This window comes from Styela clava, chromosome 7, assembly GCF_964204865.1.
Source record: "Styela clava chromosome 7, kaStyClav1.hap1.2, whole genome shotgun sequence".
In the NCBI taxonomy this organism is placed as follows: Eukaryota; Metazoa; Chordata; class Ascidiacea; order Stolidobranchia; family Styelidae; genus Styela; species Styela clava.
Genome location: NC_135256.1, coordinates 22004516 through 22247697, shown reverse-complemented (window position 1 = coordinate 22247697; position 243182 = coordinate 22004516). Strand labels below are relative to the sequence as shown.

The 243182-nt window shown below is 34.4% G+C and overlaps 16 protein-coding genes, 2 long non-coding RNA genes and 2 pseudogenes across 23 annotated transcripts; 6 read left to right on the top strand and 14 right to left on the bottom strand.

Annotated features, from left to right (window-relative positions):
• The first annotated feature begins 4062 nt into the window (after positions 1-4062).
• LOC120328298 (uncharacterized) lies at positions 4063-9544 on the top strand. The gene is made up of 9 exons (XM_039394741.2): positions 4063-4177; positions 4878-5080; positions 5448-5488; positions 5763-5821; positions 5969-6072; positions 6314-6402; positions 6911-7893; positions 8437-8551; positions 8786-9544. Exons 1-9 carry the CDS (start codon positions 4067-4069, stop codon positions 9304-9306), a joined length of 2226 nt encoding a protein of 741 aa, XP_039250675.2. The 5' UTR covers positions 4063-4066; the 3' UTR covers positions 9307-9544.
• Positions 9545-18116: 8572 nt separating this feature from the next.
• On the top strand, positions 18117-21391 carry LOC120327836 (cytosolic 5'-nucleotidase 1A-like). Its single transcript, XM_039394196.2, has one exon. The coding sequence runs from the start codon at positions 18347-18349 to the stop codon at positions 19424-19426; it is 1080 nt and encodes a 359-aa protein (XP_039250130.2). The 5' UTR covers positions 18117-18346; the 3' UTR covers positions 19427-21391.
• A 608-nt stretch (positions 21392-21999) lies between these two features.
• Positions 22000-30606, bottom strand: LOC120328669 (alpha-1A adrenergic receptor-like). The gene is made up of 9 exons (XM_039395198.2): positions 30386-30606; positions 29488-29625; positions 28825-28954; positions 28587-28715; positions 26609-26736; positions 26040-26170; positions 25175-25273; positions 24261-24402; positions 22000-23870 (listed from the first exon to the last, which is right to left on the bottom strand). The coding sequence occupies exons 1-9, from the start codon at positions 30538-30540 to the stop codon at positions 23723-23725; spliced, it is 1200 nt and encodes a 399-aa protein (XP_039251132.2). The 5' UTR covers positions 30541-30606; the 3' UTR covers positions 22000-23722.
• Positions 30607-33209: 2603 nt separating this feature from the next.
• Positions 33210-36959, bottom strand: LOC120328804 (growth hormone secretagogue receptor type 1-like). The gene is made up of 9 exons (XM_039395345.2): positions 36811-36959; positions 36448-36585; positions 35677-35806; positions 35111-35239; positions 34901-35028; positions 34632-34762; positions 34460-34558; positions 33722-33863; positions 33210-33628 (listed from the first exon to the last, which is right to left on the bottom strand). Exons 1-9 carry the CDS (start codon positions 36924-36926, stop codon positions 33514-33516), a joined length of 1128 nt encoding a protein of 375 aa, XP_039251279.2. The 5' UTR covers positions 36927-36959; the 3' UTR covers positions 33210-33513.
• A 3623-nt stretch (positions 36960-40582) lies between these two features.
• On the bottom strand, positions 40583-45945 carry LOC120328805 (growth hormone secretagogue receptor type 1-like). 2 transcript variants are annotated; one of them, XM_039395346.2, is made up of 10 exons: positions 45926-45944; positions 45487-45605; positions 45123-45260; positions 43374-43503; positions 42827-42955; positions 42600-42727; positions 42333-42463; positions 42161-42259; positions 41090-41228; positions 40583-40993 (listed from the first exon to the last, which is right to left on the bottom strand). In XM_039395346.2, the coding sequence occupies exons 2-10, from the start codon at positions 45549-45551 to the stop codon at positions 40879-40881; spliced, it is 1074 nt and encodes a 357-aa protein (XP_039251280.2). In that variant the 5' UTR covers positions 45552-45605; positions 45926-45944; the 3' UTR covers positions 40583-40878. The 2 variants fall into 2 exon arrangements, with proteins under 2 accessions (XP_039251280.2, XP_039251281.2); XM_039395347.2 differs by lacking the exon at positions 42161-42259 and having other exon boundaries at positions 45926-45945.
• A 7708-nt stretch (positions 45946-53653) lies between these two features.
• LOC120328671 (pirin pseudogene) lies at positions 53654-54502 on the bottom strand (annotated as a pseudogene).
• Positions 54503-54525: 23 nt separating this feature from the next.
• Positions 54526-56075, bottom strand: LOC120327799 (pirin pseudogene; annotated as a pseudogene).
• Positions 56075-58630, bottom strand: LOC120327798 (pirin-like). The gene is made up of 2 exons (XM_078114355.1): positions 58478-58630; positions 56075-57867 (listed from the first exon to the last, which is right to left on the bottom strand). The coding sequence occupies exons 1-2, from the start codon at positions 58506-58508 to the stop codon at positions 56987-56989; spliced, it is 912 nt and encodes a 303-aa protein (XP_077970481.1). The 5' UTR covers positions 58509-58630; the 3' UTR covers positions 56075-56986.
• A 1660-nt stretch (positions 58631-60290) lies between these two features.
• LOC144425144 (uncharacterized) lies at positions 60291-62809 on the bottom strand. Of its 2 annotated transcripts, none has more exons than XR_013477298.1 (3): positions 62585-62809; positions 62000-62071; positions 60291-61911 (listed from the first exon to the last, which is right to left on the bottom strand). It is a non-coding gene; the product is annotated as an uncharacterized LOC144425144 (long non-coding RNA). The 2 variants fall into 2 exon arrangements; XR_013477297.1 differs by having other exon boundaries at positions 62611-62809.
• A 1602-nt stretch (positions 62810-64411) lies between these two features.
• LOC120328315 (uncharacterized) lies at positions 64412-73004 on the top strand. The gene is made up of 13 exons (XM_039394760.2): positions 64412-64836; positions 65000-65131; positions 65452-65604; positions 65957-66010; positions 66082-66310; positions 66822-67003; positions 67158-67229; positions 67398-67595; positions 68306-68380; positions 68469-68645; positions 68873-68918; positions 69157-69999; positions 72073-73004. Exons 1-13 carry the CDS (start codon positions 64612-64614, stop codon positions 72108-72110), a joined length of 2424 nt encoding a protein of 807 aa, XP_039250694.2. The 5' UTR covers positions 64412-64611; the 3' UTR covers positions 72111-73004.
• On the bottom strand, positions 72040-75550 carry LOC144425180 (uncharacterized). The gene is made up of 4 exons (XM_078114617.1): positions 75192-75550; positions 73634-73771; positions 73134-73229; positions 72040-72533 (listed from the first exon to the last, which is right to left on the bottom strand). Exons 1-4 carry the CDS (start codon positions 75241-75243, stop codon positions 72442-72444), a joined length of 378 nt encoding a protein of 125 aa, XP_077970743.1. The 5' UTR covers positions 75244-75550; the 3' UTR covers positions 72040-72441.
• A 4891-nt stretch (positions 75551-80441) lies between these two features.
• LOC120328336 (uncharacterized) lies at positions 80442-99089 on the bottom strand. Of its 2 annotated transcripts, XM_078114499.1 has the most exons (26): positions 98276-99087; positions 97664-97726; positions 97326-97413; positions 96891-96991; positions 96405-96473; positions 95523-95683; positions 94735-94867; positions 94250-94333; positions 92820-93020; positions 92334-92518; positions 91942-92113; positions 90305-90831; positions 89739-89944; positions 88813-88983; positions 88250-88328; positions 87762-87914; positions 86918-87003; positions 86577-86687; positions 86265-86415; positions 85653-85799; positions 84924-85089; positions 83730-84507; positions 83206-83376; positions 82457-82592; positions 81945-82125; positions 80442-81136 (listed from the first exon to the last, which is right to left on the bottom strand). In XM_078114499.1, exons 1-26 carry the CDS (start codon positions 98346-98348, stop codon positions 80943-80945), a joined length of 4587 nt encoding a protein of 1528 aa, XP_077970625.1. In that variant the 5' UTR covers positions 98349-99087; the 3' UTR covers positions 80442-80942. The 2 variants fall into 2 exon arrangements, with proteins under 2 accessions (XP_077970625.1, XP_077970626.1); XM_078114500.1 differs by lacking the exon at positions 96405-96473 and having other exon boundaries at positions 98276-99089.
• A 1814-nt stretch (positions 99090-100903) lies between these two features.
• Positions 100904-104932, bottom strand: LOC120328163 (RCC1-like G exchanging factor-like protein). The gene is made up of 6 exons (XM_039394582.2): positions 104362-104932; positions 103761-103897; positions 103192-103368; positions 102982-103099; positions 102104-102318; positions 100904-101571 (listed from the first exon to the last, which is right to left on the bottom strand). The coding sequence occupies exons 1-6, from the start codon at positions 104588-104590 to the stop codon at positions 101038-101040; spliced, it is 1410 nt and encodes a 469-aa protein (XP_039250516.2). The 5' UTR covers positions 104591-104932; the 3' UTR covers positions 100904-101037.
• A 268-nt stretch (positions 104933-105200) lies between these two features.
• On the bottom strand, positions 105201-106691 carry LOC120328164 (DNA repair protein XRCC2-like). Its single transcript, XM_039394584.2, has one exon. The coding sequence runs from the start codon at positions 106543-106545 to the stop codon at positions 105754-105756; it is 792 nt and encodes a 263-aa protein (XP_039250518.2). The 5' UTR covers positions 106546-106691; the 3' UTR covers positions 105201-105753.
• A 3939-nt stretch (positions 106692-110630) lies between these two features.
• Positions 110631-141833, top strand: LOC120328019 (nephrocystin-4-like). Of its 2 annotated transcripts, XM_039394395.2 has the most exons (30): positions 110631-110836; positions 112270-112426; positions 116829-116978; positions 117522-117724; positions 118150-118208; positions 118508-118669; positions 119446-119642; positions 119969-120099; positions 120933-121066; positions 121441-121550; positions 122035-122123; positions 122947-123097; positions 127182-127336; positions 127617-127770; positions 128351-128535; positions 129016-129077; positions 129651-129811; positions 130196-130362; positions 131254-131414; positions 132444-132555; positions 133279-133405; positions 134044-134270; positions 134660-134768; positions 135543-135713; positions 136869-137028; positions 137503-137656; positions 138168-138339; positions 138836-139018; positions 140034-140177; positions 140877-141833. In XM_039394395.2, exons 2-30 carry the CDS (start codon positions 112286-112288, stop codon positions 141018-141020), a joined length of 4275 nt encoding a protein of 1424 aa, XP_039250329.2. In that variant the 5' UTR covers positions 110631-110836; positions 112270-112285; the 3' UTR covers positions 141021-141833. The 2 variants fall into 2 exon arrangements, with proteins under 2 accessions (XP_039250329.2, XP_077970506.1); XM_078114380.1 differs by lacking the exons at positions 110631-110836; positions 112270-112426 and adding an exon at positions 115656-116022.
• A 7007-nt stretch (positions 141834-148840) lies between these two features.
• LOC120328351 (uncharacterized) lies at positions 148841-165906 on the top strand. The gene is made up of 4 exons (XM_039394814.2): positions 148841-150093; positions 150522-150601; positions 155353-155569; positions 164709-165906. The coding sequence occupies exons 1-4, from the start codon at positions 149069-149071 to the stop codon at positions 164881-164883; spliced, it is 1497 nt and encodes a 498-aa protein (XP_039250748.2). The 5' UTR covers positions 148841-149068; the 3' UTR covers positions 164884-165906.
• A 9763-nt stretch (positions 165907-175669) lies between these two features.
• Positions 175670-181762, bottom strand: LOC120328858 (ATP synthase F(1) complex subunit gamma, mitochondrial-like). Its single transcript, XM_039395408.2, has 8 exons — positions 181611-181762; positions 180849-180886; positions 180413-180544; positions 179719-179920; positions 178657-178800; positions 178406-178470; positions 177650-177805; positions 175670-176014 (listed from the first exon to the last, which is right to left on the bottom strand). Exons 1-8 carry the CDS (start codon positions 181649-181651, stop codon positions 175914-175916), a joined length of 879 nt encoding a protein of 292 aa, XP_039251342.1. The 5' UTR covers positions 181652-181762; the 3' UTR covers positions 175670-175913.
• Positions 181763-182103: 341 nt separating this feature from the next.
• Positions 182104-184121, top strand: LOC120328130 (metallo-beta-lactamase domain-containing protein 1-like). The gene has a single exon (XM_039394536.2). It carries the CDS (start codon positions 182763-182765, stop codon positions 183360-183362), a length of 600 nt encoding a protein of 199 aa, XP_039250470.2. The 5' UTR covers positions 182104-182762; the 3' UTR covers positions 183363-184121.
• LOC120328349 (disks large homolog 4-like) lies at positions 183828-232826 on the bottom strand. Of its 2 annotated transcripts, XM_039394810.2 has the most exons (27): positions 232702-232826; positions 232040-232171; positions 230617-230822; positions 217401-217538; positions 215582-215617; positions 214626-214697; positions 214089-214213; positions 213074-213172; positions 212362-212468; positions 212153-212289; positions 210757-210977; positions 210184-210365; positions 209425-209539; positions 207825-207981; positions 205303-205405; positions 193533-193700; positions 192820-192896; positions 192004-192129; positions 191211-191313; positions 190204-190248; positions 189349-189393; positions 188691-188792; positions 188039-188211; positions 187421-187530; positions 186720-186811; positions 185987-186124; positions 183828-185318 (listed from the first exon to the last, which is right to left on the bottom strand). In XM_039394810.2, the coding sequence occupies exons 1-26, from the start codon at positions 232718-232720 to the stop codon at positions 186009-186011; spliced, it is 3006 nt and encodes a 1001-aa protein (XP_039250744.2). In that variant the 5' UTR covers positions 232721-232826; the 3' UTR covers positions 183828-185318; positions 185987-186008. The 2 variants fall into 2 exon arrangements, with proteins under 2 accessions (XP_039250744.2, XP_039250745.2); XM_039394811.2 differs by lacking the exons at positions 230617-230822; positions 232040-232171; positions 232702-232826 and adding an exon at positions 218733-218853.
• LOC144425087 (uncharacterized) lies at positions 196357-200324 on the bottom strand. The gene is made up of 2 exons (XR_013477256.1): positions 197649-200324; positions 196357-197194 (listed from the first exon to the last, which is right to left on the bottom strand). It is a non-coding gene; the product is annotated as an uncharacterized LOC144425087 (long non-coding RNA).
• Positions 232827-243182: the final 10356 nt, after the last annotated feature.

Below are 243182 nucleotides of genomic sequence, written 5' to 3'. Positions count from 1 at the left end.
CCAATAAAATATAATGAAAGAATCACCATTCATGTACATACAAAATCAAAACACACTAAAAATCAGGCAAACAACAAAAATCTTTATTTATATACAAATTTTTAGGAAGAGGGCTGTCTATTTAGGGCTGCTACTAGAACTCTAAAATCTAATGAAACCATGTAAGAGAAGTATGGTTGTCGATTCCGACCAGCTACTCTCCGATTTAGGGGAATGGGAGCTAACTGGTAAACTCGTACGACATCTGTATACTTAACAGCAGAGTCCTTTTTAATACAATAATATACAAAGCAAAGCAACATTACGTCAATGAGAATGAGCTATTCTTTTGTGAAAGAAATATTTTGAGTTTTTTATATTTGATGCGCCTGTGCAACGTTCCAAAGTTGTTGTTACATTGGTGACATGGGGCCGCTGTTGGAGCACATTCTCTGCTCATCATTGACTTGAATTCTATCGTTGAAATTATATTGTAATGTCTAATCTTTCGCATTTTGAGTCACATAAGGATCTAACTGCTTATATGCAAAAATTTACTCTATAAAATTTTCATATTTTTCAAAAAGTTATTCTGCCACTCTTGTTCGCAAAATGCATATTTGAACATACGAAATGTACCTATGAATCGTTTCGTTATTGAACACGAAATGTACACTTGGATCGTTTTGTTATTATTATGTTGTTGTACTTGTTGTTTATGTTAGAATTTTTCTTCCTATTGTTATGAAGAAATCGCTTTCTCTCTATTTACTGTACCACTTGCTTTGAAATTTTCAGTGGTTGAAGATCCGCTAGAAGGTTATTACTTTTATTTATTTCAAATATTTCTGTGAGTTTTATGGGATGACGTCACTTTTCTCATCAACTACAGGACCAATTTGAAATTTTCAGTGGTTAAAAATTGTATTTTTTGCCAGAAGGCCATATAACTTTTATTCATTTATTTTCTGTGCGCTCTACAGTCTACACTACAGGACTGTTTGTGTGCAATGACGTCATCGTAATTAAAAATTGCGCACCCTGTGACGGTGCCGCCTTCGCGATCGCTGCTTTCTGATGGTCATGGTAAGTTGAATGGTGTATTAAAACATTTCATTTATAGTATACAACTAAAGGGGGCAACATGTGTCATGCCATATTTGTACTGAATAATTATGGTCATGCGAAGTCGTAACGACTGCGGTACCGGTAGTCTACGATGAAAGATTGCATACCATACTGCTTCGTTTCGATTTCCGTGTCCAGGAGCAGCATTGCTCTGTTTCATATTTAGATTGCATGGATTTATCTATGTTTAATGTAGCATGCAGCAATTTCTATTTATGGAAGTGCAAGAAACTATTAAAGTTTGTGCTGATCTAACCTGTGCACCTCTGGATGTAAAAAAATACATTCGATTGAAATTTGATAAGGTTTTGCTGTTGTAACTGATCATTGATTAAAGACGTGTGTCACGTCTAATAGCCCAGTCTCCATAGACGGAACATATTGAAAAACATATTGATTGCGCCACTCCTGGCCCCAACTGTCAACTTCATATACAATAGGACAGTCATAAAATCAGCTTCTTATATTTAGATGTCACAAATTCAACAATTAACGAAAAATCAGTAGCAGCCGGCCACTTTATAAAGTGGCGAAAAACAGGTGAAGGCAAAAAACAGCGGTTTTGACCCAGGCTATTGAAATCGACAGTTCTATCGCTGATTGCTACAAAACCCACAAAGACAAAACTCTCTGACGTTTTTTAATTCGGGTAAAGTAAATGAAATTAAAATACAACAGTTCAACGATACGTAAAAACAGCCCACGACATGGACAATTTCGATAACCCTACACGTCGAATACGTGATGCGAATGGTAATAACATGAATTAAACGACACCACACAACAGGTAAAAATATTAATCCAGTTCGCTTGTGCACAATTAAAAAAGGGGTGTATTATTGGAGCTAAATCAGCGGTTCCCAAACTTTTTGTTCTAGAGGCGCTATATTACCAGGGAGAAAAACTCACGGCGCACTTACACGAAAAAAATGCTGCTTTCAAACAAAACTCAATTTTGTGATCGTTAGTGCGTACTTTGTGCCTTTAAGAGTTTGTACACATGTGGGCCTATGCAATATCAAATGCTAAAAAAAATCACTCGTGTTCGCTAAACTCAGCAGATAAATGGACTGCAGATCACCTAATTCCAGCAAAAAGTGGTTACCCATATTGTTACGTAACAACAGCGGCAGACAAAAAATAAACGACATAGAAAGGTGAAATTAATTTATTGATTCATATACACAGCATTTGGAAGAAGAAACAATTAAACATTTAAAATAAATACAATTCGTAGAATATTCAATTATATTTCAATTATGTTCATCACAATTATGTTAATTTTCGCGGTGCGCCTAGCAACTCGTCACGGCGCACCTTTTGGGAACCTGCACTGCACACGGTGGCGAAATATATGACAAGAAAATACAAACACTCAAATGTTTGAAATTGAAGTTGAAAAATGTTCAATTTCATATGGTATTGCTTAGGTGTGTCGAGGAATGAAGATTCGGAAGTTTAGGAATCAAATACTTGTAATATTCATACTTGGCGTCCTTAGTGATAGATGAAACAGCTGACTACTTTTTTGGTAAATATTTCTGCGAATACCGCAGTCATATAACGCATCACAACAATTTTCGCGCCCTACGTACTTGCCCCGCCTAACGGTAACCTGTAACGTTCCGTATTGCGTTTGCTTAAAATTGGATCTCGAATGAACGAATATATATAATGCTTTTTCAGCACACCTGGTAGTTCCACCTATGCGCAGGGAGCTTCATTTCTACTTCATCTTTTCGATGCAAAAAGTCCTTTTCTTCACATGGGTTTGGCTTTGGTTTTTCTCATATCTACTCGTCTCAAAAATCTTGTTTTCAACTTTATGGTTTCTGCGTCGCTCGTACCAGAAACTTCCAAAGTTTTCCCAACATAGTGCGTGATCAATCGAAATCGGACTACAACAAAATCACCCTCCTCGAATGATTTCACCTTTTCCCCGTGTCTTCCTTGCTGTCGCCAGAGGTGTCGTGAATAGACATAAACATAATTCCCCATCTGAGGTCAATTCAGCATTGATCATCGCATTTTTTCTGCACCCGCGTGTTCACCATCAGAATTCACCTCGTACTTTTTAACATATCTAATGACGGTCACAAGCGGAATACCATATTCTTTTTTGGCTTTTCTGATAATTATTTGCTTTTCTACAACTGGGTGCTGGGTGAGGCACATGGCGCAAGTTGGACGTTTCATATTGTTCCATGCAGTGAAGTTTTGACTAGCCCCGACGTAACCGGACAAAAGAAAATGGCCGCTCACGCAGCAACAATTAATGCTATATATATGGTCTGGACTCCTCCATGGTCAGCTTCTCCTGTACGGATGGACACGAAATTCAAAACAAATTTTTGCGTAGCAATTGTTACATTAGTGAATAAGAAAAGCGATTTATTTTCATAAGGTAACACGAAAAAGAGGGACAACATACGCCCAAAATTCGCATACTTTCAAATCCAATAAATTTTGCCATGGAAGTGTCTGATTCTCAAAAGCGTTGTTCAAAGCGAATACGTAAAAATACAGGATGCGCTGCTATGTTGTGCATTCTAATATCTCTAACAATTAGTACGTTTCCAACTCCTGTCAATGGACAGGAAACGTGAGACTTTGACTATTTTAATCACCTGATGACAGCGAGGTTAAACTCATGCAAAATTAATGTGGACCTGTAATTGTGTCACCTATCATATTACTCATATTTCATAGGGTTGTTTTCTTTTTGAAGTTTATATAACTAGTCAAATTGGTTACGCCTCAAAGACAGAAATATGGTTTGAAATTTAGCATGTTTTTGTTTCGAGAACACGTATTGGTTCCTAAGGCTGCAGCCAGGATGAATAATTCATCGAACGTTTCAAAGTTTGTTTTTCCAATCTGCGTTCAACGCGTCTAGATAACGTAGCCTCGTATAAATCTTATAAGTGGAAAGCAAAGATTACACTTAGCAAAGCATTCAATGGGGCACACGGCAAGTCGTAATCAAAATAGTGCTCAGTATAGAAAGAAAAAACAGTGGAAAAATCAGAATGCTGCTTCTAAATGGGCAGAAGAAGATCTCGGACGGAAGGTAAGTTGATTTATAAATATGAAAAACTAACATTACCAAAATTAATATACAATAGTATGGTCATTGATTCGTTGTAGACTATTGAAAATACGGTAAGTTGGTAACAAGTTATCAATTACTGTGTTCAGTTAACCATAAAACGCAATTGCCTTTAGTTAACTATGCTAAAAGTTGATCCAAGTCCATTAATTTAAAATAGCAACTCAAAGCTTGGTCGCATGCCATTTTTCGATACAAGTCATTAGACCAGAGACAATGCAATTGGGCACAGCACTGCGGAAGAACTATCATAAAATTCACTTACCTATAATACTGAGAATAGAATCCAAGCTGACTGAATTCTTTTAAAAATTTCCAACATTGACTAAAGTCAAGCTGAGGCATGTGACCAAGTCGAGTCATTGTTTCAACTTTGAACAAAAATCAAAGTCGCACTTATTGCATGGTAGAATTATCCAACAAACAGTGGTTTTGACATTAATTGTCGAACAGTCACTGCTTAGCAGAACTTAGTAACTTGAAAAATCTTGATTTCAACTAAGTGCCGCTACAATCGAATAATTTTTAATTTTTCCAAGTAATAGGTTAAAAATAAGTTCGACCCCTCCCGTACCATCCTTCGATTTCGCACTGAATCAATATACATATATATATTATGCTAAGTATACTTGTCGAAAAGCAAAATTGCACATGTTTTAAGGTCAGCGCTCTTCTGGAATCGAATGCCCACAGAAGAGATGCAGTTATTCTTCCCACGACAAGTGAAATGATTCAGTCTTACCAGGCATCTAGAAGAGGCTCAGCTGCTCCATCGGAAAATAACTGGGTGAAGTTGTCTTTTAACGGAGAGAAAGATCATCTCAATTGGCTGAAGGATCAGCAAAGAATAGAATCGATGACAAAGTAAAGAAGAATAATTTTCAAAATTTATATACGGAACAGTCAAACTAAAAATATTATTTTCTACCAACTGCTCTGTATCAAACCATAAAATAATTATTTCTATTAGACGCACGGCACCTAAGCCAAATTTCAGGTTCATTTCATATTCAGACCAGAAGTGAAAAAGAAATTTAGTGGATATTAGTAAATTCAATTTTATGAGGCATCAGTTACCAAAACATAATGTTGACAATGCGTTATTTGAGTTTGCGTTTTGGCTTCCCTTGTCGACCAATGTAAAACCTCACTTCTTCTGTAAACTGGTTGGATATTTTCAAACCGTAAATATGAAATATCTTACTGTTTTTTATTTGTTTTGTGTTTTCAGTTTAAATCATGACGATGATACGCACTTGAGAATATATCACGGTAAGTCAACGATTAAAATAACAGACGGTGAGATGTTAAAATGATTGATTGAGAGTGGGTCGTGTGATTTTCATCTTCATGTTTCGAAACAAATACAAAATTAAATAAATCAAAATATCTTTGATTAGTTGTATAAAACTACGAGAAATATTTTTTATATTGCGATTTATAAATGCTCATCGTATTACACAAACGTAAGACTGTAATATCAACTGAAACACGAAACTTCATATCAGATGTATGATTTATTCATTCTAATGTATATTCACTCCAGATCATAGTTCTTCAGTGTCTCCGTCGCACTCGATTGATAACAGATGGACAAATTCAAAGGTAATACTTAAACTACATTTGCAACAATAATTACAAATATGTAATAATGCTCATAGCAGTCTTGATTCTCAATACAACAGTCAGTCACTAGATTGAACAGTCATTTTACTATATATAATGAAAAAAAACTTCATATTCATATTACAGTATCCTAAACCAAGACCAAAAGTGATTATGAATTGGTTGCGTGATCTCGAAATCCTCATATCTGACGACGAAACTGAAGAAAAGGAAGAAGAACAATCCCCCATGTAGGCTATGTACTTGTCCAATTTAGTTAGTTTTTTACGGTTAACTCCGTCCGAGTCGCTAAAAAAGAATAAAAGTAAAATAATAATATTTTAGTACTCGGATCATCGGGAATGAAATCACCGGACGGAGAGCTGAAATTTACCACCTGATGCCTTGTCCGAGTTAAATATAAAATCGTATCCCATTTTAATTTTTAACTTGTAAGCTATTGAATTTATTTCGATACTTGCTATGTTTCAGTTTCCGAAATCGAAGTATTCCCTTAGAAGAAGAACCAGATCAGGATATAATGGTTTCCACAGACATACCGATACCGATTAATTATACAGGTAGGATTTTATTGAAACAATGGGAATTGTTTTTATATACTGTGATTTGTCATCGCTTTGGCCATGTAAAAGCAACCACTTGAAGTATACATGATCAGCTGTTTTTTTATTTTGAGTACAATTATCTTCACAGCAAATAGAGGATTGCAATATAACAACGTAGTTTTCCTTCTAGCACAGGCATGTATTTCCTAGACCTGGGGTGTTGTTAACGCATTCAATCGAATTTCTCATAAAATATTTAGGTGTTTAAAATATGACTCCGCAAACAGCTGAAGCAAATTTCAGTTTTAATAAAGGTTTGAAGGTATTTTTTTCTATTAAAATTTATCCAATTTCTGCATCAAATGAAGAGTTCTTTATGTGTGTAATATTTTTATTAGTAAATAAAATCGATCAGTCACATGTCCTATACTTTGTTACGTGATTCCTATTATTTATTCACGTACAACCTCCCCTCTGAAAGGATGCAGTTCACTGATTGATTGAATTATTATTCCGTTGTCAGAACGTATTGTTCAACGGAACAGTATCATTGGGGTTGATCGACAGAGCAGTGACCGTTCTACTAACGTCAAATCGGAACATGGAAAACTGGATTTGACAACAAGTGCAGGTATTGAGCCATCATATTTAATGGGTGCTGCATCGAGTATAAAAGTACTACCAACGTTACCACGAAAATACAGAAAGAATGATGATAGCACAGAAGAAGATAGTTCATCAAAAAAGTCAAGTCGTAGAACCAGTAAGAACGATTCGGAAAGTCAAAAAGCGAGTTCGTCTTCAAGCGTGTCATCAAAAAGTATCACCACGTCGAGTGTTCACGCAAGTGAAGAAGAAGACGGCTATTCTCCTCCGGGGGAAAACAATGATGAGTATAAAAAAAATAAAGGCGTTCTTACTAGGTTGAAGGCAAAGGGTTTGAAAAGCAGTTCGTTCACGGGCTTTGGTCAACGAGACTTTGGACTGTCTTCTTCTCGATATGATGCGGAATATCGAAAACTTAGAGTGCGTAACGACATGAACTTTAGAAAAGCTTTACAAAATTCGGTTACACCATCCACACGCGAAGAAAGGCGACGATATACAAAAAGGCGACAATATAAACCAATGTTTTGGAGCAGTCAGTTAAATAATTTTTCACTGTCTTCCCCTATTGGGCGTACAAAATATGATCCTGCAGATTCTGCGTACGACAGATATGGACGGTACGTTCCGAGCCGTTCAAGAAGAAATAAATCGAGACGCAAATTAACGCCACCATCTACGTACGGATTTGATCCTTATACGGATGCAGATTTGTCAGAAGAAAGACATATTCGAATTGGCGAACTCGGTCGTCGTGAAAGACATAATTCAAGAAACACTTCTGGTATATATTACCATCCATCCGTCTCGGACAGTGACACTACGAGCGTTTCCAGCTCCGATGACGAGTTGTATGCGCAGTTACCACATTCTTCAAGGATTTGGAGAGGAGATGATCAGGTAAGAATAAAATGTCAGTAAAATTATGAATAAGTGTTTTTAAAAACACGATTTTGTGTTCCCAAAACGTCTTTGTTCTTTCGTAATTGGTTTTCCCCTTCGTTGGTATTCCATTGTAAAATGTGGAACGCAAGAAATAATATCGGAATCATTTTGGAAAAGAATTATTTTCATGGCAAAATGTATGATCGGTTTACGTACAGTTAGTCACGTTAGTGTTACTATATTTCATTTGTGGGATTCAGAAAATATTATTTCAAAAAAATGGTTCTGATTAACTAACATAAATTTTATTTAGGAATCTCATAAATGAGTTTTACTTATCCGAAAAATCTGCAACGATCGATTTTTTTTATGTCTACAAGTAAGCTTGAAATTTCTAGCCTATACCACCTAATAAGGATAAACTTGTGTGTAAAGGGAAGTTTTAGCTTACTTTTATATATATTTATTATTTATAAAGTAATTGAGCTTGGATTTACCAAACGCACACCTCGAGAATTTCGCTAACTTATGAAAACCGATTCAATTATTAATATGCAGATGGTGTCCAACCTCCCCACGGTACGCCGACAGAATAATAAACCGACGTATTGGCATGAACCTAATAACTCGTACTACCATGGATCAAGGTATCAACTATCACATCAAACAGCAGGTAATTAAAAATATATAATTTTTTTCGTGAAATAATACTAGGAGCACTATTTAGAATTCCGAACAATACTGTATTCAGGTGATGGTGATGAAAATGTGGCGTGGAAATGTGCATTATTTATGACGTCATCCTAAACACGGTGATATGAACAGGGTGATCTATCACTCTATGTAGGCTACTGTAAATCATGAGACGTATGAGTATTTAAAAAATAATGAATATGAATTTATACAGGTGATATACCTACAAGGAAACGCATTGAAGGACGGAAAAAACATTCGTCTGCAAATTCACCCAACGGCCCGTTTATACCTCGTTTGCGTGAAAAGCACTTCTTTGAAAGAAGTTTTGGAAATGCCTCAAGAATGGACCAGTTTGTCACACGATATTCAGGACCGCAGCAGCCATCACAGCTGGCAAGGGAAGTGATTAAATCTAACGGGAACTCATCTCTAAATAGGCGCCATCTGCAACATCGTTTGACTACTAGCAGTCTTTCCGACATAGATCCAGCATTAGAAACCAAAATGAACACTATGGTTCGAGATATGGTGTACGGCAGTTTAGAAAAACGAAAACCAAGACCAAACAGGGGAAGCATATCCTCTGGCAAAGTAGATTTATTTGAAGGGAATTCGGATCATAGCAACAAGAATAGAGCCGTAGGTGCTATTCACGAAAGGGTTGCATCCGCCCTTGCATCCGTTCTCATGTCAAAGTCATTTCCAAATTCCAATATTAGCGAGAAACGCTAAACATATTAAAAAAAGAAAAATACATCTGTCAATGCCTTAAAACGTAATTTAACTTTTTTTTTCCGTTTTAGGATTTTTTTTATATAAAAATCTTGTTCCATTTGTACATCAAACCTTGATGCATGTCTGAGGTGCTTGGAGATTAACATGCCGTATCAAATGACTTGTTTTGTGGTATTTTTACCTTTGGGATACTTGGAGAAAAACCTCATCGCAGCAGTGGAAAAAACACTGTATTCCAAACTAGGCTTGCACGTAATTGACAAAAATCAATTCCGTAATTACGGCAAAATCAATTACGTAATGACCCCGTAATTGCGATATTTTTCCACGCATTCAAACCTATCATAACAACCAATGGAATCCACTTCTTTTCCGAATGGGACATTGAAGTTGGGTTTTCATATTCTTGGCAGTACTACACGCCATCGGCAGATGTTAAAGACAAATATCAAGGAGTGAATTCAAATTAATTTTATTCTGATTTTTATCTTTTGTGTTAGCTTTGGTTTTCCTTTATCACCTTCGCAAATTAACCGTCCGATTTTTATGCGATCAATTTTATTTTATCATTACCGACACTGGTATACGGTTATTTATGGAAACGATAGTTTTTTAAAACCACCTTAGTACTGAATAAAAATTAAGGGTTTCTAATTTATTAACCAACGACGAGCGTATTCACTCATTTGATTATACTTGCGATTTCCTCGCGACGAAGACTTGTTTTTGCAGCTTCTTCTGCATTATCCGACATTACTGCCTTGTTAGCATTTTATAATAATAATTATTGATGTCGACTTATTGACGATATTCCGATTACCATGCTTCATTTTACATTTAATCATTTCGCGGACTGAATGTTTAAAACATTATTTGCGATAAATTTAGATTAAATATTATTTATTTGAGTATAATTTAAATATCGAACTTATATGATATGCCTTCTCCGAAAATACAAAAGTTATATCGCAAAACAATGCATTTTGTGACATTTATTTCACACCCACGACATTTATTTGCTAACTCAAGTCGGCGATCCTATCGGCCAAGATTGACACAAGTTTGGTGTCGAGTGCCGGTGGTATTCAGGTAGACGATAAATCAAAATAAGTTGCCGCATTTGGTAAGACAGTTAATCATATATGGCCGAAATATTGAGAGGAATTGTGAAAAACATCATGCGCAAGACCAAGTCCGGACTGATATATAACGATAAAACCGTTAACAGAACATCAAGATTTTGTAATAGCAAATGGATCTCGCACAGAATAAACACACTGGCTCATATTTGATTATATATGATAGCAGTTAAATTTTTTTGCGGTCCGCGAGGAATCCGTCGTTTTGCTGTTTCTCTGCCGTCTCAATCGCTTTACCGATGCCGAGAAGACGAAGTTGCGTTGGTTCATTACGCAATCTCTCTTTTGTCGTCATATTGCGATTTGATAAGCGCGACATTAATTATCACGGCGAGGTATTGGCGCGAGTGATCAATGGCTCTTTTGGCTTATTTGGTTCCAATTCGTCGCGAAAGCTCTTCGTTAAATTTCACAAAATCGTCGTGTTGAACGGTTATGGATATTTTCTTGTTTATACCCCAAGTCTGAAATAAAACAGCCAAAAACAGTATGATATTCCATGTTCATATATCAAGTGTTGATATTAACATCAAAGAATGGTTAAGCATTGCTAATCCACACTTGGTGGGGAATTCCCACTATTTAAACGCGTGACTATAAAATAAAATAGAAACGGAACATATATACCATAAGTAACGGAAAACTGGAACAAGTAAATAATAAATAAAAGTAAAATGGATACAAATGTTTGATAGACCATGTTTGAAAGATTGATCTCCTGCGTTCATTAGTCATTTCACCCGAAGAAGTTGAAACCGGGCGTGTTAGCGTCCATCGGTCTTAACACAATTCTTCCCCCTATCTACGGTTATTATGTACATTGGCCATGGCCATGCTAGATAAGATGCGAGAGAAGTTGAAACCAGGTGTGTTGGCGTCAATCGGTCTTAACGCAATTCTATCCCTTATCTACGGTTAAGTTACGGGAGAAGTTAAAACCAGGAGTGTTGGCGTCAAACGGCCCTACTCAGTTCTTCCCCCTTAACTACGTTAATAATTTACATTGGCCATGCCAGAGAAGTTGATAATAGGTTAGTGAATGGCAACGCGTCATGCCCTCCTTCACCTACGTAACAAGAGAGAGAAAAACGGCTGCGAATACCGGAACTCTAACTTCTACTTGTTGAGCTTTCATTTTTCGCAATCGACGAAATTGACTGCTTTGAAGAAAGCTCGTTTCAATGCAATAATTACGACTTTACGGAATTCGTAACTTCCCTTCCGTAACTCAAAATAATTACGTAATTCCGTAAATCCGTAAATTACGTGCAAGCCTATTCCAAACCAACGTTAATAACAAATTTTCTATCTTTAATATACACCGGATTCAAATCGCGGGTGGGGCACATTCGGACACTCCCCTTGTGCACAATGGGGCAATCTATGACGAAATATCCCGTTAAAATTAGCAACAAATCAATATCTAAAAAAACTGTGAGACTCCGATTTTGGAGATTTAATATTTTCGAAAGCCAAAATATTTCAGATCTTTTCCAATAAATTATTAATACAAAATTTCCGCATTGACAACATAAAACCACTTTGGCAACATACCTATCAAAAGCAATGCTATTGTAGAATTAGTTGTCAAATATTTTCAATTCTTTTTATTAAATTTGAAATAAATTCATTGTTTTACTTTGGGATTATGCTGTTACGAATAATTTCAATCAATGGGTGAAACACTGTCAAGTTATGCCCATTGGAGCATGTCTCACTGAAACCAGGTCCATTGTTCCTCATAAGCTTCACACAACTCCATGTCAAGATTAGAAAGGTCACATCTACTCGCCAACGTTATGAATATTTCACAGTGGGCTAGGCTAAGAATGCCAGACAGTGGTTTGTCCTGTTGGACAAATACCAAGAGAGCAATGCTCAAATATATGGACACGAAAGCCAAAACGAAATATTTTACCCACAATTTCCCCAAACTCATATCTTGGACAAAGCTGAAAGTCTAGAGTAGACCATCGTAACTTACTAGCACCAGTACAGTACTGAAAATTTCCGACTGTCGCATAGAAAGATTTTGCAAAATCAAAAAGGAAGACAGCCGTCAATTTTGCCGGATTAAAGCATGTATTCCCGCGAATAGAAAATAATCAGTGAAATTTTGGATGAAATATCAAATCTCATGGATTTCATTTAAAATTTAGAAATATATATATAAGCGATAGCCTCCTAGCAAAAAATACAATCTTTAACCATTGGAAATTTCGAAGCAATTGGTCTAGTAGTTGAAGAGAAATTTTCATAACAACAAGAACATGACAAAGAATTCTAACAACATAATATTGAAACGATCTATAGGTAGACCTACCATACGTCCCGGTTTGGCCGGGACAGCCCCGGTTTAAACGTCTGTCCCGGTGTCACGTCCCGGTTAGCGAAATGTCCCGGAATTTTACTTCAATGAAATTTTCAAAATTTACTCCGACGTGACGCGAAATTATGAAATAATTTTGTCCCAAGAGGCATAACTTTACTTTAACTCAAGGCTTATTTTAATATCTTAATTTATTTTAGCTTATTATGTTGAGTAAAATATCGCGCATAGCTTGAAATATCCTCTAGTTAGGGAATAATGAGTAACGTTTGCGTCATTATTCTATTGACTTCAATGTAACTACAGCAATTGCTGCATTAGAATCCATTTCAGGTATGCTTGGAGTTGGAGAAGGCATAATAACTTTCATTTGGTTTTGTTTGATTCATATTTGCTGGAAGTAATCTAGAACTTGAAATTCTGTAGAGTAATTTAGTAGGCTAACAGTACGGTGAATAGATTCTTTTTACATATAAGCACTAATTAAAGTGGTTTAGAAAGGCTACTTTGATTAGGGTATACTGCAAAAAATAGTTCCGAACAGGTAGTAATTTAGAGAGAGTTCAGCAGTTGCTGTTAATTAGTAATTATTAGAAGCGAAATATCTATGTTTTAACTGTAGCAGAGTTGTATCAAGTTGCTCCAGATCTGCTGAGCTGAATGGAAAGAAAAACATTGTGAAGAAAAATGGGTCAAGGTTTTCCGTCATTTTAAAAATCAAAATATATCTGTGGCTAATCTTAGAAAAGTAATGAAATATATATTTTATCTACCAGGCACTTCGGCTTTTGCTGAAAGAGCTTTTTATAGGATGAAGACTATTTGGACAGATGAAAAGAATACGATGAAGAAGTCAACAGTAGCGGGTTTATTGATTTGCATACTCAATATTGGCTTGAGCTGTTGCGAATTTTTCACAAAAATAAGAAATAATAAACAATTTCTGCGGAAAGTTCATTCAAGTGAAAAATACAAAAGGTCAAACACAAAAGCCAATGGTTTCTGAATGCATCCCCGTATAAATGTTTGATTTGTGAATTGGTGTTATTTCTTTGTTCTCAGTGTTTGTACTTTCTTTCATATAAATGTCTGATTTGTGACTTGGTGTTGCTTAAATTAACATGTATTTTCCTTTAAATAAAGTAATAAAAATTTTTATTCAATCTAAGTAGAATACTTTATTATGCAATATTAAAGCTTATAAATATAAATAAATATGGAATAAAATTTGCCAAGCTCAGGCCTTCGGCCTTTTGTCCAGCTATTTCATTCATAGTTTTGAGTTTGTCCCGGATTATGCCCAAGAAATTATGGTAAGTCTAAATATAGGCCCAATACGTGTCTAATACCTCCATTCCCATCGTATTAGCTTCGCCCCAATACGTGTCTAATACCGCCATTTCCATCGTATCAGTTTCGCAACCCCCCGCTTGTTTTGAGACAATTGACCTTGCTTGAGTGCGTCGCTGCTACTTTGTCATATCACAGGTTTATTGATGTGCTTTTTACGGATCTATGGTATTACTAATAATTAGTTTTCCCGCATTCAGAACAAAACAAAAGTAACGTTCTCGTATAAAGGCAAGTACATGAAAATTTGGATTACTTGGGTGTGTAATGTGTATTGCGCTTGGAGGTCGTAATATTTGTTTGAATTGTTTTAGAGCAGTTGTTTAGTATCACGTTTTTTTTTGCCTGTTTTGTTTAAAATGACTTTAATATTTTATTTTTCGTAATAAATATGTCAAAACTAAAACAAGTAAAACCATAAGAAAGTGGATGGAATTTTTCCGGTGGAAAATGGGGTGGCTGAAGTCACTATAAGACTGTACCCGAAAAGGAAGTGAATGAAATCTCTACCGAAGGAAGGTGGGTGGTTGATTATATAATAAAACGACGAAGTTGATGAAATTTTGACCGACGGAAAGAGAGGTATTTGAAGTCACTAAAAGGCTGAGCTTAAAAAGAAAAAGTGGATGATATTCGTTTAAAAGGGAGGTGGGTATTGAAGTCACTAAAAGGCTGAACCTGAAAAGGAAAAAGTGAGTGAAATACTCTCGACCGAATGGGGTGGTTGAAATCACTTAAGACTTGCAGACGGAATGAGGAGTAGTTGAAGAAGTGAATGAAATTTCGTCCGTCGAAAGATTGTTGAAAGTTACTAAAAGAAAACATGAAATGAACCCTGCATCAAATTTTTCCCGGCGAAATATGAGGTGGATGTAGACCTAAAAAGCTGAATCTATAAACATAAAATTTCTCTCGATGAAAGTTGAAGTAGGCCTATCTGTATGTAAATTACTGAAATGTCTTTATGCCTATATTTGGGTTGACTGTACATACATATGGCGTTATATGCGTACATTATACTTGAATGGTCGTATATGTATATCTGATTGGCTGCATATGACATTGGCTGAGTATGCACATCATCATATGGCTTTATATACATATCTAGTTGTCGCTATGTGGCATGTTGCTATTTTGTCGCAATGCATATTTTTGTCTGTTATGTTACCAATCCTACTCTATATTTTTTACGTGGCTCCGAATCATCAATCTTGTTAGGAGGATCATAATTTACATATTCATCTCTGGAGAGAGAGAAAGCCAGCGCTTGATCATGTGAACCACGAACCCCGGGTTCTCATCTGATTTCTACTCCATGCCGAGTATGTTTACTGTTTTGTGTGCACGTGTATCAGCACGCCTCAAATCTTATTGATTTTTGCCACTGTCCTTGTTTTTTGTATAGGTCTATTTGCTTGTTTTGCCCTGTATTGTTTCTTCATTTTGTTGTAACGGTTAATCGGAATAAACTTACCTACCATCTGCTTGTACTTTATTTTAACTGCACCTGCGCGTATGGACTAGGGTTTTTATTTCGGTATTAGATCTGAAATCCCGGGCTCGGAATTTTCAACATCTAATCCCGGGATTAATAGGATTAGGAAACATACAAAAATATACCGTGTTTCCCCGAAACTAAGACCTAGCCTGAATTTTTAAAAATGCTCTTAATATGAGCCCCACCCCCCAGTCTTATTTTCGGGGAAACGCGGTAATAAGCCGTCATGTTTATTTCTTATAAAACTGACGCAAAAACAATGAGAGCATCGAGAGTGTCATCACAATTTCACATATGGCTGGTAAAAAATCCAAGAGCCGAAAATGCACTCTCAGCCTCAACTGAGGTTGGTTTTATTATTGTTCCCAACCACCACCATTCAACCTCCATAAAAAGGACACCTTTGTCCCTATTCGTTTTCATCCCGTGCAACGGAAGCATGAAGTTCTTGTGCCAATGTCATTTGAGTGTTATCGTCGAGGCTGCTATTTTTTTGGATCAAATATTCAGCATTTTTAAGTGTTTCTCCATTGGATTCTTCAGTACCGAACAATCTGTGAGATATATTTATCGCCAAGTCAGCAATTTTATTACGACTCACAATGCATCCAAACTTATCGATATCTTGATCATAATACGAGGCTTTTTTCCAAAATAACGTTGCGTTTGAAATCGAAGACAGTCCACAACTATCGGTGTCTATCTGTAGAGGGATTCTTGTAGGCTATGAATTTATGTATGTAAGGGGTTTGTGCAACATGTGTAATGCGTTTTATGGACATTTGTATGGGCTTACCATTTATATGAAACAAAAAAAAAACGGGACAGTGAGGTTTGGACAAACCTTGGTTCAATTCCGACTCATAGTAATTTTCAAATCATTGGAAAACGTGCACATTGTTACTTATCGATCTTTAGATCGGTAAGTATGTCCATAGGTATGTGTCTGTCTGTCTGTTTGTCTGACTTTTTGTCTGTCTGTCTGTTAGATGCACGCGATATCTCACGAAAGCGAGGTTGAATCATCTCCAAATTTTGCATGTGCATTCATCATCATTGGGACCAGAAGCCTATTGATTTTGGATGAATTATGTCGTATAATTAGCGAGTTATTGGACACGTCAGTGTACATAACGATCGTTTCAATATTATGTTGTTGTTCTTGTTATTCTTCTCCTTCGTCATGATAAAATCGCTTTTCTCTTCGAATACTAGACGAATTGCTTCGAAATTTCAGTGGATGAAGATTAATTTTTTTTCCAGAAGGCTATTACTTTTACTTATTTCAAAAATTTCTGTGGACTTCAAGAGATTCGTTTTTTATGTGTCAGAATGAAAAATAGCGACATCTTGTGACGTGTCCATATATTTGAGCATAGATCTCATGTTAATTAATTAGTGGTGGAACACGCGGTATCGCTATTGAGTCAGAGCGATAGATACACGCCACTAGATCGATAAGTCGTCGGTCTCTGATCGCTAGCTCGTTTACACATTTTGATGATGTAACGACAGTACAACTAACGTGATATGTTCGTGTTTATGAGTTCATGTATTAATCATATAATAAATTCCGAGATCCCGGGCTCAGAATTCCCCGGGATCGTAACACATTAACACAAGTATGGACTTTTCCCCGACCCTTGACCCCGGGAAGATTCTCCCTAACTTTACTATAGCGAGTTTTGTATGCTTGGGTGTTTTGAAAAGTTACGGTACGAGTCAGGGCCTACAATCTGATTATACATGCACCAAACCATGATATTGAATATACAACCACCGCCTTATTTCTCATTGTTCCCACATAAATATCAATTTTAGAAATGTCGAAATTATTTTAATTGCACATATTCAGCATATCTGCTGTGAAACACGGTCTTCTTAATGGGTCTCGTGTAGTTTCGTACGTAACGTACTTCTAATAGGCGTAGCATAACAATTTTTTGACATGCCAATCCTAACCCTCACCTGACTACGCCATTCCAAAATTACGTCACTACGACGTCACAATCACGTCATAGAGCTTGCCAAATTCTCGTACGATCGCCCGAAATGGCATCGGCGCCGACGATAAAGAACTGACTAACGTCAGCGATCTCTCTCCTATCGGGATCGTTGCGACGAGAAAACGAGAGAAATGGCTGTTCGATTTCGAGTTCTCGTCTGCGCGCGTTGGATGACAGTTCGCATAGTTTGAAGGGCTCTATTACGTCACTCGGACGTCGTAGTGACGTAATTTTTGGATGGTGTGGTCAGGTGGGCAGGTGGGGGTTAGGATTGCCACGTGAAAAAATTGTTATGCTACGCCCACTAGAAGTATGCTAGGTACGAAACTACATGAGATCCCTTCTCAACAATGTACCGTACCGGTAGGCCTATGACTGACTTATTCTAAGCTATGAAGCTAGAACTGTAGAATGCAATTATGAATTAACTGCTTGAGTCATGGCCCATTCCTGCATTAATAGTGCGTTATCGAGTATTTAAATTTTTTTTAGGTTAAAGCCCTAGGTCAGTGGGTTAAGATTATTCTAGTGTCAGATCACTCTGATGCATTAATGATTTCCACTTGCTGACTTGTGGAGAGGGTAATAACTAATATGTATTTAGACTACAGGACTATGAAGACGCTGCTATACCGGTATCGGTAGGCTACCGGTATGACAGTAAATTTGGAAAATTTGTTTTTGATTACCAGAAAATAGAAAACATTGAGTCCATATGAAATTAAAAAACCCAACAATGTTAGGATCTGCAACAAAATCTGCAGAAAAAGTAAAGCTGACAAAAGTAGCCAAGACACCTGATTCCAGCGAGTCTCCAGAAACAAAGAAAATTCAGAAATGGCCCATTCCAAAACCTGAGGATGCTATAATTGTTTGCGTTTCTTCACGTGCTCTCTTTGACATGACTAAAGAACGGCAAATTTATGCGGAAGAAGGACTAAAGCCATATCTTGATCATGTTTTGAAACACGAAGATGAACCACTCAAACCTGGGGCGGCATTTCCATTTGTTAGAGCTTTGAACTCCGTGAATGAGAGGTTGTTGGAAATGGATTTAAATGAAAAACATTTATTCGATATTGTTCTCATGAGTAACAATCATGCTCAAATAGGTGTTGCATTGATAAATTCAATAAACTACCATGACCTGACGGTAGAAAGAATTTGCCTCACTGCTGGAAACAGTGTTATTGGGTATTTGAAAGCTTATGATACTGATTTATATCTATCTGTTGACTCCTGCAGTGTTATTGAAGCTTTAAGTGATGGAATCGCTTCAGCTGTTGTCTCACCAGTCAGTCATGTTGACTCGTCCAGCAAACAGCTCCGAGTAGCTTTTGATGGAGATGCAGTTCTTTTTTCAGATGAGGCTGAAATTCTTGCGAAGACTCAAGGGTTAAATAAGTTTTTCGAGCACGAGTTCGAAATGGCAGATAAACCTCTTGATGTCGGACCCCTTCACCAATTTGCAATGACACTTGGTAAAATGAAAAAAAAGTTCCATGATAAAGGTTTGATTGAAGATTGCCCTATCAGGACTTATCTTGTGACTGCACGAAGCGGTGCAAGTTCTGGAATACGAGCTTTGAAAACTCTTCGTGGTTGGGGACTTGACATTGACGAAGCCCTGTTTTTAGCGGGTGCGCCAAAAGGACCAATTTTACAAAAAATACAACCTCACATATTTTTTGATGATCAAATTAAGAATGTTGAAAGTGGACAAAAACATGGTGTTCCTTCAGCTCATGTCCCATATGGAATTGCACAAAAACATCATTCCTCTAAGAAAGGGTAATCGGCTGGATTCCATTCAAATGAGATTGGTAGGTTTGATTTATAGAATCAAATTGCCATAATCCCACTGCCAATATGTCAATAACATGTAGTTTCTTATCCTAATTTGCTGTATATCTTATGCATTAAAGTTTTAGCTTTTAGCTGATATTTGTATATCATTAGCATTATGTATTAGCTATTTTTTCTTGATTTTATACTAATCATTATAGATGTTTTATGAACTAATAAATATATATTGCATTTTTTTATTTAATCAAATCATTGTAAAATTATTATTTACCCAATTCCTTGCACTACAGTAAGTCTGTTCTTGTTGAAAGTATTTGCAACACACAATCGATAAAACAATGAGTAATTACCTCCTGAATGTTTGCAATATAACAAAACTTCAGTATAATTGTTTTTAAAAAATTGGCCATTTTACAAAGCATTCCATGTTATGTCAAAGGTAGACTTACCATACGTCCCGCTTCAGGCAGGACGGTCCCGCTTTTTAGCATCTTGTCCCGATAAATCAGCCAACTCAGGTCCGGCTTTGGCGTTTAGCCATCCAGCATAATAAACGAACATGCTTTCATTACTGTTGTTGCTGGGTAGCGCAACGCTAGCCTACTTACAGAAGGTGAATGTGTTATTTTGTTTGTTTCGTTGTTTCCCGCTAAAATTGTTAGCAAACGTATCACATGTCAAATCGATTCTAATTGGTCCTGTTGAACATTGAACAACGTCTTTTTGAAGGCGTTATCTACAGAAAAGCATGCTTGGGCGAATATGTAAATCTCAATGCTTGAAAACGGCAGACTATTTCATTATTCGGATCATTTGTATCGTCCCGCTTTGAAGTTAGAAAAATATGGTAACCCTAGTCAAGGGTTACTACTATATTACTAATAATCCACCATACCCATGGTTCCCAACTCTTTTTGGCTCGTGGCCCCTCTTCCTGAGGCTTTTGGCACTGATGTTCCCCCCATTCGGAGGTTCTCAGCAATGATGGTTTCCTGTTTATCATTCCAGTGGTATTTATGGTGTTATTTTTATTGGTGGATTCCAAATCCCAGTATGTTCAAATAAGTCATGCTTAACAAAGTCAAAACACCCTGTGAAATAACCTTATCAAGCATGAAATGAGGATTTTTCTTAAGTATAAAGTGAAATTAGATTTGGGGCTAGCTAATGTTCTGTGGCCCCATTGAAGGGCCATGGGCTTCGGTTGTAACCACTGCTATATACACTATTAATTTTGTTACACGATAGGTCAGAATGTGACAGAAAAGCTGTAATATTGACAATCATTATATACTGCTGATTGTTAAATTTGGCCATTGATTATGCATACTTTTTAGGGCAATTAATTGTTTTGGTATATAGCACTTGAAAATTATTCATTTTTGACTAAATTAAGCCTGTTTTGTTGATGTTCAGATGTATTGCCAATTTATCTCAAATATAGCTTTATCATTCCTGTTATTTTGTGTTGCGTTACATGGCAGCAAATAGCCATATTTTCTTTCAATGTATCTGAATTCTTGGTTTTGGGCTCTAGACAAGAAGCCAGCACTGATATATAGCGAAATATCATGTAATGGTATTATGTTTCTGAATTTTCATTATTTCCTATCCTATTTTGTACTACCTGACTGAAGTGGGTTTTTTTGTTTTTTAAACGGCATTTCCTGGTTCTCTGCATTGCCTACTAGATCTGACATGCTGACCCTGTACTACACCTCTGATGTTTTATTTTCCATGCTTTTTGTTGTTGCACTGTCTCATATAAATGGATATTGATAAGCCACTTCAGATGATGACTTTCTACATGATTTATTCTTTGAAACTCTGCTTACCTTATTCACAGTAAGCTTTAATAGTGTATAGTAATGCTGTTGCTTTAATGTTTATGCCAGAAATGTGACTCAGTTTGTAGAAAAGCCATTTGATAATAAATGATATATAGTCAAGGATATATATTTTCAACTATTTTAGTCAAAGGATATAAAATCGGATAATATATATTAGCAATGGGCCCATGGCCTATTACAGAAAACAAACAGGATTAGTTACATCAAGGTGGCGCAGATTGATCCAACCTTCCAAAGAGGTTCTTGGACACGGTGGAAATATGTATAAAGGCATTCTGATTGATGTAGTACCACACTGTGATGAGAATCGTGTCGTATTTATCAGAATTGCATCAAATCAGGTCAAATTACGTAAAATAAAGATCAGAATTTTTAAGTTATATTTTTACAATAGAGGACTAACATGACATCTAATTGTGACATTCTGTGAGTTTCGGACTCATTGCAATACGAATGGTTGCAAGTTCGTAGAAATTGCCCTTGTTTACGAGATGATCAAATTATTTTTTTTTATTATCCCCGCTGGAAAAAATACGATTTCACCGTTGAATACGATATACATACCTATCCCAGGGGCCTATCAAGTCGATATGGCGATTAAATCATTGAGGGAACTACGGCCTCTCGTCCGAGTGGGTATGTGATTACTGTGTTTCCCAGAGAATAAAACTGGGTATTACTTCAATTTTTATTCGAAAAATGACACCAGGGCCTGTTTTTAGGGATGTCTTTTATTTTTATTCTCCAAAAACAAAAATACGAAGTAGAGAATTACGAGATTTTCAAATAAATTATAAAAAATACGAAAACCGATATCCATTTACTTATAAAAACGTTTTCCTCTCTCACACGTTTTAGATTAATCATTTAAAACGTGTATAAGAGATCTCTTGCTATCGACTAGGTCACTAGATCAAAAAAAAATTTGCGCTGTTGGCTAGGTCTTATTTTCGGGGAAACACGGTTATTAGTCAGTTATCGGTTTCAGATACATGGACTTGATGTTGGAGGAAGCCGTCACCGACCAGCGGCTACATGAACCACCCTAAGGCGGCTAGGATTCCAGAAACCCCCTCGCGGGATTCGAACCTGCTAGCCCATGTGGGGTAATCAGAGATTCGATGACGAGTGTGATCCTCACGCTTGTACAGTGGCTTCTAAATGGGGCGCCGCACTATTACTCGAAAAATCGCAGGATGTCTCGAGAATTGTTTTATTGCGATAAATTATATATATATATATAATATATAGTAATTCTCTATTTACAGTTAAATTCAAATTTTTGTCCCCGAGACGGAAAACTTCCAAATAATTCCATTATCTTGTCAAAATGGTCACAAAATTGCCAATATTCGAACCCAAAATAGATCGAAATGTTGGTTGTCTGTTCAATGGTGAAATCATATTTTTGTCCCAGGGAACGGAAAAGTTCGAAATAATTCGATTATTTTGACAAACATTTCTATTTTTACAAAATTGCCAATATTCGAACTCTGAAACATTTAAAAAATCGCAGGATGTCACGACAATTATTATTTCAATAAGATTTTATGTTAGTCCCCTATTTACAGGTAAATTCAAATGTTTGCTCCCGGGACCGGAAAACCTCGAAAAAATTCGATTATCTCACCATAATTTTCAATTCTTACAAGATTGCGCTAAAGAAGTTTACTGTACCAACCTCTATCACTACTTGGTAAGAGAGGTGGTAAGTCACCGTACACACCGCATTTTTTGACACTCCAAAATGCCATTGCTATCATGGATGTGAATAAGTGTACGTTTATTTGGGCACAATATGCAATAGAAGCATTTGATTAGGAAACTGTGTAGACAAAGAAAACCTGAGACGCTGTTTAAAATATAATAATATAAGAGAAATAAGTGAGCAACGCTCAAATTTATAAAACACAAAGGGTGCACATCGGTACCGGTACCGACGCGTTGAAGTCAAGAATCACTGAGTTCGCTGAAAGGATCAGCAGACTAGCAATACAGAATCGGTCGAATGAGCGTTAAATGAGAAATAAAATGTAGTTTTCGAGCGACTTCTCCCGTTTTTAACTACTGAAAATTTAAAATCGATTGTTCCGTGTGTTGCAGCAAAAAGCGATTTTTCCAAATAACTACAAGACAAACTTCAACAACAACAGAAATTTGGCAAAACATTCCATATACATGTGCATTTCGTGTCCAATAATTGAGTATTGTCGTAGAATCAAAGGATCGTTTTCCTTAATTTATCTGTATACGAGGCAAAACAACCAATATTCTGTTCTCATATTAGCTTCAGAATCAGAGGCATGAGTTATGAAAAGTTTACTGGACTGGAACAATCGCTTACCTCGGTCAATCGCATGAGAACGTTGTATAACAGTATAAAATGTGCAATTTGTAAGGAATCATGGGACGAGATATCGTTATTTACAGCACCTCTATAGGCGAGTTTTATCTTTACTTGATGATATTGGGATAGATGTTTCGATATTCTCTTTCTTCTTCGATTTCGTTTCTATCGGAGTAGATGTTGAACGCTTATTATCTTCTATTCCAAGAAGATCTTTCGTAGCCTTCCTCATCTGACTGTTATTAATAATAAAAAAAATGTTCTGTATGAATTTCCAGTTATATATATATATATATAGCCTACAGTTGGTCTGGGGTTTGCTGCTCCTTGTCACCCTCGAAGCAGACTATTTCAAAGCGTCCCTCTATTTGAGGCTAAACGTTACTATGTTTACTTGATTTGAAATGGCTGCTGTTTTAGGCTTATCACAGATTACCACGTCATTCTATACTTGCGTAATTGAACAGGCATTTGAACTGTGAGTTTGTATTATGCTCACGAATACGACTCCAAACCCAAATGACTAATCTACAATGCCTTTGTAGGGTTAGGCACTAAACACAGAACTAAGTTGTTTCCTGCTGGTATATACATAATTCTATAGGAAAATAGTGTAATTTTCATACCTGGATCCGAGATTGTAGAATATAGGATTCAAGCATTCCGATATTCTAACGAAGACATGAGACGTGATACTAAATAACCATGGTCCTCTTCCATAAAATTTAATTCCAAGTAGACTCGTTATTACCATAGTTAGCCTGTAACCTGCAAAAGCATATATATTATGTATATATATTTATTATTATTAGTCACGTTGTTACCATGCTGCACATTCACATATCCATCTGCAGATAGATCTCGAAATTGATGAGCCTGCCATGTCTTCAGTTAATTGAACAGGTTAATATTTATCAGCCTTTTTACAGAAGAATTTATCTTTCAAGTTTGTACAGAGCCCAATGAAAGTGGCTACTCATTATCCCCTCCTCCGTGACAGAAAAAAATGTTAAAGGCATATTTTAAGAAAAACGAAATTTTGACAACAATGTCTTTTAAATACTACAAGATTTTTTTTTAATGCGGGGTTCGTTGTCTAACAACCTTGGCTCAAAACAAAACATTGACGCCATCTCAGGCGCTCAAATAAATTTTATTGGTATTTTTGGACTACTCGGGAAAGTAAATTTGAGTTGGGAAAGTGTTGTTATATTTATAAGCACAATGTTATCCCCGATAATATGCTACCTAGAGGGTTCATATTTATTAACCGCACAAAAATGATGCCTTCCATTAAATATATTAAAATGAAAGAAAACACTAAAATCGATTTGAAACGACTTGTACATTTCATAACTCCGATCAGTGCTGTTTTTTATTTCGAAATAGGTAATGAGTGATTGAATATTATACTAAAGTTTTATTAAACTAAAATGTTGACTCTAGTTTTTCCAATTCCTATGGGGCTTCTTTGTCTGAGAATTGGTCGTATGCACTCGACCACCACAATTTAAAATAAAGCAATTGATTCAAAACGTACCAAAGTCCGGTAAATATCCAATCAAGAAAGAAGCAACAATAAAGGATAGTTGAACAAGTGCGCCAGTTTCTTTCCTTATGCTTGCATCAATTTTCTTGGCTGTAATAAAAAAAATAGTGATTTTGTTTTGTGTTTTTATCACTGAAACTTTTAAGCTTAGTGCGTTTTGATGTTGTTTCGATTCATACATATAGTCTCATATATCACACAAAACTCAAGGAATACGGGGGAGTACCGGATATTTTTGAAAATAGGCTAGATCTATTTGCGAGTCGCAGATAGTTTTAAAAGGATATGACTAACTTTTCTATAACTTGGATATCATTTATACATTTAGCTGAAATTGACACCAAACGTCTGACACGTCAGTTGAATTTTGAGTTCGGATTAGTAAAATTCGAATATATTCAAGTATGAATGGATTTGAACTACACAAATCCAACTATTTTTGATACTTTATAGATAGATTTTGTTTCATAGGAGAATCAAGTATTCAGTTTTATGAAGATTCTTCCAAAAGTTATCGTAAAAATACACATGTGTTTGAAACTAAAGAATCTGGTATATGATTATCAAATTAGAATTTATAAAGTATGACGGAACCACGTTACCGGTAAATTTACGATTTTCAACCTTCATCTTTTAAATTAACGTTATTCAATTCTACATTTTTGCTATATTGTCAGGAATACTCTTTTACTCATGTCTCTTTTCCCAATTTGTCTAATAATTTGCATCTTCCTTTCTGTGATAACGATAAGTTAACTTATTCACATAGAACTGCATATTCACAATTAAAAATATACCTACCGGTTAAATTAAATTTTCTAAATATTTGCCATAACAGTCAGTGCACAAATCTTACCTTGTTGTTTAAGAGATCGCCTTTTGATGAGTATTCGCACCAGAACGAACGTCAATATCACAATGATCAAAGTAGGGAGGTAAAAATATAAAGGCCATGTAATATAAGTAAACATTCGCAATGTTGGACTCCTGAAAAGAATATTTAGGAATCTGCAATTACACATGAACTATATATATATATACTAATACAGAGTTACAGACTACTAATTTCATACAATATTACCAAAAGCGAATTTAAACATTTAAATTACGGTTCTAGTAAATAACTTGATTGGTGCTTGTTATATATATACAGGTATATATGGTTCATATTTTAAAAACCATCATCAGATATGCACCAATTATGGAATTATTTTGTGTTCTACACTACACCATACCAAGAAGAGGAGTTGTACATCGCAATATATATACGCTTTTCCGTGATTTTTATAAATCTGTTATATATACAAATAAAAGTTTTTGTACATTTTGTAAAAAATATTATTTTTTCCTGTTTGTCTCCCTACTATTACACGACAAACGCATCTGGCGTGCAGACGATTACTGAAAAATTAGTCTAATACACACTTTGGCCCGTAAACACTGCAAGATTTTCCTGTTGGACTAAGTGATCCTGATGGGTATTTGTGCAAACTCCACGCCATGGCACCAAGATTTACTACTCCCGCTTCTACCCATATCACAAATATCGCGATCTATAAAGAAAACGCATGATTAGAATGAAAATCATATGATTTTCTAATGACGCATAACGAATTTAATTATAGTACTTTCATTATAAATAGCAAATTTTCACACTCATTTGCGATCTTGCTGCGCGCGGCGGTGTGGCTCACCGTGCTAAGCTTTTGGAATACGCTCGCCACCGCACCTCTGATTACACTGCGTGGGTTCGCAGGTTCGAGTCCCATGCGGGATAGTTATGTGCGAGAGGATTACTGGACTCCTCGCCGTCATAAGGTGGTTCACGTGACCGCTGGTTGTCACGGCTTCCTCCACCATCAAGTCCATGACTACTAAAACGAACAACTTACTAATCCCATACCCGACATGGAATGGTAACCGTACGAGAGGCCGTGGTTCGCCATATGATTAAGCCTTATCGGTTTTCCACTCCCCGGGGATAGATATGAAAATCCCATATTATCCTAATCGAGCCACAATAATATAATTATAATAAAACGATGATATATATATTAATTTTTATGGAGTGTATTCAAATAGGATATGGAACACTATATTGCTTTTAAATTTCTTGGGTTCAGTAAACACATTTTATAAATAGTAGCAGATGAAAGAGACATCTATGGTGGCCCATCGTTGTCACGCGTAAAATTGAAAATAAAAATAAAATGAAAAACCGATAATAAAAATTTTTTTGTAAAAAAACATGAAAATAATTAAAAAAAAAATAAAAAAAAAAATTGAAATTAAAAAAAAATAAATAAATAAAAACGAAAAAAAAAAAAAAAAAAAATTAAAAAAAAAAAATTGAATAAAAAGAAAATAAAAAGGTTGACAACGATGGTCCGCCTCGTGGCCCATCGTTGTCACGCGTTTTTATTTTCAGAAAATTTGCTTCTGCTTGGGACCAACGTTGTCAGGCATAATCCTACGCGCACAAATGTTCCCTGGGTTTCAAACTCACTACTGATTTTCTTGAGCAATATTCAATATGAAAATGTTCTATAAATTCTCCATGCTACAAGTTCAACAAGAATACGAAAATTCGGAAAATTTGTTTTTACGTGTATAAGGTAATTTAATTGGAGAATGCTGCTTAACTACTCAGTTGACTGGACACTCGCGATGCCGGTACCGTACCGTCTTACCAAATACCGGTAGTCGGTTATAGTCGCTTTGCGTCTGACCGTACCGGTAGCCATACAATCACTCATCATCTCCCATTCTTTCACGAGTGATTGCATGGGTACCGGTACGGTCGGACGATACCGTACCGGCATCGCACGAGTGTCTGAGCAGTTAAGCAGCATTTTCCAATTAAATTACCTTCTACACGTAAAAACGAATTTTCGTATCCAATTCTATATTCTCTTATCCTTATTATAAATATATTGCTTGTGGTTGAACTTGTAGCATGGAGAATTTGTAAAACATTTTTCATGTTGAATTTATTGGATATTGCTCATGAAAATCAGTAGTGAGTTAGAAACCCAGGAAACACATTTGTGCGTGTAGGATTATGCCTGACAACGTTGGTCCCAAGCAGAAGCAAATTTTTTCAATTTTTTTTTTAATTAAAATTTTTTTTTTATTTCTTTTTTTTCAATTATTTTTATGTTTTTTCACAACTATTTTTTAATTTTCGCTTTTTCATTTTATTTTTTCATTTTTTTTTTAACTTTTACACGTGACAACGATGGGCCACCATAGACATCACTAATATTAAGGTTTTCTGGCCATACATGTAAACTTTGACCACTGAGCTGAGTGATTGTGGAGATCGATGGCATATGATTATCCGCCAAAATATCTCAATAATTCAAAGAACATATATTTAATATTAATCAACCAACATGCTAACCTTCGATTTACGAAGAGTGAAGTCTTTCATGCGTCGAGGATATTTAACAGCAAGTAATCGTATAGATATAAATACCAGAATATGTTGAATAGTTACGGCGTTTGTCCATATATCTATCGACAAGGTAGACTATAAAATAATGCCATGTGTTAGACAAAGATAGAACACTTATCGTGAATTTTATATGATATAAAGAAACTTAGCGGAAAATGTTCTTCAATTTAAAAATAGTATTTACCTTGCAAAAGCAAAGAGGGAGATTAAACTCAAATACACCCCATGTTTTCCAATACAGAACAAAAGGACTGTTTGCTGTTGAAATTAGATCAGAGACGCACAAGCTAATGATCATCACATTAAAAGGCGACCTTAAAATAGATAAAAATAGTTCTAGTATATGATACTTAATATCAGAAAGCTTTAATATATGGCTTCACATTGCCTATATATATTTTTGTTTATACTTCAGCATCTTGCGTCATGCATTCCACCAGTGGAATGTCAGTTCATTAGGTCTGTCAAATCTTTTATCGATTAGTTTACCAATAGAATAACATTTTAAGATTTCAGTTTAACGGGCTGTATCGAAATAATAGTTTGAGTATACTAACTGGTATTCCAAATTTTCGCGTTTCCTGTTCATAAAATAATGAAAATTTTAGTCGCTATCATTTCAATGTTTGTAATTTTACATCAAAGTATTTTTTTTATTCTAAAATCTAACTTACAACAACTCAGCTTTCTTTAGAATTCGAAGTATAAATAAGACTTTATAAGGTAATTTCCCATAATTTAGATTTAAATTTTTAATCTTATTTCATATTACGTGCATGCAACGAATAATAGGAAAACATTTTAATACATTTAAAGCACGCCCATGGGCGATATAAAACATTCTTACGATCTTAGTTTTCTCGATTTGACAATGGCAGCAATTGTGAGCAGATTCGCAACAAGTCCAAATATGACCATGACACCAATAGCAACAGAAAATGAAACCGCTTCAGCCAAATTGAAGAGTCCTCTTTCCCATGCTTCACTGTAGAAAAAAAATTATTTCAATTTCATTGAATATTGTAATATTACCAATAACAATGATGGCAAGCTTAATGCAACCGAAGCTATGATATCATTATTTATTTTACCAATAAAAATATTCATCATATTAATCGAAAATACGATTTTGTGTCTGAGTATCTATATTCATCAATGAGGGTAAAAGTAGACATAGTTTCTATTCTGTTTATCCATGAAATATGTTTGAGAAGAAATGAGAACACAAGGCTCAGTTAAAACATGTCGTCGTAATATGTATAAAACTACTACTACTAACTATAAAAAATACCGTTTCTCCTCGGTATGCAATCTCAACAAACTTTAGCAACAATAGTGCCTATCCTGATCCGAAACATATCGTAAAGTTTTTACAAGATTTTTATATTTATTTAAAAATCAATGATATGTTTTGGATTATAATAAGTACAGCTTCTGAGACTTTTATTAGGTTTTTAAAGGCATATGTTATATTCAACTCATAGATGCTCAAAATGTAGCCCGTGCACTTCAGAAAAGTGTCTTCATCTAGAAATCCAAGCTCGTGCAGCGTTTTTAAGGTTAACTTGTGGGATATCGTTGCAGTTCTACCTATATATATGCATTTTATTCGTGATCTCATCTGACTTTCAAATTTTCTGCTTTTCTATCTACAACCCCTGTATATATATGAGTGAAGCCATTTTTTGTGAAGAGCAAATGCTCGGTGTTTAATTAGTTATTTTCTGATGCTTATAAATACGTACTTTCTTGTTGCTGTTGATGATATTGTAGTCGTGTAATATGACGTCATATTGTTGAGAACAGCAGTTGAAGCATTGATTGCTGTATCTGCATCAATACTTGTTAAAGATTCTGTCACATTTCCGTGTTTTTGCACTTCCAGTACAAGATCAGCCATTATAGAATAATCACAAACAGCATTCGCGATTAAAGATAATGAATTTAAAGTTTTTCTGATATATGGAGGAACCTACAATACACAATTCAAAAGTTTTAATAAATAGGTTTTTTTACAAATATTTTGAGACTTGAAAAATGTAATTTTAATGGCCTGCGACAGTTCTGGTGTATTTTAACTAGATATCTACACGAGTGTCATTCAGGAAATATATTCTTCTCTTTTTCAATCTATGGCTATAATATTGAATTAACCTGCCAGATCAACAAAAGCTAATTCCATTTCTTCTTTATAATAATTTGTAAAGTTCCTTGATGCTACGTTTCTATTTTTCCCCGCAGAAAAGTAAAACTGTTTGTGAAACTAATGAAACGAGATAGTATAATTTCGCTAAAAGATACAAAAAAAGGTTCTTACATTTGATATCATTTTAACACAACCTAATTTTATGGAAATGACCGATTAATTGTCAGTTATATAATTCACTTTAAATTGGTTAAATTACATATCTAAAAGTTGCCAATTATGGTTTTTTGGTTTCAGGAAAAGTGTAATCACTTTCAAATTTTAACGCTCTCCCGCGCTATATCATGTTAAAACCTTAGGAAGCTTGAGAATAATGAAAATCATCAGTAAACAGTTTTGAAGAAAATAACAACTTTTGCCCGATTCGATTTTACGTACATTTGGTATAATCTTCAACTATAGGAAGCGTCATGAGCTTTAGTATCCTAGTACGAAAGATTTTTGATTAAAAATGAAAAATAAATTAGTAATTTTCATAACATGATGGTTGCCTCAACTTTGTGAACTTTTTGAAATTTTTCATATAAAATAATTAGTTCTAAACATTTTTGATTAGAATTACATCAACGTGAATTATATTATTCAATTCGGGAATACTCTCAGCTATACTTCACATTAATTTCTATATAGAGTACTTGTTTTTAAGGTATTTTTCTATACATACTTGGTGCGCCGAGCTGAACAAATACGTCTCATTTTCTCAAGATTTTGACTTTCCAGAAATTAAGTGTGTCATTAGAAAGCGAATATGTACTTTTGCACGAACATTTGTAATTAAATTTCAATAACTCATATAAGTCACGATATATTGTCTAATTTCAAGCAATAAAGACATAGAAAGTCTAGAAATAACTTTTTTCGTCGCCAAAAATTATCTGCTCTGATGATAATTATCCCCTTTGCGGATGCAGATTATCGGATAAGTATCCGTGTCAGTCGCCTCAGGCTGTATGATCATTGAATATTTCCAGAAACTGGAGCGCTAACGCGAGTTTTTGTTTCCGTTACATAGAAATATTATAAACATAATATATTTAAGAAAACTAGGTAAATCTAACTTCATTTTTATTGGAAATTTAATTTAAACAATTTAATCTTATAATATTTATACACGGATTTGCAATTAAAATTATTTTTTAAACATGTTTTCATTACAGTAAGGTCAAACAAGGCTATGCATCATATATATAAAATAAAATAAATATTTATTTCTTTGTTTCCTAATTATTGAATTCAAAACCGCATGGAACCAGTAATATGCCACGAAGCGTGATTTTCAAGCGGTTGGTACGAAAATGAGAGCAATACACGCCCCGAAAACAATATGGTGGCATTAGGAATGAATGCTCGCAGGAATGTTTTTTCAGTTCTATAAGAAACCATTAATTAAACAACCACAGAAATTCTGTTTATTTTGATCAAATCCGTTACAGATTTTTCTGTGGCAGGGTAATTAACTTTTTGAGGAGTTGCATTTTTACTTCATTCGTCCCTTTTTATGGGCGTTATAAGATGCAAAACTAATTCTGTATCAGTCAGGCAATTTCCTACATTAGATATGCAACAATATTATAAAAGGAATTGGAATTTAAAATTATATCTCTTTCAATATTATTGACAAATTGATAATGCTTCCAATGCTAATCGATACGCACTATAGACTAATCACTTTGTAATATCATTAGATGGACATGAAAGTTGCCTAAATGAAGCTATAATTTTCACTCTGGGCTCTCTTCCGTAATCTCCCATAATCACCGAGAGACATGTATTTAATCGCGGTTGGATTGTAACGAAGTCCGTGCCTTGCGTTTATATATTTTTTTATTGTGCTCTTGTATCAGTTGAAAATTTTGTAACTGAGGCAGGTAATGTTATGACGAAAATGCAATATAACTTCCATCATTTGGCATTACCAAGGTAGCATATACACACTGCATGTTATGTCATTGTGCCTTTGACGTATCATGCTAATTTAACAGACCACCAGATAAGAATAGAAATAATGATGTTATCCGGTTATCCAGATGAGATAACTGCCACCAGTTAATCGTTGCGCGAACTACTCAGTGATAATGAATAATCCAGCTATATCCTGCACACAGCCATCCCTGAACTACGCAGAAAATACGATAAAACAATCGCATATATAATAAAAACCGGTAAAGTTAGCCCAATAACTAGTCAACAATTACGAATACAAGATTATATATACATTACTTAAACATGCCGAACACTTTTTCATGAAAGTCGCAACTCTCATCAATTCATGGAAGCTTTCATATAAAAATATTTCTTTAAATAATTCTGGTTACCAACTGTAAATCTTCACTAATCTTCAATATCTCAATTTATATCATAACGATACATAATTTATGCAGTGTTGTAATAAATTATAAATATCAAATAGCAATAAAACTTTAACCAAAAGTCAAATATAACAATATACAATGTCTTACCAACTGTAAATCTTTACCAGTCTTCAATATCTCAATTCAAATCATAGCAATACATAATTTAGGCAAATAAAAATAAAACTTAAAAATCAAATATCAAATATAACAATATATAATGTTTCTGATAAGTATATAATAATGAAAAATTACATTTGTGCAATTCAGTTTCAGTCTTCCCTCTGTCCAACATGAAATTTCTGTTTCCATCTGATTATACACTTACATTGGTATGTTGGTTATTTTTCTGCATTTCACTCAATTTAATCGATGAAGCGTTCACTTCCTCCCCGAAGCCGAGAAATTGTTTGGTAGCTTCTCTCAGATGACTGAATATAATTGGGAACAAAGAATATTAGAAAGCAGTTATCACATCTTGCTTTATTGAATAAAAAATGAGTGATACTAAAAAATAAACTTACCTAGATCCTAGATTGTAAAATATTGGATTCAGACATTCTGTGACTCTCTGAACAAGATGAGATAACATACTGAATAACCAAGGACCTCTTCCTCGGAATTCAATACCCATGCTATTTGTGATCATTAACGTAATTCTGAATCCTGCAAAAGTAGATCAGCTGTCATAACACATTGCAAGATACATACAAGCTGGCGGAAATGTATGAATGATATACTGCTTTGTCACTATACACAAGCTAGTCACAGTTAAAACACAAATGAATACCAACGTATCTGATACCACCAAAGAGTAGCCACAACTATAGGTAAAAAGATAGGATAGGATTCACATATTTATCCCGGGGGAGAGAAAAGCCTCGGTGGCCTCTCGTCCTATTACCAGTCCATCCCGGTAGATCCTTTCTTAAACGTACATGTGACAATTTAATTTTGATACCCAGTTTATTTCGATCAGCAATGTATCTTCAATGTGCCTTATTGCTGGCGATGAAAATAGATTCTTATTAATGTCAAAATCGAATTTATGTGTTTATTTGTATTTAATTAGTAATTGCAATTTGATAGTTCATTTGGTTGCAATATTTGATTTTCATATGATAGCTCATTATTTATATTGTTAAATTGTTTCTATGTCGAATATCAATAAAAGAAATTTCACTTTGGAAAGCAATCATATAGTTACAACACGGGCAAGATCAGTGACTAAAAACAATGAATGGCGAATAAAAAATATATACCAAAATCCGGTAAATATCCAATTAAGAACGAAGCTACGATGAACGACAGTTGAATCAATGCAGCATTTTCTTTGTTGACGTCGGAATTGTCATTTTTTTCTGAAATATATGAAAAAAAAAATTGTTGGGACTCTGTTGTACTACCTGGTATCTGTTTCTACGCCTTTTTTACCTTGTTGTTTCTTGTTTCGACGAATTATCAACAGTCTAATGAGAAGGAGCGTAGATGTGACGATGAGAATCATTGGAATATACAAGAAAAAAGTCTGTCTCACGTAGGAAACTTTTCTTACGATTGGCCATCTTCAAAAAATAATGGACACATTAGATAAACCATAGTATCTTGATATTTAATATTCATACACTTCCCGAAAACTTATTTCAATAAAATGAAGTTTTGAAAAATCACTCTGGAAATTTATATTGGAAATTGTAACTTACTTAGCCTTATCAGTAGCGCACGCTGTACCAGTGAAACTCTTCTCGTCTGCGCCATGTACTCTTAAGAACCACATCGGGAAGCAACTATTTCCGATAAAAGTTACAATCCATATTACAGTAATCAGAATCTGAAGTAAAAAGTTTTTTATCAGATTATTTATTAACCCATATACTGAAATACAATAACACAACAAAACTATAGAAACAAACCTTTGCTCTTCGAAGGGTGAATTCTTTTAAACGATGGGGATAACTGATGGCACCGAGTCGAATTAGCATGAAGGCCAGAATATGTTGAATTGTAGAAGTATTTGTCCAACTGTTTATTGGTAAAGTAACCTAAAAACAACTTCGCTCATAACACAATACGTGTGACTTTAGGTCCAGATCGCAAAAAATTAACGAAAGTAGTATTATACAATATGCCCGATTGACTTGAAATGATTGTCATATCATAATTACCATGATAATTTTAGCGCATATGGATATATTGTATTGATTGATCCTCGATTGTAAAAAACAGGTACTTCGAAGATAAACGCGATATCTAAGAAAATATAGGAGTCTTATAGGAGTCTTATAGGAGTAATATTACACGGGATGCGACCAGATCGGTGGGATGACCGAGGCTTGTAACACTTATCAATACAAAACATCACAAAAACTATTCATTTCAGGAGTACTTTTTTAAGTACAATTTAGATAAATTTTGACATATATATGTATGACTCAAAGATCCACGCACCAGAGAAATTTTATTAAATTTAAACTAAGACCTTGCAAAAGAATTCTGGCAACTGGTATCTGTAATATCCAAATGTCTTCCAATAAAGCATGAGAGGACTGTTGCAGGATGCGATGATGTCAGAGACGCACAAGCTGGCTATTAATGCGTTGAATGGCAATCTGGAGTAAACATAAAATATAATATAAAGCGAGATTTTAGGTGAAAATTGAAATTGTAAATCTAAACAAGAATGCCTATTCCAGTAAATTGATATCCAGATCATCATTATTATTCTGTGTTGGTTTTTGCTAAAAAAAAAGCTAGCATACAAAAATATTTAAGTCAGAAAGAGGGGTAGTTTGAACTTTGAAATTGATGCTGATAGGCAAATGAAGTAGTCGAGTTCAGTGTCAAATTCGAGTCCATTCAGTAAACATGTTTATGGTAATGCAAGATAATGAAGATATATTGCACATAGTACCTCGTCTTGATCGAATATGCGATTCACCGGCTACTTCTAATAAACTATCATAAGCCGCCAAACTTCACCCAGCGGTTCCATTACATTTGAACCCACGTACATTTGAACCCATGACAATTGCACCTGTATGCTATTGCACCTATGGAATTTTTTTTGTTTCACGGATAGTTAAACCCATACTAACCCTAACCCATGGGTTTTAGCACCCGCATATAGATTGAACCCGTGGATATACGCATGGGTTCAAATGTACATGGGTTCAAATGTACGGTCACCTCACCCAGCACCTAACTGAATAGGTTGCGAAAACTATTTTAAAGCATATAATTCTTTTCTTACGATTTCAACTTCGATGTTTTCACAATCACTGCGATTGTCGTCAGATTTGACACTATTCCAAATACCGTCATGATTCCCACGAATACAGAACAAATAACTGCATCTGACCAAGAGAAGTTACCCATTTTCCATACATCTCTGAAAAATAAAGGCTGTCTTTGAAATTATAAAGTAACGGGACGAATAAATTTTGAAATTTAGAGGATTTTTCAAACGACACATCTAAATAAACATGATCATCAATATCCAAATTGATTTGCAAGTCAATAAATCACAGAGGACGTTTGTCTTGTGCTAATGGAGTAATTTCATGTCAGTACTATATAAGGAAATAAGTATATGTAAAATATATAACTACTATACCTTTCCAACGTTGTTGTTTCAACAGTTGATGAATAATTAATTAATGACATCGAGCTGTTTTCCATTCTAATATCCACAATATATAGGGGTTGACAAAATGGATTAAACGTGCCCATTCACTGTAAAATGCAATAACTTTAGTTTGTTTAATAGCAGTGAATAGACTTGGAGTATCGTATCGTAAATCAACCTATTCCAGTATGGACAAATATTCTGAATGCTTATTTAATTGTCACAATGGTAAACTTAAGTTTAATAAAACTTGAGACATCGTACCATATGAATGGCACCTTGTCAAATTAATTTATTCGTCACTTTCGACAATAAAATAAATAAATAGCACGCCGCTGCGAGTATCGTAAAATTTTGTTCGGACGGCATTTCGCTTATGTAGACGTTGATGAAAAACTGCAAAAAAGATCAGTAATCTCACTTATTGTTGAATACCTCAAGCAACATCAAGACAATTCAAGATTGACTGTATTTGGTATTTTGAAACGAAATTTAAGTTTATATATTTTTCAACAATGTAGTTAAGTGATAATCGATAAACTAACAAGATTGATTTGATGCATATATAAATGCTAATTTGCAAACCAATATAGAAATGAATATTTTCAATATATAATTATTGGTTCATCAGTAATAATAGGAAGATTTGTCGTACTTATTTAGTCTTATAGCTGATCATTTAGACTATTACCGATTCCATATAGGATAAATAACAAGTTTACTTTTACTCTTACATTAGCAAACTGGCGATTAATGAGTTGATTAATGTACAAAAAATGTTAGTAATGCCGAAAAATAAATAACTATAATTATGGCGCACTATGGAATTATCAGTACTTACCCACCCTCGATTAGTTTTACCGAGCAATCGATTGAGTGTATTTTGACATATTCTATGGGACAAGTTACTAAATTGCCAATAAATATATATTTAATAAACCCGCTGGTTTAAAACCCAACCCAATGAAACAGAAAACCTGTTTAACATTGTTAATTAGTGATATATAATAATACATGAGCAATTGAACCCATGTCATTCAAAAGTAATTGGTAGTTGAAACTACTGCGTTTATTTACTCTTTAATTAATTAAATGTGCACAAGCAATGAATGTTTCCTCGATCTTGAGATCTCAAAAACACTTTCCCTTTTTTCACTATTAATAAGTTTTCAATACTTATTTTAAAAGTATTTCCCCAACAAGGAAATCGACGTATAAGGCAATATGCATCTTGTCAAGTCATAACAAAAAAATCGCATTTTACTAAGATTTCTTTTTAGCTGTTATGCACATGAAGAGAATAACATAATATGCAAACAGAAGTTCAACAATTAGCTATTGTAAAGTGCTTACAGGCACATTTCAGCGTATAGAAAGTGTCATTTGAACTGTTTATGATCTAGAAAACTAATGTTCATTGATGTTGAAAAACTTCATCACCAAAAACGCTCATTCACCAGATCATCTAAATTAGATTTTATTGCAAAAGCCCTGAACTAAAGAACGAACGACTTATTGGACACGATGTTTTGTTATTACGTTGTTGTTCTTGTTTGTCTTGTTGTTAATATTGTCCTTCTGAATTAATTTGGGAGCAGAGGGGTTCCTGAGGATACATGCCCCCCAAACTCCCCAGAAAAAAAAAATTCCAACATTCTTTTATTGCAATTTTCCGGCATTTGCAATGACACACCAATTCTTGTGCCTTTTCCAACACCATTTTACTCTATTCTTGAAACGATTTACTGAAAACTGACTTTTTTGCTGGCTTGTTAACAATAATTCTCTCACCAAATGAACCATGCGCGCTTGTATACCTTGGATAACTTCGGCAGCAAAGTAAGTCTGTGGAGAAATTTTTCAAGATATCAGTGGCTGTCAAAAATTTATCAAGTAAGATTGAAATGTGTCGATTGCTTTAGCAAAGTCCGAAAAAATTTCCATGAGCCTAGGCATTGCTAGTTGGACACGAAATCGACCTATGGATCGTTTTGTTATTGTGTTGTTGTTCTAGGTACTTTCTTCCGTATTCTACTGTATGACAATTATCTTATCAACTATTCGCTAAAAAGATATTATTTTTGCTTATTCCAGAGGTTTCTGTGCGATCTGCAAAATTAATTTTTCACTTTGAATTATGTTCTCTTGGATCTTTATATAAATTATTTATAGCTATTTTTGACCTCTTTCGCTAAAATCGGAAGTTTTTTGACGATACCGGATACTGCAAATCGTTTTAGTCTTTGTGTCCATATATTTGAGCACCGCTCTCTTGTTCAGTAGAATGATTATTTCTAACACCAAACTGGGACTGACTTGAACACCTGTTTTTTTTTTCAAAAAAAGAGATTGGATTATATATATATATAAATTATTCTCATACATTTTGGCAACTTGTCTTGTGACAGTAGAGAAATAAGCCTATACTAATTTGGATCATATTTAGACCCCTGCTTATGCAGTGGCACCACGTTTGCTATTTTAAAAATCCAGCGGTACACACTTTCATAGTGACACCCGGATTTGTAATTAAAATTATTTTTTAAACCTATTTTCACTACAGTAAGGGCAAACAAGGCTATGCATCATATATATAAAATAAAATAAATATTTATTTCTTTGTTTCCTAATTATTGAATTCAAAACCGCATGGAACCAGTAATATGCCATGAACCGTGATTTCCAAGCGGTTGGTACGAAAATGAGAGCAATACACGCCCCGAAAACAATATGGTGGCATTAGGAATGAATGCTCGCAGGAATGTTTTTTCAGTTCTATAAGAAACCATTAATTAAACAACAACCACAGAAATTCTGTTTATTTTGATCAAATCCGTTACAGATTTTTCTGTGGCAGGGTAATTAACTTTTTGAGGAGTTGCATTTTTACTTCATTCGTCCCTTTTTATGGGCGTTATAAGATGCAAAACTAATTCTGTATCAGTCAGGCAATTTCCTACATTAAGTATGCAACAATATTATAAAAAGAATTGGAATTTAAAATTATATATCTTTTAATTTTATTGACAATTTGATAATGCTTCCAATGCTAATCGATACGCACTATAGACCAATCACTTTGTAATATTATTAGATGAACATGAAAGTTGCTTAAATGAAGCTATAATTTTCTCTCTGGGCTCCCTTCCGTAATCTTCCATAATCACTGAGAGACACGTATTATTTAATCGTGGTTGGACTGTAACGAAGTCCGTGCCTTGCGTTCATATATTGTATCAGTTGAAAATTTTGTAACTGAGGCAGCTAATGTTATGACGAAAATGCAATATAACTTCCATCATTTGGCATTACCAAGGTAGCATATACACACTGCATGTTATGTCATTGTGCCTTTGACGTACTGTGCTAATTTAACAGACCACCAGATAGAATAGAGATAATGATGTTATCCGGTTATCCAGATGAGATAACTGCCATCAGTTAATCGTTGCGCGAACTACTCAGTGATAACGAATAATCCAGCTATATCCTGCACACAGCCATCCCTGAACTACGCAGAAAATACGATAAAACAATCGCATATATAATAACAACCGACGAGGTTAGCCCAATAACCAATCGACAACTACGAATACAAGATTATACATTACTGAAACATGCCGAACACTTTTTCATGAAAGTCGCAACTCTCATCAATTCATGGAAGCTTTCATATAAAAATATTTCTTTAAATGATTCTGGTTACCAACTGTAAATCTTCACTAATCTTCAATATCTCAATTTATATCATAACGATACATAATTTATGCAGTGTTGTAATAAATATCAAATAGCAATAAAACTTCAACCAAAAGTCAAATATAACAATATACAATGTCTTACCAACTGTAAATTTACCATTCTTCAATATCTCAATTCAAATCATAGCAATACATAATTTATGCAAATAAAAATAAAACTTAATAACCAAATATTAAATATATATAACAATATACAATGTTTCTGATAAGTATAATATAATAATGCAAAATTACATGTGTACAACTCAGTTTCAGTCTTTCCTCTGTCCAACATGAAATTTCTGTTTCCATCTGATTATACACTTACATTGGTATGTTGGTTCTTCATTTGCATTTCACTCGATTTAGTCGAAGAAGCGTACACTACCTCCTCGAAGCCGAGAAATTGTTTGGTAGCTTCTCTCAGCTGACTGAATATAATTGTAAACAAGGGATATTAGAAATCAGTTATTACATCATGCTTTATGGAATAAATAATAAGTGATATATACTAGAAAAAAACTAACCTAGATCCTAGGTTGTAAAATATAGGATTCAGACATTCTGTGGATCTCTGAACAAGATGAGATAACATACTGAGTAACCAAGCACTTCTTCCGCCAAATTTAATACCCAGTGATTTGATCATTACCGAAATTCTGAATCCTGCAAAAGTAGATCAGCTGTCATAGACATTGCAAGATACACAATCTGGCGGAAATGTATAAATGATATGCTACTTTGTCATTATACACAAGCTAGTCAAAGTAACGCATCTGATACCACCAAAGAGTAGCCACAACTATAGGTAAAAGGATAGGATTTACATTTATATCCCGGGGGAGAGGATAGTCGTGAGAACGACTTAATCATATGGCGAACCACGGCCTCTCGTCCAGTTACAAGTCCATGTCGGGTATGGGATCAGTTAGACAGTTATTTTGTTTTCAGATGCATGGACTTGATGGTGGAGGAAGCCGTAATCGACTATCGATGACGTGAACCACTATACGGCGGCAAGTAGTCCAGCAATCCTCTCGCACATGATTATCCCCCACGATATTCGAACCTGCAAACCCACGCAGGGTAATTAGCGGTGCTGTGGCGAGGGAGAGGAATTCGCCACACCACCGAGTTGATAGCATAGCCACGAAACCATACCATCGATTACACGCAATCTTGGGTCCGATTTGTACATCGAATGTCTCAGGACAATTCGATATGTGTCTTCAGCCTTTTTATAATTGAACCTGAGATCCTATGGTGTGCGTACATGTGACAGTTTAATTTTGATCTCCAATTTATTTTGATCACCAATGTATCTTGAATGTGCCTAATTGTTGGCGACAAAAATAAATTCTCATTTACGTCAAAATAGAATTTCTGTGTTTACTTGTATTTGATTAGTAATTGCAATTTGATAGTTCATTTGATTGCAATATATATTTGATTTTCCTATGATATCTCATATACATTGTTAAATTGTTTCTATAGCAAATATCAACAAAGGCAACTTTTACTTTTGGAAGCCATCCTATAGTTACAACACGGGGAAGAACAGTGAGTAAAAATAATAAATGGTGAATAAAAATATATACCAAAATCCGGTAAATATCCAATTAAGAACGAAGTTACGATTAACGATAGTTGAATCAATGCAGCATTCTCTTTGCTGACGTCAGAATTATCATTTTTTTCTGAAATATATGAAAATGATTTTGTTGCAACTCTGTTATATTACCCAGTATCCATTTTTACGCTTCTTCTTACCTTGTTGTTTCTTGTTTCGACGAATTATCAACAGTCTAATGAGAAGAAGCGTAGATGTGACGATGAGAACCATTGGAATGTACAAGAAGATAATCTGTCTCACGTATGAAACTTTTCTTACGATGAACCATCTTCAAAAAATAATTTACACATTAGATGAGCTAGTAACTTGATAACTAATATCCATACACTTCTCGAAAACTCATTTCAACAAAAAGTAGTTTTTAAACATTACACTGATAATTTGTATTGGAAATTGTAACTTACACAGACTTATCAGTAACGCACGCTGAACGCGTGAAACTCCCTGCTTCCGTGTCATGTACTCCTAAGAACCACATCGGGAAGCAACTATTTCCGATAAAGGTTACAATCCATATTACAGTGATCAGAATCTGAAGTAGGAAGTTTTTTATTAGATTATTTATTAGCCTTTCATTAACTCATTTACTAAAATAAAAAATAAAAACACAACAAAACTATAGAAAGCTAACCTTTGCCCTTCGAAGGGTGAAATCTTTTAAACGATGGGGATAACTGATAGCACCGAGTCGAATCAGCATGAAGGCCAGAATATGTTGAATTGTAGAAGTATTGGTCCAACTGTTTATCGGTAAAGTAACCTAAAAACAACTTCGCTCATAACACAATTCGCGTGACTTTAGGTCCAGATCGCAAAAAATCAACGAAAGTAGTACTATACAATATGCCCGATTGACTTGAAATGATTGTCATATCATAATTACCATGATAATTTTAGCGCATATGGATATATTGTATTAATTGATTCTCGATTGTAAAAAAACAGGTACTTCAAAGATAAACGTGATATCTATGAAAATAGTCCTATAGGAGTAATATTTCACGGGTTGCGACCCTTTCGGTAGAATGACCGAGGCTTGTAACAATTATCAATACAAAACATCACAAAAACTATTCATTTCAGGAGTACTTTTTGAAGTAAAATTTAGATAAATTTTGACCTATGTCTGTTTCAAAGATCCGCGCACCAGAGAAATTTTATTAAATTTAAATTGAGACCTTGCAAAAGAATTCTGGCAACTGGTATCTGTAGTATCCAAATGTCTTCCAATAAAGCATGAGAGGACTGTTGCAGGATGCGATGATGTCAGAGACGCACAAGCTGGCTATTAATGCGTTGAATGGCAATCTGGAGTAAACATAATATGAAGCGAGATTTTGGTTGATTATTTGAAATTGTAAATCTGAACAAGAATGCCTATTCCAGTAAACTGATATCCAGTTCATCATCTATAATAGACCTAGAGTCTAGATCTTGACTGTAGGGGAGAATGATATTGGCCCTCGAGGGCGTACCCAGTATGTTCCCCAGCTTTTCTTTTTAGGGGGGGTGTTTCAAAATTTAGGGGGTGGTAAATAATTTGCTATTAGAGATAAAACTAGGCTATTTGTATTCTTAAAAAAATGGTATGTATTTAAGAAACGATGTACATGGGGCCCCCCAAGTTGAATGACGGCAAGCCAAAATCCACAGCAGAACGAAATTGTAGGGCCAAAAAAGGGGAGCGAGTAAAAGTGCGGGACGACACGGCTGGGGTTCAGGGCGCGCTTAAGCGCTCTGAGAAAATTTTGAGAAATAGGCACCAAAATAGGCTCTAAGCTTGATTTTAGATACACCTAGCATCGCAGTTTGTTATGTAATGAAATCAATAATTATAATATTTAGCTGATAGAATTCCCGGGGAATAGATAACGAGCACGGCTTTAAACCGTAAATATATACTACTACGTTTCAACAATTAATTTGCAACTGATGGTGACTAATGAATTAAGTTACTTGCTCATCTGGCATTGTATGAATGGCTACTTATGGCTTGTTTTGTTACACATTTCTAATTTTTTTGAACAGGTTTGTTGACTTTTGTATGAATTAAATTTTGAAATACACTCGTCAACTGATCATAATGTCGCATAATGTTGTATTCCTTCAGAACTGAAATATTTTGTTGGTAAGAAGACAAATCGCTGAAGTTTGATTCTTTTCAATAAAGAAATAAAAACGCTGTCATTCTTCTAAAAAACGTCTGTTTTCAGTGCCTAGTTTTCGTTTTGTGACATCTTCAAGCTTTCTTAATATACGGCTGATATCTAAAATACCGCAGTGTGTTATCCTAATACCCATACGTATACATAAGATACCGGAATAATTCAATTGTTACGAATAAACGTGCTTAAACTGTGATAATGATGTAACAATAGACGGTATCCAAAACTCAAAAGGTACCACATGAAGGATTAAACTATTTCACTCAAGTTCGGCGGGCTATTTTAAATCGTCACGCGGGCCGTAATTGGCCCGCAGACTGCGGCTTAGAACCCCTCAGTGTGGAATCGCACCTCAAAATTAGGGAGGGTGTTTGAAATTTTAGGGGGGGTGTTCACCCCCTATAGGGGGGGGGGGGGGGGGTGTAGGGAAATCACTGGGCGTACCTATGAGGTCTTCTTAACTGTGTTGGTTTTTGTTAAGAAAAACAAAAGCTAGCATACAAAAATATCTAATTTATTTTGGGAAGAGGGTAAGTTTGAACTTTGAAATAGATGCTGATAGACAAATGAAGTAGTCGAGTTCAGTGTCAAATTCAAGTCCTCATGGTAATGAAAGTTATATTGCACATAGAATCTCGTCATGATCGATAATGCGATTCACCGACTACTTCTAATAAACTATCATAAGCCGCCAAACTTCACCCCACACCTAAATGAATAGGTTGCGAAAACTATTTTAAAGAGTATAATTCTTCTTCTCACGATTTCAACTTCGGTGTTTTTACAATCACTACGATTGTCGTCAGATTTGCCACTAGTCCAAATACCGTCATGATGCCAACGAATACAGAACAAATAACTGCATCTGACCAAGAGAAAATACCCATTTTCCATACATCTCTGAAAAATAAAGGCTGTCTTTGAAATTATAAAGTAACGGGACGAATAAATTTTGAAATTTAGAGGATTTTTCAAACGACACATCTAAATAAACAGGATCATCAATATCCAAATTGATTTGCAAGGCAATAAATCACAGTGGACGTTTGTCTTGTGCTAATGGAGCAATTTCATGTCAGTATCATAATAAGGAAATAAGTATATGTAAAATATATAACTACTATACCTTTCCAACGTTGTTATTTCAACAGTTGATGAATAATTAATAAATGACATCGAGCTGTTTTCCATTCTAATATCCACAATATATAGGGGTTAACAAAATGGATTAAACGTGCCCATTCACTGTAAAATGCAATAACTTTAGTTTGGATAATAGCAGTGAACAAACTTGGAGTATCGTATCGTAAATCAACCTATTCCAGTATGAACAACTATTCTGAATGCTTATTTAATTATCACAATGGTAAACTCAAGTTCAAAAAAACTTGAGACATCATACCATATGAGCGGCATCTTGTCAAATTAATTTATTCGTCACTTTCGACAATAAAATAAATAAATAGCACGCCGCTGCGAGTATCGTAAAATTTTGTTCGGACGGCATTTCGTAGATGCTTATGTAGACGTTGATGAAAAACTGCAAAAAAGATCAGTAATCTTACTTATTGTTGAATACTTCAAGCAAAACATCAAGACAACTAAGTTTTACTGTATTTGGTATTTTGAAACGAAAGTTAAGTTTATATATTTTTCAACAATGTAGTTAAGTGATAATCGATAAACTAACAAGATTGATTTGATGCATATATAAATGCTAATTTGCAAACCAATATAGAAATGTATATTTTAATATATAATTATTGTTTATCAGTAATAATAGGAAGATTTGCCGTACTTATTAGTCTTTTAGCTGATCATTTAGACTATTACCGATTCCATTTAGGATAAATAACAAGTTTACCTTTACTCTAATATTAGCAAACTGGCGATTATTGAGTTGATCAATGTACAAAAAATATTAGTTATGCCGAAAAATAAATAACTATAATTATGGCGCACTATTGAATCATCAGTCCTACTTACCCACCACTCGATAATTTTTACCGAGCAATCGATTGAGTGTATTTCGACATATTCTACGGGACAAGTTACTAAATTGCCAATAAATATATATTTAATAAACCCGCTGGTTTAAAACCCAACCCAATGAAACAGAAAACCTGATTAACATCGTTAATTAGTGATATATAATAATACATGAGCAATTGAACCCATGTCATTCAAAAGTAATTGGTAGTTGAAACTACTGCGTTTATTTACTCTTTAATTAATTAAATGTGCGCAAGCAATGAATGTTTCCTCGATTCTGAGATCTCTGAAACACTTTCCCTTTTTTCACTATTAAGAAGTTTTCAATACTTATTTTAAGAGTATTTCCCCAACAAGGAAATCGACGTGTAGGGCAATATGCATCTTGTCAAGTCATAACGATGTGTAACAAAAAAAAATCGCATTTTACTAAGATTTCTTTTAGCCTGCACATGAAGAGAATAAAATAACATAATATGCAAACAGAAGTTCAACAATTAGCCATTGTAAAGTGCTTACAGGCACATTCCAGCGTATAGAAATTGTCATTTGAACTGTTTCTGATCTAGAAAACTAATGTTCATTAATGTTGAAAAACTTCATCACCAAAAACGCTCATTCACCAGATCATCAGAGAGGGGTGTATGCCGCACATCTGTGTTTTAGGCCAATATGGTCTTGTGTCTTCAGTATTTACAATTACTTACTCTTTTATATTGCTTTTACGAGACAAATAAACATACATACATACATACATCTCAATTAGATTTTATTGCAAAAGCCCTGAACTAAAGAACGAATGACTTATTGGACACGGTGTTTTGTTATTACGTTGTTGTTCTTGATTGTCTTGTTGTTAATATTGTCCTTCTGAACTAATTTGAGGGCAGAGGGGTTCCTGAGGATACATGCCCCCCCCCCCCAATCCCCCCCCCTCCCCCCAATCAACATTCTTTTATTGTATTTTGCGGCATTTGCAATCAGACATCAATTCTTGCGCCTTTTCCAACACCATTTTACTCTATTCTTGAAACGATTTACTGAAAACTGACTTTTTTGCTGGCTTGTTAACAATAATCCTCTCACCAAATGAACCATGCGCGCTTGTATGCCTTGGATAACTTCAGCAGCAAAGTAAGTCTGTAGAGAGATTTTTCAAGATATCAGTGGCTGTCAAAAATTCATCAAGTAGGATTGAAATGTGTCGATTGCTTTAGCAAGATCCGAAAAAATTTCCCTAATCCTAGGCATTGCTAGTTGGACACGAAATCGACCTAGGATCGTTTTGTTATTGTGTTGTTGTTCTGGGTATTTTCTTCCGTATTTTGCTCTATGACAATTATCTTATTAACTATTCGCTAAAAAGATATTATTTTTGTTTATTCCAGAGGTTTCTGTGCGATCTGCAAAATTAATTTTTCACTTTGAATTATGTTCTCTTGGATCTTTATATAAATTATTTATAGCGATTTTTTGACCTCTTTCGCTAAAATCGGAAGTTTTTTGACTGCAAATCGTTTTGGTCTTCGTGTCCATATGCTCTCTTGTTCAGTAGAATGATTATTTCTAACACCAAACTGGGACAGACTTGAACACCTGACAGTAGAGAAATAAGCGTATACTAATTAGACCCCTGCTTATGCAATGGCACCACGTTTGCTATTTTAAAAATCCAGCGGTACACACTTTCATAGAAACTTTGGTAAAACATTTTAGACAAAATAGATGACAAAACAAGTTTGGCAATTTTGAAACTTTTTTCCTAGGTATATTATCGCTACCTACAACCTTTTTCGCATACATTTATCAATTTGTTGTTATATTTCCAGGGGAATGGTATTAGACCATTTGGTGTTTGCCCAAGACTTTAAATGTGGACTGTTGCAGCTGAACTTTTTGTGAAGTATGTTTAGAACCGACTTTCAAGAAATGTTGGTTGAGAGGCTACAGGTTGCATTGCTGTCATTAATTTATTGGTATTTACTATAAGATGAGACTGTAGTTTGCTTTGGTAACACGAATTCGAATTTTAGAAATAATATCTTCTTGGTACCTAGGAAAGACGGTTTTGTAATAATCTTTTGTAAGAGTCCAAGATATTTGTTCCGATACTTTTTGCATTCTCTTAATTAATTGAAATCTGCTTTGGCAACATTTACTGTACATTTTATCTTCGGTTTTAATCGATTTGTAAAGATCCTTGAAATTCCATGACGTTAGCTTCAGTATACTATTATTTGAATTAGTTATAGAGGGAATATGCTGGTCAACCAAAGATTTGATTGCATTTATACCTGTGTTGAATTTTTAGTTTATATCGCTGGATATTGTGTCATCTTTATCAACTACAAAGCTTAAGTGATCTCTAAAATTGTCAGAATTAAAAATACTATAATCACTCTCTGTGTTCTGATTTGGGATATCTTGCATTTGAGGTGAAGATGAGCCAAGACTCTAGGAGGGGAAAAGGGTCTGAAATGTCCTATTTGATAACACTATTATTTGTTTTATATTCTAACTAAAAATCTAAGTTATTGAAATAAAAATGATCTAATAAAGTTGGAACGTGAATTCCAATCCACTCAACGTTGTTGTAGTGGAGTCCTATTTGCACCCGCCTTGAAGAATTATGCGCGATCTCTCAGGTCCTAGTAACTGCCCAACCAAAGTAGTAAAGAGGCAACGAGATCCTCAGAAAACGAACTGTATTCATCAACAATCTCCACATATGAGTAAAATGTTGCTACAGCACAGAAACTTGAAGACAGACGATAAAACTAATTTATATTGACACGGATGCACTATTATAAATATATAAATAGGCAATGGAAGAATGATGAAATAACATTCACAATAACAAGCTATAATAGCCAATACTAAATAGGACCTAACTAAGCTAACTTATTACTTAATATGACAGATTTCACGAAGCCCACACACCTAATGTAAACTATATCCAAGGCAAATCTCAGTATTAAACGACACTTTCGCAGTTCCACAGTGCCGTATGTATAAAACAAAGAATCAGATGAGAGTCATCTCAAAACCCCGGGAAAAGTTTCGCTCCCTAAGTCTTCACTATGGCGCAATAATGAGTCACTGTCAACAGGAAATTAATATAATAAAGAGAGAACATAATTCGCCTGGGATATAATATGGAAATATAAATGGGAAAAAGTGCGAGGCGTTCGAGGTCAAATCTAACCAAAGTAGCTGTTGAATAAGTAACCTGTGTGGGTTTATTCATACCACATAAAAACAAAAGAATAGATACTACCGACATATTTGGTTACATTTTATAATCAATTTGATATCTCATCACATCAATATTGAAGTCACAAACAAACATCACTGGGGGTTATTGAATTCAGAGATTTATCTGGAAAATCATCAAATTTATGCGATGGGTGCCTATATATATACACTTGCAAAAATTCTGTTTTTTTACGTTTTGGGTTGATCCAGCTTGATCAACTTCAAGCCAAAGTCTTTACATCTAATTGAATTTAAAATAAGATCATTGCGTATATGGATTATGTGTGATACATATATATTCGGGTGTCCATAAATAGGGATTTGTTCAAAAAGAATTGTTTTAAAACAATTGTTTTAAATCAAGTTTTTTTTGCCTGTTTTGTTCAAAATGGCTGTACTATTTGATTTTTTTGTATTAAATAGGTTGAAGAAAAATGGATGTAAAAACATGCTAAGCGCTTCTTGTTTGCAATGAATCCTTCAAAACGCCACACACATCGATAGAGGCTCATGCACACCTGCTCAAGCTGTAGTTCAGTGCTTGGCGCAGTGAGACGCAACCGATAAGCCATTACGTGAACGACCCTGCAGCGATGGAACCATCTTGAGAAAATTGAAATGTGATTTAAACCAATTGTTTTAAAACAATTCGTTTTGAAGAAATCCCTAGCCAAAACCTTAATAGTCAATAGAACTAGAATGAATATATATCTAACGGTGAGGTTGCACGACGTATGGATTTGTGCAGTAAAAGATTTGCATTAAATTAGAGGATTCTTACAATTAACATAGGCTAGGTTAGGGTGTCTCATCCTTCATATCAGTAGATTACCGCCGATATAAGCATATTCTTCATTATCGCAACCCACTCGTTTTGCCGAAAGGCTGCACTCATAGGCGTAACCAGGGGGGGGGGGGGGCGCTCCCAAATTTCCAAGATCCTCATTTTTGTCGCAGTCCTGCTCGCTGATTACATTGCATTGTTACGTCACAACTGCCCGCCATTCCTAACCCAAGGCAGTTTTTTTTATTTCTTTTACTGATTCAGATTGATCAGATAAATATTTGTTGTATCAAAGAAAAAGTTGTTCTGGAAATTAATTTTGTTTTTACAAAAAGCCAGCTAAGTTGTTGAACATTATTTTCCTTATTGATCAAATGTGGTCTTTTTCTGCCTAAAGAAGTTGATCTTGAAATATCTCAAATCCAATATCATTGCTTGAAATTACAATATTTGGCCCCACCAAAATTTTGGGCTGGCTACGCCTTTGGCTGCACTTGATCGAATTGCTTTTGTAGTAGGCTCGTGAGCTAATTTTCCTGATTTTTCTTACTCAAAACGTCTCTCTGATATCTCGGCTAAACATTCCGGGTGAAATATTATGACTTTGGTGGAGATAAAGATGGTGATAAAGTGACGATAAATGTACGCAATAGTGGTAAATGTCAATATAAATTTTACTTACATTTTTGAAATTATAATTCCGGCTGCGCGTGCAGCTGCCAGAATGCAACGTTTTGGCGTAGTTTTGCTGCGATGAAAGGGGTATTTCAATAAAAAATACAGAAAAAAATCGATTTAAAACAAGCCCTCGTTTTAAAACACGATGTTATTTTTAGAATTGATAAAAAACAAAACCCTATCTATAAAGTCTCTTTACAATTTAAAAAAATGTCATAATGATAAATCGCAATCAGGGTTGTTTCATTATAATCGGTATTTTATAAAGTTTTTATTGACACATTTAATACACTTCTGAACGTTTAATTAAAAATATCATTAGGCCTACTCTATTCAATACACTTCTATATGGGCACCTTTAGTTGCACGAAGCACAATTATTCGATTGCATATGATATCAAACTTTTGGACTATCTCTATTCTCTACTCTAATTGTTTTTTTCTGATCCAAAATTTCTTACATTTTGTTTGTTTAACTTTCTTGAGACATGAAAAGTTGCCCCATAACTGAAACAGACTCGATTGAGGAATGCTTCATCCTCAGAAACTCGCTGCAGCGTGTTCCCTGCAAATTATTTTTCGTCTTGGCATGTCGTTTGGTGCATGTAACATTTGCACTTTGTTAACATGCAATCTTAAATTCTTATGGAGGACTATGTGCACTGTGGAACGTGGTAGTTCCAATAGTCTGGCTGCGGTACGGATGGAATTCATAGGAGAACGTTGGAAGGAAGGCTTGCCTTACTTACACGATGTTTTCTTCAGATGTTCTTGGTCGCCCACTCCTTCTTGTATCGAACACTGTCCATGTTTCCATAAATTTTTTTTGCCATAAACGAATTGAAGAAAAACATAGCCATTTTAGTAGGAACATGGCCATTTAATAGAAACATATCGGGATCGCGATTTTAGAATAAACATCGGTATTTAGTGAGGACATGGCCATTTTAGTAGGCACAGCGCTATTTTATTAGGAACATAGTAATTTTAGTACGAAGATACCCGGATCGCGAGGAACATATCCATTTTAGTAAGAAGATATCGTGATCGCGACTTTAGAAGGGACATATCCGTTTTGTAGGGAGATAGCCATTTTAGTAGGAACATATCGGGATCGCGACTTTGGAAGAGGCACATCCATTTCGTAGGGACATAGCCAATTAGGTAGGAACATATCGGGATCGCGACTTTAGAAGAGGCATATCCATTTCGTTGGGACATAGCCATTTTAGTAAGAAGATATCGGGATCGCGACTTTAGAAGAGGCATATCCATTTCGTTGGGACATAGCCATTTTAGTAAGAAGATATCGGGATCGCGACTTTAGAAGAGGCATATCCATTTCGTTGGGACATAGCCATTTTAGTAAGAAGATATCGTGATCGCGACTTTAGAAGGGACATATCCGTTTTGTAGGGAGATAACCATTTTAGTAGGAACATATCGGGATCGCGACTTTGGAAGAGGCACATCCATTTCGTAGGGACATAGCCAATTAAGTAGGAACATATCGGGATCGCGACTTTAGAAGGGGAATGTCCATTTTGTAGGGACATAGCCATTTTAGTAGGAACATATCGGGATCGCGACTTTAGAAGGGGAATGTCCATTTTGTAGGGACATAGCCATTTTAGTAGGAACATATCGGGATCGCGATTTTAGAAGGGACATAGCTATTTTAGTAGGGACGTGGTCATTTTAGTAGGGACATATCCATTTTGTAGGAACATAGCCATTTTAGTGGGAAAATATCGGTATCGCGACTTTAGAAGGGACATATCCATTTCGTAGGGACATAACCATTTCAGTAGGAATATATTCGGATCGCGATTTTAGAAGGGGCGTAGCCATTTTAGTTGTGAAATAACTATTTTAGTAGACGCATATCCATTTTAGTAGGAACATATCAGGATTTCCATTTTTAAAAGGGACGTAGCCATTTTAGTATGAACATATCGGGATCGCGATTTTAGAAGGGACATAGTTATTTTATAACTACCCTTTGCACCCGCAGATTTTAGTAACCAACATACAGATTGCACCCATGTAGGCAGCATTTCTACTAATGGACATTTGTACCGATAAACTTTTACACTCCTGGACACCAAACCCTAACATTATTGGATTACCCATGTTTGGTAATATTACCAATATAGAAACATATTTCCACTAACATGAAAAAGTTGTATTGCACATCAATGTAACAATGCAAAATTTCCAATAAAATAAAAACATTTGGAGAATGACTAAGGAATATCACATGACTCTCAAAGTAATAATCTTACCACTGTTTAGAGGAGTCATTGTTTGGATCGGAATATGATGCAAATTTGTATGCTATTTTATACTGGAAGGAGTATTCAGAGGTAGATAAAAGTATATTCAAGAGCTTAAATATCTAAATTAGAATATTTGCATAATTCCAGCAATGAGAAGTTGACAAAACCCTATGAACCGCACGAATATATTTGCATGATTATTCTCTGCAACATAATAACTTGGCAAGTTGAATTTTTTGAAATATACATCATGAATTGCTGCCGCATACTTCGCAAAGCAAGAAGGAAATTCGAAAAACTTGAGATTATCTTTTTGAAGAACCTTTCCAAGTTTTTCCTTTTTCAAAGCCATTTTTAAACTCTTTGAATTCCATCATAGCTTGGTCTAACTGCTCCTTTGTATTCATTACAAATTGTTCATTTCTGTGCACTGGTTCATTCACAGGCTGTCCAGACACAAAAATAAACCTAGAATTACATCCAGAATCATTTCTAAAGGTGACTGATGATCCTTCGCTTAGGAATGCGCAATGATATTGTAATACTTTCGTATCTGAAACATCAATGCATCCTTCAAGAACATAAACAAGACAAGTCCAATTTTCTGGAACAGTTTGATTGTAGGCAGTGTTTGGCTCCAGAAAAAAATCAACAAACGAAACAGGTGTCCTAGTTTTTACTTCAGACTTAGTACCCAATGCTTCGCCTAGCAATACTTTTGCTGTTATGCCCTCTTTTGTTTTAGTAGGGATATCACTTTTTAAAACTTCATGATAAGCCATATCACACATTTTGTCATTATTTTTCATGTTAACCCACAATTGAACTTCGTGTGATTCTCCCACAGGAAGTTCTGAATGCATAACACCTTTGCCCGCAGAAATAAACAGCATGTCACCTTGTTCCAGTATTGAATCACAACCAGAAAAATTTTCATGACGGACTTTTCCACCAATAATATAAAACAAGACTTCAAATCCTCTGTGTGGATGATCTGGATAACCAGCTGGAGGAGACATTTTCGAGTCTTCGAAAAGTAAGAATGGATCAAGATAGGTTACATTTTTGTCCCCAATAATGCACCGTCCAGACTCGTTTCCATTTACAAACTCTTCAATCAACCCAACTTCTTTAACAGTTCGAATACCCGTCATCATTTAGCTTGACACTTGACAGGTTGGCTGGCTATAATCTATTTTATAAAAGCCCATGAAGTGATGAATTACATGATAAAACAATGTATAATGTGTTAGTGGTATACCTATAAAAGGTTATTTATCACAATTTATTCCTGAAAAGTGAGCGTGAAACTGAAATGCATTCATTCTTCGAAGAGTTTAAAAAACGGGTAATATGAAATGAAATTTCACTTTTGTATGGTGTTCTGCCACCTTGTTTTAAGTAAATTTGCAAAGAAACAAACAAAACATTGATAAATATATATAAAATAATACTGAAAAATAGGTGTGACACGGTCTGAAACTAAAGTGCATTCATTTGAAACTCATTCTTCGAAGAGTTACAAAAACATTTAATTATCAAATGGAATTTTACTTTTGTATGGCGTTCTACCACTTTTTTCAAGTTAATCACAAAGAAACGGACAAAACAGTGATAAATATCTGAAAAATTAAAAAAAAAAGACCGACAAGTAAGCGTGGCAAGGAGATGTGAATAGATGAATAATCATTTAAGGTTTTTCATATATAATTTGAATTTCAATAATCTAACATAGTAATATCCAGAAATTTCACACATCATTAGATGTTTACTTGGTTATTCTGAAATTTGTATAAGTGCAATAAAGTAATTTCTCAGTTCAACTAATAATAAATGATTATGAGTTCTCTCTTTGTATCCATGATTGTGCATTCTCAAATCCGTTTCGAGAATTGTGATAATCAGCGATAGCTTCATCTATTTGTTCTTGTGTGTTCATTACAAACGGTCCATGCCTGGCAACAGGTTCGTTTAGCGGTTTCCCCGCAATGAGAAGGAAACGGCATTTTTCTGATGATTCATTAGCAAGTGTTACAAAATCTCCATCTTCGAGGATAGCAGTGTGGTGTGGAGGTACTGACTGCCCAGCCACCATGATATTCCCAGACAGGGTATACGTAAATGCATTCCATCCTTTGGGTATGGGTTGCTGATGCTTGGCCCCAGATTTAAAGTTAAAATCTAGATACATGGCTGGTGTTCGAGTGTTAATTTTTGACTTCACACCTAGCGCTTCACCAGAAAGAATATTGACTGAAACTCCATTCGATTTTGACTTGGGTATTTTTTTACTGGAAAATTCTTGGTAATCAGGTTCACACATTTTTTCATCACTTCGTAAGTTTATCCATAATTGCAGACCATGCCCCTCTTCAGTACTTCCAACTGATGGAATTTCAGAGTGCACTATACCTCGACCAGCAGTCATCCATTGCATATCTCCTGGCCCCAATAGGCCCTTATGACCACAGAAATCCTCATGCGATAACTTTCCTTTCAGAATATAAGAAACTGTTTGAAATCCTCTATGGGGATGGGGAGGAAAACCTGCTGGAGGTTTAATTTTGGCTTCGTCAAAGAGCAAAAAAGGATCGAGTGCAGGTAGAGTACGACTTCCTATGCCACGAAATACCTTGGCACCAACGCCTTCCATTTTTTCAATGCTCTCAACTATTTTAGCAACATTTCTACACACAGTCATATTGTGCGTCTATAAGATTAAAATGCTGAAGATAAATAAAAATTGTGAAGTAGTAAATATATGCAAGAATTAGCTTAATATATAAAAAAATCTGCATGTGAAATCACTGATATCAAGAAGTTATTTACACAAACAGACACAAACGTTGACTGCCAGCATAATCTGCTCATGACGAGTATGAACACACAACAATATTTCTTTATTTTGGATAATTTATTGCACCCTGAGTGGGGTAAGAGGATCTCACCATAAGAAAACTTGAACCAAAGATCATTAATCCAGAAGGCTAGGACAAAATCCAAAACATAGTCTCATTACAAAAACTACGTTAAGACGACTAATACCGTATAAAAAATGATAGGTTAACAATTTCAGAATACAAAAAATAGAACTGGAATTATTTACTTGAAAACATTTCTAAAATCAATTTGTATATAAAACAATATAAGCATAGTCTGAATCTGAATTTGAGACTATATAAAGATAAGTGCAAATGTATAATATTGTCTAAATAATTCTATTCACCCAGAGACATGAGCATGCATATATTTAGGATTTACAAAAAAATGAGGGATCCTAATTCCTAATGAGAGAATTAAATTTTCAGCTCCATCATTTTTATTGACATAGAAAAGCAACTATGTTATGGACATGACAACCAATTTTTGCTTGGCAGATGAAAAACGTTACATTGTGATGTGAAATTCCACTCATCTGATTGTGTCATTGAACTGAGCATCTATAACAATATTCAATATAGAATTCAATTATATGATATATTCTGAAACAATAAAAAATTGCCGCATGCCTGGCCAATTAGATTACCGGTAGGTCTGTGAAGTTTATTTTGCTGTATTGAAGGCAGTAAATGAGTAGTACAAATGAATTTATATATTTTCGTTCTGTGTATTAGAATATGAGTTATTAAATCAACGTTTCATGATCTTTTCCAGGAAGCAGCCTTCTCAAAGCCATTTTGACCATTATGGAAATCGTTAATTGCTTGGCTAATTTGCTCTCTCGTATTCATTACAAAAGGACCCTGCTGTACAATCGGCTCATTGATCGGTTGTCCTGCAACTAGAACAAAATGTGAAATCTCTTTTTCCAAATTTTCTAACGCAACAAACTCCCCATCATCAAGAATAGCAGTGTGATGAGACGCAACCTCCGTTCCAGAGATACTCAAATCTCCTGAAAGAGTGTAAACAAAGGCCGTCCAACCTTTGGGTACAGGTTGTTCAATTTTCGCCCCACTTTCCAGTTTGAAGTCCAAATACATTGTTGGAGTTCTCGTATAAACTTTCGATTTCACACCTAGAGATTCTCCAGAAATGACAGCAACAGTAACTCCATTTTTCGATGGCTTTGGAATGTCACCAGCAACAAGCTCCTGATAGGCTGGTTCACACATTTTTTCAGCGCTTCGTAAATTTATCCAGAGTTGTAATCCATGTCCTTCATCCGTATCTTTTGCTGGCATTTCAGAGTGGACAATACCCCTGCCAGCCGTCATCCATTGTAGATCACCTGGTCCAATAGTGCCCTTGTGTCCACAAAAATCTTCATGAGTAAACTTTCCATTGAGCATGTATGTAACGGTTTCAAACCCTCTATGTGGATGCTCGGGGAAACCAGCAGGAGGTTTCACACGGAATTCATCGAGAAGCAAGAATGGGTCTAGGTTTCTTAGCTGAGCTCCACCAACGCTCCGCCGAACTCTGGCTCCAACACCTTCCGCTTGCTCCACACTGAGTATAGTATTTTTCACCTTCCTAATCATCTTAGACGATAGTATATTTGAAGTTTCTTTACAGTCTGTAAAAACAGATTCATCACAAGACTGACCAAATGTGCTTTGACAAAGTTGGGATATTTGAAATAGAAAAACTAAAATATGTAGACTTGACATTATCATCAGCTTACATCTGTATGAAATACCATAAGACATATCTTTGGATCTGGTATACTTTTACATAGGTACTGACGTTATGTCCTACTGCATATCTAGCATATTGCAGTTTCAGACAGTCAGAGTAGTGTGGTAAATACTGGGGTTAATCTGCACAAAAAAGGATTGTTACATCTGTATGAAATATCATAAGACATATTTTTGGATCTGGTATACTTTGGCATAGGTACTGACATTATGTCCTACTGCATATTGTGTATTGCAGTTTCAGAGTCTTGTGGTGAATACTGGGGTTAATCTGCATAAAAAAGCGGTGCGGTAGGCCTACCGTAACTTAGTTACGAACTAGCTATGTACCTACTAAAACGACTATGTTCGATACCGATATGGGCTTGCTATGTTATGTACCGTCTGACCGTACTCAGGAGGTGACAGACTGAGACGATACAGATACGGTAACGGTACCACACATATCGCGCCGTGACCGTGCCTATGATTGTAGTCTAGCAAACTTACCTTCACAAAACTTTAGGGATAACTGTGCCATATAATATATATCATCCTTATTTAATATCTATAGAAATGATAGGCGAAATTTCCAAATAACGCATCATGACGTCATTTTGGTATAATCGATTCTGTCCAGTCACGTCGGGACCTCCAATATATTTTTGCTTGTTAACCATGACGATGCATATTTTCGAAATGCACATTAGCGTGCAATGGTCACGAGACGAATATAGGGGCCGCTTCAAGAGCTCGGCTGACTTATTAGTGCATTTCTATAAGTCCAACTGATAAACCCAAGATACCGGTTCGAGCATTTCTTCCGAGCGTTTTCTCATAATCAATTTTGTACAGTCATAACGCGATAACGGGCTGTCCACTCCGCAACCTGTTTACAATGTATTTTGCTTGTTAATCATGAACACGCATATTTGCGAAGTGGTGATATGACTAATATAAAGGCATTTTATGTCAACGAATCAGAGCTTCGCTGACTTATTACTTACTGCTCTTACGATGAGTCTACTCTAACTGGTGAAACCAATGACATTAAACAACATGATAGGCAACTCTGACGTCACTCCATAAGACTACATGCGAAAGATTGTATTTCATGATACGCTCCAATGCACATATTTCTCGTCGCCTTTCGCGACGGTTTTCCGATTGCTTTTGCTACTCGGCGTCTTCTTTACGTGTAGTACCTGCCTTTTTGCGCCTGTAACGAAAGAAAATAATCTCTATATCTGAGAAGTTTTGCTCATTTGGAGAGCTGGAATGGCAGACAAGCTGTAAAGAGTAATTCTGAACATCATAGACGTTTTTTTTTTATCAGAGAATATTACAAACGCGATAGCGTAAAGATTTGTGTGAAACATTTTGCAGATAATGACAAAGTTCAAAGTTAGTAATTTTAATGTTTGCGCTTAAACATTGAAATTTCATTTAAAGAGGTTTTGTCATACAAAACAGCAAAACTGTTTTTACTTCTCTTAAAGGTGCTGTGATACAATTCCATAACACAAAGTTTGCACCTATCGAACTTGTTTTAGTAGGTGGATTTATTAGACATATTACATATTCAGTTAATCGTAGGTAACATTACTGGTACATAATGTCTCGTAGATAGGTTTGTGTCTAAATTTAGGAATTTAGCTCATAGCTCGCTAATTAATATTATCTTCTATGCAGGAGATTGCAGGGCTGATTCAACTTGCAGCCTTACCAATCACCTGACGATGCTCATTTAGTTTGTCTCGAGCAAGTCTTCTTGAAAGACTTGTGTGAATGGAAACTACCTATATGTTTTGCCTTCCTCCGATTTTAGAAGACAAATTCAATCTGAGGAATTTTGCATATAATTCTCATTGATTGTTGGCTGTTTATAATTCCTATTAAATGTGAATTCTGATTATATCAAAGAGTTAAACATTTTTTACGTAATTTACGGGCACTTTTTTCTTGTCAATACTCCAAGCTGAGGTAATAAGCAAGACAATACATTCATGTCATCTGCAAGCAAAATATACACACTAATTAAAAGTTTGACACATTGAGATAATACATCATGACAGAAAATACAAAGATACAGTATGTATGACCATCACATGGTAATTAAAATTAAAAAAAAATTAATAGAGGCTGTGGAGTATGGAAAGTTCAAGACAAAGAAAAGAACAAAAGTTCATAGCTCATGAACTCTCAATTCTGCCTCCATTGCTTTGTGAAGGCCAATATATTCCGAGTGGCTGAATTGGTTTACCTTTATGATAGCAACGGTTTTGTATTTAATATAGCGAGATTTTTTTTCAATTTAATTGAAGTGATATTATTTCCCAAAGCAATGCTTGAATCGTCTAGAATAGATCAGTGGTGTCAAACTCATGGGTTTCGAGAGCCGCATTGCATGTTGGAAATTGTAAAAAGGGCCGCAAACAGTTTTTGATAATGTATACTCGAGAGATATTTTTCAGATAGTTTTAGTTTGTGACATATATTGTGATGCAACTAATCAGTTGGATTAAGTTTCATTATTTTCTTTAATTTCAAATGCAATTACATATTAATATTTGCATTCCACTATTATTGCAAGTTACTGTATAAAATTCCATGTACAACCATCAAAATCATTTTTGAACAAGCCTTGGTTAAGGAACGAATAATATATACACTAAAAATGACTTAATCTAAATATATGAACCTAAAATTAACAAAAATACTACAGTATAAACTCAATGTTTTTTAATTACATTTGTCCTGACGTTTGACATCTTCTTTGTGTCACCAGCATACCAAGGCCAGGCTGAAATGATTTTATAGTACCAACTCTAACTAACGAGGTCACATGATCATGGGTTAATCTGTATCTTTGCAAAAGTTTAATTAATTCCAGTAATGCAAAAAAGTTACTTTTATCATTTCATGTATAGATCAGTAAAAAAACAAATGACAGATTTTTTCGACAAGACATTTCACGCTACATTGCATGGCATAGGATTGCTTGAATTATTATTGATATTGATTTTTAGTAACTAAGTCGTTGTATATTTATATTAATATACAAACACATGAAAATTTTCTGTTCGGAGTTGGTCTTCGAATTTGTCATATTGACTGCTGAGCTTATTGTGTTTTTCATTGTACTGATGGAAATATGACAAATTAAACAATGTGCTTCAGAATTTTGTGAAATGCAGAAATATTGCAACTCCCATTTTCTTCGAAAATGCCACCTTCTTCGTGTACTTTAATTTAATCACTCAAGTGTTTTATTCAGTATTCTTTTGCTAGCTTGATGTGTATTCTTAATTGAGTCAAAATGTGAACAAAAAAAAATTAACTTTCTAAAACTACTTTCAGTAAATTGTTTTCTGTGTGAATATTCAATTTCACTTTAAAAGGTTTGAAAAATCTTTTACATTTAAATAAAAAAAATTCCAAAATACTATTACAATTATTGTTAAGCGTTCGAGGGCCGCACTGGAAGTTCTCTGGGGCCGCGAGTTTGACATCCCTGGTCTAGATTGAAGTTGTCCAAAATATATAACATTATTTTATCATGAATCATGATTATACCCTTTTCTGAATTTCTTCTATAGTACTACCAAAATTTGATGAACCAAATATAACACAGGTGTAGTCAGTGAACCGTAATCCTCATTTTTCAAAGCTGTTTTAAGTATGTCTGGCATATTTTGTGCCTTTTTACAAAGAAGACCGCTTATGCAATCTTACGCTTTGGAATTTTTAGTTATTTCCCTCAAGCCCTGCAGGATGTAGGGGCCATACACAACTTTACCGGAGGGTCAAATGTCTTTGCATTCCTCCATAGGTTGTTCTTCTATTGCAAACATTTATGGAGTATTCTAATCATATTTCTTGGAATCAAACTGTCACTGATATGTCGCCAGACCTCTGATATCGCCCCTTCAGCTACAGTTGTCCTGTGAATAAATAATAGGAAATTGAGGTTAGACGAATAGTTGAAAGTTTTGTTTTATGTCGGCCTAATTTCTTGATTGATATACTCACTATTATTGCTATTGCCTCTTGTGCTGCAGGAGTCTCACAATGCTTAGACAGGTCTGTCCACAACTTTCACATCTGTAGGAGAGGAGATGTATTAATTTTCGTTAAGAATAAATAAAGCAGTCTATATGATTCAGAATGGAAAAGCTAATACATCCAATATCTTATGTTTTTTGTAAAAAATGTTTTACTGAATTTGGTATATAAACCAACTAATAAAGGGGTTTAGTCAGAAAATTATAAGCATTCGTGGCTCCAAATACCTGAGAGATCAGACTATACAATATAGACCGGTATGAGTGAAATTTTAGGTGAACTTGTCAACCCGTTGATCCAATACGCAAATAAAAGTGAATGAGCAATAGTATGTTACAGAAATAAGTATATATCCTCACTGATTAAAAAAATCTAAATGGAGGTGCACGAACTATTTGAAACCATAAGGGGTAAGTAAATATGCAATTTCGGCAAATGGGCAACTACGTACCGTACTGAATTAATAACTTCGTAGTATTTGACAAAAGCTGGCTTTTCCGCATGTACTTAACAGTGCGATGCCCGGGTGTGATATACAACAATAGTATTTACCTTACTTTTTTCCGATTTATTTTTACCTTCAATTTTCCACATATCATTAAAAACCACAACAATTGTCGAAGCAGGCTCGAACACCATTCGTGCTATGCCTTGAAAGCAACACACATCCGCTCGTTTTCGTCTCGTCAAGTATGTGCATTGGAGCGTGCTATCGAATACGATCTTCGGCCAAAAATGCCGGAGTTGCGCATCATGTTGTTTAATGTCATTGGTGAAACCAAGATACCACTGGTTCGAACATTTCTTTCGACTGCGTTAGAAATTAGATATTTCGGTTGATATTTAACAAAAACCATAAAAAAATGGAATTTTTGAAACTTTTGTACAGGTGAGGACCTTAATTAACTGCCTAAATTTACCACTTATTCAAACTGGCTCAGCTAGGTTAAATATAGGAGAAACGGATTTGTGCTCATGATTGCTATGTTGAGCAGTGCCTTTGCTTTTATGAAATAATTGACAATGCATGCCGTATTTGAAATACACTCGATCGAATGACACCAGATATAAGGTTCCCACTTGGCATCGTTATTTTTTCTAAAAGAGTTTTTCTACATGTATCTTCGCATGTCGGATTAGCGCATGGGCCGACGGGGATGCAGCCGCAGGGCCGCCGATAGGAACATACTTATAAATCCAATATATATTAGCCTAAAAAGATAGATAGTAGAATAGCCTTAAATCACCCACCATCACTACATTCACTTCTGTCCTTGTTTATTTCGAAGTGGCATATGCTGATAAAATAAAAGTATTATTATCAAGATTAGAACGTTGATGTGTGGTACAACTTGAATCTAACAAACCCAACTATCATACTAACTGCCAACTTTTAGTCTGAAAGGCGATTGTTTTTATTGGTAATACAAAATAGGGACAAGCGGTCAGATGTTTTGTGTATTTCGTGCTTTTTTTTTAACTGTACCAATTGGTTTCGTTTTCACTTTGGGTGACACGGGATGGTGTAATAACATTTGTTTGTATATATATATATATTGTATTATTTATCGACGTTTGTATTGTCACATACGTGTAAAAAGTATCTACCGTACTTCATAAGCATGAGTTTTTGGCAATATTTCCAGAAAACGGTTTCTAAATTAGTCGATGGTCAGCCAGTAAACGCATAAAATCATCGATCATCGGGGTAGGTCATTCTCTGTAAAGCCTAAGATGAAACATATATTGGCCTCGAACACAGGATATGCATACTTAAAATTAAGATTGCTTTGTATTTTACAGTACACTGCTTAAAACAATCGCACCCCCAGAAAATCCAATTTATGAGTAACAGTTATCCCAAGTATTACTAGGCATTAGGATTTATAAAGACCACAAATTCAAAAATTGATTGCAATAACCGTACAAATTGATTTTTGGTGAATTTGGACAACAAAATGCGCGGAAAATTAGAATTTGAATTTGCGTTGTTGTTTATCACCAAATCATATTCAAAACTAAACACGAGTAACTCTAACTGTGCAAAGCCAGTTGTGGGTATATATATATATATATATATATATATATTGCAGACATGTGGTCGTCCATCTATAGCTTTTTTGATACTTGAGATATACATACATAATCGAAACTTAATTGAAGAAATTAGATTTCGATCGCCATTTTTAATAATACATAGTGGAACGAAGATAGAAACACTGATTGGCTGTTCTGCATTGTGAAACTCGTGTTCTACGAATCTTTATCCTATCAATAGGTTTCGTTTTTCAATATGTATGACACTAGTATGGCGTAATAGACTTGTATTGTTACATGATTGTGTATTGTCGAGGAATTATGACAATCTAATTTTCGAACAATCAGTTCGCCTATCAGCTCTAGGGGAATGTCGGGTATGGGATAAATAAATTTGCAACACATGCAAAGTTAAAAGAATATGGAATAACGTGGAATATTTATTTGGTATATAATATAACAACTACCATTTTTGGTACGTTCATGTTAATTAGTCACCAATTGACAGTTATTTTCGGTTAAAGATTGAGGTGAAGGTCACGATGAATATGCGTAACGGAAGAACCAGGATTGGTCAGCGTCTTTCAGTTCCACTGCTTCGACCAAATGGAGACCAGTATGTACTGGACAGGCAAATTATAGGCGAAATTTTCTGTGGTAGATCAGTTGCAGAAGCAAAAGCTGTCATCATAAACATGTGTGGCGTGATGCATTGTGGGAAGTCATTGAATCTGAATCATTTTTATGAATTTCTTCTGGGAACGAGGGTATGCATTTAATGTAACCTCAATTTTAGTAACATATCCGACCTCATTACGTCTTGCCTATTGGTATTTTTTCGTGAGAAAACAATTATTTTTTGCTACAAAATTGTATCGTAATTTTGACTATATTGTATACATGCGACTACATGTTAAAATCTTTTAACAGGACTCTCACAGTTCGCGAAAGTCGAACCCTCCGAGAAAATGTTTTGATTGGGCTAACGGAATAAAAACTCAACGGAAAACTATCGGAATGCATATCACTAAAAAACCTATTCTTATTCGTCGAGATGGACAGGTTTGCTCAAGAATTCCCAATATTACTTTATTTTATACTCGTTAGCTTTAGTTAGTTCTTTGCTGGATTAAACGACGATGATAATCCAATTTCACTGGTTTTGTTTTTTTAAAAAAAAATTTTGTGACTTTACCTCTAATGCCTTCAGTAACTTTTATTTATTATTCACAAATTCACTCGCTGTCGTGAATAGTTTCTAGTCAGAGAAATTTCTTCGAGTAGTATGCCACCATGGCTATAGCACAACATTAAACAAATCATTATTTAATGGTATTTTATGACTTATAATTGAATGATAAGTTGCATGAATTTTATTGCAGGACCTCGCTATATTTTTGCTGGACTGTGAGGGAACTGATTTAAGATCTGGAAACGTACAAACATTTTTGTTCACGCTCTCCACTCTGTTGAGTTCTGTTCAAATCATCAACGTAGTAAAAGATATTCAAGATCGCGATGTTTACGCACTAAAGGTTGGTTGTAGAGTAGTGTGCCAGCTTAGATTGCAATACATACCCTAATGACTTGTCTGTTTCTTGCCCATAATTTTGAATAAACTTGGATTAAAATCGAAATTGACGTTTTGGTCCCAACTTCGTATACAAAGTTTAATAGGGGGAAAATGCTTGGCAAGGCATAATGAAAGTATATATATACTTTCAGTGAAACAAATGCATAGCCAGATATTTATCACGCTCTCACAATACCTAAATTAATATGTAAATGACTATTATTAACTTGTGTAGAATCGAATCGAATTTTAGTATTGTTGCTGCATCGTGTAATATTAATTTATTTTGATTGTTATTAATTCATTGTTTATAGTCGTTCATATCTGCCTACGATGAGTTGAATTCCGCACGCGGAGGAATATTTGAGGTAAATGTTTACAAAATAAGTTTTTTAATAGAGGGAAGTTGTGGTTATGAATGCTTCAACTTTATTTTCAGACACAACTTCTTTTTTTGGTTCGAGATTCTACAAGTACGATGTCGTGCAAGTTAGGTGATGAGGATGGCCCACAGTTCCTTTCAAAAACATTTCGAATGGGATTTAAACGCACAATTCATGATAAGCTTCGAAAATCTTTTTCGGATGTCAGTTGTTTTATACTGCCACATCCCGGATCAAAAGCTACTGTTAGACAACTGAAAGACGAGTTTAGTGGTGCATTCCAAGGTCAGCAAACTGGTATACATATACACATAATATTTGCTTTCAATTTGAATCCTTAAAAATATAGCGCTTGTCTGTCGCGTAGTTTGCCTCATTTCAGTGTCTGGTTTCTGTCTCATCTTTGCTGAAATTGGATGTTTTAGAATTATATTAATACAGTTGCAAAATACTTATTTTATAGGCAATGGAATGCAAATGATAATATAATATCTCACGCCTACATCATAACATTGCATATCTCAGAAACATACTATATATTTATAACGGTGACCGTACATTTGAACCCATGTACATTTGAACCCATGCGTATATCCACGGGTTCAATCTATATGCGGGTGCTAAAACCCATGGGTTAGGGTTAGTATGGGTTTAACTATCCGTGAAACAAAAAAAATTCCATAGGTGCAATAGCATACAGGTGCAATTGTCATGGGTTCAAATGTACGTGGGTTCAAATGTAATGGAACCATTTATAACACAATTCATGTTGATTTATATATTATATTTTTTGCAGAATTGAACGAATCCTTTGTATTCTACCTGCAACGTTTGATGGATCGAGTTTTAACTCCAGATAATTTGGTTATCAAACGGGTTAACGGCAAGCAAGTTACATGTCGAGAGTTTGGAGATTATATTGAAGCTTGTTACGATGCACTCTCGGGAGTTAAAGATCTTTGCGTCGGTTTGCTAAAGGTAAAAACAGATCTAACGGGTTGCTTTTTGCGTAGATTCGATTGTTCAAATCTCCGATTCGTTCGTTCAACTGAAAACCATTTTTAGCGTTCGGCTACATGCTGTATGTAAATAAATTTTCTATTATGAAATTTTGAACAAAACTTTTTTGCAGCTTGCTTCACACACAAGATATAAACCACTGGTGGAGGAATGTGGGAGTTACTTCAAGCAATCGTTGGAACAGGTTAGAAATACATATCCTAAAAAAGACGCTGTGCAGTCTAACCTTCCTCTGCATCAGTCACTTTTTATTTTTTCAAGTTTAGAAGTTACGACTTTGACACTTCTGGTGAAATTCAATTACTAATTAAAGTCAAGTTGAATTTGAACATATTCTTCTCTAAATATGAAGGAAATTCAAGGAATCGCCCTTGATGAAGTTGAATTTTCCGAAATCAGTGATGAAAAAGTTCAGGACGCCATACAGAAATTTATGAATGCAACTGCTGGTAGAGTTCACGACGATCAGAAAGAAAGATATCAAACGATTCTTGAACAAGACCTGCATGAGTTTAAAAATGAAATCAGTAGAAGTAACGACAGATTTTATGTGAGTAAATAATTGCCAATTTTCTTTCGTGTCACATTTGAATAAGAATACAGACTATTGTTGGGGGCATAATAATTAGTTGATATTCATAAATATTACTTTAATAATAGAGTATACGTAATAGAGTTTGTGGCAAATTAAAATATATTTTAATATTCAATGTTTTTGTTAACAAGAACAACACTGTAACGTTCGCACAATTTCGATCCTAGAACGCACTGCATCGTCATATTCATCACTGTACAGAGGGCAATATAATTATAAATGATTACATCACACATCACATGCGTCGGGACAATGTATAGCGTGTATAGTTGCCACCACTAACCTTTGTTTTCGCAGCTGGCCCCATTGAAAAAGGGAAAATTTCCTATCAAAATAAATCTAACAATCCTAGAAGGTTCATTCCAAAGTTTATACAGACAATACAGAAGTTCCTGTTGACGAACCCGTATCTATTATATCTGTGTGCTCAAAAAGCCGCAATTGTAGAAATCGCTAACAATCTGACCTATATTGTTAGCGATAATATTGTTGATATTCGTGGGTGTAACTCAAATTGTGTTGCATTTTATATTGAAATTGTGTTTATTGTTGGCATTGTATAGTATAACAATCGAATGTAAATATTTTCTGTGACTTGGTTACCAAAATAGTTTTATGTCCTGCATCACCGCAATTTTGCAACCTTTCTTATATGATATTTCCAGAATGCATCCAGTGATAAAAACGAGACAGCAGTAAGGAGAGCAAGGAGGTCGTACGAGAGGGAATTTCAAAATATGGCGAGTGTTGAGCATAATATAATGTATATTTAACAAAAACATTCATGACGAGTGGTGACAATAAAATACCGAAATTTTTTGCTTCTAGGTACGGGGACAGAGACTTGATCATCAAACCGTCAAGGATTATCACGAACTTGCAATGAATAATGCATTAGCATATTTCAACAGAACGCCAAAGCAGGGAGGGCAAAATTTTATACAAAAGTTTCGAGAGAATCTACACAGTCGTATTTTGGATACTTTCCGTGAAACATGTGAAGAGGTATGCCGATTCATCGAGAATTAGACAAACATTGTGATTCACGGGTTGCATGATATATCTGTCTTAGCATTTGTATAAGTAGCACTTGATTTTTATCTTGTTAGTTAATATTATTTAATATATAAAAGTTGATATATTACTTATATTATATAGTCTATAAATATAAACTGTATAATGGTATAAATTCAAAGTGTATAACGGAAGATAATAATTTTTTTTTCTTCTAGATTTCCTTTGCCGATGTTCTTTTATGTGGTACAGATATGATAAGAAGTAAGTTATTCAAAAGTTAAGTAAACCAACAAAGAAAAGTATAAAAATTGTGTAGTTTAGTCTGATCTACAAGCTAAATGACCTGAAGCAGATAACTATGTACGATATATAGGGAATGGAATAATCTACTTCAATGCACGCAATATAGGCTTATCAAAAAAACTTGAACATGTGTATTTTCAGCATGTGTATATGAACAACACTGATCAATTGATATTCATTTTTACACTATTCCCAGCTGCCGTGATAGGAGTGCGCGGTGGACAACTGGATCACGATGCGTGCTCAATTGGATTTCAGAATGGAACTGTCACATCAGATACAGAATTATCTATAAAAGTTGCCAAAGACACGGTTGGATGGCCAGAAGAAGAATACATCCGGCGTTCACCTGTTCTGATATTTGAACCTAGTGACTGCCGCATTCGCAAGCCCGTTAAATGTCAACTCCAAATGTGGTATATCGCTTTTTCCCAGGAAGTTTTTCCCGAGGAAAACGTTTACGTATTGCAGAAACGGCAAGATGCTTGGATAGTTTTACATAATGAAGTTATCGCAAATAAATCAACGATTGACTGTAATCTCACCGAACTTTCTCCCGTTGCTCTGGCTATTTCCGTAAGAGAAAAGAAGCGCCAGTTGACAACCGTTTTGTACCTGAATACCAGCGGCAACTTTATTGCGAAGTTTTATGACATGAGCAACACAAGTGTAATGAATGCTATAAGAGAATCCGCAAAATCCGGCAGATACCTTACAGTGGTGGATACGAACACTCTAGAAATTTCCCGAAGTGACGAAATTATAGTCTCGCTTGGTCGGTGCAATGATAATTCTTCAGCGCCAGACACTCAACAATTTCGCGGCGAAGATGTTTATTCACCGGGAATAACAAAGTCTATACAATTCGTTTCGCCAACGGTACCGACAAACGAGAATGCAACAACTATGTTTTACGAGGTTAAGATCAACGGACAGAAGAAAATATCCAATCCTTTCAAAGTCGATTTAAACAACCCAGGAAGGCCTGACACGGCGGCTGCTGGTCCATTTACATTCAACCGAACTCATGCGATTGGCGGTTTGTATATTAGATAAAATTTCGTATATATATAGGTAGCAAATTGTGTTATAGGTAGTGGTGGGATTTAGTGAGTTCGAACCCGTGCCTGTCTTTGAGACATTATATAGGTTTGGTATGATTTGGTAAAATAAGATAATCTGTTGTTAGTGAGTTCGATACAAAAGAGAACCTTTTCTAAAACCTTATCACCAATGACACAGTGGTCTAGAGCAGTGATTCCCAAAGTGGGCGATATCGCCCCCCAGTGGGCGAAAACGATACAGAGGGGGGCGAAAAAGTCTAAGAGGGCGATTTTGCGAAACCTGTTTTATGTTCGGCGAACTTAATTCTGTACTCTGTGTGCATTCGCAGGTTTGAATCACGTGGGCGATTATCACACGCGAAAGGATTTCTGGTCTAGTCTTCGCAGTAAGGCAAGGTAGTTTGCCTATCCCAGTGGTCGGCAAAATACGGCCGGAATAAAATAATCTGGCCCGGGACGATTAACTGAATGGACCTTTCCCGGACCTTTGACAGCGGAAAATTCTTCCTATATACTTTACCATTTTAAAATTTTCGGTACTTATTTTAAGAGTGGTTTCGCGAGTTGTTGCCTGTAAAATGGGGTATTTGTTTCAAACTATCATTCTAATACACACCATTTAACAATCTGTTTTTTAAAAGTACTGATAAAGAATTTTAGCCTAGTCTATCACAGATATTTCTACACTAATTTTAGATTGCTGTATTTAAACTGAAACTCATAGAAAGACAAAGTAATCATTGACTTATTTGATTTATATTCAAATTTCCGAAAAACAACTAAAAACTGACGAATATAATTCAAAAACGCGAAAATGAGGTAATGTTCACGACCACGCCTGAAAATCTGTCTGAGTGAGAGTGTCTGAGCGCCTGAGCGGATGGGAAAGGGGGCATTGTTACGTTTTTTGCATCTTGCTGATTGGCCAATGTCACGAAGTAAACAAGGAAGTCTATGCCCGGGGAAATATCCAAACGGCGGTTTTGACGATGAATTTTTTTTTATTTATAATCTACGCTCGAGGAGTAAATTACATTTTTTACGTAACAGAATTTATCGTGAGACACGTTTATACTGAATTATACTATATCCCAACAATTTAGTGAACAGCCACTCGTTTAACGAGCCTACAATTTATTTATAATTAGACAAATGGAAACACGCAGAAAAGTTGATGCTGAGTGCAGGGGTTCAATAGCGCAGTAAATATTCGAATATATTGCAAAGCAATAAGGAAATAAAATTCATATTCTATTCGAGAGATTCATCACTTCTTAATTTTTGGTAGAAGGTTTGGTAAGGTAGAACTCTGGATTCTTTCATTTCCGACCTATTATATGGTAAAAAGGGGATTTTCAGCCGTGCTACTCTTGCTATTAAAACAACGAAATCACCTTTTCACCAGTAAACGGGGTAATTTAAGATACAATAAAAAACTCGCTGAAGAACACCAAGCTCATCTATCTCATTAAAAAACACTATAAACTATGATTTGTCTTCTTATTTGTTCTGTAATATATTCGTTTCTGACTTTATATTTTTTTGTAGTACAGGGGGGCGATGAAGTTGTATAAACTACTATAGGGGGGCGATGGTCAAAAAAGTTTGGGAACCACTGGTCTAGAGTAGAGTCTAGACTCCAAATTAGTGATGGAAAACTTGTGGTCAGCTATTTCTAAAATCAAGTGTACTTACTATACAACGTGACGACCAATACATATTTCATAAATAAAATAACAGAAGAATATCTTTAGTTATTGCAATTTGGAAACGATTGTTTCCCTAATCCAGAAAGAGCATTTGTATGTCCCAAGATGTGTTTTCGAAAGGCTAAAATTACTTTCGCACACCGAGAGTAAAATAAATTCGATATTTTTTGCTGAAAAAACGATATTATAGCGACGTGTTTGTTATTTTTCATTATTCATGAAAAAGATTCTACGAATTTATTCCTTACTAATCTAACTTAGCTTTGTTCTTCATTCAAAATGACGGCATTTAGTATCTCATACAGCTAACTTGATATTAAACGTTTATTTTGTTCACAGATTACATTTCAATTGTACCAGAAGGAGGCAACACTTGAAAACAAGAATACGGTTCATCAACAACCCTATATATAAGAAATTGTCATGTATTTTTTTAGCGTGGTTCAAAAAATTTATCTAGAATTAAATATTCCACTTCAACTTAGTCTAGTCACATCTGCTATCGAGAAATGGAATGACTATATTTTGATTAATATTAATACAAGCATGCAGGCCTGCATTGCATTTACCTACCTAGAAGGTTACTTTCAAATATAGTTTTTGTGTGTCTTAACATAAAAAAAAATAACAATATTACGATATTGCATAAAGATAGTATATATATATATGTGTGCATATTATCTTTTGCCTGCAGTCCATCTTTGTCATCTAGTTAAGGATAACCAGTAGCATTCCCAAGCACAGGGCGATCAACGCCACGACAATGTTGCATTCAATTTTGATGGATTCATTGCACAATTCTGTATCAAAATAGGCAAAACATGGCTTTATTATTTTCTACTTGTAAACTTTCTCGATATCGCCTCTATTGGCAATCGCTTTCTTAAGGTGCCAAAATAGTTTATCTATTACTACAACTACAATATATATCAGTAGATGTTTAAAATAAGTTCATGCGTCGATAAATGATTGCGTGAGACCACTCACTGGTTCGCAGTCGCAGAGATGTATCATCATATCGTCTGTAATTGAAATCTTTGTATTTGGATAAAATCAGATTACGCTATTAGAAGGCTGATATTTTCAGAATGGCGTTGAATTAAATTAAAAACACTTTCTAAGTGAGCTAGAGCAAAATAAAATGTTCAGTAAATCAGGAGATTTTGGAAATATGTTGTTAAGATATTTTATGCCTATTGCCGACGGCATTCATTGCACAATATACTTGTATATGGAAATCTGTTTCAAAAATAAAAGTCAACTTGAACAAATTTAATGTCGGTATCGGCTTATTTTAATGGCCCGACTTCATCAGCCTATTGGTATTTTTTAAACGTCATACCAGTGCATCTGTACATGAGTGACTGTGACGTGTTAACAATATGTGACGATTCATTTACCTGATTGGCAGTAGCAATATTCTCCAGTGCCGATAGATTGATATCGTTCTTCACAAAATTTGCCTGTTGACCAACCGCATCCTCGAACCACGTTTCCTGAGTAAAGAAATAAAAATGAGTGAACGAAAAACCGAGGCACTCTAAAGTGGAACTACGCACAGATATATTATGCGAGTAGGTTGTGAAAGTTTATTGTTTCTGTGAATATTTTCAACACTAATATTATTATTGAGCGAATTAAAAACAAACAGAATAATATTCTGTATCCTGGGAATTTTGTAACTTTAACATCGTCTGGCCATTTACATACATACATAGAGAAAGACATCGCTCGAGCTAGAAAATTTTAAATATTGGGTAATATTCTAATGCTGTGGTGAGGCAAATGACAAACAAAGGTTTCGTATAGTTGTCAAGCTGAAACCAATCCACAATCATTTAAATAAGTTGGCACTGCATGTAAAAATCTATTGACTGATACAGACAATTGTTATACGGACCATATTTATCTTTGAATGTGACACATGCATTGTTCATTCTCGGGTTGTATATGGGTGATGGCCCAGTGCATACAGTGATGTTGGTGTACATGTCTACAGTCTTGCAGTTGACACAGAGATAACATTTGACAGCGTGACCTGTATGTGATTCAGATATTAAAATCTAGTAAAGTCGGGTTCGAAAAATTTCCAAAAAATCCAATTTACTCAAGCCTACTTAAGCTGACGTATCCTAAAATGGAAAGTCTTTACTACTATCTAAATCTCAAAAGGGCTTTTACTTTAAAAGTTGGTTTATATTCAAGGAAATTGGGGAGCCAATGGTAAGATTGGGTGATCGTTTTCAGCCTAGCTTTATTTTGAAAATTTCCAATTGCATGTTCTAAAATCATTAGGAATTACTCGTTCAAGTTGAACGCAAGCGCAAATGCTCAGAGCATTTGAAATCGTAATGTCAGCGCTTTCCGTGATTTCCACGGTATGTTTCACTATTCGCAAAATTATTTAATTTCATCTATTTCGAACTTCTGTTTGACAGAAATCCTTTGTCCTAACACTCCGAAACCTCTATATTTATATATATAAGATCAGTGAACTTCAATCTCCTGTATCAATCCACATTGTCGTGCATCAAAGTTACGAGTTCGAGTTAAGTTCTTTATTGGTTATTGATTCCTGTCTAATTTTATTTATCATCGCATGTTGAAAATCTTGGAGCCCTTCAAACTAGAGATGTACCAAAATCTTTTTTTTCGATACCAATGAAAAAGCGCCGATAGCAATACGTCGGTATGTCAATTTTTCGATATTAACGATATACGATATACATTCAAAGCAAACATTATTTCAACTAAAAAACAGACATCTCAGGACACGAGAACATGCGACGTCAAATACAAATTTGTGATTCAAATGCGTAAATGGTGTTTCACTAGACTCACTACAAACGGTTTAATAAAAAATGGGAATTAATTGCATAGTAAATTGCTCTATAACTTTGTAGTTAAGCAAACATGCTCAGCAATTTATGGTAGACGTTTTGTTGTACACAGAAGCTATAGGAATCACGTTCAGGATTAAAATCTCTGGCTGGCCACTATACATGGTTAAAAGTATATGATATATGTTCATTCATTTTAAACAGCAATCACTCACTATAATTATTAAGGCAGTAAATACCTCCTATGCATTAGTTCCCAATAACCGTATATATGCTACCGTAACCTATACTTCAAAACATTCCAAATGATCAAAGAGCGATATCTACAAAATGACCAACTGATACTTGCTTACAACTAGCTGATAAAATAACATCTTCACTTTAAACATACTCTACATTCGGAATTGAGAAAATTCTGATCCCTTCAAAATGTAGTAGAATCTAGCCTTACCTTGGTTACTAGTTCATTTTTAGTTATGTTAGGAGGGAGAGTAAGAAATTATTTGTAATAAAGTAACCATGTTGTTTATTAAAGCGTTATGTTTTATGTTTAGAGAACTAATCTTAAATGTAAAATTAAGTGTGTTTCCGTGAACAATTCTACAAGAACACATTTACCTTCCTGAAATATTGCTAGTAACAGCAAGTATGTGATCGCGATTCTGCTCATTTTGATTACTTCTACTAGAGTTTATATCCAAAGCAGTACTAAAAACTAGAAATATATATAAGAAACTCAAGAAAGTATAGTTAATAAAGTTACAATAATAAATGGATAGTTAACTAAACTCATTTTAAATGTCCTTATTCAAACCTAGTGGTTTATTCGTGAACATTTTCAGTTTTTAACCCAAAAGGTAGAAATATCTAATTGTAAATTTTGTACCATTTTTGAATTCTGAGAATATATATTTTGATCCTTTACGTTTACTTCTACACATTCACATCAGTTTTATATATAGATATTTAGTAAAAATTAAGTAATTCCATAATTCGCAATAAACCACCATCTTCAATAAACGCCTAAAACTATTTATTTCCCAAACTATTTATTTCCCAAATAGATTCGTTGACTATAATAGCAGTACTGCTCGACGAGTATATATATATATTACATATGTGGTATTTCACATAAATGCCATGTATATTTTGATAATGACTTAGTTGGCAAGTCGGAAGTCGTTAGAACTTGTTTTGTATCCATGCCCACGTGCTCATTTTGTTGTAGAAAGAATTCAAAACAATAGACACCCAACCCACTAATGCGTTCTTACCGGGCGCATGAAGTATTTTAATTGAATAGTATAGTAGTAGTAATATTCATTTATCACCGTGTGAAATTTAAAGATGAATTATCAAACAGAGGTAAAACATTGTTATGTACAGGTGAATGGAGTCACAGAAAATCTCACGAGATCATCTAACTGAACTGATTATCACCCTATGACGTATTGCTGCTATTAAGATGAAAAATATATGAACAATAAAAAAGCTACATTGGTCCATCGTTTATAGTGGAGCATTGTTTCATATTTCGAATGTTGTGAGTTCAAAGATTGGCAATGTCTACTATTAATGGTGAGTTCCTCAAAATGAAAATTGCAAATGGAAAATTCCAGACCTACATACATGTCGCAATCGATTCTCGCTGGCTAAGGGTAATCTTTGCCTCATAGTGCTTTATTGGCATGGTATAAATACTTGTGATCACAAGATTATTAATTAGTTTATTTGGTAATTTAATATAAGTTTGTATGTAATTATTGTTGTTTTACATGATCAGCTTTTGAAAATTTTTAATTCAATTCAAAAACTGTTACACATTGTTATTCTAAATGCTACACCTCGTCAACCTCGACGCTATACCTCGTTAATCCCAACGCTGCACCTCTCTAACCTCTCCACTAAACCTCGATAATCTCAACGTTAACCTCATCATTAACCTCAGCTAGACAACATTGAAACCTCATCCAACATATAGAATATTGAATTGCAATATATCAAATTTCATTGTACAGCATTTTTCATATTTGTGGCATTGGAGCATACACGAAGAGTAGTTGCACGTTTTGAATAGTATTCCAAGAATCAAAGAACAGCCATATATTTTAGTAACCCCCTTATGCAACAACTGTATTTGCCAGGATACATAAAATAGGTTTTACAAATGTTACAAGGCTTTTGTTCGAATTGGGCACAAATATTGACAAAAATTATTATTATACGAGGGTAAGTCAAGATTTGGGCAAAATAATTTTTTATATTACCCGCAAGGTATAAATGATAGAGCATAGATCCGCATAACACACTAATACTACAAGCACTAATATAATAACAACACGGGGTCTCTTTTTTTTATCTATTAAAAGCCATCGTGAATGTTGTGTATTTAATTCATAGCTCGTTAAGGTAAGGTAAGGTAAAGGGTTTAATGGCGTTTTTGACAACTCGGTCTTTTACGCTAATTTTCAAAAGGAGTAGTCAGAATGATACAATAAAAACATGTTTACAACTCTCGTTTGGTGGATATAGCAAATTTAATAATTATTGGAATCAAATTAGGAACATTGAAAATACAAATAATTTCCCAGGGTACATTCATTTTTGCTGCTTCACGTCTTAATTCGCATCGTAAATTATTATACTTGGGACAATATAAAATAAAATGGGAAACAGTTTCATTTGTGTCACATCGACTACATTGCCCTGAGGGATGTAGCCCTATTTTAAATAAATGATAGGTAAATCTGATATGTCCAGTTTGAAGACGAAAAAATATTATTTCTTCTTGGCGGGAAAATTTGAAATAAACATTATTTTGGGCTATTTGAGGTCGAAAGTTTTTGTAATGGCTTGCAGTATCGTTTGCTTGATATGTTAAATTCCATTTCGCAAGACATGCTTGCTTGCACAATGTCTTAGCTTCTTTTAATGACCGTTGAAGAACAGCATTAATGACAATTTTATTTGCTCCGTCTTTCGCCAGTCGATCTTGTTGTTTTTAACACAGACTAGATTTGTGATTATGATGTCATAATTGTTTTCTCGTAATTGCTCCTTGCTTTACCTGTCTGCGTGCTTATTATTCATTCTTGTGTTTTGAACTGTCTAGCGTTTAGCTGCGATATACTGACGTCTTACTTTGCCGTATAATAAACTGGTGATTTGGTAATACACAAGACATCACAGTGAAGATGAATTTTTAATCGTTCACTGAGTGTTGCAAGTGAGTACTTTTTCAACATTCGACGGATTTTTTCCCAAATAAGGATGCCTTCTGTTTAAAGCGATTTTTTGTTAATGAAAATGAGCATCAAGTCATGAAAAAAGTCTTTTTTGTAACACTCCTTGTGGCTTGGTTTAAATTCTAGTAAAAAAATTGTCAAATATATATTGGGAGTAGCATATAAATAATTTTTTTAGCGATACGTAAATTTGACAAGTTCATAGATATAAATATCTTTTAGTTGTAATACACCACAATGTTTTTATAAAAGTAAGTTATGAACGTGCTGTGATTTTTCAAATAACATGCAGCGAATTTTTTTGTTATGCAGCACCACTAGCGATTTTAGAGCAGTTCTATTATCTATTCTCAAACGACAATGACATATTTTAGGTGAGAGCATATAAGAAGACTACATTATACAATTTTCAAAGCATTGATACCGAGGATTAGACGTAACCTTCACAATATTCCGAGAGAACGTAATTTTTTTTACATAAGTGATCAATATGAAGCTTCGATGTTTACAGTGAGGAAAGCTTCGGTCAAGTCTAAAAATACTGTACAAGTATCTATGCCATTTAACAAATTTTTATTTGTTTTTTCGTTTTGTTCAAATAGACTGCTAGGCGATTATACAAATTTTATCATAAACTGAAAATAGGCCGATAATTATTAGAGTCAGATTTTGTGCCTTTTTTGTTAATCGGTACTACTTTGGCTAATTTCAATATATCCGGATATGTACGTCCTCTAACACTTTAATTAATATTTTTTGTGAATGCCGGACGTAAGATTGATTTTGCAATCTTTCTAAGCCTGATTGCAATACTGTCCGGCTCTACTGCCTTTTTGGCTGCCAATTCATAATTAGGCTTTCCACTTTGCAAGGTGTAGTTTTCTGAAGAACAAAGAAGAGTTTTGCACAGAAGGATCTAGAAATGTGTCAAATTTCTGTGAAGATGGCCCAATTTAAAATGCAAGATGCCGGCCGATACTTGAGAAGTCGCAAATCATATTGCTATTATAATTATTTACATCATTAACTTCGATAAGTTATGGAAAGTTATCAGTTTTTGTTTATAATATTAAAAATTTACTTTCAAGTTTTTGCAAAAACTTTTTGACATACATTCCATTTTTCTTTGCAGCCGAAAGTGAGCTTTCAATACATTTTTTATAAGTTTTTTATTTATTGAACTTTTCATATTTTTTATTCTTGTAACTATTTTGATACATTTTATTTTTTTACTCAAATTGATTTCAGCAAGCTATCAGTAATTCGATGTTTTATTCTCACCTTGGCCTCTTTTTTATACAAAGTTTTTAATGGCACATATTTATAACTTCTTTAATTGCTTAAATAAAAGTATGAAAAAATTGGAGTTAGTATCTTTATCTGTATTTAAGTTCGAGATAATTTTTTGACAAAAAATGAGCATATTTTTTTTTTCTTATAGATTTTTTACACTTTAGTTTTGTTTCTATTAGTAAGGGAAAATGATCCGACAAATAATCAGTTACAATATTCGTAACCGTTTCTAAGTGCATATCATTTAGCGTGAATATTGTCTAATAGGCCCACATGTTTCCCGACGCCACCAGCATTCGTCGGTGAGTCTCTATGAAAAAACTTAATTTTTCCTTTGCTACGGTATAAACTTCGTACAGTATACATATTGAAGTGCATCATGTGGATTGTCCCTTTTTGATTAGCAAGTAAAGCTTGGATGACAGTTGGGTATTTATATAATTGCTACCGAAGTTTCATTGGAAGATATCTAGTTTTATACCGGAATTGGCATAGCCTGTGACGCTTTCAAAATCTTATGCTACCGAAAGATTTTCAGCTATAAAAACTCTGCAGTAATATGAAGTGGTACTAATAATTAGGCTTAGAAATTGTCCATACGATAATAAAGAACATTTAAAGCGAATCCACTGTTCACGTATATCACAAAATATGCTGTTATCATCATCTGTTGAAGTATCAGTGCAAAGTTTACACATATATATCCATTTACAGGGCTCATTTACATTCTAAAGTGTTGGAAGATTTCATAAAATTAAAACTGTAGCTAGTGTTCAACCATTCCGGCCCAACTTAGCTTAATGTCTGGAATTTGAAAATTGACGCAACGAAACACGAAAGGCACCAGAAGCAATAGTTCGCGCTACGCGTCAAAGAGTGATGATCGTGCAGCGTTATTTTCACAAACTCCAAGCCTCTAAATAATTTTATCACAATCAAAGAAATTGTGGAATGTTTAATCTTTGAGGCATAAGGTATGACATCAGCGGTGGGATTCAAACTTTGTCAGCCGGTTCCTTCACAAAAGTCATATTTTCCAGCCGGTTCTGTTACAAGCAGAACATTGACAGTAACCTGCAATGCTAACCGGTTCGCTGATCTCATAAAATTTCGTGAGACGGTTCTATAGAACCGGCTGAATCCCACCACTGTATGGCATATGAAAGGTCAATTTTATCATCACTTCAGCTTAGACGAGATTAAATTTTTTTTTTTGTACTGTTGTTCTAAAGCGCATTCATAGCACTGAACGATCTTTCACAATTCGCGTTTGACACTGGAGACTGGCAGAACAGACAGTTTCAACGTACTTCTATTTGAATGACCCATACATATGTAATCCTTTTTATTTAATAAAAATATTCGCGTGAATCACATATATTTTCATTTTTTTTGTATGTACAAAATCAAATTATTTTAAAAGTGCATAAAACCTTATACAAGACGTGGGACACGACATTTTCGAGACACCGTTACTAGGCTGCCGTAGCCCGCAATTACTATTTTTTTTCTAATAAAATTTCTATTGTCGCAGGGGAATCTGTATTTCACCAAAAATTTACTCCTTGTCTTTACCTCACTGATACCGTACCTAAATGCGATCTCAGTGATCATATATTTGAGCATTGCTCGCTTGTTTAATTTCAGATACCGGTAGTATGCCTGTCAAATAAATCAGAAATATTGTGAAAACAACAAGTATATGCATAAGATTTACATTTTTTTTACATTCATTCATGAAATGGCTTGTGTAGATGAAAATGGATAACTAACAATAACAATGATTTTACTGCTGCCCGAAATCTCACTAAAACAAGATGGAAATGAATCATTAAGTGTGAATAATCGTGTTTATCCATTCATAGTAATGCCACACTCGTGTATAAATTCCAGGCTGATTGGATTTTCCACAACCGCGACCCCAACTAACCACACCCTTGATTTGATAACCCTTTCCTGGTACTTTGCACATCAATGGACCACCAGAATCTCCTCTACAAGAATCCACTCCTCCACCTGGGTAACCTGTATAATATAAAATAGGATTTACATATTTATCCCGAGGAGAGGAAAGCCGATAAGATAGCTTAATCATATGTCGGGTATAGTATTAGTTAGCCAGCTATTTTTTTCGGAAACAATCCTCTCGCAAATAAGTAACCCCACATGGAATTCAAACCTGTGAACCCATGCAGGGCAATCAGAGAGAGAGATGCATGCGGTGGTGAGAGTATTCCTAACTCTTAGCATGGTGTGCCATACTGCCGAGCCAATCATTTGAAGATCCGATTAAAAACCAAACAATTATTTATAAGGCTAGAATTTAAAATGCAGTGTAGTTAGGATAGGACTTTCATATTTATCCTGTGGGAAGGGCTTAGTCATATGACAAGCCGTGGCATCTCGTCCGGAAAAACGGTAATGTCAGGTATGGGAACAGTTAATCAGGTATTAGTTTTTGATGCATGCACATAATTATTACCCACAGGATTCGAATCTGTACAGGGTAATGGGAGATGCCATGGCAAGCATATTCCTAGCGCTATGTCGAGTTAGAGTCAACAATTAGTAAAATATTGAAAAATTAATGCTCATATTCCTCCACAGACATGTCACAGTAAAGAAATCCATTCTCAATACATTTCTGAATCAGCAGATCTGATTTTAACAAAGGTTGCATATATGTTACTTCTATAGGATCTCCTGAAGTATGCGCACCAAGATGGCGCTCAACATGAACTCGGGTTGTGTATCAGGTCAGGATTCAGGTTATGCGACATCTTGGTACGCATACTTCAGGAGATCTTACCTATTTACGATCACTAGAACATACCTGCACACATCATGCTATCACTCAAACTATTTTTTAAGGCTTCATAACTGTTACAAAGTGAGTTTGCAAGAATATACACATGAGCATAATATAATGTTTCTTTGTCTCTTTCAAATAATGTTGCAAGAACTTCCTTACTTCCCCATCCAGCAATAACACATGTTTCACCAACAACCACATCCTGGTAAAAATATATATGCATTACTAAAAACAAAATAATGACAACAAATAATCTGAAATAACACAAATTTGAATATGCATCAATGCACAAATCCATGTTTAACTCCAGTGTTGTTTACTAGAGGAATGAAGCCTTGCTTTTCGCCAGACAAGCCTTGTGATCAAGCCTTAAAATTACTTGTATATATTTGAAGTAATTATGTTTGAAAACAGCTGTTTCAGTTAATTATGCGGAAATCATTACAATGCTCAAATATTGACTATATGTTAAATAGTGTCTATGTGCAATATGCTTGAATAGATTTGATTGATTGAAATATAGTTTTTCATACCTGTGTTGGTAAACAAATTGGTGAAACAGTATCTGTAAACCTTGCTGTTTGCTTAAGTTTCATCAATGCCAGATCATGGATGGGAACACCATACTCTACAGTTTTACCTGCATTGCCCTGCCTGACTCGATTATACCTGATAAAATTTTGATTTCAGGAAATTAATATATATATATATATTTTGTTAGTATTTTTATCTGTTATTCGTTGTGCTCAACTCGCAGCTAATCTGACTTTTAGGCTTTAAATTACTGGATTGTTAGCTCAGTTGGTGGAAATGAAGAATATAAATACTTATATTGTTGGCCCTTAGTATTTATGCTGATTTATGCTGGTATATTGAGTGATCATTAAATAAGGGTAACGGTTGTTGCATTGTGTAACGCAGTGGATTCTCGTAGGTTCCCACAAAAACTATATGCACAAATAACCTGATGTGAGACACAATGTGTGCATCTCAATTGAATTTGATAATATATTCTGTGTTTGGAATGCTATGGGATTCATGCAAAGAAGTAGTTTTTAGAGTTGGTTTAATTGCAAAATTGGTAGTTCATTCTTTCGGAATTCATGGGAATTTAGGAAATGACATCAACTCAGTATGTTTCCCATCTCTACTGAATACTCTTACTGAAAATATATGAGACTAATTAGTATAAACATAATATTATTTATCACAACAAATGCACTTCTGTCATTTTTTACCCTATTATAAGTCCTAAATCTTATTTTATCTTAGAAGTACTTACTTTGGATGAATGATTATATTTTTAACTTCAAACACCTGTTCACCATGAGACTTCGCTGTACTATGGTGACGACCAGCTATAACAGAGTATTCTGATATATTCAATTCTAATTTAAAACTTCCATCTGATAATTTACGCTGAACGAGACAGTGCGCTGCCGTGATAACCCATCTGTGAAAGTTTAAGCCTGTTACAATTCAGTTGAGTAGCATATTCAGTATGCACATCTTGGTGTGCAACCTCTAGCATGCTGTTATTAGATTTAAAAAGAGAGAGGACTTCTTCCTGAACTACACAAGTCAATTATATATATTGTAGTAAAACCAATGACAATAACATTTGATAATTGGGAATACAACAATTATTTGGTGCAGACAATTTCATCAGTCAGTAATTGTTTGGCTGAATCAAAAATAATGACATATAATGTATTTGAATAGTAAACTTGAAGGTATATGACAATTGTAGGTATGTGAGCAATTGAATCCCACATAGCCTATTTATAACAAAGAGTTCCATTTTACCTTTTGCCTATCAGTGTCCCTCCACAAGTTGCTTCCTGTAAAAACACAACCCATGGCCAGCTTCCTGGTACAGATTCCAATCCCCCTACAATACGATCAGTAGCTGCTTCTTTGCCACCATTCCATGGCTGGATTTTCTGGGACCCACAAAGTCCACTTTGTTGATCAGTACGATAAGAATTGCCAAGAGGCCAGAAGAAAACGTTAAACATAAATCCTTTTTGACCGCTAGGTTTTCCTTTTGCAGAAACAAACTTCAGTATAACTGTAGTTTCATTAAATTGTTCTCTTGGTGGATGATCTTTGACCCCACAATATTTAAACCTTTCAGTGTCATAATCAGGGCCTACGGTAACATAATCATCACTGCAATTTTCTGAGTCTTTAAGCTCAAATTTTCCAAATTGTACATCGATTCCATATCCAGAATTTGGAGCTTTTATTATCCACTCACAGTTTAATCCACCTTTGTATTTTTTGGGATAATTTTCACTTATTACAGTTGCTCCATGATCTGTAATATTGCCACCACATTTGTCATTCAAAATTTCTATCAATATTTTAAAACCTTGTTTCTCAATTGACCAATCAGATGTAAAATGGAGAATAAATGTTTCATTTGTAGCACGTGTAACGTGCCTCACGTTTCCCGAGTAAGATGAACCATCTGAATATGATAAATCTTCGAAATTAGAATGTAAAGGAGCTTCGTATACACGAAGCTCATCCATATCATTTTCCAAATGTAATTCTTCTATTGTCATTCTCAGTTTGACACCTTAAAAAAATAAAATAGCAAAATAACTTGGTTCTTTTATTCAATATGCACAAACATTAGTACATTGAATCAAAGGCTGCATAGAATAAATGATATTCGAATACTAAGACAAAGATATTGCATAGCAAGTGGCGTGTCAAACTTTTCTGATAATGCTGCCCTTTATACTCAACTTCACAAATAATTTGGGGGATAAACAAATTATAGATATATTATACATGAAAATAAATAAATTAAAGATCAAGTAAACGTAAAATATTTGTAATATAATTATTTAAACTATCAAACTAAGCAACAAACTCACCCCTATAACAAGCTGCCCAGGGCAGCTGCCCCTTTGGCCCCCCTTTAGACACGCCACTGTGCATAGCTCATAATATCGACACGAAAAATACTAATCACAAACCAAGACTTACCACGTTCTATATCTTTATCAGAAAGCCTGATTCTCCATTTACAATTTGCTAATGGTATATATTGTTTTGGATATCCAGGAGATACAAGAATACTTGGAGCTAATATATCAATCATGTCAGGTGAACATTTATCAACAAATTCTTCAGTAATATCAGCATTTTCTCCCTAAGTAATGTAAATAAAGTATTTCTGTAAAATTATATACCAGTACATAAATTTTCAAATTGAAATGATAGAAAATTGGTAAAGTGGAGTAACAGTTACTTCTACTAGGTATATTCCATTGAGCTAGTGCTTCCATACAGATTTAATGCAAATAAAGAATAGCAGGAATTAAAATAAGAAAACTTTAAAGTTTACAGTTATTGCTCCACCATTTTTCATAAATTCAGTTTTGTGATGATTCTTCTGATCAATGCCAGATTTTCTCCAACACGCAGTTTTCAACAAAGACATTTCTTTGTAATTTTTATTGGATTGAATTTTGAAAAAACTATCATGAATATGACACTAACCAATTCAGCATATCATTCCATTGCCAAAAGGTGAGAAAATTATGTAAATTACCCAGAACAAAATAATCTTTTCAAGCATAATTATTGCCCACAGGACTGGATTAGTAGTTTTTTTCCAAACATACAAAGAGTAGGAAACTAGAATACAATCATTTAAGCCAAAGAAACCTACATGACTAGTCTTTCTACTCAGAAAGTCATGTAGTAAATTACCATTTCTTCGGGAATGAAGTCAGGGGATTTAGCATAAATTATAAAACTTTTGATTCCCATGAACATTGGTGGAAAATGAGAAAAATGAGCTCTTGAATAATATGGTTGAAGTGTTGATATTCCAACATAAATTTTCTTAGTATCATCCTAAAAAAGAAGAGAAAAAGTCAGTGAATTTACCACATAAACGTTAGCATAAGATGCTCTTCCTAATTATGGAAACTGCTATGTTTAATAAATATTGAAGGTTGAAGCGCACATCTTTAAAATATTGTTTATCTTGAAAATTTTTGAACTAAATTTCTTGAACCCAAAACCTTAAAGAACAAGTAAAGAAATTTGTAAGACATCGATATCTTTTTTACAATATAAGTAAAGATTATTTGATCAGCACATTAGTTAGCATTTAAACATGATATGATAAAAATTTGAATGGTGTAATTGTAATATCAATTTATTTTATGCTTCTGATCTACCGTAGTTGTCTATTCTGTTCCATGTAATATTATACTGTTATCAATAAGAAATGTTAAAGAAAATGACAGATCCTAGTCCTCATAGATGAACTAAAAATTATCTTGTGTGATAGCATACCAAGTAGTTTTAACACACCCCAACATGATGCGAGTCTGAAGCATACAGATAAAATGAGAGATCCCAACCATCCAAATGACATGGCTGTGCAGACATTCGATAGACAGTACGTAATTGTCCGATTGCGAGAATCAATGCTTTGGAGCAAAAATACACAACTTTGTCAAACCTGAAAAACGAAGGCTTCTCAATGACTACAATCCATTATCCATATGTTCAAAAAGCACACTTTGATTTTAAAAACTACTTTGGAAAGAATGAAATCATTGCCATATATATATATACTGCCTGTGAACTGTTAATAGGAATGGGTTTCGAGCATCTACATACTTATATTTATAATTGGAGTAAAACATGATTCTTGCAACATCACCAACATGCTTTCTTCGAAAACTCCAAATTGATGTTTCATTTATAGTGTCTATTTGATCACGAATATATCTGAAAAACAGAAAATGTATTCAATATTCACTCATATATCTAAAAAAAAATAACAGATTTCTCCCTAATTTTAATTATTTTACAAGAATCATTACAATATTATATCACAAGAAGCTTCTGTGTATTCATGACTACATGTTTAACAAGATGAAATAGCGATTCTGTATTTTGTAGAATGATATAACTGTATCATTAGCAACCCTATATTTTTCTCAATTGGAACTATCTACCTATAAAATGTTCTTCCATTTTGCACTGTTGTATAAACATTGATCATGATTTCTTCAGCTACAGGCAACATTTCTCCTGTTAAAATCTGCTTAAAAAAATGATAAGAAAAATATTTGTAGATCGAGTGGCATGGTTGCATGAACCCAGCTGTTTTGGCAATGCAGATTATGCATCTCAGGATCAAATCTCATACAAATTTAGTGTGTTATTATATTTGAAAAGATGATGAATTGAACTCCTAATGTAACTCCTCAAGTTACTTAATGTAACACTAGATCCATGACGATAATGTGAATATTGTATGTGACACTACGGAACATTTTCCAAAGGCCTCTATCATCTCTTAAATTTCTGGTAATAAATCGTTAAATAGGTGAACCCATCTCCTACAGCACTGCAAACACTCAAGCTTTATTACCTCAAGTTCAATGCATCTATTTGAAATGACATAACTGTACCAGACAATCAAACACTTGTGTTACGAGTCATCAAAAAACATGTCATTATATCAAAATTTCTACATTTCAGGCCACTTTGTGTAAATCATCAAAAACCTCGGTGAAATTTCAACTTTTTTGGTGAAATGAATGCATCCCAATAAAATTCAAGTGTCGTTTGATAAAAAAAAAATACAAAAAAATTACTTTAACTACACTTTTAAAAATTTGATGAAATTCAACAGTTGCTTGGAATGGCCCTAATTCTGTCCTACATAAAATTAAAGATTTGTATAAATGTATTCCTAATTTCAAACATCCATTTTCTCCAGATGAAACATATTTTCTTAAAAAACACAATAATAAGTGTTATTTCTAGATTCAACAACAAAGAGCAATTAATTACCTCCGATGGTCCAGGAATCCTTTGATTGCAGCAATACACAACCTTTTTGAACGAGCAAGCATTATTGCCACAATTACCTTCCAATGTTCCCCACTCTGGTGGACCATTCAAAGTATTGTGCCTTTGACATGTTTGGCCTTTTTCTTGACCAATCTGTAAAAAAATGGCTCTGGTTCTTGATCAAATATCAAAATTCTCGAAAATGTAATTAATAAACAGAAGACACCAATGGGATAAATTCATTCAAATGAATCACGGTTTACCGTTAACTAGGAATGTCATATCGTAATGTTGTCATACTATTTACTCCATAATATGGACTTCGAAGCACTTCGATTTCTCACTACATTCTCAATCAATCTATAATTCAGCAATGTTACTCTAGCTGCCACGACTGAACTAGAAAAATTGAACATCAACGTCCCGTAAAAACTTTACGTTCAAATTTAAATACCTAGAAATAAGATAGAACACAAACATTATAATACCTGGACCCATTCATTGTATTCTTCTATTACAGGAGTCCATTGATCCCCCTTTTCCACCCCATAAAATGGTCTTCCAAGTCTAGGGTAATTGTATTATAATATATTACAAAAACATAAACTTAACCCTTTCCATGCGATTTTTATTTTTTATTAAATAATCATATTTGCTACGCCAATTTTATGCATTTGTACCACCACAACTAATCGATCGACTAACGAAAAACTAATGATCCTCTTCTGCCCAAAGACGGCTCGTTGGAAAGCTTATTTAAAGAGCTTGCAATCGGCAATTAAAAAAAAAGTTTTTCTAAAAGTGGTGGTCTGAGTCACAAACCGGATAGAAAAAAGGCATTTTTTTGGGGGGAGTTGAAACTTCAAACCGTGATAAAGAATAGAAATATTCGCTAAATCCTTTACTGTTACCCAAGCAAGAATGTTTCACAAATTGCGCTTTTACATCTCCACAATCGATATGAATGAACAACTAGAAAATTCAGTCATTCATAAAACTTCAAATAATTATGATGTCGTGATGTACAGTAAATAAAGCATAAAATTCTTACCCACAAATATCTTTCAAAGTACACAGATATTTAGCCTCATTTCTGCAGATATTCTTTGCATATTTCCATGTTAATTTTGCTCGTTCTTTTTTATCAATGTTTTTTATTATTAAACCTTGAGGTGGAGCAACTGTTTCAAAAGTTAATGAGAATCCATTTGTCCTTCCCTTGCTAAAAGAGAATTTTGTGTGTGAAATATGAATAATTATAGTAGACATACTGTTTTTAGTGCTTAATTCAACAGTTGTTCACAAGGAGACTCCATTTTGGCAAATATTCAATATTGTGTAGATATAACAAGATGATCAACAAAATCAAAAAAGAATTGCCACAAAATAGAAGGGAAAAGAAAACTGGTAATAATAATATAACAAGGAGACTCCATTTTGGCAAATATTCAATATTGTGTAGATATAACAAGATGATCAACAAAATCAAAAAAGAATTGCCACAAAATAGAAGGGAAAAGAAAACTGGTAATAATAATATAACACTATCTGTTTAGCTTCAGATTGCACTCAAACTCTGACGTTTTAAATACATTGTTAACTGAAATTTCTAAATGTTGCAATTACACAGCGGAATTCAGGGTACTCCCCTAGTGTGTGTATCAGGTTAGGGTTAGGCCAAAATTTGATCCCAATTTACCTTATTTTAGTTCAATTACGAGTTCGTGGGCTGTCTGTGTTAACCAAGTGAATATACCCCCTGCCCATAGTAATCAGTCCCTTTATACAACCTGATGTGAAGTAGGCAAACAAAATTAGTTACCTCCATGTTGGTACACACAATTCTGGAGTGCCAAATTCAGATATGATACTGATTGCTAAGAAATCATTCTGTATGTTATTTTGTAATAGACCAAATACAGAAATTCATTACAATGTTCCTTATGTCATACCACATTGCTACTATCTATTGCTAACCTTGATCCATGAAATCTTATAGAGACTGTGTTGTTTGTTGTTATAAAAGGACGTGGTGTAAATTCTCCACAAAATTGTCCATAATCTACCCATGTTGGATTGTTACGTCGGCCATTCGGTTCTCTGATCTCAACTCTATCTTTTGGACACTCTTGATTGTGATTATAAATGCTACCAACATTAGTCAAGCGAAATCGTTCATATTTCTTGAAAGAATACATTCCAAAATTTTTTTCATTAAGAAAATGACTGAAACTGTTATGTTATGTATTGGAATTTCATTCAAAATAAAACTTCCAATCATATAGTGACCAACAGCTACTATGTAGAAACTATTCAGAATTCAGAGACACAAGTGTACCTCGTGGAAATGTAATGATGCACAATATAAGTGAAGGTAATAAATAAAGGGATTAACAGAAAGCAGAGTAACATAAAACATTATATAAGATCTGCAGAGATGTTTCTTAATATTTTAAAAAACAAAGAACTTCATATTAATTTTAATTAATAATTAAAATTTTCATTTTATCTATTTTTCACAAAATTTATTTACTGGTACTTACATTAACATTTGTATAATATACATGAGATTTCTTTTCGTTCAACTTCAATTTTTTGAATTTGATTTTTATCAAACATTTAAAATCTGCAACTATTCTCCAGTGGCACTCGATAGGTGGGTCAGTCTTTGGGTAATTGTCAGGAAAATTGGGAGAGCTGATAACGCCCACTGGATCTCTTATTCTTTCCAAAGTAGTGCATGGATTGATTGGAGGCTGTGCAAAAGAAAATGCTTCCAACGCTTTTGGTGTAAAAACAATGAAGGAATCAAGATCTGATTCTAGAGTTGTATCATTTATTTGAAATGAAACTCTGCTATGCTCTGAGTCACCATTCATTTGTGTTGTGACCAAGAACTTGTTGAATTTATTGATTGATCTCGATGGTATATGTTTCATTGCGTAAAAGTAAAAATTCAGTTTCCATGGGTGATCACATGGCGTCAAAGATATTAGGTGATAGGTGGACGGGATTTTATTTTTTATTTTCATATTCTTCGCACAGAAATATACTGGATCTTCAGCAAAACCTATAAAAAATAATGTATCATGGATTAAGGATGTACCGATGTATCTAGGTATCAGTATCGGCCATTCTGTCGATACCGGTAATTGTATCATTATCAGCTAAAAATAAACCAATATTCCCCATAAATTCAACTTTTTGATCCCATCTAAAATGTTTTAAAATATAAGGATATATATGGATATTGGCATCTAAGATTATTTTGCTGTGGCATTTACTATCTCATTAAAATCTTCACAGTTAGTATGGTGAATGAGTAAATGAATGTTTATAGATTATACCATGTATAGTAGCTGGCCTGCTATGATATTTGCAATCAAGCACCGCAATTCCTAGCTCCTGTGCACAAAAACCGCTTGCTATAATTTGCTTAACATTTTTTCATATATACCGGTACAAAGTTGAAATGCAATTAATTGAAGTATTCTAATAAACTCTTGGTAGTATGTCACACCATTCATGCGTTTATTCGAATCACACATACAGATTTTCAAATTGTGCGTTCTTGGATATCAGCTTTCATGGTTGAAGCATTGTTCACTGTAAATTACAAATATTTTATCCCATCTGTCCTGTACACCCAGGAACATTGCATACATTTGTTTTAATTACGTATTTTTGGAATATCGATATCTGCACCTTTTCATTGGTATCATCAGTATCTAAGTGCTATCGAAACATTCTTCTGTGGATTGACAATGAACTATTTTGCATACTTTATTCTAGACAGCAAGTGAGTTTACCAGATATTTTTATTGTTTTGATGGCCTTATCATCTAGCAATGGAATAAATATATAAAAAATAGGTATTTTAAATATATAAAATAAATTTCTTGTTATACTAACACAGCATGTTTTTGGTAAAGCAATAAAGCTTTCATCAATAGTTTGTGTAAAAATATAATGCAACAAAATATATGAAAAAAATATTTTATAAACTATTACGCATATCATCATGACATTTGAAAATATCCTAATCTTAAACATAGTTGGATATAGCTAATTACTGAATAAACAACATATATTTACGTATTGCATGAAATGCCTAATGCCAAAATCTCTTCCCATAAGATATGAGCCCTCCAAAATTACATAGCAACAATTCATCCCCTACCTTTTGAATAAGCTGGCAGTAGTTTAAATGACCTCAAATCTCCAGGAATTCTACCATATTTTCTCCATTCAGCCTGATCCTTTTCAACATCGGCAATTGTCCTGTTTTCTTCCAGCGAAAAATGATAGTAATTGACGCCACTTTCTGTTCTGCTTTGCACAAATACATTTACCTAAATAAATAAAAAAATTTTAATTTCATACTGATATAGAACTGGTATGTTGGAGATAAATCAACATAACCTATATCTATATAAAAAAAAGCAAGATAGCAATATGCATATATGATGCCCTAGCCCCATTCAATTACCATAAGCTCAAATGAAACCTGCAAACCTTTTACATGGTTTCATCAGTGTGATGGTGACCTAGCATTCAAGAAAAAAGTCTTACTGGCTCAACCATAGTTTTCAGTTCCGATTTGTTCTTATCACAACACATGAATTTTCCAATTGATGAGCAATATTGTGAATATTTCGTAATGTTGGTATTTGAACATATTGCAGTGTTTATTCCCCAGATCGGTGGCCCATAGTACATATTATGCTTTGCACAAACAAACCTCCGATCATTGTTGCCTGTAAAAATTACACTTGAACAAATATCACATATGGAAAAAGGTCATAAATAAATAACAAACAAAAATAAATAAATTTGGACGCCACTTCATTTTCTGGCGGAAAGACTCAAGTGGAAAAAAAAATATGAATTATACTAAACATTGTCATTTTTTGTATCGTGGCTGAGTTCAAATGAAATTATATAACTTTGGGGTGCAACAATCATATTCAAAATAGTAAGATTAAAATCGATGGGAAACAGAGATTTGAACTGTAATAATTGTGTAAAATATTTATCACATGAAATGTATAATCTTACCAACAAATAACCATTCATTGTATTCATCAGCAATTGGAATCCAATGAGATCCAGACAAAGGCAACATATATGATTTATAAGTGCTCATATTTAGTTTGTCAATAGTTGGAAGATTGCATAAATCTTCAAAACTGCACAATTGTTGTCCATCTAATTCACACTGTTTTTCAGCCTTCCCCCATGTTATAGATGGGAGTGAATCTAGAAAATAGCTGAGTTTGATGGAAATGAAACAAATACTTCAAATAATTTGTTTGTCAAAAGCCACAACCATTAAATGAAAATATCGGTCAGAGACCGAAGACTTATCGATCGAAAGTTAGTGGATCCCTCAAAACAGCGCTCTTACTCCATAGTGACACCTTGTATCCCATCACTAATTAATTAATAACTCGCTAATTATACGACATATTTCATCCAAAATCAATAGGCTTCTGGTACGACATATGATGAATGCACATGCAAAATCTGGAGCAGATTCAATCTCGCTTTCGTGAGATATCGCGTGCATCTAACAGACAGATAGACGAACAGACAAACAAACAAATACCTATCAACATACTTACCGATTAAAATCGATAAGTAATTACTTTAGATTAGATCATGGGCAAGCAACTGACGGTGATTACTTACTGTGATAATAAATCAAAGTAAATCATACAACCTCAGACATTATAAAAAACAGCTAATATTAGCTAAGAGTGTTATAAAATTTAGAACTCAAAAGTTTTGCTCAAATCAATGTAGTGTTACATACACTTGAACCATACCAGATTCTATGTAAATAGCAAGATATTTGGAGAGGCTCGTAAAGAATATGGCCATAATATTTTAGGTTCGGCGTGGTCTAACTGATTTGTAAAACAATGGCTGTGATGCGGAAAATAAAATTGAGCCAAAATTATTGAACATATTTAATAAAATACACTAACCAGTAACAACACTCAATTACTTTATAAACATGTTTGCTAAACCAAGGCAGGAATATTATACAATAATCAAATGTGAATTGATGTTCTAAAGAGAAGAAAATTTCTATATTTACTTTCTACATGTTAAATAAAATAGAGAAACGGTTTACATCAGGTCAGTTTTTATGCAATTGATATTTTAGTCCAAATGCAACCTGCTTTTATTTTACCTATATCTTGTTCATGATTTAAAATTGATAATTTCAAAACCAAATTTTCAAGTAGATTATAATGAAATAACTATTCTAGTATTCAGAAAAATGTTAAAATCATATGTTTTCATTTGGTTAGTAAATCAAGACCAGGTCAGCCAGCTGATATTACTGAAACATGAAAACATTTCAACAATAACCACTGGTTCTCCAATGTTATACTAATCATTGTTTAAAAAAAGCTAATGAATAGGGCAAAAATAATCTTAACTTTTATAAAAAAAAAAACTGACAAAAATATTCTCACCTAAAACTTCAGTGTGTTTTGGAGTATATTCACATGCTGGATGATATTTCTTTCGAAGATTAACACAGGGTACTTTGGCCAAACCTATTAAATTAGTATCATCTTTGAATTCAACACTTTCTGACGTTTTTTTTTATAACTCCAAAGGTACTTTTATTGGCATAAGTGAAGTATACATAAAAATACATATACTGGCACTAAATGACTATCTAAACACATAGACATTTTCTAAAAGATTTCACTTTTATTCGAAGTTAAGCAGCTAGAACATAATACAGGGTGTTGATATTTAAATCGGTGTTTATTCAATTTTTTTCATTTTTTCTACTACACCTGTAGTGGCCAACAAACCATATATGGTATCGATAAATCCCTTTACAATTTGAAAATTTTGTAATAAGATATAAAACCTATTATGTTTCTGGAAGGAATATAAAAATACTTCACATGAGTGTAAAAAAAGGCTCAAAGAAGATTTCACTCACAATTCAACCCCTCCAAAGATGTACAATTTCCATTACGACCTATGTAATCATAACCTTGACACCATGCATAATCATTCACATCTTTCATTCCCCATGTTGCATTTTTTGATGACCAACTTCGGATACCATTTCTCTATTGTAAAAATTAGTATAGTTTGGTAAGATCAAAATGTTTTGTAGGAATACACAATTTTCCGAAGGGAAAGTGAATTTAAAGATTCGGCAATTTAGACTCTTTGCCTAGAATCCCTAATTTTTTAAATCATGCAGAGCGGATTGGATTTATCCAATAATAAATATGGATTTATTCAATTTAATGGTATTCCTATTACAATCATTTTTTCACATTGATTCAGGGGTTCTTAATCAGGGTTGCACATACCACTATTGGGTGCAATATCTGTTCCAATGGGGTGCAAGAATGCTGAATTATTAATTTTGGTTAAAAATACAGAAGCCATTGAAGACATAGCATGATAGAAACGACAGAAAAAAGTCACTGCACCAGTAATATATACTTAGTTTTAGTGTCGGATGCACAAAATATTGAAATAATGCAATGGTTTTGCTATTTACATATGAGAAGAATATTATTCTCAGAAATTCTAAAATAGGGGTGCGAGAAAAGTTTAGTGATTCCAAAGAGGTACAAAAAATTTAAGAACCACTGCAATAATTTAAACAAAGCTGACAACTAAATCTTACTAAGAAAAGGTTATATTGTTGATGATATTTTGTTTGTTTATATTATTAATTTGGTAAATACGGTATTTCAATATATTATTTACATATTTAGCAGACACCAATTTGGGTAAACATGTCAACGAAGCAACAAATGTAGCTTCTTCCTCCGAATAAAGACTCAACAGTTCTCCAGAATGTTTTCCACATGCCTTCTTCGCTTCTCCTCTTGTATTGACAGGGTTATACAAAACTGTGTAGCACTTTCCTATCAAGAAAAAAAATAGAAAATTAACAGTAAAGATATTATATATGAATAAACTAAAGTCAGGTTGCCGACATTATTTGAAATTGATCATTTTTTAACTATTTTACAACAATAATTGAAACCAGTCTTAGCAAAATCATGATGAAAATATTGAATTCAACTGAAAACTTTCCTATGTTATATAAACGTGGATCTTTTTAAAAGATTTTTGAATAAATTAGGTGGACAATGTAAATAAAATTTTAAAGGAATATTTGACAAATAATTCCCAAACTATTTTCATTAATATTGAATTTGAACAGAAAAACCAAGAAGATCACATAGGATGAAAAACCTGTAAATAACTGCAATAATGCGTTGAATATTGAGTTAGTGTATTCCATTGAAGCAGCATATATTATCGCAAAGTGCAAACAATTTAGATCTGGTTTCATTAAAAATGAAACTTTCTGCAAAAGATACCGTATTAAGCATAGAAAGTTATCTGAAATAAATTAATAATTGCCTGAAAACTTTTTCTTGCAGATAGCAGTTTCGGAGTTACTCCAGTCCCCATTCATAGACTCTATGTGAGTCAATTCGAATAAAATGACTCAAACTCAAGTCGAACTTGACTCGACTTGTGGCACAAGTTATAGGGGCTACTACTCAAGACTGGAGATAGTGTGTACCACCTCAATATACGCATGATATGCAGAATGAATGACATGGTTAAGTTTACCTTGGAATTCATAATATCCGTCTTTCTCACAAAGGTCATTCAGTAACCCTCTATTGTATTTGAAGTAATCTGAATAGATACTATTAAAAATATTGCAAAAAAATTTCAAAATTAACATTGATCTCAAGATGCAAACACAACAAAAAGTTCCCACAGAAAATGATCAATGACATCTAATTGAATCATGTTGTATTGATTCAATCCAAAAGTTAATTTTGAAATAGAAATTTAAATCCCTTAATGGGTCAAAAATATGATAATATGATTTATTGTTTTCAAAAACTGACAATTTTAAATATATTCTGATAAATATATACTGATATTTTAAATATTCAAAGTTTCATAGGATTTCACTGAGTAAAGTCATATTTGAATTCACTTTGGAGTAAATGACATCTGATACAACAAACTTAAAATAGTGCATGATATACAAAAGAAATGAAAAAATAATACTCTTTGACAATTTACGTATTCAATTTTACTTACGGTTACATGAAAAATGGAAACAAAATTCCCAATTTGTCTCATCAACATAACACCATGGCAATCGTTTATTGTTAACTCTTCTGCAGTAATTGTGCATTTGACTAAAATCAAAAACGAAAATCTGATAATTATATAGAAAATAAGGAGGCTGATCAAATGAGCACTAAAATACACATGTTTATGTACCTGCAACACTTTAGGAAATGAAAACAACAATAAATAAAACCACATAAACGATATTAATACATATGCTGACAAGAAATTAGAAATTATTGAAGACAACCAGAACAAATGATGAAGTGCAAGATCGCATGAAATATCACTAAAATTTAATAACATTGAATGAAAAATATCATTGTGAAGTATTAAAATTTGACTCCAAACTGGTTGGATTAAACCTATACTTATTTCACTTCGATCATTATATATACTTACTGAGAATTGAAATTCTCTCTTTCATATCCAATATCACTAGCTTTCCAATATCGACAACTTTTCCCAGTGACAGTTGTTGAAAGCAGTCCTGAATATAAACACATTTAGGTAATTTGCTGATTTGAATAAAATTTTATTAATAGCATAGAAAAAGGTTATAGCGTAAACATTATCATAAACAAACTAGAAGTTGCATGTCTATACAGGCATACATGTCATTTAAGCTTTTACAATATGTTACAATATGCCCCATTGGAAATTTTTAGACTAGGCCCTGGAGTAATGGGTACATTAAGGCAATTATTTGGGCAATGTATTGTAAAAGTAATAGGATATACCTTCATAGTCTCTGTGGCAATTGAAAACACATCTCAATTCATCATCATAATGTAAAGATGAACCTTGAAGACAGACAAGAACAAATAAAAACCTAATTTCTGGTAGTATTGTATCAATTCTAATTAAGAATAATTGGCTCATAAATAAAATGTATAAAAATCAAGCAGATTGTATTAAAAAAAAAAATAGGGGACAAACTGCGAGTAATTCTACAGTCATATAAATAAATAAATTAGCAAAACTCTTTCGATGAGAAAATTGCTTTGCAACCTTGCTGACAAGAATCAAATGAATGTTTTAATCATGGAGCAATGCATCTAAACTTTTTATCATATTCACGTTTCCACCGTGGTAGACGTAATTATAGTATATTATAACAATTCTAGAATACAATTCAACGTAAATATTATTTATGGTCTTTTTAGCGAATTTCTAATTTGGTCCCAACTTCAAAATTACCCGGGAAATCTATATCTGAATGTCCCAAAGGGGTGACCATTAAAATATGTCTGATCATACAAATACGAAGGCACAAAAATTCATGAAAGACTTCCAATGAAAAGCAATTCAATAACTCACTCTCAAACCCACTAGTAAATAAAACTAAATACCTGATCGTCCTCTAAATAACAGGTGAAGTAGAAACACTACTTTAATAATCGCTCTAGTCAGATCCATGAGCATAACAAGTAGCTATCAAAAGTAAAGTTCGATCAAAATGATCAGGGGCGACTACAAAGACAAGCCGAGTCGCCAAATCGAGGTTTCAGTGGACAAAATATTCTCAGTGCATATCCTTTCCCTGTAAAAGAATTCAATGACTTGTAAACAGATTATTTGTACAAGATACGATTGCGTTACCAACAGCCGAAATTTCCAAAAGCAGTAAGTGATTTTAATACACAAATTCGGTAATTATTAGCCTTGTTTTAATAAAATTTGACTTTTTATTAAGTTGTATTGCTTCCCGAAATCGTGAGATTGCACTGCAGAAGTGGTTTATTGCCAAAGCAATCGATCAAAAACAATAAAAAAGGTTTCTGGGAATTCGAAAACGAATTCTCAAAAAAGAAATCATTATGCGACGTTCAAGCTTTTCAGTTTAAAACGGCGGCAGGTGAATTGAGTTACTTTAAGATGCCAGTTAAATTTGTGCGACACACGCGAGGATCCACGACTACGCATATTTGTTCCTTTGCCTGTTTAAAATGACCTCAACTCGTTTCTGTTGGTAACCATTATAAGCTCGCTATAGCTTCCCATTGCATTTTTAGTCCTGTAATCTCGGATTGATTAGTGTATAATTTCCTCAATGCAAAAAAACCCTCCGGCCAAAATAGCAATGTTTTGAAAACTATGACTAAGATGCGAAAAAATACCACACCTTGGGCACTTTCCAGTCTGCGAAAACAATTATTCCGTATAGAGCAAGTAACTTTTTTTTCGGGTTTTGTCTGAACTAATGCATTAGACATTACGGACATCAAGGATAATATTATACATGTACAAGTCATGTTCATGTTTCCCCCTAAGCTATACATAATTATATTCCAGTTTCTGTAAATCCTTTTTTTATATTTTGGCTCAATTTTTAAATGGCTTTTGTACCGCGGCTTCAAATTGAATCATTTGTTTTTCAAATTGTGTGTTTGTTGTGGAGGTTCACAGCTGGGATTTTGGTGGATTAGTGAAGAGGTTTCAAGAGTGTGGTATAAATTCGTTCTCTATTTACGCATTCATGTTTGATGACATTCAGTGCGGCTACTATGCTTTAACTTTCGAAAGCCGTTGCTCTATCGATATATGCACCTACTTTTTTACTTTCAGAATTAATAGCACGAATGTCGGCCGGTCACGTCAGTGAATATTCACCATCACGTTCTGTTTTCAATTTATACGAACTGTGTATTATAACTCCTTGCGATTGTTTTCTTATTCATAGCCCGTACATTGAGACATTTGGGACAGACGAAATAAAATTCAAAGCCGAAAATAATCTGATTCGTTTCCAGTAAATATGAATAAATTCAGTTGACCAAACAAGCGTAGTCACAGCACATTTGCATATGGATCTTTTATGTATTTGCTGCAGTATTACCAGTGTTCTTTATTATTACTATAATACTTATTTAGGCACACATATAATTGAATTAAACTACTTGATTTGTTCAAAAGCGGGAATGAGACTTGCACATAACACTGGGATTCACATACTTAACCTCCGTGTAGAAAGCCGATAAGATAAGAGGCGCACGCTATTTATACCATATTCATAAGACTTCTAGCCCCTATTTCAGTTATGTATTTGATCTCTGCACAGTATTGTATTCCTATGAACCGCATAGGTTGCCTCAGCAGTCAAATAAAAACAATGTATACCACTGCCGCTTTGTTTTCATGTTTTATTTCCCATATTTCGAATTCAACTGAATATTCTAACTAGGGCTGGGAATGGTTAACCGATTTTAGATGGTTAACGGTTACAATTTATTCTAACCGTTAACTGACATCTTAGGTACAAATTATCTTTATAATGTACAACTTTTTTAAAAATGATTACGTCATCGCAAATTTATCTCCTGTGGCATTTAATTCTAAAGAATAACACTATCTGTATTGGTAAGGACCCAATAAATGTGAACAATAAGTACTAAGATTGCTGATTATAAAAATTTGACAATGATAAATTCAGTTTTCGGTGAAAATATTTTGTTCCCGATTTTATTGCAAAATCGTATATTCAATGTCATTCAACAAGTTCGCAGTAGATGCCGTTTTTCTTTATGATATCTCAGAGTATAATTTGCACGTCCAACACTGAAAATTTGTCACATAAATGACATTTAATAATGGATTCGGGTTTTATTAAAATACTTTCAGATGTCCGAATCACGCTGCATATCTCTTGTAGCAGAGCGATCACGATTCGTGAATAATTTTGAGCGATAGCGGGATAAGATCACCCGAAATTGCTCTGTAACCGTTGTGACGTAACTAGCTAAAATTATAAATTATTATGTCAAAGGTTACGTTGCGGTTAACCGGTTAATTTTACCCGGTAAAAGTGTATTCCCTGAAATTCCCAGCCCTAATTATAACAGATTATTACAATATCTTATTCATGGACACTTTCATGGCAATCTTCTGATGCTTCTGCCACTGATCAAATATAGACGGCGCAGGACTGGACGCCAGCATTTAGGCAGGCACAACCAAGATCTTCAAAGCGAATAAACTAAGAGTTTTATATCATATTTTAATGCAAATGCTGTTGAAATCATTTTTCTCATAACAAATATATCTACCAGCGACCTGAAACTTTCCTGCCACACCAAAGAAAATGCGTCCATAAAATATAATATTAATTCAGGAATTACAACATAGACTTTGACAGTATAACGGTATGATCAACACCACAGAACACATCGACAACTTCTCCAGGCACCAAGACTTTCCATGGAAAATATTGGTCCCTGTATTCACCAATACCAAGGCAACCAGATTTGTTTTTTCCCCATGTAAAAAGTTCTCCATTATTTGTAACAGCAGCAAAATGATTCATTCCACATTTGATTTTGGTAACTTTTACACTTGGACTGAAAGTAGACTCTCCAAATAATGTTTGGGGAATTTTTTCTGGGTGTCGCGAGTCTTTCAAATCGGGACCTTTCCCTAAAATTCCATATCCCCAAACAAATACCTCTCCCTCTTCATTTAGTGCACAGCAAATGCTACCGCCAGCCGCTGCAGAAACAATTTTACCGATATTTTTGAATGGGAGTCTGATTGGAGTGCAAACTTGTGTGTCATCTGTAACGGATGCAAGTTGATAATATTCAGAATTACCCCATCCATATAAATGACCATCTTCGCAAACTGCCATACTCATGTCAGCAAAAGTAGAAATCTATAAATATACATTATTAAATTAATTCCTATCAGCCCTGTATAGTTTATTATAAGTTAGGAAAGCATCTATCAAGGATACGATGAGATATACATATTCATCTTGGAGGAAAGCCGATAAGACAGCATAATCATATGGTGAACCCTATTGCCGCCAAACACACTGCCATTTGTCTTAAAATGGGAAAATTAACAACAACAGAATTTTTGTTGAAACTTTCTATCTTCAAGGAACACGTACCTCAAATCGGTACTCACCCATAAATTCAAGTTGTATAATACTGTAGGCTCTTCCACCGGAATGTGGAATGAAAATTTCATATGAATTAAGAATGATTTTATCCGAGCAACACTCTGGCTCACTCGGAAAAAGTTGCAGATTTATTAGGTTGAAGAAAAAATGAAGCAGAAAAACTTTCCCACCGGGTTGCAGCAACATGCGGCTATGGCATGCATTGTTTATTATGTGATGGTTGACTAATATAATATTAGGCAACACCATATTTGAAATTTTTAAAAACTTCAAAACATACCTGTTGTACTTTAACACCTTCCAAATCACCTTTCAACAACTTTGGTATTCCAGTTTTCTCATATGAGCCAAGACCAGTTTGTCCATCTGCACCCCATCCACATCCGTAAACTTCTCCTGATTTGGTGAGAAATAAACTGTGGTCCATTCCACATGAAATTTGAGTCACTGGTGATAAGAAGTGATTATGTGGTATGCAATGGATCTTCCTGCTACCTGGAAAAAGCAACTCAAAGAATTTGGATCTTCCTGCTACCTGGAAAAAGCAACTCAAAGAATTTGTTCAATAACAATCTTACATCTATTCCATCTCAATTTCTGTAGTGAGTAGTAACACACATACTCGTGGTCTAATTTCATTGGTTCTCAAAGTGCGCCATACAGAGCCCCTGGTCACCACAAGAGAAACCTAAGGGCTCGGCAAACTATCCGTGTACTTATTAGAATACTGATTTGACTAACTTCGTAACTTTCCAGAGAATAATAATGGCATTAATAAATTTTGACAACAGTAGTATTACGGTAATTCAAACTAAGACATTATTAGGTCCCAATAGATAATGCCATGTTTTAATTACTGCCTTGTTGCCACATTTCGACACTACATTATCAATATGTTTGTCATGTGTCAAATTTATGAGGCTTTGTAAATTGTAGTCAACCTCTTAACTGGCTCCAAACCTGGCTCTAACACCAAAAGTTCGGGAACCCCTGGTCTAATGGATGTAAGGGCAGTGGCAACTGGCAACGGTTTATGGTGAAATTTTTTTTACAAAAAGTGAAGAAATGCATTGCAAACAAAAATTTTCTTAGTAAATACTCTTCAAACTGCAAAGATCAATACGTAAAAAATAATGTTTAGAAATATAAAAATGTTACCTTGATATATTTCTCCTTCAATGATTTCTCTACCACACTGTCCAAACGAATTACATCCAAATGAAAATATACCTTCATTATCAGTTAATAAAAGAGTGTGAGCCCGACCACAGGACACCTAGATATGAAATGAATTAAAATACAAATAATGGAATTATATAGCAACAAAAACAAGATACCAGTGTTCACGAAAAAGGTGTCATTGTTTACCTGGGTAACTTTCGTTTTTGAGAAGGAATCAAATGGAATAGGTATTGCTGTTGTTTCCATAACATAATCGAAATGGCCAGATTCTGCAGGACGCCCTTTCGTGACTCCTTTTTGACTACTGTGAAAACCAAGTTGTGATTGAGTGTTTATTCCACTTCCCCAAACCTTGATCAAATCCTATAGTAAAAGCCATATGAATTTGTTCACCTTACTATTCAGAAAAATCAATCTTTTTATGTCAGATGTTATGCATGCATTTTTTGTGCAGTTTTCTAAAAACAAGATTCCTAGCCTTTGCACCAGTGATTCGTAAGAAAACTCAAGGAATAGTTATTTGTGAGCATGACTATCAGTTTATTGGCTAAATCATGTTGGAGCAGCAGGTTGAACGATGTCAATTCATGATTATAACAACATATATTTCCCAAGTTATGTTGTTTGTTTCAATCTTGATTATTCCTTAGTCAAATAACTATCAATCAATTTTCAACACATTTGTGTTACTTTAGATATATATTGATGTCACCTCATATTTGGTAATATTATTCAATCGAGAATGAAATCCTTACTCTATTATTGCTTGCAAATACTGTATAACCATATCCACAACCAACACTTGTTATTTTTAATTTGCCAATATTTGTAAGTCTGATAGGATATCGTCTACTTTGAGTTCTAGATGATTTTTCTCTTAATCCAAGTGCACCTGAAAATCAACATTGAATGAATTGTTATCTGGGAAACAAATCCCTTCATTTAAGTTGAGTTGTGGCTTATAAGTGGATGTATGCCATACATGTGCCATAAATAAGAAGGATACTGTAGCTCCATATGTCCCGTTATGATGAAAATAGATGCGAAAATTAGCAAACATTTATAATGAATAAATTTACGAATTGTGGATAAAGTTTCGAGCTACATATACACCTTTGTACTTGTGTTTTTATAGATTCAAAGATCCTCTTTTAGGAGCACAGGGATGTGCCTATTCACACAAATTATAGCTTATAAAAAAGTTTGTTTACAAACATCTCTAGAATACCTGTTTTATAAATTGAATCGTAAACAAAAAATATGTCCTTATATCATATATCAAGATAGCAAGTACCGTATGTATTAACATAAAAAAAGAATTTGTTGTAAATTAAAAGGCCAAAAAATATAGAATACCTGTTGCTGTCAAGCCACATGCAAATAACATATTTACACGCTTGTGTGTTTTGTCAATATATTTATGAATTGGTAAACCTTCAGATTGGGCAGGATCCCGATCTGATGAAAATGGAAGTGTGGAAGAACATCTTCTTAAAACTTCAGAAAATCTCCAGAAATTGGATTTTTTTCCTGTTTGACATGTTAAAACTTTTCGGCAAAAACAATTCTTACAGACAATTGCCATTTTTTAATCAGAATCTAGAAAAAATGAAGAATAATAAAAAAAAATATAGAAAGAAAAATATCTCAGACAACTTCGAATAAATCACAGAAATCATGTGATAATGTACGTACGAACAGAAAAACATATTCTCCTAAAGTTTTCAACATATAATATTCAACTACTATGAAAAAAGGCATTTTATAGCATTTTAAGACAATTTCTATTCCAGAAGAGCATTTACAAATTGCTGTAATCACCAACCGAAAGTTTAAAATTAAATGCAATGAAAATGGATATAGAAAAATGAAATCAACGGAAATAATTATTGTTTTGTCCAAGGTTGCCTGTGTATCAAATCCATCAACTCTCTTGATCCTTGAGATTAGCAGCTTGTGACTTTATTTCTTTGATGACAGATGCAAGTGCTTCAGGGTTGATACCAAGTTCACATAGTTCTACGCAAATGCTCAATGTTTCAGCATCCAGCTTTGTATCCAATATTTTTGATATTTCAAGTAGAATATCCATTGCTTCTGAAGTTTTTGATGCATCCATTGCCATGGTGCTCATGCAGGCCTAGTCTTTGTTGCAAAATCAGTAGGCTACTATAAATATCTATAGATTATAAAAACTGTTTAAACCTATGTAGTGTTAAAACAATTATACCTAAGTTTTTTTCAATTTTTCTCACACATCAAAAATGAGTACGGTGAGCTAGAATGATCACACTGTCAGACTGTAACGAGAGAATGCAACATCACAGCAGAGTAAAATAGACCAGAGTCTCCTTGTATGACAGGGCTAAACTTATCACTAAATAACTCTTTAAATATCCTGAATACTCTAACTTTGTTCATTGCTTTTACAAGACGAATAAACATACATACATACATTATGCTAATTGGATAGCAGCATATGTCTGTATGTATAGGCAATAACAAGCTCAAAAAATCAGCTGAGATAAGTTATTGAGAAAATGTCAACTCCAAGGTTACTCAATTCTAATAAAATATCAACCAATGCTTGAAATATTTGCTTGGAAAAAATTGCCACAGAAAATATATTTCTCTGTATCATATGAAACTTTGTCATTTTAATATATGTGTAATTAAAAAATTAGTACTAAAATATTAGCAGGAACCGATAAAAATTAACTCAATTATTCCAGTAAAAAGGAGTAGTAACTATTTCACTACACTGCCTTTCAGAGAAAATGATACATCATAATGGCTAGGTGAAAAACAACTAAGAACTACATCTGTCCGATTAAAATCATCAATCTTACTGATGGTTGATGATTTTTTGAATTTTAAAATAAAACGATATGTTACAAAATTCTCCCAAAAATCACCATATAATTTTAGGTTTCTCAGGTCAAATTCCTGGTCAGCATTTTCTGCAGTGATTGGTGGAAACATTTCAAGAGTACGAACCAAAATAGAAAGGTTATATTTTTTATGAAATAAGTCTAAAGCTTTCACCAGTTTTCTATAATTTTGCTCTTTCAAATATTGAGAAAAACCTCCAGCACATTGCTCGTTCCAATGAAATGTAGACAGTCCATCAAGAATTAACAATTTCACAGGTATTTTGCTGTTTGCAATCAAAGGTTCAATTGAATAGAGTGTGATTATCAATTGTTCAACAGAATCACATCTTACAATATAAAACTTTCTTATCCATTCTTTTAGCTTAGATTCATCAGCATTTGTACGCTCTTCCATCATTGAAATCAAAGATAATAAATCAAAATGTTGATTCAAGTCAAAATATATCACACCATAATTGCATCCACCGTGTTCTTCTGGCATAACACAGGTTACTAATGCATTGATCAAAAATATGTTTCCAGGCTCAGTTTCATTGTCGATGATTTCAATGACACTCTCGTCATGAACCTTGCTGGGTTTGACAAGTTTTCTCAAGATTGAGTTGGCCGAGAACACACTTCCAGATGATGCGTGGTGGCTGAACATGATTTACTATTTAACAGATATTATCACAAATTTGCTACTGCTTCATTGTCATTCCCTACAGCACAGCTGTTAGAAGCTAACACTGATTTACTGACAAATACTTCTGTATATTTTTGAACTGTGAAGAAAACCACCAAAGGGTAAAATATGGTTCTAGTTAGGCTTACTGTACGTCCTGGTTTAGCCAGGACAGTCCCGGTTATATCATATTTTTCCGCCGTCTCGGCGATAGACTCTAATGCCCCGGTTTTCAGTATGGCAGTCATAAATAATTTTTCTATTTGATATTATTACAAAATATTTTTTTAACAGATGCAGCTGATTTACGTCTCACTTCACTAGTTCAGATAGGGAGTAAAATTGTTATGTCATAATTATGATATGAAGTATGAACCATGCCTTAATTTAATACCCTACCATGCTGTCGTTGAATCATCGAAATGCCGAAACAAAGTACAAGTTTTATAAGGAGCTGAACAATTTCCAATATTTGAACAAAGTGCAGGCCAATACAGCAATAGAGGATATTTTGACAGGATTAACAGCTCATTTTGATACCCTTAATAATCTATCAGGTCTGGTATAGTTTAGTACCACATCCACTTCTAGTTGGCCTGGCTCAACAATTTTTGCATATGTCAATCCTAACCCCCACCTGACTACGTCACCGAAAAATTACGTCATTCTGACGTCACAGTGGCGTAATAAGGCCCACCGAAGTATGCGGATGGTCGTCCAAAACACGCAGACGATAACCCGAAATCGAGCAAGCTATTTCTCTCGTTTTCTAGTCGCAACGATCACAATAGGAGAGAGATCGCCGGCTTTAGCAAGTTCTTATCGGCGGCGCAGATGCCATTTCGGGCGATCGTAATTATACTTTGGCAACCCCTATGGTGACGTCGTAATGACGTAATTTTTGGATGGAATAGTCAGGTGAGGGTTAGGAATAACATATGCAAAAATCGTTATGGTACGCCCACTGGAAGTACTTGTGGTACTAAACTATACTAGACCCAATCTATCCACAATGGTATTGGAAACGTTTAAACTATTACTAAGCCTCTGGAATCGAACCGAGGTTGGCTTGTCCAATCCGCGTCGTCCCTTTTTTTTTGCTTCAGAAATATGGTTAGCCTAGTTATAGTCATAGAAACGTAGAAAGTACACAACTGCCAGACCATCAGCAACATGGACAGTGAAAATTGAAGGCAACATCAATAGTTGCTCTTGAATCCTATCCTTAGGTCAGTTGGTTCCTTACCGTACCCTTATCGTCACATAGTATACACGATCACATACATGATCTACAGGAGCGGTGACTCCTCTACGGCCCATGGGCCGGGGCCACGGCCCGTCTAATCGGGCCACATGGGCCGTGGCCCATAGCTTGATGGGCCGTGGCCCCATCAGGAAAAATTCAATTATTTTGACAAAATTTTCAAATTTTACCAAATTGTCAATATTCGAACCAAAAAAATATATACTCCTGTAGTATGTGTGCCAGGTTAGGGTTAGGACAAAAAAAATTCAGATTTTTTACATTATAGTTCTATTATGATTTCGGGGACTGTCTGTGTTAGCCAAGGGAATAGTTTCTTTACACAACTAGATGGGCCGAAGCCCAATTCGATGGGCCGTGGCCCCGGCCCATGGGCCGCAGAGGAGTCACCACTCCCACTCTACATGATCAGATGACATCCCGGTATCAGTGTTTAAAAAAACAGTGCAGCAACAACAAGTACCGTTACCGTACCCGTACCTGTATGGTATTTGAATCTGAATATGACGGATAAAGCACAGCAACAATTATGGCTTATTTATTCGGAAGCGGCATAGCATACGGTATTCGAATACCGAACACTTGTTGTTGCGTGCTGTTTTTTCATATTTTTGAACACTGATACACACGTTTTGTTCTCCAATGAACACCAGCCCTCGACACACCCACACGGAGAGAGAGTGGTGTTTATAGCGATTTGTCAATCAGAAAAGTAGGTGACTATACCTAAATGTTTTCACTTGTGAACAGAATTTTTCACCAGGATAGGATAGGATTTACATATTTATCCCGGGAGAGAGGAAATCCGATAAGACGGCTTAATCATATGACAAACCACGGTCTCTCGTCCGGTTACCAGTCCAGAGTCCAGGTATGGGGTTAGTTAGCAAGGTATTTGTTTTCGGAAGCATGGATTTGGTGGTAGAGGAAGCCGTAACCGACCAGCGGTTACGTAAACCATCCTACGCCATACGGCGGCGAGGAGTCAAGCAATCCTCACGCACATGACCATCCCCGCATGGGATTCGACGAAGGGTAATCAGGGATGCGGTGGCGAGCGTATTCCTAACGCTTAGCACAATGCGCCACATCGCCGAACCGTATTCATTCAGTCAGTAGTTTATATTTCACCGAAATGAAAGTGCACTCACACTGGACATAAACTTAAAAAAAGTTGAAAATGACATTTCATGGTGAAAGGTGACGCGAAAATCCAAAGTCGGTTATCGAGCAGCGACACCTGTAATCCACCGACACCTGTATTCAGTAATCAGTATTAAAGGTATATTCACAAATCAATGTACATGCGATCTTTTTTCAACAAAAATATAATTTTTGGCCCATTCGTCCAAAAGAGGGCGGAAAGGATTATGGCGGAAACTGGAAAATCGCCATATGATTTAGCCGTCCTATTGGCTTTTCTCTCCCCCGGGGTGATTATGTAAATCCTATCTTATCTTATATACCAGTGGTTCTCGAACTTTTTGAAAAAATGTGCATAACGGCCCACTTTCAATTTTTCTGATGACTAGCGGTTCACTAAAGAAACTAAAGCAAATAGCAACTTGGTATATGTGCGCGGTAAAAATGTGCATAACGGCCCCCTTTCAATTTTTCTGATGACTAGCGGTTCACGAAAAAAACTAAAGCAAATAGCAACGCGATATATCAATAAAACAGTTCAATGAGATGGGTGTCCCTGCTTGGCTCCCACTAGTTCTTTTACCTTGGCCTTGGTTTCTGTTTCGGGCAATGCAACCTTTATATTGTGTCTCACGTTCATTATGTTCCTACATTTTGTTTTAATAGCGTGTAATGTAGAGAAAGCTGCCTCACATCCGTAAGTTGTTGCAAATGGAATGAGCATCTTTTGTGCCATCTTAGCGACATCGGGATAGAACGGTGCCACTATGGTTTTTCTTCTTCTCCAGACCTTATCACAGCAAAACTAAATTTGACATCTTAATTGTTATATCTAAATTTACCTTTTGTGACGGGGGAGGCATTTTTTAAATTACCCCGAGAAAATTTACAATTAGAAGCACACGCCTTCATAAACAATACGCTCTGATTCACTGACGTTGCCACGTTTATTACGTAATAATGTGTTCGGTAGACGGTGTCGTGCTTTGGAGAAACACAAATTTTACTTTAAATCAATCAAAATTGTCCTGCGGTCCCCCTGAAATCGCTTTGCCGACCCTAAGCGTCCGCGGACCCCAGTTTGAGAACCAATGCTATATACGATTCACAATGAAATGGTCATTATTATTGCAACAGCTTAAGCGTTTCAAAAGTATAACAGCCTGGAAGTTCCTATACATTCGACTATGTTTTGTTTGCTTATTTCTGGCCCAAACCTTGTTTTAACTAGGTTTGTGTTTTTTGTAATTTATTTTTCTGTTTGTGCAGGTGGGCGGGCACATGATATTTCCCATGTTTTAAACTTGTTGAGAAGTATTGCTTGCCCTGCAGAATTCTCCATTTTAACTTTCTGTATATTATTGAGTATTCGAGTCTGTGAACGTCTTCCAGTCGGGTGAAGTATTTTTTTAAATTGAGGAGTCTAGGATTCTTCTCACAAATAGGCATAAATACCTAAGCGTTGGATAACATTAGTTATCATTATTTTTCAATTGAAGGCGCTTGAATATCCACAGTTCAAAACAAAATGGAATTTTTAAGTTTTTTTTCATTTATTTTTTGTTAGTAAAAACATGTCAACATTTTAATTTGAATCAACAAATTCTTATATTATGAGGGTCAAAGTTCGACAAAATACATTGCCATTCATGCGTACATTACAGTTACGACAATCAAAACAAAAACAAACAAAATGATGAAAAAACTCTGTAATGTAGGCTATGCTTGTAGCCTATAGCCTATGATGAATAACTAAATCTCATCGACGACAAAGTTTGGGAATATCCAGAAATCTGAATTCAGAACGAAGTCTTTGTAAGTTTTTACGCAAATCCTCTCAAGGCACAGACGGAGCGCTGTTTAAAGGTAACTTATCCTGCTTTTCTTATTTTGATTTTCACTATTCATATGTTGGGGGGAATGGGATTAAATTAAATTAAAGGTAACTTCTCCTGCTTTCCTTATTTTGATTTTCACTATTCATATGTATTGGGGGGAATGGGATTAAATTAAAGGTAACTTCTCCTGCTTTCTTTATTTTGATTTTTACTATTCATATTATGTAGACTATTGGGGGGAATGGGATTAAATTAAAAAACGATAAACAAAAACATGGAAACTAAAAACTATCTATTTATAATAAAATGATTTGATACTAAAATATTAATACGAAAATTCCGTTTGGCATTGGAATTTATTTGGCACAAAAACAAAAAATATCCTGCTTTCCGATATAAGATTGAACGCGATATGGTGGCGTTGGTTTCCATGACGTAATTTTTGGATAACATAGTCAGTTGGGGGGTACAATAACAAATTTGTGATGTAGAGAGAATAAACACCAACGTAAAGGCGTTTACCGTCTAGATACCGACGAAAACAGTCGCTAATTTTAGCAAAGTGCATAATTATACCATTGGCTGGGTGTAGGTGCCTGACTACTGGACTACGGTATGGAATACCGGTATTGATTATTTCAATTACAGTGATACCTCCGCATTTGAACGACTCTTTATTCAAAAACTTGTAGTTGACCAAATGATTTCAAATACAGAAATAGCGATGCTCAAATACATAGACACGAAGGCCAAAACGAATTAGTGTGGGTATGCAATCTATCACGGTATAGTCTACTGGTATACTGCCAATACCTGAATACAGCAATCCTCACAACTACCGCGAAAGCGGAACCGTCACAAGTCTGCAAGTTGCGCAATTTTTAATGACGTCAACGCACACAGAAAACGAATCTTATAGAGCTACAGAAATTTCTGAATTTGCTCAAACGTACTGTAACTGGGGCCTGGTATAGTTTGGTACCACATGCACTTCCGGTGGGTGAAGCATAACGAATTTTGTATATGTTATACCTAACCCCCACCTGACTATGTAATTCAAAAATTATGTCACTACGAGTCTACGATGTCACAATCACGCCATATAGAGCTTGCCAAGTATAGCTACTATCGGACGAAATGGCATCTGCGCCGACCATAAATGTTTCATATTTTTATCTTAATTATGTTCCGTAATCTGTATTACTGTATTATGTACACATTCAAATAATTATCGTTGTTTAGGTACACATTTTGTTAATGCTTTTGGTATTTTGTAATGCGTGAGAGCGAATTATTATAATTACCATTGTTTCCTATGGCAAAAAAGTTACTCAGTACTTGAACAAATCAGTAGTCGTACACCAATCCTGAACGAATTATGCTTCCGTGGTATCACTGTATATGTCTTCTCTATAAGTTGCTAATTAAACATCGTTAAATCGTTTCCTTTGTTTTTTAAAGTGATATTTGTCAGAAGATGGTTAAGAAAGTTATGCCATCATGGCATTCTGTGATGAAAGAATTTAATGATGTTGAACCACATAATGATAGAACAGCTGTGACACCTTCTACGGGTTATCAAGTAAAGATTCAATCGATAACTGGATATCGATCATTGGTGAGCTCATTTCGTGATTATACAGCAGAGCATAGTTTCTCTGTTTTTTCTTGTAATCTTTTCTTTTATCTTGTAATCTTTCATATCTCATATCTTTCTACGTTTAATGTTGTTAATAATCCGTTTGAACCAGAGTTGTGCAACCTTTATTATTGGAGGGCTAGATAGAAATAACTGGGTGAAACCATGGGCTGCACCTGTATTTAACATAGGCTATCTAGTAGTTGCAAGCACAAAAATTTGGTTATTGATCATGTCACATGCGTTGTTTGCATAAGCAAGCTGTTAAGGCATTGTAAAGTCATAGATAAAAAATTCGACTTGGGTATAGGCTAGGGATTGGAATCACTCGCGCGTACCAAATTAAATTTAAACGTTGTTAGGTGGCTCGTACATATTCAAAATTGGCACTTCTCCGCGGGCCACACAATTTTTCCCTCGAAGACCGCATTTGCACACAGGTTGCACACCCCTGTGCTAAACTAAACTTGGTTCATATACTCTTCACTTATTTTGAATCATCATTGCTCATTAATCCATATTTTGCTTTCATCAATATATGTAATACAAGGATGTCTAAATCTAATCAAATACTAAATTATAAACAAGAATAAGGAAGCAATCACATTTTACCTTTCATATATTTCAAGTACAAAACCCATTGAATTTAAATCGACTTCTTTGTTATTAAATTTGACCCAATTTAGAATATTTAAAAATATTATTCTAGATTCAGATTCAGATAGATTTGTAAATTATTTGGTTTTGGCCAGTGGTATTTAAATCATGGTTACCAGGTTATATATATATATATTAATTCTTCAAATTGGGTTGGCTACCAATCACTTTAATTCATTTACGGTAGTATAAGACTTTCTTCTAGTCTAAAATTACCAATCACAATATTCAAAATTTATTTTATATTCCATACCCATCAAACTTCATGTTCAATCTGTAGCAATTTTTTTCAAATATCCACCACTCTTATTCATTCATGCCAAAGTAATATACCGGTAAATTTGATATTGTAGGTGATTTCACAATGTAATGCATAGGATCATTAATAAAGCAATGTAATCCTTTTCATAAGCACATTGTTGAATGTTGGTATTTAATCCTAGATTAATCAACTGATGCTATGTCACTGGAAGGGAGTTAGTGTGGTCAATATTTTGGTACAGAGCACAGGAGTGAACATGTGTTTGCCTTACTTTAATTTCAAAAATTGGTTTCCTTAAACCAGTTAGGATTTGAGGTGTTTGGGTTGTCGAAGGATTTGATTACTATATAAACAATATTACAAGTTTTTATGACGAACAAAATTAGATTTTGTAATGAGAAAGCAACAGAAAATGCAATAATCTTTTAGCTGGATATGAAGGTTCCAAGATTTTAGGCATGATTAGCAATGGCTCACCGAAATAGTGGATTTTCAGTTTTAAAGTCTTTTTCTATATTCATATTCAATGCTAAATATTGAGGTATATTTAGGATGTGTTTACTAATGTTCTGTTTCTAAGGAACTTGTCAATTTGAGATTTATTTTATCTATGCTGGAAAATTTGTTAGTGAAGAATAAAATAAAATAGGCTATTGAAATTGGACAATGATGAAGATGTTTTTTTCCAATTTTTTTGCAATGTAAATATTTGAAAAACTAAATTTTGAAGTTATTGTTGATTATTATTGGAGTTATTCTCAATTAAATATTGAGAAAATCTGTGGAAAATTTTTTTCATTAAATTTTGAGTAGGCTATTATACTTCCATATTTACTTTGACAAGTTTGTAGTCACGCCCTTGGATGAGAAATATTGATATATCACGTACCGACGTACGTACTAGTATTATATCTCTGACATAAAACACAGGATATCAAAGCTATTAAATACCAAGCATTATCATTAGTTTTATAGGTTTAGTAGGTTACATATTAACTTGCCACTATTTAAATTAAATGAATTAAATCTTATAAATGGATATCTGGACATTCAAGATTTCTGAAATTTTAAAATGCTGTGTGAGATTGCTAGCAAGTTAAAGCCAATCTGGATAAATTTGTCTTAATATGAATTTTATTTTATTGCACTTTGCAAAAAAAAAACTAATAATGTGACATCAGAGTTCCATGGTCTTTTATATTTTTGGATCATAACTTTGTTATCTTTAATTAGTATTTAAATTCTTAAATACTCTTAGATCAATATCTAGGTTTGAGGTCAGTAACGCCTTTTTAGGTAATTAATAAATCAAATATACCAGGTTCCAAAAATGGTTTACTTAACCGCGTTATCGGGCTATCAATGTCTTGAACAACCACTTAGCAAATACACTTCTGATGTATTTATAGTGTGGGTTTGTTGTAGTCCAGAACAATGGTTCGAATTCAACAAAGATCGGTTTATAATGGCATTTCTCAAACATGGTAGATGGATACACCACGCTATCATATATGCTTCATCCTTGCCCCATGCTTGCTTCATGATAGACTTTGATAAGCTAAATTTTCGGTACAAATACTACAAAACAAATGGACTTCAAATTTATTATCAAAAAGTGAAATGGACTATTATTACCTATTAAGACCAAAGATCTCAAGTTTTTATTTGAGAAGGAGGCGAGCTGTTAAAATTTTATGGTCATTTTATGATAGCGATATATTTATTAAGGACACCAGGCAACGGTTTTGATTTCGCTTGTTTTTGCATCTAAAGTACACTTGTGGAAAATGTTGTTACGTTTAACCATGCTTGAGATTTAGTGAAGCATAAAATATAGCCTGCTAACCACAGAGTTATTGGTACTGTATTGTTTGTTATCTGCTAGTTTTTAGGTTAAAGTGGTTATTGTGAATGTACCCCTGAAATTTTGACTACAAACGGAACAAGAATAATTGATATGATCAGGCGTGTGACTATAGTTTATTAAGATTGAATATAGTTTTCCGACTTCCCGGAGTTTAGGCAGCGAAGAGACAATCCATATAACATGTAGCCTATATGAGACTTTAATAGTGAAGCTGTTGAAAGTTATTCAGATAGTCGGAAATTAAAACAGTTGAGTGCTCTTATCACAGATTTATCTTGTCATAGGGTAGTGTGTATGGAATATATTATTATTATAATGTTCAACTTTAAAAACTTTGCTCAATTTATATTTCAATGAGATAGGTTGTGGAATACTAATAAATAGATTGAATAATTAATTACGGTATTCAAATGTGAATATATTCCGATAATCATAATTTTTGGATACATTATGGAACCAGATTCTTCCAAAAAAACTGGTAAAACTGATCTTCGTCGGAGAACAGTATCATTTAGACTTCCTTCACAAGATGTATTTGAATCTTATGCAATTTCTCAGCAATTTTACACAATGGATGGTACAGCTCATAAACTGCTAAAGAAAAATTATGAAACTGATATTAAACATTTCTCAAATTTTCGAACTATTGTACGTTCCCCATATAAAAAACGACAATTAACTACGGGTGGATTTTGGAATTTGAAAATACAAGAATCGCATGAAAAACGAAAAAATGTTGGCTTCGGAATTAATTTGTATATTTTAACAAAATTTATAAATGACAAAGAGGTAAATTAATTACTAGATAAGAAATGTGTTCTTGTAATGAAACTTATTCATTTTTATTTTTTTATCATTCCAAGATATAATAATATATATAATATAATATACCGGTATATTAAAATATATGAATTAGGTTGCATGACATTATTTTATTTCTTGAAAATTTGTAATATTATAGACTTGTAGTACATTGTAAGAAGCTAACTTTTGTTTTGGAAATGTCTGTAATGTAGCAGCAGTCATATGGACGGTAATGGACCAGTCCTGCAATGGCGAGGAATGCAGCAATTTTATTTCACAGAATTTTCACCTGCAGGCTTTGTACTAGTGAACCTACGTAGGGTTGTGACTAATGAGTGATGAGACAAAAATGTTATTGGTCTATTTACATTTTACAACTATTGTATTATTGTATTTGAATAAGTTGTTTGTAGTTCATGATGATGCTGTAAAAGCAATATCTTTTCATAGAGTAGCATTCGTGATTATCCATGATGCCCAGAATATCGGGATTTGGTTAATTATTTTGCAATGATACATATGCATGAGCATGACCAAGGTTGATGCCAAATCCAACTGCATCCTTTGACGACAGCGAGTCCAGCAATCCACTGGCACATGGCTACATTCCTGGTAGCGTTCGAACCTACGTAGGCACATAGCGTAGGTTGACGTCGAGCCGAGTATATAAAGGCTATACTCGGTTATTGCTTCAACACACTGGTTTCTCTAATTTTTCGTGGCGAGAGACGACCATTCCACCTGTTTTTGGATTGCGTTCAGCAGATCGTAGAAGTACTTTCTTATTTCAGAATGCACCTGAAGTTTACAGCTCGCAATATGAAATCCGGCTCAGTTTGTATGATGTGGTATATCAACAATTTCTTGGAGAAACTTGGAAAAGTAAAACTATTTCTCCAACAGACGAAGCAATTCAACGTTCAGAATTAAATATAAACAAGGTCTGTTTTTATATTTTTATTTGATGACACACAAACACTTTTGGAAACATTATTTCCATATAATTCATTACTTAAGAATGAGTTTGTATAACAGGACATTTGTCAGAAATATGTGAACTTTTGTCTTTGCTTATCAATATTTGAGTTCTGTATATTTGAAATAAAACATTTGTGTGACACTAATCGCTTCTAATCATTGGGAAAAAAATATATGATTTTATATAAAAATACTGGTACATTAACTGGTAGAACTAGATCATGCAATAGACTGACTGAACCAGTTCATAGCCAAGATTTAAAATAAATGTAGTGAAATTATTTATCCATTTCTAAATTTGGAAATTGTAAGTAATATAGAATTTGCAATAGACGAGTGATGTTATGAAGTAAATCTATCTGAAAAAATTAAAAATTGAATGTTCACCCAAACCGATACTCAAGTAATCAAAACTTATTTCATAATGGTGATCAGGCCTCTGATATTGGTTATTGATATTATTGGTTTATCCGAATTTGATAGCTTAAATTTATAATTTTCTTCAGGTTGTATATTTTCACTCACCGGTCACTGATCCAAATGTAATATTAGTTGTTGAAGTTGTTGTGCATAGAGGTCCGAAGAATCCTTTACCTGGAGATGAATCTGTTACAACAAAACGAACATTGGGATGGGGAATCTTACGACCTTTTAAACCTGAACTTCAATTGAAGGACATCGCTGATCAGATGGCACCTACAGTTAGAAAGTATGATGAAATTGTTCTGAGGGTACATACATGACATGGGCGAACTACGGCTCGCTGGCCAAATCCGGCCCAGGGGTAACTTAATCTGGACCGCCTGATAAGGGGCAAAAATTTTGGCTCTTGGTCCAAAACCTTGCTCACCACTGGTTTATACTGTTCTTACCATTTAACAGATATAGCTATTAAATAGTATAAATACCATTTTTTTTTAAACATGGCAATTTAATGAAAGCGGAAGAGCCAACCAATATTATGATTTCAAGTGGTGATTATCTTGAAAATGGTCTTGTTTGATAGGACTGATGGGAATTCCTGTTGTACGAATGACAGACTTTGGAAGTATGATGTTAATAAACTGTTTACCTGATCTGTTAAACACCTATTCGGGAATGAGTTTTTATTATTAAACAAAATCTTATTTTTAGAATGGATGTCTATCAAGGAACGCCGAGGGCATTACTGTTTATGGGTGATCACATTGAAAGTATGTTTTTTAATTTTATTTTTCTCTGGTTCTACATAATTGTTATTAATTATCTGGTTTTAGAACCAAAGTTATTTTTTGCTTTTGACTGCAATAAATTGATTCCAAGATGACCTAAATATGAAATAATTTCATTTTTTTATAAAACAGACAAAAAACTATAAAAACTTTCTATATTTCCTACATCTAACAATTTTGAATTATGTCTGAATTTAGAGACTCTGTGTTCTTTTATTATCGATTATAAAACAATTCTAATCAATCATGCCTTATCGATAAAATTGTTACTTTCATTTTAGCAAACGAACATATCCAACTGATTACAGGATGTCAACTATCATACACTATACAAAAACATAAAAATCTTCAATCAGTGATGCATTTAATGCCTGATAATGTTTTGTTTTCATCGTATAAATGTCTTCCTGGAATGGCAGAAGCTTTTTCCAAATCTGGCACAGGTACATTCACAAAATGTTTTGTTCAAAGCAATCTCATGATTACCACTTTTAGATGCTTTTAGTCATCAGGGATAGTAGTTGAAGCATCATAGCTAACTATGTCGTCATCATGGGTTTGAGCGTCATGCCCATCACCTCACTCAGGTTGTATTGAATTGATTAGAATAGGTTTTACATATTTATTTCGGGGGAAGAGGAAAGCCGATAAAATAGCTTAATCATATGACGAACGTTGGGTATGGGATTAGTTAGGAAGTTTATTTTCAGATGCAGGGACTTGATGATGGAGAAAGCTGTAATGTAACCACCCTACAATAGTGATGAGCCCAGAAATCCATAATTAGGCAATACAGTGGTTTCTTGTATGAAGACCTTTTTGAGTAAAGTGATGAAAGCATTGTATTAATAAAGGTTCAGTAGAACAGCTTTTCTAGAAGAGTTTTGATGTTTATTTGCTGAAGATTCGGATACCAAAGCTAATCCACTTTTCCACTGCGCGTGTGGAATGAAAAAATATGGGATTCATAATAATACAAAATGTTTAAAATGGAACCATAGGGCATGAACCAAAACAAATAAATTTTGATAATTTTTACATATAGGCCTATTAGTTTGGGAAGCTAGGCAGCTTATGATAAAACATCAACTTTGCCCAGCTAACATATCAGTGATCATATTGCTACAATTTTGCTTTCTCATTAGAAAAATTTCTCTGTTTCGCAAAATCTTGAGTTTTTAAATTTGTTAAAAATTTATTTCTTTCCAATTTACTTTAGCACCAGATCATTATCTGAAACCAAAATGTCTTCCTCATCAAACATGCTATCTTGACACACTTGCATTAAATTTTGGATCAATGTCCGTTGATAAGTTCGAATCACAACTTTGTTCGAGAATAAATCAAGATCGTTTGAAAAAGGACAAAGCTGAAGATGATGGAAAAACTGTCACAATCACTGAAAGGAGATTAATGGTAAATTCGTAAATTGTATCCTATACTTTAATCACAGTTTAAGCAGGTGTATATTCATAACAAGTTAATTATATCGGCATCTTGAATATATGCACCGGTATCGGTTTCAGCCCCATTGTGGGCGCTTCTTTCTTCTGGCTTGCATATATCCTTCCACTTCTTTTAATTTCGGCCCCTGGTCAATCAACTTTGGGAACCACTGCTCTATCACCACTTGCATTATGGAATTCCAATTTTATGAAGATGTTTCTGTTCAAAAAAATATACAATTCCCAAGATTGCTTAGACATATAAGTTTCAAATATCGTTCTATTTTTTTTTTTCAGGTTGGTGTACATAATGGATACTGTTATATTCAAAAACCTCAATTTGCTCAACTAGAACCTGAAGCAATTATGGGTGCAAGGTTGGGAAGTTTTGGACGAGGAAAACGAAAAGATACCAGCAATGTCGCCAGGTGAGTATTCGAAAAAAGGTTTATAGTAAGTATATAGTCAAGGAGGAAAGGTTCGATCAGGCCCTTAATAATTTGACAAATTAAAACATTGGTTATATGTTATCACGTTGGCGGGTGTGATGATCCGGCGGTTAGTCAAAAATTAGGGTTAAATTAGGGCTTAACTGTGTTGGCATTGCAGGTTACACATCTCAGGTTCAAATCCCTTCCCCCCCACCTTACCCAGGCTGCAATGAATTGGGTATGCTGTGCTGAACTGGAAAGAGTCCAGTCCTTCCAGTTAAAAAGTAGCTTCTTACATATGATTAGATGGCTGTGCAGTGGCTGCTTGTTTGGGGCCGTATTTGGAGCGAATCACATCGATTTGGAGCGAACCACATATTTTATGTTATAATAAGTTATATCTTCACTTGTATAAAACCTCAAAAATACGTAAGGCAATTCTTGTTTTTTAAATTACTTGTGTCTACAGCACTGTCAAAATTAGCAAACGCTTTGATAAATAATTATTTTATGTTTGGAGATTACAATTTGAAAACATCGTTAAATGAAATGAAGGGCATTAGTGTCAAGTTGGTTGAAATCAGAAACTTATAAAATGTGTAAATAACCTGTATAGTTCAACTATTTTAGTCCTTGTAAGAGGAAATTTACTGACCTGGACTTTGATTCTAGGTAATAAAGGAGTGTCGTGTGACTAGACTTGTTGTGAAATTGATATTTCAATAGTTGACTGATCTGGAATATTGTATTGGCCAATATACAGACTTTTATACTAGCTGAATTAGGACATGCCTTGACAGCCTGAATCATTCTAATAATATTTCTTTCAGCACTGAATCAACATGTCTAGTACTTCGAAGTCGAGTACAATTAGATGAGATGGTAGTGGATCCTGGACTTGCGGTAGTTATGCAAATTGAATATTTATTCGCTCTTCCTTATACTTCACAAGCTGTTGTTAAAGGTAATTTTATAACAAAAATATGTTGTAATAAGATAAGATTAATTCGATAACTTGACTATGCTGTTAGAGTTGATCCTCAAGTCTTGGCTTCAATTCGACTGCCAACAAATTTGATGTAATTTGATTTGAGAGAATTTAATTTGAGTTATATGGATTAAACATTATATTGCAACGCAATGTTTCAATTGTCAGAGAATTGGACCTAACTATGCAAGAATCACGGGTTAAAAATTTAAAATTCTCAAGTTTTTTTTTTAAAGTTAATACTGAACTAGGAGGAAACAATTTTCTTGTTGGTGGTTGTTGTATACATCCTTGTTCAAAGTGAAGTGTGAAATCGGCTCAGAAGTGAAACTTTTATTTCTTTACTATAGGATCAGCAGGATCGATACGTTCTCAGCCTCTTTCAATGTCAGTCAGATGGACAGCTTGGTGCCCATTCGCCCAACAGTCTACAGATAATTTTATAACATTGACATTACAGGTGAACATTTTATTTCTCACTTTTGAAATTTAATATTTCAACCAAATACCTACTTTGGCTCAAGCTATTAAGCTTGGATTTCTTATTATTTTTTGATGTAGTATGCAACATCCGATACCTATACCTTTGAAGCACTCTTCGCACAAACTGCAAAATTCAATGCAATGAATGGTTTATTTGCTATTGACAGTTGACACTAACCCATATTCTTGATTGATATCTTTAATCAGAGGTAATATAGGTTGTCCATAAAGTCTTAAAATTTTTTGGCAATTGCAAAGGGAGTTTATCGATACCATTCATCGTTGGCACTTTTGTATTGAAGAAGTAAAAATACTTAAAAAAAATTACTGATTAAAAAACAACAAACCCGGTTAAGATATGTTAAGAACTAACTTCATAACAAAATTGAAATTGTGAAGGGACTTCATGGACACCCTGTTTACTCGTATTAATTGCGGCATTTTTTATTTATTTCTTCTAGGGAGGAATGGAAAAGAATCCGGACAATGTTTTGTTTTATACAAGTAATATTTTGACCGATCAACAAAACGCAGAGATGGGGAAACTGAGGTAATGTTGTTTCAAATGGTTCGAAACTTTGAGAGACCTTTACTACATTGGTGTTGCTAGTTATCTGTCCATATCTATCCGTCCCCCCAGCCAAATATAATGGATCTTTTCATTTCAGTGGCTTTTTGAAGCAGAGTTTTGAAACTGGGCCCTTGGCTCTCCTAGGGGCCATGGACTATGAATGTAATAATAATAATCTTTATTTGTTCATTTACCTGACTGTAATGCATTTATTTTCTTTGCGTCTGTTTGTAGACTTGTGGCATGGCCCATAAAATACCTGATGAAAACTCGTTAGAATTACAATTAGGAATTTCATAGAAGAGCCGGGAGCTTTCAATACTGAGTCTATGAAAGAGGACCACAGACTGGTGTAAATTATTGTTTTATTGAACACAAGCGATACTTATAAGCAGTTCAGTTATCACCACAAATAACAAAATATAAAGTCAGACATAAGACACATGTCGCCTCTGTTTTACCAAAGTATTGAATGACTCTGGAGACCAGCAGGACAGTCTTTTTACCCAGGAAGCATGCTTCAGTGGTTTTACCCACAATGCCATTGCATCCTGCTGACCATCGGTCAGTTAAAGAGTGGGAAATAGAATCAAAGCACAGTTATCCCTGGAAGACAATCACCTGGACAAAATGTAAATGAGAACACACAAGTTAACATGTGAAGTTTTATTTAAAATGAAGGTGTAGAAAACTCATCTAAATCTCATTAAAAAAAATAGATATAGGTGAAAATTATCTCCTCTGTATACTTTTAATCAACATGTAAGAAAATTGCATTATTAACCCAGATTTCTTTTTTCAGGTTTAGATTTTTAACTTCTGATTCACCAATACAATCGGATAGTTCCATCTATATAACATCAGGATCTGAAGTTCCTCGTTCACCGAATGTGTCTGCTAAACCTCCTCTACCTAGTAGTTCTCCTATGATAGCAAGAATACCGTCTTCAATTGTTAGTATTGAGAATTTTTTATTTACCCAATATTTTTTGGTACATCTATTATTTTTTAATTTATTAACCCAAATTCACTTTAAAAATGATTAATTTTCGTTTTGTGTGGTATAAATATGAAAGAATGGAATTTGCAGATGCAGCTAAAGGTTGGTTATTCATGTAGCCTAAAGTCCTAGTAAATGATTCATTTATTTTGGGTGAGGAAATCAGATAAGACCTTTTGTATCTAAATTCTGTTTTTGCCATGTCCACTGCACAATTTAGTTTTGTATTCTAGCATATCACATTTGTGCTTCAGTAAGTTCATTAGTTTTCATCATTTTAAGTTATTTAATACATAAAATAAAATTTTTATCAGAACTTATTTACAGACAACTACTGTCATATTTCATTGAACTAGATTCATTAGAATGTTATGGCCCTGTGCAAGTTCAGTGCAAATTCTAGCTATGTTGGACACAAACTATCACCGTATCTATTTAGTAAATACAAAGCTGGTTTCAAAACTCTTCAATCAATGAACTGCACTTCTATCTCAATGACATCAATCTATCTCAATGACATCAAAAGTAGCAAGCAAGCTATCGTACAACCATCCAAACACTAAGAAGCTGACAGCTATACAAGCTGGAAGTTTTCCAGTAAAATGAAAATTTGGCCGATATTTTTTCAAACATTTTCAGTGCAATACAATTTGGATGACTGAAACTTCTTGTTGTCTCTAAAATATAAAATCTGGATGTACTAGGGCAGGGGTGTGCAACCTCCCAAATGCGGCCCTCAAGGAAAAATTGTGCAGCCTGCCGAGAAGTGCCAATTTTTAATGATTGCGCCTCGCGAAACGAGTAATTCCAATCCCTTTGAGTTGAAAAGCTTATACCTGAGCCCAATTTATTATCTATGCCCATTACCTCACAATGCCTTATTAGCTAGATTGTGCAAACAGCGCATGTCACAAGTCAATAATCAAAACTAAATAGCCCGTGTTAAGGTGTGGTCCGCAGTGTCACCCAGGTATTTCTATCTGGCCCTACTGTATTAAAGGTTGCCCAATGTACTAGGGCAGGGGTTCTCAAACTTTTGGTGTTGCAGAGCCCTTGAAAAGGTTGACTATTATTCACGGAGCCCCAAAAGAAATGTTAAAATTGTTACTTTCAGATTAATATTCCTGAGCAAGTTAAAAGTACTTTACCTAATTTAAATGCTGAACCTTTTTAATAGGGTTAATACAAGTCATAATTATTTCTAAATTTCAAACATAAATTATATATACTAAAGCTGTAAATCTGACACTTGACAAACATATGAATAAATTAAGGGTCGAATCTTTTACCGTTTGACATTTTTAGGAGACTTGAAAGGCCGCTTATAACGTGCGCCATTGAATTTTGTTACAATCGTCGAATTTTTTTGTCAGCATGGCATTTTTTTGAACCTTTAAACCTCGTTACGCCGGTGTTTATTCTCCCTAAATCAAAAATTTCTCTCGGCATATACATGTATCGTTACACAATGACGACGTTAATTGCTTTTCTGTTCTTGTGGGGAATTATGAGTTCAATGTGAAAAACATGTTACCATATTATAGTCATCGGCGACAAAATGCTAAAAATAATAATTAATAAAAACGTAAATCCGCAACTCAAATTTCTTGATTGCCAAGCGGCATTCTAAAATATTAAAACTAAAACTTAAAATGGAAGATCACACGTTTGGTTTCAGCAGACTCACCTCAGATTGAAAACGCTTTTATAGACATTGTAAATCACAAAATTTGGTGTTATGTTAGGTTTTCTTCGTAGAAACTGCGAAATCGAAACACAGTCAATTGTGCGCGCGATGTACCTTTCTTCCCATTCTCAAACTACCGACAGAGCCGCACGCAATCAATTGTGCGCGCGATCTGCGATGTACCTTTTTTCATTCTGAAACTACCGACGGAGCCGAATGCAATAAAATAAATTTCAATTGTTCGTATTTTGCCCAGACATTAAGATTTTAATAATCTTAAGTGCAAAAGAACAAATCAAGTTTGACAAATCTCAAGATCGCAAAAATACGACTCCAATTTATTTATAGTTGGCAGTTTATCACATATTTTATGTTATTTTAGAATAGTATTATTTCATTTTAGTAATCCTAATAGTAATCTCGAATCAAACGTGAGTAAGAAATCTCGCAACACAACAGAAATCTCGTTATCCCTTTTTTTAATCGCGAAGAATGTTGCGCGGAAATTTCCGATTCCAATTTTGAACCACCTCTCTCTTAAGAATCCTGGCCACGCTTCTGCTTATAAATAATGTCATTTTTTAATTACGCCTCTTTGCCATATTTCGAGGTTATATTGTTGTCAGATTTTATCAAAGCTGTTATTGCTTCTTTGAACAGTTACAAAACTAGTCAGTATTTTTAAAAGTAATCCAATAGCTCGCGGAGCCCCTGGGTTTCTCTCGCGGAGCCCTGGGGCTCCGTATGGAGCACTTTGAGAACCTATGTACTAGGGCAGGGGTGGCCAACCTATGGCGCATGCGCCAAACGTGGCGCATTGCATGATTAGAGGTGGCGCATTGCATCTTTAACCCTTTTCATGCCAAAATTGTTAATTGCACTTGGCTTCTCCACGCCAAGCCGTTTTTTTGCGATTTACATGGTGACTTTTGATTGTATCTAAAACCTATTCTTCTTACTCCACGTCGCCCACTTACGGCTTGTTGGAATTAGAAACAACAGGCGATTATCGACGTTAGCTTTTGGATGGACTTGATGACATTCATTCTAGACTTTTAGCAAAAATTAGTAAAATTTACTATTTTTTCCCTACTGAAGTAAAAAATTCAGAACTTCTGGAAAAATAGAAAATCATCATTTATCAGCTTGAAACATGGATTTTCCATTGTCCAGACTTCCCAAATATCTCCCAATAACCATTGAACAACCAGTTGAATTGCCCAAGCCTAAAAAATTTCTTATAAATCGACCCACAACATGGTGAAAATGACCCCTAAATACCACCTTTTCCATCCAAATTTCAAATGACCGTTGTCAACAAAAGCGAAGCGTAAAATCGCTTGCTGTGACGCAAGTACTAATCTCGAAGAAGCCCCTGGAGTCAAATCACGCGACGCTAGGCCAAACAGCTGATTAGCAAAGGCCAATTAGAATCGAGGGTAGAGTGGAGTAGAGATTGATACTAAGGGCCTGTTGTCACAATATTACGCCTAACTTTACTTCTTAATAGTACCTCACATAAAAGAACACCGTGAATGTGCTGCTGGTAATGGCAATTTGGCAATATACACAGAAAAAATCAAGTTATTGCAAGAGTTATTTGAAAGTCGTTTTCATGATATTTCAAAAGAAGAAGACTCTATACTTGTTTTATAAACCCATTTTCACTTAGTGAACTAACTAACCATAATGAAGATGCCAAGCAATATACAATTGGAACTAATTGACTTGAAAACTCATCCATCATTGAAAATTAAATTTGATGAGCTTTCTTCAGTCCCAAGTGCATCTGACATGATCAAGTTCTGGCAATCGTTACCCCGTGAAAATTTTCCAGAACTGAGAAAATTTGCCCAGGGTTTTATATGTCGTTTCGGAACGACATATAGATGTGAACAAACATTTTCTGCCATGAAACTAATTAAAAGCAAAGCGAGGTCAAGACTTACAGATTTAAATTTGAAGAATGCACTGCTCCTCTCAGTAACAAACTTAACTCCAAGAATAAAAAAACTGGCGAAAGTAAAACAGCAGCAAAAGTCTCATAAAGGCGGTACTTAAAATTGATCAGTTTTATTCATTATACTTCCTTGCTTAATTTCTATTCATGTGAAGTTGTAAATTGTAAAAACTACATATACGTGTGTATATATGTGTGTGTATCATAGATTTATATAATTTCAACAAGACGCGGACATTAGGCGTGGGAATACAAGAGATTTACGGCGCATCTGAAACATTATGTTTAAAACGTGGCGCATGGTATGTGAAAGGTTGGCCACCCCTGTACTAGGGTATTGTGTATTGTACTTTTTGTTCCTTGTAATAATAATATATTGAACATTCTCAGCCCAAACCTGTTTTCCATCATCAAGAATCTTCACAAGAACATGCTATGACACAATCTATAGCAGGAAATGTTTATAATGTAGAAGTAACTCATCTTGAAATGGAAGGTGATCTTCCACCCATACATGCCCCACCTATATTACCAGTTGCTCAAAGGTATGTACCTTCATTTACCAGTTTTAGTAACAACTTTGTGACAGTTTTCTATGATCTTTCCATAAGCTTGTCAATTTTGATAGTTCATTAGCTTTTGGAACTTATAGGTTTTTTACTAAAGCTGATCTAATTGTGGTTTCCATATTATACTGTGTTATTTATTAGGAATGATTAATTTTCTGCTTAGTTTACCTGAATTTAAATCTTTGTTCAGTTTTATATTGATGTTAACAGCAAAAAAATGTTTTACAGAAATCAGTAGCTTACTTTTTGTCTCTAGGACTCCTGGAATGTCAAGAGCATCGTATGCAAGAATGTATTCTGCTGGATTTCCTGATATATTAGATCGCCATGGTAATCCACCTGATTTAATCGATGTTCGTGATATAGTGGATGACATTGATATATCTCGAGATGTTTCTGATGTTTTGCAGGTGATTTATACTTATATATAGGGATGCCACTTTTGGATTTACTGATCGATTTGAACCCCATTTTTTTCGAGGCGATTAGAATCAGATATATGGATTCGGATCTAGATTTGGGCTTGTTTTTTTTGTGACTTCGGGCAAACCTACACATGCAATAAAAAATAAAAAAAAAGCTTAACGAATTCAAATTTGGAAAGATTAGATTTGAAAATTATTGATTCGAGATTCGAAAAAAAATGTATCCATAAGTGTCAACCTTACTCATGTATGCATAATAGGTTTTCTGTATTTCCCCTAGGAATATACATGATTTAATTTGTAATCTGCATTGCACATTTGGTTTGTTTTGGGCTCGTTAATACTGTTGGTCAAATAATGGGAGGATCGTAGATTAGCAATTTAAATTAAAGTCTTTTTGCCGAGAGATGCAATAAAAAGTATTCTTCTATAGGATTTCGGCCCTTTAAAATGAAAAAGTTCATGAGATATCAATAAATGCTTGTATAGGGCTTTGTTCAGAGGGAGACATGTGGATGAGCGTCGTATAATAGAACCTAATTTTAAGTCTTTTGTTTCTTCACAGACAAATGAAATCATCATTCAATTTCTTGCCTTTGGAAAACCTCAACCTGGACCCGGTGAATCCAAACCACCAGATATTAATTCAATATTCTGTTCGTTTCAATTTTATCGTTTTCAACCTGTTACTACAAATAGAATGAGTTTGACGAAACAATCGGATTCTGTTGACGAAAAAAGTGTAAAAAGGTTGGTATTTGCTTATCGGAAAAAATTAAACCCAATCATTGTAAAAAGGGGAAAAATCTGGTACAAAATATTATTACGCACCTATTATTACATCATAATGGTTCCCGAGCACAACCCTGGCATTTATTCAGTTTATTCTAATTGTGGTAATAATCCATTGAAAATATAAATGCACTGTATAGGTAATTATTCTTAAAATACGAAACACAGTAGTGAGAAATTTTCCTGAACCTGATCCTTTCTTACTAATAAATTATATTTTATCAATGACTGGTTTCGAATCAATAATTCACTAACAAAACATGTGAACTTATGTTTATGTATTATTTTACCCAAAAATTTTTCTAATCTATAAAGCTTTGCTCAAAAGTTATGTTTTAGAATATGTTCCAAATAAATCTTGTACGGAATATATGGATTTTTTAAAACATTCCATTGTATGAATTTTTGGAATTCTTTGATATTCACTTCTTTTTATAGATATTCCTCAAATCTTCCTTTTGTTCTGAGAAAGATAGAAGCAGGAGAGCATCTGGATAAAGGTAGCCTTACTTTGTTACAACAGTATCTTTTGCATATTATTGTCTTACTCACAGGAGAGCCCATAGGGGTCGTGACCCCAAGCAGAATGTTGGAGGGGGCAGCAAATCCGAGCTGCAGAGTTTGTGTTATAACATGTTATACATACAAGTTTAATGCTTAGGTTAATGATTCAATTGATACTACAAACATTTCATTCTTACTTTATTACTTCTTTAATTTATTCATTCTCGTGTATAACAACATTTTTTTTGTTCCCCTAATTGTTAAGTATTAGGAGCACCATTATCAGATACTCGCCCTCGGCAGCAAAAAAGTTTGGCACGCATCTGCTTGTCCTTGAACAAAAACTGTGTTCATTGGTTTATTCATATATCAAATAAGGGGCAATATTCTATACTTAGTCTTGTTGCTGGGAGATTATTTAATGTGGTGTCTATGTCATTTTAAATTTTGCATTTTCAATATTTTAAATTGCCGCTTCTCAATAGAAATATTTGCATGGTCTTTAGAAACTCGCCGCCGATGAACTATGCAATAACTAAAGCTACAAGTATTTTAAACACAATATTTAGGTCGACCTGGTCTGGAGATAAGATACTACATAGATCCATCTAATATGAATCCTGGAGAAACTTCATCGTTTTTAACATACTTACGTACTCACACATTGCATATTGATATATGGGATGGGGATTCTTTGATGCTGATTGGAATGTTATCTGTACCATTGAAAGTAATAATCTTATACCACATAATTTATTTTTTGATTCTTCTATGATATGTTCTATGTTCCGGAGTCATATTTATAAACTCGCAAGAGTGAGTTGCTGGAGTTGAATCCGTCAGAGTCTGAATTATAGACATTTAATGGTGATATTCAAAATCAAAATTTCTGACAGAAACTTAAAGAAAACATCAAGTTGACTATGAATTCTCGTCAGATTATTGAAGTTGCCTATGCCAATGGTTTTGGTTAAGTTTAGCCGAAGTCGGCTTTCAAATGACTCAGAGTTTGATGTCTGATGTATATTTGTGAATTTTCTCATACTCTACAGTCCAGTTTATGAGGATTTTTATGTTGAATCTTTAATTACTCTCACAAAATTGTTCTCTTCAGCACTTGCTTCGACAAGGCAGACAGGCAGTAGCTGTCAATCATGAATTGGACGTTGTGTACTCCGAGCACACTGATACAATACCCACGATTACAGGAGACTTATCATCTGGAGGTGATGTAAGACCTCTCGGTATGACACTGACACATAGAGGAAAATTACATATGAGGTATGACTGAGTGTTATATATGATCACTTTAGTACTTTAAAATTTTTATGGCATTGTTTCACGAAATAAAAAAAAATCTTTTCCTCATAAAATTAGTTATAAAGTAGATATAGGTATAAAAAAGTTATATTAATCAAGTTCTACGTACATGTATACATGTACTTGCACATTAAATTTACTGGTGATTTTTGAGATTCAAAATTAAGGATAAGATTTCATGCCTCGAATGTATGATTTCATCCGTCTTACCCCTTTTTACATTTACTTGACTTTTTTAGTTGTATTGACATACCTTTTTTGGGGGCTCCCGAAGTATGCGAACCAAGATGGCGGACATCGTAATGTAATATGTGTACTAGGGTTAGGGTTAGGCCATAATTTTAGGTATAAATACTACGGGAGGCTCTTGGCTAGTCTTCGAACTGATGATAGGACTAAAATAAGGAAAATTGGAAAAAATTATCGCCTAACCCTAACCTGTTACCCATGTTACGTTCCGATGTCCACCATCTTGGTTCGCATACTTCGTGAGCACCCCTTTTTGTATTGCCATACTTTTAGCACTATTGCCATGGTGCACTTTTTGTTTTTAAAATGTTTTATATAAAATATTTTTGTATAAGAGTAGTTGTCTATACAGCTAATGGCTTCAGGTGAATGGACTTGTAGAGTCATATGATTAGTGAGCATCTTTAAATTTGGTTTTTGGTTTCGAGTGTTTTGCTCATTTCAAAGATATTGTTTTCAAATTGGGTAAAAATGGAGATGGCCAAAAACATGGTGAATTACTATTCCAAATTCATTCTGAAAATTATATAATATTTAATATACTTTACATTTGGTCACATTCAACAGACAAATTAGAAGTATTTTATTTATTTAATTCTCTAGGCTTGGCAATGTTGGATATGCTTCGGAAAATCATTCAAACATAGGAAATACATTACCTGCCTTGCATGGAAATCAGAAACATCTTGTAGTTGCTGATATATCAGGATGTGGATTTGTTGGTGGAAGTGTTTCTACTGCTAAAACATACAATGGACAACCAGGTTTGTGGTAATTGATACGTACCGTATATCCTCACATATAAGCTAAGTTTGAAACTCAAAAAAAAGTTGCCAAACTAAGGGGTGGCTTATACGTGCTTAACTCTGATTGCACCCAAACGAAATGACATTATGCCAACTTAATTTGAACAGCTACAACTCGAACCATTCCAAGTTCTCACGATAAGAGCATACGATTTGGGTTGGCCTGGCAATCTATATATAATTAAATTTATATGTATATTGCCAATTACATTCGGACTAATTTTGCTTTAAAATAGTCTTTTGTTGACTTATATATCTAACTGTATTGTATATATATATATATATATACAATTGGGCCATAGGGTAATTTTTTTTGTCTCGTTTACATGATAAAACACCTTGTTATCTATAGTTTGCTGTTTTTTGATATTTTCCAATCAACTTAATTGATAGAGCAAAAATAATGAATATTCATTTGAATAATGATGAATTTGAAACATCGTTTTTTGTGAGTAAGGTTTTTTTCTTACTTTACTCTGAACAAGGCTCTTTACAAGAAGCCAATGGTACAATAAGGGTTTTTATTTTTTTTTAAATCAGAATCTTCCCAATTTGACTTTTCCTACCCAACTTATTACATTCCAGCAAGATCGAGTTCAATGCTTTAACCCAGGGGTGTGCAACCTGCGGCCCACAAGAAAAAGTTGTGCGGCACGTAGAGAAATGCCAATTATGAATGGTGTGCGGCATGCGAAACGAGTTTTTAATTTAGTTTAATCTAATAGGTGCGATTAATTTCAATCCTTTAGTGTTGCAACGCCTAAACGCGCAGGTTATTATCATAAGATCAATACCCGAAATTTTTGTACGTGCAACTACTAGAAAGCCTATGTTAAATAAAGGTGCGGCCCGTGGTTTCACCCAGTTATTTGTATCTGACCCTTCTGTATTAAAGGTTGCACAATCCTGCTTTAATCTACCCTCAGGTCATCATCGAAGGGAGCTCTTCATTACAGATTGGTTGATTATCGGTTTATTTTTTTCCAGTTTATGAAAGACCAAAGAAATGTGTTGCTAAAAAATTGACAGACATGAATAAAGAATTATGTGATTTGTTGTTGTTGAACTCAAGTACAGAAGAAAAATCTATAGAAGAAAGGTTTGTGTTTTTGATTAAATTTTTACAAATGAAGAATTTAAGATTTCTGTTTTTTTCATAGGACAGGCAAAAATTGCTGTCCTTGTTATAATCCAAGGATATGTGAAATGAGTCAATATTCAAACTCACTTGAAATTGGTTGTATTCAATATGGTAAATTTTTTCTTTTTCTAATAATAATTGGCCCGGCGGTGTGGCTCATCGGAATACACTCGCCACCCTACCTCTTTTTACCCTGCGTGGGTTCACAGGTCCAAATCTCATGCAGGGTTAATTATATGCGAGAGGGTTGCTGGACTCCTCGCCGTCGTAGGGTGGTTCAAGTAACCACTGGTCGGTTACGGCTTCCTCCACCATCAAGTCCATGCATCTGAAAACAAATAGGTGTCTAACTAATCCCATACCTGACACGGACTGATTACCAAACGAGAAGACGTGGTTCACCATATGATTAAGCCATCTTATCGGCTTTCTTCTCCTCCAGGATAAATATGTAAATCTTATCCTTATATATTTGAAAATCATCATTTGACATTCCACAGCCAAACTTTTTTTTATCTTTTGAAAACCAATGATAATCAGGAATTACCTCTGTTCAACATATCCAACTTAGAATACTCAAAATATGTTATCAGAATATATATTTTAAATAATAAATTAGTAGGTTATGACCATATATCGCATCAAACGAGTTTATTGAATATCTCCTTTTCGGTTTTTTAGTCCAAAATTAACTGACAAATTATCAGAATCTGATCGTAAAAGAAAACTTGCAAGGATGTTGGCGATTCGGGAAGCTGAACGGAATGGAGATGGTAATGATGTAGCGAGGATAGGACAACGTGCTCTGGTATATTTATAATATTACACCACAATATCCCGAAAATGTCCCGACCATGACTTGATTATATGCCAATTGATTGGTACACAAAATATTTACTTTGTTCAACCAAATACAAATATTGGGGTTTTTTAGAAATCTGCCTATTCTTTAATCAGTACTCCCGTAGTATGTGTTCCAGGTTAAAGTTAGGCCATAATTTTATTCCGATTTTCCTTATTTTAGTTCTATTATGAGTTCCGGACTGTCTGTGTTAGCCAAGTGAATATACCCTCTGCCCATAAGTTTCAGTCCCTTTACACAACTTGATGTAAAGTAGGCAAACAAAAATAGTTACCATCATATTTCTGGAGCGCCCTTTAATCTGCCCATGGGTTCGATATTATTGATGTACGTTTACATGTATATGGGGCTATAATTTAACCCTAACCTGATTCTGTGACCTAATTATAAATTTATATCAGCCTTCTCGACCAAGCCCTCATCCCCAAATGGGCTAAATTACACTGAAATTACCATTTCGCGACAAAAATTAGAGGCAAGAAATTATGCGAAGTGAAATTTCTCTATTTGATGTAAATGTTTATCAAATGTTATTTCAATTTTTTCCCATCTTATATATATCTAATAATTGTAATCTTTTGCAGGTTAACAAACAAGAAAGAACTCTAAAAATACGAGATTTACGAACAGTTGAAAGTTACAGAAGTCGATTAAAACCAAACCATATAACGGAATTGTTGACGTTGTCAATTACCACACAACACACTATACGTCCATCTCTTGGTTCTGCACATTTTGTTGAACTACAACTTAAGAATCCTTTCAGTTCACAACATACTGTTGCAATAGAATGTGATAGTCCTGAATTAAGGTTAGATTAAATGAAGTAGCCGTTTTCTATTATCTCTTATCAAGGCTTTTCTCATTTTCTGTCAAGATAGGGTGTCAAATCACTAATATGAGCGAAAACTTATAGAATGAGGTACTGTATTTGGAATGGCTGATGCCTTATACTCCCAGTTATGTAATCGATAATTTCATGTTTTTGAATTTCGTTTTAAAATTAGTTTTATTTTGTGGTCTCTATTACCTTTATTAGGCAACAAAATTGTGATATATGCCAATAAATCGTAATTTCATGAGGATGAAATTGTGAATTCACATGAATAAATGTTTTCATATGAAGTTAACTTTCATATATGCTTTGAGACAAGATTTTCTGTCACTTAATTCATTCTCATATTATTTCCAATTTCTTAGAGTTGTGACAGATTCTCGTGAATGGAGATTTTTTAAATCGAAATGTAATCTACGTACACCAGTAGAAGAAAATATGTTTAATTTTGATCAAGCGACTTCTTTACCACAAGTAAGTAATGGTGTGTGTGGGTTCGCAGGTTTCGAAGTCTGTAAGTGTTAATTATATGTAAGATGTTTGATGGACTCCTCTTCGCATTGTGGTAATCGCTGGTCATCGATCAATTACTGATTCCCCAACTACCTCAGCCCATACCTACAGTAATGGTTAAGTTAATTATTTCTAACCTGGATTGGTATCTGCCCTCCCAGCATATATAAGGTTTATCTGTTTACTGGTGTAAATTAATGTTTTATTGAATACAAGCAATACTAAGGATAAACAGTCCAGTTGTCACCACAAATAACATAATATAAAGTCAGACATAAGACACACGTTGCCTCTGCTATACCAAAGTACTGAATGACTTTTGGAGACCAAGCATGGCAGTATTTATATCCAGGAAGCATGCTTCAGTGGTGGTTTTACCCACAATGTCATATTATCATACTGCGCTGTCATTGGTCAGTTAATTAGTGGAGAATAAGATTAGAACGCAGATATCTCCGGATGGCAATCACTTGGACAAAATGTAAATGAGAACACATGTTAACATTATTTTGTGCGGATGTAAGTAAAACATTCAATAATTTGAAATCCCATCCCAGTGAAATGTCTTTCAATTTAATGAGTTCTTCCTTGTTCTAATTTGCTCTTTGAAACTGTCAAATTATAGATTCGTTTAATTATATTTCGATAAATTAAACATTTTTGTACTCTCTTAAAAACTACTCCAATTTTTAGGTTACAAAAAAATTAATCCCAATTTCAACTTTATTTTCCCAGATTTATCTTCGTCCCAAAGAGACAGTATATGTTCCATTCCGATATCAGGGATTTGAAGTCGGTCAAGAAATATCACCTGGACCAAGTCAATTTTTCAAACCAACACCTACTGTCTTGCAACAAATTAAAGCAGGACAAAATCATGGCACGATAAAGGCAAAAATTGTCAGGGTATGCTTATATGTTCTTATTCATGATGGCGATTTTTTCATTTGTCTTCTTCCTGATATGGAGCGAGCTATGAGGAAATAGCCTGTAGAAGTATAAAAGTTTTGGGTACTTAGTTTGAACTTAGTATTCGTAAGCTGTGACATTATCACAATTAAGCCTAAAATACTATTCGTTAGACCAGTGGTTGTCAACATTTAGTAATCCGTAGCCCCGTAGCGTTAAAGACTTTCAACACTTTTTGCCCTTTGCTCCTTAATAAAATGCATCATTTGCTTTTAATTCATTCCGATCAACTGTTTCAAGTGAAACGTTCAAAAATAAAAAGCAAAATAACAAAGGCATTATTATCATTTTACTTTTAATTAATGTAGACATAGTGAATGGTGCCTAGTAAAAGCTTTGCTCGTGGTCCTCAGTGAATCGCTCTGTGGCCCTCTAGTACGGCTGAGGGCCCGGTTCGAGAAACCTTACGCAAGGCCTTTTCACAACGATATAGACCTTATAGCAATCAAGTCTAACCATGATTCTAACTTCCTAACAATTACCTAAGATTCAAAAAAAAATATGTTTTAATTTGTTCAATCTCCATTTTACAAACCCACGAACTACTGATACTTTATGAATAAACTTTCATTCATTTACACCAGTGGTTCCCAAACCAAGGCCCGCAAGCCGATTACGACCCGCATAACGATTTATTATGGCTCGTCGAACTTAAGTGAAATAGTTTGCACTTGGTGTTTTAATTTTTCCGATACTGCCAATTGTTGAGTCATTATCATAGTTAAGCATGTGTATATTCAGAACAATTCATTTTACTGGTAGTGGTATCTTAATTATACGTACTGGTATCGGCCCCTTGTGGGCGCTCCTCTCTCCCGGCCTGTAATTATCCTCCCGCTTCTAATTTTGACCCCCGGTCAGTCAAATTTGGCAAACCCCACATTTTACAAGATTTTTTACTTCTGAATAGTATTCAAAACTTTCCTGCATTCATAGTTTTGCACAGGTTTTCAATAACAATATGCTGGCTAGTGGCCATTCAAATTTGGTTCATTACATTTTTTGTATGGTTTTTATTATTCATACCTATTTTAATATGTAATGTGATTGACTGTTACTGATCTGAATTTATTCTATCAATCCATATTTCAGGCATATCTTCGTACATCAGATGGAAAACCGATATCAGTTTTACAAATCAATGTTGAACCACAACCTCATGTTGTTGATCAAACATTCAGATTTTATAATCCTGAAGCTTCATTTCTGAAGAAATGTCTCAGATTACCACCTTTCAAAAACACTTATACAGGTGATTTCAGTCACTGTGTTTTTGATTATAACTGGCATAGTACCTTATAGTCATAATTGAGCTATTAATATTCGGATTTTCACCATAAATTAGGATAGGATTTTCATATTTATCTCTGGGGAAAGGAAAGTTGTTAGGGCGACCCAATCATATGGTGACCATGGCCTCATGTCAGCCTACCCATCCATGTCGGGTATGGAAATAGTTAATCAGTTATTTGTTTCAGATGTATGAAATGGACTTCATGATGGACGAAGCCGTAACCGACCACCGGTTATGTGAAACACCCTACGGTGGTGAGGAGTCCAGCAATCCTCTCACACATAATTATCCCCCACGGGATTCGAACCTGCGTATTAGATGAGGTTTCCGTTGCCAATCAATAGAAATATATGAACAATTTCTATTTCCTAGTTTCCAGTTCTCAGGTGTATTTCATTCTTGTTCTAGATTATTTAATTTTTGTTTCTTCAGATGGTACGGCATCTCGGTTTCATGTTGAATGTAGTGACCCTGAAATTATTTGCCAAGCTAGATCAGCTGGTCCTACTGAACCACAAGAAATATTTATGAAAGCACCTTGTGGACAATCCCCTTCTGTTCGGAGATTTTTCTTGGCATTATACAAGTGAGCATATTCTGTATTGAGCTAATTGGTATTGTCAGGGTTTCCCAAACTGGGGTCCGTGATGACTGCACAATGGTCCGCAATGATATGAAAAGAGTCTGAAACATATACGAATAGATCATAATCTTATCGCATTGCTGTTATTCAGCCAGTATTTAACATTAGTGTGTATTGATTCAGACTTTCATGAGTTTTATTTCGTCAAAGGAAACATTATCCTCCTTCCTCGTTGGTTAAGCACAGAAATTGATACGACATAGGATGGTAGTCCATCAAAAATAAGATTCACAAACGGGTTCGAGGCCCAAAAAGCTTTGGAAAACTCAGGTTACATATCATCGTTCGTATCGATTATGTTTGCAAATGGGAAAAATTAAAAGGCATATTTTTAAAATATGAGTGCGATAGGCGACCATAGATTTAACCTGTTCTTGTGCATGAAAGTAAGAGATAACATGAGCAATTTTACATTATTTCGCTTTAATCTATCATTTCTATTACTTATTTACAGTGATGCATTTATATCGGCACCAATTCAAATCTGGCAGTTTTACATTCATGCTTTGCAACGTGTAGACGTTAATTCTGTACTCGGACAAACTACTAGACTTGCACTTGTGTTGAAAGGAACACAAACTGCGAGAATGGTTCGATGTTTCTCGTCTCATCCACTACAAATGGAGGTAATGTAACTGATCACTGAAAGATAATGAATAGGATACGAATTCCCTATTATTCTGGGAAAGACAAATGCCTATAAGATGTCTTAATAATAGGGATAACCATGGCTTATTCTGTGGTTACCAGTCCCAATTTGGGTATAAGAATAGTTAACCACTTATTTGTTTCGAATGCATGGACTAGATGGTGGACGTGGAGAAAGCCGTATCTGACCATCGTCCACATGAAAAACCCTATGATGATGAGTCCAGCGATTCTCATGGGAGCGCACATGGTAATCAGTGTTGCTATGGAAATCCGATTTCTAACGCTTAGCATGATGTGCCAACCACCGAGCCAAATGCTGGTGATCTGAGCATGATTTTTCAAAAATATGCTTTTTAATATGCCTGATGTTTTGTTCCAATTTAAAATTGAATTTGGTCATTTTCTTTTTCTGCAGTATCAACAATTCAAAATTGATGACATTTCACATTAACATTCCTCGTATATTTTCAGGTTTCTCCCTCAGAATCCTTTTTACTAACAGCAAATAATGTTACTGAGCTGACAGTCGGTGTTCGACCAATTGGATCCCCTGGTATAAGATACATGTATGTCAATGTTGTTGATGTGGAATATCATCAACTCATAAGATCATGGCTGGTTGCAGTCAGCAGTAAACAACCCATTGTTTCCAAGGTAAGAACTTTTATAATGCTAAAACGACTTTACCCCTTGAATGAAATACTTAAAACTGTTTGCATCGATTCACAGTGCAGAAGTGCTTTTGTTTCAAGTGGTAAAATTTTCCTACTGGGCCATGTGGAAATTTTTTTTTCTTCCATACTCATTGATTTTTTCTGCACATGTCATTATTGGTAGAGCTCAATTAATTAAAGGATGATTAAATAGGTTTTTGTGAGCTAATTCTGTCAATAATAAATCTTATTCAATATTTATTATCTTCTTGTGTTAGACAATAATTTACTGGAACTATAACTTGAAATTATTACTAAATGTCAAATATTTGAAAATTCAATGTGTTTTCCGAAATGCAACGATCAAAATGCTAATATCAATCTTCAATGATTGGGAAGTTACTTAGGCATGCTAAGCCCTGGATTACTAAAACTTTTGGCTACTATCATACAGGAATAGAAGTTCAAGTATAAATAATTTTTTGTCTATTGTAATAGAACAGGGGTGTGCAACAGGCGTCCCGCGGGCCATAACCGGGCCGGCCAGGACAATAAGTGTGGCCCTTGTCAACCAACACTCAGATATTTTCCCACTAAGCATCAAATTCTCACCTGACAGTTTATGTTTAAAAAAGCGCACACACGAGTTAAAATCCATAATTTTAAGTCTTTCGTCTTTTTGTCTTTATTACTGTAAGACTAAGCTATATATAGCCTTTTCGTGGTGAGAATTTTTTAATTCATTGTCTACCCGAAAGAAATTGAATTTTTTGAATGACCCGGCTAGATGTCAGAAGTTGGTTTATATGACCCGCTGACAAAAAATGTTGCACACTCCTGTAATAGAAGTAAGAAGTGATTAGGAAATTTTTGTGTTGTGATTTTCGATCCTTTATAAATCTTTGTACAAAGCATTATATTATTCATTGTGACTCAGCAATATCTTACAGATCCATTAACATTGTTGAAACTAAGTTAAATATCATTTAATATTTTCTAATCAACTTTCTATGCAGGAGTTTGAAATTGAAGTTCCAATTGCTGGTGGTAAAGGATGTTTCAAAAAGATAACTTACACAAATCCATATCCTATCAGGAAGAAATTTCAACTTCTCTCGAGCCGTCCGGATTTATTGTCCTTCAAGGAAACTCAGTTTGAGGTTTGGTTTCGTTTTTGTTTATGTCCAATTATGAAAATAACAACTTGGTTTTAGAAATTTTTTGATGGGACTGATAAACATATCATAAATAGAAAAGCGGGAAAGAGATTGCTGACTTCATTTTGTTTTCATTTATTTTCTTCAAGTATGTTATTTGATGTGAAGATCCTGAAGCTTCATGAATGCATAAAACTGTGTGTTGCTGATAAAATATTGGTACACCCTTAGTATGTTAGGGTTAGATTATAATTTTATTCCAATTTTCCCCATTTTAATTCTATTACAAGTTCAGGTACTCTCTGTGTTAGCCAAGTGAACACACCCCCTGCTCATAGTAATCAGTCCCTGTACACAACTTGATGTAAAGGAGGCCAACAAAATTAGTCACCTCCATATTGTTAATGGTACACATACTCCTGGAGCACCATGATATCAAATGTCATTGAATTCATTTTTTTGTCAGTTTTTCTATGTCTTCACTTTGCACAGTAACGAAACCAAACAATTGAGTGATCACGCTTAAATTAGAATCAAGTAATATTTCATATTTCAACAAAGGTATGTGCACATCACGTAGGAGTAACTTGACTATAATTTTACTATTAGCATGAGGTTTGCTGTTGTTCATTGGTTAAAGCTGCCATGACCTTATGACGTTTTCAATATGACCCCATCCATTTATTAAAACTTATTTTCCAGCTTGCTTCATCAGAAACATTCACCATTGGGTTAAGATTTGCTGCTGGAATACATCGACCAGGAAAGCATAATGTCCATGTATTCATTGATGACCATGAAAACAAAAATGAGGAAACTTTCTTGATTATTGTTAACTATTTTTAAATGCATTGCTTGAAATATGCTCAGGTAAATTTCTACCTTGACTGTGCATACTTCTAACACAATTTTTTTGATAGAGTATGATTTGACGAACCTGTTATGGATAATGTGGAATTAATTGTTTTAACATGATCATTCCGCTGCTTGGTTGAAAACAATAGTAAGTTTTTATAAATAGCTGCTAATTTTGTTGGAAGACTCATTATATTTAGTAAGATTCAAAAAATATATAATATCACAGTTTTACATAAATGATGGTAGGATTTCTAATATTTTATATATTACTTTTCAATTGTTACTTTTTCATATTTGTAAAATATTTTTTTAATATGTAGGCTACCCATTTTTGAAATGTGTTCCAATCCATTTTGATTCAGATACTATTCCGTACATTACACATGCTTTTGTATTGGAGCCCTACAAAATTACATTTGCTGTCTCACAACACTGTATTTGGTGATTTTTAATATGTATAGAATATTTTATATGTCTGTAAGATAAAATACGGTATTCATTTGCCAAAACGTCATAATATGTTGCTTTTTTATATATGATTATATATGTAGAAATAGTTTCAATGGTACTAAATTCATATTTTCAACATTTCTAGCTGCTAATATTTAGTCAAATAAAATTGTATCACCTAATTTTATATATACATGCTTGGATCGTATTGACTGTAAAAATTTTCCATGTGGTCTGGTGTATGCATTATTATTTTCTAATACTTGTGTTGCTGAAATGTATATTTTTCCACTGTGCTTTGCTTGACTTATTCACGGTTTATGTAATATTCAAGTATGATGTGATGGTAAATGACAATTTATTCTTGTATGCAGATAGTCTCTATTTTTATGATATTGACTGTCGATTTTTTTTTTTAGTCAGGCCTCACCATGAGTGTTATGAACAGCTGAGTCAAGATTTTTTTTTTTTATTGCGAAGGGATGGATCATTAGTCTGATGAGCTAGGGCAGAGTTTTTCAAACTTTTATTGTCCCGAAACACTTACATTTTTTATCTCGCCTCGCGGAACAAGAAATTAGAAGGTAAAATTAATAATCAATTTTTTTTGTAAAGGATTTACTTTGTGCATCAACTTGCACAACAGTCTTATCAGGACATCTTTTCAGGCTTCCAGTTTTAAGCCAACAATCCGTTAAGAAAGGAACACGGAAACGGTCAATTAAAAAATTGGGCCGATGGTTAAGGATATAACGGTTGACCAAAATGCCATGCTTTCCAGACTGGCACGAGGCCTGTTGGGAGACAAATTTACGACCCAGAGGCGCCGAGATCGTCATGGCGAACAATTTAGTCGCAATTTCGAACCCTGTCCTGTGGAACACTCGAAGTAGCTCACGGAATAGCAGTGTTCTCGGCTAATCCCGATGTTCATTATATCTATCGCCTGCTGGTTATCTGCCCATCTGCGTTTTATATTGCAAGACAAGTGAGTCAATGGTGGTTGGACAAGCATATAGATTATAGAAGAATACTGCATTTATATCCATGATGTGATTATCTGAGGGGTATGGTCAAGCTGCTAGAACAGCGTTTCCCAACCTTTTTTGGTCGCGGACTATTTTCTCACCGGCGAAAACCTTTGCGGACTCGAGGTGAGTTTATTGCAACCGTACTCTGTGTGAAGAAGTAAATGAAACCAAACACAACAGAATATTAACGGCACAATATTCAATCCATGACAACGACGAGAATTTAAAATGTCTTTCTATTTTATAACTCGCGGTTGAGTCGACGGGTAACGACAAGATGAAAAGCATTACTTCTTTAAAATGCCACGGAAATCTGCGAACATAATAATGTGAGAATATATTGCCCGATTATATTTAGTTTTGATATCTACATATTTTTTTTTGCGATCTTGCGAATTTGTTATCGCCGTTAGAAAAATCCTACTATCTGCTATAAATTTCCAGAAAGTACAACTTGATTTACGACTTATTAGGAATATATTAAAAGTATATTAGTAAATCAAAATTACATATTCACCGCCTTGCTTTATTATTAATCATTTGTGATCATTTTAATCTGCGGTTTGTCTGGACAACATAAAAGCAATGCTACTCAGAAAATATCATGACAATCCGTGGACCTAAAAATGCGTGACAAATTGCCCGATTATATTTTGTTTTAATTCGTATTTTTGTGAATTCGACAAATCTGAGCTGTTCGTACAACACCTACGGCGGGTACTGCACGTACCAATGTGGAGGGAGTAAAGCAAATAATCCTAAGGGAAAAATTTATGGCGTTCCCCGTTTTATTTTTAGTGTTTTGTATTGCCGCTTTTCAATTTAGAAAATTTGGGTTGCCACAATTGACACCTACCAGAAAAAAAATTATTCCTCGTTGTTCGAACTCGCGAAAAACACCATCTATCGACACGTGTGTAGACTCGTGTTTTCGTCGGAAATCCGCAAGTGAGTCCAGTCCCATCGTTTGATTAAGCGACGCGCAAGTGACCTGTCGCGTCACCTGTTACCAATTTACGAATAGTAAATTGCTATTCTAATAGTTGAATATTCGAATATATGCCCATCCCTATATGTGAATAAACTTCCTTTATATTTTTTATGCAAATTCTAACGTAAATCGTAACTTGGCTAAAAATTTCGCAAAAACGTTCGCGGCCCGCAGTGAATTTCTGGCCCGTTGCGGACTCATTCAAATGCTTTACAGACTCATTTGAGACCGCGGACTCGGGTTGGGAAACACTGTGCTAGAAATTCCCAGGATGTGGCAATTTGTTAGATTTGGCTTTCGTAAAAGATTATGTCGTCGATTTCAGTTCAAGTATGGAATGCGTCGGCATTTAAATCATTTCGCGCCTGGTTACAGAAATGGAGGTAAGAGAGAACCGCAAATAGAAGGTTCCAAAAGTTGTCCTTTTTTAACATTGTTTTGTGGAAATTAAAAAAATCTCCTTATCTCTTCGCGCTGCATATTTATGACGTCTGCAAATGAAACAATCGCAACGAAGATGAGCAAGGTTTGACGATACTTCGAACTTTTCATACTTAAAGTATTGGGGGCGGGGCAGAGTCGGATTTAGAAGATATGAGGGCAGTAATTTATTTGTGAGGGCTCTCTTCAACAAAACATCACACGCTCGTGGATCATTTATGACGTCATAATATGGCTTAAACTATTTGATTTGTTGAATACATTATGACGTTATATATTTTTTTCAATTATGAAATTCCTGAACACGTCTTTAACGATTAAAACTGAATGTCGATGCCCGAGCCTGCCCTGCCTAGTGGTAAATCCGACACTGTATTAGGGATTAGAGAGGTATCCGTCATTTTTTCAGTATCAGCTAAATGTAGACGGAAATATTTAGATTTTCTTCGAGGTATTTGCCTCGTTAAATTTGAGCCTCGTTACTCGTCCCCACCCCGCGAGTAAAAACGGGAACAGGATTCTGACCCGTTTCAGCTATTTATCAGACAAACTAGCTCAACTAATTTAGCTATTTTCGCTGCCAAACTTTTATATCGACTTTTCTAATATCACACGGTATCAATTATGAAGAAATATATATATATCAATCGAATATTAGTGGATTTTCCAATGTGTGAAGTATGACGTTATAATGGCACAAAATCCTGCTCACGCAACTCAGTGTATCAGTTTGATAGGTTAAATGAACATTTATTTATGTTACCATTTATTGTAGCCAAACCCAATGAGTTTTCTGATTGAACACCGAGATTACTAGCGTCTCTGCACAATGCATCTGAATCAAATAGTGCATCTGGACTATAAACATAAATTTCTTTTTATCTGGAATATCTCTTTGTCAACCCGTTTGCCCTGCACATGGTAATAATTGCGTAGTATGCCAATATCGGCTTTTTCAAATATTGGTATCGGCGTTTTTCGTTGGAGTCGGGCTGTCGGCGACAAAAGTGGTATCGATACACCTCTAAGAACAGGATGGTTTATCCCGCTTACTTAGTCGATTGCCTCCGAATTCCACCTATGCTATTCAAAGCTACCTCTATCTTCTATTGCTTGCCTCGTAAAACGAATTTTACGAATCCCAGTCTTCAATTAACGCGTTATACGAATGTTATATTTGAACTTGGTATTTAATAAAATGTGTGTTCAATGTTTTCAACAATGTTCTCCATATCAAATTTGTGATGTGCACCTCTTCTCAACTTCGAAAGTTTCTCAATCTTGTTTAACCTATTGTCAACCTGAACAACCCATTTTGCACGGTATGGATAGGGTGAAAATCAAGGCAAAAGCAAGGCCGGAAAACACAAGAAAGAAATTTAACGGCAAGCCTATAGTTTGCTTTCCTACGTCCGAATTCGGAATGATAGAGAGGAAATTATTTCAAATAAATTGTCACAAAACTCTCAATCATTTAAACATTTTACATAAACAATTCTGACAATATTTAACTTTCTTTTAAAAAGTTTATAATCGCAGTAGAACTCAATAAAAACATGTTAAGTGCTCTACGTCTCTGTTCACACCACATCGGGCCCAATCCCCAATTTCGACACCCGCGAAGAAAATATGATTCTTAACAACGGGATTAGTGAAAACTTTAACTTTCTTCTTCTTCGCCTGATATGTCTTACAAACGTGTACCAACAATTGCATATATCTAACAGATATATACGTTATCTATGGCTCGGGCTTACTTAAAAAGGCGGTTTTCTGTATTTTGAACGGGCTGTCCAAAATTCATCCGCGGAGAAGCTCATCCGGCGAAGACAGATACGGCGATATTAACGCCGTTTTGTTGTTATAATATTGTTGTTGCAACGCTAAACGCCATGACAAGATATAGTAGAAGTATTTTAGTAATATGGGTGAACCATAGATACCTGGCTTTAATAAAGCCGAACTAGACGGGACACCGGGTTTTGATTTAACTACAAGAAAAACCACTTCTGCCGCAACGTACTAAAGTTGGGCAATATATAAGGCAACAAGTACCCCTCTTCATTATCCTTTCGTTCTAATGTTACTGCTCGATGGCAAAGACTGATATTTATTCAGGCTGCAGTGTAAACAAATTATAATGCTCATATTTATCGAAACTTTCTTGTAATTTTTTACTCAAATGGTCTCGGATTGCGTTCTCCAATGTCGTACTCATAAAATATATATTAGTAGCAAAATACCTTTGAGGATAAAATTTTCTCTGCTGCCCCACACATTGACAGTTTCTGTTTCCAGCTGGGGAACTGAAACCCGGTTCGTGTTGAGTAATTAATAGGCCTAACTCATTTGCTGTCAACCAGAAAAGAGTGGATGGTGACAACAGAAACGAATAAAGTTTTCAGAAGAAAGTAGATTGAGTTTGTATTACGAAACAATATTTATATGATCGTAGAAAAAACAAGCATAAATTCACTTTAAAATGAATGTTCATCTATGATTCGTGATAGATTTGGCATTTCAAGGGTGTGCAATCTTCTAATCTATACGCACGTGGGGCGGGAAAGTGATGCAAATGATCCGTGCTTTTGTTTTTATAACAAGGTACTTCAAGAGTTGTCGATAGATAGGATTCGGCCACATCTAATGGAAATCCAAATTCATCAAATTTCCGACAATGACTGGTTCCGACTAATAATAATAGATGGAAGATCCAAGACTCTGACCCTTGGTCCATTCAGTGCAAACATGATTGCACTATATAGACTATAAATTAATATGCTTTTGTTGGAATTTTGTCTTACACAGAGTCTTAGGTCTCTTATATACCCTCCAAAATATTTTGGTATACAGCGCTGATATAATTTGGTTCTTATTTATCAATAGTAATTAAACATGCATTATGACTATGAAGCATATCATTTCATTTTATTATAACGTTTTACGATGAACGAACATTTCGATTTATAAACTCACCGCTATATGTCGCTTTTGACACACAGTAACAACATATTCTAGGCAAGAATGGAGCATAAAACGGTGTACCCTGGAATAAATTTGGAATATTCACGCAAAGAAATTCAAAAAGTACATAGACTGAGCGTAAAATATCTTAGGAAGATTCATACATTTGGTACTTTGTCATAAGAGTACTCGCTAATAAAGAAGCTACTTGTTCCAATCTTTCGAATTAATTTATTTTATTTTACTTGATATAATCACCCAGTACCTGTTTTATTAATTTAATAATATAAAATAATAATAATAAATAACATGACAAATAACAATCACTCCAGCGTATACATTTCAATATTGAACAATTTAGTTCAAACATATTTCATATCAAACGATCTTCTTTGATATTCTTCTGAGAATAGAGATTTGGCATCAACTGGGAACCAGATAAATTATCAGTCACAACTAGTATTTCACTAACAGTTGAAAAAAATATATTGGTTTAGTCTGCAAACTATATATATTCAGGGATTTCAATTTACAATTTTGCTCACCAGTGCACTGATGTAAGTTCTGGCATGTCGAATTCCAATTATTTCATAGTTTGGGTTTTCAGTTCGGCCAGGTAAAATTTTTCAGCAAAATCTCCCACCATTCGTAGGTAGCAAAAACCAAATAAAGTACATTCCATTCTCGATATGAACGTGGTCATGTGAAAATTTACGAATGAAACATTCGAAATAAAACCACATTCCTCGCAAGGTGATTTGTAGCATCAAACCAATGATGTGCTAACATTTCGAAGCAATAAAGTATACTATCATTTACTATCAAAGATTTATAGGCAATTTGTATTACGTCGTCTGTAAATTTCCCATTCAAAAGGAGATTATGGCCAAAATGTGGCAACATTAACAGACCATTTCGATGAACTGTTTCATTTTATGACCATGACAAGTCAAAGAGGGAGTTCAGCGCAATGATCTTAATTGAGATATCTTTGAAATGTGTACCGCCACATTGTTTAGGCATTTGTATTTTTGTTGTTTACAAAACAATTCAATCATACGTTTATGATGTGGGTGAAAAATGTAAACGCTGGCTTAATACCAAGTAATTCTCAAGCTTAATGAATATCTGTATTTGGACTGAAATTTAACTCAATAAAATTATACATTAAAACATTCAACTAGTCACAAATAACAAAAAAAAATATTTTTTCTCATGTATGAATTGAATATTGACGAAAAATGCAATAATAACTTCAAGGTCATTTGCCATTTTTTGTTTTTCTATATAAATATTTTACCAACAAAACCACGAATATTTTTGAAGTAGTGGTTCACATTATATGCGGTAAGTTCTTTCAGGAAAATCTGATCAAGTCGGATCACACGCAAACGCGGAAAGAAAAATCAAAAGTGCTGACTACTTGTTAAAAAATAATAAACCTCAAATCCTTGAATTCGGGGAATGTTCATTTCTTTACATATTAACAGATTAAAATACAAGCGTACACACATCACCAACAAAACTATTTTCAGTGTGTGTATAAACTAGTCACCAGTAAGACTTTCTCTTTTTTTGTTGTTAAAATGTCGCACTCTCTTTACGCCTAATTTCGGTTAAATCAGTGCGTTCGCGAGGAATAAAGCGAGAGACCACGAGTGGAGGTAAACTCTCCAAAGTACGAGAGGAACCTACATTTAAAATTGCCTAGCTCGCCTAATTGATCTCATTGTCTGTTCAAACGATTGCGTGTTGAGTTTGGCATTGGAAATCGCCTTCTTATTTACCTAATCTTTACGGTATCATGAGATAGTCTCAAAAAAGCTCTTGTTTGTATAAGTTGAATGCATACTTTTTGTTTTGAGATTGTTAGAAGACTTTATTTAATACATAAATTACGTTTATTGCCATTTCTATATTCGAGGGTTTATTATTGCCTACTTTTAATAACTGTATTCAAATTTGAACATGTACTTGTGTCATTACCGTTAGATGTTTATGACATTATAAATAAGTATTGTTCAATCTATGTTGACGTGTACGTATTATCAAAACAAAATGGACACGCGGCGCAATGTATAAGGGACATACATTGTTATCGAAAATTGTAAACGGCGTATGACAAAACAGCTACAGCAATAGTAACAAATATCTAAAAGATGCAGACATCTGTGGCACAGAATGGTGGAGTTCAGACTCAAAGTCATCAGGACAATATATCATTTAGTATAAACCAGATCCTTAGCCCCGAAGGAGATAATTTGGAAAGTAGAAATGGGGGCTGTAGTTCTGCTATTGAGAGCGACGGGCAAGAAACGACTAATCAAACTGCTGATTACTACGAAATTGAAACTGGCAAGTCGGAGGATGCTCCGAATTCAACGTCGTTTTGCAGGCAGGCTGAAAGTGGCTACTACAACGGTGGCTTTGACACCTACTGTAACGGCTATTATAATGGACAATATCATCCTGCTAATGGGATACCGGATTCATCATTTTATGCCAACGGGTACACCAGAAGTCAAAGATCAAGCTATTTTAATAGTAAACTATCGACTTCCTTGCCGCATGGGAGCTATGCGAGAAAATCTAGTGGAAACGAAATTTTACGGAGTGACTTGACTGCTTACGGTACAAACTGTTTTGATACCAACAGTCATGTTGGGGAATCTGAACAAAGAAGCAGTTGTAAATATATGAAAAATCAGTCCATAAGTTCAAACGGAAATAGCACATCGACAGGTTCTTCCGGGGGACAGAGTGGAAGTGCAGTGTCGGATTCAGTTTCCCCCCAAATGTCGCCCAATTCTACGTCTCCCGGCCGCCATTTCTACAATGGTACAAAATCGGACAATACGCCAATTATCGGAGATAAAACACTTTGCTTTGATGAACCAAAACAACTCTCATCTGATGACCCAAACAGATACAATAGTGCATTTACAGCTTCAAATTATTATAGCAGTTATTGCACAAATTACGCGGCTGCCGCAGCCGCGGCTTCATTTTTTAACGGCGGTATTCCGCCTTCGTCCTGCGGCATGGGATCTTTGTCTATGTCGGCGCTAAGTCCTGTTGTAGCCCAACCCCACCATTTCAATCATCATCAAGCCGCGGCTATGGCTGCAGTTGGTTCTGCAGTCGCGGCAGCGGGAAACAGTGTTATCAGAGTACCAGCCCAAAGGTAAGGTATAAAAGAGGTACACATTTGAATTTTATTATTTTGGTGTAACATCCAAACGGATATAATGGAAATAAATTGAAATCATTCACAATGGGATTGATCTTTTCAGTTGAGATTGATATATGCAGGGCTATGCATTTATGCAATGTTTTAATACTAGTTTACTAAGTATACTAGAGATTCAATGAAATTCCGGTTGACAAAGGAATGTGAGCCATGCGAGACATTAATATTGCTACAATCCATTGTTTTTATTTACCGCAAGAAATTGGTAACCCTCAATATTTTCTTATTCTATGTATTTTACATTTAAACCCATACAATTCGGATTTTTTATGACCGTTTTCATAAAGTTTTGTGGCAAAATCACATTATATTACAACACCCAGTTGTGTATCCTTGCTAAATATTGTTCTAATATTGCGCAGAGCTCCAGGATTAACTGCCCGTCCACCTTTGCTGGGAACGACTTTTGCATGGATGGAAAGTAGGAGAGAACGGATGGCGTGTGAGTATACAATGATTTTTATGTACTTCCATTCCCTTCAGCATCCCACGATGTCTGTCGTGTATTTTTTTTTGTGAAATCATAAATTTCGTAGGTAATGCCGAGAAGATATATATTCATTTTTTAATCACGGTTGTATCACTTTGTTTGTTGACAAAATATTATCGTTCAATATTAAGTCATGTATGATCAATTAACTGCTTATTTTTTAGTGTTACGTAGAAAATTATCTGTCATTAAAATTAATTCATATTCTGAGATGAAAATATATATTCCCAATCAAGTGATTATAAATGTATTCTAGCAAACAGATTTTGCATGTATTGCTTGCTAAATAGTAAACACACCTATAATCGCTGATGAGGATGACTTTCATAATATTATTTGTATATAAACAAATAAAATTATTTATGGTTGATGGCATTGTAATAATCTTTACTCAATATTTTTCGCGGTTCAAAAAACAAAACTAGTCTGTCGGTATGTTTTCTATATAAGTTTACTTTCCGCTAAAGGATATATGAAAGAATTAAGGCAGTTATAACCGTGTCGAAGAAAGCCACCACCGCAGGAAAAAGTATTTCGTAAGGAAATTTCAGTGTAATTATCAATACAGACATATCATTTGCGACTGTCCTATAATATCATGTTTTTTAAATTCGTTGTAATATGAATAATAGCTGACTATCTTGGTCCAAAAAACAATGCTCTTAGTTTTCATTAGCTTGTTCCACTAATTCTAATTGGTGTTCAATGGTATGATGCAATATATATATTAATTTATATGTAAATTGATTTGGACAACAATATTCTTTTTGATTTATCGCTAAGAATCTTTTGAATTATTAATGTAAAATAGCTTATAACACGAGCGAAAAGCATCGAACAACTTTCGCTGTGGCTATGTCGCTACATCGACGCCATTTTGTTCGTTCGCCCCAATCGTCGTCTCGCGGCACTCAGACTGTCATTTTGTTGCCTTACGTCTTTCGGGATTTCGGTTTCCAACTGAGATCGTTGATGGTATAAGTTTTTATTTATGCATTAAATAAATTCAAGTACTTGTGGTTGTAACGCGATTAATCACGAATCCAATGATGCGCCATTTAACGTTGAGTGTTGTCTATTTTGTCTCATATATTCTGTCGTTTCACATCTTTACATTCGTCCGTAATTCCGAAGTCTTGTTCACATCGGCTTTTACTGGTAAAACAAAGATATCTTAATGGAATTGAATTGTCGCTAGCCGCAACTTTTTGCACCTTGCAGGATTGCACATTTTATGATCAAATTGTTTTTTATTCAACACTTGTTTTGGTGGATACCTTTTCCGACTTGTACCAATGTGTAGAATCAAAGAAAGTTTGCTACGCGACTGTGGCATTTTTAGGTGGAAAAAAGTTCCGATGAGAAACAGTTGTTTTCAAAATATGACAACTATCGTACGTTGAATTTTGGGTACTTCCGTAGTGTGTGTACCAGGTTAGGGTTAGGTCATAATTTTATTCCGATTTTCCTTATTTTAGTTCTATCATGAGTTCGGCGACTGTCTGTGTCAGCAAGTGAATATACCCCCTGCCCATTGGTTTTAGTCACATTACACAACTTGGTGTAAAGTAGGCGAACAAAATTAGTTACCTCCATATCGGCACACACACTACTTTTTAATATATACATAATTCAACATAAATAGTGAATGCTTATGCCCAGGGTATCGGGTTAAGAATATACGATAGGCCAGTTCTGTTACCTGCTGCTGGTATTATAATGGGAAGAAAACTATTTATTGTCATGCCTTTCTGATTCGATTGTCTGTTCAATTGATACATTTCTGAGATTTAGATTGTAGTTTTTGATAAATTAAAGGTCTCCAATATTAGTCTGCCCTATAATTTTCTAAGGCCACTATATATATTCCAAACCCATGTTCATGCAAGATTAAATAGCAGCCCGAGAATTGGTATCTTAGTGATTGTTTCATACTTTCATACTAGTACATAAAAGAAGCTATGGACTTGGAAGAGCCCTGATCGTTATTACGCGCAAGTCTAATAATTCAATACACCCTACTATTGCCGGTGGTGGAACAGACAACTGGCCAACTATGTAAAAAAACGCCATGCCACCACTACGTCATGTGGGGTATCGTCGCATCAACTATCAACTCAAATATTTAAATTCATAAGATCAAAATCCACATAACATAATTCTGCGTATAGGAATAGAATCGGTTTTTCATTTTGTGGAATAACTTTGAGCGATTCAACCATCACAATTCTTAATATTGAATAGATTTTCAAACGTCCCTTTTTGATAAAGATTTAAATTCACTTAATCGATATAGACGGGTTCCACGACCTCTTCAAAATTAACGATAATTAAAGAGACTGCGTTTACCACCTGGAATAAACGTGCTATACATTTGTATGATATTTTTCCTTCAAACGGGTGCTGCCACCGTGTAATCCTCTTACTTAAAATGTAAACACTGGTTTTCAATGGATGTCAAGTGACCACACTTTGTCAAAATATCAAGATGCTGACTATTTTTGTGGTTGAAATTGATAGCAAAAGTGTGCAAATCTAAGATGATGGTTTTCGCATGCACCATACATAACTTTATTTAAATATACTTTGTAGCTTATATAGTTGTAGCTTAAACTGTTTTTATAAATTTTTAAAATATTGTCAAACTGCTTCTCCGCAATCAATTCATTTGTAAAATTGAATAATCTGCTATAAAAACTGTTGTTGATTATTAAATAATTCATTTTTTTTTTCAAATTATTTGTGTGAGAATTTGAAGATATTGCAGAAAATTAAACAGTAAAGGATTCTTTCTCTTGTCGGTTTATTCTTCATTATCAGTGCAAATTTTATGTATCCGGCGATCACTTGTCGCCTTCTCCCATCCGGTTATTTAGTAATGGTCCGCCATATAGCGCGCGAAAGTCCAGATAACAGTATTCGTCCATCAAAGGATGATGTGGTGGTCTGTTGAAACATCTATCATCGAGAGTCCACTAGGTCTGTTAGGCAATGTTTCTGATGCTTATATTAATTGTTTTATTGGCCGCGGTTAAATGATGGTCCTCACTGAATATATTCGATGTTTTTACACATTTGATTATTATTTTCATAGAATCACGGAAAGATTAGCACCAAAACCATTTATGCTGATTTTGTCTTTGGGGATTATTGCAATCCCCAACATTCTGTTTTTAGCCATTTGTTGCTGGTATGGTGGACCCAGAAGCGCAATGAAATGTGCATCCATGATTTTATTAAGTACTAAAATCTGTAAAACAAACTGTCGAAGCTGAATCTATACGAATTTACTGTGGAACATATGAAATATACTAAATCTATGATTGAATGATTGAATACCCAAACCAGTAGATTTTGTTCAAGATAATTATATTTCTCTGATATTTCAGAAAGTTGCACTGTTGTTTCTAGATAAGCGCGTATGGACTGCCAATCAAAATATTCACCACAGCGTGGCTAATCGTGATACTTGTGGGCGATGCGTCTGTAAATAAGTCGACTGGTATTCATAGCATATCAAAATACCATATCTAACCAGACGGGAATGGCCAGGTGCATATAGTATGGCTTATACTATATAAAACTGCTTCCTATCTGGTACTTTGTATTGTTTCGCGATATTGGCAAAAGCTTCTTCATTCAAGCGTGGGCCATTGTGTTTAAGTTCAAGTTTGTCTGGACCTGGTTTGGCTGACAGAAAAACAATCAGTCTGAAGAACGCAATTCTTCTGCAATTTTGGGAAAATTTAGGCAGTAAAGCGTCAAAATTGTCCACTTTTTGAATAGTTGCGAAGGCTATCTTGTCCAAAAAATCTAAAAAATCGCCTTCGCTGACCTTGAGTGGTCAATTATCGGATAAAAAAGTCAAAGGTGACCTTCTATTATAGATTTCTCACCTGTATATGAAAACAGGTGCTAACAGCAGCAAATTATGTTTGGTTGTGTTATCGCGGACATATTATGCGTAAAATCAAGTAAAAACATGTAAAATATTGTTCTTCGTCAACGACGTTGCTTGAAGTGACCACCAAGCGACATAGAAAAATGTTTTGACTTCGCATGACTCATGCCTATAATAACAAATTTAGTTCAATTTTATCGTTGCCTTTGGGACATTTCGTCCGAGTGATTTAAAATATGCGAGTTGAATAAAAATATCGACAATCTGGGGCTGGCTAAATTTTGAAAAAAGTGATTACTTCAACTATATATATATATAGTCGTTTGCATATTCAGGTTTTTGATTAACAAATGAACTCACTCTAAATCTGATAATGTACAGTTAATAGGTATAGAACCACGATAAAGATACTGTGAAATTCCTTTTTCGGTTTCATTAAAAACAGACAAATTTTTAGTGTAAATTCTCTATGATACACCTGAACAAAGAAAGTTCCAAAATAAATTAAAAAGAATATCTTTGGTGTTATATATTGCTGCCCTATATAAATATGGAAAAGTTGGATCAATATGGCTAATTATTTGAAATACATGGGAAACTCGAATATTTAGTTCTGAATTGTCCCTTATTTAGTTCTGAAGTTTTATTTATCTTGAAATATTCATGTAACATATGAACCAAAAATACGGAATTTTTGAACTTATAAATGCTTTGTATATACAATTAAATACTCATCAATAGCCAGAAAACTTATTATCCACCACCATTTTTGTCTCCTGATTTAATATTTTCCTCATTACAGTAACACGACGAGTTGGGCATCCTTATCAGAGTAGAACGCCACCTAAGAAAAAGAAGCCAAGAACATCGTTCACTCGAATACAAATCTGCGAGCTTGAAAAGCGATTCCATCGGCAAAAATATCTTGCAAGTTCCGAACGTGCTTCCCTAGCTAAAACATTGAAAATGACAGACGCACAAGTAAAAACGTGGTTTCAAAATCGACGAACAAAGTGGAGGTGAGAGATACTGATTTATAAAGCTTATTTCAATACCGTTTTTTTGATATCTGAAATACGTTCACGCAATCCAAGGCTTTATTAAGATTATATAAGTGCGAATATCATAGAACAGATAATCTGTGATAACAAAAAATAGGACCTCTATTGTTAACATTACACTGAGAATATGGTGAAAGTAATAATTCTTATTTTCATTCTATTGCAATGTGTGTGAATACTTATCATACGAATGAAAATGCTTGGCATTGAAGAATTCGTTTCAAATCCACACATAATGAAATAGATACATGTACATTTATTAATAGCATGTCACATTGTACAACTTCATGATGACTACTGGAAAATGTAGGCTTCCATAATGCCCGCAAAAAGAGTATAACATGGGATACGTAATACATATGGCCATTTATATTTCAATCAAAATGATTTTATACGCAATGCCTAGCAAATTCAGCCTAAAGCCGTCGTATTTTGACGCATGATGACATTAAACAGATCTCTTTAGCGTAATTTGAAAGGAGTATAGATTGATGGTGGTATGTATAACAAATTTCCTTTTTAATGGCGATCACAGTAGTAAGTTTATTGCGTTAAACGTCAATCGGATACTACACCGTTATATAAACTTTTCCACGCCATTAGGTTTTGTTTCATTGTAGATATACGTTTATGAATAGAAAATCGCGACAGATTTAAAAAATAATAAAAGTATTCTAGAAATATCAATACAAATTATTCCTTATGTCATTTCATTTGACAAATTTTTATTGACTTGAAAACTATTTGATTAGCATTCCGTTCTACTACGTATAAATTGTCATGCGCTTTGCGCAATATACGATTATGCCAAAAAAATTAGTAAAAAAGGTGAAAGATATGTGTTACAGTAATATGTTAGGTATGAACTTAGGTATGAACTATGATGGACATATCAAAATGCTGGGATCTGATATAAAATTTTATCACACTATTAAATATATATATATAAAGTAATTGTTATAACAACTAATTAATTTACATATCTCAACATAAAATGTGTACAATAATTATAAAATTCCAATGTGATTGACTAATTATCAAATCAATTAGCAGTTTATTATTCATCTGGACAATTTGAAAAAAATCTACTTGACTGGCAGGAGGCATCTTGTGTAGTATAAACACAAACGTTGACCTACAACGGTGATCAAAGCGTTATCTTTGACACAATCGGGATATGAGCAAGTAACAGGTGTTGTAAATCTACCTGAAATCTTTCGATTACAACGGTTTTCCTAGTAATCGAATGGAAATTTGCAATGTCACACTTTTAGGGAATCCCACGTGAAAATTATGCCCCAGCAATTCTTAAATATTAAAATTGAATGATATTTGAAATGAATATATTTCAATATTAATAAAAAATTTGAACTCATTCTACGTAGCCTATACGACACGGTTTTGGGTAACCGTGATTTTTATAGAAAGCTCATAATTTCAAAGGGTTTTAAATAGGGTTTAAATTTCAATAAATTAACTGTAATTTCTAATATTAGAAACATGAAAATTTTAAGAATATTTTGAATCCAGAATCCTTAAATTGCGTACTTGGATATTCCCAGACCATGATATATATTTTACGACAGTCTATTTTGAAAAACAAAATAGACTCAAGCTTTCCTTTTTCGATGCATTTTGTTGGCGAATCCTAAAACGTTGGAAGGAGAGCGCATAAGAAAAATCTAGTATTTTGTTACATGTTGGTAAATATTTTGAAGGAACTGTTTATCACACCTCTGAGTTCAACCCCGCTATTGATATTGTCTATATAAGGAATCAGGCTTCAGTTTACTTGGTTCCGGCTTTATACTAAAATGGCTACCTTCATAAAGAATACTATAAAATATTATTTCCACAATAGCAAAATAGCTCCCACAAGACAAGATTAATAATAACAGTTCTAGAAAATGAAAAGGTCAATAGCAATGACCGACCGACGTTAGGTTCAGTTATGTAAAATATAGACCATAAACAGATTAATTCTAAATTGAGCGACATTCAAGTTTTGACCAAAAACAATTAAAATAAGTAATGTTATAGTTCATATATTATAGACCTAAACGTCCTAAAGAGATATACTGGAAAAGAGGCTTTATGGGCACATTGTATATCTATCTCATAAAGTATCAATGCAACCCCAAAACGGTTGGCTCGGCAATTCAGTAATAATTCATATAAAATAAAATATATAAAATAAATATATAGCGAGCTACGTGCCACATATAATTTACGTCGCCAAATGAGAAACCGATGTGGACATTGAAAGGTTATCGTCTCAGGCCTGCGGGTAGATGTGCCAAGCTTACAGGAACCCCGGGTTATAATGTGATGAAGCACTCTTCATTGTAGATGTTGCGGTGTAGTTGGTCAGGAAGGAGCATTGCTATATTCAAACTTATTAAGTTTTGAGATGTTTGTAACTACATGTCGTATTCCCATGACAATGCACATAAATAGCGTACTACGTACATTCTTTATCCTAAGTCATTTTCATTGAAATAAAAAAAAATTTATGTCTTCGTTTTGGTTAATTGTTCATTACGCCATGAAATCTATGAGTCTTGTAACTTTTACTTCTCGAAAAAGATTTGTTCTTGTTTGAGCACTTTCAGTTTTCCATATTTTTTTTATATTTCGCCTGCTGGGAAAATGTCGCGATCAGGCGGCGCCGCGGTTTTGTCGGATTATATTGTTCTATAAACAGATTTAAAACGCGCAACATTAATCGCATGTCGAAAATTGTAAAATTAAAGCTGGTCGACTATTTATTGTAAACAACGTTACTCTCCACATGAGCACGGACTATCTTTTCAATGCGCTTTTAAACTGCTCACTTATACTGGTTTAGGAATATTTATTCAAAAAATATGAGACTATATAACAATCAACCAAGCATGAAGTGTTAATAGTGTAATACTATTTAACATGGTGAATCGATTATTTACGGTTCATACATAGACAAAGTTTATCTCAGGACTGATGTGGTCTTCAAATTTTTGAATAACACCGTCTCAAATTTATGCTTAAATAATGTGAATCTCATTAAATTTAAGTAGGCTAATTCTCTGGAAAAAGACTTTAGCTTATCGCCACCAAACTTAATGCGTTTCGCGGATTCGTCATCATCACTTTCTTATAAAATTCGACGGAAAATGAACCTTTGAAGTAAGCATGTGCCGTCTTATCACAGAGGTTTTTGTATTACATATCCGTTGGTTTTGGTCTTATTGTAGCACCGCAAGAACTCCGACTTTAATTTGTGGCCTCTCGAATATTTGCAATGGATCACGACTAGCGGGTATTCAAAAATAGGACGATCAATTCTTAGAAAGGTCCTAATAAACAAATGGCGTTGGGCACCCACGCCTCTTAATCTCGGTCTACTCACCGCCTTATACGTTGTCCCAATTTCAATGACATATTATAAATACAATAATTTATACTATATATACCATATATATATCACTGCCGTGTTGGTAACATGGATGGGCTCAAAACGGAAATGTTTGTGGGATGGGGCTGAATGTGCAAAGTTGAGAAATCAATTCCATACATCAGCAATTGTTCTTTTCCATCCATTTGTATCACTTGTCGTTCAAGCATTTTAAAAAGTAATATATATGTTCGCGCATATTTGTTTCCCCGAAATGTAAACGAAAGTGCGAACCCGAACTTCCGAGTTGACTCAATGCGGTTTAGACTTACCACGAATCGTGACTAAAAATTAATCCTCATTTGAAAAAAAATTTAAGTACTTTTTTGCAATCACAGCTATAAATAGAAAATGCTTTGATAAACAGCAACCGGTCTTACTATCTTGTAAAAGCAGTTTATGAGTTGTAACATATAGTAATTAGGAAACTTGACAGGTACATGAAATGGTTTTCACACGGGAAACAAATTGCAATAAATACGCTATAGGACGCAATTCATTACCCGGTTAGTGAACAATATAAACGGTTTATAACACTACTGAACTATATTCTTAGTGGTTAAAAATTGTTGTTGTCGCTAGAAGACTCTTACTTTTAATAATTTCAAAGATTTTTGTGGGCTCTGTGAGACTTGCTTTTGTGTGTGTGATGACGTCACGGAACTAAAAATTGCAAAATTGCGCACCTTGTGGCGGCTTCGCGGTCGTAATATGATGGTCAGTCGAAGTCGGAAATACTACCGGTACCCTACCGGTACTGTGAAGGACTAGATGCCTGCACTACTTCGTTTTGGCCTCCGTGTTCATATATTTGAGCATGGCTCTCTTGTATTTTTGTACTAAGTTCCACTTAGTTTTCATTTCAATTAGTTTCCTACTGTGCGTAATGATTAGTATCTTACATACATAATAGTAAATAATAATCAGTTCTGCCGAAATTACTACTAAATAAGTCGAAAAATGGTGGGTTGTTCGTCAGTAATCTTTTTATTTTAACAGTTTAATCAATAACCCATGCTTAATTTGCATTAGCTTTTACAGATATGGTATAATGTATTATTCGTCGATAATTAATATGTGAAAATTTAATTGTACAATAATCATGTAAATCTAAGCATATTTTTGGTGGATTCACACTCAAGTGATGATGCATATTTAGTGTGATTATATTAAATAATATATTAAATAATATTGTAAAATATGAAGTCACGCACTCGGGGTTTCGGATAAATTACAACCTGACAAAGGTATTCTTAAGTGAAAGATTAGAATTATTTGGAGGGCAAAAAGACAGAGAAGATTAGTCGATACCGGAATTAATTCACTCTTCAAATCTTGTTACGAAAGTGTGAAATTGGACCATGACCCGGAGTGGACGTGGTCACTGGCCAATATGTTTCGAGACATTTTACCCAATTCCCATGGTGTATTTTCTATTTATTAAATTAATTCGTTTTGTAACGTTGAGTGTGCCTTTAAACGCATTCTTTGTATGTATGCATGATTGAAATTTGTCATTTTCGCAACTGTTTTATGGGTGTTTAAACTTCAAACATTTTCTTCAAATAAAAATGTATCATGTTTATTCAATTTGTTTTTTAATATCACAAGTTAGTCCCTTTGATTTCAACAGGCTCCTTTCCAGTCCCACACGTTGTTGTTACAGAATTGGCGAAATTCAATTTTAGTTAATTTAAAAGAGGCAAACAAAATCTTACCGCTGTCGGCTTGATTGACTGACAGTCTGATTGCGAATGGCCGAATGCCGGCAGCGAAGCAGAAGAGGGGACGCAAGTTTTCTGCTCTAAAGCAGAGATTTGGCCTGCTTTGTAATAGTTCCGTGTTTTTGGTCATGGAAGCGTTTCTCGTTGCCCATGACACAAGAAAGTTTCACAAAATGCAACCGGTACCTGTCAACAACAGTGTTCTTTTACACCATTCCAAGACACTGTGGCGGGATGTGACATCTATGTAGTCGCCGTATTTAGATGATAATTCGAGTTAACAAAGTACGACGCTTCCCAGATTGAAGTCTCATAAAGACTTAATAACAGCAATATTAAGAATGGTCAGTACATAATCTTAACGTTTTAATATTATCTCTCGTAACTTAATATCTGGAGAGTTCGCAGACTAGAACGACGTAATTGCGCATGCGCTCTTTGACATGACGTAAGACACAAGCGAACATAAATCGCGTTTGGACTAGTTGGTCCAAGCGTTAAAAAGAGATTTTGCGTATTCGAGAATTTGGTTCGATATAAACGGAACGAGAGTAATTTGATATACAGATTTTTATGAAACTAAAAGAATTCCACATAAACATATAAAATCGTAGCAGTAAAGCAATAAAAAAATTGTGATACATAAAATTGAAAATTAAAGTTCGGACTTGACCGTACCGAGACTCTCACTTCTAAAAATGTGACAAGGTGGCGAGAAGAAAATACATCGATTTCTTAGGGACTATAACGAGATTACACGCATAAACGGATATGCAGCATAAAGTGGCTCCAATCGATCTGATAACTGACGAAGGAGCGACGTGAAGGCGTCAAGTCCAGACAATAGATAGAGCGATAAAGCTGGCCGAGTGCGAATCCGTTCCAGGGGCCGCAAACTCAATTTTGCGGACGACGTTATTTCCATTAAATTGAAAGTTAATGAAAAATCCACAGATTAGGAATTGCGTTTCTTTTGGTTTTACTTTTTCATTCGGGGCATTTCTTGTCGTTTCCCAGAGCGGCCAAAGTCAAAATTCGAAATTAATAATCGGGGCGAAAAAACAAAGACGATTTGGGACCCTAATCGTCTCCCCTAAATCACATCGCTCGGAATGCAATATTTGCCATTAGGGACGGTCGAAATTGAAAAAGTCGTCGACCGTTTAATTTCCCTATTAACTCGAGTCATATATTATTCATTTGACAGGCAGTTATTTTGGTATAAAAACTAATAAACTGTAGGGAACCTTACTGCAAATATGATATAAAAACAAGCACAGAAATGACGACAAAATACAATTACGGGTGATTTTGTTTCATCAGATATTAGGTTAAATAGAAGGTTACCTCAATCTTAATCTCAACATAGTACGCAAATGAGTTAGCTTAGTAAATGCCTGTCATTGTTCATATACATGACTGTAATAACTGACAAGCAGCTCGGTTCAAATTGCTAAAGAGTTGTCTTTAATGCAAATGCTGTAACCGCAAATTTACCATTATGATTGTGGATCTCAGTGGAAGACAAAATTTGGCTGAATTTTACTTGAAGTATTATGTTCGTGTCATTTTTGCCTGCCTGATCGAGTTTTGTTTTTCTTTCAAAAGTAAATTCGAAGAAAATATATTGACAACTTGAATTTAGCTCAAAAGTCACGTTATCGTCGACCATGGGAAGCAGCGACTCATATTTATGGGGCTTCACAATTCGAGGTGTTTGTTTTTAAAGATGAGATTGATAGAGTTGTATGCATGCACCGCTAGATACTACAAATAGATGAAACTGCTATTAGGTGTAAAGAAAATATCCTCATAACTGTGTTGTCATATGTAAGGTGAACCATTCCTTGGGTGGTATGTGTGATAATTAAAATTAAAGCACATTTGGTAGAGACTATGTCCATGCTATTTGAGTCAAATTGAAGACTAAAGCATCATTCAACCTATGAATAATCCATGCAAGTTTGGCATTTCATGACAACATCGCCGTCTAACTCATTCATTAGTTTGCGATTTTGACGCCATCGCGATTAATATTTGAAGAAGTATAGCTTGTGACCATCATGCAACGTTGTACAACAATACGTAACATTTATATGAGATTGCTTACTTTTTAGCACCTAACAGAAAATTACAAGTTTGGACTTGAAAGCTTAAAATGGATTTAAAAAGATGTCTTGTTTGTTGGCATAATTAAAACTCTGGCGAGTTGAAGCGAAAAATATCTGCGAACCGTTGAAAATTTAAAGAAATCTCATAGTTAAACACGTTCAATTTCCTAAACTGCTTGATATGGTTCTATCTTTGACCGGAATGTAAACTTTCGTGAGAATATATATATATATATATATTATTACGAGGGGTAAAAAACTTTCACATGAAGCAAGGCTTTACGGGGGTTTTCATCATTTCTACTAAAGACCTAGTCTTCCCGGTTCTTCCTAGACCGAAAAGTTTATCATATCCCAAGTGAAATATACGCGTAAAATACTTATTTAATTTCCGTTTATTGGATTTTGGACTAATATAACATGTTTGGCTTTGTTTCAGTAAAGAAAAACAAGTTATCAATCAATTTATTTCCATTGTTACATTTATCATAGCTTTTTATAATTGGTTATATATAAGCATTCTATACTGTACAGCATGTAAATGCATTGGCATCTTAGAAAGCTACCGTAATCATAATGTACTTTAGGAATAAGATGAAGGTTATATACCTTATATCGCACGGCAAATTAAATCAAACAAACAAGGCCCAGAGATGAGCGATCCTCTGGGATTCATTCCATCGATTCGCCATATTTGATAAATTATGAATTATTGATATTCGATTGCACCTATTATGCGCTTTGTAAATACATATTTGTGGATTCCCATAAACGCAGCTATGAAAAATATTATTGCTGATATTTACTTCTAAATTTTAAATTAGGCAAAAACATGAGTCTGTCTTGTTATTTCGTTTGATCTTTTGTTTATATTAAACATGGATTAAATTTAAAAATTCACTGAGGTATCACGATCTATTTTTGATCTGATTTAAAGTCCAAGATCAACTTAAAACGACAACTCGGATTACTGTCAGGAATTACAAATTGTGAATTAATCGGATGAACTTAAAACTATTAACGCTGTTGAAATATGATACGATTTATTAACTTTAACATGTGGTAAACATGAATTATTCTTGAAAGAAAATTTAATTAGCACATTGTAAGCTGTTTTTAAACGTGTTTTGGAAAGATTTCACATCAGAATATATGCTTTTCTTTTCCGTTTCTGGCAGTATTTGAGAGTTCATTAAATATTCCTGTTAAATTTTGTATAAGTGTCGAACTCAGACTTGTATTTCTGGTCTCTGGCAACATTTGAATATCACCATCGCGTCTTTCAGCGGTGCATGCCAAGTTGGTTGTATTCTTAGACGGGTTACCCGACAGTGCCTTTCGCATATACATACGTCTATTCATAACTTGCTGCCATATTACCAGGAAATATGGCTTAAATCAGAAAGTGAATAATATTCATATTCGTTCAATTTTAGATTAATCATAAAAATCGTTTTTAACAAGTTGTGAGTTAATGAGGGTTTTCTAAAAAGTGTTACTTTGGATAAACACTTGTAAAATTAAGGATCTTTGTAAATTTCCTTTTACTTATGGTTAGTAAATTCAGGTGTATGGCATTTTTCTGGTTTTACAACTGACAAAATGTTTGTCGCTCGAAATAAACGTACATTATTTTGCAGTGAACATTATAACGTTATATTAATCGTAGTGCTGTGTACTTCTGTTTACGACGCTTTTACACTCCTTTCACGCGCCATATTTTAATTTTACAAGCCTAGTTTAATCTAACATCAGAGCATCTAATTTTACCTTAAACTTAAATAAATAATATTGGAGTAAACCGCAATAAACTGTGATATTTTTTACAGACGACAAACTGCAGAGGAAAGAGAAGCAGAACGTCAAGCAGCACAGAGACTTATGATGCAATTACAGCAAGAAGCTTTATCCAAAACGCCGATAACAGCTCCAGATCCAATATGTCTGAGAAACGCTTCTTTATTTGCTCTTCACAATCTTCAAGCAACTCTGGAAAACAAATAATTTGCTCTCGCGAAGTGAACAACTTTCTCCTGAATATTCCCGAAGTTTGAGCTAAATTTTAAATAAACCAGTCGTCACTAAACTGGTGACTATGTGTTTTATAAAGACCATTTTTGTAATGGTTGCTATGGGATATTTTATTTGCTAAGAGTCGAGTTCGATAGCAAATCCTGAAACCAGCAAATTAGACTGGTTCACTGTAGAAAGTCACTAAAACAAATGAGATTTTTTATAGGGTTTACAATCACATGACGTCAACAACAAAGTTATTAAACAATGTATGTTTCGTGTGAACCAATATTTCGAAAATTTAGCCGTGACAATACAGGCTTTGAGGATGTGAAACCAGATGAAAATTACTCCCCTTCCAGCGAAGGAAAAATGTTGCAAAACGAAATTATGAAACGTGAAATCATAAACTGTATTTTTGTTTGATTGCTATTCAACAAAAAGAGATTTTGACGCGTGAAATTATTATGTTTTCATATTAAAATTGTTCAATTTTAGTGCAAATTACTTACATTTTTACGTTCTATATTTTTCGTATGTTTTATGTAAACTTATTACTTATTTTTAAAATTGAAAATAAAAGCAGTGGCACACAATTCTTTATCATAATGGCCGATCGAACACGGGCATGTGCATATTTACTTCACACAGTAAAATTTGATCATTGTCAAGCGCGATTCTTATATTAGTCTAGTTCCCGATTTTATATTGGACAATATATCAAAGTGTAATGAGTGGTGTGTAATGAGTTATGACCAATTTCTGAGATTTAAATAGCCTACCTTTCTAACTGCAATACTGTGGAAAGTTTGCCTGTCTGTTTTCTAAAGACTTATTCAACATGATTACGTCTCCGCATTTATGAAAACAGCACAGCGAATTTGTATTGGCGCATTATTCGAAACCTATGTGCTATTTCAAAACTTTGCTCTGATAAAGCTGTTATTAAAATATAGTACATTTATTTTTTACATTCCTCATACTATTTGTAACACTTCTGAATTTTTTTTTTTTTTCAAAACAACTCTCGGTATTTATTTTTAACTTTTTTTCTTTTCTAATAAAATGAAAAGTTTGAGATCCTCACTCAAGCTCAATACTACGTTCCTGATGTTTTCTATATTCATTGTTTGTGTTTGTTCATTTCGTTTTGATCAACATTATTGTTGTTTATTTTGTAAAAATATATCTGTCGAGTCTAAACATTGCTCTGCTCTGGTTACATCGTTTTATTTATGAGCATGAACTTCATTTGTCGTAAAAAAATATTTTTTCGTGGATGTCATAAAGATTCAAATTCCAATTTTTTATTGTTAGATATGGTGTGCTATAAAGAAGCCCAAACATGGTGGATTTTTAATACACCTAATCTGCAAATCCCGACGTTTTCCCAGCAAATGAATATAAATTTAATAGGATTTCTGAAATGTTTTGCGTCAAACTTTCTAGAAAACATATTTGTACTTAGCAATGCGATGATCGGTAACGACTACAACAAGAACGCAGCGAAAAGCGTGTGAGAAAATACTTGAACGAATATGAAAGAAATAAACACTACGTAACACGGGATGAAATATCAACGACTTGGAATAGATATTATTTGATCAATAAAATTTCATTTTTGGAATACCGTTGTATTGATTTTCATTATTTTCTTACAATCTTCCTTTATTACTGTTATTATTCTCACATTCTGCGATTGATATGTCAGATGATGTTCCGATCTCATTAAAATTACCAAAATTAAAAATGTGTTTTCACGTTTGTGGAAATTTGAAAATTTTTTGTAGAGAAACATTAAAAACTACCCGTTCATGGAAAAGCTCCTTCTAAGTGTGCAGCATTTTCCAATACATAGCCATTGTAGGTGCGAGAAGGGTTAATTTTTATCAATTTTCAAACAAGGCCTATATTAGTACAACACACCGTCATTATTTTTGAAAATTGTCAAAGAAAAAAAATTGTCTTGTCATCAATTTTACAAAATGGCGGGCGACAGGGGGTTATTATGCATTCTTGTTTTTATAATCACGACCCTGGGAAACGTTACGGAGCCTTGGATCTCAATCCATATACCTTAACGTATTTTAAACAAATGATTCTGTTATACCGCCTTTTCAAAGTGGTAAAATATCTTTTAAAAAGCTTTACTTTAAATAAGTTTTACTATTTTAGATCCAATAAGAAAACCACACAGGCTGGTGGGGATGAATTGAAGGATTATAGAATTTTCAGTTTTCATTGTTTTTAAAAAAAACACAAAAACGAGGGGGCCGATGTGTATTTTGGACAAAATAGTCCTGCCTATATGCAAATATAAACAAGACAGTGTCAGATTTTATATGATTACGTAAAAAGCTTTTAATACACGGATATGTTTTGGTGATCCATACTTATTTTTTCAAGTAATCTGTTGAATATTCAGAATTAAATATGATGCATCGCGTTGTACTTTAAGATTAATATGACAAAGAAATAATAAAATATCTGGTTATAATTAACAACCGAGATGTAGGACATATACAAAACTCTCGGCCATATTTTCAACTACATATTATAGTTCAATCTACTGCAAGCAGTCGATCGTCACATGACACTGCGGCACGCCTCAACTTATGTGTACATATATTTACTTATTGTACTATCTGCGGGGTAAAAATGTATTTGCTAGTTTTAGTATAGCATTGCGAAAAGTTAAATTGCGAGCATCTGGCAGGTTAACGGGCAGACTTTGGCAAATACCCAATTTAAAAAGCAATTATAAATAAGTTATGAATTCAACTTGAAATTGACACCTAATAATGTTTGATATTGTCGGACGCAAAAACAATAGGTGCCAAGTCAAGTAAAATATCCGGCTTTATCCGCGAAAACATACAAAATACGTTTAATTATTCAGCAATATGAATGCAGTCCAACTTTTACCCCAAATGGCATCGGGGGAACGAGTTAAAACCGGTTATTTTGGACATATTACAAGTAAACAAATTGCAGATATCATCTTGCTGGTTACAATGGAGTGGCATTGGTGACGAGGTACGTCGTTTATCGCGCCGTAAGGTGTCTGCTGCGTAGGCTACCGCCGGCTGTTCGGCCATGGCCATGTCAGATAAGTAACGCGTGACAATTAGGTGTAATATCAACAAATTGACAAGCCTAGGGATTGTGCCATTTGTTTAGATTCCTTGTAATCTTACGTTGGACATCAAACGGAATGCGCGATTGAATTGGGAGATTTAACTGCGCGTTTTCTACTTGTAAAATACTTGAGTAACTATATATACAAAGTTCAAATTAATATTTCCAATAACAGATTTCAATATTTGCTTGAAATAAATATCAATAAATAACTTTTTATTTCATTCAATGTCAGGTTTTCTATCAAAACGAGTTGGGTTATAAACTAGCACATTTGTCGATGTCATTTTAAGTCATTAACTCAATGTCAATTTAATTTCATGTAGTTGGAATAGTAGTTTGCCAGATGCTTTATAATGTGACTACTACATCACTTCAAAATTTCAAAAATTAGGCGGGAACTGAAATACGTTATATTTTAAATTAATTAATAATGGAGATCTCGCTTATTGAAAACAATATATAACATTTTATTATTGTAATCGCAAAAAATAAAAAATAATAATAACGATAATAGGCCTCAAAAAGACAAATAAAATTATTAGGCTTTCAATTTAATCCGCTACGAAAAATGAGTTTACACGCTAGTAAAGTATTTAATTGCACGGATAAAAAACCAAATCTTCCTGTTATGATTTTGCGAACTGTTGCGCATTGTGTTGCACTAATAGTAGCTTACGTGAAACATAGCTGTTGTAGTCCAAGAATCAGTTATCATAAGAAGATTATACTTGATTTTCGAAATCATCGGTTTATAATATGAAACAATGACGGAAGCACAACAACTTGTACGTAACCCATAATTTTGCCTTAGCATGTAATTGAACAGATGCACAAAAGAAATAATATCAACAAGATCAATGTGGTAGATTTAAACAAGAGCTTTACCTGTAAATATCTAGACTCGAAAAGAGGCTAATAAAAAGTATGACGAAATATATTTTTTCTACGTGTGAAATAGTAAAGTATATGCAATTAATCACACTATTGAGCTATTTTGATAGACATCTTTAAAATTGAATTTTCTATTAATTTTTAAAGCAAAATGTATATGCAAAACAACGCGCAATAAAAGTGTATTCATCAGGAACACATCGTCGTAAACTCGTTTCAAGGTGCGGGGGCAATATTGTCTAATGTCTCATTAAGCGATTTAGTAGTGGTTTTACGATTAATGAAATGCTGTCTGTGGAAGCATACATGACTGAGCGTGTACAATGAAGTTTCGTGAACCGAGCTAGTTCATTGATTTGATTATCATGTACGAAGATATTGTTAATTACTTGTACGCCTACTTTTATTGAGTGTCTTTTAGAAATTTCCCCCCGTTCCATCATAATGATTTTGATAGTCGTGCGAATAATGATTTTAAAACTATTTTGAAAATGCATTAGTGGGGACAAGGAAATCGATAATTAGACGATTTGATCAGAATTGTTAATTCTATTTAGTTTGTGGCAGAAGAATTAATTATAAATTGCTTCGAATTTTGGTAAAGACACGTTCTTTTGACTAAGCTTTTACATTAAGAAAATAAATTGTAAAAGTTGATATGATTATATAAAATTTCATTGAAATTTAGTCCTAATTCTTCGGTTGGAAGACTACAAAAAAGTTAAATTATCTGTAGAATAGTTTGTGTGAATATACCATCTTGGCAATGCGCGGCAGAATAGGAAGCTGTATTCAACTAAGGCACTGGAGAATATTTTATTTGTTTTTAGAAGGAATCAGTCTCACCTTCTTAACGTATAAGTTTATATTTGAATTTCATGGCAACCTATGACACCTGTTTATCCCTTCCCGATCTTTAATATACTGGTCGTTGTTGACAAACCGTGTTGCGCTTATTGCCAATTATGATTCTGAATTAGAAATATGGTTCAGAACTTGAAATAATGATTCTTGATATTATCAAAAAAGACAACGGAAAGTGACACACCCGCGCCTATGAGAAAAAAATTATAGGATTAGTTCATTCTCTTGAATAAAATTTGATAGAATTGTTTTGGGCGTAATATTTATTTTGTATACGAGTATACACATAAATTACTTTTAATATGATAGAGATTAGAATGGATATTGTGAAAAGCAGTCTCGAATGTAAAAATCACAAGTCCGCGAATTCGTTGGTATTTTGACGACAGCGCCCTTTGTCAATTGTAAAAATCGTTGGCAACTTGATGGATTTCAACAACAGAGCGTTAAATCGCACGCGTCCGGCACTCGCGTTTAAGTGGGCATTTTCAGAAGCGGAAAATCGGAGACAAATCGTACTCGTTTGGAGCTGTCAAACGAGTTGATTACAAACCAAATTTTCTTTGTGCATTTGATGAAAAAGCATACGTGCCATTGACGGGCAATAAAGATATGACTAGATCAGTCGATTTAACCAAAATATCCCGGCTGTCAAGTAAAATGGGACTTGATACGGTATTTGCATTAACGATAGTACCCTTAAATATAATTTAATATGCGGTACAAAATTATCGACAGGGCATCACGAATGTTATAAATCATCATTCAAACGGCAAATCAACAAGGGAATATCTTTCTTATCTTATAATGGGTGAATGAATGGAGTGAATCAAATTAAAATCGCATTGTTTTCCGAATTCAGAAGATCTCAATTTCAGGCTTCTCAAATACGTAGTATTCATTCCTTAAAATTATTTATATGTATATATACAATATCCGTGAGTAATATTCAATATAATTAAAATGTACTGAACGACGTCACAGACGACATTCCGACGAAATAAATGCAAAAACTATCATTATTTGGGAAAGTTCATACTGTGGTTGATATCTCTATTATTTCACCATGAAGTTTGTATTTGTGGTATTCATCAACTTTGCGTGTCCCCGCGAAAGAAGGAGTTCAATGAAATGATGAAATACTGTACATCAAAACTATATTCACTGAAATCTTTGAGTGCTTATGATAATATATAATAAAAAATAAATGTACTTCTGTAGCAGTCCAGGCTTCTATAGATCTTTTAAACTCTAGAAAGCTTTGCCTGAAAATCAAGATATTCTGGATGACATGAACCACGTTTTTTCATTAATATATTATATATTATCTTGTTATTATTTTCCTGCCACCTCATACATCGATTCATGGTGTAGATCAGGGATGTGAAGCCTGCGGCCCGCGGGCCAAATCGGTCCTTAAGAAAAAATTATGCGGCCCGCGAAGAAATGCCAATTTTGAATGATGCGCAGTCCGCTAAAGGAGTTTGTAATTTAATTTGGTACGTGTGAGTCATTCCAATCCCTTTGCGTTGCGAAGCCTATACCTGAGTCCAATTTATTATCTATATGCTTATTAGTTTACAATGCTTTAACAGCTAGCATGTGAAGACAAAGCATGTCTCAAGATCAATATATATATAGGCTATTGCATTTCTGCAGAAGTACGATTTACATGTATATATATTCACGGTATTTTATATTACAAGAATTAGTTTTAAATCTCATCTAGTTTTATTGCATGTGGGCAAATGTTGAAAGAAACGAATGGAACACTTTCATTTGCAAATAAATTATACACTATATCTACGAAAAGTTTCGCTCCTGACCAGCGATAACGATAAGGAAAATTTTGCATCAAAGCCTCCTCACAATTTTTATGGTGACTCGCGGTTAAGAACATATCGTCAGGCTAACAACCGAATTGCGTAAGTCGTTTTTGGCGATTTTGAGTTTTTTAGAAAATAGGTATTTATGTAATGCTGCGCACCTGTGACTGTGCAATTGTGCATGTGATTTGTGCAATTGTTTCGTCATAATGAATTATCATTGTTAACGTAAGACTGTTGTGACGTCACAAAGGCAAATAGCCTCGGCGAAGTATTTTTAAGTTTTTGTATCTCAGATTGTAGCTTAGCGTTTATAAATTTGAATTTATACTACATTATACTACAGTATAAGAAGGCGTGCACTTGTGATATTCACTGTCCGAGTCCAATTCACCTTGGTTGGCTTTTATATTGGGTGCATTGCTGTTTTATTCCTTATACTTAATCTTAGTCTTATTTCGGTGGGTGTGCAGAGCGATGAAATATATATTTTTAAACATAAAAAATAATGTAATTGAAACAGATTATCCTTATTTGGGGATTAGACATCGTAGATACTGAGAATTACATTCATTTTTTGGAATGTTTGGTTTTCAGAACTGGTGCATATAGGCAAGTTGCAAAATTGCGTATGTCCCTAAGTCATAGACACATTTCTGCCTTATGACGTTACATAACTGCGTCATACAAACTAACTTAAATCCGGATACAACCAAAAAATTGAACCATGGCAAATTATTGACTCTCAATGGCATAACAATATCATTAGGAAGTTTTTCTCAAAACTGCTAAAAATGACTTACGCAATTCGGTTATTAGCGTGACGATATTCAGAATAGCAGCACGTTATATCAAGCATTCATTTATTGCATGTCGTTAGTAGTTCTTGGGGAAAGTTGGGATACTTTTTTCCTTTACATCTTTTGAGCCCACTGCACATTCAGAGTTCAGACACACCCTGGTGCACAATGGGACAGTCTAATAAAATAGAATAATCGGCATCATCATCTAATTCTAAAGGACTATTGACACCAAAGTGGTTTAATGTTGCTAATGCGGAAAATTTGTTTTAGGAATTTTTTGGAAAAAGATATGCAATATTTTGGTTGAACATAGATTTCAAAGAGAATGGAGATATGAAAATATAATCAAATATGGAGATTTAATATCTTTGGAATCAATGTTCAACCAAAATATTTCATATATTTTTCCAAAAACTTCCTAAAACAAATTTTCCGCATTAGCAACATTAAACCACTTTGGTGTCAATCGTATCTGAAGAATCTGCCGTTGTACCATTGAGTAACTTGTTTCGAACTTACGTTCTCAACGATGACATTTCTTCGTTAAAATGGCCATAAACATCAAATACGAATTTTAAGTTCTGTTCATAAAGAACAAAAAATGAAAGGGGAAATTTATTCAATGACCAAACTGTTCACTGCGTCCAACAAAACCAACATTTATATATTAACAAGTAAAATGTCCAATTCCGTCTAAAGCAAATCATTTACGTTTTTGACTACACTCTGAAAAATCTTTTGGAATCTAGAATATATTCCATATTGAACAATGGGCCTAAGAATAACCTAATGTTACACAAAACATAACGCATCTCTATCAATTGCGCCCAGCTTGACATGTCCCACTAACCCCCGGTCCATTGTTCCCCATATACTTCACACAACTCCATGTCAAGATTAGGAAGGCACATCCACTCGCCAACGTTATGAATATTTTACAGTGAACGAAATAGTACCAGACAGTGGTTTGCCCTGTTTGAAAGATTAAAGGAAAAGAAAAGACTGAAATAAGGAAATTTTAGTTTCAAGCCCTAAACCCAATTTCATCTCATAGCTCTGCACGTACCAGTGCATGTATTTTGAGTTCTGTTTTGAACAGTGAACCAACATGCCATGCATGTCTCATTCCCATTATGTTTTAATAGCAAGTAGCGTCACAGAGACAGGCACACTATTTTTGTGGACTTCATGTTTTACTTCTAGCAGAAAATCGTGCATCGATACTTAGAGTGCAACAAGATAGTTTCGGAATCGCTTTGTTTGCATGAGTTTACTCAGCAATGCCTCTGTGAAATAGTCGAGGTTGCTCCCCCCCTCTAAAATTGCTTCGCGGACTCTAAGCAACCGCGGACCTCACTTTGGGAATCAATGCTATAGGCCACAGGGCGAAAGCTGAACCAAAATTTTTTAAAACTGGTAACGCAGCTATGGTCAGACTTGTTCCAAGCAAACCAATGTGTGTTGAAGCGTTAAAGCAGTATCCTCTCTCCTCTTGGTCATTTCGCCGTCCGCGACATGGGACTGTTGCTGTTGGAGTCATCAAGGAAACTACCAAAAAGTGCGCTAACGTGAAAGGAACCAAGGCAGCGGCAAAGGCCAAAAACCTAAAATTTTGAACAGCCCTCTATTTATGAGGCGTCTTTCCCGTGAATCCTCGACTAAATATTATAGAATTTGCAAATCCAGATACCCTTTAATTTTTCTCTGCAAATCATTGCCATACAAAATATTAAAAATGTTGTTTTTATCTTCTTGCCAACCTTTTAAAATTGTACGACCGTTTTTCAACTCTTTAGACTGTTTTTAGAGAGACACAAATACCACATGACTTACTTATTTCAATTTACGACCGAATTCTTTATCAGTTTTAACATGTTTCTACAATAGGGCGAACCCGAAACCCCCAATGGTAATTTGCTTTGATAAACTTGAGTATATATCAACCCAATATTAGAGTCGACTTTTGCGTTTCAAATTTAGATATCATATGACTGGTCTGCGAGTATCGCTGCTTGTCTGGTGAACTGAATCCTTTATTTTATAAAGTCTGCGAATCGTTCATGATTCCCGTACTGGCAAATCTTGGTTCACATCATCTGTAACCTTTGCTGCTGTTGCGGTGACGTTTCAGCTCAGCGATAACAAGTTATGTACAAATATATGAAAATGAAGAATTGCCTTCCTTCAAAATGAAGAACTTGCGGGAGGCAGTTACTAGCCTACTACAGTTATTTACTTGGCTGCTTGGGCGAACGAATAAATCTCACAATACTAGATTACCGATATACCTGTCAACAAGTCTTGGTGAGGCTTTTATCGTCGAAATTTTGGAACTTTAACCATATTCAATGGTTCATTCACAAACCGCAAGTTTTTGAATAATCATTAATTATTAGCTACAGTGTTTGATTGAGTGAATAAAAATCTTTTTCCAATATTTCACACATAATACGGTGCGGGTGGGACGTGTCGATATCACTTATGTTAAAACTCACTTAGTGGAAATTTCCATGGAAACAGATGCAAAGTTAGGCACTTGAAAAGATGGGAAACGAAAGCGCGGGATTCTACTAATATGGACTACTAAGGCATCGTTGTACCGACTGGATACCCGCCATCCAATTTCACATGCCAGCATCCTTCGAAACAAAAAAAAGAGGGAATGGTTAAACTTGAACATCACAGCACTCATGCCCGATTTCATTCATAAAGAATGCCATTCGAAGTTTATCTTGTTACGTAAACAATTTAAAACTGAAACCCTCCGCGATTCTAGTGAATTGTTGTTACACAAGTTAGATGCCGGAACGATCGACTTGGGTGTTTTTTTGCGTATGTTTGTGTGCAATACGGGTTAATTGGTATTTCTGTTTAAATCTTTTATTTTTAAAATTTTTCACTGTTTCAATCTTCTGTGTGTTCATTGTTGTTTAGTGCACGTTTCCGCGAAATAAATAAAAACTCGAATTCTCATCACAGAAAACCCATAGGGATCGCTTCATAGTTGATTTAAGATATGGGTTTCATAATCAAGCGGGAAAAAGGAAGCCAAGACGAATTAATCACATGGCGTACGACGGCCTCTCGTCAAGTTACCAGTCTATGTTGAGCATGGATAAGTTAGCCAGTTATTTCAGATGCATGGATTAGTACATAATGAATCCGAATATATATATATATGCCAGGTCGCATGCAAACTTTTACACAATTTAGTTTACACCTACCATATACCAAAATAATGTCAAACGACAATTGATTTTTTAATTTTTATTCAATATTGATAAGAATCAATGCAGAGGAATAAACAGACTACTGGGTTTTGGTAAATTTAAGATGCTTGGAACATTAGTCCAGAACCAGGTCATAATTATCGAGTGTGAACATAGATAAATTGAGCCTAACCAAGCTTAATTTATCTAAAATACACACCTGACTAAACATGACCTGATAAAAAAAATTCTATTTCAATTCTTTGAACTTAAAATAAACTGGCTGGTTACAAGGCAGCCATTCCAGATATAATTTCGATCAACTCCGTAGTGATGACAGCTTGTCTTGATCTATTGTAAAGCAGAGTCATCTTGTCGATAATTTCACCTGAAAAAGAATGAACAATGTGTTTGACCTAACCAGTAAGAGCTATGCTGAGGTAAGTAATATATAAGCTTCTAGGGTTAGTAATCCTCTGTGATTTAACATGCTGTTTTACAAAGAGCAGATTTCATCACTAAATACAACCCTACATATCAGACTATACTAGAATGTAATGAATGGACAACATCACTTTGTTATGACTGGCAATTAATAGTTTTATCATACTTTTAGTGCCTGCAAAATATATACTGGTATTTGGAGGTTCGACAGAAATCATAATGCAGTAAAATGCAAGTGTTTGAGCCACATTACAATATTTGACATAATGTGTGTGCTGCAGGGATTTAAGCCTTTTCAACTGAAACAGAAGTTCCTGTGGTTAAAATTTCTGTCATCTTTGGTTTGGAAGCAAGGCCCTCAGATTGCACTCGAATCTAATTTTTTAATCATAGAAGTATGTTGATTGAGTGTTGACCAAAACGCAAATCATGTTTGTAATATGTAACTTGATCTATCGTGATATTTGGGGCTCCCGAAGTATGCGAACCAAGATGGCGGACATCGGAATGTAATATGTGTACTAGGTTAGGGTTAGGCCATAATTTTAGGTATAAATACTACGGGAGGCTCTTGGCTAGTCTTCGAACTGATAATAGGACTAAAATAAGGAAAATTGGAAAAAAATTATCGACTAACCCTAACCTGTTACCCATGTTACGTTCCGATGTCCGCCATCTTGGTTCGCATAATTCGGGAGCACCTGATATTTTATCCAAGAATATACCAGGGTGGTCCAAACCCAGGCCCGGTAGCCCGCCGCTTTATTATCTGGGGCCCGCGTCACATTCGGAGAGTAATCAAAAAATCGCATTTCGTGTTGTTCCGTCATAAAATTAATCAGAAAAATCTCTTGGCATATTGTAATCACTAATGTCGCTGAATTAAATAGTGTTATGGCTAGCTGGAGAAACTAATGAAGTTAAATGTGCTTGGCAGTCTAAATTGTTATCTGGCTTTCTAACTTTTTGGTCGGGAATATATGCAAACAATATAGGCATCATAGAAAACTAATGCGGATTCTATTAGCCTAGAATGGCTATGCCTGATAACTATGTGTTTGCACAATAAAGGTGTTTGTTTTGTATTGCACTGTTTACCTATTCTTGGCACTATTTTGGCCCGCGAACAATGCAAAAATAATTTTGTGGCCCGCGGAGCCGACTACCTCGGACACCCTGGCATATACCAATGCCAAAATCACTATCAGTCTTTTATCCATATTTTAACAAATTCTTATAAATCAAAAAGGTATGAAATAACAATAGCATTCCAGCTTCCAAAGCTAAGCAAGAAGTCTAATGCCCGGCGCTCCAGAAGGGTGTGTACCAATATGGAGGAACTAATTTTGTTTGCCTACTTTACATCAAGTTGTGTAAAGGAACTGAAGCCTATAGGCAGGGGGTATATTCATATGGCTAACACATATAGTCCCCGAACTCGTAATAAGGAAAATTGGAATACTACACTGGACTACTACACACACTACAAGAGTACCCAATGCCCAGTAACAGTCACTCACTACAACACTTATATTGAAAAGAGAAAGAATAAGATAAAAAATAATCCACAATAACTTACCCGCATTCTTAGTTGCACCGTCCATGCAAACCATCCTGGCTCCTTGTTCACTAGCATAGTTTTCTTTCAGTGTATAATAGATTGTATTTACTAACTGAAATTCTTGGTAACTCTGAAGAACATCAGCATCCACCGAATCAAACACAGCCATAGTTGCTAAAATTGTACATGTACACAAATGAACATCATCAAACAGTACAAGTACACGATTAATATCCTTTTAAATTTTATCATTCTGTTAACTTTGCAAGTAAATTATGTCGAAGCGATATTCGTATCTCGAATAACCTCGTTTGTGCCTCTCATAGAAGTATGTATAAGGTACGGAATATATTGGAAATCATTATTTCGAAGCGCAAATTTTACCATTTGGCTGGAAAGCTATAAAATGATGTTTTCGAATATCATTAATCTGGATCGTTTCAAATCAATACAAAAGGCATCATTACCAACTAATCCGACTGGCCCTACAAAATTATAGTTCAGTCTCAGTAGCTTCATACAACGCAAGTTTGACTGGCAGGAGTCGTAACCAGCAATTCCTGATAAAAAGTCAAAACATGACAAAATTGTTTGCAATTTACCCATTCTACCAGTAAATGTCAAGTAGGAATCTTCATCGATCCACTACTGAAGCTACAAGGAATTATATGACTGTTTGTACAGAGTCTTGTTTGGAATGAAGGTCAACAATATCCCTTATAAGTACCGTAGTAGGAAATATTTGCTTGAACAAGAAATCATTTACAAACTTACGAGCTGCAGCAACTGCTTCTGATGAATAAATTGGCTGCTGAGTAATAATTTGAGACATTGCTGATCTAAGAAGATATTGAACTTTGTTAATATGGGTAAAGATTACCTTAAACAGATATAAAAAAGGCAGATGATCAACTGAGTGATTAGTTAAATTATATTGTACTAGATATATCAGCTAAAAAATTTTACAATATAAAATATATACATATAATATATGCAATGAACAAGTTACATTTACACAAACTTACTTGAAATAATTGTAGAAAACTTTCCCATGATCAAACTTGAAATCGCTGTCTAAAATTCCCTCAGCAATAGCACTTGCATCAGTAAAGTTAGGAGCAATTCTCCCCAACTCTTTGCATTCCATCAACATGTCTTTAGGATTTGTACTAAAAACATTCGCATATGGAAATCTTTAATTCAAAAGTCGACATTGACAGACATTTGAAATTGTACTAAAAACATTCGCATATGAAAATCTTTAATTCAAAAGTCGACAATGACAGACATTTGAAAGGGGTGTGTGTCCTAAGAATTGTTGTTCAATAAGGACATTTAGGGTCTCGTGTAGTTTCGTACCTCAAATATTTCTAGTGGGAGTAGCATAACGATTTTTGCACATATCAATCCTAACCCCCACCTGACTACGCCATCCAAAAATTACATAGTGACAGACATTTGAAAGGGGTGTGTGTCCTAAGAATTGTTGTTCAATAAGGACATTTAGGGTCTCGTGTAGTTTCGTACCTCAAATATTTCTAGTGGGAGTAGCATAACGATTTTTGCACATATCAATCCTAACCCCCACCTGACTACGCCATCCAAAAATTACATAGTGACAGACATTTGAAAGGGGTGTGTGTCCTAAGAATTGTTGTTCAATAAGGACATTTAGGGTCTCGTGTAGTTTCGTACCTCAAGTATTTCTAGTGGGAGTAGCATAACGATTTTTGCACATATCAATCCTAACCCCCACCTGACTACGCCATCCAAAAATTACATAGTGACGTATTTTTTGGATGACACAGTCAGGTTGTGGTTAGTTAGGATTGACATATGCATAAATTGTTATGCTACTCCCACTAAAAGCAGTTGAGGTACGAAACTACACTAGACCCGCCACCCGGCATTTAATTGTACTGGATGCCAATCGGTATCATAGACCCATCCTTATTGCAATCCTGAAGAAGTGTGGGGATGCCTTTTTCAAGTCCTGAACAGCATGACACAAACATACCATATTTCTCTGATTATTTTTAAGATCAAAATTTGAGTGAAGTTCAACAAATATCAAAAGTTTAACTTACACTTGAAGGATGAGTTTTGATTTATCTCCTATTGTCACAACTTTTGTTTCGACTTCATCTGGCAGCTCTTCGACGTAACTGTTCATGGCTCGAACGATGTTTGCATGAAGAGGTCCACACAGACCACGATCGGAGGTGCAGGCTATCATCAATTGCTTAGGTGATGTATTTTCAGTGGGAATTTCAGTCTTATTGAATACAGCTAGAAAAGAGCAACATTCAATTTAACATTATTAATTTACTCAATAACTGATATTGTTATTCATGGTCCAACTGAGGCCGAACATGACAAACGAATATCGCACTTCATAGAGGTGGCACGAAAAGAAGGTCTGATGTTAAATTTACAAAAATGTGTAGTCAAAACAAACAAAATCTCATTTTTCGGAAGAATCTACCGGTAAGAGTTTTGAAGTAATAGAAGAAAAATAGGTACCCTATGTTTTAGATAATGGTGCTAAAAATTTAAAATGATCAGGGACTAAATCACTATAATAGGCTATCAGTCACGAGGGCAAAAATGAACAAAATCTCCTAACTAGTTACGATATAGCATTCAAGGATATAATTACTCCCAAAATTTTTAAATGTCAAAGTATGGATATAATTTGAAACTCATTGCAGTTAATTAGACCATGCACATGCAGTCTTATTAATTAAGAAACGCTGGAAAGTTGAAAAAGAAGTACTTTACCCAGTGCTCCAGTTCCATATACTCTTGCTGGTCGTAACGCCTTTTCTGCCTGAGCATATTTGGCAGCTGAAATCATCTTCATTGTCTTTGTGATTTTCTGGATGTTTTTGATAGATTTCAGACGAAGAGCCACTGAATAATAAGAAAATATCATTTACAAATTGTGATATTTGTATTAGTTTTCTTCAAATTACGATGAACCCCAAAAAACACTAGAAATCCATCTGTTCAAAAAACCTCCAAATCTGTTGCAAATTGTAATTAGGGATGCTGCATATTAGTAAATGTCAAGTCTAAAATTCACTTGACATTAGCATATCACTTGGCCAAAATAGTCCACAATAATACATATTCCGAAGTTTACCAAACTGAATTTGGCTCAACAAAAAAAAGATTTATATGAATACCAGTCCAGGATAGTAAAGACATCACTTACATTCTTTCAACTTTCCAGAAGAATGGCGGACTTGTGCTCTGAAAATATACAAGAGTTAGTCAAGTAAGTAAATGGTCTAAAAGTAGGGACGAACTAAAAACATGCACTTAAAAATTAGGCACTTCAGAAAAAAGGGAGGTAAATGGGTGTAGTAACACTCTAAAAAGATAATGATTTTCACAAGGTACAATGAGTAAACCCAGTATTGAGGTTTAAAAACGTTGTATCAGAAAGAGTCGCATGCCCCTGACCAACTTACATATGCTAGTCACTTCAAAAAAGTTATGACGACAATTTTCCATCATTTTGAAATTCCTGATCGGTCGGTCATTATGTTTTTAGAAGTTACTACACTCATTTTCCCCTTTTTCCGAGTGCCTAATTAGCAAGTGCCTACTTTCAGACCTTCCTATTAAAGTAGGTAGGGTAGTTGATGGTGTGAATTATGAGCATGGCCAAATGCACAGGCAGACAGATGTTCTATTCCAATCACAGAATCACCAGTTCAATAATTGATATGTTACTGTTTTATAAGCATGAGTAGGCTATACATTTGGACAGGCAGAAAAGGGGATCATTCCAATGACAATGCTGTATTCCAATTAACAGGTTGAAAATTTCAAAATTAAAAAATGAAGACACAATTTTATATTCATTACCGGTACCATGTTTAGAATATTGCAGTGGTGGACGATTCGGAAATCATCCGTCCCAGAAATACGATTCCTAACATTTAATCTACAAGTTTTGAAAAATGCCTACCCTTGCGGAGAAAATATTACGGTCCTTGAAACGGCAAACATCTTTCTTAATTCTTTAGCAACCAGCCAGAAAACGAAAAGCGAGCCCGCGACCTGGAAGAGAAAACCAACGACGACAAGTCTTTGCACAAGTCGGCCGGTAATCGACGTCAGAGGTCATGACATTATGTGGCGGTGCAACTATCTTTTGTGGCACATATTCGATGCCGGCATTTTATCAAAAATATTCATTCCAATAATTCAAACGGTAGGCTGAGCAGAAGTGATATATACTATCCGTGGCATTGCTGTATTTTTCACTATCTATTGGTCCAAGTTTTTTCATATTTAGGAACTAAATTAATAATGCTGAGAGGAGCCAGCTGTAACAATTGATTTCCTGACATCCTACACTTATATGGGTGACATATATCTTTTTTTATTGCTCATAGCAAAATATTTACCTCCTAAATTTGGGAACAATTCTTTAAATTGAAAAGCTGGAGAGCATACTGGCTGTATTACAATCACATATCAGACGCTCAAGCACCTTTTTATATAGATGTGGGATTTTCATATTCTATTTATAATATATTTCATTTTAAAGCATAACTCATATTTATTTGTAATCTCTAACTCGCGAAAACACTCTCAGAGTTGGCATTAGGAAATTTGCCATGGTGAAGTATAAAAAGAGTTCTTTTAGGCCAGTATCTCTACGTGTTCTCTACAATAGCCTTTTCGACAATGATGGCTTGATTTCGCGGCCTTGTAATACTACAACTAGGCTACATTCCAAAATATTGGTGCCTTACTTGTAGTCTATAGTCGCTCGTGTATTGTATTATTTGTGGTCATTCTGGTATTACATCGATGTCCTCGCAAGGAGACGCCGCGAAGTTTACAGGAAAATTTATCGCCAAACTTCTTCCAAAGGGTTTCAAGGAATCTTCCAGTACCAAAGTACTGACTAAAGACCCGTCTGTGGAAGTCTGTGCAGAACTTCTGCGAGTTTTTGCCGTGGAAGCTTGTACTCGCGTGGCTAACCAGGCACATAAAGAAGGGTCTCAAACTTGTAATGTAGAACATGTTGAGAAAGTACTACCTCAGCTTTTATTGGACTTCTAAACAGAAGACTCGTTCGAACCTGTGTCGGAATTGTATGATATAAAGTATGAGTAATTCAGTTGTTGTTCTTCAAAATGGATATTGCAAGCCACAAAAAGATGGAAAAGGGTTTTCTGCAGATTGCAGCATAACCTTGATAAAGTCAAAAGAAGCTGGCAATATTTTGGTTGATACTGGTGGACCTTGGAACAAAGATAAATTAATAAGTCTGCTTGAGGAACAGAACCTAAATGTGAAAGACATTACAACATTAGTCTGCACTCATGGACATTCTGATCATGTGGGAAATCTCAACTTATTTTCATGTAAAACTATTGTAAGTCGTGATATTTCTGTAGGCGATTTGTATGAAAACTTCAGTTTCGAATCGCAAAAATCGTATAAGCTTTCAGATGATATTGACATCATTCCAACTCCAGGACACACACATAGTGATGTTTCAGTTGTTGTGAGAAACACGGATCATGGTACCATTGTTGTGGCAGGAGATTTATTCGAAAGTGAAGAAGATCAATATGATGGAAGTTTGTGGAAGGACAATAGTGAAAACCCCCAACTACAAGCTGAACACCGTCAAAAAGTTCTAGAGATTGCCAATCATATTGTCCCTGGGCATGGGCCCATGTTTGCTGTTAAAAAATCATGAATGCGGCACTTTGATGATTTTTATGCAAGTCTGCAACAAGTCTGTTTTCTTGAAAAATGAATTCATGAATCTCAATAAACTTGTTATCAAACAACCTTTCCATAAGCGGTATGAATTTAATTGGCTTGAAAGTACAACGGACACGAGTACACTTCTGCAGAACACAGTTTCCAAATTTTGACTAGTCTCCCCCCCAAGGGCAAAAGTTGACTTTTCTCGACTTAAAATGAACAAGTATTCCAATCAGAACGTGCACAACCAAAACATTTAGAGAGTGTAGAGACTCCATAGTCAGTCAGACTCCATAGTCAGTCGGACACTTTTGAAAGCATGTATTAGTGACTAGGGACACTGTAAACTTCAAGGTGAAGAATCTCGCATTGATATGACAGCCCTACTGGGTCTTACAGCGCCCCACACCATTTCCCCATATTTTGATACATTCAGTAAACACACAAAGCAGCATTTACAAAGATATGTTTTTTAATAACAATATATTTGTTACATTAGATTCTAAAATCATATGAAACGGGACAAGATTTAAAGCAGCCAGTAAAAGAATATACAAAAAAATAATATAGAGCACCAGTAAAACCTAAATGAAAACAGGATAGTTGTTCACTTCGCACTTCTATGATGTGACAGTTCATGATGGGAATTATTCAACCAGAAATGAATCTTAAGTCGACTGAGAGGTTCAGATCAACCATACTATTTTTGACCAATTATTAGTTACCAATAGATTTTCCGAAGCCAAAATACAAACATTTTTTAAACCTTATAAACAAGAAGAAAAAGTTTGACGTTAATAGATGTACATTTATAAATGGACAAATTCAAGTGCACAGATGTAACGAAATTTGGCCAGGGAATCCCAAATTTTATTGCTGTGGACCTATTTGAGAGTAGTTCTTGGCAGAACTGTGAAGTCGGGGCAAACTTCATATAAGGCTGAAAACAATTTTGACTCAAAAATTTTGGTAACATAATGCTACACCTTTACGCTTTTTGATTTCTGTTTTGAATCTTCATTTCTTTCATCATCAATGAAAGTCTCAAGGAATTCATAATTTAGACCAAAATGAAAACATACAAATTCTGACCTCACGACCCACAGTAATGCGTTTATGATATTAGGCTACGAATTAAAGTGTTATTGTACTCAGTTAGTATGAAGGCAGATTATAATTCACACCCGTTAATTACTACTTGAGTAGGTGACACGGTCTAACGATTGCTATATCAGTAACATTCTAGCTTTCACAATAGATAAAATCGCTATAATTAATTAAATATATGTCGGGAGAAGGAACAGGTTTTTTGCAGGTAAGGTGGTTTGAGATATAATTCATAAATTGCAATGAAAATAAAATTAACTTTACTAAATTAAACTACAGAAAGTGTGGTCAGAAGACCATACCTAAAATATGATTTAATAAAAAAAAAATTATTGACAGATTTACAGATTCGTGCAGTTTGATATGTGAGCAGATTATAGGGATGTCCAGTTCTGATGAAAGTTCATAACATACTTTTTAACAAAAATTTGGTTCATAAAATTACACAAATCATGATAGACGCTTTTAGTTGTAAAGCAGTAACCATGATTAACAATTTCTTTAAAATATTTTTTTTGTTTTAAAACATCTTCAATTTTAAACTCAAACTCTTCAACTTCAAACTCTTAACATGGTGTATGCTGATTTCAGCATAAAACTGTTATCCAAACTATTCTACTCCATGGAAACATGCCCCTATCTTTTATTTAAAAATATATAACTATTTGTGATTCGATGCCTCTGGACATCCCTATTAATGATAGGTGGCCACTGTACCAGCATCGACCCAGTGCTGATCACACAAGGGCAAATAATCCGTTGATCTTTTTGGTGATGATCTTCAAATAATCTTCTGTATCACCTTTTCGACAGCACTTAGCAACATCAAGATTTCATCCTGCAACATAACATTTTAATGTTACCATTTTGTTGTTAAAAATGACAGCTGATGCCGAAACAAGATAGCAATATGCAAATATATAGACACAAGATCAACTGACTAATATAGCGAATGCAATCATTGCATTGTCAGCGAAATTCCATACAAACGTTAAAGGAAGTGTACTAAATGGACTAAGAATGCGTGTCTGTTAACTATGACTATAAAATTCATCTAAATTAGAGAAGAAATGAAATCAACCGCTTTCTAGCAACTTTCACTAAACCCCAACAACAATTTAGTTAAACAATCCACTTCATGTCCGATAAATAAATGCACAATCATCGGCTCTCGAAAAGTGTGTGTACCAATATGAATGTAACAATTTTTTCCACCTACTTTACATCAAGTTGTGTAAAGGGACTTAAACCTATGGGCAGGGGTATATTCACGTGGCTAACACAGACAGTCCCTGAACTTGTAATAAAACTAAAATAAGGAAAATCAGAATGAAAGTATGGACTAACCCTAACCTGGGACACATACTACGGGAGTACCCAATAATCAATTGAAACACCTTGGATGAATGCAATTGACATACATTCAATTCACATTCTGGAACAGTTTTCACATTCACAACAATAGGACATTATTGGGAACCATGACGGAAGAGACAAGTAGTTTACCTGTTGCCTCCTTGACCGACTGCTATGATGCCTCGTTATTACTCTCTTTCGGAATCCACACTGTAGGCCCAGATTGATCATTTATAACTTCTTTTATTATAGAATATAAATGATCTATGCTCTCTCCTTGTACAACGGCTGTAAACAGAGAAAATATGAATTAATGTTACATATTATAAATCATATATTATTGGTGTACCTGATATGTACATATTTCCCTAAATTAAACAGTTTCATTTGAAAATGTTAGCAATTGAAGGTACAGTGGAGCCAGACCGCTCCTCATTTAATTCATGAAACTATGAAAAATAGGGAATCAACCATTGTCAATCTCCACCTTCCTGAACTTCCTTATACGAACTCGTTCAATGCACATTGCCCATGTGTTCATTGTTGATCGTGACCAATTTAAGAGTGTATTTAGGCATACTAGATTAGTTGGTTTAGGCCAGGGGTAGGCAATCTTTAGTACACAAGGCCAGATACAAATAACTGAACGAAACCGAGGGCCGCACTTCTACTTAAGATAGTCTTCCTAGAGTTGCAGGCACAAAAATTTTGGTTATTGATCTCATGATAACCTCATGACACCAGTCAAAAATTTGTACTTCTATGCTGGCCACTCGTTGCACACACCTGGTTTAGGCCATCTCTGTTATTCACCAAGCAATAAGTAGTATTATAGTAAACAGTCACCAAAAGAAATATAAGAATATTGTATTAGTAATATTACCTGTAAAAAATTCTCCGAATTCTTGTTCACATTTAACTGCTCTTTCATAAATTTTCTTGGCTTGTTCTTCAACCAATCGTTTATTTAATTCCCTGAAATTTGAACAAAAAATCTTAATTTGATGAGCATATCAGGTTTACAGCAACCTGTTTCAATATTCATATAAATTAATATCATGGGCATCAAGTGAAGAGCAGTATATTATACATTAAAAAGATTCCACATTTCTTAATATTATTAGCTATGTGGGCACAATGTGGTATAGTGGCATCACAGGTTTTAACTCCCTAATTCAAATCCTATGCCCAGTCCCACCCAGGGTGTGATAAGTTGGGTGGGTAAGCAATTCTGAACTCTGACCCTACCAAATATAGCAGCTACCTACATATCATTAGATTTCGGAAGAAGCTTGCACAAAACAAAGCGGATGGCATGGACGAGTATCATATATAAAAAAGCAGGAGTGTGTGCGAATAACGATACATCCACACATTGCCATATTTGACAAATACAAAAATTGAAATATAAAAAAATATATAATACAAGAGTTCAGCTGTTTGCATACCCTTCAACATATTTATCATTTACACAAATAAATCAAACTATTGTTTGTCATCCTACGCTTTTCACTATAAAAGTTTTTTCAGAGAATTGTGTTTCTGTGATTCAAAATAAAAATAAATTTTATATATTGCACTTACATTAACCATTGTACGGATTTAGGTTTGATAAAAATGGCAATCGGCCATAGACCTGAAACTTGCAGTCTTTTGATGGCGCTTCCTGATACATCGAGTATGCAGTGCTTTTTCTAAATTAAACAAGAAATTAAAGTTAAAATAAGTTTTGACAGTTTGACACCGAATTTGTCAACTGTAAATCATCTGTACAAATGACATTCCAAATGAAAGATAAAAGCGATGATACGGAATTCTAAAGTTGAGATAATTATCATGAGTATCAAAATAAAAACACAAGAAGATTAGCATTTCTGTGAAGATTATTTTTGTAACAGCAAATGTGGTATTGTGGTATTTCACCAAATGTGGCAAATGTGGTATTTCACCAAATGTGGTGAAATAATTAGGTATTGAAATTTGGATCTTGTACAAAGCATTTCGCTTTTTATGGAAGTTCCTGACACCTTAAAAAAGTAGACCATTTGATATCTTGAAAATCATTTTCTCGCTATCTAAAATTCGAATTCTGCTTAAACCGAATTGATTGGAAACCAATAAAGGAATGTTGTTTATATGTTAGTGGTGTGTTGAGAGAATCGTGAAAATCGATTTAAAATGATCCGAATCAAACAATTCTACCTTTTCGGCAACATCTTTCACAGACTGAACGCTTGTACCATAAAGATTTTCATTATATTGACCGGCTTCAATAAACAGGTGGTTTTGAATATCTTTTTCCATTTGTTCTCGAGAAGTAACAAAATGATAATCCTGTCCATTGTTTTCATGTTCTCTTCGCTCTCTCGTTGTATCTGAAAAATTGAATAACTGGCATGTATATAATGAATTTTTCAAAAAAAAATTTTCATATGTATAGAGCTCGTAATGGGTCAGAATGAGAATTGAATTTCCAAAACAAAACAAAAAAATTCCAATGAATAAAAATTTAACAACAAAAAAATTTTACTTAAAATTTTGGAAAAGTTGGTGTACATATTTTTGTCACTCACTCAGAGTAAGTCAGATGAATGGAATCGTTGCAGAACTCAAAAAGTGTGATATAGACATGAGTCAAAAATCAACTGCATTCAAGTATTTCAATCAAATTAGCCATTGTCATCCATAAAAGATATAAACTTGTGAGTTCAGCTGTTTGCTTACAATAGTCTTCATTATATTCAATTCAAGTCTATGGAGATGGCATTATTTTCACCTCCTCAGTGAGTGCTTGTGAACACACTTTTTTGAAAATCGGTACATAAGAACGATGTAACACAGTTCTAATACTCACGAGGTACGCAGCTTCCAAATTTTTCTGCATTCTCAGCAATGAGGTCATCATTTATTCTGTCTTTGAACGGACCAAGTATTACAACAGGCCTTGTGTATTTTACTGAAAATAAGATTTTATATAAAAAATGAGTAAAATGGAATTTTTGATGGGAGAAATAACATATTAAATTAATGAATTGAATGAATTACTGACATTTTCACGCCCACAAAATATTATATACAGATTATTTGGTACTCTCGTAGTGTGTGTACCAGGTTAGGATTATACTTTGATTTTATTCCGATTTTCCTTATTTTAGTTCTATTACGAGTTCGGGGACTGTTTGGGTTTGCCAAGTGAATACACCTCCTGCAAATAGGCTTCAGTCTCTTTACACAACTTGATGTAAAGTAGGCGAACAAAATTAGTTACCTCCATATTGGTACACAAACTTCTGGAGCACCAATTATGTTATACCATATGTTTAAATGTTTCTAACAAAAAGAGCTACCACAATCCTTTATTTCATTTTTGAACCAGTTTACTAAAACATATTCATAGATATAGTTTCAGACAAAAAGCCAATGGAGAAAAATATTGCAAATGGATGAAAATTCAAACAACGGTCAATACAAAAGCAGAATAATGTAATAAAAAATCGATTAAAATAACTCACATTCTTTCTGCACCACTGTTTCATAGGACAATATATTTTCTTCTTCTGAAAAACAAATAAAGAAATGTAATATTTGCTCTCAAAATAATAATATTTTATGGAGCCACACAATAATAAAATTCCATGCTTTCCCATTTTATAAACAAACAGTATAAAAGTTATTACTGAATTGAATAAATAATGGAAGTTGCAACCAGGTTGAGTTCATATTAAAGGTACTCACACACAACCATTTGTGAGTTGTAACAATTATATTAGGCATGTGCAACAAATCTCCCGATTTGAGGTTTGAGATGTCGAGTCTTGCCAACAATTTCAAGATTGATACAGTGCAACATTGAAAAGAAATATCAACGATATAGATGATTGACAATTACAATCAGTGGTGGGATTCAATTTTTTTGTCAGCCGGTTCCACAAAAAAAATCATATTTTTCACGCGGTTCTGTTACAAAAAGTCATTGAGAGTAACCAGTAATGCTAACCTGTTCACTGATCTCATAAAATTCTGTGAGACGGTTCTATGGAACCGGTGCGAACCGGCTGAATCCCACCACTGATTACAATGTATTATGAAAAAGTATATTTGAATGTGAGCATTGGGTAACATATTCTGTAGAGAACTCTTAGAAGTTAATTGGTATTCAATAGGTTTATATTAAAAAAGACAGAGAAGTTAAGGAGGCAATTTGATGAAGCCATTTCAGCAGATACTGCTGGGTTCGAATACTAAATTTTTTTGAACTGAATTATTTTTAAGATCAATAATTTGGAATGTTGAGTGAAATAATTCGGTTCAAAGATTTGTTATGTTTCCTGGCTGCAATATAGTTTGTGGAAAAGTTCTCAACTTACTCAAACTAGTTTCACTGTCACTTGGATGATTCTGAACGAGGTGATCTGAAAATAAATTGCAAAATATAGGGTTTCATAACTAAAGCATTCCAGTGATAACATAACAATAGAGTGTATTTTGTCATTGGAACAGGCAAGAAATGGGTTATAAAACTATATTTTCAGCTTTTGTCAATTTTTAAATTACTATTACAGAGTTATTACATACATTATTAGGGGCTCCCGAAGTATGCGAACCAAGATGGCGGACATCGGAATGTAATGTGTACTAGGTTAGGGTTAGGCCATAATTTTAGGTATAAATACTACGGGAGGCTCTTGGCTAGTCTTCGAACTGATAATGGGACTAAAATAAGGAAAATTGGAAAAAAATTATCGCCTAACCCTAACCTTTTACGTTCCTATGTCCGCCATCTTGGTTCGTATACTTCGGGAGCACCCATTATTATATACATACAAGTTTGAAAAGCAAATGAAAAGGTTTCCAATTCATGAAACCGACATGATATAGTCATCCATACAGAATTAATTGTTTACAGACAGGCTTCAAAATTTTATCACCATAATACAATTTCAATTGTATATTAAGTCTGGAAAATATCCAGTTACCTCACAATAGACTCCCGAATATGTCACAATAGGCATACAAAGGGAGAAATTGATTTCTACCAAACTTGGACAAACATTTAAATTGTACTCAAATAAAGGATTACTTTAAATTTATATTGCTCTTTATAATAAAAGGTTAAATATCTTACTTGAATGAGATTGGATTTTCTTACAGAAAGTAGATATTCCAAAGAGTATTTATTATAACTTTACTTATACAAAGTTGTTTTGCACTTATCCCATATAACAGACCACACAGTCTTTATAATGAGGAATTCCAATTCCAATGTCTGCTTATGAAAATTCATCCCAAACCAATATATAAACAATGTTGAGTCACTCTTTCAAATCCAATTATGGGAGATTAAGAAGTTTGAGATTTGAAAGAAAAGACTTACTTTCTTGGTCACTGACGTCATCAAGATTTTCTTTGCTTTTATAAAATGGAAATTTTCTGCTGAATAACAAACTTTTCTTCCTCTTAACATTGTTTAATGAATCCTAAACAAGTAACATAAATAATATTATCACAAATAATAATATGACAATCATACACAATAGCAAACAGGTAATAAACTATTATTCAAGTTAGGTAGTTAAGACATCACTTTAAAGAAATTCAACACATTTGATATCATCTCAATCTCAATACAAGTGCTCCGAATATAATGTATCTGTAGCTGGTAAGGTTCTCCGCCAGGGGTCCATGAGATTTGCATACACAAGGTGAAAACAAAATAGCCAAATGAAATTGCTTACGTTATTGTGGTTTATTTTGCAACAGACGTAAATTATGTATAAATCACATGACATGGCGATGGTGCCACAAGTACTGTACGATCATCAGTTTTTTTCCTCAAAAAATTATTCAAGGTTTCATTTAATCAATTAAGTTCAACAAATTACTTTAGATTGTTTCTAGAAAGCTTATTTTACAAATTTGTTTTTGACATGGTCCATCTAATATCATCTTGCTTTAAAGCAATTCTTGTGTGAAGTTTTGATAAGAAGTATGGTTTCTAGCAATACTACTTGTACATTACAATATTAACATGTTCTTAACATCTTGGGGTCCATGCGAATCAAGGAATTGGGACCCTTAGGCTAGATCTTCAGCAAGGCCTTAGAAATGCAGACTCGAAATAAACAGGTTAAAAATATTTCTGATTAGTTTATGTAGTTTGGACTCACCCTTCCATCAATATTCATCGGCTGATTTTGTGTAAATTTAACTTGTTTTAATCTTGCTCTCTCTTTTCTTTCTACTCTTTGTTTTGATGGTACAACTCCAAATTCATTGCTATCTCTGCCTCCCTCCTATGGAAGAAACAAGAAGTTATTTTTACCTTTCAAACCTTTTTTTGCTGAAGGTAAAGCATACATGCCCCTATCAACAGTTTAAACTCGGCCATGTACAGGACAGAATGTCTCCCATCTTTTATGAAATTGATTTATACAACTTTTCTTTTCAATGCCTGGCTGTCTTAGGCATTGAAAGCGTATTGATTAACAATCTAGTATAGGCCACTGATTATACATAGGAATGAGCCTATTTTATTTATTGCCCAAGCTTGAAAACCTACCATTTATGACCTCGGTTTGGTATGTGTGTATTGCACAGTGATAACGCTGAGTAAATCATTTATGAAGTGAAATTTGATGTAAAGTAAATATTGCCAATGTACATAAGAACTGGAACGATGTGTTGCTACACTCCTTGTATATTTCAGTATTTGGTATATTCTATAACGGAGCACAGAAAACGATAGTTTGCCAAAATTATTGTTTGATTTATCACCAACCATAAAGTTCAATTAGGCATCACCAGCTAATATAAAAATTGAAACAAAATAAACCTAGAAGGCTATTCCAATACATACCGAAGCTATTTTATTCAAAATTGATTCAAAATCCTTGGGTCCAATAATGTCTACAAAAAACTAGGTAAAACTAAAATGATTGAAACGATTGCACGCAATCAAGGCGGTTACTAGAAAAAGGACTTACCACCCTTCTCGCTTGCCACCATTCATCATCACTTGCATTTGTAACATGTAAAACATCGCCATACCGAAATGATAAACCTGGATTTAAAAAATTGAAATTTGTTATTGTCTGAGTTTAGATTGTCATCACTACTCAGAATAAACAAATTATACTCGTTCTTAAACACATGTCACACTCAATACATTTTGAGTTGAGTAACATATTTCTACTCGTGACACAGGCACCAAAGGCTAAATACTATAGCAATAGAATATTGCACTTAAAATTCTTTCAATAATTTGAGTGTTGGTTGAGCTCACCCCCAAATGTGGTGAAATAGAATCAAGGATACATCGATTAAAAAGAATTTTCAAAGATATGTACTTGACAAAAAGTACAAAACATAACTACATAGGGGAACCTATGAAACACTTTATTACTTTTACAAAAATGAAAAAATATAACTAATGCTTCTGTTTGTGTATGATTGGCCCCAAAATTGTAAGTACCCCAGTACGCTCGGAATATTCTCCGAATGACCTGGGATCTGTTTGTTCGGGTCACCCTGTAAATATGATTGTCGAGAATAAAGTATATTCTATTTAAATTTAATCCTCTAGTAAGTTACATGTGCATTCATTGAAACAATTAAAATAACATAAAAGTTTAGTAACTTTGAGTGTCCATCCATTTTCATGTTCCTCAATAATATGAGATTATTCCACAAGGCATACCTTTTCCTGGTAATCCTGAATCTCTTGTAGAATCATAATCAAATAATGATCTAACATATAACGTTTTCTTCTGTGATGTTAAGATACTTCCTCCACCGCCGCTACTTAATGATTGATTCATTATTTGTTCTCGAAGTTCTTGAATCTTTTCTTCAAAACCGTTGTATTCTGAAATAAAAATAGAATAGGGGTAAATTTAAATAATGTTATTAGAGTTATGTTCTATTCTTTTTAACTATTTCAGCATTTTCTGATAAATAGAATTTCAAAATATTTATTTTATATATATTTTACTATTTGATATTCTACTGTTGAACACAGGCAAAACAAAACAAGAAGATGATAAAAAATCATATACAATAATATTTGAGGCCAACACAGATAAAAATTTCTCCAGGATACGTAGAACCTTGGCAACACATTTTCTATTTTTGAACATCAATAGCTACATTGCCTGATTGGAAGATCCACGAGGTATATATCAACTCAGTTCAACAGTGTGGCATTATCTATATATACTATAAAAATTGTGTATTATCATTGAGAGCAAATACATATAATATTTTCATGAAATTTTATATTCTCAGCTATTAATTATGAGTATAATAGTAAAAATCTAATTTTATCCTTCATGTATTTAACCCCAAAACCCAATGCATTACCCACCAGGTAACATGAATAAATCATGAAAGTGTAATAATAAAATAAGTCACAGTCACAATCACTCACAATCTATTTTGATCAATTCCTAAATTACAGCGAGAAGAAAGTGAAAATAAATTGCACCTATATATAAAACTATTCTTTTTGGATAGTGAAAAAAACTATCAATATTAACAACCTTACAGGCCAAATAATGATGACATGCAACATACATAACAAATATTAAATAAATTCAAGTATACCGGCATGATTATAGATAGTTACTGAAAAGTGTTCTATTTAATGAGCTAGTAATTAGTTGGTACCTAATAATCAGCACAACGAGATAACTGTCATCTCTATACCATACCCCGCAGAAATATCAAATGACTGGAAGACAACTTATTTCACCAAGGTTTACTATCAATAAGTTTGTTTTTATTTTGAAAAAAATCAACTCGTAAAGCTGATATATTTTATCTTCTAATATTTCATTGCAACTCAAACATTTCCCAAAAAGTTATTTTATCCGGTGAAGTAAATAGTTTGAGTCACTGATGAAAACACTCCAACGATTATCAAATTCCCAAGAGACGAGCACTAACAACTCGACAACAACAAAAAATATTGAAGTTGTTTAATTGTGTGCGCTAATGAAGTTTTTCCAATAACAAGCATCTGCTATTATGCGCTTCTATGGAAGGTCGCAATTTATGCAATTTCACCTAAACCACAATAGTTTTGGAAACATATGCTTCATAATATGACACTTCCACAACACACTTTTAATAATTGATTTATTGCGAATTGGCAGTAGGCATTCTCTTAGAAATTTCAAGTATTAAATCACAAAATATAAGTTTTAATAAAATTATTAGTAATACTCAATTCAAGAGTAAATAAATAGATTTTTTAAAATAAATTGTATGAATACCCATACTATACTGATCCGGTTTTATTTAGATATATTACAAAGGTCTGCATTCAATATTTTCAATTTTTCAAGGAATTAGTTCGTCAAACAAATGCAGGATATCAATTCTAACTGTCATGAACACACTCAATCAAATATGAGACGATGGACAAAATACTGCCAAGTAAAAACCCGTTTGCAGCACAGGCTGGCAAACGAAAAACTCATTAAATATGGAAAACCACCTCAAGGCAATTATTCTTCTACTGCTCATTTAATTGTTAACTGCTATTCACTGCCACACAAAAGGTTTTTCAGCAATGTACCCGTAGATGTATATAAACTTTTCATCATGCAATGTTACAGTACCAAACATGGCCTCACCGAAACCATATCCGAAATGACCTATAATATATTAGTATTATTTATGAAAAGTTTACTCCCTATCAATTATTATAATACCTCATTCATGATAAATTACCATATATGATCACACCACTTTAAATAATACTACACTCTTATTAGCCAAAACAATATCGCAGCTTACCTTTTTTCAACTATCAATGTGTGTACAGATTTCAACAGCCAAATGCTATCATCAGCGTAATACAGTAATGTCACATTACAAATAAACTACAGATCATACAGTGGCTTTTTAGATACTCAAATAGGCTGTCTTACTTCATAACATCTAATATAATAAAGAATAATATACTTATTAATATATCTTTATGCGTCATAAGGAGTTACATCACTGTGGAGGCTTAAACTAACTAACAAAGTTGCTGCTTTAATTTACTCATATTATAGCATGAATCGACAAAATATGATGTCACTAACTCAAGATAAAATAAAGGTCCATAGTAGCATAGTTTTACTCCTTGCGTGCACACGCCCGTTATTTAAAAGCCAATAATTGTTCCTTTAATGTACAAATCAATAAAGCAGGTCGCTAATAAGATGCTCATTTACTGGAAAAAAAAATATCAATAAAGGCTCGCAGTTAAACGATCGATTAATGTAAAATAACTAGCTTCGATGCGCCGCAGAACTTCCACATATTGAAGCTTCGAAGGACGCGAATGCCTATTTGAAAAGTTCTTCATGCGTGCCATCGACGGGCGTATTTTTATGGCATGTGAACGAGAGCGTTTCATATTAACCCGTATTCCACAATGCTACGTCTTAAACGCTTCACTCCGTTGATAGATAGAAACACAATGGGTCATTACGTCAAATACATCATATAAAAACAAGAGTCCGTGATAGATAGAAACACAATGGGTCATTACGTCAAATACATCATATAAAAACAAGAGTCCGTTTGTCGGCGTCGTTCGCCGGCGAGTGTTTACTCGGCCCAGAAAAGAAAAAGGTTCCGTCGCCATATTAGCTCGACAGCTACAGCAAAATCATTCTGATCGATTCGGCTTTCTAATTTCTTCTGCTATCATCTGGAAAGGTATATTTTACCGTACGTGCTTTGTCGAATTGTCAAGAAACGTTCATTTTTTGTATTGCACCACCGGCCCACGCTTAATCTGTATGAAACCTTTCAGTATGTCACGCCTGGTTGGCTACATATGACGCAGGGACATTTTCATTCGCCGATAGCATTCCAATAGCCCGAGGAACTTTCCGGGCTACTGCACAAGTATACGCCACAAGCGAGATAGCGAACAGAGGTATCTTTATATTGTTTACTTACTATTCACCTTGCGACTTTCGCCGAAATAGCGTTAACCCGGTAATCCCAACCAGACTTGAAGACTAATGATTAACGATATTTTTGTCCGAGGCGGGTTAAAAATGTAGAGGAATTTTAATTCAACTTTATATCACCACCAAGCGGCCAATACTCCCCATAAAACCAATACGATGGCATGTATGCCAAGCTTGAATATATGATATTTACAGATACTATAACAATAACTAGAGGCAATCCCGCTATACTAAATGCCTCTACAATGAAAGCCATGTTTGTTGGTCATTAGCCCATTTAACATTGAACAAATGGAAATAAGATTAAAATATTTTAAAAGCAAACAATTTTCGTCCGCGTTCTAGCAGAACTGATGAATGGTTCGAAAACCTGGCTCGGCGTCATCTGCGAAATAAATAAGTATGATACTGAGCTTTTAGAAACACTTCCTTTAATTTTCTTGACTGGAGTGCCTTTGCGATCTATGCAATAAAAAAGCTACAACTAAGCCACAAACAAGAAAAATGAGAGGGATTTAAATCTAAAGCCGAATTATTAATCACGTAACTAGTTACTCGAAATTGTTCATTTCAAGTATACAAAATTTTAGCTTTCTTTCTGCATACCAGAGATCCAGTGAAATATTTTCAACTTAGTGTTCCGAAGATTAGACCTAGAGTACATCAAAAAACGTAAGACTTAACTCCAAAAATTTGTAACTTGGCAACAGTCAAAAAATTGTCCATTAATATGGGGTGATCTATTTTACAATTACTGCTATAGCTGCCTAGTTATATGAAACGTACATGATATGGGAAATGCCCTCGCAAGATGAAGAAAAAAAGATGATCCTAAATACCTCCATTTTTCCTTGAGGTCACAGACAAAGCTGATTTTTCCTCTTGAAGGTGTGATTGTTCTGCATTTGCGTCACGCAGAATTCGTTTCTTGTTGTGACGACTCTTTCTGGATGAAAGTCTATTCGACATTTTTCTTAAAAAATTTACGGACTTATCCGGCGACAAAAGGGTATCTTCAGTATTCATTCTTTTCAGAATAAATTTTGCAGAAGCAAGTTAATATATATTTTATGACTACAAACTGACAAAGGAAATATTAATAAATAATACCCATGCTTGAAAAGCTATAAATTCCCGTAAATAAGGTCCGAATCGCTGTTTGAATGCATTATGAACCCTCGCTTGGACGATAGATGGCGAGGTGCCGAAATTCGAGATAAAAATTTGTAAGAATATATCACAAGAATATCCTTACACATACACTGAAATAGTTCCGACAATACAATACCGTTAGTACCCTTTTAAGTACAGTGCGTACCATAAAGTATACGGTTAGTAATAAGTACTCGCAAGATGCCATAATATCACTAAAAAGTGCAACTAACAGATAAGACATGATGCAAGGAATATTTACGCATCCTACTTGAGCTTCATGTCGCTACGTGCAACTTTGCTTTCGCGCGCGTGACTTACGCTACACATTCACAACACCTGTATTATAGTGATACAATAAACTACGCTGCTGGACGCCAATCTATAGTGGAGAATTGAATAGTTGATGTCAGCTGTCGAATGAATGGATGAACACAGCAACGTGAAACTGCGCCAGAAGCAATATAACATGACATCACATCCGCTTGTCTGGGAGAAAATAAAATGCATCGACTAGATGTTGATACTGCAGAAAGCTCGAATTGCCCTTGGAGGAAATCAGTTCTTTAATTCACATGTTTCGTCAAGATGATGTACGAGCCAATTTATCTGCGACTCAAGTTGTGGATGACTCATTCATCTATTTCTAGTCACATGACGACCGATGACTGCGTCAATCGACCCATCTTGTAATTGAATTTACTGCATAATGTTTTATCAATAGTTACTTAAATATTCCTCCACTACAAAGTATTTTAGAAAAAAAATAATATACTAGAAAACATCGGTGATAACTTCAGTGACAAAAAGACATTCTCCTAATTAAACAAAACATCAATAGCTACAGCTGAATTCAAATAACTAAAAAATTCAACTTAGCAACAATAGCATCGAAAAATTAACGTGAAATGAAGAATCTCATTTCAAGATTTCCGGTCACTATTGCCGGATGCGTTGATTATTTAGTTATCATTCGTTTTATTAAAAGTTAAGCTTTGACAACTACAGCGGCAATACAAAAATCATTAGATTGCCAGTTAACCGAGTAACTGACTTAAAATAACCGAGAATTAAAATTACTGAGAAAATTATCGTAAATTTTTAACGGGACAAAATTAAATGATCACAAGTAGGGAATCTGCATTAGTACTATGTTCCATTTAGTCGAAACATCATCCAGCGCATTGGAGAAATGATATACCGTAATTGTTCATTTTCCTTACCAACGACATAGAACAATCAACTATCCCCGCCAAAAACGATCGTCAAACTATCAGACTCGAGTTTATAAACAAAAATGAAACAACGCTATTCAAACGATATGAATGTACTTCACACGGTGATATGTAATCATTAGCAAAGTAAGGAGGCGTACTAATCAAAATTCACAATTACCACGAACAATTGATTATTATGGAATAAAATACAGGCAAAAATGACCAAATCCGGACGTCGAGGTCGTTATAAAAGAACTTTCAAATTGCCATCGCCAAGACACTATTCATTTACTGTTGGGTACATGTACTTATGCTGGCATTGAACCTTTCCATTCCAAAAAATAGACTACTTATATCGTTTCCACCTATCAGCTTACCGCGCACCACTACAGTGCGGTTACCTTGCATCGGAAGAGAGCTACAATAAATCTTCACGATATTCATTCCAAGAAAAAATTAAATAAAAAACGAACAGAACATCTTATTGATATCAATACAAGAAACATTTCATTTCCGATTAGATTACGAATCGAAACTGATAAACTTTTTGCCATGCTTTTAACGACCTCTTACTCAAATTCAACACTAATAATGAAAGGAGCTCTTACTATACGCATATCATACACTAATAATAAGATGGAAAATTCTATACGTGATGTATACAGCACTTCGTGTATTGGTAGAAACTACGTCAGTTCATGTCGGCAATTAAATTTTCTATTTCATATAAAAGAAGTGATCAATCATAAAAAATCAATAATATTCTTTAATTTTACATTTTCATTCATTCACGACATCACGACAGTCGAAATAATCCCATTAAATTAAGCAAAACTTCAACTAGAAAAAAAGAGTCGTCTCTGGAATACATGAGCCATGAAAGTTATCTTAAAAAGCAACTGTTAAATAAACGTGCAGAAATATCGTGAGAAAATTTACAATATTTGATTATTTCGTCATTTATATATCGTGTAACGTTTAATAAGTTCAATTTTCGAAGAAAGAGGGTGCCAGCCATCATTCTAATAACACCAAAGATGCAGCATGTTATAGCACCTCACCCTAGAGAAATGCGATTCCGAAAACCAATTGAAAACATTTAATTTTGTAACTTATTAAAACGTATCCGTAATTAAAGACTAACATTCATGGATACGTACCGGTGTCTATTTTATCTAAAATAAATTAATGTGCTATTAACAACATTACCAGTGAATGTCTTAAGCTGTTGGTTGTTTCTCTATAAAACAATTGTGTCTTCGCATATTTGAAAAACTACCACCGATACTACTATCAATAAAAACAGCATAACTACTATTCAATCTAATTATCAATCTTGAAATGAACATAATATTTTGCAAATTTCTCATTGATGAATATTAAATTCTAATGATAGAACATCCTAACAGGCTATTACGGGTCATTGCATCAATGAATGACGACGGTGACATTCAAACGTCGAATGACACACCATCAATATACAGACTTGATATTATTTCAAATCTAATAATAATATGCCATTGCAAAGAGTTCAGGGTTTATAAGACAGTCGACAGCGGGTCGTGATGTCTCGCCATAGATAAATGGCGTTTTGGAGGCAAAGCTTATCAATGGCCAGAATATAGTATGTGCGAAATTTAAAATTCTGATGTGGGATTTGGAAATTCCCAAATGACGTGTGCACAGTGGGTTGCAATACTGCAACGAACAATATCAAAGTACGTTAGCGATCAGGTTCATTCAAAAATTACAGTGGCCTGAATACTATTGATAACTAACAAACCTAACTATTGGACTGATGGATAATTATATAAAATAGTCTAACTCTACTGTGGCATTACTGGCACGATGTCCTTCCTACCTTAGCATGCGCTTACACTAACTATCAATATGATTTAAATAAAAGCACGTATTTTATTTTAATATTATCATATCGCGCAAATTATAGTGTACAAAAGTTTACCCTGTCTGGACGCAAAATTGCTATTAAAGGTCGATGTCTGTCATCTGGTATATCTTATATGCAATCTATGTACATCCACACCACGATAAAAACTACCTCTGATGCAGACATCAATGACTAATTGACAGACACAATACGAACAATCAACTCGGCTGCAGCTAAACAAAAACAAAACGCCTTTTTCATCATGCGAATCTACGCTTTGATCTAAGCAGACTGTAGCCTCCCGCTGATTAATTAGCAATGAATAGAATAACAATCGAGGAAGCTGTGCGTGAAACGAAATGACGTTACAGCGTAGGATTAAAATACGCACGTCACGTTGATTTCGCTGGAACATGAAAGCTCCGCGGGAAATCTGCAAATCCTATGTATTCTTTTGATCGCGCGATTATCAATCGCACAAATCCCTCAAGATTTACAAATTTGATTATAGAGAAACCAGATTAAGAATGGCCAGATAACAAGGAACGATTTTATATCGGGATTAAATCCGGCCTAAACATTCTTGTCTTCGATTTTATCACAGCATATTACAATCCAGCTATACAAATTCACATGGGAAATGCATACCCCAGATGAACGTTTTCTATATTAGATAAACACATAGATATAAAAAATACTTCATTCTTGGATATTATGTATAAATTACAACATTTCAAAATGCAGCCCCAAATTTTTGACTGCACAAACCTGAGTATTTTAAACTCTGACGTGAAGTTAGTAATGCAAATATTCCTGATGAAATAATAACGAATATCTACAAGAAATTCTTACACCTAGTGCTTGATTTGAATTTCCGAGCAAGGAAATCCAAAATAATAAATATGAATGGAAAGAGATGACATAAAGCCGTTTCGAAACGAAACGTCCGCCTTTTGCAACTTTTATATCATTGAAGAATTCACGACAAAATGTGACGTCATCAGTCGAAAATGTTTGCATATAAGTTAAAAATAAAAACGGATTTCAGCATACGACATTTGGCGTGACGTATAAACGTAGCATCGAAACAAGCGCACGTTTATTGGAAATCTCAATCATACATGACCCAAAGAAAATAAAATTTAAAAATTGAGATTCATAAGCAGTTCTGAACTCCAGGCGTCAATAAATTGACATATAGGACAATTTACACGGGTTATGTTATCGAAGACGAGAGATGACGTAAAATCCTGACTGATAAACGTGGGAAAGTAGCGCTTTAAAGCCTCCAACATGAATTAGGAATGTGAAAACTGAATAAGACGGCTGCCAGTTATTATACATTATAAACTAATATACTACAAATCGATCACCATTAGAAGCGATGCCTTTATAACGATATTGGGTAAGATTAATCTAAGCGTATGAATATTAATCAACTTTGTTTTCAGGATGGAGTTATACCTACACCGGTCTTCGATACTTGAACAATTTCGACTTTTCATAAAAGGTTTCTGAGTGCGAATATTGTTTATTGCGAAACATAGGCGTACTACTGTTCTCCAATTTTCCATACCTTTTTTTTACCTGCGAAAATGTTAAGGTGCAAAACCATCACTATTCACTACATTCTACATACATATATCGACCACCAAATACAAACGAACACATCGACTAAAAAAGGTAATTAATCTTGAAAATTTTTCAAATTTTTTATTAACGCAGTCTATAATCATTCCTATTTCCATCTACCCTTGAATCCGATATGTCAGCGTTGGTGGAGTTGGACTATTTCCGAACATAAACATCCTAAACCACCAAAAAACATTTAGTGTAAAAATGAATGAAACAAATTCAATAAAAAAAAAACGTGGCAAAGTACTATATTTATCACGCAAAACAATATAAGCGACATAACAGGATGAGCCCACATATTTTCTCCATCGTTGATATATTTTCGTACCATAACAAGTAAAAAATAATAAGTATGAAAACAAGCGTTTGAAATATTTTAATATTTTCCTATCGAAACACAAAAAAATACTGTATCCGACCTGAAATAGTTTGTAATCGAACGCGTGACCATGTTTTGTGATATGATTTTTCCTCGCTACGGTTATTACCAGTATATATGAAAATATATACCCGTGAGCCCTCAGGAAACGTGGTTTCGGCAACTGATTGGGGAAAATATATCCTATTAAAAATTAATATTGCCATTTCTAGCTGTCTTTACGAGAACTTTTTTTTTTTTTTGGCATAGGACAAAGCTTTGAATAGGATAAAATGACATCATATTATTGCCAGAAAGATGAAAGTAATCACGAATACTATGCCGAAAAGATGGGCATGAATGAATGTTCAAATAGCGAACAACGGCGCACCGTCTATCGTTGTGGCAAGCGATCAGAGTAGTCAGGTGATCCAGTTCCCTTATCCAGAAAGCTTATCTGCCTGCTAATTCAATGACGGATTATCATTGGCGAATGTTTTTCGAGATATTAAGACAATAATTGTAGCTTCACTTCAATTTAAGCAATGAATATTCATTCTATAGTTGACCACGATTTCATGTTTTCTGTCATCAGTTTTTATAGGACAGGCATGGTAAAAACTAAGCAGTTAATAAATGCTCCAAATGGAACAATGGTTAGCGGAAGCCTAGCGATATTTCCGCTCATAATCCACCCACGGGTTACCAAACCGCGAAGAAGTGCACGCGAGACAGATATTCTCAACGTTTAGCATGAGACGCGCCAAAAGCTAAGGACTGCCGATTGACGAAGATGATGAGGACAAGATAGGATTTACATATTTATCCCGGGGAAGAGGACAAAACAGCCATAGTAATATGAAGAAATGAAAAGAAGGTTCAAAATATAAAATAATCACAATAAAACACGATTATCATTTGGCATTACTGACTCTACAAGACTTGATATAATACGTCATGCATTGTATGACAAATAGCGGGGGACGAAGTAAGTATCTGACTGTATACAGGTATTCACGCAACGTTTCAGCTAATAAAGTACAATGAATGATGCAAATTGATTGAAGATGAAATAGCCATATATAGTGTAGTCTATCAATGCATTTCACAGGCACGGATGGGAAATTCCATGGATAAATATTAAAGCACATGCATTTAACATATTTTTTTTAAATTTACATGTCACATCATAAGATACACAGCAGCAATTTGTTCTGCCTTTTATAGCAGAGCATAAGCATATTTTGAATATATCATCCTAATTTCACAGCATTTTACATTATTAGTCCTGAAGCATACAATTGAAGTTCATCCCTTCGAATATTGGATTCAAATTTGACTAAAAATACTTTGCTTCCACTTTTATGTCTCATAAGTATGTTGTTCCAAATTATATATTCAAATATTAGGTTCTAGAGCATGTATTTGAATATGTATCAAATCTTGATACTCTTTGTCTTTGAGACAATGACATAATAAATAATAAACAGTGTAATACACTATAAAAATTCTGATGAAAAAATTTCTCACAAGCAGAAGAAACTGATATATGCCCACCATATACAAGTTGATTATAATCATAAAAATGATGAAACAATTACTAAATCTAATTTTCAATAAAAAAAAACTGTAATTCCCTGGATTTTAGGGTCCGAAACGTGGTCCACCAAACAATTTTATATATTTGAAATTCATAACTTTTAAAATTTGATATAAATGATATATTTAATAGATATTAGATAAGTGCGAAGTTAAAAATCGGCCTCCTACTTACTAATAACCACAGGCTTCGTTACAATGAGTAACGTCTTCAACATATAATGCATATAGTCTATTTATAAAAATGTTAACCTATATCTAAGATTAAACACAATCAACCAATAGAATCAGAATATCCAATATGTGATTAATTCATCTATGTTATAACATGATTTTAATACTAAACACGATAAACTTATCCAGCCCAAACTCGTGTCTACATATTTGATATATACATTTTTTCATAGGATTCACCCTTTTTTGTCTCAATGAGGCAAACCCCATATGCCTGAATGAAGTAGTATGTTACATTACACCATTGGAAGATTGACAAACAGTTCATCATTACCCCACCCTACACCTTTTTCATGTAAATCCTTGGCATAACAACTTTATTGCAATGAAGCAACCTTATTTATTCAATTTATCAGCATTTTTCATAATGTTAAATCATCAATCAAAAAAAAAAAAAAATCTATAAAAACCTTCAGGTCTGAATTGAACAACTATAGTGACATTGTTTCCTGATGACTTCAATGCTGCTACAGCTTCTTCGTGAGTAGCAAGAGAAAGATCAACATCATTCACCTAGGAATTAGAAAAACCAATTATAAATATAAACAGATTATCAGATTATATTGGAATTATAAAAACTACTCCATAAAATTTGTCACGACTGCCACATATAAAAATAAAGCGAATCTACCCAAACAATAACCAATAACTTCAGTTATGTGGAAATCACTACCACATAGCCGTTTCCCAGATTGTGTTGTTGTGAACTACTATAAGCCTTGTGTCAATCACTATTTACTAACACACAATTCGGCGCTCTAGAAGAATGTCTACCAATATGAAGGCAACTAATTTTGTTTGCATATTTTACATCAAGTTGTGTAAAGGGACTCAAACCTATGAGTAGGAGGGATACTCACTTGTCTAACACAGACAATTCCGGAACTCGTAATAGAAATAAAATAAGAAAAATCAAAACAAAAATATGGCCTAACCCCTACCTGGTACACATACTACGGGAGTACCCAATTTTTTATAGTTTCAGTAGTTCTTGGGATTTTAGTGATCAACCGTAACTTCTCTGAATGAATAATCTCCTGAATTTCTGAGTGTGTACTCATGACCTTGCTTGAGAGCATTTAACTTCATTTTATCAGTTGTATATAATAAAAAAGTTTGTGCATAAAATTCACACAACCATATTTGGAATAATGACTGAATATTACATGATCACAAATGGACATCACAGTCCTAACGCATGTGCACATTCTCGTACATGTATATTCAATATTTCGACTACTGATCACATATGGCCGAATCAAAAATAGATTCGGAAATAGGTTTTTAAAAATGGAATTTCAAATTTATTCTCAATTATGTGTTCATCCCCGAAATTTGGACAAACAATTGTAAATTCATACATATTGGATTTTGTCAGAACACACCAATGCCGCTTTGATTTTCAATGATTTTGCGCAATCAGAAGTGAAATGGAGTCTATTTTTGTCACCAGACATTACTAGCTCAATTTCACAATTTGTAAATGAATATTCTTAAAATCATTTTGAGTTTATTCCAATATTCGATTCATTTCGGACAAATTCGCTAGAGACATTTCTAAAATAATGATTTTTATTCAACAAAAGCAGACGCATGACTTATTTATTTATCTATTATTTCCATCGATTTATGTTATTGATTGAAATTTCTCTAAACACAAAAATCTATCACTACAAAGTGTTTCTACAAGACAAAGCACTCAACGTAATATAGAGAAATGAATCTACACCAGACGTAATGAATGAAAAATATAGTCGCAGTTGAGTACCAAATTTTTCATAAAATATCGCGAAATCTACAAATATGCAAAAAAATAACTACTAGAATTAGAAGAATAGTAACTGTGATTTGATGCATAGACTAAATCAGGGGTGTGCAACCTTTTTTATTGGCGAGCCAATTACAAGTAACTGGGTGAAGCCGCGGGCCGCACCTTTATTTAATTTAGGCTTTCTGGTAGTTGCAAGCACAAAAATTGCCTATATTTGCTATTGATCTCACGGCATTATTAGGGGTTCTTGCAGAAATAGTAGATTTAAAACGCATAAACTTCTGAAGAAACTGCTATTTAAATTTTTTGTCACACCAACTTCAAACGAATGCAGTGAGAAACACGTTTTTGTAATATAAATCGTGTATTTTGCAAGCTTGTTTTGCTAATATGACTGGTATGGGCTTTGCGACGAAAAAGAATAAATACTCGTTTTGCGGGTACACCATTCGAAATTGTTATTTCTCCGCGGGCCGTACAACTTCTTCTTGCGGGCCGCATTTGGCCCGCGGGCCGCAGTTTGCACACCCCTGGACTAAATCATCAATGCTGTGTGAGGAGTGGGAATAATGAATTCCTAATTTGAGGAGATTCAAAAAATAATTTTTTGAAAGTATTGTAAAAATCTGTTTTGAGACTAATTTATATTCTGATTGTCAACTTCCATTACGTAAAAGCGGTTCCCAAATTTGCCAAGTGTGCAATGAAAATTAACAGAATTGTATTAAACATGACTAAAATATTATTGATTATTTTACGTATTTCACTAAACATAAATTTTTCATTGTATCTTAATTTAAATGATGTGCATATGAAACAATAAATTCATTTTTATCTTTCTATGTCATTTACTTTCTGCTACGTAGTGCCTGCATCTATTGTTACATAACAATAGAGATAGACACTACAGTTTATTTATCTGCTGAAATTGAGTTTTATTCAAAGGCAGCAATTTTTTTTTTCTCGTGTAAGCATGCATGAGTTTTTTCCACAATACCTTGGTGCCGTACAAACAAATAGTTTGGAAACCACTGGGCTACCCAATTTATTACACCCTTGGCAAGGTGGTGGCCGGTAGGCAAGAGATTTGAACTCGAGAATTAATCTGTGATGTCATCATAATATAGTAACTCTTTAATCATTAAATTAAATGAAACTCACAGAAAATATTCTATCTCCTCTATATAATTGTCCGCTATTATCAGCAATACCACCAGGATGAATACATGAGATGAATATTCCCTCGTTCTCTTCTCCACCAACTATATTGAATCCAAGTCCAGTAGATGCTTTGTTTAATGTCACTTTCCTTGATTCCCTGACAAAAAAAAGTTTCACAAAGACTGAAGCGATGTCGTGATCAGGGATGGCTCACATTGAAAAATTTACTGTTCTGATTTCTGAATACATTCTGGAAAATAGTTTTGAATAAGCAAAATAAAATTGTTAAAAATAAACACTTGCATAAATCAACGTATATTCATAAAAATACAATATTACAGCACATAGTTACGAAACGTTGTTGCATTGGTTTAGCCTTATGAAACTGTTATCAGAAATAAGACTTACCATATTCCCCGGCGAATAAGTCGCTTTTCTAGACCCAAATTTTGGCCTGATTTTTTTTTTTGGGGGGGGGGGTCGTCTTATTTACCAAGTATGATAATTTTCATTTTTTTGGTGTCGCCTTATTATGTATTAGGTAATGTTCTATTATGGTAGACGCAATCGTGAGTTGAACACAATTAGATTAAAATTGAAAGACAGTTTGAATTTTCGTAGTTATTATGAATCGAATATTACGCTGAAAGAAAACGTCATTATATTTTAACCAATGCACAAACGCGGCGACCGCTTAAAAGGCATTGCATGGTAATTTGAGATTCCGATGTTGATGCGATTTTACTACCTCAAACCCATTTTTTCAGGCTTAGAAACAGGCCTCGTCTTATTTACCGGGTAGACTTATTCGCCGGGAAATAGGGTATTTCAAGATAGGAATACTGTATTCCAAATAGTTCCCAAAAAGAATTTCATTAAAACTAGTTTCAGATGTATTCGATTCGACACCTCTGGTTGTGATGGTAGTAATAATGAATAACTCAATTAAGTCGTGTATATCTAATTTTAATGTTATCAGACATAGGAAAACCAATTAGACAGTGTAATCATATGCCGAACCACGACTTGTCGTTCGGTTACCAATCTATGTTGAGCGTGGGAATAGTTAATTAGTTATTTGTTTCAGATGCATAGACTACCAATTATAGCACAGAAACACAATCAGATATAATTTGTATCATATATGTTGGTGTCCAATATGAACGCAATCAAATATCCAGAGAACTTCAAAATTGTGTATATTCAAAATTGTAAACTTGAAATAGTTCAGAGTATATTTATTCAAAAATCTAGTGATAAAAAGTTTTCTTCATTGAAATTCTGGTTAAAAAATGGAAAATCAAATAAAGCGATAGCTGTTCTGCATATCAAACTTCATTTCTGTGATTATTTCTGCAAACCTCGGAATGGTAAATTATTCGGTTTTGGCCATCCCTGGCAAAGAAATCATACTTTTTCCCGATACTAAATATTATATCTTATCTATAATGAAGATAAGTACTCGAGCATTGTGGAATTATTATTCATCTTTTTGACTTTGAATACTGCAGTGCGAACTGATTCCTGTCTGATACCCCAATTACATTTGCATTATTCAAAGTGAATCTTGAGTGACGACATTATTTTCCAATTTTCTTACCTAGTCACATCTGAGTCAGGATCAACAAAGCCAGCATTGATTTGCAATAAACTTTCATTTTCATCAACAATATTTCCATTCCTGTGATATACTGCATTGTACGTATTGTTTTCGTCTAAAATGAGTAAACATTGTGTCAATACTAGCAGAAAGTGCTTATTGGACTGAGGAAATTTACTATATAAACAAGGATGCATATATCTTCAACATGGGCAAGGTGCATTTTTTCTTTGGGGTGGCAAATAATGGAGAGTGCCCAAAAGGTGGCAATCATGGCTGGTGGGCACCACCTTTTGGGCACTCTCCATTATTTGCCACCCCAAAGAAAAAATGCTTCTTGCCCCATTAAGTAGATGATAAAAGACACCAATTTGCTTGAAATTATATATGAATCATAATACTACGATCCAAATAGAATGTTTCAAAGCGAATAGTAATTTTGATTATACTAATTTTTTCCAGCTTTAGATATTCTAAATTTTAGACTAAACGAGCTCCAGAAGTGTGTGCACTACTATGGAAGTAACAAATTTTTTTCACCTACTTTACATCAAGTTGTGTGAAGGAACAAAAGCTTATGGGCAGGGGTTATATTCACTTGGCTAACACAGACAGTCCCCAAACTCGAATTAGAACTAAAATAAGGAAAATCGGCCTAAAATTATGGCTTAACCCTACTAACACTATGGAAGTACTAAAATATGAGCTTCAACAATAGTCCATTCGAAGATATTTTTATATAAAACCAAATAAACATACTTTCAGAAAGTTGTACTGCGTGTTGCAAAGGTTTTATAAAAGTATTTCTCTCTCCCATCATTTCATTATGTGGATTGTTGTTTAAAATATGATCAGTATATTGGTGTTGTTTTGTTGGCGTTGGGTATAATGAATCAAACTGCTGACGATCTTGTTGATATTGAGGGACTTGGTTTTCGTACCTTGGAAAGAAAGTGATCGTAGTTACCGGTAATTAATTCAAATTGTTAATACAACACTTTTAAGGTAGAAGGTAGGTACTTATATATATTTTTATAATTTTCTCAAGAGACCTTCCCAGCATTTATCCCCATATTTTAGTGTTATTTTACAATCCCCATTTTTCATGACTAATGGGCCCCTCCATACAAGATTCGGTACAATTCTTTTAACATTTGCCAGGAATATTGCTGACATTGTGGTGACCTTTGTGTCCCTATATTACAACATCGCTCTCTTGGAGTAAAATTCAATGGACATATTCTCATATCACTGATCATGATAAAACAACTGACCAAATTATTATAAATTCAGTTATTACAATATGGAAAGTACAGAGTAGAAATAATATACCTTGGTGTGTTTTGTTGATCACCCTGATATCTCAAATCTTCTTGATGTCTGTGTGATCGGTTGTGTTGTACTTCAGTGGGCAAGTTAACAACGTTATGAGGCATGAGTTGAATAGGACTGGCTGTTTTCCGCAATATTCTTAAATTAACAATGTCTTGAGTTGATTTTAAAATAGCAACCGCTGTTTCGTGAGATTCCTCAAAAAGTGAAATTCCATCAACCTAAAAAATGGAAGCAAATTTGAACAAATGGAACATGAAATATGGTTTTACTTTTGATATGGAATTTTTTATGAGAATTTGTTTAAAGCAGTGCTCTTCAACAGGGGTTCTGCGGAACCCTAGAGTTCCGCAATACATGCAGTGGGGTTCCGTCAGTTTATAGGGTTCCTAGGGGATTCCACGTTTTTTTAGGGGGAATCAATTCTTGCTTCAGCATGTCGATGCGTCGTTGCGAAGTTGTTTGAAGAGTGTATACACGAGTATGAGAATTCAAGAAGATTGCAAAAGAAATGCAAGAACCACCCAGTCATTGAATTTCACGCTTGTTACCTTCTTTCTGTTTCGTTGTTAAAGTAGAAATATATGAATTACAAATATTTCGTGTTACGAGTATTTCGTGTTTTATTTTAAGTTTGTTAATTGGGGTTCCATAAAATTCCAAAAATTTTATCAGGGGTTCCACAATAACAAAAAGGTTGAAGAGCACTGGTTTAAAGTAAGGTGCCCATGCTCACTCAGAAATAATAAGGCTTCTCACCAGGGAAATGATACTGACTACTGACTAAACTGCTGAGAGCTACAGAAGCTATCTATATACAAGGTGGCCCAAAAAAAACAAAACCCAAGTAATTTTGAACATTTTATAAAAACAGCTTAATTTTTGAGCAAAGCCTCCTAACTCACTGAAACTTTGAAGTACAATCATTCACAAACATAAATTCAGGTGGAAAATAAATTTCTTTCACTTTCGTAGAAGCAATTAAAAAATTAACGTGTTAGATTAGATCAGGGGTGTGTAACCTTTAATACAGAGGGGCAAGATACAAATAACTGGGTGAAACTGTGGGCCGCACTTTTATTTACCATAGGCTTTCTAGTAGTTGCAGGCACAATAATTTTGGTTATTGATGTTATGACAAGCGTTGTTTGCTTCACACAAGCCACCTGTTAGGGCATTGTAACTTCATAGGCATAGATAATGAATTGGACTCAGGTATGGACTTCACAACGCAACAGGATTGGAATTAACCGCACGTACCAGATCAAACTAATTTAAAAACATGTTTCGTGGTGTCATTCAAAACACGTACAATTTTACCTTTCGAATCGCATTTGGCCAGCGGGCCGCAGGTTGCACACCCCTGGATTAGATAAAGATAAGATTAAAATCTCACCGCAACAATCTTATCACCAACTTGCAAACAACCATCAGCTTCCGCAGCTCCACCTTCTATAATTTTAGTGACGTAGATTCCGTTATCACCTGGGATATGTTGGTTTCCAACGCCACCCGCGATACTGAACCCAAGACCTGGAATAGAAACAAGAAAACGACTTAATTAACTGTCTGTCAGCTACATTTATTATCAAAAGATAATTCTACCTTTTGTTCCTTTTGTTAATTTGATCTCAATCCAACTATCCATTAAGGGAATATCAGGTTCTTCAAATATAAATGGTTGTTGATTCGGTATTCTTCGAATTTTTAATCTAAATTGAATTGCCAATACCAATGAAAAAGATCATATTATGCAGCAGTTATAGCAAAAGACAGTCAGAATATTAAGATAAACTTTGACCTAAGCAACATGCAATTATGATAAGTACGTGAGTCGAGACCCTGGGTAAGTTAGGGACGCTCCCAGGAGTAATGAGGTAGGAGCATGGGATTTAAATGAGATGTGTGATCTGTGATGACAACATAGTTACCTCTTAAACACTTTAGGGCAGGATAGGATTTTACATATTTATCTTGGGAGAGAGGAAAGCCGATAAGGTAGCTCAATCATACACCGAATCACGGCCTTTTGTCCAATTACCAGTCCATGTTGGGTGTGGGATTAGTAAGCCAGTTATTTGTTTTTGAAAGTATGGAGGAGGAAGCCGTAATCGACCAGCAGTTACGTGAACCACCCTTCAACAATCCTCCCGCACATAACTATCCCCACATGAGATTCGAAACTGCGAACCCACGCAGGGTAATCAGAGTTGTGGTGGTGGTGGCCAGCGTATTCCCAACAGTTAACATGATGTGTCACACCGTCGAGATGACCACCACCTCCACTTTAAATGCCAGCGCTTTTTATCTGTCATACCTCACTGTTGATCCAGCCATTTTAAGTGCATGAACGGCTTCCGCATGACAAACATCTATCGTATCAACGTTGTTTACTGATAGAATTGCATCGTTTATCCTGCAATGAGAAATAAAATCTTCAGCACACAGATATTATTTTCCTTATTATAACACTTTCATGTACTGGAGGCTTCACTAGGAGGCTCATAAGCACATGTTCAAAAGGTGTAATCATACAATTAACTCAGGAGTGTGCAGCCTTCAACACAGGAGAGCCAGATACAAATAACCGGGCTAGCTGTTAGGGCATTGTAACATCATAAGCATATCATTAACTCTACTCAGGTATAGGCTTTGCAATGCAAAGGGGCTCACAGGATTTACCTAGTTCAATGGTAATTTTTTCATCATGTTGAAAACATTCCTAGCAATAGCAGAATTGTCTAAAAGATGAATAACTTATAAGCCTGCTCATGGTACAAAGCTCATATAATAGGATTTTGATAGATAATTGTTTTTAAGAGTGTAATTGAAATGAAGTTATTAATTACAAAACTGTAGAATTCAGATGAATGAAATTACTGATTCGACTGTAAATTGGCCTGTACAATCAAGATTTATGAGGAATTGATACATAATGTAATATCATCTTGTATTTATATAATCAAATAAATTACTAACAGAATTTTAAAATATAGAATTTTCATATTTGTACTGGAGAGAAGAGCCAATAAAACAGCTCAATCATGCGGCATAGCCCATGGTTCGTATACCAGTCAATGTCGGGTATGGAATGAGATAGCCAGTTATTTGTTTCAAATGCATGGACTTGATGGTGGAAAAAGCCATAACCAATCAGAGGTTCTGTAAACCACCCTACAAGCAATCCTTTAGCACATAATTTTCCCCCACGGAACTCAAACCTACAAACTCATGCAGAGTAATCAGAGGTGTGATGGAAAGCATATTTATGCATTAACCGCAGAGCCTCAATCTAAAATTCAGGTGTGCATTAAACAATGTAGGCTACTAACCTGAGTCTTCTGTCTTCAGCAGCAGCTCCACCAGGAATAATTTTAGTAATATATATACTTGTGTCATCTCCCTCTAGCGGATTGTCTTTTCCGCCAGCTATTGAAAATCCAAGACCAGTCGTCCCCTGAAATAAATGTCATAAAGCGATGATGACATATTATTATTAACATAATTTAAGTCAAAAATTGATCACCAGCACCAATAGAAGCAAATTAAAAAGGCCAAACCTGAGAAATGACTCAAAACATGACATGAAATATGCTTTGAATGTCAGTCTGTTACTAACAGAGTTACTGTCAGTCATTACTAACAGAGTTAATTTATCTGATTGAAAATTACAATACCAAATTTGTTTGTACTGGGATTCAATGGATGGATTGAAAAATATCAAACCGGTGAACTTCTAACACTTTTTGAAGGTACACGTATACAAAACATAAACTATATAACAAGTTAACGACAAGTATAAAATCTTTTAAGTCTTCCAGGTGCGTATTCGGACAGAGATGAAACAATTTGATTGGCAATTCACTTACCCGTTCCAATGTAATGTCGTCATATACATAAACAAGATCTTCTATATTTTGTTGTTGTGGAACCGCAGAAGGCTGTGAAAAAGTTTCGGAAATATAATAATATCGTATATAAATCGCACAAAAGATATGTTCTCACTAGAACAGTGTTTCCCAACATATATGGGGAATGTATGTTTGTAATATATATGGGGAAGCATCACAGCGTTTTGCTAAAGTAGAGTACTGCGACAATTTCTAAAACTTGTTTATGGCAAACAAGCACAGCTTTTCCACTTTGACTTAATTTCTGGTAAAATAAATTTTTCTAAAAATGGTTGTTTAGTCGGTTAATTTTGTGACCATAGAAGACTAAATACTGACTCATATTTGAGCATATTCTTGGGTCACACGATTCCACAAAGTTTATTTTCCAAAAAATTTGGGTCGCCTGAGAAAAAGGTTGGGAACCACTGCTCTAGAATATATCCACATGACATGGTTCTGTTTTTTGGGGAAATTCTTTAATAGAAATTACTCATCAGATGGGTTTCATTATCATAGGGAGAGGAAAGTTGATGAGTGAGACAAGTCAATAAATATGGCAAACTATATTTTTATCCTGTCATAGTATGTCGCCACCGGGTATGAGAATACCTAGCCAGATATTCCTGTCATAGTCATTTTTGCATGGACATCAAATCAAGTCCAGCAAATTTCTTGCACAAATATTCTTTCCCATAGGATTTTAACATGTAATCCCGAGAAGAGTCATCGAAGGTGTGGTGACACTGACAAGTATAGCCTCAGTGATATGCATAATGTGCCCACCGTCTAACTATTATTATTCATTTTATTGCTTGTAGACTGACATAACGGAAAAGAGCAGTTAATTATTCTATTAACATATGGTTGAACGATCAATCAAGCCTTGAATATTTCATTTACTCTCTATAAAATAAGTAAAGGATTTCACATACCAGCGCATAACTTTGGGGTTGTTGAGGATATTCATTCTAAAAATAGACATAAACTGTTATCTTGACTGCTATAAAAATAAATGTATTTGCATGCAGCATTGGTATTACATGATGGCAATTTGATATCCAAAAAAATCATAAAACGTACCATAATACTTTGACATAAAATGTAATTATAATAATATACCAATGCCGTTTGTTACATAGAATAATATACAAATTACGAGCAGTTTTCACTAATCATGATAAGTCAGAATGCATAATTATTATCATGCGTTTGAAAATTGGAATTGGTAAAATATATTTTATTGCTGTTGCAATAAATATCCACAATTGCATGCAAATTCATATCATAAATCATATTGAAAAACTAAAAAGAATTAAAGAAATGAAGAAAACTGGATTCTGAAAACAAGCCAGGCATTTTTGTTTTACACATCATTCACTCACACAAAGCATCAGCAAAAGTCAACTGTTGGAATAAAATAAAAAATGAAAACTGATAAACAAAAGAAATAACACAAATGTGTCAAGCAGAAAGAGATGTTAATCAAAATGATAGTGCATTAGAAAACAGTCAGTGAAAAAGACGAAACACAGTTACATGGTACTGATTTAGTTTAAGAATCTTATTTACATAAACATCAAAAAGTAATTTACATGGAACGATGGAAGCATTATTATAATATTTTGAAAAAAAAACAGGAATTATTCAAATGATAAAAGTAAGAAGCATGCTCTTTGAGATCTGTTCAGTGACTTCAACATTACCAAAAAATTATTGTTCAATGCAATACTTATTAAAAGTAACTATTAGACAAAGAGAAGCCGAGAAAAAATGAAACAGCATATGAACATAAAGATTAGATTGTCGAACAAAACGAAGTGTGTTTCATGTATCATTATTATACTGGGAAGTTTAAAATGAGCATTTTGATTTGGGGGGGTGATCGCAAAATTTATCGATAAATTTTGTAACAATCTGACAACATGCACACATAACTACCTGGCTGTTTTCTAATCCATGATCAGAAGCAATTGAGTTGAAAGAGAAAACAGAATCCCTTGTAGTGGGGGATGAAACATTAAGGGTGCAGAGTGGGTTATCACTAAAATATGAATTTTTTTCAAAATTGCTTGTTGAGGAGGAGGAAGTAAGCCAGCAACAGATAAGGTATAATTGAAGGGTGGATAAGGCGTCTTTACTTCCACAATGATGGAGAGAGGGACAGATATATGGGATGGGATGGAAACATATTGGACAATATCTAAGGTGTAATTTAGGGCATACCAACTGTTTTGAGAGGATTAAGCAAAAGAAAAAAAGATAGAATAGGATAGTTAGTAAGTAAAAAGAGAAGTAAATAACACATGTGAGTAATAATCATAGCTATTTCCAATATTATCAAGCAACTAATGCCACGGACAACCACACACATGAAAATACAGTCACACATAAGCCTGAATTTACCCCAAAAAATTTGCACAATATTGAAGTTGAAAATATATGTTGTTGTTGAACATTAACTTTCAATACTTTCAAAGCACATTTATTTTCATATGTAACAAATATCCTGAGTATTTTATAATATTTCAATGCTTTTTGCAAAAATCTTGGGAATAATTCACATTTGAAATAAAACAAGTTATAGGTCATTGGGAATCCTGTTTCAAAAAACACTCAATTCGACTGTTACCCCAAATAAATATCCTCACAATTATTTTCAAACTATCTAACTTGTGTCAATCTTAGTCGTAATTCACAATCACATACATAAAATTATGTTTGAAGTTACTCGAAAATTAACAAAAGACTAACTTGATAACGTTCTGTGAAAAATTCAGATGGTTGCTGATGATATTGATTAGGTTCAATTAAAGGTTTTGTTTGAATTGAACTCTGCCGTTGCCCGTCCTTATATTCTGGTGAAGAACATTCACTGCCAGCATGCTGGTTCTGAAAGAAGTATCAAAATTTACCAAAGATGCCTTTAAAATTTTTTTGAAATTCCAAAAAACTACAAATAATATAGCAAATGTTTACTTATGTCAAATATACATATACTATAGAATTTTTTTATCCTAGAATTGCAATCCTCGTCAGAGCTGAGAAAATTCAATGATAAACTTTGAGATGCGATGAAAATACCGGTTAGCATAAACTATATTTTTATTTTACTTCAATGAAAATAAATTGATAAATTAAGGACGTCCCACGAATTGAAATTAAACCAATTCAAAATTAATAATTTATTTCAGATCATTAAAAGTGTTATATTCCAGTGTGAGTTGCCATCTAGTGTTCAATTCTGAAATTTTACATAAAACAGAATTTTGTTGCAAACCGAATGCGTTCATATTATCCAAATTTCTATTACTGGTAATTCAAATTATCAAGGATAAGGAAAGAATTACAGCATCATAAACTGCAGGAGAATATAAATTTTATAACAATGTAAATAATTGTTGTAAATTATATTTTTGTTTCATTTGATGCAGATGGGACTAGAATGAACTGAATAATAAATTATTCAACATATATAAAGCCAGCCAAGACAGACGTGTGAAGAAACCACAATCAAAGCAGACGAACAACATGACTATTGATAGATCTAATTTGTTATTTCAAGCGTGAGAAAGGAATAAGGAAAAAATGGATTCCAAATTTGCGCTTTTTGAAGTAGTGCAATGGAGGAAATCCTATTCATTGTATAAACTCTAATGTACTTTTAATCACAATATATAATGATAAAAACATTTGGCAGTAGTCAGCACAAATAATCCAAATTCACAATGCCTCATATAATAACAACAAATGAAATATCTTTTTAGTGGATAGCCTCTGCTACATCACAATCAATCGATTATAGATAAACTGCTGAAGTATTTATGTTACATGTAATTTCAAAACATGCCAGTCCAGTTCTGAGATGAATACCGGGATATATTGGTCACTTTTCACGGATTCTCCATTTTGATTTTCCCATCCTTTTCTTAAGTTAACACCAATTTAGAGTTTTATTCCAAATAGCAGTACGTCTTCTAGAATTCATATTTTAAATATCTATTATCTATTTTTTCTCACAGGTGTGCAAATGTAATATGCTCAGGATGAGTTAATTTCAACCCAAATAAATTAAGATGATCTCACCTTATTTGTCAGGCAGAGACATTCCATGTCACATGTCTTAAATTTTCTGCCAAAACACTTCGGCATTTATTATAATTTATAGTGTAAAATTAAATAGAAAAAAGGCATATCTGTTACAATGAAAAAAGTAAATAACAGCAAATCAATAATTGCTATAGAATACGATATAATATTGATATTACTGGCAACCTGTGTACAGAAATCAAGGCACTCCAGAAGTGTGTACCGAAATTGAGGTAACTAATTTTTTGTTTGCCTACTTTACATCAAGTTGTGTCAATGGACTGAAGCCTATGGGCAGGGAGTATATTCACTTGGCTAACACAGACAGCCCCCCGAATTGGTAATAGAACTAAAATAAGGAAAATCGGAATAAAACTATGGCCTAACCCTAACCTGGTACACACACTACAGGAGTACCGAAATCAATTTGATTCTGTTTGAGATATATGCCTTCTATATATACGCCAGTATGTTGATCAAAATAATAATATATATATGCAACGATTATCATCTAATATTAAGACATGATGACGATGAAACTGTACTGCTTGATTCTCTCATGTTCAAAATGGCATATTGGCTCTGATAAGACAACATTGTATCCAAAGCAAGTAGCCTATTACATACAGCAGGATTGAGATGATGATGAAAGTGTCATAATTATAATGTGGGTCATGGATTACTTCTAAGTTGTTAGAATTACATGATGTAATGACATTGCAGACATTTCAAAGTCCAAAACACTTTTATAAGTTATAAGTTTTAGAAACAAATACCGACACTCCAACCTCTTTATCCTAATGTTGTTTCTGGCATACTGTTTCATTATGTAACACGTAAATTTATAAACTCACATAACCCGAGCAGATCACATGCAACACACATTGAACATTGTTTTTATTAACAAGGTAGAACACACACTTTTTTTTTGGGGGGGGGGGGGGCCAAACAACAAGCTAATTTATGTAACATTCTACTCTTTTCAAACATATAGTGTGAAGCAAAATTAAACAAAACTGTCTGCGACTCAGATATACACACTCATCTGCCGGGTCATAGGAGATCCTGCTCCATCATAGAGGTACTCGGATGATAGTTGCCTAAAGTTCGAATCAACTTCTTTATAAGTCTGTTATTTCATATACCTGTATTTATTAAATGGACTAAACCCAAGGGTTTTCCGTAATAATCTTTTACAACAGATCATACAAGGCCGCTTCTTTTAATCAAATTTAATATTTCTGCTAATTGCAAATGAAAATACAAAAAACGCTAATCAACTCAGAAACTACCTTTCAAAATAATCGAAGCGTTTGAATCTAGTAATTTTTCGAAATTACATTGTCCTTGTCTGCAGCTGCCGTCGGTAAATATTAACTATTACAATTCCAAGTTTAATCAACCATGTCCATACCATATATAATAAGAGCTAATCTGAGTTTGGTATATTTCAAAAGGTTTTATTCAATTAAGTCCATGTTTGTTAACCTATCCTCCCGATGACGTTGTCAGTTTTGGCATTGGCCGTCAATTATATGTATACTTATAATTGACATTATTTGCTGAGCGTCGTCGTCTGTGGATTATGCGCCAGATTTTTACATATGGATCAGATATTTGATTGATTAGATAACCTGCTTTTAGCGCCTAATTCAATCTTTAAATAAACTCTTCCCGTTCCTAATTGGCGATTTAATCCATATGTGCCACTTGACTCGACACGGCATCGTTCGTCACATCGAAGTACAAGATATGGACATAATCTCAGAAAAAACTATGCAGACGCCTACCATATCCTGACTATATATTATGTTCGAATGAATACGCCAAAACTGAAAAAACTTCAGTAGGACAGACTACTTTTACAACAGTGATTAGTAGCATCAACATACATCGGCTTATCTTTTTTTTTTCTGAACAAACAAACCACTTGGAATATTAAAAGCTGGTCGGAATTTTGAAACGTTAAAATATTTGTCATTTCGGATTGGACCGTCAGCTCATCAGTCCAGAAAATTTCGATCGTGAAAAGAACACGATTTTGAATTTGTTTACGGGACAATGTCGTGTCTTTCCCGTTCTGTTCTAAATCGCCTACTGTTTATACCTTCCAACTACTCTACGTAATATTAACGGTTTCAAAAATAAAATTCCCATATACTCGACGTAAAAACATTGCCGCTTCCACTTTCAAAACGCGTTTAATTTTCCGAATTCCATAAGTTATTAAATCTGGCGCTCCGTTGTCTCAATCCAAATTCCATCAAGTTCTTTGCGCCTCATCTTTACCTATCTATACCAGTCCACAGAGATTACCTAATTTTCTACAGACCGAAGTCTGTTGCCGTTACAATTTCTAGACACGCATATGGTAGAGTCCACTGACGACATCACAATCTCGTGTATAACTGTAACTCATACGTGGCCCAATCATAACCGGCAATAAAAAGGCGATTTGCGGTCGATCTGGTTTCACAGGCTCCGCTATGACAGTGTGAGTGTGCGTAGTCCATTAGAGAAAGCCTAAATACGTGCCGTGGATCGATAAATATAAATAATGCATCAAGTTTAAAGAACCTAACTTGCCATGTCTTTTCTATGGTCGATAATAAGGGGTGTTTGTACTTCGATCTCCCAAACTGACGCAGATGCAGGAAATTCGAATTTGTGTTTTCTAACTACAACATGCGCAGACGTCATCCTACGATGTCCATGAGAATTGACAAAAAGAGAAAAAAATTGTTGGCACGACGATTACGCTTGAACTGCATCTTACATTTTTTTTATATAAAAGTGATCTTCAAAGCGGCGGATTCCAATATGTTTTTGGTTGGCGGTTACAGTTCATGGTATTGAGTATCAAATAATATTATTAATAGGTCTAAACATATTTTGGAAAAATAATGAGAAAAGCGACACTTTGAACGTATGTTTGTGAAAGAAAGGCACTCGCACTTACAATGTAGGCTTCTTATTGTACTACGGTTATAAATATAAATACTTGAATTGGCGCTCCAGAACGTGTGTACCAACCAATATGGAGGTAACAAAATTTGTTCGCCTACGTTAGATCAAGTTGTGTAAAGATATTGAGGGGTATATTCACTTGGCCGACGCAGACAGTCCCCGAACTAAAATAACGTATATTGGAATAAAATTATGGCTTAACCCTTACCTGGTACACACACTACCGGAGTACACTTGAACTAATAAATTATATCTCGACTTATAAAATGAGTGGAAATAAACGATTTTTTAGTCACCGATATTGGCAAAGTGCGGTAAAAACACCAATTACGAGTGTTTCCCGGGACGGTACGGTATTATTTTTTCCGTCTCATGTTGCGACAACGCGAGTTTTCGTTTATTACTTATATTATTCAAAATTCAATTAGGTTATCGATATATGGAAAATTGTGAGCATTATAAAACACGATCTAACAAACGATCTAACGACAAAAGTGTAGACTCGACGTTAAATGTAAGTGTAAGTTCGTGCTAGTGTAGTTCGTTTTCAAAGTTTGGCTATATTTCGAAATTTCTAATAAAAAAATAAATTTATGAAATTTATTATTTGACGTGACAAACATCAAGATGACTTAAGATGGATTTCATGCCTTCACGATCATAATCGAGCGTCTTATCGACGAAATATCGCAGTATTTTTGTTCAAACTTACGGCATGTGTCACTAATTATTACTATATTATGTGGCTTGCACCCATGTTCTGAATTCCACATCTCGGAATGGAAGCGGTATATGCAAATGCAATCACATATTTCGACCAGAGCAAGAGATATTATATTAAGCCATATTAATGACAGTACAAGGATAGCCTCATGTTACTCCAGTAATCCTTCAATATAATTTCACTGGTGGTAAGTTACCTGTCTAATTTGGTAGTTGACTGGAATGTCGGACATCTGAAAAATTTATTGACGATATTTCGCCGCGCATACAACTGCATCTAAAATTGATGAATTAATTATGTTACAAAATAAACGTAGTTCAAATATGGCGCATTGGTGAATTAGACGATAAGGCAACCCTAGAACTAGATTACGGTATATAGAACAATTGCTCAAAACGCGCGTTCAAGAAAGTTGATGTCCGCATTGAAGTTCGATTGAAGTGCTCAGACTTGAGGAGAATTTTTCACGCACACATCAATTCGCAAAATAGTGCGTTTATCTTATCCATTGCAGAAAGCCACATTCCGACGGGAATTGTGAGTCAGCGAGCGACAAATATTAATTAGTAAATATGTGAAAACCCACAGACAATGTTTATTTTTGAAGAGTCATATTCATAAATTTAACAGTTATTCGTTTCAATTTCACAAATTAGTAATCGAGTTTTTAAACGCACCGCCTTGCTGTTTCATAAAATATAGATGAAGTTACAACAGGATAAAAGGTCAACAAACCCTCATAATTACATCTCGGAGAATAGAGATCCATAACATTACGTAATTTGAGAATACGGCGCCAAGTCCATGGAAAACGTTGCAATGATTCACAGCGAGGGAATGAATGATATGACCGTTATCATAAATATCCATGAAACTCCGATGCCTTCCTATGTGTGAAGCAAAACCTTTTTGTCTAATGCAAGGAAGAGGTTCTCAACTTTTGATGTTATGGAGCCCATGACGACATTGACGATGACTATTATTTACGGAACCCCACAATAAATTTATGAAAATTAAAAACACGAAGACGCATTGTTAATTACCGATTAATGTTCCTGAGTAGATTAAAATTACTTTAATTAAACGAATAAGTAAACGAATAGCTCGTGGATGTAGGTTCATCCCTGGGATCCCCGTGGGTCTCTATGGAGCACTTTAAGGAACCTATGTCATATGGTCTAATCTCGACAGCGATACGAGAACGTCAACATCGTGATTCGCAATTGTGATTAACCTAACTACAACATGAAGGTTCCATTCCTACAGCGATGATTATGAACTGAAACCCCACTCGATATCAAATAATGCAAAACAAATTTCTATGTATCATTTACAACAGAATTTTTATATTTCAAACATTATGATTAAATCATTAAATAGCACTCTTTGGTGCAGACAATGACGTCAGTATTGGGAGATATCAAAATTAGATAACCGACGCTCAGTTCACACACACGAGAACTTCATCTCATATTTAACGATAATATCAGTTTTTTTGAATAATTTCCAAACAAGTAAAAATTTGTCTATCAAAAGGCGCGGTTGTGAAAGGTTCGTATAGGTCGGAATCGGACCACCTTGCAGTAATAATATGCAGTAATACTTGACCTTCCACAAAGACGACCAAACGCGAGTATATTTCATTGGGGAAGTCGAGTAGTCGAGGCTGATACAAATGGATTTAGATTAAAACATCTATGGTGGGCCTGAGATGTAGCTATGAATAATATACTACCCGATAATTGCATAAAAATGAAATCGTTTGTTCATTTTCGCTTCGCGATGGCATAATCGCTCGTGGGTTAATATATGCTTCCATAACATATGAAATAACAATCAATAATAAAAAGAATTTTTACTAAAGTATAGTGTAGTTGAAGCTTAAATGTGAATTAACTTGAAACAAATTATTCAACAAGTATTGGGGACAGAAATTGTGTTCAAATCTTGTTTGCATTGGCTAGTGCACACTGCCATCTAACGATCTGGTGAAAATTACTTCCTGAGTCGATTACTCTGTCACACGAATTTTTTCTGTTACCCTGTGCCAGACAAGTACGGATATGTGATAGTCACAATAAATGAAACGCTATTTAATGATTTGAACCGACTTGAGACTCAAGAGCAGGGGTCACCAAACTACGGCCCGCGGGCCGGATCCGGTCCGCAATAACACGCAAAAATGGCCAAATATTTTTCCAAGAAAAATTTTCCCAAGCATCGTCTTCCTTGTTTATTTCGTAACATTGGCCAATCAGCAAGATGCAAAAAAGTGACGTAATAATGGGCCTTTCCGCATCCGCTCAGATACTTTCGTCACCCTGACAGATTTTCAGTCGTGGTTGTAAGTAAACAATACTTCGTTTTTTTTGCGATTTTGAATGCTATTCGTTAGTTTTGGTTGTGTTTGGGAAATTTAATTATGAATCAAATAAGTCAATCATCATTTGCCCCTTTAGGAGTTGTAGTTTTAATAGTAATAATGAAAAATTAGTCTAGAAATAGCTGTGACAAAATAGGCTAAAATTCTCTACCGGGAGGCAACGTTTTCTGCGAAAGATGCACTCGTGGCGCGTACATTCGATAAAACTGTTTACGTCTTTGTGCTAAAATGAACGTCGAATGTGAATTTTGCGCTAACAGTACTGTAATCCCCAATTTTTTCCATAAGGATTGTATAACTTTTTTGAAAAGAACTAATAAATATGAAAAAAAACACATATCAATCAATAATCTTTCGATCTGCGTCACATCTATGGAATATTGAGACTATTTCAGGATTTTATTCTGGCCGTGAACGGTCTTGACACCGCCGAAAGATCGTCGCAAATAAACGCTGGAGTTGTGCATGTTAGTTTGACAGTGGTTCATTGTGGGTTCAACGATGTTCTGATTGTATAAACTTCATAAAAATTGGTTAAGTATCAAGTTAGCAAAGAAATACACACGTCCACATAAATTTTATTGATGTCCATAGACAATATCATTAATTTGCACCACGTATAACTTGGGGGAAAATTTTAAAAGCTCCGAATGTTGGAAAATTTCTGCGCTAATGAATAAAAATCAAATACCAGATAATAGTTGTTTATTTCATCTAAATTATGCCAAAATTTCACGGAATTCCATGCTACAGCAGGCAGTCAGTAGTGTTTGTATGAGCCGTATTCCGACACGGCGTAAAGGTACTTAGCAGATGTGATGCGTACATTTTTTGGCGTGAAAAACCGGATTTTGTAACATTCCTAATTCACGACTGCAACGTTTTGATAACGGCTAAACTCAAGATTGTCGTCTATATATAGAAACTTGTATATTTGTTTTCTTATAGGATGTTCTCGATTTATATCCTGCGATATATATAAAATTTAATATTCAAGTCTTCAGAAATGTAGAATATATATTGTTGAATAAATTTCCCAATTTTTGTGAATTTATTGTATTGCATTGACAAAAATATTTGTCCGGCCGTTTCAACACAGTTTGAGTCATACCCGGACCGCGGTAAAAAGAAGTTTGGTGACCCCTGCTCGAGATATTTTGTACGGTTATTTTGTACAAATTTCACATAGTACAAAACAGAATATATTGTCCCATCTATTTACATTTATAAATTTTATTGTGGGACATGCCGTGAATTTATCAGTATATAATACGCATTCCATCTAATCCACAGTATTGGCTTTACAACCGTTTCAAATCAATCTTATAAATAAATTCCTTTTTGGTGGTTCAGTAAACAATATTAAATTTAAAGTACTTCAACACTATACACTCACTGGTATTCAAATCTGACTGCTTGTATAAATTTTAATGATCTCACTTGGACCGCAATGTTAGCTAATAAAATTTTAAAAGATTAACCAATAAATTTTAAAACATTAACCGTTAGGCAATGCTATGAAAAATAGAGTAAATATTAGTGCAATTACGGTATCCTATAGTAGTTAGTAGAGTACTCCTGAAGTATGCGTACCAAGATGGCGGGCACAGGAACGTAGAATGTGTACCAGGTTAGGGTTAGGCCATAATTTTATTCCAATTTTCCTTATTTTAGTTCTACTACGAGTTCGGGGACTAGCCAAGTGGCTTCTGTAGAATTTGTACCTAAAATCATGGCCTAACCTTAACTCGGTACACATACTACATTATGGTGTCCGCCATCTTGGCATTCAGGAGTACCGTTAATAGTGGTGGGTATTGGGTAATACACTATTTATAATGCGCTATTACTATTATTACACTATTTATTAATTTATAATCACATTTCTATTCAGAATCATACAATATTTTTTCCAAGTTTAAACTATCCTTTATAAGCAGTGATCTGGAATAAATTGATCAATTATGGATAATAAACCTATTACAATTTATTGTAGTTACTAAATCAAATTATACAATGGGCTTTATTTTAATCAAGTTCTATTCTAAATAAGTGGGAAAATAGCGGCAGTCAAGCATGTTATGTACTCGATAAAACATAAGACTGGGGTTAATAAGTCAGAAACCTCTGGCAAAATTAATTGAGTGGTAACTGGTAAGGTACAGTAAGTACAGAATAACAAATTTACCCATGAGCACGAACAAGCTTGTACAACAATATCAAGATTTTAAAATCCAGTTAATTTATTGCAGAAGTGTTGGAAAACATAATTTTCTGATTCGATCAATATTCAACTGTAGATGTTGATTAGGAAATTACCGTGAGTGTTATTATTATCGAGATCAAACTGGTTGGAATTGAATGGGTAACACTTCACTTCTCATTGTAGACAATAGATCCTCAAGAATCATTTTAAATGCTTGACTTGAGTAGATTATTCTCAACTCGGACCAGCCATCAATCAACAAACAAAGCATGTCAATCTTAAAGTCATACAGAATAAAAACATAAAATAGCAGAAGAAAGCATGTCTCTCAAAATCTTTTAATTTTTTTAGTTTTTGCTGAAATAATACATGCAGAATCCACCCTGCAACATGGCACTCGAAACCTTTTAGATGTATTTTTTCAGGTACATTTCGCATAGCAAGAATTCAAGAAAATAACTTAGTTTCCAAAATAAAGCATCCTTACCATAATCTCATTATAGAATTAAAATAGTAATTCAACTTAACAAATGATCCCTGTATTTAACTGAATAACTAATTTTTATTCATTCTTTTATTCAAGTCTAGTATCATGACATTTTCCTTAGAGCAGGGGTCTCCAACTCAAAACATGTCGCGGGCCACTTTTTGGAATTTATTGGCTATGCGGGCCGCAAACCAAGAGACTAGGTACAAAATCTGAGTATCTGAATGCAATGTGTTGAAATTACACTTGAATCTTACAGCAAACGAGACATGAAACATATTCATTTACTTGTGCTAGATATTTGGTTTAGATGTTTGGCCTTATTTGGGTTGGTTTGCTTGTCTTAAGACAGCATGCAAATGCTCGTCCATTAGTCGTATGCGGAGGGCTAACTTTCATAGTTGAGAAAAAATGCTCGCAAATATATAAACTGCCAAACATCGCAGGTATGCAACGTGAATGTGCAATTAGCTTCGCAAATCTTTCTTCGGGCATAATGAATGGACCGAAACTTGTTTATTTCGTCACAATGAACTTGCGAAATGAATTATTGAATTGTAACAATAGAGTAAAAAAAAACATGAACGTGGTAAAGTGGAATAACAGTGGGAAATTTTTGCTCCACTTTTTACAGTTCGTCGGACCGGACTCTTGATCATAAATGACACGATGAAAGTTGACATCGTACTATTTTAGTTTTTAGTGGAAAAATCCAAATCAAGACGCGGGCCGCAAAAAAATGGCTGGCGGGCCACGTGTTGGAGACACCTGGCTTAGAGTGTGCTGCCCATCCATAATTTGAACTAGAAGCTGGTTAAATTAGTTATGCATAGAATCAAAATATATCATTATCAGTTGGAACTGAAGATTAATTAAATTAGTGAAATTGTATTTCTACTTCTACAGATTTGTGGAGATGACTCTGATCAGAAATGAGGTTAAAAGAGAAGTAAAAAGCTTACTGGAAAATTTAAAAATAGCAATTGATTATGAAATATCAAGACTGGACATTTTTGTTTCATATGATTTCTCAGTGGTTAGATTCACTTTGAAATTCTTCTTTCTGTTACAACTCTTTGGAGATATTTTAGCCTGGTCCGATATATGTAGTTTCACAAATATACAGGCCTATATTATCAAACATATACATATTATATATCTTAATATTAAAATTACCGTAAGTCTATATTAATATCATAAATGAGGTTCCAACTCCAATCCTCAAACTATCACGAACACATCAAATACACTATGAAATCAGACAAATATATCAACCTTTTGTCTTCCATAGAAGTAATGGGATAACTGAATATAGATGTAAAACACAAAGTGAAGAAACACCCAAACATATTTGTCTTCTGTCACTGTATGAAGTGATGAAATGTAGGGACTTTTTTATATTATTAAACCCAACTCCCAAAAGTGTGCAACAGTGAAACAACAGAAATTAAGATGGAAAAAATGGCAAATGAATATTTAAAAACAAGTTGCTGTTATCTACAGTGCCAATATAATATTTTTACAGCAAAAAAAAAAACAAAAGAATATTTGGGTGTATTGATAAATCCGAAGCCCAAAAAATGAATAAATTACTCATTTTTTTTACAATTCAGGATTAAGGTAAGATTTAGAATTATTAAACCTATGAAGTGATCAAAAAATAAGCCCAGTAGTACTAAAGCCATTCAATGTCAAGTGTTGTTTTGAATAAGGATGCCTTTGACATATTTCCATTATATTCTAATGGAATATTATACTTTCTTGCGAAATAAAATACCCTTGGCAGTAACTATAAATTAGAAAAGTGGCCAAGATTGAAAAAATATTTCTAAGAATTGAAAACATTCCAGGAGAAAAGATATTTTTGCACACAACAACCAGGCTATAATGGGGATAAATTATTCAACAGTCTGCAACAGGCACCTGTCAAAAGCAACCTGGCACTGTCAGTCCTCTGCCAATCTAATCCCCATTGACACTGCATAGTAAATGGATGTAAAAAGCTTTGGCAAATACCGCAACAATATTATAAGACAAGAAGACTCATCAAAAAAATGCAAATTCCAATTAGCAAGAAAAAAAGATTCAAAGAATCTTAAAATATGATAGCAAATTTGTTTTTCTTCCATTGGGTGAGTGTATTTCATGTTTCAAAGAACTGAAATTTCAATAAAAAATCATCTTGAACATATCAATCTTAGGAATAATGCCGTCCTTTTAATGTCAAAGCATGTCTTCTTACCCAGTGGGAATTCCTAATACAACATAAGTGAGTGGCAGATACAGGTATTTGTGTCATTTGTGTCAAGCTGTCAATGCACTGCATAGCTCAATCAGTTATTCTGTGTTGCATGAGTTTGACAACTGAATTCACTATAGATAGGAAGTTATAAAAAATGTTCATGATGAAGTCATTTTAGCCAACTTGTTACTAAAGAGTTGCAAAACTGCGCAGGTCTTACACGAAGTCTGCATTTTCCCTTATATCCATATTTAGAAACAAGCCTGCACAATGAGTGCAATTAACTGCTGCAGTTTCATGTTTGTATATAATTTTTAGAATCCTGAAGGGTTACAGATGGTATTTGGCACTGTACCACGGATATGAATTTGGAATTCTGTGCAATTCAGCTAGTTATATGAAGCAATAAATAAATAGGCTTACAAGTATAAAGTTTTATCCAATATTGATATTCTGGGATTCTGATTTGGCAAATTTTAATATAGAATATTCTAAATGGCTTTTCTTCTAAAAACAATAAATTTCACAAAAAACAGTCATTTGATTACGCAAATCTTGAACATGATTTCTCTTTGAATAATAGAAATTTTAACTGTTTTTTAGACTCATTTCATTTGAATTCTTCAGACATCTTTACACAAGATATTCAAAAAAGCATATTTGCATAATTACATTTAAAAAATAAAATATAAAATTTATTTCTAAGCCTTTTTTTAGCTGAAGAAATAACCTATTTCAAACAAATATAGCGAATATCGGGACATGAAAACAAAGACTAAACAATAATCTATAAAAAAATTACTAAATGCTCAAATCTCCCATTTTGAATTTATATACACAAGAAGGTATAGGAGGCCATAGCAGCTACTCACATGTTCCATTGTAAGGGCACTGGTACTGAGCTGATATTCTCTCCGAACATGATCACGGTTTGTTCTGAATTCTTCTGTTGGTAAATTTCCATCTTCCTTGACTCCACTAATAGAGCCGTAGTTGTTTGAAGCAGGTTGCTGATGATAGTATTGCTCCAAATGTTTTGAAGACTCTTTTATAGTCAGTTCATAATATTCGTGAATATCTGAACAAAATATAATAAGGTAATATTCACACCTTTTCAGATGAAACAAACTGTGTCATCCCATCCTAAACAGCACCCCTACATGTAGGCCTATAATCACCAAAATTTATATTTTTTCATACTTTAGGTAAAAAAATGTAGTTTCCCTCATTGAACCATACTTACAAATCATAAACCCAAGGTTTGATGAACAAAAGTGCAGTTAAAAAATTGTTAAAATTGTTCTCATGTCTAACCAGTTGAGTGAACTATACCCTCAAGGATGATAGCATAGATAGAGCACAAGTAAAACAAACAAAGTGTGAATCGACTGCTGACAAAACTGTGATAGCCACATAAGATAATTCATTACAACTCATGGAGGCTCAATCTACATACTTGACTAAATGTGGCATCCATTTAAAAAACATCTATCCCTTCTTCAATAAACTTACTATCTCAGTGATAGTCGATGTGATAAGATAATATCAGTTTTATATTAAGTATGAACTTAATATAAAAAGTAGGTAGGAAACCTAGTTTAAAACAAAACGCATTTCAATTTTTTAAATATTCCATCAATGAATCTGAACAAATAATCATGAGTGGAAGTTGTTAAATAGATGTTAAAAAATCATTGCAAACCAAACAAAATAAATTCAGCACATCTAGTATATTGACAAAACTATGGTAGATCAATTCAAAAAAAAATTTTGAGTAAATCATGTATTCTGATATTATTGTAGCTTTCAAGTCTTGTTATGATTAATCAATCACTATTGTGGATATTTGACTCAGATATGGTGGTGCCATTAGTCAGGGATCACTTATCCATCCCCTCAACATGGTTGTAACTAGGTAAGCAATGCCAGTTATGTTTCACAACACACACCCCTCTCAAGTAGCCGGTTTAGCACAGCTTTGTTAGAAACAAACATGTGAAACCTTTCATGGAAATTATACATAGTAAGACAAACAAGTAAAAGCATCACAATATATTATAAAATGATAAAAACATTGAGCAGTGATAAAAAATAATGAGATCCAAAATTTGAATTTATGACAGTCAAGCTCCAAAATCTTTGAAAAAAAAAATGAAATGACTTTTTTTCTTAGATCATGCATGTTCAAATTGACTAATATGTTGTAAAAGAACAGTTGAATATAAAAAAATTTAATGATATTCAAGCACTAAAACAGAATTTTAATTTGGTAAAATGGTCAAATATATTACATACCTAAGAGAGCGTAAAATAAATCACTTCTAAAAATATCCATGACTTTTTCAAGTGCATCTCTTAGCTGACTATCATCAGGTTTGTTCAGTTTTAAATGATATTGCTTCAGAAGGGCAAGAGCACGGTCAGCATCTAAAAACATTTAGAAAAAAATTGATTGGTAATAAAATAAATCGTGAGCACCTTTGAAAAGCTAATATTCTCAGAAAATCTTAATTTTTAAGTTCTTAGCAGTTCACTATAGAATAAACCAGTGGTTCTTTAAACTTTTTAAGTCCTTTCAGAATTTGTCTAGTCTCGCGCCCAACCTCAAAATAACTAGCTAACAATAGGCTACAAATAACAGATAGTAGGAGGAAAGTATGTTTTGTTAAAAACAAAACATTGAAAATATGTGAATGGAATGTAAATAATGGAATGAATGTAAAGTTTTTAAAACAAACAGGGGCAAGCAAGATCAAATCTAACAAATATTTTTTATTTTTAATTAGCTTCACGCTCCCCAAGAAATTGTCTATGCCCACGTTGTTTGAGAACCACTGGAATTAACTATAAGACTGTATGAGCATAAAGATAGTATTCTAACACATGGCTGGTCAGGTCTCCAAGACATAATGAATCTGACTGAATTGTGGTCCATAGAACCATACAAATATCTTTACCTTGCTTTCTTACAGGCATCTTCAACTTCAGTCACGTCCCGAATATAGTAATATCATAGAAACATAAAATGGGAGGTACATTACTCCGTGTGGGTTCTGTAACTGAAATTTCAAAAATACCCTGAAAATTTGATATCAATGAAAGAAGGAAACATTGGACCACAAAAATTCAGGACATATGAAACAGCGAAATGCAATAACATAATCATATCCAATTTAAAGACTCTAGTACAATGAGTCGAACACTGGTCACTTTTTCAATGACATGAGTTATCTAAATCAGTGATAACCAAAACTCTTTTCAAGTGATCTGAATTTTTCAAAAAAATAAAAAAAAAAGTTTGTTGAATCTTGAAAGAAAAAGTTTGTTGAATCTTGCAACCCAAAGATATGTTTAGATACCAAACGACAAGTGGTGCATCTATGCCTACAATTGAAATTACCAATATGAAAAAACATTAGTATTGGTTTCTTATCACAAATTTTTGAAATTGTACGTCTGTACGTGGATTTCTTAGGCAAAATAGATTTAAGCTTTTAGTTCATGATACTTCCCACATACAGACATATATACACTTAAGACTACTATTGAGCAACACTTCAATATGTACAGACTTGGTCCAAAATAAACAATTCAATTCACTACAAAGATAAAATCAATAACTGTATCGCCTTTGTTAAAAACTAAGCGACCCCAAAATTTCCAAGTGACCCAGCTTTGGGATGCGACCTAAGCACTGATCTAAATGAAGGTATTTCAGGTTACTCAAACTTACTGAACACCACCAGCGAAACTTGAATTGACTCAAAAATATTCTGGTGAAATAAGATTATCCCATGACAGCATGAATTTATGTGATATGGGAAAACCGAATATTCAATAGCTTGTTGCGCCAATAACAAGAGATTGTTTAGTGTTGATGCCTAGGTAAATATTATCGATTTAATTCTATTCGATTTACAAAATAATGCTGGTCTAACACTCTGACACTAGACAGGAACTTTAAGTTTTCCTTTATCCATTTCACTGTTGTTTATAAAATATACTGACTCGAAAATGCAAGGGGTCTGGTATAGTTTAGTACCACATCCACTTCTAGTTGGCCTGGCTCAACAATTTTTGCATATGTCAATCCTAACCCCCACATGACTACGTCAGCGAAAAATTACGTCATTCCGACGTCACAGTGGCGTAATAAGGCCCACCGAAGTATGCGGATGGTCGTCCAAAACGCGCAGACGATAACCCGAAATCGAGCAAGCTATTTCTCTCGTTTTCTCGTCGCAACGATCGCGATAAGAGAGAGACTTTAGCAAGTTCTTATCGGCGGCGCAGATGCCATTTCGGGCAATCGTAATCATACTTTGGCAATCCCTATGACGTAATTTTGTGACGTAATTTTTGGATGGCATAGTCAGGTGAGGGTTAGGAATAACATATGCATAAATCGTTATGCTACGCCCACTGGAAGTACTTGTGGTAATAAACTATACTAGACCCAATGCAAGAATGAGATTGCAGGATTAGGACCCCTGTACTCCTGCACTTGCAACTTGAGGCTTAGGGACTTTATATCAGACACTGAAAAATATTTGATCGGATTTTGGACTACATGAAAAAGATACAAAATCTATTAGTACAGATTTATCAATTATAACAACATTCAGACTTTAGGTTCCAAAACCTATTTTCTGTATTTAATAGATTGACTGAGCATCTGACCATTTTGTCCATCAATTATAGAGGCATCACACAGCTAGCGAGCATTTTTGAACTCGGCTCTTTGAACCACGTACTACAGCTCTAATACCTACGGTATACTTGGCAGCGGGATAAAACAAACCACGATTATATCTCACACTTCGCGTAATACGCGAATTTTAAATACAATACTCAACATGGCGAATCAAGACGGTGATATATGTCACTGCACAATATTATATTCGTAATTTGGGTATTAAATCTGTAAATACTAAAATTGAATCGTGAAGAAAACAGAAGGCCATACATCTCTACTGAAACGAACAAGCCGCCGTTTGTGTCTTTTTACATGGGTTACCGTACTGCTGAATTGCGAAGTTTCTGGGAATAAAACACATCCTATCTTTATCGAGCATGAAGTTTCGGACGAATATAATAATTGAAATATCAGTGGGCGAATTAACTTCACTGGAAGTCGTTTAGAGGTCGATGCGAATTTTGTAATCGGTGTTATCCTCAATATCTGTATGTGCTTTTTCTACTCCCATAAATTTCCTTTAGCACCGTTTTCATGAAAACTAATGGAATCAAATTCGTTTTATTACTTTTATCACTGGTCAGTGGCAAATTCCATTAATAAGGCCTAAGAAAAAAAAAACGACATTTGTGACGTCATTGATGACACCGATTTACATCGGCTTCATAAGAACTTGCTAATTGTTAACGTTGGTGTATTATGCTCGCTGGCTGAACGCCAAAGCGGGACTTTTGACTGACCGGTCGGGACGCCGGGACAAGACGTTAAAAAGTGGGACTGTGGGACCAATGACATTAAACAACATGATGCGCAACTCCGGCATTTTTGGCCGAAGATCGTATCCAATAGCACGCTCCAATGCACATACTTGACGAGACGAAAACGAGCGGATGTGTGCTGTTTTCAAGGTATAGCACAAATGGTGTTCGTGCCTGCTTTGACAGTTGTTATCAATTTTAATGATATTTTGGAAAGTTGAGGTAAAAAGAAATCGGAAAAAGGTAAGGTGAATACTATTGTTGTATATCACACCCGGGCATCGCACTGTTAAGTACATCTGGAAAAGCCAGCTTTTGTCAAATACTACGAAGTTATTAATTCAGCACGATACGTAGTTGCCCATTTGCCGAAATTGCATGTTTACCTAACCTTTATGGTTTCAAATAGTTCATGCACCTCCATTTAGATTTTTTTAATCAGTGAGGATATATACTCATTGCTGTAACATACTATTGCTCATTCACTTTTATTTGCGTATTGAATCAAAAGGTTAACAAGTTCACCTAACATTTCACTCATACCGGTCTATATTGTATAGTCTGATCTCTCAAGTATTTGGAGCCACGAATGCTTGTAATTTTCTGACTAAACCCCTTTATAGAGGACTTGCACGGGTCACGTGACCTTGTTACTGGACGGCAATAAAACAAAAACGTCCATTTGGCTCCTGTCAGTTGCAAGTCGGATTATACGTTTCCGTTTTGTTTGGCTGTTGAAAATGGTTATTTCGTATTGTTCCGCTGGCTGTACGTATAGTATAGACAACGAAATGGAACTTCAGCTATATTCCACTGTTTTCAAAAGATCCGGAACGTCGCGCAATGTGGATATCATCTATTGGCAGGACTGCTTGGTGTCAAGTCCAGAAGCCATCTTACTCGTGTTTCACTGTTTGCGGACAGCACTTCGTTGATGGTGAGTCATGATGTGCCGTTATCAATTTTTTTAAATATTCATAAGCTCCCTCATTTCAATGGAAAGCAGATGACAAACTATTGTTATTGGTAGGCTTAGGCCTACTTGCAGACTTGACTCGTGTAAGGTATTAATCAATAATTGCCATAAGGTATTGTTTCCCTAGTTAGCAGGTAATCTATTAGTAATTGTGAAAATTTGAATAGATAACTAAAGTTTAATGCCAGTGCTAATGCAAAAAATAACCAGAATTCAATTGAATTTTCCATCTGAGAATACGCTCGCCACCGCATCTCTGATCCCCATGGGCAGATGGGAGTTTCACAGGTTCCAATCCCATGCGGGGATAGTTATGTGCGAGGGGACGAGGAGATTGCAGCTCCTCCCACTGAGGGTGGTTCATACGACCGCTGGGCGATTACGACATACCCCACCATCAAGTCCATGCTTCTAAAACAAATAACTGACTAACTAATCCCGACATAGAATGGTAATCGTACGATGTTGCACCTTGCAATCTGTCCCCAACCACAGATAAATTCTATCCTAAAAACTACCCACATTGGTAGGCATAGTTGCGTTTTAAATTGAAAGAAATCTTCATTAATGGTCAGAAGGTGTTGTCTGATTATTTTGGTAGTTAGCAGGTAATTTATTACTGATCTGATACACAAACTTGGCACTGTCAAATGATGATTAGTGTTTAATTTATTTTCAGGAAAAGGGAAGATAACCCATTATCAGCTGCTTACATGTTCCATCGATATTTGAATTTTCGCCATCCCCAGAGAAGAAGAGAATAGTTCGAAAAAGGAGGATTTTGAAGAAAGGAAAAAGGCAGGACCATTTCAACAAATTCTGTTAACTTGTATGCGTTGCAATATTAATTCGCAGTTGTTAGCATAAACATTTAATGTGTCTTTCGACTAGACCTACCACACTTAAAAAAAAACGCCCACACCCCTTTTCACTAGAACCATAATACTGTAAAATATTTGATAGAAATTACCCCCGAGGCATCATATCTTTCATTTGAAAGGGCTGTGGAGGCAGATACATTTTTTACTCTAAATTATGGAATGTTACTTCCAGGTTATCTTATCCTTGCTTATAGATATCTTGAGGTTAGTGACTCCAACTGACCCATGCATGCCACACTGAAAATTCTCTTGTGTACCCATAAAATAAGGCTGTTGGAGCCTTCAGACCTTGAAAACAGTCGAATCTGAGCACGATGGATTCATGTGAAACACATAATATGCATTTAGAGGCAAAAATATCCCATCCTGAGCAGCACCGATCCACAACATCCTGCCTATGGAATCAAAACATTAGACAAATTGGTGTACTGTGCGCATTCACAAATTTTTGCGAATCAAGTGTGCCTTTTGACTAAAGAAATTGTTTTTTGAAAATACATTTTTGATGTGCTTTATTTTTCAAATATAATTTATAATTACTGTAAAGTGTGTGATACATTTGGTACCATGAATACTATTTGCAAATTAGCTTGGGTTACACCCCTCTCAAATAAAAGTTTAGACTCTTAAGTCGTATCTCATAATATTCTTTAAACAAAAGGTTGCGGCTAGCTGGCTACCCATCAGAATTTCCTTTCAGATCACAAAAGTCGCAATATTACGCCTCGCTTAAGTTTCATTGGCAACTGTATCTGGTTGTAGTATCGGTGTCCATCGTTAGACTGAAACCTTCACGACCAGACCCACCGAAACAATTTTTTTTTCTTGATAGGGTCGTCTTGAAGTTGATTTCGTTAAAGCACAATGGACACTTTATCTCCACCAATCCACAGTAATGACAAGTTACTTTTTCATTACGATAAGCATCAATAAATGGATACTGAGGATGTATTATCAAGTCACGCAAGCTGAGGTCTTGTGCCACTGTGGTCTTGTTGCAACTTATACTTTGCCATCCATCTATTCCATGGTCGCACCCATATCTGTAAGATAATGGATACAGATAAGAGTTTTCATAAAATCTAACGATCAAGGAGTGTGAAATTTAGGGCTGGGCATTTCGATTTCAGAATCGAATCGAATAATTTTTTCGAATCGAATCTCGAATACTTGAAAATATAAAATTGTAAGCGACTTTATCATAGTAATTGGTCCTCTCAACAAATGAATTACTGAAGACATAGAATAAATCACTCAGATAGATTACTGAGCGTTCACACAGAATAACAAACACGTTTTATCAATAACTCACTACAGAAAATAGTCATATGTTAGAATTTCGTTGAAAAAATATGACTTCAATGAAAAAAAAATTGGGGAATTCACCTCGACCATTAGCGGAAAGATAAAAACAAGATGGCGGCGATTCGAAATTCCAGTCTGAACCGATTCGAATAATTTACTATTCGATTCGAATGGAAATGCCCAGCCCGGGTAAAATTTATGTCCATATCCCACCACAGCCACTAGTCGTAAATGAATTTGATTCCGGGTAGCATATCTTTTTTACCAATGACAATAAAAAGACATTTTGATACAGTTGTACAAGCACCATTAGGATAGGATTTATCTGGGGGGGGGGGGGGGGGAGCCAGTTATTTGTTTTCAGAAGCATGGACTTGGATGGTGGGGAATGGTCGTAACCGATCAGCGGCCATGTGAACCACCCTCGGTGGGAGTGGAGCTGCAATCCTCTGGCACATAGCTATCCCCGCATGGGATTGAAACCTGTGAAACTACCAGGGTGATCAGAGATGCGGTGGCGAGCGTATTCCTAGATGGCGAATTAAATTGAATTCTGGTTATTTTTTGCATGACCAGTGGTGTTAAACTTTAGTTATCTATTCAACCTTTCACACCTAGTAATAGATTACCTGCTAATCAGGAAACAATACCTTCTGTCAGACCTTACAGCAGTACAGCAATTGATTATTAATTCCTTACTGTCTTACACAAGTCAAGTCTGCAACTGCAAGTAGGCCCACGCCTAGGCCTACTGATAACAGTAGTTTGTCATCTGCTTTCCATTGAAATGAGGGAGCTTGTGAATATTTAAAGAAATTGATAACGGCACACTATCACCACATTATCACTCACCATCAACGAAGTGCTGTCCGCAAACAGTGAAACACAAGTAAGATGGCTTCTGGACTTGACACCAAGCAGTTCTGCCAATAGGCAATAGATGATATCCACATTGCGCGACGTTCAGGATTTTTTGAAATCAGTGGAATATTACTGAAGATCCATTTCGTCCATGTCTATACTATACGTACAGCCAACAGAACAACGAAATAACCATTTTCAACAACCAAACAAAACGCAAACGTATAATCCGACTTGCAACTGACAGGAGCCAAATGGACGTTTTTGTTTTATTGCCGTCCAGTAACAATGTCACGTGACCCGTGCAAGTCCTCTATATTAGTTGGTTTATATACCAAATTCAGTAAAACATTTTTTACATAAAACATGAGATATTGGATTTATTAGCTTTTCCATTCTAAATCATATAGACATTATTTATTTATTCCTAACGAAAATTAATAAATCTTCTCTCTTTCTTCAGATGTGAAAGTTGTGGACAAACCTGGGTAAGCATTGTGAGACTCCTGCAGCACAAGAGGCAATAGCAAAAATAGTTAGAGTACTCCATAAATGTTTGCAATAGAAGAACAACCAATGGAGGCATGCAAAGACATTTGATGTCAAACTCGCGGCCCCATAGACCTTCCAGTGCGGCCCTCGAACGATTAACAATAATTGTAATAGTATTTTGGAAGTTTTTTTTTATCTAAATGTAATAGATTTTTCAAACCTTTTAAAGTGAAATTGATTATTCACACAGAAAACAAATTACTGAAATTAGTTTTGAAAAATTATTTTTTTTGTTCACATTTTGACCCAATTAGGAATACACATCAGGCTAGCAAAAGAATACTTGAATAAAACACTTGAGTGATTAAATTAAACGCAAAGTACAAGAAGAAGGTGGCATTTTCGAAAAAATTGGGAGTTGCAATATTTCTGAATTTCGCAAAATTCTGGAGATATTGTTTATTTTGTCATATTTCCATCAGTACAATGAAAAAACACAATAAGCTCAGCAGTCAATATGACAAATTCGAAGAGCAACTTCGAACAGAAAATTTCCATGTGTTGGTATATTAATATAATTATACAACGACTTAGTTACTAAAAATCAATATCAATAATAATTCAAGCAACCCTATGTGGCGCGAAATGTCTTGTCGAAAAAATCTGTCATTTGTTTTTTTACTGATCTATACATGAAATGATAAAAGTAACTTTTTTGCATTACTGGAATTAATTAAACATCCGCAAAGATCCAGATTAACCCATGATCATGTGACCTCGTTTGTTAGAGTTGATACTATAAAATCATTTCAGCCTGGCGCTAGTATGCTGGTGACAAAAAAAGATGCCAAACGTCAGGACAAATGTAATTAAAAAAAAGATTGAGTTTATACTGTAGTATTTTTGTTAATTTTAGGTCCATATATTTACATTTAGTCATTTTTAGTGTATGTATTATTCTTTCCAAAGCTTGTTCAAAAATGATTTTGATGGTTGTACATAGAATTTTATGATTTTTTGTAATAAATACAGTAACTTGCAATAATAGTGGAATGCAAATATTAATATGTAATTGCATTTGAAATTGAAGAAAATAATAAAACTTAATCCAACTGTTTAGTTGCATCACAATTTATGTCGTAAACTAAAACTATCTTAAAAATATCTTTCAAGTATACATTATCAAAAACTGTTTGCGGCCCTTTCTACAATTTCCAAAATGCAATACGGCTCTCGAAAACCCATGAGTTTGACACCACTGATCCATCTAGAGTAGATTCTAGACGATTCAAGCATTGCTTTGGGAAATAAAGCAATGAAGGCAAAATTGAGAGTTCATGAGCTATGAATTTTTGTTCTTTTCTTTGTCTTGAACCTTCTCATACTCCACAGCCCCTAATAATTTTTTTTAATTTTAATTACCATGTGATGGTCATACATATCTTTAACTTGTATTTTCTGTCATGATGTATTATCTCAATGTGTCAAACTTTTAATTAGTGTGCATATTTTGCTGCCAGATGCAAAAAATGTATTGTCTTGTTTATTACCTCAGCTTGGAGTATTGACAAGAAAAGGGTGCCAGTGAATTACGTAAAAAAAATTTTAACTCTTTGTTATAATCAGAATTCACAATTAATAGGAGTTATAAACAGCTAACAATCAATGAGAATTAGATGCGAAATCCCTCAGAATAAATTTGTCTTCTAAAATCGGAGGAAAGAAAAACATATGGGTAGTTTCCATTCACACAAGTCTTTCATGAAGACTTGCTGGAGCCAAACTAAATGAGCATCGTCAGCTGATCGGTAAGGCTGCAAGTTAAGTTTCAGTCTTGCAACCTCCTGCACAGAAGATAATATTAATTAGTGGGCTATGAGCTAAATTTCTAAATTTAGACACAAACCTATCTACGAGGCATTATATACCAGCAATGTTACCTACGATTAACTGAATATGTAATATGTCTAATAAATTCACCTACTAAAGCAAGTTCGATAGGTGCAAACTTTGTTTTATGGAATTGTATCACAGCACCGTTAGGAGAAGTAAAAACAGTTTTGCTGTTTTGTATGACACCCTCTTTAAATGAAATTTCAATGTTTAAGCGCAAACATTAAAATTACTAACTTTGTCATTATCTGCAAAATGTTCCACTCAAATCTTTACGCTATCGCGTTTGTAATCTTCTCTGATAATAAAAACGTCTATGATGTCCAGAATTACTCTCTACAGCTTGTCTGCCATTCCAGCTTACCAAGTGAGCAAAACTTCTTAGATATAGTGATTATATTTTTCGTTACAGGCGCAAAAAGGCAGGTACTACACCCAAAGAAGACGCCGAGTAGCAAAAGCGAGCGAAAAACGGTCGCGAAAGGCGACGAGAAATACGTGCATTGGAGCGTATCATGAAATATAATCTTTCGCCTGCAGTCTTATGGAGTGACGTCAGAGTTGCCTATCATGTTGTTACTTATCGATCTTAAGATCGGTAAGTATATTGATAGGTATTTGTCTGTATGTCTGTCTGTGTGTCTGTGTGTGTGTCTGTTAGATGCACGCGATATCTCACGAAAGCGAGATTGAATCTGCTCCAGATTTTGCATGTGCATTCAACTTATCTCGGACCAGAAGCCTATTGATTTTGGGCGAATTATGTCGTATAATTAGCGAGTTATCAATCAATTATTGATATAGTGATCTAGATTTTTGTAAAGCGAGAGAATTTTGAAACCCGCCGAGTGTGTGTGTGCGATGCGCAGTGCGCAAGTTACAAGAGCGGATGAATCGAAACTGCAGTTTCTGTTTTGGGGGATCCCCTAACTATCGATCGATAAGTCTTCGGTTTCCAAAACCGATATTCTCGTTTAATGTCATTGGTGGGACTGAGATGTGAAATAGTTTTGAGGATAGAATATTTTTTACATCTTTTTTTAAATTTTTATCATGATAAACATGATAATCGTTCATTAAAATTTTAATGGCATTTTCGTTAACCGTCGGCCTAGCTTTTTGACTGTTAAGTTCATTATCAAGTTTGCAGCAATTGTTTTGGTTTTTGGTTTCAACTCTTCTTCCCCATCTCTGCCTGGTTTTACTTGAAAATTCTGAAAAAATTACTCATGTTTGCTAAACTCGATTCAGCAGATAAATAAACTACAGCTCGCAAAGTTGCACCGAGTACTTCTATCTCCATTGGACGTAACATTAGAGGCAAACACTACGTAATGGAAAGTAAACGACATAGAAAGGTAAAATGAATTTGTTGATTCATACACACAGCATTCAAATTAAGAAACAGTAAAACACTTATAATAAATGATGTATGTAAAATATTCAATCATATTTTAGGTATGTTTAACACAATTCTGTTAGTTTTCGCGGCGCAAATCGCCACGACGAACTCATTAGGAACCGCTACATTACACCGTTTTTTTTTTATTTATCAATTTTACTTTTTTATTTTTTG

Bases quoted from the DNA above. Each gene is read 5' to 3' on its own strand.
- LOC120328298 (XM_039394741.2), top strand. From the start codon at position 4,067: ATGGGGCACACGGCAAGTCGTAATCAAAATAGTGCTCAGTATAGAAAG. The intron at 7,894-8,436 runs GTAAGAATAAAA...ATTAATATGCAG, and splicing joins TTTGGAGAGGAGATGATCAG to ATGGTGTCCAACCTCCCCAC. The intron at 8,552-8,785 runs GTAATTAAAAAT...GAATTTATACAG, and splicing joins ACTATCACATCAAACAGCAG to GTGATATACCTACAAGGAAA.
- LOC120327836 (XM_039394196.2), top strand. From the start codon at position 18,347: ATGAAATTAAAAAACCCAACAATGTTAGGATCTGCAACAAAATCTGCA.
- LOC120328669 (XM_039395198.2), bottom strand. From the start codon at position 30,540: ATGGCTGATCTTGTACTGGAAGTGCAAAAACACGGAAATGTGACAGAA. The intron at 24,403-25,174 runs GTACGTTTTGAA...ATGCTTTTGCAG, and splicing joins TGGATATTTACCGGACTTTG to GTTACAGGCTAACTATGGTA. The intron at 23,871-24,260 runs GTATGAAAATTA...TATTAATAACAG, and splicing joins TTCTACAATCTCGGATCCAG to TCAGATGAGGAAGGCTACGA.
- LOC120328804 (XM_039395345.2), bottom strand. From the start codon at position 36,926: ATGGGCACGTTTAATCCATTTTGTCAACCCCTATATATTGTGGATATT. The intron at 35,240-35,676 runs GTCTTAGTTTAA...AGTTGTTTTTAG, and splicing joins TGCCAGAATTCTTTTGCAAG to GTTACTTTACCAATAAACAG. The intron at 33,629-33,721 runs GTAAGTTTATTT...AATTATATTCAG, and splicing joins TTTTACAATCTAGGATCTAG to TCATCTGAGAGAAGCTACCA.
- LOC120328805 (XM_039395346.2), bottom strand. From the start codon at position 45,551: ATGGAAAACAGCTCGATGTCATTTATTAATTATTCATCAACTGTTGAA. The intron at 42,464-42,599 runs GTAAGTTACAAT...TATTTTTTGAAG, and splicing joins TGCGTTACTGATAAGTCTGT to ATGGTTCATCGTAAGAAAAG. The intron at 40,994-41,089 runs GTTAGTTTTTTT...AATTATATTCAG, and splicing joins TTTTACAACCTAGGATCTAG to TCAGCTGAGAGAAGCTACCA.
- LOC120327798 (XM_078114355.1), bottom strand. From the start codon at position 58,508: ATGGCACAGTTATCCCTAAAGTTTTGTGAAG. The intron at 57,868-58,477 runs GTAAGTTTGCTA...CTGTTTTTACAG, and splicing joins ATCCCTAAAGTTTTGTGAAG to ACTGTAAAGAAACTTCAAAT.
- LOC120328315 (XM_039394760.2), top strand. From the start codon at position 64,612: ATGAATATGCGTAACGGAAGAACCAGGATTGGTCAGCGTCTTTCAGTT. The intron at 67,004-67,157 runs GTAAAAACAGAT...ACTTTTTTGCAG, and splicing joins TTTGCGTCGGTTTGCTAAAG to CTTGCTTCACACACAAGATA. The intron at 68,646-68,872 runs GTATGCCGATTC...TTTTTCTTCTAG, and splicing joins TCCGTGAAACATGTGAAGAG to ATTTCCTTTGCCGATGTTCT.
- LOC144425180 (XM_078114617.1), bottom strand. From the start codon at position 75,243: ATGAGCAGAATCGCGATCACATACTTGCTGTTACTAGCAATATTTCAG. The intron at 73,772-75,191 runs GTAAATGTGTTC...AATCACATACAG, and splicing joins ACTAGCAATATTTCAGGAAG to GTCACGCTGTCAAATGTTAT. The intron at 72,534-73,133 runs GTAAATGAATCG...ATTTTGATACAG, and splicing joins ATATTGCTACTGCCAATCAG to AATTGTGCAATGAATCCATC.
- LOC120328336 (XM_078114499.1), bottom strand. From the start codon at position 98,348: ATGCTCATGGATCTGACTAGAGCGATTATTAAAGTAGTGTTTCTACTT. The intron at 92,519-92,819 runs GTAAGATTATAC...TAATTTTTACAG, and splicing joins CAATGAATGGTTATTTGTTG to GCAACAATGATCGGAGGTTT. The intron at 92,114-92,333 runs GTAAGACTTTTT...TTATTTATTTAG, and splicing joins TGAAAACTATGGTTGAGCCA to GTAAATGTATTTGTGCAAAG.
- LOC120328163 (XM_039394582.2), bottom strand. From the start codon at position 104,590: ATGGCAATTGTCTGTAAGAATTGTTTTTGCCGAAAAGTTTTAACATGT. The intron at 103,369-103,760 runs GTAAGGATTTCA...CTTTTACTATAG, and splicing joins TATTTGCAAGCAATAATAGA to GATTTGATCAAGGTTTGGGG. The intron at 101,572-102,103 runs GTATGTTTTGAA...GTATATTTATAG, and splicing joins AAGGTGTTAAAGTACAACAG to ATTTCTACTTTTGCTGACAT.
- LOC120328164 (XM_039394584.2), bottom strand. From the start codon at position 106,545: ATGTTCAGCCACCACGCATCATCTGGAAGTGTGTTCTCGGCCAACTCA.
- LOC120328019 (XM_078114380.1), top strand. From the start codon at position 115,684: ATGGAACCAGATTCTTCCAAAAAAACTGGTAAAACTGATCTTCGTCGG. The intron at 121,067-121,440 runs GTAATTTTATAA...TCTTTACTATAG, and splicing joins TTCACAAGCTGTTGTTAAAG to GATCAGCAGGATCGATACGT. The intron at 137,657-138,167 runs GTGAGCATATTC...ACTTATTTACAG, and splicing joins TTTTTCTTGGCATTATACAA to TGATGCATTTATATCGGCAC.
- LOC120328351 (XM_039394814.2), top strand. From the start codon at position 149,069: ATGCAGACATCTGTGGCACAGAATGGTGGAGTTCAGACTCAAAGTCAT. The intron at 150,094-150,521 runs GTAAGGTATAAA...AATATTGCGCAG, and splicing joins ATCAGAGTACCAGCCCAAAG to AGCTCCAGGATTAACTGCCC. The intron at 150,602-155,352 runs GTGAGTATACAA...TCCTCATTACAG, and splicing joins TAGGAGAGAACGGATGGCGT to TAACACGACGAGTTGGGCAT.
- LOC120328858 (XM_039395408.2), bottom strand. From the start codon at position 181,651: ATGTTTGCCGTTTCAAGGACCGTAATATTTTCTCCGCAAGG. The intron at 180,887-181,610 runs GTAGGCATTTTT...GTATATTTTCAG, and splicing joins GTAATATTTTCTCCGCAAGG to AGCACAAGTCCGCCATTCTT. The intron at 180,545-180,848 runs GTAAGTGATGTC...CTTATTATTCAG, and splicing joins TTCTGGAAAGTTGAAAGAAT to TGGCTCTTCGTCTGAAATCT.
- LOC120328130 (XM_039394536.2), top strand. From the start codon at position 182,763: ATGAGTAATTCAGTTGTTGTTCTTCAAAATGGATATTGCAAGCCACAA.
- LOC120328349 (XM_039394810.2), bottom strand. The intron at 213,173-214,088 runs GTTAGTAGCCTA...TTCTCATTGCAG, and splicing joins GCTGAAGACAGAAGACTCAG to GATAAACGATGCAATTCTAT. The intron at 186,812-187,420 runs GTAAGTGCAATA...TTCAAATTTCAG, and splicing joins AAATCCGTACAATGGTTAAT to GGAATTAAATAAACGATTGG.